The 231,907-nt window shown below is 46.9% G+C and overlaps 16 protein-coding genes and 1 non-coding gene across 34 annotated transcripts in view; 9 read left to right on the forward strand and 8 right to left on the reverse strand.

The window, feature by feature from the left end:
- The window catches only part of WFDC11 (WAP four-disulfide core domain 11), a 17,367-nt gene extending 11,685 nt beyond the window's left edge, over window positions 1-5,682 (reverse strand). Inside the window, exons 1-2 of one of the 2 annotated variants that reach the window (XM_010384220.1) lie at window positions 5,594-5,682; window positions 2,152-2,234 (exon numbers count right to left, since the gene is read on the reverse strand). Coding sequence is in view for 1 of the 2 variants with exons in the window: in XM_010384219.1 (XP_010382521.1) it covers window positions 2,152-2,234; window positions 5,590-5,623 (117 nt within the window). In the remaining variant the exon portion in view is untranslated. Of the gene's footprint in view, window positions 1-2,151; window positions 2,235-5,589 lie in introns of both variants that reach the window. The other variant, XM_010384219.1, reaches the window with a different exon arrangement.
- Window positions 5,683-12,999: 7,317 nt separating this feature from the next.
- WFDC10B (WAP four-disulfide core domain 10B) lies at window positions 13,000-75,784 on the reverse strand. 2 transcript variants are annotated; one of them, XM_030913966.1, is made up of 4 exons: window positions 75,767-75,784; window positions 68,428-68,467; window positions 14,271-14,424; window positions 13,000-13,299 (listed from the first exon to the last, which is right to left on the reverse strand). In XM_030913966.1, the coding sequence occupies exons 3-4, from the start codon at window positions 14,359-14,361 to the stop codon at window positions 13,169-13,171; spliced, it is 222 nt and encodes a 73-aa protein (XP_030769826.1). In that variant the 5' UTR covers window positions 14,362-14,424; window positions 68,428-68,467; window positions 75,767-75,784; the 3' UTR covers window positions 13,000-13,168. The 2 variants fall into 2 exon arrangements, with proteins under 2 accessions (XP_030769826.1, XP_010382519.1); XM_010384217.2 differs by lacking the exons at window positions 68,428-68,467; window positions 75,767-75,784 and adding exons at window positions 24,458-24,562; window positions 24,942-24,989.
- Window positions 13,185-93,504, reverse strand: WFDC3 (WAP four-disulfide core domain 3). 2 transcript variants are annotated; one of them, XM_030913965.1, is made up of 7 exons: window positions 91,476-91,557; window positions 90,490-90,618; window positions 89,395-89,541; window positions 77,884-78,018; window positions 76,100-76,285; window positions 68,428-68,467; window positions 13,185-13,299 (listed from the first exon to the last, which is right to left on the reverse strand). In XM_030913965.1, exons 1-7 carry the CDS (start codon window positions 91,555-91,557, stop codon window positions 13,284-13,286), a joined length of 735 nt encoding a protein of 244 aa, XP_030769825.1. In that variant the 3' UTR covers window positions 13,185-13,283. The 2 variants fall into 2 exon arrangements, with proteins under 2 accessions (XP_030769825.1, XP_010382518.1); XM_010384216.2 differs by lacking the exons at window positions 13,185-13,299; window positions 68,428-68,467 and adding exons at window positions 74,910-75,141; window positions 93,434-93,504 and having other exon boundaries at window positions 91,476-91,564.
- Window positions 25,313-33,177, forward strand: WFDC13 (WAP four-disulfide core domain 13). The gene is made up of 4 exons (XM_010384218.1): window positions 25,313-25,502; window positions 27,721-27,871; window positions 29,128-29,192; window positions 32,216-33,177. The coding sequence occupies exons 1-3, from the start codon at window positions 25,415-25,417 to the stop codon at window positions 29,168-29,170; spliced, it is 282 nt and encodes a 93-aa protein (XP_010382520.1). The 5' UTR covers window positions 25,313-25,414; the 3' UTR covers window positions 29,171-29,192; window positions 32,216-33,177.
- On the forward strand, window positions 47,700-49,461 carry SPINT4 (serine peptidase inhibitor, Kunitz type 4). Its single transcript, XM_030914446.1, has 2 exons — window positions 47,700-47,814; window positions 49,271-49,461. The coding sequence occupies exons 1-2, from the start codon at window positions 47,700-47,702 to the stop codon at window positions 49,459-49,461; spliced, it is 306 nt and encodes a 101-aa protein (XP_030770306.1).
- On the forward strand, window positions 79,569-79,694 carry LOC115893075. Its single transcript, XR_004053031.1, has one exon. It is a non-coding gene; the product is annotated as a U6atac minor spliceosomal RNA (small nuclear RNA).
- DNTTIP1 (deoxynucleotidyltransferase terminal interacting protein 1) lies at window positions 93,481-117,564 on the forward strand. Its single transcript, XM_010384215.2, has 13 exons — window positions 93,481-93,711; window positions 94,603-94,673; window positions 95,859-95,955; window positions 100,524-100,622; window positions 105,914-105,982; window positions 106,245-106,301; window positions 106,840-106,898; window positions 108,335-108,380; window positions 110,134-110,192; window positions 110,294-110,354; window positions 115,269-115,340; window positions 117,029-117,084; window positions 117,201-117,564. Exons 1-13 carry the CDS (start codon window positions 93,607-93,609, stop codon window positions 117,337-117,339), a joined length of 990 nt encoding a protein of 329 aa, XP_010382517.1. The 5' UTR covers window positions 93,481-93,606; the 3' UTR covers window positions 117,340-117,564.
- Window positions 117,565-118,740: 1,176 nt separating this feature from the next.
- On the forward strand, window positions 118,741-123,154 carry UBE2C (ubiquitin conjugating enzyme E2 C). Of its 4 annotated transcripts, none has more exons than XM_010384210.2 (6): window positions 118,741-118,955; window positions 119,596-119,623; window positions 120,754-120,840; window positions 121,598-121,802; window positions 121,909-121,968; window positions 122,901-123,154. In XM_010384210.2, exons 1-6 carry the CDS (start codon window positions 118,855-118,857, stop codon window positions 122,957-122,959), a joined length of 540 nt encoding a protein of 179 aa, XP_010382512.1. In that variant the 5' UTR covers window positions 118,741-118,854; the 3' UTR covers window positions 122,960-123,154. The 4 variants fall into 4 exon arrangements, with proteins under 4 accessions (XP_010382512.1, XP_010382516.1, XP_010382513.1 ...); XM_010384211.2 differs by lacking the exon at window positions 121,598-121,802 and adding an exon at window positions 121,447-121,597 and having other exon boundaries at window positions 118,770-118,955; XM_010384213.2 differs by lacking the exon at window positions 118,741-118,955 and adding an exon at window positions 119,152-119,447.
- A 6,764-nt stretch (window positions 123,155-129,918) lies between these two features.
- On the reverse strand, window positions 129,919-134,155 carry TNNC2 (troponin C2, fast skeletal type). The gene is made up of 6 exons (XM_010384209.1): window positions 133,944-134,155; window positions 131,474-131,525; window positions 131,187-131,330; window positions 130,985-131,099; window positions 130,686-130,822; window positions 129,919-130,080 (listed from the first exon to the last, which is right to left on the reverse strand). Exons 1-6 carry the CDS (start codon window positions 133,944-133,946, stop codon window positions 130,049-130,051), a joined length of 483 nt encoding a protein of 160 aa, XP_010382511.1. The 5' UTR covers window positions 133,947-134,155; the 3' UTR covers window positions 129,919-130,048.
- A 6,986-nt stretch (window positions 134,156-141,141) lies between these two features.
- Window positions 141,142-150,512, forward strand: SNX21 (sorting nexin family member 21). 3 transcript variants are annotated; one of them, XM_010384205.2, is made up of 4 exons: window positions 141,142-141,354; window positions 141,554-141,827; window positions 142,319-142,476; window positions 148,310-149,375. In XM_010384205.2, exons 2-4 carry the CDS (start codon window positions 141,560-141,562, stop codon window positions 148,982-148,984), a joined length of 1,101 nt encoding a protein of 366 aa, XP_010382507.1. In that variant the 5' UTR covers window positions 141,142-141,354; window positions 141,554-141,559; the 3' UTR covers window positions 148,985-149,375. The 3 variants fall into 3 exon arrangements, with proteins under 3 accessions (XP_010382507.1, XP_030769828.1, XP_010382508.1); XM_030913968.1 differs by adding an exon at window positions 148,128-148,138 and having other exon boundaries at window positions 141,176-141,827; XM_010384206.2 differs by having other exon boundaries at window positions 141,177-141,827; window positions 142,319-142,469; window positions 148,310-150,512.
- Window positions 149,368-166,076, reverse strand: ACOT8 (acyl-CoA thioesterase 8). Of its 3 annotated transcripts, none has more exons than XM_010384207.2 (6): window positions 165,860-166,076; window positions 163,821-163,954; window positions 156,534-156,759; window positions 151,872-152,029; window positions 151,164-151,358; window positions 149,368-149,603 (listed from the first exon to the last, which is right to left on the reverse strand). In XM_010384207.2, the coding sequence occupies exons 1-6, from the start codon at window positions 165,985-165,987 to the stop codon at window positions 149,485-149,487; spliced, it is 960 nt and encodes a 319-aa protein (XP_010382509.1). In that variant the 5' UTR covers window positions 165,988-166,076; the 3' UTR covers window positions 149,368-149,484. The 3 variants fall into 3 exon arrangements, with proteins under 3 accessions (XP_010382509.1, XP_030769829.1, XP_010382510.1); XM_030913969.1 differs by lacking the exon at window positions 165,860-166,076 and adding an exon at window positions 165,638-165,842; XM_010384208.2 differs by lacking the exon at window positions 163,821-163,954 and having other exon boundaries at window positions 165,860-166,072.
- Window positions 166,077-166,257: 181 nt separating this feature from the next.
- On the forward strand, window positions 166,258-189,204 carry ZSWIM3 (zinc finger SWIM-type containing 3). The gene is made up of 2 exons (XM_010384202.2): window positions 166,258-166,651; window positions 186,790-189,204. The coding sequence occupies exons 1-2, from the start codon at window positions 166,485-166,487 to the stop codon at window positions 188,723-188,725; spliced, it is 2,103 nt and encodes a 700-aa protein (XP_010382504.1). The 5' UTR covers window positions 166,258-166,484; the 3' UTR covers window positions 188,726-189,204.
- A 1,743-nt stretch (window positions 189,205-190,947) lies between these two features.
- On the forward strand, window positions 190,948-195,056 carry ZSWIM1 (zinc finger SWIM-type containing 1). Of its 4 annotated transcripts, none has more exons than XM_010384201.2 (2): window positions 190,948-191,291; window positions 192,621-195,056. In XM_010384201.2, exon 2 carries the CDS (start codon window positions 192,767-192,769, stop codon window positions 194,135-194,137), a length of 1,371 nt encoding a protein of 456 aa, XP_010382503.1. In that variant the 5' UTR covers window positions 190,948-191,291; window positions 192,621-192,766; the 3' UTR covers window positions 194,138-195,056. The 4 variants fall into 4 exon arrangements, with proteins under 4 accessions (XP_010382503.1, XP_010382502.1, XP_030771636.1 ...); XM_010384200.2 differs by lacking the exon at window positions 190,948-191,291 and adding an exon at window positions 191,311-191,363; XM_030915776.1 differs by lacking the exon at window positions 190,948-191,291 and adding an exon at window positions 191,331-191,518.
- A 988-nt stretch (window positions 195,057-196,044) lies between these two features.
- On the reverse strand, window positions 196,045-198,428 carry SPATA25 (spermatogenesis associated 25). 2 transcript variants are annotated; one of them, XM_030913946.1, is made up of 2 exons: window positions 198,376-198,428; window positions 196,045-196,939 (listed from the first exon to the last, which is right to left on the reverse strand). In XM_030913946.1, the coding sequence occupies exons 1-2, from the start codon at window positions 198,404-198,406 to the stop codon at window positions 196,311-196,313; spliced, it is 660 nt and encodes a 219-aa protein (XP_030769806.1). In that variant the 5' UTR covers window positions 198,407-198,428; the 3' UTR covers window positions 196,045-196,310. The 2 variants fall into 2 exon arrangements, with proteins under 2 accessions (XP_030769806.1, XP_010382501.1); XM_010384199.2 differs by lacking the exon at window positions 198,376-198,428 and adding an exon at window positions 197,331-197,385.
- A 2-nt stretch (window positions 198,429-198,430) lies between these two features.
- Window positions 198,431-201,200, reverse strand: NEURL2 (neuralized E3 ubiquitin protein ligase 2). 2 transcript variants are annotated; one of them, XM_010384194.2, is made up of 2 exons: window positions 200,074-201,200; window positions 198,431-198,680 (listed from the first exon to the last, which is right to left on the reverse strand). In XM_010384194.2, the coding sequence occupies exons 1-2, from the start codon at window positions 200,813-200,815 to the stop codon at window positions 198,565-198,567; spliced, it is 858 nt and encodes a 285-aa protein (XP_010382496.1). In that variant the 5' UTR covers window positions 200,816-201,200; the 3' UTR covers window positions 198,431-198,564. The 2 variants fall into 2 exon arrangements, with proteins under 2 accessions (XP_010382496.1, XP_010382497.1); XM_010384195.2 differs by having other exon boundaries at window positions 198,431-198,694.
- On the forward strand, window positions 199,968-208,628 carry CTSA (cathepsin A). 2 transcript variants are annotated; one of them, XM_010384197.2, is made up of 15 exons: window positions 199,968-201,252; window positions 201,396-201,577; window positions 201,732-201,843; window positions 202,097-202,147; window positions 202,230-202,316; window positions 202,557-202,712; window positions 203,050-203,141; window positions 203,818-203,902; window positions 204,489-204,580; window positions 204,659-204,737; window positions 204,829-204,968; window positions 206,760-206,835; window positions 207,524-207,613; window positions 207,809-207,913; window positions 208,172-208,628. In XM_010384197.2, exons 2-15 carry the CDS (start codon window positions 201,396-201,398, stop codon window positions 208,253-208,255), a joined length of 1,431 nt encoding a protein of 476 aa, XP_010382499.1. In that variant the 5' UTR covers window positions 199,968-201,252; the 3' UTR covers window positions 208,256-208,628. The 2 variants fall into 2 exon arrangements, with proteins under 2 accessions (XP_010382499.1, XP_010382498.1); XM_010384196.2 differs by having other exon boundaries at window positions 199,973-201,206.
- PLTP (phospholipid transfer protein) lies at window positions 208,562-223,132 on the reverse strand. 2 transcript variants are annotated; one of them, XM_010384198.2, is made up of 16 exons: window positions 222,884-223,132; window positions 222,156-222,266; window positions 221,959-222,058; window positions 220,746-220,874; window positions 220,321-220,476; window positions 218,301-218,364; window positions 218,152-218,215; window positions 216,736-216,827; window positions 215,424-215,600; window positions 215,282-215,341; window positions 212,555-212,719; window positions 212,386-212,453; window positions 209,646-209,688; window positions 209,435-209,498; window positions 209,275-209,351; window positions 208,562-208,871 (listed from the first exon to the last, which is right to left on the reverse strand). In XM_010384198.2, exons 2-16 carry the CDS (start codon window positions 222,253-222,255, stop codon window positions 208,749-208,751), a joined length of 1,482 nt encoding a protein of 493 aa, XP_010382500.1. In that variant the 5' UTR covers window positions 222,256-222,266; window positions 222,884-223,132; the 3' UTR covers window positions 208,562-208,748. The 2 variants fall into 2 exon arrangements, with proteins under 2 accessions (XP_010382500.1, XP_030769805.1); XM_030913945.1 differs by lacking the exons at window positions 221,959-222,058; window positions 222,156-222,266; window positions 222,884-223,132 and adding an exon at window positions 221,678-221,800.
- Window positions 223,133-231,907: the final 8,775 nt, after the last annotated feature.

Consider the following 231,907-nt stretch of genomic DNA (forward strand, 5'->3'; position numbering starts at 1 on the left):
CTCATGATTTGGCTCTCTGTTTGTCTGTTATTGGTGTATAGGAATGCTTGTGATTTTTGCACATCAATTTTGTATCCTGAGACTTTGCTGAAGTTGCTTATCAGCTTAAGGAGATTTAGGGCTGAGATGATAGGGTTTTCTAAATATACAATCATGTCATCTGCAAACAGAGACAACTTGACTTCCTCTTTTCCTAATTGAATACCCTTTATTTCTTTCTCTTGCCTGATTGCCCTGGCCAGAACCTCCAATACTATGTTGAATAGGAGTGGTGAGAGAGGGCATCCCTGTCTTGTGCTGGTTTTCAAAGGGAATGCTTCCAGTTTTTGCCCATTCAGTATGATATTGGCTGTGGGTCTGTCATAAATAGCTCTTTTTATTTTGAGATACGTTCCATCAATACCGAATTGATTGAGAGTTTTTAGCATGAAGGGCTGTTGAATTTTGTCTAAGGCCTTTTCTAAATCTATTGAAATAATCGTGTGGTTTTTGTTGTTGGTTCTGTTTATGTGATGGATTACATTTGTTGATTTGCAAATGTTGAACCAGCCTTGCATCTCAGGGATGAAGCCAACTTGATCATGGTGGATAAGCTTTTTGATGTGCTGCTGGATTCGGTTTGCCAGTATTTTATTGAGGATTTTCACATTGATATTCATCAGGGATATTGGTCTAAAATTTTTTTGATGTCGATGCTATTCCTTTCTGCTTGTTAATTGTCCTTCTAACAGTCAGGTCCCTCAGCTGCAGGTCTGTTGGAGTTTGCTGGAGGTACACTCCAGACCCTGTTTGCCTGGGTATCACCAGCAGAGGCTGCAGAACAGCAAATATTGCTGCCTGATCCTTCCTCTGGCAGCTTCGTCCCAGAGGGGCACTCAACCATATGAGGTGTCTGTCGGCCCCTACTGGGAGGTGACTCCCAGTTAGGCTACACAGGGGTCAGGGACCCACTTGAGGAGGCAGTCTGTCCGTTCTCAGAACCCAAACGCCGTGCTGGGAAAACCACTGCTCTCTTCAGAGCTATCAGACAAGGACATTTAGGTCTGCAGAAGTTGTTTGTTGCCTTTTGTTCAGATATGCCCTGCCTACAGAGTTGGAGACTATAGAGGCCTAGGCCTCGCTGAGCTGTGGTGGGCTCCACCTAGTTCGAGCTTCCCAGCCGCTTCATTTACCTACTCAAGCCTCAGCAATGGTGGATGCCCCTCCCCCAGCCAGGCTACCGCCTCACAGTTCGATCTCAGACTGCTGTACTTGCAGTGAGCAAGGCTCTGTGGGCGTGGGACCCACTGAGCCAGGCCCAGAAAAGAATCTCTTTGTCTGCAGGTTGCTAAGACCTTGGGAAAAGCACAGTATTTGGGTGGGAGTGTCCTGATTTTCCAGGTACAGTCTGTCATGGCTTCCCTTGGCTAGTAAAGGGAAATCCCCCTACCTCTTGTGCTTCCTGGGTGAGGCGACACCCCCACTCTGCTTTGGCTCATCCTCCATAGGCTGCACCCACTGTCCAACCAGTCCCAATAAGATGAACCAGGTACCTCAGTTGGAAATGCAGAAATCACCCATCTTCTGCATCAATCATGCTGGGAGCTGCAGACCAGAGCTGTTCCTATTCGGCCATCTTGGAGCCGCCTCCTCCATGAGTATTTCTTAACAACCTGAGCATTATCTTACATGATCATACTACAGTTATCAACTTTGTTAAATTTAACCTTGATCAAACATACTTTTATCTGTTCTATCATGAGTATTAAATTTTATCACTTCACCCAATAATGTCCTTTGTCTTTTATGAAGTTCAAATTTTGGAAGAATACAGCCAACTTTTTCTTCGAACTGAATAGTCCTCAATTGGGGTTTATCTGAGATTTCCTTAAGATTAGATATAAGTTATGTATTCTCGGTGGGAATAGCATCTGGGTGATGCTGTGTCCTTCTCAGGATATCACATATGGAGGCACACAATGTCTATCCATGTTATCTTTCTCTGCCTCAGTTTCTCCATTTGAACAACATAAACAATAATTTATTCCATAGAGGGATAGTGTTGGCATGATGCAGGGGCATGATTTGGGCAGGGAACCCATCCAAGCAAGACAAAGGTGAAAGCTTTTACAGGCTCACACTTCCAGCCCCAGGACCTTGACCCCCACCTACCTTTGAAGATGTTGGAGTTGGAGGTGCTGATAACCTACTTGACTGGTGGCTCTTCTTCCTTGCCTCTAGGAACTGCAGAGCCCCTACACAGTGAGTAGGTGGTGAGCAGAACAAATCAATTATGCAGATCTTAGTCATGCTTCTGGTTGTGGCAATCTGTAAGTTCTGTCCCAAACCATGAGTTTGGTACATATAGAACATTGTCCCTGAATTCCTATTCAAGGAGTACTTTCTTCTTTTTGCTGCAGGCAATATAGATAGAGACAGAACACTGTGGACCTGCAGAATCCTCTCCTCCCCAACACACACACAAGTCTGGCTGATTGTGGACACTCAGACACAAGTCTGGGTGATTGGGGAGTGGAAGGAGGATCTACATATCTATTTTTTTCTAACATTGTGTGAGGACCTTCATAAAGTCTCATCCATCTTTATATTAACTTCTCCATTACTAGCACCAGCCTAACACCACCTTACCAGCAATCTCTTGTGACTTTTGTGAGGAAAAGAGAGATCTCTTCCACGAGGGCTTGGAAAATGTCACGTAACATGTAGATTTTAAATATGTAGACTTAAACTAAACTCAAATCCTACCTCCCACTTACTCTAGGAAAGTCACTAATCGTCTCTGTGCCTCAATTTCCTCTTTTTTAAAGTGAGAATAACAGTACGTTCTTCATAGGATTTTTGGGAGGATTCCATGAGTTATTTTGTGTTAAGCACTGAGACCCAATGTCTGGCATATAAGCAGTGCTATGTATGGTTTGTTAAATAAACCAATAAAACACTTATTGAAGTATTCAGAATCACCCAGCTGAACACCAAATTCACTATGAGTCAAATATTTAACAGGTATTAACCAATACTCTCAATGACCCAGTGAGTTTAGTGCTAAACATTTATATTTTGCAGATGCAGAAACTGAAGCACCGAGGCGCTAAGCAACTTGCCCAAGGCCACACAGCCAATGAGTGGTAGATACAAGATTTGAAAAGAAGTGAATCCAGAGCCAGGTGTGCAAGATGGTGAAGCCCACAGCTTTTCCTGGGCCTCAGAGCCATGATACATCTTGGGCTTATTCCCATCACCAAGAGCACTCTCTCTAGGTACCCTTACAGTGCTAGCACAGGGGCATAAAGGGAAGGGAAATTTCAGGAGCTGAGCTGACTGTGAGAGGCTCTGAGTAAGTCGTGACTGGGTCTAGGAATATTCCCAGAGTTGTTTGGTTGGGATGAGAAAGTGGGAAAGTGGGAGAGAAGCAAAGCCTGTGGATCATACTAACATTTTCTTCTCTAGTTCTATTTCCTTGCTTCTTCCCACTTTACAACACATTTTTGGCTTTGGCCTCTTCCTGGGACCCCCCCATCATTTTATATCATTGACTTCTCTCCATAGGAAAAAAAAAAAAGGTTTCTTTTCAGGATGTCATTTTTTGCTCTTGTACTAATACAAGAGCACTAATACACAACTCATGCTTAGTGCATAAATCTTATAAAAATATGAAAATGACAATTAAATTTAAAAATCACTGATAATCTTGTCAACCTGTGCTAACATTTGTGTATATATTCTAGTAGACTTTTTCTTATGTACATATATGTTTTTATATAGTGGATAATCCTGTGAATATTTTTATGTTTAAGCTTTACAATAAATGTTTTCCTGTATTCCTAAATATTTTCAAAAATTTCATAAATTGGTAGATTCTCTGCCAATTAATCACCAGTTGTTGACAAGTTTGGTGGTTCCAGTTTTTCCCTATTGTAGAAATTCACTATTAGTTACATAATTATAACTAAATCCTTGAGTATTTATTTATTAATTCCTTGGGAAGCCTAATAAAAGTAGAAATACACATAAGTTAGAAATACACATAATTCAATCTGTCCATAAATATTACCAATTCTCTCTTCATAATGTTTAGGCTATACTTGCACCAACAAGGAAATGGTCTGGGCTGGGCACGGTGGCTCACGCCTGTAATCCTAGCACTTTGGGAGGCCAGGGCGGGCAGATCATGAGGTCAGGAGATCGAGACCATCCTGGCTAACAGGATGAATACCCCGTCTCTACTAAAAATACAAACAATTAGCTGGGCGTGGTGGCGGGCACCTGTAGTCCCAGCTACTCAGGAGGCTGAGGCAGGAGAATGGCATGAACCCAAGAGGTGGAGCTTGCAGTGATCTGAGATCACGCCACTGCACTCCAGTCTGGGTGACAGAGAAAGACTCCGTAAAAAGAAAGAAAAGAAAAGAAAAGAAAAGAAATGGTCTGAAAACGTCAGACCATTTCCTTCATCTTGACCCTGACAATAGACATTCAGAGGATTCAGAGAGATGGTAAGTCGGAGGAGCCAGCAGGTTATTGACTACTCACAGTTGTCTAGTGCCACAATCGCAGGCTTTACACTCATCCGATGGAAACTTAAAACACATCTTTACAGAGGCAGATACTAAAAAATTAAAATTAAAATTAAAAAACCATCTTTATCATTTGCTAACTCCATGACCTTGGGTAACTCATTTCACTTCTGGAAAAACTCCATTTAATCACATGGAAAAATGAGAGTACAGGCATACCTCAAAGATACTACAGATTCAGTTCCAGGCCACCCTAATAAAGTGAGTCGAACAAATATTTTGGTTTCTCAGTGCATATAAACGACATGTTTATACCATACTGTAATCTACTAAGTGTGTGACAGCATTATGTATAAAAACAGTGTACATATCTTAATCCAAAAATACTTTATTGATAGAAATCAATAACAACATCTCTCAAAACCACACACTTACATGTGCTTATTAGTACATGCTCCTGTTCCTGAATGACTTTTTGGTAAACAACAAAATTAAGAAAGAAATCAAGAAGTTTTTTAAAACTAATAAGAACAAAGACACAACATACCAAAATCTCTGGGACACAATTAGAGCAGTGCTGACAGGAAAGTTTATAGCACTAAATGCCCACATCAAAAAGTTAGGAATATCTCCAATTAACCTAACATCACACCTAGAGGAACTTGAAAAACAAGAGCAAACCGACCCCAAAGCTAGTAGAAGAAAAGAAATAACCAAAATTAGAGCTGAAATGAACAAAATGGAGAAAAGGGAAACCATACAAAAGATCAATGAAACCAAAAGTTGGTTCTTTGAAGAATAAATAAGACTGGTAGACCACTAGTTAGACTAATAAGGAAGGGGAAAATCCAGATAAACACACTCAAAAATAACAAAGGGGATATTACCACTGACCCCATAAAAATACAAACAAAAATCAGAGACTATTACAAACACCACTATGCACACAAACTAGAAAACCTACACAAAATTGATAAACTAGTGGAATCATGCAAACTCCCAAGATTAAACTAGGATGAAATTGAACAGACCAATAACAAGTACCCAAATTTAATCAGTAATTTAAAAAAAAACTTACCAACCAGAAAAAGCCTTGGACCAGATGGATTCATAGCCAAATTCTACCAGATATATAAAGAAGAGCTGGTGTCAATCCTACTGAAATTATTCCAAAAAATTGAGGAGGAGGGACTCCTCCCTAATTCATTCTATGAGGTTGGCATCATTCTAACATCAAAACCTGGCAGAGACACAACAGAAAAAGAAAACTTCACACCAATATCACTGATGAACATAGATGTAAAAATCCTAAACAAAATACTAGCAAACCAAATCCAGTAGTACATCAAAAAGCTAATCCACCACATTGTTTCCTGTTGGGAGCTCCCTGCAATACACGCCCCCCAAAAAAAACTAATTCACCACAATCAAGTAGGTTTTATCCCTGGGAAGCAAGGTTGATTCAACATATGCAAATCAATACATGTGATTCATCACATAAACCGAACTTTAAAAAAAATGGTCGCCGGGCGCGGTGGCTCAAGCCTGTAATCCCAGCACTTTGGGAGGCCGAGACGGGCGGATCACAAGGTCAGGAGATCGAGACCATCCTGGCTAACAGGGTGAAACCCCGTCTCTACTAAAAAATACAAAAAACTAGCCGGGCGCGGTGGTGGGCGCCTGTAGTCCCAGCTACTCGGGAGGCTGAGGCAGGAGAATAGCGTAAACCTGGGAGGCGGAGCTTGCAGTGAGCTGAGATCCGGTCACTGCACTCCAGCCCGGGCGACAGAGCGAGACTCCGTCTCAAAAAAAAAAAAAAAAAAAAAAAAAAAAAAAAAAAAATGGTCATCTTAATAGATGCAGAAGAGGCTTTTGATAAAATTTAACATTCTTTCATGTTAAAAACCCTCAACAAACCAGACATCAAAGGTACATACCACAAAATAATAACAGTCATCTCTGACAAACCAGACATCAAAGGTACATACCACAAAATAATAACAGTCATCTCTGACAATCCCACAGCCAACATCATACTGAATTGACAAAAGCTGGAAGCATTCCTCTTGAGAAGCGGAACAAGACAAGGATGCCCACTCTTACCACTCCTACTCAATATAGTATTGATGTCTAGCCAGAGCAATCATGCATGAGAAAGAAATAAAAGTGATCTAAATAGGAAGAGAGGAAGTCAAACTATGTCTCTTCACAGACAATATAAGTCTAGAAAACCCTGTAGTTTCTGCCCAAAAGCTTCTAGATCTGATAAACCACTTCAGCAATGGTTCAAGATACAAAATCAATGTACAAAAATCAGCAGCATTTCTAGTAGCGTTTCACTCACATGAACATGAAACACAGAGAAATACGTCCAAGTTGAGAGTCAAATCAGTCAGTACGGGAAAAACTTAGGTGGGTACTGAAAATCTTGACCTTTTGGTTGTTTGTGGGCCAGGGAAAGGCTTCATATGTGCCCCTGGGCTTGTGGATTTGGGCCTTCCTATAAATTTTGTCCCCTACAAAACTCTGGCCCCACCCGGTCTCTTCAATGTGGCATCCCAACTGATCAAAGCACTGAACAACCACCAAGATCCACATGCCAGTTGCTGCAATCAGTGCCCTACTCTTTGTCCCCAATTCACCCCAGGTTGTTCAGCCCTCTTGGTTCTCTAGTGGGATGAAACTGGAGTGGACTTAACATTAAGATTCCTAGACAAGTGGGAAGATCAAATATCCACCTCCAATTCCTTCTTCTCATCTCAGCAAATGTGGGTCTAGGGAAATTCTCTGTGAGTGGTATTATGATGGCCTGGAAGAGGGGGTGGCACAGGTTGAAATGACCATTTCTCTTACCTATCACTGCTTCTCTCAATTCTATAAGTCCAAGGGGTTTCTCCACTTCTCAAGTTCTGGTGTATTCAGGGTGGCATTCTTGTCTTTGAATAGTTTTTCATTTTATTTTAGTGTCAGGAAGTGATCCTAGGAGATCTATTCTGCCATCTTGTTGACATCACTTCCCAGTTTAGTCCTGAGATATCAGGGAAAGATTAAGAAGCACATGGTTTTCCCCATCCTAGGAAAATTCTCCAGGACAGGGCAAACCAGCTCTTGCACCAGAGACACATCCACAGAGTAGCCTTTCTTGTATTGTCACTCTCTGCAGCTCATATTCTTGTTCTGGGCTGTGAGGCAGACACTAAGGACACTCTTTAGGTAATAGTGGAACCCAGAACAAAGAGAAGGCAAGCTGGCCTCAGAGAAGAGAAAATTTGTCTTAAGTTTTTGATGTCACAATTTGCATCTTTTTATAATTTGTATCCCTTAACAAATTATTGCAGGTTTCATTGTTTTAAATAGCTTTGTCTTTTAACGTTATTAAAGATATAATTTATTTACCCACTGCCATTACAGTATCAGAGTATTTTGGATTTTACAATTATTTACTTTTATCAGGGAATGTTATACTTTCATATGTTTTCCAGTCACTAATTAGTGTCCTCTTCTTCAGCTTGAAGAACTCCCTTTAACACTTCTTGCAAGGCAAGTCTAATAGTGATAAACTGTCTCAGTTCCTGTTTGTCTGAGAAAGCCTTTATCACCCCTTCATTTTTGAAAGAAAAGATTTCTGGGTATAGTATTCTTGGTTGACAGGGTTGGTTTATTCAGGATTTTTAATATAACATCCCACCTCCTTCTGGCCTACAAAGTTTCTGCTGAAAAATCTGCTGATAATCTAAGGGAGAGTTCTCTTGTGTGTAACAATTCACTATTTCCTCACTGTTTTTAAAACTTTCTCTGTCTTTTTGCATGTATGGCAGGGGGAGGGTGGTGAGTATTCCAGTTTCTTCCATCCTATGGTGAAGGTGAGTGCCGGTATTTATCTCTCCTCTCTCTGCACTAAGCTGGAGAGATAATCTGTGACAAATGCCTGTATTTGTGTTCAAACTGCACCCTCTGATCCTGGAGAGATAGCTGCTTGATATGGTTAGAATCTGTGTCCTCATGCAAATCTCATGTCAAGTTGTAATCCGCAATGTTGGAGGTGGGCCTGGTGAGAGGTGATTGGATCGTGGGGGTAGATCCTTCATGAATGGTTTAATACCATCTCTTTGGTGCTGTTCTCATGATAGTGAGTGAGTTATCATGAGATGTGGTTTTTTAAAAGTATATAGTACCTCCCCCACTCCGCTCCTACTCCAGTCATGTGAAGATGCCTGCTCTGGCTTTGTCTTCTGCCATGAGTAAAATTTCCCTGAGCCCTCCTCAGAAGCAGATGCTGCTATGCTTCTTGTATAGCCCATAGAACCATGAGCCAATTAAACCTCTTTTCTTTATAAATTATGCAGTCTTGAGTATTTCTTTACAGCAATGATAGAATGGACTAATACATGCTGAAAGTGGGCCCATTGTATGCCCATGTCTTTGTTTTCTGTAGTCCCAGGCCACTTAGGAATGCAAAGTCTCATTGGGAATGCAAAGCCCCATTAGTCCCCAAAGCTAGATTGATAAGGAGACAGTCCCTTGGATGGAAACTATAGAAGTTTTTGTAGTCAGTACATGGACAAACTTCTTCCAGGAAGAATGGGTCAACTGGATTTATCACTGGGATGAACCAAAGGAAAGGGTCAGAAAGTGCTCAGCTCAAGCTCAGGATGACAGGGAGCTACTCTTTCTCCCCTTAGGTCCTCAATGCAAATTCATTAAAAGCAAGGTCATCAAGTAGCCACCAAAAGAGTAAGCAGGAAACCCCTTGCAGAGAGAAAATGGGAGCTGAGCATTTTAGTCCCTTTTCTGCACTGCTCCCAGGAGATGTAGCCCCTGGAAGTGTTGTTATGCCCATTTAAAACCACCTTTTTGCCTGGGTGCAATGGCTCACACCTGCAATCCCAGCACTTTGGGAGGCTGAAGTGGGTGGATCACTTGAGGTCAGGAGTTCAAGACCATCCTGGCCAACATGGTGAAATGTTGTCTCTACTAAAAATACAAAATATTACCCAGACATGGTGGTGCATGCCTGTAGTCCCAGCTACCCAGGAGGCTGAGACAGGAGAACCGCTTGAACCCAGGAGGTGAAGGTTGCAGTGAGCCAAGATTATGCCAGTGTGCTCTAGCCTGGGTGGCAGAGCGAGACTCTGTCAAAAAAAGAAAACAAAACACTTCGTATGCGATCTGGGAAGACTTGCATATGCATAGTCCCTTCAACTCTTAGAGCTAGGAGGTTTCGGTTCAGGTGGTAGCTGCTATAAAAGTTGGGCCACTCAATGCATGGCATAAACCCCTTACAGGGAGAAACAGGGAACAGCATTTTTAAGCCCCTTTTCTGCACTGCTCGAAGATTTTGAGGCCCCCAGAAGTACATGTGCACCTATATAAATCTACCACTTCTGTCTGTGGTCTAGAGAGATTCTCATATGCCTAGTCCTCTCTGTTCCTAGAGCTGGGAGTTTTAGAGTGCAATCCTTCCAGTAGAAGCTGCAAAAGTTGAGGCATTCTACATGTGGACAAACTCTCTTCAAGAAGGAGTAACAGACCTGGAGTTATCACTGGGGTGAGCCAGGGGAAAAGGCTTGGGAAGTGCTGATCTGCTTCTGAGGCTACCAGCAAGCTATTTGCCTCTTTAACTCCCCAATGCAAGTTAATTAATGCAAGTTAATTAGAAGCCCAGACACCAAGTAGCCCCCAGAGAAAACAACCCCTCCCAGAGAAAAACAAGAAGCTGCATTTTTTAAGCCCTTCTCTGCCCTGCCTCCAGAGAGTGAGACCCCTGGAAGTTCTTGTTCTGTAGCGTAAAACCACTGCTTTCCTGTAGGTCAAAAAGACTTACGTATTCCTAATCCCCTCCACTTCCAGAGTTGATTAATTGAGCCGAACCATGGGGAATTTCGGAGATAAAGTACTATATGTGAGACCCAAACCCTCCTCTCTACAGGGAGAAGTTGTGTATTAGGGATTCCTTTCCTGGTTGTATGGCAGTGTCCAAGGTGAAGTTCACGCCTGAGTGCACCTCAGCTTTTCCCACTCATTTGATGCAGATGTTTTTTCTCAGTTGCCCAGTGGGTAGGAGTCTTTCAATTGGTTTCTGACTTTTTTCAGAGAGAATCAATCAGTGAATAGTTTGTTCAGTTTGTTTCTTTGTGGGTGAAGGGAGAGTCATGAGTCTCCTATTTCAATATGTTGCTGATATCATCTAAGGGTAAGCCTTCAGACTTGGCAACAATAACTTCTGGATAGCAGACTTCCCTTGAATCTTTCACAGCATGAACATTCTAACTATTTTTATGCTAACATGCATTTCACAGTGGAAGAAATCACAATCACCAAATGCAACCTTACATTTCAAATAATCCTGTAGTTCATGAATTAGGCATCCTGAGTTTGGAATAATGCAGACTGTTAACAGAAGTAGGGGAGGGACAAACATTGCCGGTGATGACATTGGTATAGGACCATCTGTGAGCATCAAATGCAGCCAAAGTACAGAAACAAGGTAGGGGCAGATCAGTGTCATGTTGCATACATGAGATGGCAGTATCCTTCTAGAGTCTTCCCATTTACATTCACTTCGAAAAGCAACACGGCCTAGGAGATATAAAGAGAACAAACAAAGCAAAAGCAGTGGCAACCATAAGACTATGTGTTTGCTCTCAAACACAAGAGGTCTCATCTCTGATTCTTTTCAGGCTAGAACTTGACATTTTGGAAATCCAGATTTTGGAAGAATTTGCCTTTGCTTCTTCCTCTGCCTCCAAGACATTCATGTTCTTCTAAGGGTCCTCACTACCTTACTTTACACAATATGAGAGCACACAGATGTTTTCATAGAAGAGAGAGCACACAGTCATAACCAAATGGGCACTCCTTTCAGCTTTGAGTTCCCTGGGGCACTGTGAGTTGTCCAGAGAGCTCTCCGAAACACAAGTCAGGGCACCAGTGATTAGAAGAAAGCAGAACAACTGCTTCCAGTAAAATTCATAGTCTATGATGCTCATGCCAGTGACATGGGATAGGTCAACCTGACACCCATGGCATGTCCACATGGTACAGTGCACTGAACTTGAATGGGGGAGGTTATTCTCTATACGGTCCCTGACAGGTAAATTTGCCTCTCTTAATAGTGTCTCCTAGCAGTGTTTGGAGATGGCCTGAGATGACACTTGCTAAGGGAGGCTATTTGAGGAAGCACCAAATAAGATCTCTTGGAGACCATGCCCTTATAGCCCACCTACCTCTGATGATGTCTATGTTGGTGGTTGATGATGATCTCTTTTCTAAGACTCCCTTGTCCAAGAAAAGCTCTTGAGAAAGGCGAAGACAAACCTGAGATACACAGAGCCTGGTGATGCCTCAGAGGTGGCTCGCAGCCTCTGGTCTGATGCAGGAAGTTTTCTTCTCTGATGTCTCTTTCATTGAACGGCCCAGCAAGACGCACTAGATTGGAGCATAACACTGCACACCTGCCTCTGGGCATGGCCTGTCCTCCTGAAACCTCTTCACATTTGACTCCATGTTCCAATTAGCTACATGTGACCCCACCCTGGATCTAGCCCCAGGATCATTTCAGAGGAGAAACGATTGCAGAGTAAGGGAGAGTCTGTACCACAGTGGTTAATTTCCACTAACTCACAGTAGGATGACAGGCAAGATCTACTGCCACTCTGTGTCAATTACTCCTTAGCAACAGCAGCATGAACCACCTGTTCCCCACCCTTTGATGTTCCTCTTGATCAAAAGAAAAGAGAATGAGCCTCTAAGGAAGAGGGCTTGGGAAAGATAGGGACTATCCAGTTAATGGAAAGTGCTGGAGTATTCGATCCTGAGACCCAAATTGGGTCCCATTAGAGGAGTAGCCATGTTGGTGGGTGCAGGACAGGAGGAAGTTTGGGGTTGGTGCAGGCACTCACTCTCACTAGGATGCCTCTGGTCTCAGGTAATGGAGAGAACTGAGCAAAAAGTGAGCCCAGAGGAAACATTCTCTTCCAGCCACATCATATCCTCTCACTCTCTTATGGCCTTAGGCATGTCGCTGGCCTTCCTGGCACTCATTATCTTCATTGTAAAGAGAGAGCAATCTGAAGCTCAGAAAGAGACTGGGGAGCATGAGGTGGGGGTGCACCAAGGCTAAGGAGACCAAAGCAGTGCTTGAAGGCCTCCCACTCTTCACCTCGGGTTCTAACTGCCACCCATCTCATGTTTAATGGGTCCTTCTGACTCCAGGGTGAGAAATGTTCTCCTTAGCATCGGGAGATGCTGCACATGAACAGTTCCTCCCCCTGGGAGTACTGGTTCAGTGAGCAAAACAGCAAGGGGCTGTGCCTCCTGAGGGCTGGCAGGGATACATGGGCCAAAGAGGAAGAGGGAGGGTAGAGAAGCATAACCAGGGAGAGAAATCGAACACCAGGACACAAGACGAGCTGGGCACCTATGGGGGCTACTGTGGGCTCTCAATGATCACCTGTAGTGGCAGCAAAAGAGGCAGGATTCCTGGGCATTTGTTCTGGTTTATTTGACAGGGACAGGGAGTTCAGACAGCAGGGAGGGCGGCATTCCTGTTGACGTTCTTGTGCTGATGATTTGATGTCCTTGTGCTTCGGATGTGGGCACAGTCTCGGATGGAAGGGTTCAGGGAGCAGGATGCACATCCCAGCCCACTCTCCCACTCACAGGATGCTCATGCAAACGTTCCCACAGAAGGCTGAACAGCATATGTTATTTGCTTCACACTTTTGGAAATATGAACAGTGGTGGATGCATAGATCTATGCTGGGTCGCTTCTCACAGACCTTGATTCCTGAAATGGTGCAGAAGCAGGGTCAATGAAACCATGCACCTACAGAGCACCCTTCTCAAGCTTGAAGTTTCTCCATGGCCCCAGAACCAAGGCCCCCCTGACCACCACGACTCTCCTGGACTCTTCAGAGAACTTCTTTCTGGCCCATCACCAATCCTAGTGATTGGCAGTATCTTAAATCCTATCTCCCTGCCCTGCATCTCACCCCGGTAGACCTCAATGCCTGGGTTTCCTGGACTCTCACCATACACCTGCATTCAGAACTCTGTCTTCCCATTAATCATAGTGAAGTCACTCCCATAGGAGTCACCTTAGTGAAGTTGCCCCCATAGAATCTACAGTTTGACCCTGAGAGCTCAAAGAAGCCTGAGACATTTTCAAGCCCTCCCCTATTCTCCAGAATTTGCAGAGCCCAGAAAAGAAGATGAACTTGCCTTTCATCTCTCCCTCTCCTCTCCTCACTGTCGCTGTCCCTAGTATCCCTTCCCACCACCACTCTCCTGGCTCCTTTGATGATATACTTAACTTTGCCCTGTATATCCCAACTTTTCATTGCTCTATGTCCTTTTTACTCTAACTTATACCCATTTCTACACCTACACCTACCCTCATAACCACTTCTAGATGTTTACTCCTCACAAATGTGCATAAATCAAAGAATAATTGTCTTGCTTTCCCATTGGATTCTCAGTCCTGGTGCACCTTTCACTATGGGATGTACCATTTGTCTCTAAGTATTGGGAGCAAACAACAAAAGATGTAGGTTCCCCCTTCATTCCCACTACTAATCCCAAGGCCAGGTAAAGGGGTTGGAGGGCCATGGTTTGGGACAGTCCAGAGTCTGCACAACATTGTGGCCAGAGCTGGATATGCAGAAAGGTTCCAACGCCTAGGTCCTACTCAGACTGGACATATCTCCTCCATTCCCCCTACCCAACTCCCCCTCACCCATCCAGCAGCCCATCACCTACTCTGCATCCTCATCTTGTCATGGTATCCTCCCTGAGCCTGAAGCAGCAGCACACAGAGAACCAGGACAGGCAGCAGAGTCTGGGGTGCCATGACTCTGACCAGAACGTGAGCCCTAAGTCTGGCCAGGCAGCACAGACTTCCCTGCAGAGCTGCCTGTGGAGAGGGAAGGAAAGAAAGAAGGAATGATCTTCAGCTCCTCGCTGCCTCCACTGGCCAAGTCAGGGCAGAGCAAGAGTCCTTGCTTCCTGCCTTTGCCTTCTCTTAGCCCTGTCCTTCTCCATACAGGATAGGGCTTCTGCAGGAATGATGCCTCTTCTCACATAACCAGTCCTGTGTTCTTGCTAACAGAGTTTTTCTTTTCTGAAAGGTACTATTTATTTCTGCTTTCTAGTTGCAGAATGCTTTACAGAAAAAAAGAAAAGAAAAAATATCATTTTTTAAAAGGTGCTTACAATTAACCCATATTTTATTACATTCTCTTTTAGTTCTTCTGTAAACCATCTTTTATTTTCTCATTTTTAGATCACCTATTTTTTGTTACCTACCTTCTGCCACCTTTATTTAGTCATGCAAATATTTACAATGTCATTATTTCTCAAAAAGAAATGACACAAGTTTTTTTGGGGGGTTGAGGGTAGATACAGATAGACACTCCAATTTCCATAGTTGTGAATGCAGAAATCATATCATGAGCCCCTTTAAGAGGTGACTATTTGCATATAATGGATGTGTTCATTATAAATTCCTTTTTTTTCTTTTAGACAGAGTCTCACTCCACACCAGGCTGGAGTGTAGTGGCGTGATCTTGGCTCACTGCAACCTCCACCTTCCAAGTTCAAGCAATTCACACCTCAGCTTCCTGAGTAGCTGGGATTACAGGCACGTGCCATCACACCCAGATAATTTTTGTATTTTTAGTAGAGATGGGTTTCCGCCATGTTGGTCAGGCTCATCTCGAACTCCTGATCTCAATTGATCTGCCCATCTCAACCTCCCAAAGTGTTGGGATTACAGGCATGAGCCACCACACTTGACCTAATTATAAATTATTCTTAACAATTCATTACACAAAACCCTATATGATTGAGCTATATTTTTAATATTATTTTAAGTTCTGGGGTAAATGTGCAGGATGTGCAGGTTTGTTGCATGTGCCATAGGGGTTTACTACACCTGTCAACCCATCACCTAGGTATCAAGCCCAGCATGCATTAGCTATTTATCCTGATGCTCTCCCTCCCTTGACAGGCCCCAAGGTGTGTTGTTTCCCTCCCTGTGTCCATGTGTTCTCATTGTTCAGCTCCCACTTATAAGTGAGAACATGGAGTGTTTGGTTTTCTGTTCCTTCATTAGTTTGCTGAGGATAATGGCTTCCAGTTCCAGCCATGTCTCTGCAAAGAACATGATCTCATTCCTTTTTATGGCCACATAGTATTCCATGGTGTATATTTACCACATTTTCTTTATCCAGTCTATCATTGATGGGCATTTGGGTTAATTTCATGTCTTTGCTATTGTGAATAGTGCTGCAATGAACATACGCATGTACGTGTCTTCATAACAGAATGATTCTATTCCTTTGGGTATATACCCAGTAATGGGGTTGCTGGGTCAAATGGTATTTCTGGTTCTAAATCTCTGAGGAATCATCACATTGTCTTCCACAATGGTTGAACTAATTTACATTCCTACCAACAGCGTGAAAGCATTCCTATTTCTCTACAACCTCACCAGCATCTGTAGTTTCTTGACTTTTTAATAACCTCCATTGTGACTGGCATGAGATGGTATCTCATCATGGTTTTGATTTGCATTACTCTGATGTTGAGCTTTTCTTCATGTTTATTGGCTGCATATATGTCTTCTTTTGAGATGTGTCTGTTCGTGTCCTTTGCCCACTTTTTAATGGTATTGTTTGTTTTTTCTTATAAATTTAAGTTCCTTGTAGACTCTGGATACTCGACCTTTGTCAGGTGGATAGATTGCAAACATTTTCTCCCATTTTGTAGGTTGTCTGTTCACTCTGATGATAGTTTATTTTGCTGTACAAAAGCTCTTTAGTTTAATTAGATCCCATTTGCCAATTTTTGCTTTTGTTGCAATTGCTTTTGGTGATTTTGTCATGAAATCTTTGCCCATGCCTATGTCCTGAATGGTATTGCCCAGATTTTCTTCTAGAGTTTTTATAGTTTGGGGTTTTATATTTAAGCCTTTAATGCATCTTGAGTTAATTTTTGTATAAGGTGTAAGGAAGAGACCCAGTTTCAATTTTCTGTATATGGCAAATAGTAGCAAAAAGAGCTGTGATTATTATATTAGAGTCAAACAAAATACACATTGTGTCAAATATTGTTAAAAGAACCAAAATCATGATTATATATTGATAAAAGGGTCAATTCATCAAAAAGATATAAAAATTATAAACATATACACACCAAGCAATAAAGCTTCAAAATATACGAAGCAAACACTGACAGGATTGAAGGGAGACACAGCACTACAGTAATAGTTGGAGAGTTCAATATCCCATCATGGCATAATAAGAAATATATTTGATCTTTGTCCCCAGTTCCTGGCACAAGGTTCCTAAAACTCTTGGAATTTCCTGAGTGACAGGTGTGTCTTTTGTTATTCATAAGGAGCCCCTTTTGATTCCACCTGAGTTTCTGCTAATGAGGTTACTTGGAGTGGGGCCCCTAGGTAGCCTCAGGTTGGAACTGGTCACCAGAAAGATCAAGTGATTAGAGGGTTGGAACTTTTAGACCCCACCCACTCTCCTCCAGGAAGTTAAATAAGGAAGGAGTTGAAGCTCTATAAAAACTCTTAAACAATAAGATTTGATAAGCTTCTGAATTGGTGAACACATCCATGTGCCAGAAGGGTGGCACACCCAACTCACAAGGACAGAAATTCCTGTGCTTGGAACCCTTCTGAAGCTCACCCTACTTACTTCATCTGGCTATTCATTTGTATCCTTTATAATAAACTGATAAACTTTAAGTAAAGTGTTTCCTGAGTTCTGTGGGCTGTTCCAGCAAATTATCAAACTTTCAGATGGGATTGTGGGAGCCCCTGATTTATAGCCAGTAGATCAAAAGTGCAGGAGACCCAAGACTTGCCACTGGCACCTGAAGTTGGGAGTAGTCTTGTGAAATCAAGCCTATAAGCTGTGGGGTCTGCACTAACTTCAAGTAGTTAGTGTCAGAATTAAATTAAATTTTGGAACACCCAGTTGGTGCCCAGAGATAGGAGAATTGGTTGTTGGTGTTGGAAAGCATTCCAGGCCCTCTTTCAATAATGAATAGAATATGTAGACAGAAAAATCAATAAGGAAATAGGGTACTAAACAACACTAGAAACCTAAGACAGACCTAAGACAAGAAGGGAATGCATATTCTTCTCAAGCACATATGGAACATTCTCCAGGATAAACTACATGTTAGGCCACAAAACAAGCCTAAATAAATTTTAAAAGATTGAAATTATACAGGCCAGGTGCTGTGGCTCACGCCTGTAATCCCAGCACCTTGGGAGGCTGAGGCGGGTGGATCACAAGGTCAAGAGACCGAGACCATCCTGGCCAACACGGTAAAATCCCGTCTCTACTAAAAATACAAAAATTAGCCTGGTGTGGTGGCAGACGCCTGTAATCCCAGCTGCTGAGGAGGCTGAGGCAGGATAATCGTTTGGAGGCAGGAGAATCACTTGAACTCAGGAAGCAGAGGTTGCAGTGAGCTGAGATCGCACCACTGCACTCCAGCCTGGTGACAGAGCAAGACTCTGTCTCAAAAAAAAAAAAAAAAAAAAAAAAGATTGAAATTATACAAACTATCTTCTCCAGCCACAATGGAACAAAGCTGAAATCAATAAGAGAAGGAAAACTGGAAAATTCTCAAAAATGTGAAATTAATACACTCTTAAACAACCAATGAGTCAAAGAATAAATCACAACGGAAATTAGAAAACACTTTGAGCCAGGCATGTTGACTCACGCCTGTAATCCCAGCACTTTGAGAGGCTGAGGTGGGTGGATCACTTGAGCCCAGGAATTCAAGACCAGCCTGGGCAACATAACAAGACCCTGTCTCTACAAAAAACTAACTGGGCATGGTGGTATGCACCTGTAGTCCCAACTACTTAGAAAAAAACTTTCGAATGAATGAAAGCAAAAACACAAAACACAACATACAAAAACTTATGAGATGCAGTAAAAGTCGTTCTCAGGGTAGAAAATCTATAACTGTGAATACTTACATTAAAAAAGAAAGATCTCAGCCAGGCACGGTGGCTCACGCCTGTAATCCCAGTACTTTGGGAGGCTGAGGCAGATGGGTCATGAGGTCAGGAGATCGAGACCATCCTGGCTAACATGGTGAAACCCCATCTCTACTAAAAATACAAAAAATTAGCCGGGCATGGTGGTACAAGCCTTGTAGTCCTAGCTACTCAGGAGTCTGAGGCAGGAGAATCGCTTGAACCCAGGAGGCAGAGGTTGCAGCGAGCCAAGATCATGCCACTGCACTCCAGCCTAGGCAACAGAGTGAGATTCTGTCTCAAAAAAAAAAAAAAAAATCTCAAATCAACAACCTAACTTTACATCATATGAAACTAGAAAGAGAAGAACAAACTACACCCAAAGCTAGCAGAAGGAAGGAAATAATAAACATTTGAAAACAGACAAATGAAATAGGAAATACAAAACCAATAAAAAGAAGCAACAAGACCAAAACTTGGTTTTTTTAAAAGAGCAATAAAATTGAAAATCTTTAGCTAGATTGACTAAGAAGAAAAGAGAAAAGACACAAATAACTAATATCAGAAATTAGAGTGGGACATCACCACCAACCTTACAGAACTAAAAATAAATTATAAGAGAATACTATAACAATGTGACACCAACACATTAGATAACCTGGAGGAAATGGACAGATTCCTAGAAACTCACAAATCACCAAAACTGACTTGAGAAGGAATAGAAAATATTAACAGACCTATAACAAATAAAGAGATAGAATCAATAATTTTTGAAAAACACACACAACTCTCTTCAACAAACGAATGCCTAGGGCTAGATGACTTCACTGATAAAATCTATACTAAACTTTTTTTGATCAACACCAATCCTTCTCAAAGTTTTCCAATCTTAATTGATACAGAAAAAGCATTTCACAAAATTCACCACCCTTCTATGATTTAAAAAAAATTCAAAAAACTAGGAAATAAAGGACTTCCTTAACATGACTAAAGGCACCTATAAAAAACTATATACAATGATCATTATACTCAATTGTGAAAGATCAAAGTCTTTCTCCCAAGATCAGAAATAAGACAATGATGCATCTTTCACCACCGCGAGTCAACACTGTAATGGAGTTCTAACCAAAGCAATTAAGTAATAAAAAGAAATAAAAGTCATCCAAATTGGGAAGAAAGTAAAACTATCTCAGCTGTTTTTGTAAACACCAGCAATGAGCAATCCAAAAAGGAAATTAAGGAAACAACTTGATTTATAACAGGCTACGAAAGGATAAAATACCTAGAAGTGAATTTAACCATAGAGGTAAAAGACTTGTTTACCACAAAATACAGAACATTGCTGAAAGGAATTATAGAAGACCTCAAGAAATAGAAAGACATTCCATCTTTTTTTTTTTTTGAGACAGGGTCTGGCTCTGTCACCCAGGCTGGAGTGCAGTGGCGTGATCTTGGCTCACTGCAACCTCCACCTCCCAGGTGCTGGGACTGTAGGCGCATGCCACTACGCCCAGCCAATTTTTCTATTTTCTGTAGAGACAGGGTTTTGCCATGTTGCCCAGGCTGATCTCGAACTCCTGAGCTCAAGCAAACCACCTGCCTTGGCCTCTCAAAGTGCTGGGATTACAGGTGTGAGCCACCACACCTAGCCATCCCATATTCTGTATTGGAAGACTTAAAATTATTAAGACAGCATTACAATGCAATTCCAATCAAGTTCCAACATAATTTTTTTTTTTTTTTTTTTTTTTTTTTGAGATGGAGTCTCATTCTGTCACCCAGGCTGGAGTGCAGCGGCGGAAGCTCAGCTCAATGCAACCTCCGCCTCCCAGGTTCAAGCAATTCTCCTGCTTCAGCCTCCTGAGTAGAGGGACTACCAGCATGCACCACCACTCCTGGCTAATTTTTATATTTTTAGTAGAGATGGGGTTTCACTCTGTTGGCCAGGCTGGTCTCAAACTCCTGGTCTCAGGTGATCCACCTGCCTCGGCCTCCCAAAGTGCTGGGATTATAGGCGTGAGCCACCACGCCTGGCCAGATTTTTCTTTATTTGAGAAATAGAAAAGCTGATCCTTAAGTTACAAAACTGCAAGAGGCTTGAATAGCCAAAGCAATCTTGAAAAGGTAGAATTCACACTTCCTGATTCAAAAATAAGCCAATGATTTAAATATAAAAGCTACAAAATTATTAGAAGAAATACAGAAGTAAATCTTCATGACTTTGGATCGGGCAATGGATTCTTAGAAAAGACACCAAAAGCACAGTGACAAAAGAAAAAAAATCTGACTTCATCAAAGTTAAAAACTTTTGTGCCTCAAATGACTACCAAAAAAGTGAAAAGACAGCCTACGGAATGGGAGAAAATATTTGAAAAAATCATCTATCTGATAAGAGTGTCCAGAATATATTAAAGAACTCTTACAATTCAAGGGAAAAAAAAAAAAAAAAAAAACCCTAATTACAAAATGGGCAAAGGACTTGAATATACATTTCTTCAAAGAAGATATAAAAATGACCAACAAGCACATGAAAATATGCTCAATAGGCCGGGCGCGGTGGCTCAAGCCTGTAATCCCAGCACTTTGGGAGGCCGAGATGGGCAGATCACGAGGTCAGAAGATGGAGACCATCCTGGCTAACACGGTGAAACCCCGTCTCTACTAAAAAATACAAAAAAAAAAAAAAAAACTAGCCGGGCGACGAGGCGGGCGCCTGTAGTCCCAGCTACTCAGGAGGCTGAGGCAGGAGAATGGCGTGAACCCGGGAGGCGGAGCTTGCTGTGAGCTGAGATCCGGCCACTGCGCTCCAGCCTGGGTGACAGAGCGAGACTCTGTCTAAAAAAAAAAAAAAAAAGAGAATATGCTCAATATCAGCTGGGCACAGTGGCTCATGCTTGTAAGCCTAGGACTTCAGGAGGCCAAGGCAGGTGGATTACCTGAGGTCAGGAGTCCGAGACCAGCTTCGCCAACATGGTGAAACCCCATTTCTACTAAAAATACAAAAATTTGTCAGGTGTGGTGGCGGGCGCCTGTAAACCCAGCTACTCGGGACGCTGAGGCAGGAAAATCTCTTGAACCCAGGAGGCGGAGGTTGCAGTGAGCTGAGATCACACCACTGCACTCCAGCTTGGGCAACAGAGTGAGAATCCATCAAAAAAAGAAGAAGAGGAAGAGGAAGAAGAAGAAGAAGAAGGAGAAGAAGGGGAAGAAGCAGGAGAAGAAGGAGAGGGAGAGGGAGAGGGAAATATGCTCAACATCATTAGTTATTAGGGAAATACAAATAAAAACCGTGAGATACCACTTCACATTCTCTTGACTGGCTATAATTTTTAAAAAGGAAAATAATAAGTGTTGGCAAGCATGTGGAGAAATTGGAACCCTCATGCACTGCTGATAGAAGTATGAAATGGTTCAGCCGCTGTGGGAAGAGTTTGGAGTTTCCTCAAAAAAGTAAACATACAAAGTTAAACATATGACCCAGCAGTTTTACTCCCAAATATTTATCCAAATGAATTAAAAATATACACTCAAAAAAAGTTCATCTACAAATGTTCATAGCTGCATTATTTGCAATTGCCAAAGCAAGGAAACAGCTGAAATGTCCATCAACAGATGAATGGATAAACAATTGTGATATATATATACAATGAAGTATTATTCACCCATAAAATGGAATGAAGTACTGGTGCATGCTACATAGTAAATGAACTTCAAAAACTACAGAAATAACATTTCTCACCCAATTGTTTTGGCGAAAATTCAAAAGCATGACAACACGTTCTGTTAGTGAGACTGTAGGAAACATGCACACTCACATTGTTGGTGGCGTTACAAAAAGGCATAATCAGGCCGGGCGTGGTGGCTCAAGCCTGTAATCCCAGCACTTTGGGAGGCCGAGACGGGCGGATCACGAGGTCAGGAGATCGAGACCATCCTGGCGAACACGGTGAAACCCCGTCTCTACTAAAAAATACGAAAAACTAGCCGGGCGAGGTGGCGGGCAGAGCTGAGATCTGGCCACTGCACTCCAGCCTGGGTGACAGAGCGAGACTCCGTCTCAAAAAAAAAAAAAAAAAAAAAAAAGGCATAATCTTTACGAAGTAGAAATTGGCAATATCTTGCCAAACTATATGTGTATTTATCCTTTTTTTTTTTCCTTTTGAGACAAAGTCTAGCTCTGTTGCCCGGGCTGGAGTGCAGTGGCTTGATCTTGGCTCACTGCAACCTCCGCCTCCCAGGTTCAAGCGATTCTTCTGCCTTAGCCTCCTGAGTAGCTGGGACTACAGGCGCGTGCCACCATGCTCGTCTAATTTTTTGTATTTTTAGTAGAGACAGGGTTTCACCATGTTGACCAGGCTGGTCTCGAACTCCTGACCTCATGATCTGCCCGCCTCAGCCTCCCAAGTGCTGGGATTACAGGCGTGAGCCACTGCGCCCAGCCATGCCTAACTATCACACTTTTAGAAATGTATTGATATTATACCTCCAATGATACAGAAAATTATGCATCATTGTTCACTGCAGCATTATTTATAATAGCAAAATCTTGGAAACTACCTAAATGCCTAAATATAGGAGACTGGCTATATGACTAAGGTGTATGTGCAAGGGATGTCAAATGCAGCTGTAATAGAGGAAAAATCGTTATGAACTACTGGAGAGCAGTTTTCAGGATATATTGTTAAATGAAAACAACAAGGTGCAAATGAGTATATTCGTGCAAGAAAAACAGAGTTGAGAGTTCAAGTAACTAATTATCTTAAATCAATAATTTCCAGAGAATTAATAAAGAAGGGCTGCTACTCAGCACATCCTATGAAGTCAGCATAAACTTGCTACCAAACCAGGCAAGGACAATATGAGAGAGAAAAATTACAGGCCTAGTTCATTATGAACATAGATGTAAAATACCTTAAAAATAGCAAACCTAGGCCGGGCGCGGTGGCTCAAGCCTGTAATCCCAGCACTTTGGGAGGCTGAGACAGGCGGATCACGAGGTCAAGAGATCGAGACTATCCTGGCTAACACGGTGAAACCCCGTCTCAAAAAAAATACAAAAAACTAGCCGGGCGAGGTGGCAGGCGCCTGTAGTCCCAGCCACTTGGGAGGCTGAGGCAAGAGAATGGCGTAAACCCGGGAGGCAGAGCTTGCAGTGAGCTGAGGTCCGGCCACTGCACTCCAGCCTGGGCGACAGAGCGAGACTCCGTCTCAAAAAAAAAAAAAAAAAAATAGCAAACTGAGCTAAACAATATAAAAATGATAATATTCAATGATCACCTTATATTAACATAGAAATGGCTTCATGTTTGAAAATCTGAATGTTCAATGCATTAACAGATTAAAGGAGATAAAAATGTTATCATCTTAATATGCATAGAAAAAAGCAATACATATAATCTGACACAAACTAATTTAAAATTTCTTGTTATATTAGGAATGAAAGAAAACTTTCTAAACCTGATAGAGGGTGCTTACGAGAAACTAAAGTGGAGACAGTTCTAAAAGGGAAAACAAGAAGTTTTCATTTTAAATCAGGTATCAGACAAAAATACACACTATCACCACTTACATATGATGATATACTCCACGGCCTAGCCAGCACAGTGAGGCATTAAAAATGGCTTAAAGTTTGAAGAAGAAAACTATAACTGTTCTTATTTGCATATGATAAACACGAAGAGAACACACAAGGAAACCATAATAAACAATGGGAGGATTTAGCAAGCTAACTAGCTACAGATTCATTGAAAGAAGAAAAGATCCAAGGTTTAAAGAGAGGAAAGCAAGTTTGAAATAGTATTTGTAGAGAGTGGGAACTCTGGCTTACTGAAGAAACTTAGTAAGACTGCCAGACCCTTTTTGGTTTGGTGATGGCGCATCTATTGTGCTGTTTAGTAGCGCGGTGCAATTATTTTCCCCCAGCAACAATTACCTGCCTAGGTTCAAGTTTCGATGAAATTGATGGTTGGATTCACTCAGGGCTGCAGTTTTTGTAGGCAGATTCAAGCAAGAAGATTTAAATGACAGGTTCTGAATCCTACATTGATAGAAAGAAAAGTAATCACCTAGAGAGAAGGACTACGAAATAGGGAAGTGAAGAGTCAATGTTTGTTGGTTTCAGTGAGGTCAAATAACTGTTATGGTGGAGATTTTTGAGCCAACTGGAAAGTTAACTTCTCTATATGAGCAGTAAACAAAAGGAATTAATTGAAAAGTTATGATACCATTTACAATTTCCTTTTAAAACTTCAAGCCTCAGACCAGGCACGGTGGCTCACACCTGTAATCCCAGCACTTTGAGAGGCTGAGGAAGGCGGATCACCTGAGGTCAGGAGTCCAAGACTAGCCTGAACAACCCCAGTGAAACCCTGTCTCTACTGAAAATACAAAAATTAGCCAGACGTGGTGGTACACACCTGTAATCCCAGCAACTCAGGAATTGCTTGAACCCAGGAGGAGGAGGCTGCAGTGAGCCGAGATCGCACCATTGTACTTCAGCCTGTGTGACAGAGCGAGACTCCACCTAAAAAAAAAAAAAAAAAAAAATTCAATCCTTTGTGAATAAATATAACAAAGACATGTACAATTTCCACAGGGAAAAATTATTTAAAATGTTAAGGGATATGAATAAGATCTAGATACAGATGAAAGAGATACCAAGGTCAAGACTAGAGGGATAAAGGAGGATATGAAAACACTACATGACCCTGGAGTGGGTGTGATTGGGAGGTGCTTGGATTTCTGCCCTGCCTGTTTTGATTGGAATAGGCGAAAGGCTAGTCACACTGGGCCTCCACTTTGCCCTCTTTCCTTCTCTTCTCCTCACAGCAGTGCCTGGTCAAACCCAGCAATCCTTGGCCAGAACTTACTCACCCGTCCCACTGGCACCATGAAGCCTGTGCTGCCTCTCCAGTTCCTGGTGGTGTTCTGCCTAGCACTGCAGCTGGTGCCTGGGAGTCCCAAGCAGCGTGTTCTGAGTAGGTGCTGGGTCTGGGCCCAAGGAGGGAAGTAACATTTGTGGACAGGAGAGGATCTGAGAGCTGACAGTCTGTCACACCTTTTGGAAAAATACAGTATCATGTTCAAGGGCCCAAGCTTTATTATTGGCAAGATCTAGGTTTGAATCCCTGCTCTGTTGCTGAGTGACCTTGGGCAAAGTATCTGGGTCTTAGGTTTTTATCTTTATAATGAATACAATTATATGGGGATCGTTGGAGGAGAACAGATAATGCATGCAGACATAGCTCACTCTTACTAAACCATGGTAAATGCTCAGTACTATTAAATGCTGTCATCATCCAGCTTAGTCTTGCTGCCCATGGCTGCTTGGATTCACTTTTCAAGCATTAAAACAGAGAGACAACAAAGTTGGTAGAACCCAAGCTGGAATCTACATAACCTTGGCCTTGGAGGATGTTTTGGGAAGGAAGGAAAGGAAGTTTTGCATTTTATTCCACATTTTCAAACTCCAGAGGTACTACACAATTACCAGTAATTAGCATCAATGGGAAAGTGTAGAGTCCATCTCAGTAGCCACCACTGCCCAGCTCAACTCAAAAGAGCTCTGGCTATAGTAATGTTGACCTTAACCAATACCAAGGGGGAAAAGAACTGTTATTCATCATACATCCACTCTTTTATGGGGAAAACATCTTCAGAATACTGGTGGCTCAGAAGAGAGATATGTGTGGTAGCTCATGTGTCTGGGGAGGCTAGGTCCTGCTTTAGAAGTTTCAGAAAAGTCATGCAGGTTTGTAGGACTAAGAGGGACTAAGCAAACTACAAGAAAATAGGAGTGCCCAGGGTAGAGTTAAATGAAGAGTCAGAATTTGAGGAAAGGCATAAAGAGGCTTTCTAAAAGACTGGTAAGTGCTGTGAGTGAAGTTGGGACCAGATACCCAGAAGAGGGGTCAAGACTTGAAAGGGGTGACCTCTCTGAGATCTCTGGATCATGGTGTCTATCCCTAAACTGCTCTATTGAGCCCCAAGCTCTTCAAAGTGTGGACTAGTTCCAATTTCTTGAGGTGCCCCAGTGAGTTACAGAATAGCTGAGAGGCCAGGGGTGAGTACTAGTTATTGGTCTCTGTTAAATTGTCAACAGCTTGGACCTCAGCTTCTTTTACCCCAATTCTGGTGCCATTTGCTTCTACAGTTATGGTTATGACCTCTTTCTTCATTCATTCCTTTCAAATCATCATAATATCCTATAGATTTCCTTCTAATTGCAAATATTTGCAGAGCAATAGACCCACAGATGGGCAATAGAATGCCCCACTTTTGACTTTTGCCCCCAAAGAAAGGGAGAGTCACAAGGTACAAAAATTAGGACCTGGAAGGGCTTGGGGAAAGGGGTTAATGGGGCCCATCCTTAGAGTCCAGGAATAGAAAGGAGACTGTGGGTTGTGACCTTAGGGAAGAATCTCCCAGGGTAGGTAGGTCTTAGCTTTGAACTGAAATACTTGGGGGTAAGGGAGGAAATAGGAAGTCAACATAAAGATGCTTATTCTTCTCTAACAGTAGAAAGTGGGACATCCTGGTGCTCTGGCCTCCTGACTGAGAGACACAAAGGAAGAAAAAGAAGCTGAATCTTTGAACCCCATTCTGAAATCCCCACCCTTCTTACCATGAAAGAAGTCACTCCCAGAACTTACTTGTGAATTGGGTCCCAACTCTCTGATCCAGTACCTTCAGTTTACTGCTTGGTCTTCATCCTTTACCAAAACTTACCTTTCACTCATTATTCCTATACACAAATAACCCACATTAGGTTAACCCCAGGGTAAACTATGTTGTTAACAAGAAGCTCTACAACTTGTTCAAGAACACACAATGAGTGAGTGCAGAACGAACATACAAACCTCTTTCTTATTCACCACATACACCATTAATACCCTTGATATCGACCCAACCATAGTCAATGGGGACTTGGCATCTGAACTACAAGGATGGTGAATGACCAATAGGTGCAGAGTTCTACCGAACTCCATTCTTGATCAAAAAATATCCATGCCCTGCTTCCCTGCTCAGAACTCAGACGAAGTCAGCAGCTGAGGACAAAACCTGATGCCACCGCCCTGGAACCACGCAAGGCAGATGAGGGTGGCAGGTTTCCTGGCAGTTCCCTGGGCTTTCTGGGTTCTGAACATTACTCCAGCCTGTTGGTGAGGCCCTTCTCTTACTTGTTCTGTGTTTCAGAGTATATCTTGGAACCTCCACCCTGCATATCGGTACCTGAAAACTGTACTCAACTGTGTACAATGCAGGAAGATTGCCAGAAAGGATTTCAGTGCTGTTCATCCTTCTGTGGGATAGTCTGTTCATCAGATACACTTCAAAAGCGCAAGAGGTAAGCGATATCTCATATCCAGGCCTGATCCTAGAGCTGCTTGTGGGAGCCCAGCAGAAGAGTCTCTTACCAGCAACTGTGCTGGATCTCTCCTTTCTTTTTTCTTGGTGGCCATGTTGCCAACATGCCCCTTCTCTTGACCAAGGGCAATTTCCATAAAAGTCCTGATTAGAAAAGCCCTCCTCCCCTCCCAATCACCACATCCCATCACCAAATCCGTGAATCTCTGCCTCTCTGAACTCACCCACAAATCCCTTTATCCACAGACCTTCCCCCGACCCAGAATCCACCTTTATACCAGGGACACTCTACCTGCAGGTGTAACCAAAATCCCAAAGCAAAATTTGTCCTACAATTTTTCTTGCCCTCCTTTCACAAGACACCATCCTTTGCCCACCAGTGTTCTTGGGCTCTGGAGATCCAGCCCAAAGGAAGTTTTGGTTAATTGTCCAGACATTAATACTAGCTGCAAGTCTGCTAAATGGAGTGTGCTCCCAGGGCACAGAAAGAACATAGGGTGCTGATGAGACATATGGTTTCTAATCCCATCTTGCAACTATGTCTTTCTATGACCTTGAGTAAGACAATTCCCTCTTTTTTACTTTCTTTTTCTCATGAGTAAAACAAGGACTCTTGTTTTTTCCTGCTTTGCAAGGCCCAAATGAAATTTCAAAAGACCCACAGTGAAAGATTCAATCAATGAGCCTCTTGAGGGAAGCCTGGCAGTCTTACTCCCTGCTGTATTCCCTACCATGAGCAGAATACCCAGCATATGAGATAATGTGCAGAGTGATTAAGCATGGTCTCAAAGCCAAACACCTGCACTCAAATCCTGGCTCTACCACTTCTTAGATAAGTGACCTTAGACAAGCTAATTAACCTCTCTCTGGGCATCAACTTCCTCATCTTTAAGGCTGGAATAATAATAGTGAGGTTAAAATAGACAATCCATGTAAGCTTTAAAACATTACTTGCCAACATAATTGCTGTGAATGCTGGCGATTAGGCAACCACTTCTTTTTGAAGAGACTAGCCCTTGCAATTGAATTCCACATCTTTCAATGTTCTACGTTGGAATGCAGAAGTATAAATATAACTCTTTGGTGTCATTGAGTTTTTTGAGGTTCTGCATTCCCTATAGCAAGAGAACTGAGATTCATGGTTTAATATTAATGGTGGAAGTAATTGAAAGAAAAAATATATCTCTAAAAATAAAACTTCACCAGTTAATATTTGAAAATATTTTTCTTCTACAGATACAAACACAAGGGCTCAGAAGTTGTCATGCCTACCAACTGAGGCATATTTCCTAGCGCATTTTGTAAGTACAGGGATTTGGTCTGGCCTTCCTCGTGTGAGATTCCCAGGGATGCTCACTTTCTTCCTGTACCCTCACCAGGGGCACCACATTCCCACAAGGTCAGAATGGCCTCTCATTACCTGATTGCCTCCTCCTCCATCATCCCCCTCCAAGGGCTATCTTTGCACTCCCTGAAGGGGGCAGGGTGTAGTCCAGCATGAATTCTGCAACACGGAGCAACATAAGGAAGCAAGTTATGGCCCAGGGGGAACCCAGGGCACTCAGATCTGAGGCTTTGTCACGGAACAAGCTCTTCCAGCCTCCAGGTTAACAGCACCCTGGGCAGGGATTCAAGCTGAGCCCTTCACGCTCTGAGACTTTGGTCTGCTCACTGTACCTCTCTGAGACAGTCACCTCCCTCATTGAAAGATGAAGAAAACATCCATGCCTTGGGGTATTGGGAGGACAACACAAGGTCATGTAGATGGAAGAACTTGGTCTCTGCAAAGGTAGAAACTGCCAGCAACTCACTTACAAGGTCACTCATTCTGGGTTCCAGTTTTTTCTCTGAAAAAAGAGGGAGTGGGTCGGACGCGCTGGCTCACACCTGTAATCCCAGCACTTTGGGAGGCTGAGGTGGGCGCATCACGAAGTCAGGAGGTCGAGACCAGCCTGACCAACATGGTGAAACGCTGTCTCTACTGAAAATACAAAAATTAGTCGGGCATGATGGTGCACACCTGGAATCCCAGCTACTCAGGAGGCTGAGGCAGGAGAATTGCTTGAACCCGGGAGGCGGAGGTTGCAGTGAGCCAAGAGCACACCATTGCACTCCAGCCTGGGCAACAGAGTGAGACTCCATCTCAAATAAAAAAGAGGGAGTGGGAATCATCTTTATTATTTTACTGATGCTTCAAGAATGGTGAACAAAATGGAGTCCTGTGGAATTCCACCACCAAAAAAAATGATAGTATTCATAAGTTGGTGGATTTTGTTTCAGAGTATTTGAAAGAAAAAATTAGAAGTTTAGGGTGGGTCTTCTAATGGGCCTTCTGATGTCTCCAGATGTTCCAAATTAGAATGGTGGTCTTTCATCTTAGTCCTTTAATTAACCCTGTACAAAGGAACGTGATAAATAGTAGCAGGTGGAGGCCAGTGGAGCAGTTTAGGCACATGAGCACTTGCCCAGGCTCTGGTGAGCCCACCGTGCTGCTGATGAGCTCCTACTCATGCTTCAAAGTTCCTATTAAATTAAACACTCCATAGAAACTTCACCGGTTCACTCCAGACAGAATTAGTCCCTCTCTTTGTCTTTTGCAGTGCCCTATCTTTGTCCTACCATAACCTTATCAGACTTTCTATAATTGTTCAAGTTAGCATTTTCTTTGTTTAGAGTATGAGTCCCATAAAAGCAGAAACTGTGTCTGACTTCTTTGCCATGGAACCCTGGCACCTAGTGCCATGCCTTGCACATAGTAAGGATACAATTCAGACTTTTCAAATAGGGATGAGAAGAGGCTGACAAAAAGTAGATCAATTCTAACATTTGATGAGTTTTTCCTACAAAGAAAATCTTCACTGAACAGTCCAAAGTCCCTCAAATATCAGCTGCCTACTATTTTCTTAAAACTATATTTAGTTATGGAAACTTACAATATGCTAAAAAACAGAAAAAGAAAGCCCGATGGTATCCATTCACATGGGGTAATATCTCTGTATTATGGTTAAGGGTCCTAGCTACTCTGGGACACAGTCCAGCTCTGGCCTGCTGACCTGGTGATGCTGGGCATCTCCTAAGTCCTCGGAACCCCAATGTGTCCATCTGTAAAATGCAGATGGAAAATATCTAACCCTTAGCTGTGTCATCAAGATGAAATAAAAGGACACATGCAAAGCACATATAAGACTGCTGGCAGAGAGTATAAGAAGAACGTATTATTATCCACATCTTGTCAATCCTTCCTTTATCCAAAATTCCTGTTTTATAAAGGGATCACAGTGTACTTTCTACCTTAAACTCCAGTTGTTTGGTTGGTTGCTTTTTAATTTCCCTGAGTCAGTGATCAGTGAACATTGCACTTGTTTTAAGTTAATGCAGTATTCACTGATCTTCAAAACATCTTCTTAAGAGAGAACAAGGTAAAAAGTACTGCATTGAGATAATGTGATTAAATCTCATGATGAAAGATAGGCTAATTTAACAGAGATCTGAATTCCTCTACTAAATTTCCAGTGCGTGACTATGGAAGACTTTGCTTCCCTCTGCAAATCCCCTATGAATGTTACCAACCTGGAAATGTGTGGTCACCTAGTCCCACAATTCTACTTTTCTTCCAATTGCAGCCCCTCTAAATGAACTTTTCCCAAGATAAATTTATCATGTCAGTATCTTGCTCTTCTCTTCAATGACACCATTCTAATCTGACTCGCTCCCTAGTGACCCCTGGTCCAGGGCAGGAAATACTGTTCAGAAAAATCTATAGACTCTTTTACTACCAGAAACTGACCATATGTGGTTCAAATTGACCTGAGCGAGGAAAGTCTCTTACGTACAGGTTGGCTATCACTGTTTCAATAATCTGAGTTTGATCTATCCAATACTGTAGGCACTGGTAACAAGAGGCTATTTAAATGTTAATTCATATGAATTACAATAAAATAAAATATTCAATCAGTTCCTTAGCCTTACTTTCCATTTCAAGTGTTGAATAACCACATGTGGTTAGTAGCTACCATATTGCACATTATAAACATAGAACACAGAAAGTTCTAATGGAAAGCATTGCTTTAAGCTACACAAAGCTGATGGCTAAAAAATGATGGCTAATTAAAGGTCATCATGACAGAGGGCACCCTCTATGACAGCCTCATGTTAGACTCCAGGAAAAGTTTTTGGGGGCTATCTATTTAAGGAGTTCCAAAGCGTAACCTGACAAGAGACAATTCAATGACAGTAATTCTCTAGAGACCCAACATGATGTCACCCGTGGATGTTTAAAGAATCCAGAAGAACAAGTGGACTAATTATGTTTCCTTCCCCACAGGCCTCTACAAAGTTTTTTCTTGGTCCACCTTTAGGAAGGTATTGAGAAGCAAGAAATTGGAGGCCCAATATCTAACTTGCAAATCATTTTTTAGCTTGGCAATAAAGGCTAATCTACCATAAAACTCTTGAAGCTTAAACTTTAGGTCAACACTTGCAAGAGCCCCTTCCAAAGCTCAGCACACTTTCCTCCTGGGATGAGGAGAGGAAGCAGGAACCCCACTTTGGCATAGAGATAAGCAGCATTGTTCCAGTCCAGGGATGCTGTCTGTGCCCTGGTGGTGGTCTTAAGGACCTACCACATCAACATCTGGACAACCCTCACTGATTACCTGCCCTTGGTTGCACTCATCAGGCTAACTGATCCCAAATTTAACCTCAGGGAGAAATATCAACCAGACACTGCACAGCAACCTCCTTGGGGCCAGCCTTCAAGGCTTCATGGCCATATCATGAACCCAGGACAGACACAGTGGGGGTGGTGAGGACCTGATAAAGATGGATCAGTGATTAAGAGGCTGCAATAAGGTGCCATGAAATCAAAATCAAAGGGCTAGAACTCTCCAAGGTCTTGCCCCAGGCATGTAGCACCACCTGAGCCAGAAACTGCAGAGGACATGACAGATGTGGCATTACTGATAAGTTATGGAAATGGAAATAATCTTTCCTAAACTACCAATCATAACTTTAAATTTTTGATCAATCATGCTAGAGCAAAGACTGAATTATCCTTCTGTTCTCTCTATAGAAATGATATAAAAATTATAGTCATAAGAAGAAACAATCAAAAATAATTAGCCACAAAATATTAAAAAGGTATTATGAAGGTATTTAAAATAATAATAATAAAGTGTGTTATTTTTCTGGGATTCATGATATTTAATGTGTTCATAAGCTTTTGTAAGTTTGTAACTTGTTGCAATTTCTTTTTCATTTCAAATAAATATTCACTTACGTGCCTAATTTTGTGTTAGTAGTTCTGCATTATTTTTCTAAAACAAGATATCCATAATTATACAAGCATCAAGTTCCACAAAGCCTGGGCCTTTCTCTGCTTGGCTCCATTACTTCTACCTCTGTACCAGTAAGCCTTGTGTTCCTCATTAGGAAAACAGCATAAGCAATTGTTCTTCATTTTGACAAGATTATACAAAAAGATCAAATAATATAATATGCATAAAAATATGGTGTACGCACTGTGACAGAAATATGAATGGTTATGATTATTGTTAACATTTTGAGGACTTACTGCGAAGGGTGAGATATAAGGGATGCCATTAAGGAAGAAGAAAAATGGATTATCACCCCTTCATCAGTGAATATAATCTATACACCATGACTTTTCACTTAACCATAGTTGTGCTACTATGGCAAGTCATCTAAATTCTTCAAAACTTGAATTTTTCATGCTTAAAATAGAGATAACACCACTTACCTTACATAATTTGTGACACTAAGTTCTTGATTGTAGTCTGGTGGTTGGGAGGCTTAATTAAGTAACCAGTAACTCAGCAGTATCAACTTGCTTTGAAGGTAACATGGCCGGACTGGAAAGTACCTGACACATAACCATACAGGACAGGCTGTTCCTCCAGGATGAAATCTTGAAGGGATCCTTCAGCCAACCATGAGTTTATTTAGTTTATTAAGAACAAGTGACAGGCATGGGGAATGCTGGAAAAGATGCTCTAATAAGTAGGTCCAACTCTTCCCCAGGGGAGTGAATAAAGATGAAAAGCTAAGAGACAAGAATGTGGCCACAATGAAGCCAGAATAAAACTGGTCAAAAAATAACAATGCTTATGGATACCTTGCAAATTCTTGCTGGGAGTTCTCTTCTAAGTCCATCCCAGCAGAGATGGTGAAAGATCAGTAGTTCAGTAAGGCCTATACCAAGTCAATAAGGAGGCTTGGGAGACACAATGAAAGAAGAGTCACTTTTTCTTGCTGTCACCTGGGAAGAAGATAAATACGAATAATATGAAGACTATGGCCCTCTGGAGAGCACCCCTGTCACTCTGTCATTATCTCCTTTAAGTGCTTAGTCAACAATGCAACACAATTTTAGGTTTGCTGGGAAAGATGGATTTGGCTGTGTTAGGAATGGAATTTACAATTTTGAAGGTGAAATCTTGTTTGTTCATGGGTTCTGCTTTCCAGGCTCAGAGCCAAGACTCGTATACAAGTTTTGAGGACAAAACTTTGTTTAATTCGTCTCTATATACCCAACATTGAGAATAGTTACTGAAATATAGTGGGAGCTCAATAAGTAAGTACCTTTTAATGAGGGCAGAAAGGATAAAATGCTAAAATATTGAGGCAGGAGAATTGCTTGAACCTCGGAAGGATGCAGTGAGCTGAGATCATGCTGCTTCACTCCAGCCTGGACGAAAGAGTAAAACTCTGTCTCAAAAAGAAAAAAAAGAAACGGCCGGGCGCGGTGGCTCAAGCCTGTAATCCCAGCACTTTGGGAGGCCGAGACGGGTGGATCGCGAGGTCAGGAGATCGAGACCATCCTGGCTAACACGGCGAAACCCCGTCTCTACTAAAAAATACAAAAAACTAGCCGGGCAAGTTGGCGGGTGCCTGTAGTCCCAGCTACTTGGGAGGCTGAGGCAGGAGAATGGCATAAACCCGGGAGGCGGAGCTTGCAGTGAGCTGAGATCCGGCCACTGCACTCCAGCCTGGGCGACAGAGCGAGACTCCGTCTCAAAAAAAAAAAAAAAAAAAAAAAAAAAGAAAGAAAGAAAAGAAAAGCACTTGAGAAAAATTCAACATTTTTTTCATAGTAAAAACTCTCAACAAATTAGGTATACAAGACATGTACCTCCATATAATAAAGGACATATATAACAAGCCTATAGCTAACATCATACTCAATAATGAAAAGCTAAAAGCTTTGCCTCTAAGATCAGGAATAAGATAAGGATGCCCATTCTCACCACTTATATTCAACAAAATACTTGAAATCCTATCCAGAACAATTAGGCAAGAAAAAGAAATAAAAGGCATCCAAGTATGAAAGGAGAAGGAAACAGAGACAATAGGAAAATTGTCTCTATTTACAGATAGTATCTTATGTAAACAAAACTCTAAAGACTCAATAACAAAAATATCTGTTAGAACTAATAAACAAATTCAATAAAGGTGCAGGATCAAATAATCAATATATAAAAATCAGTTGAATTTCTCTACACTAACTGCAAACTATCCATAAAAGAAAACAAGAAAAATAATCCCATTACAATAGCATCAAAAAGAATAAAATAGAAGTAAATATAACCAAAGAGATGAAGGATCTGTACACTAAAAACTACAGAATATTGATAAAAGAAATTATAGATGACACACAAAAAATGAAAAGATATCCCATGTTCATGTGTTGGAAAAATTAATATTGTTAAAATGTTCATAATGCCCAAATTACTCTACAGATTCAATGCAATATCTATCAAAATTCCAATGATATTTTTCACAGAAATAGAAAAAACAATCCTAAAATTCATGTGAGCTATAAAAGACACTGAATAGCTAAAGAAATTCTGAGCAAAAAGAACAAAGCTGGAAGCATCACATTTCCTGATTTTAAACTACATTGCAAAACTACAGTAATCCAAAAAGTATGGTACTAGCATAAAAACAGACACATATGGCAATGAAACAGAATAGAGAGCCCAGAATTAAACCCATGCATATATACTCAACTAACTTCCAGCAAAGGCACCAAGAATATACAACGGGGAAAGGATAACCTCTTCAGTAAATGATGTTGGGAAAACTCACACCATACACAAAAATCAATTCAAAATGGATGAAAGACTTAAACATAAGACCTGAAACTGTAAAACTCTTAGAAGAAAACAGGGACAAAGTTCCATTGGTCTGGACAATGATTTTTTTTATTTGAAACCAAAAGCACAAGAAACAAAAACACAAATAAACAAGGGAGACTACATTTTCTGCACAGCAAAGGAAACAATCAACAAAATGAGAATGCAACCTATGGAATGGAGAAAACCTTTGTAAAAAATGCATTTGACAAAAGTTAATACGCAAAATATATAAGGAACTCCTACAACTCAATAGCAAAAAAAAAACACAATTAAAAAATAGTAAAAGGCCCCGAATGGACATTTTTTCAAAGACATACAAATGGCCAACAAGTCTATGAAAAGATGTTCAACATCATTAATCATTAGGAAAATGCAAATCAAAACCATATGAGCTATCATATCACACTTGCCAGGTGCCTATTATCAAAAAGTCAAAAGATAAGTGTTGGCAAGGATATGGAGAAAAGGAAACCCTTGCATACCGTTAGTGGGAATTCAAAATGGTGCAGCCACTATGGAAAACGGAGTGAATGTTCCTTTTAAAATTAAAAATAGAACTACCATATGATCCACTGATCCCACTTTTGAATATTTATTCAAAATTATTGAAATTAGGATCTCAAAGAGATATTAGCACTTAGCACTTCTATGTTCATTGCAGCACTAGTCACAACAGCCAAGATGTGAAAACAATCTTATTACTTTGACAGATGAAGGCATTTTTTGAAATGTAGTATATGCATACATTGGAATACTATTCAGCCTTTAAAAAAGGAAATTCTGCACCATGTTACAACATAGATGAACCTTGAGGACATTCTGCTAAGTGAAAAAAGCCAGTCACAGGAAGATAAATACTTCATGACTCCACTTATAAGAAGAATCTAAAACAGTAAAATTTATAGAATCAACAGTGAAACAGTGGTTGTCAGGGCCTGGGTGGAGGTGAAATGGGTAATTAGTAATTAACAGGCATAAAGTTTCAGTCAAGCAAAAGAAATAAGTTCTAGGGATCTAGTATACAACACAGTACCTATAGTCAACAAAAACATACTATACACTTAAAAATATGTTAAAACAGTAGACTTCATGTTAAGTGCTTTTACCACAATAAAATAAAATTTGAAAAAAGAAGAATAGGGGCTGGGCGCAGTGGCTCACGCCTATAATCCCAGCACTTTGGGAGGCCGAGGCAGGCAGATCATGAGGTCAGGAGTTCAAGACCAACTTGGCCAACATAGTGAAACCCTGTCTCTACTAAAAATACAAAAATTAGCCAGGCATGGTGGCGCACTCCTATAATCCCAGCTACTCAGGAGGCCGAGGCAGGAGAATTGCTTGAACTCAGCGGGCAGAGGTTGCAGTGAGCCAAGATCATGCCACTGCACTCCAGCCTGGACAACAGAGCAAAACTCCATTTCAAAAAAAAGAAGAAGAAGAAGGAATAGGAAGCCATTAAACAAGTTTACTAAGTAGAAACAATCTCCTAAAACAGAAAATACCAAGTCCACACAATTTTCAGAAAAGTTCAATCAAATCTTCAAGGAATAAATCATTTCAATCTTATATGAAATCATCCAGAGACTAGAAATGTCTATTCCTGAATTCAGTCTTTGAGGCCAATATAGTCTTAGTGCTCAAACCAAATAAGGAGAGCATGAGAAATGAAAATTACCAGCCAATCTAATTCACAAACGTAGATAGAAAAATCTTATACAGCATATTAGCAAACTAAATTCAGTAGTGTATAAAAAGATTATTTAGTATAAGCAACTTTATCCCAGAAATGCAAGAGTAAAATGAGAAAAAACTATGAATATAATTCAGTGTATAATAATTTAAAAGCCATGTGATAATCCCAACAGATGTAAAACATAGTTTTACAAAATTCAAGTTCTGACAGTTTACATATTTAACACACTGGGAATATAAGGGAGTATCCTTAAGAAGATAAAGTGTACGCATTTTTTTTTTTTAATCAAACCTACAGTATACATCATTCTTACAGGTGTGAAACTATTAGAAGCATTCCCTTAAAATCTACAAGAAAAAAAGGGATGACCACTACACTGCTTCTATGCCACAATGTACTAAAGATTCTAGCTAGAGCAATATTAAAAGATAGAAATTTAAAGCATTCATAATTGGAATAGAAGGCACAAAACCATCATTAGTCACAGATGATAACTGCCTATTTTTGAAGAAGGCAAAGAGAACCACATACAAATTATTTAGAAATAACAAGAGAACATAGGAAGGTGACTGGATATAAGATTAATATATGGCCGGGTGCAGTGGCTCACGCCTGTAATCCCAGCACTTTGGGAGGCCGAGGCGGGTGGATCAAAAGGTCAGGAGATCAAGACCATCCTGGCTAACATGGTGAAACCCCGTCTCTACTAAAAATACAAAACATTAGCCAGGCATGGTGGCGGGCGCCTGTAGTCACAACTATGGGGGAGGCTGAGGCAGGAGAATGGCGTGAACCCAGGAAGCGGAGCTTACAGTGAGTCGAGATCACGCCACTGCACTCCTACCTCGGCTACAGAGCGAGACTCCGTCTCAAAAAAAAAAAAATTAATATATAAAATGAATTGCATTTTTGTACACCAGAAAAAAACAGAAAGAAATGTAATGTTTAAAGATACCATTTAAGATGGCCAATTAGAGGCAGCTGCAGTCACAGCACTGCCGAGAAAGGAGAGCAGCAAGTGAATTTGCCACCTTCAACTGAAGTATCCAGGTTCTCACACTGGGACTGACTAAGCAATCAGTTCAACCCATGGAGAGTGAAGAAAAGCAGGGTGGAGTGATGGCCCACCTGGAGCAACATGGAGCCAAAGGAACCCCCATCCCCAAACAAGGGAGGCGGTGAGTGAGTGTGCGACCCTGCCTGGGAAACCACATTCCTCCCACGGATCTTTGCAACCTGCAGATGAGGAGATCCCCTCATGAGCCTTAGATGACGAGCTCCTTGGATTCAATACACAGAGCTGTGTGGAGTCTCAGCAGAGCAGCCACTCCGGCACACACAGAGACCCAAGAGTTTTACATACTCTGGCCCTAGGATCCCCAACAAGGGGGCAGATCCATCTGTACGCTCCCCTAGGAAGGAGGCTGAATCCAGGGAGCCAAGCAGCATCATTCTGCAGGCCCCACCTCCATAGCACCTTACAAGTTGGGACCTGCTGGCTTGGAGTTCCAGCCACAGTGGCAGTAGGCTGAGTCTGCCTGAGACTGGAGGGAGTTTCCAGAACCGGGGGGGAGGGGTGGTTGCCATTTCTGCAGTTTGGTCAACTAGTATTTCAGTCTGCCAGCTCTAGACAGTCCAGGCAGTCTGGACTAGTCCCCTTCTATGCAGCACACCTGCTTTGCCAGATCACGACAGACTGCTTCTTTAAGCAGGACCCTTATCTGTTCCTCCTCACTGGGTGGGGCCACCCTGCTGGGAGCCCTCAGTCACCCCAGCCAGGCTTATATGGACAAAATTCTGATCTCTCCCTGGGATGGAGCTCCTAGGGGGAGGGGTGGCCACCATCTCTGCAGTTGAGTTGACTTAGCTGTTCCAGCCTGTCAGCTCTGGAGAGTCTAGGTGGTCCAGACAAGGAATGGTCCCCACCAACACAGCACACCTGCTCTACCAAAAAGTAGCCAGACTGCTTCTGTAAGCAGGTCCCTGATCCCATGTCTCCTGACTGGGTGAGACCGCCCAACAGGGGTCTCCAGACACCTCCTACAGGAGCATTCAGGCCAGCAACAGATCAGTACCCCCCTGGAATGGAGCTTCCAAAGGAGAAGTGGGCTTTGCTGTTTTACAGCCTTCACTGGTGATACCCAGAGTTACAGGAAAAGCCAAGGTAACTAAGGTCTGGAGTGGACCCCAGAAAGCCGCAGCAGCCCTACAGGTGCTAACAGTCAGTGGCCTGTTAAAAGAAAAACAAACAAACAGAAAACAACAACAAAAACCCCACCAAAAAAACCCACTCAAAGGTCGGCAACCACAGAAAACCTAAGGTAGATAAGCCCACAAATAAAAGAAAAAAAGTCAATGCAAAAATGCTGAAAACTCAAAAAGCAGGAATGCCTCTTCTCCTCCAAATGACCACAATACCTTTCTAGCAAGGGCACAAAACTGGGCTGAGGCTGAGATAACAGAAGTAGGCTTCAGAAGGTAGGTAATAATGAACTTTGCTGAGCTAAAGGAGCATGTTGTAACCCAATGCAAAGAAGCTAGGAATCATGATAAAACAACGCAGGAGCTGACAACCAGAGCAGCCAGTTTAGAGAGGAACATAACTGACCTGATGGAGCTATAAAATGCAACATGAGAACTTCACAATGCAATCACAAGTATCAATAGCAGAATAGACCAAGCAGAGGAAAGGATCTCAGAGCCTGAAGACTATCTTTCTGAAATAATAGAGGCAGACAAGAATAGAGAAAAAAGAATGAAAAGCGATGAATAAAAACTCCAAGAAATATGGGATTCTGTAAAAAGACTGAACCAGCCAGGCACAGTGGCTCACGCCTGTAATCCTAGAACTTCGGGAGTCCAAGGCAGGTGGATCGCCTGAGGTCAGGAGTTCGAGACCAGCCTGGCCAACATGGCGAAACCCCATCTCTACTAAAAATGCAAAAATTAACTGGGCATGGTGGCAGGTGCCTGCAGTCCCAGCTACTCAGGATGCTGAGGCAGGAGAATTGCTTGAACCCAGGGGGCAGAGATTGCAGTGAGCCGAGATTGCACCACTTTACCACAGCCTGGGTGTAAGAATGAAACTCCGTCTTGGGGAAAAAAAAAAAAAAAAAAAAAAAACTGAACCTACAACTGATTGGGGTACCTGAAAGAGATGGAGAGAATGGAATCAAGTTGGAAAACATACTTCAGGATATCATCCAGGAGAACTTCCACAACCTAGCAAGGCAGGCCAACATTCAAATTCAGGAAATGCAGAGAGCCCCACTAAGATACCCCATGAGAAGATCAACCCCAAGAAACATAATAATCAGATTCTCCAAGGTCAAAATGAAGAAAAATGTTAAAGGCAGCCAGAGAGAAAGGCCAGGTCACCTTCAAAGGGAAGTCCATCAGGACTAACAGTGAACTTTTCAGCAGAAACCCTGCAAGCCAGAAGAGATTGGGGGCCAATACTCAATATTCTTTAAAAAACGAATTTCCAACCCAGAATTTCACATCTTGCCAAACTAAGCTTCATAAGCAAAGGAGAAATAAGATTCTTTTCAGACAAGCAAATGCTGAGAGAATTCATCACCACCAGGCCTGTCTTGCAAGAGCACCTTGTAAGGAAGGAAGGAAGCACTAAATATAGAAAGGAAAAACCATTACCAGCCACTACAAAAACACACTGTGTACAGAAGTACACAGACCACTGATACTGTGAAGCAACCATATAAACAAGTCTGCAAAATAACCAGCTAGCATCATGATGACAGGATCAAATTGACACATAATGCTAACCTTAAATGTGAATGGCTAAATGCCCCCAATTAAAAGACAGAGTGGCAAGCTGGATAAAGAGCCAAGACCCATCAGTATGCTGTCTCACATGCAAAGACACACATGCGTTCAAAATAAAGGGATGGAGGAAAATTTACCAAGCAAATGGAAAACAGAAAAAAGCAGGGGTTGCAATCCTAGTTTCTGAGAAAACAGACTTTAAACCAACAAAGACTTTAAAAAGACAAAGAAGGACACTATATAATGGTAAAGGGTTCAATTCAACAAGAAGAGCTAACTATCCTAAATATATATGCACCCAATACAGAACTACCCAGATTCATAAAGCAAGTTCTTAGAGACCTATGAAGAGACTTAGACTCCCACACAATAATAGTGGGAGACTTTAACACCCCACTGACGATGTTAGACAGCTTATCAAGACAGGAAATTAATAAAGATATTCAGGACTTGAACTCAGTTCTGAATCAAGCAGACCTGATACATATCTACAGAACTTTCCACCCAAAAGCAACAGAATATGCATTCTTCTCATCACCACATGGCACTTACTCCAAAATTGATTACATAATCAAAAGTAAATCACTCCTCAACAAATGCAAAAGAACTGAAATCGTAATAAACAGTCTCTCAGACCACAGCACAATCAAATTAGGATTCAAGATTAAGAAATTCACTCAAAACAACAGAACTACATGGAAATTGAACAATCTGCTCCTTGGTAAATGATAAGATTAAGGCAGAAATCAAGAAGTTCTTTGAAACTAATGAGAACCAAGCGATAACATACCAGAATCTCTAGGATCCAGCTAAAGCAGTGTTGAGAGGGAAATTTATAGCATTAAATGCCCACCTCTAAGATCTCAAGTTAACAATCTAACATTACAACTAAAAGAAGCAAAGAATCAAGAGCAAATAAACCCCAAAACTAGAAGAAAACAAGAAATAACCAAAATCAGAGCTGAACTGAAGGAGACAAAGACACAAAAAACCTCTTCAAAAAATGAACAAATCCAGGAGCTGATTTTTGGGGAAAAAATCAATAAAATCGATAGACTGCAGGGTAGACTAATAAAGAAGAAAAGAGAGAAGAATCAAATAAACACAATTAGAAATGATAAGGAAGACATTACCACTGACCCCACAGAAATACAAACTACCATTAGAGAACACTATAAACACCTCTATGCACATAAAATAGAAAATCCAGAAGAAATTGATAAATTCCTGGACACGTATACCCTCCCAAGACTGAACCAGGAAAAAATCGAAACTCTGAATAGACCAATAATGAATTCTGAAACTGAGACAGTAATAAATAGCCTAACAACAACAACAACAACAAAAAGCCCAGGACCAGATGGATTCACAGCTGAATTCTACCAGGGGTAAAAAGAAAAGCTGATACCAGCCAGGCACGGTGGCTCACACCTGTAATCCCAACAGTTTTGGAGGCTGAGGCAGGTCTCTACTAAAAATACAAAAACTAGCCAGGCGTGGTGATGCAAGCCTGTAATCCCAGATACTCAGGGGGCTGAGGCAGGAGAATCACTTGAATCTGGGAGGCAGAGGTTGCAGTGAGCCGAAATCACACCGCTGCATTCCAGCCTGGGTGACAGAATGAGACTCCATCTCAATAAAAAAAAAAAAGGAAAAAGAAAAAAAGAAAAGCTGGTACCATTTCTACTGAAACTATTCCAAAAAACTGAAAAGGAGGGACTCCTCCCTAACTCATTTTATGAAGCCAGCATCATCCTGATACCAAAACCTGGCAGAGATACAAAAAAAAAAAAAAAAAGGAAACTTCAGACCAATAACCCTGATGAACACTGATGCAAAAGTCCTCAATAAAATACTGGCAAATCAAATCCAGCAGCATATTAAAAAGCTTATCCACCATGATCAAGTTGGCTTCATCCCCAGGATGCAACATTGGTTCAACATACGCAAATCAATAAATGTGATTCATCACATAAACAGAGCTAAAGATGAAAACCACATGATTATCTCAATAAACACAGAGAAGGCCTTCAATAAAATTCAACATCCCTTCATGTTAAAAACACTCAATGATCTAGATATTGAAGGAACATACCTCAAAATAATAAGGCCATGTATGACAAACCCACAGCCAATAACATACCAAATGGGCAAAAGCTGGAAGCATTCCCCCTTGAAAACCAGCACAAGAAAAAGGATACCCTCTCTCATCACTCCTTATTCAATGTAGTATTGGAAGTTCTGGCCAGGGCAATCAGGCAAGAGAAAGAAATAAAGCACATTCAAACAGGAAGAGAGGAAGTCAAATTATCTTTGTTTGCAGATGACATAATCCTAGATATAGAAAACCCCATTGTCTTAACCCAAAAGCATCTTAACCTGATAAGCAACTTCAGCAAACTCTCAGGATACAAAATCTGAATGCAAAAATTGCTAGCATTCCTATATATTCCAAAAACAGGAAAGCAGACAGCTAAATCATAAATGAACTCCCATTCACAATTGCCACAAAAAGAATAAAATACCTAGGAATACAGCTAACAAGTAATGGGCTTCTTCAAGGAGAACCACAAACCACTGCTCAAGGAAATCACAGAAGATATAAAAAAAAAAAGGAAAAACATTCCATGCTTATGGATAGGAAGAATCAATGTCATGAAAATGGCCATACTACCCAAAGTAATTTATAGATTCAATGCTATTCTCATTAAACTACCATTGACATTCTTCACAGAATTAGAAAAATCTATTTTAAAATTCATATGGAACCAAAAAAAAAAGAGCCTGAACAGCCAAGACAATCCTAAGCAAAAAGAACAAAGCTAGAGGCATCATGCTACCCAACTTCAAGCTATACTTCAAGGCTACAATAACCAAAACAGCACGGTACTGGTACAAGAACAGACACATAGAAAAATGGAACAGAATAGAGGGAACTCAGAAATAAGACTGCACATCTACAACCATCTGATCTTCAGCAAACCTGACAAAAACGAGCAATGAGAAAAGGATTCCCTATTTAACAAATGGTGCTGAAAAAATTGGCTAGCCATATGCAGAAAATTGAAACTGGACCCCTTCCTTATACCTCATACAAGAATTAACTCAAAATGGATTAAAGACTTAAATGTAAAACCCAAAGCTATAAAAACCCTAGAAGAAAATCTAGGCAATACCATTCAGGACATAGGCATGGGTGAAGATTTCAGGATGAAAACACCAAAGCAATTGTAACAAAAGCAAAAATTGACAAATTGGATCTAATTAAATTACAGAGCTTCTGCACAGCAAAAGAAACTATCATCAGAGTGAACAGACAGCCTACAGAAATGGAGTACATTTTTGCAATCTATCCATCTGACAAAGGTCTAGTATCCTGAGTCTACAAGGAACTTAAACAAATTTATAAGAAAAAACAAACAATCCCATTAAAAAGTGGGCAAAGGACACGAACAGGCACTTCTCAAAAGAAGGCATATATGTGGCCAACAAACATATGAAACAAGGCTCAACATCACTGATCATTAGAGAAATGAAAATCAAAACCACAATGAGATACCATCTCTCAGAATGGTAATTATTAAAAAGTTAAAAAAAAAAAAAAAGATGCTGGAGAGGTTGCAGAGAAAAAGGAACACTTTTACACTGTTGGTGGGAGTGTAAATTAGTTCAACCATTGTGGAAAACAGTGTGGAGATTCCTTAAAGATCTAGAGGCAGAAATACCATCTAACTCAATAATCCCATTACTGGATATATACCCAAAGTAATATAAATCATTCTGTTACAAAGACACCTGCATGCATATGTTCATTGCAGCACTATTCACAATAGCAAAGACATGGAATCAATCCAAATGCCCATCAATGATAGACTGGATAAAGAAAATGTTATATATATATATATATATATATATATATATATATATATATACACACACACACACATATAGTATATATATGTGTGTGTGTATGTATATATTTATACACACACACCATGGAATTCTATGCAGCCATAAAAAGAAATGAGATCATGTCCTTTGTAGGGATATGGATGGAGTTGGAAGCAGTTATCCTCAGCAAACTAACACAGGAGCAGAAAACCAAACACCGCATGTTCTCACTTATAAGTGGTAGCTGAATGATGAGAACACATGGACACACAAGGGGAACAACGCACATTGGAGCACATCATGGGGGTGGTAGGGAGAGGGAGAACATCAGGAATAATACCTGGTGAATGCTGGGCTTAATACCTAGGTGTAGGGATGATCTGTGCAGCAAATCACCATGGCACACGTTTATGTATGTAACAAACCTGCACATCCTGCACATGTACCACTGAACTTAAAATAAAAGTTGAAGTTTTTTTTAAAGACAGCATTTACAATAATGTTAAAAATGTAAATAAGATTGTAATACGTGCATTAGAAATATCATAAACCTTTTTTTTTTTCTTTTGAGACGGAGTCTTGCTCTGTCGCCCAGGCTGGAGTACAGTGGCGCGATCTCGGCTCACTGCAAGCTCCGCCTCCCGGGTTCACGCCGTTTTCCTGCCTCAGCCTCCAGAGTAGCTGGGATTACAGGTATGCGCCACCATGTCTGACTAATTTTTTTTTGTATTTTCAGTAGAGACAGGGTTTCACCATGTTAGCTAGGAGGGTCTCAATCTCCTGACCTCGTGATCCACCTGCCTCGGCCTCCCAAAGTGCTGGGATTACAAGCATGAGCCACCGCAACAGGCCAAACCTTTCTTTAAAATATTAATGAAGATCTAAATAGATGAAAATATATATATATCAAAGACAATATTATAATGATATCATTCTTTTCAAATTGATCTGTAGATCCAATGCAATTCAAATGAATATCTGAAATAGGTCTTTTGTTTTTTTTTTTTTTTGAGTCAGAGTCTTGCTCTGTCACCCAGGCTGGAGTGCAATAGCACAGTCTCAGCTCACTACAACCTCTGCCTCCCGGTTCAAGCGATTCTCATGCCTCAGCCTCCCAAGGAGCTGGGATTACAGGAACTCGCCACCATAACCAGCTAATTTTTGTATTTTTAGTAGAGACAGGGTTTTGCCATGTTGACCAGGCTGGTCTCCAACTCCTGACCTCATGTGATCCACCCACCTCAGCCTCCCAAAGTGCTGGGATTACATGCATGAGCCACTGCGCCTGGCCCAAAACAGGTCTTTTGAATAACTTGACAAACTGACTAAAATTTATATGAAAATACAAAATCTTAAGATAAACAAAGTTCAAGAGATTAAGTGTGGCTTTGGAGTGGGGGTATACAGTGGAGTGAAATAAAGAGCTCAGAAGCAATCCCACGTAATTAAGCAAAATTATTTTGCAGTTCAATAGAAGAGGAACTTGTTAATAAATGGGTCTGAGACCACTGAAAAATGAAAAAGGATCCTTATGTTATACCTTTACCAAAAAATCAACATCAGGTGGTTTTAGGGTGTAAATCTAATCCAAAATTTCAAAACTCTTAGGAGAAAACAGATCCAAGATGTCCTCATGTTCCTAGATAGCATAGTGTAGTGTAACTAAGAATAAAAACTCTGAAGCCAAATTCAAATCTTGTCTCTACCGCATAATAAATGAGCGACCTTGTACATGTAACCTAATCTCTGTTTCCATTTCATCTATAAATGATGGTAATAATTGTACCTACTTCATAGGGTATATTAAGTATATACACATTACTTAAAAATAGCACCCAGAATTAAGTAGTACTCTAGGTTATAACCAACCCTGTTACTATTATTATAGTGCTTATTGCACTGTTTCTCTTGTGCCATGATTAGTTTCTTCTGTGCATAAAAGGCCAAAAAGAGAAAGGAAGAAGGCCAAAAAGAGAAAGGAAGAAGTCCTTTTTTAATTCCTTGCTCTGATGATTCTACCCTTCATGATTAAATATATGCAGAAGCTCTGATCCTTAAGTTTCTATTGCTTCTAGATGAACATGGGACTCGCTATCAAAGGTCTAATCAGTTTGGGGCCTTCAGCTTCATGGCTGGGTACCCAAGCACTCACTGTTCAACTCAACACGTAGTAATGTCCAGTCCTGGCCCTTGGGGTAGGTGGGCTCAACCGTCTCAAGTATCAAGCCCAAAATATAACATCAGGTGATACCACAACTATCCTGCCTGATGCTTGCTGCACCATGAAGTCTGCCAAGCTGGGATTTCTTCTAAGGTTCTTCATCTTCTGCTCATTGAATAACCTATTATTGGGTGGTGTTAATAAAATTGCTGAGAAGATATGTGGAGACCTCAAAGGTATGAAGCTAAGGCAGAAAATAAATCCAAAGGTCAATTATGAGTGAGGGAGAAGGTATTGGGAGAAAATTGTGTTATCTAGGTAGTCCAGGAAGGTCTTCCTTTCATGGCAATACCCACAGACACTTAGTCCCTTGACTCAATACTCATAGACACTTAACCCTTTGACTCAATACCCATAGATACTTAATCCCTTGGCTCAGGGCATTACTTACACTAGGGGTCCTTTGGATGTTTGATGAGAAAAAACAGAAATGACACAAAGTCCTTTCCAGTCTTTTACAGGAGATCCAAAGGACTGGAAGGATTTTGAATCAGAGGTTTTGTGACAAATTTCAAAGATCCCAGACCATTGAAGAGTATGTATTGGGATGAGAGAGAAAGGGGGTTGGAGACAGAGCAAATTAAGACATTTTCAGTATCTGGGCTATGGACACATACAGAACTCTCGGACAGATGATTCCTGTTCAGAGGAGCTCACAATGTAAATGTGAGAGGCAATGAGACTTTATTCTGTAGTGTGTGCAGGCTCAGCGCTTCCAGGGGATAAGAAAGTAGCACAGTTTATACCATAAGTCAGACACTCCAAGTTCTGGTCCTGTTCACTTAGCAGATGTGTGACCTTGGACAAGTCACTCAACCACTTATTCTCTTAGTCTCAGTTTCCCTGTGTGTAAAATGAAGACCAGAAAAGTGCCTGCTGCAGAGGGTATTTGTGAGTGTGAAATAAGATTATGCATATAACTTTACCAGAGAGTAAATTCCAGGCTGGCTGCTTGAGTAAGGTGGGTAACAATTGCTGGATTGTCAATGCAACCATGATTGTGGCTGTTCCAACCACTTACTACCCAACTCTTAACAATAAAAACAGAGGGTTTGCCTCTGGGAAGGCAAGAAAGGAGAAGATTACGGGGTATTAGAATGAAAGAGCATCACCCCAAGGTTATGCATTTTAGCATTTTAGTATGCATCCTGCTTTGAGGATAGCAGCAGGCACGGTTACCTAAATTTTGAAGTATAGGTAGTGCAGTGAATGTATGAAAACTGGGGAAGAGGCACTCTGAATTGCATGTCCAATGTGGGCAATTAAAAGGAAAGAAAGATGATGTGGGGAAGCAGGAGGATACTGTACTTTAATAAACTGTAAGATAGGAAATGTAGGAAACCTCATCGCCCTGCACAAGCTAGTGGTGGAACCTCCTTCTTCACTGATCACTACTTCTCCTTTTCCAATACACTGTTCATGACAACAACCTGGAATTGTAACCAATTTGCATTGTGCAAGGGCGACTTTTCCAAGTAACTAATTCCAAAAGAAAACCAGATGTCTTTCAGAGTCCTTGAATATGAGAATAGTTCCAGGCTAAAGGTAGGAATTTTTAAGGGTCCATAAAGACAAGTTCTCCTCCTGAGTCCTAACCAATTCCCGCTAACTCAATGGGAACCTCTCATGCAGATCCCTGCAAATTGGACATGAATGTTGGAAGCTGCTATGAAGTTCACTTTAGATATTTCTACAACAGAACCTCCAAAAGATGTGAAGCTTTTGTCTTCTCTGGCTGTGAAGGCAACCTTAACAACTTCAAGCTTAAATTAGAATGTGATGTAACCTGTGTTATAAAATACAAACCACCAGAAGGAATCTAATCCTGTCCTTCAGGTGAGTAAAAGAAGAAGTTTTGACATCCTAAGATAGGGAAAATTGATCGGGGCTAACCTTGCTTGGAGTGGGAAGAGGGAGGATTGCTCTAATAAAAAGTTTTAAAAGGCCGGGTATGGTGGTTCATGCCTGTAATCCCAGCACTTTGGGAGGCCGAGGTGGGCGGATCACCTGAGGTCGGGAGATCGAGACCGGCCTGACCAACATGGAGAAATCCCATCTCTACTAAAAATACAAAATTAGCCAGGCATGGTGGTGCATGTCTGTAATCTCAGCTACTCGGGAGGCTGAGGCAGGAGAATTGCTTAAACCCAGGAGGCAGAGGTTGTGGTGAGCCGAGATCGCACCATCCATTGCACTCCAGACTGGGCAATAAAAGTAGAACTCCATCTTAAAAACACACACACACACACACACACACATTTGGGTGGGCTGTCAGGATCATTTGCTCGTTTTGCAGTTAGGAAATCAAATGTCCAGAGAGAAAATAATAGCCACAATCTATTAGACAATTACTGTGTGTCAGGCACTGCACTAAGCAATTAACATATATTGATATAATTTAAAATTATATCAAGGTAGATGTATATCATTATTTTTATGTGACAGATGAAGAAACCAAGTACAGTACAAGTAACCCAGCATCTCGGGGTCACATTATTAAATGGCATAGCAAGGTTTCTAACCAGAGCTGATGGTCACAATGGTCTTGACCATCTTACATGGACAAGGTCACCCAAACCAAATTCTTGCACTCTCATATGTTTGAACTCTCCATAGCAACTGGCTGCTTTATACAACTAAGCTCCCAGCCCATGCTTGACTATTTCCCCATCACTGGAAATAGAAGTTCAATGGTGCCTAACAGGGCTGTAATTTCGCTGATTCCCAGGAGAACTGGCTGGAGAGTGGCCTTGGGAGTAACTAGAAAGCAGAAATGTTGTTTTGTTTATTTTATACTCCTAGTGGATCTTTGCAGTACTAAGCGATGATTAAGTGTTAAGTGAATGAAAAAGTGAAAGATTAATCAATAAAATAAGGGAAACATTGAGATAGAAGGCATCCTCTGTGCTTTCCCTAGGATAAAAAACTGACCTACGTTAATCCAGGGAGATCTTCCAAAACCTGTAACACTGATTTGGGTTTTTCTTTCCTTTGCTTAAACAGGAGGTGAGAGGACGTGAACTCAGGAAGTTGTCTGCTGCACCATCCGAAATAAAGACACAAGAAAATTCAGACCAATTTTGAAATCTTTGTAATATTTCCATAATACTTTAAGCTCCCACCTGTTTGCTGTTTTCCTGACCCTAGTTTTGTCTTTCCTGGAAATTAACTGTATGATCATTAGAATGAAAGAGTCTTTGTGTCAGCCCTGGCTCTCTTAATTTCTCTCCACTTGTCTTATCTAGATTTGCAGAGCGGAAATGTCAACTGGTCCCATCCATTGATTTCCCCCTCACTCCTGAGCCATCCCTCACATATGCACACTTAGCTTAATTTATCCTAAACTCTTTCAGGTTTGACAAGCCCAACCTGTACAGGTTTGCACCACCTCCCCTGTCAAATTGAACTGGTTAGTGGGACCAAAGTACCAAACCTATACTCCCTTTTGATCTTGAAATCAAACCTAGCAGTGAACTGCACACTTATGTGAAATGTCCCTGTACTCATAACAAATTTTTCTTTGTCATGTTTCCTGATTCAAGTCCCTCAATTAGTTTAATTACCTCCCAACCTGGTCCCTGTTTAGGAGTAATTATATGGACCTCTGTCATTGCTATTTGACTTGATTATTGTCAGTCCTTTTGGAAGAGAATCCTCAACTTCAGTCCAATGACTGTGTTTCAGCTACCAAAAAATGATTATCCAAACACAGGTTCCCAAATCTTCTGCATATAATGCTACAGGGTTTGGCATGGCCATGATCAGCCTAGCTGTAAGATTTACAGGTTGACCACTTCACCTCTGAATTTTTTCATCCAAACTGAACCTGCACTGAAGTAGGAAAACCTATCCTGCCACCTGTTATTACCCTCTGCACACCTACCATGTCCATCTTATAGACAAAGCCAATCTCTCACCTGTGAATCACAGCCTGGAACAGTGGTAGCTAGGGCCAACATCGTAAACCAGCGAGACCATAACTAGACACACAAGCCTGATCTCTGCTCCATCTTAAGACTAGGAAGATCATTAATTAAGATGTTTTTCTGCAAAAATTTTGGTAACTACAAGATCATACCCTCGACCAGACAGCGTTTACTCTGAGCAGGTAAAGTGCTAATAACCCAGTTGATTCTACTGTATTTCAACTTCAATGAAGATCCTAAAATTATAGATCATTCTTGAGCCCCAGACAGCTGCAAGACCCTAAAATAATAGAAATGAGACTAATCCAATTAGTCCGCATACATAGAAGTTCTGAGATTTTCCTGTTATGAATCATGAAACTGGGTGTCCCAGAACCAGACAGTCTTTCAGGAACAAGATAGCATATTTCGGGAGCCTGTTTGCTTCCTACTTCAGCCAACTCCTTGGAAAGTCAGAGAAGTAAAAAGGGGTGTACAGATATGAACAAAGTCAAGACTAAGAATCCTCTGAGGAAAGAAGGCAATTGTATCCTGGTGAGAAAAGGAAATAGATGCCTATACAGATTGCTGAGCATCAAAAGTGAGAAAATGAGTTGAGTTAGAGCTTTTGAGGCTTTTGAGTTGTGTTATTCTCCCCGCTACAAAGATCTGGATCAGTCATTGCCCACTCTCTTGCCAAATCACTAACAGCCACAAAATACCACAGGGGTGTTTGAGATAACATCATGGTCATTCCAGAGTCCAGCTAGAGAAGTATAAAAGCATAAAAGAAGTGAGAAGTATAAAAACAGGTGCAACTGAGCTAGCCAGACACAGAGTTTACTGTTTTCTCTTTCTCCTATATACACTAAGGAGACTTAGTGTATATAGGAGTGTGACTTAGTGTATATAGGAGTGTGACTAAAACTAAGAGGAAGAAAGGTTCACAGAAAATAGATCTAGGACAGAAGTGTAGATATTTTCTCTGGTTGGAGGTGGGGGGAGGAAGATAGAGAAATAATGTCATTTAGGAAGAAGCAAATGGAGTAAGGAAGCCCAGGCTGTATCACTGTAAAGTCTCTTCTCTGGAATTATGTAATACCACCACCACCACCCTCCCCCGCCTTGAATCCACCAAGAGCAGCACAAGTTAAAAGAACTGGGCTTTGGGGAGCTAAGCTATTAAAGTGCAAAAGCATAAGAAGGAGGACGGGCTCGGTGGTCCAAGCCTGGATTCCTAGCACAAACCACTGCTCAAGGAAATCAGACAGGACACAAAAAATGGACAAACATTCCATGCTCATGGATAGAAAGAATCAATATTGTGAAAATGGCCATACTGCCCAGAGTAATTTATAGATTCAATCCTATTCCCATTAAACTACTATTGATGTTCTTCATAAAATTAGAAAAAAAAACTATTTTAAAATTCATATGGAACCAAAGAAGAGTCCGAATAACCAAGGAAATCCTATGCAAAAAGAACAAAACTGAAGGCATCACGTTACTTGACTTCAAACTATACTACAAGGGTACAATAACCAAAACAGCATGGCACTGGTATAAGAACAGACACATAGAACAATGGAACAGAATAGAGAACTCAGAAATAAGACCACATAACTACAACCATCTGATCTTTGACAAACCTGACAAAAAAAAAAAAGCAATGAGAGAAGGATTCCCTATTTAATAAATGGTGCTGGGAGAACTGGCTACCCATATGCAGAAAATTGACACTGGACTCTTTCCCTACACTTCATACAAGAATTAACTCAAGATGTATTAAAGATTTAAATGTAAAACCCAAAACTATAAAAACCCTAGAAGAAAATCTAGGCAATACCATTCAGTACATAGCCATGGGCAAAGATTTCATGGTGAAATTGCCAAAAGCAATTGCAACAAAAAAAAATACAAAATTAAAAAAAAAAAAAAGCAATTGCAACAAAAGCAAAAATTGACAAATGAGATGTAATTAAACTAAAGAGCTTCTGCACAGCAAAAGAAACTATCATCAGACTGAACAGGCAACTTACAAAAATGGAGTACATTTTTGCAATCTATCCATCTGACAAAGGTCTAATATCAGGAATCTACAAAGAACTTAAATAAACTTACAAGAAAAGAACACAATCCCATTAAAAAGTGGGCAAAGGACATGAACAGACACTTCTCAAAAGAAGATATATATGCAGCCAACAAACATATGTAAAAAAGGTCAACATCACTGATCATTAGAGAAATGAAAATCAAAACCACAGTGAGATACCATCTCATGCTAGTCGGAATGGTGATGCTGAAGAGGTTGCAGAGAAATAAGAATGCTTTTACACTGTTGGTGGGAATTCAATTAGCTCAACCTTTATGGAAGGCGGTGGCTCACGCCTGTAATCCCAGCACTTTGGGAGGCCAAGGTGGGCGGATCAGCTGAGATCATGAGTTCAAGACCAACCTGGCCAACATGGTGAAACCCCATCTCTACTAAAAACACACAAAAAAATTAGCCAGTCGTGGTAGTGGGTGCCTGTAATCCTAGCTACTTGAGAGGCTGAGGCAGGAGAATTGCTTGAACACAGGCAGCAGAGGTTGAAGTGAGCCAAGATAGCACCATTGCACTCCAGCCTTGGCAACAGAGTGAGACTCTGTCTCAAAAAAAGAAAAAAAAAAAAAAAAAAAAAAAAAAAATATATATATATATATATACACACACACACACATACATATATGATTGATATTTAAATTTGTAGACTTTGAGTAAAAGAGATTACCCTTCATGATGCAGGTGGGCCTCATCCAATCAGTTGAAAGCCTTAAGAGGAAACAGACTGAGGTCCCACAGAGGAAGGAGGCATTCTGACTCCAGACTGCCTTTGAACTCAAAACTACAACATTACCTCTTTCCTGAATCTCCAGCCTGCGAGTATGCCCTGCAAATTTCAGATTTGTCCATCCCTACAATCACACAAGCCAATTCTCTAACATTGGTTTTGTTTCATTGGTTCTGTTCCTCTGAAGTACCCTAATACATAGACTTTAAGACAAAAATTATAACTAGAAGTACATTTTAAAAAAAGAAAAGACAGATTTATTCAGCATCATGGTTAGACATTTAGCAATCAACAGTATGGGTGCAAAAAAAAAAAAAAATCTACATTAAAACCCTTTGTTGGAATGCTTTATACTTTCCACAGAACAGAAACTAAAATAACATGTTACTCAATTAGTCACAAATACAGTCCTAGAGTTTTTTGCCCATACACATGAATATTTGTCTAAAGCATGTCTTCTTTGCAGCAGCTAGGCCCTGCCACCACTGTGCTTGGCTACATTCACAGATCTGTTGTAACCTGTGGCTTCCCTGTCACTTCTCTGGCTCTCCTCTCCTGCTAAGCTTTGTTTCCTAGAAGTAATTAAAATCTTCTGCCACGGCCATAGCTACTACCACTACTGGAACCTCCATGGCCACCTTGGTTTTGTGGTTTGGCAAAGTATTGGCCTCCACCACCATAGGGGTCAGAGCTTCTGCCTCCAAAGTTGCCTCCCTTCATGAATCCAAAATTTGGAGACTGATCGTTGTAATTGCCAAAATCATTGTAGCTTCCACTACCTCCAAAATTGCTTCCATCATTACCAAATCCATTATAGCCATCCCCATTGCCACCATATCCACCACCACCATGCCTGCCACCAAAACCACCACAACCACTGAAGTTTCCTCCACGACCAAAGCTGTCATTTCCACTAAAGCCACCTCCAAGACCACCACCAAAGTTTCCAGAACCACTTCAAACTCTTTGGCTAGATGAAGCACTACCCATCTCTTGCTTCGACTGGGCTTTCCTAACTTCACAGTTGTGGCTATTCACAGTATTGTAATTTTTTTTTTTTTTTTTTTTTTTTTTTTGAGATAGAGTCTCACTCTGTCACCTAGGCTGGAGTACAGTGGCCAGCCTCTGTCTCCCAGGTTCCAACGATTCTCCTGTCTCAGCCTCCCAAGTAGCCAGGATTACAGGCACACACCACCATGCCCAGCTAATTTTTGTATTTTTAGTAGAGACGGGGTTTCACCATGTTGGCCAGGCTGGTCTTGAACTCCTAGCCTCAAGTGATCTGCCTGCCTCCACCTCCCAAGGTGCTGGGATTACAGGTGTGAGCCACGGCACCCAGTGAAGCGTGTTTCTAAGAAAAGGGCAAACAATTCTCAAAGAGGCCCCTAATATCTAAAATCAGTTTAGAATCCCTGCCCTAGGTGAATACAGGAAACATTGTCAAAACTAAAAGGAAACTTGTAGGGCATCTTAATCAATCAGCCAAGATGGGTACCAAGGCCCAAAGCCAGGTAGAGGCTTGTGCAAGATCCCAAGCAGAGGTGCAGTTTGAAGCTAGATTCTCCCGCTCTTAAACTAGTGCGGGACAGACCGAGGCCTAGCAAGTTGGCTACGGAGCCTTAGCAGATTCCTGTCCTCACACTGAGCCAGGAGGGGTCGCTGCCCAGGGATACCTATAGCCGTACTCAAGCTGGACAAGGCACTTGCTCTTGGTGGAAGCAAACACGTCCACTACCGCATACAGAAATTAAAATGATTGTAAAGGAATCCTGGGAATATCTGTATGCTAAAAAATTAGATAACTTAGATGAAATGAACAAATTCTTAAAAAGACAACAAGTACCAAAACTGACTTAGAATAAATGGGAAATCTGAATAGATCTATAAAGAGTAAACACCAAATCACTAATCGAAAAATATTCCACAAAGGAAAGCCCAAGCTCAGATGATTTCAATGGAGAACTCTACTATATTTTTAGAGAATTAACTCTAATCATTTACAAACTCTTCCAAAATATAGAAGAGGATGGAATCCTTTCCAACTCAGTCTGTGAGGCCAGTACTACAAAGATATCATAAAAAAAGAAAACTACAGACCAATAGTCCCTGTGAATACAGGCACAAAAATTCTCAAAAACTATTAGTAAAAAGATTCAGCCACATATAAAAAAAGATTACACACCATAATCAAATCCAACGGAATTTGTCCCAAGAATGCAAGGTTATTCAAGCATGCAGAAACCAATGTAATATACCACTTTAACACAGCAAAGGACATAACCAACATAATCAACTCAATAGACACAGAAAAAAAAAATTGACAAAAATCTGTCACCCTTTTATGATAAAAACACCCTCAAATTAAGAATAGAAGGGAGCTTCCTCAACCTAAAAAAGCACATTTATGGAAAACTCAGAGATAACATCAAACTTAATGGAAGAAATTTAAAAGTTTTCCTTTAAGATCAGGAGCAAGACTATTTCCTGGTAAATTTTTCCTCTCCTCTATGTTTGAGTTCTATCCATTTCACATTTCTATTACTGAACGTGTTTATTTCTTCTATGTTTTTTCCAGCCATTCTTGGCAGTTTTGTCTATTTTAATGGTATTTTTAAAGTACAGACTTTTAGTTTTATTTGGCAATTTTAGGGTTTCTTTTTTTCTAATTCACTAATTTCAACTACTTTCTTCAATTATCCTCTGTCTACTTTCTCTTTACTTACTTTGCTGTTTTGTTCCAATTTCTTAGGTTCAAGCCTTAGTTAATTTGCTTTCAGGTATTCACATGTATATATTAAAGCATTGGTAAGAATTTATTTACAACTGTTCATTATAGAGATGTTGATGTCCTGAGCGATAAGTGGTCATAATCCCTAGATGTGGAGGAAAGAAGGCGGGAAGGCTGAGGTTAATCAATAGGGCTCTGACAAGGCATGGTCTTTCAAACTGCATGCCTGGGTACCCAAGAACTTACTGTCCTGCTCACAAGGCTGATTCTGGATGCACCAAAACCCTGCCCAGGCTTAAGCCCTGGGAAGATAAAAATCAGAGATATGAATTCAACTTCTCACATGAGAAGGAGAGCCAACCCTTCAGATATAATTTCAGCCAAGTCCAGGATTCCTCTATCTGCTGTCTGCAACACCATGAAGCCTGAATGGGCTCGCTTTTCTCTATGGCTCCTCATCTTGTCCATGCTTCTCCACACACCTTCAGGGGACATATTTCCTTCACAACTCAGAAAACAGTTATGTGAAAGTGGACATCTTGGAGGTAAAGAAAAACAGAAAGGGCAGACCAGTGTGACACTGTGAAGGAGAGGGAGGTCTGGGCAGCCCGGGTGATGTTGCTGCCAGTAATTAGAATCAAGTCCCCTTTTTATCTCAAACCATATGGCTCTAGGACATCTGATTCAGAGAATTACATTGAGTTTCCTCTACGGAGTGGAGAAGGAGGAAGACAGAAGGTAGAATCAACTTAAGTTTTATCCATGAGATTTCAGTATAAGGGTAGGGATTATGAAAATGGGATTGATTTCAGAGGAGTCCAAGAAATTCCTTTGTTGGGGTGTGTGTCTGTGCATTAGATGAGTTTTAAGTCTATCCAACACATATGTGTAGAACCACTATGTTATATTCCACTGATACAGATATGCAGAGGCCATCATTCTCCCATATATGTATAGAGCACTCCCATCCTACTTATTTAAATTAATTTGTTCTTCATTCAAATTAATATGAGCATCTATGAAACACTCAAGGCAAAAGGGGCAAGTTCCCAATCATGGATGAGAATTGCAATTGGGTGGCCAGGCGCAGTGGCTCACCCTTGTAATCCCAGCACTTTGGGAGGCCAAGGCAGGTGGATCACCTGAGGTCAGGAGTTCGAGAACAGCCTGGCCAATGTGGCAAAACCCCGTGGGTACTAAAAATACAAAAATTAGCCAGGCGTGGTGGTGCACACCTGTAGTCCCAGCTACTCAGGAGGCTGAGGCACGAGAATCACTTGAACCCAGGCAGCAGAGGTTGCAACGAGAGCCGAGATAGCGCCACTACACTCCCTCCTGGGCGACACAGCGAGGCTCCATCTCAATTAAAATATAAAAAGAAAAAAAGAATTGCAGTTGGGCTTCAAGAAGACTAACATTAACTCTTTCTCTGTCTCCACTCGGTCATCATGGCTTCTGCTCTGACCACTTAATCTCCATGGTCTCAGTAAAACCAGGTGAGTCTGGATGGGTAGGCAAAAGTGGGGCTGGATAGGAGAGGAAACAGACTGATGGAGGAAAGGAAGATCTGCCAGAGTGGACATTTTAAACCTATCCTTCAGGGTAGGTGTAGTGGGTGAGAGGTCTTTTCAGCTTGTGTATTTGCACAGACTCTGGCGGGCGGGGAGGAGAAAGCAAAAGTAAGGGCTCTGAACTGTGTCCTTGAGGAAGCTGATGATTTGTTCACTTCCAGTGACATGGGAAGCATGTGGAGAGTCAGGAAATGGGATATGTTTATTGGGAAGGATGAACGAAACCTCAGGTCTTTCTTGTTTTCAGCTCTAAAGTAGTATAAGTACCTCATTGTCCTTCTCTAGTTCTCTCTGCGTCATGGACCCAGTCTGTAGTCTGCAATAATTTCCCCATATACTTAGGGAACTCTGTCTTGTTCCCCAGAGGTAAAATTAGTTAGATTTATGTGGGTTGAAAGTGGGTTTTAGTAGTCTGAGCCTGTGAGAACAAGAATGTCAAAAGGGTAGTAAAGAAAACCTGACTCTGGAATTCTCATTCACAGAATACTGCAACTATCCTCCAATGAAGGGCACCTGTAAAATACATTTGACCAGATTCTACTACAACACGTTGACATTTTTATGTGAGCCCTTTGTCTTCAGTGGCTGTGGAGGCAACAGAAACAACTTTAAACAGAAATATATCTGTGAAAAATTTTGTATTAGTGAAAAGTAAGTCTCTGGATATCTTACCCAACCCTCAATGACACCAGACACTAGGGATCAAAGCTTTTTTAAGGAAAAAGCAAATGAAAGGCTAGGGCAATGAGCAGGGAGGCAAGAAATTATACCTAAGTTGGGGTAATAAAAATTAATAAAAATTATTTTTTAGGCCGGGCGCGGTGGCTCAAGCCTGTAATCCCAGCACTTTGGGAGGCCGAGGCGGGTGGATCACGAGGTCAGGAGATCGAGACCCTCCTAGCTAACACGGTGAAACCCCGTCTCTACTAAAAATACAAAAAAAAACTAGCCGGGCGCGGTGGCGGGCGCCTGTAGTCCCAGCTACTCGGAGGCTGAGGCGGGAGAATGGCGGAAACCCAGGAGGCGGAGCTTGCAGTGAGCCGAGATCGCGCCACTGCACTCCAGCCTGGGCGACACAGCGAGACTCCGTCTCAAAAAAAAAAAAAAAAAAAAAAAAAAAAAAAAAAAATTATTTTTTAATCATTATGTCACAGGCATTAATTTCTCAGGTCACTTAAATGTCACTATAATCAGTCATAGGCATAAGTTTCTCAGGTCACTTAATTTAATAACACTCTTGAAATTGTGAAAATTGAAGTCCAGTCAAGCACAGTGGTGTGCATCTGCAATCCCAGCTACCTGGGAAGCTGAGGCAGGAAAATCACTTGAGCCCAACATTCAAGACCAGCCTAGGCAATACAGCAAGACTTCCATTTAAATATATATATATACATATATATACAGAGAGAGAGAGAGAAACAGAGAGAGAGAGAGAGAGATAGCCAGGCGTGGTGGCTCATGCCTGTAATCCCAGCAATTTGGGAGGCAGAGGCAGGCAGATCCGAGGTCAGGAGATCGAGACCATCCTGGCTAACACAGTGAAATCCTGTCTCTACTAAAAATACAAAAAATTAGCCAGGCGTGGTGGCGGGTGCCTGTAATCCCAGCTAGTCAGGAGGCTGAGGCAGGAGAATCACTTGAACCCGGGAGGCAGAGGTTGCATTGAGCTAAGATCATGCCACTGCAGTCCAGCCTGGCCGTCTCAAAAAAATAAAAATAAAAATAAAAATAAAAATAAAGCTCAGAGAGGCTACTGACTTGCCCAAATTCACTCATCAGAAGGAGGACATGGATCCAGAGCTCCTAGCTCCCCACCAGCATCTCAATGCCACCATGATGGCATCAGCTCTTTGAGATTGTGTTCAACATTTTACTGTTTCACAGTTAAATGTAAAGCTATGAGAATGTCAGAAGAGTAGGAGAAGACAAGGATCATGATTTGGTATCCACTATAAAGAATAGCTAAACAATGGTCTTACATGCAAGAACAGAGATATCACTTCCTTCATCTGTATATTCTCAAAGTCTAGTACTATGTTTGCTCATTAATATTTTATGGATAGATGCATGGGTCAGGAGGAACATTAGTATTAAAGAGAGCTGTGAAGTTCTGCTGAGATGTTAAGGACCCATTGTTTGGGTCCTTATTGATACCAATGGCCACAATAATCACTAAATTTATTTATTTATTAACAGGGACCGAAGTCGATAGGGCCTTAATACGACAGAAGGAAGAAACATGGAAAAAAGAGTATGCTCTATGAAAAATCATGCCAAAGTTATTCTGAGAAAATAAATTGGATTATTTCTAAAAAATTTTTGAGTTCCAAATTCTTTCTAATTTCCTTGCCCAGGTTTACCTTTCATACTAATTAGATATATAAAACTTTAACTGAAAATTTTCTGTATGTCATCTCTGGTCTGTATTTATTCATCTCTCCCATTCTAGATTCTTCCAACATATACTGCAAATGACCTCTCTGCAGGGACCAACCTATCCATGTAATGCATCAGTGTATGTAAAGGCAATCATGGCCGGGCACGGTGGCTCAAGCCTGTAATCCCAGCACTTTGGGAGGCCGAGACAGGCGGATCACGAGGTCAGGAGATCGAGACCATCCTGGCGAACACGGTGAAACCCCGTCTCCACTAAAAATTACAAAAAACTAGCCGGGCGAGGTGGCGGGCGCCTGTAGTCCCAGCTACTCAGGAGGCTGAGGCAGGAGAATGGCGTAAACCAGGGAGGCGGAGCTTGCAGTGAGCTGAAATCCGGCCACTGCACTCCAGCCTGGGCAACAGATCGAGACTCCGTCTCAAAAAAAAAAAAAAAAGACAATCATTATTGATATCTCCTGAGCATGACTTGCCAAAACTTAATTTCTTTCTGTATTTTGTCACTGACCTCAGTGGGATTTGCATGTAGGTGGCACTGAGATAATCATTATTAAATTCTTTCATCTGCTCCAAATCAAAGGGCATTCAACCCACAAAAATGATCATATGCTAGGGAAATATCTTCAGTGCCCCAGGTACCAGCCATATAGAAATTGTGACTTTACAGCTGAGAGCTACGAGTCTTGAACCAAAGTGAACCTCTACTCTCAGAGTACAAAGGGCCACTCCCCTCTTTTCTGTCTTATTCATATTCTTGTCAAAGACTAAGCCTCACAAATGAATCTATTGACATGAATAGCCTATGCCAGTGTTCTAAGGGCCGTAAACAGTATAATAGACTGTAGCTCAGAGAGAAGCCACTTGTGGGTATTCTAGCTCAATCTCAACACTGGTAACCCCTGATCCTGAATTATGGGCATATCCTAGGAGAAATCATGGGAATTAGCAAAAAGTACATGTTAAAGACATCGCCTAGTTCTGCTCCCAGGAATTACTCCAGTGCAAAAAAGAGACAAAGGAAACAAGAATGTTCTGTTAGCTTCTAGGTATTGAGGCAAAGTCTAGAATCTCAGACCATGCTATGTCCAGATAAAACTTTGTTCTTGGGCCTGAATGTCATGGTGCCTATTCATGGATTCTGAAGATTTTCTTTCCTCTGATTACCATAAAAAACAGTGTTACATAAACAAGATTCAAGTACAATTTTTTAAGTCTTTCAAAACTATAGTCCAAAGAATTAATATAAGTAAAATATTCTCTGGAGACAAAGAATTACCAACAACGATGACCCAAAGTTCATTCTAGCCTCAAGTTTTCGGATTTCTTCTGGGCACTTGAGTAATTGCCCAAGTTTCCTTCTCAATCAATCCTAAATTTTCATCTAAGAAAAGGGTATGTGTGTGCTGTCTGTAGTGCTGAAGGAATATTTTACAAGTATCCACAAAGATTTGTAAAAAGGCACAAAGATATATGTACATTGCAGACCTTCATAGAAAACCACATACCCAAGGACTAATACAGGACACAAATCCACAAGAAACCCAAATGGGTTTCACATTAAATTCAAGTGAGATATTTTGAGGAGAAAGTCACTGATAGAAGAGTAACAAAGGTAAAAATTTAAGCCAATATCTCAGAGTACAAACCAAAGACAGAATGAAAAGATTTTGGTTCTGACTTTGGCCTCTTCCCCTATGCCATATTTGACCACTGGAGAAACTGAAAGGAAAAGATCCCATTACATATGAGACAGAAATTAAAAGTGGCTTAAGATTCTGATTTCTGGTTTAAAAAGCCCCAAAGGGTAGGCGTAGTGGCTCATGCCTATAATCCAGAACTTTAGGGGGCCAAAGCAGGAGGATCACTTGAGGCCAGGAGTTTGAGACCAGCCTGGGCAACATAGCAAAACGTGTCTATTAAAAAAATACAAAAGATGGCTGGACCCGACGGCTCACACCTGTAATTCCAGCACTTTGGGAGGCCAAGGTGGGTGGATCACCTGAGGTCAGGAATTTGAGACCAGCCCGGCCAACATGGTGAAACCCCATCTCTACTAAAAATATAAAATTAGCCAGGTGTGGCGGCGCATGCCTATAATCCAAGCTATTTGGGAGGCTGAGGCAGGAGAATCACTTGAACTCAGGAGGTAGACATTGCAGTGAGCCGATATCATGCCATTGCACTCTAGCCTGGGCAACAGGAGCAAAATTCCACCTCAAAAAATAATAATAATACAAAAGGTCAGGTCCAGTGGCTCATGCCTGGGACCACAGCACTTTGGGAGGCCAAAACAGGCAGATTGCTTGAGTTCACAAGTTCAAGACCAGCCTGGACAACACGGCGAAACTCCATCTCTACTTAAAATACAAAATTGGCAAGGCATGGTGGTGCATGCCTGTAGTCCCAGTTACTTGAGAGGTAAGGTAGGATGATGGCCTCAGCTGGGAGACAGAGGTTGCATGAGCCGAGATGGCACCACTGCACTCCAGCCTGGGTGATAGAGCCAGACCTTGTCTCAAAAAAAAAAAAGAAAAGTGGTGGGAGGAAGAAAAAAAAGTTATAATACAAAAGATAAACAAAACAAAAAGTTGTTTTTTGAAAAGATAACAAAATTGGCAAACCTTTAGCTAGACCAGCCAAGAAAAAACAAAGACCAAATAAATAAAATCAGGGATGAAAAAGGACACATTACAACTGATACCGCAGAAAAGCAAAGAATCATTAGAGACTTTTTTTTTCCCCCTGAGACAGAGTTTTGCTCTTGTTGCCCAGGCTGGAGTGCAATGGTGCGATCTCAGCTCACTGCAACCTCCACCTCCCAGGTTCAAGTGATTCTCCTGCCTCAGCCTCCCAAGTAGCTAGGGTTACAGGAATGTGCCACCACGCCCAGCTAATTTTGTATTTTCAGTAGAGACAAGGTTTCTCCATGTTGGTCAGGCTTGTCTTAAACTCCCAACCTCAGGTGATCCACCCACCTCAGCCTCCCAAAGTGCTAGGATTACAGGCGTGAGCCACCACATCTGGCCTGGATCATTAGAGGTTATTATGGAAAACTACACACCAACAAATTGGAAAACTAAAAAGATAAATTATTTGACACATACAACTTACTAAAATTGAATCATAAAGAATCAGAAAACCGGCTGGGCGCGGTGGCTCAAGCCTGTAATCCCAGCACTTTGGGAGGCCGAGACGGGCGGATCACGAGGTCAGGAGATCGAGGCCATCCTGGCTAACACAGTGAAACCCCGTCTCTACTAAAAAATACAAAAAAAAAAAAACTAGCCGGGCGAGGTGGCGGCGCCTGTAGTCCCAGCTACTCGGGAGACTGAGGCAGGAGAATGGCATAAACCCAGGAGGCGGAGCTTGCAGTGAGCTGAGAGCCGGCCACTGCACTCCAGCCTGGGCGGCAGAGCGAGACTCCGTCTCAAAAAAAAAAAAAAAAAAAAAAAAAAAAAAAAAAAAAAAAAAGAAAAAGAATCAGAAAACCTAAACAGGCCAACTATGAGTAATGAGATGAAAGCAGAAATTAAACATCTCTCTTTAAAGAAAAGCATATGACCTGATGGTTTTACTGCTGAGTTCTACCAAGTATTTAAAGAAGAACTATACAAGTTCTACTCAAATTATTCTAAAAAATTGAAGAGGGAATACTTCCAAACTCATTCTATGAGGCAAGAAGTAGCCTGTGGCCAGGCACAGTGGCTCACGCCTATAATCCCAGCACTTTGGGAGACCAAGAGACCAAGGCAGGTGGATGACTTGAGACCTGGAGTTCAAGACCAGCCTGGCCAACATGGCAAAACCCTGTCTCTACTAAAAATACAAAAATTAGCCAGGGTGGTGGCACATGCCTGTAATCCTAGCTACTCAGGAGGCCGAGGCATAAGGATCACTTGAACCCAGGAGGTGGAGGCTACAGTGAGCCAAGATCGTGCCACTGCACTCCAGCCTGGGCAACAGGGTGAGACTCTGTCTCAGAAAAAGATCATTCACCATGAACAAATGGGATTCATCCCCAGATGCAAGGATAGTTCAACATATACAAATCAATAAATGTGATACACCCCATCAACAGAATCAAAAGAGCCATATGATCATTTCAGTAGATGGTGAAACAGCATTTGATAAAATTCAACATTGCTTCATGATAAAAGTCTCAAGAAATTGGATATATAAAGAACATACCTCGATGTAATAAAGGCCATACGTGACAAGCACATAGCTAATATCATACGGAATGGGGAAAAAGTGAAAGCCTTTCCACTAAGGTCTGAAACAAGATAATGATGCCACTCTCACCACTGTTATTCAACATAGTACTGGAAATCCCAGCTAGAGCAATTAGGCAAGAGAAAGAAAAAAAGGGTATCCAAATTGGAAAGGAAGAAGTCAAATTAGCCTTGTACACACATGACATGAGCTTATATTTAGAAAAACCTACCACACCAAAAAATTCTTTTTTTTTTTTTTTTTTTTTTGAGTTGGAGTCTTGCTCTGTCGCCCAGGCTGGAGTGCGGTGGCGCGATCTCAGCTCACTGCAAGCTCCACCTCCCGGTTTACGCCATTCTCCTGCCTCAGCCTCCTGAGTAGCTGGGACTACAGGCGCCCGCCACCTCGCCCAGCTAGTTTTTTGTATTTTCAGTAGAGACGGGGTTTCACCGTGTTCGCCAGGATGGTCTCGATCTCCTGACCTCGTGATCCGCCCGTCTCAGCCTCCCAAAGTGCTGGGATTACAGGCTTGAGCCACCGCGCCCGGCTCCAAAAAATTCTTAGAACTAATCAATAAAGTTAGTAAAATTACAGGATACAAAATCAACATACAAAAATCAGTAGTATTTCTATATGCTAACAATAATCTATCTGAAAAAGAAACCAAGAAAGCAATCTCCTTTACAATATCCACAAAAAAAAAAATCCTAGGAATAAATTAATTAGAAGAAGTAAAAGATCTCCACAAGGAAAACTATAAAACGCTAATGAAAGAAACTGAAGAGGACACTAAAAAATAGAAAGATATCCCATGCTCATAGGTCAGAAGAATTAATATTGTTAAAATGCCCATAATATCCAAAGTGATCTTCAGATTCAATACAATCTCTATTAAAATATCAATGGCATTCTTCACATAAACAGGAAAAAAATTTCAAAATTTGTATGGAATGACAAAAGACCCTGAATAGCTAAAGCAGTCCTGAGCAAAAACAACAAAGCTGGAGGTATCACACTACCTGAATTCAAATTATACAACAAAGCTATAGTAACCCAAACAGCATGGTATTGGCACAAAAACAGACACATAGACCAATGGAACAGAATAGAAAACCCGGAAATTAACTCATGCACATACAGACAACTCATTTGTGTGTGTGTATGTGTGTGTGTGTGAGAGAGAGAGAGACAGAGTCTCACTCTGTTACCCTGACTGGAGTGCAGTGGCACAAACTCGGCGCACTGCAAGCTCCACCTCCAGGGTTCACGCCATTCTCCTGCCTCAGCCTCCCTAGCAGCTGGGACTACAGGTACACACTGCCATGCCCGGCTAATTTTTTTGAGACAACTCATTTTTGACAAAGGTGCCAAGAATGTATGTTGGGGAAAGGACAATCTTGTTAATAAATGGTGCTGAGAAAGCTGGATATCTATATGCAGAAGAATGAAATTAGATTGCAATATTTTACCATATGCAAAAATCAAATAAAAATTGATTAAATACTGAAATCTAATAATGCCTGAAACTACAAAACTACTAGAAGAAAACGTTAGTCGGGACATTGGTCTTGGCAAAGATTTTCTGGGTAAGACCTCAGAAACACAAGCAACAGAAGCAAAAATAAACAAATGGGATTACATCATTAAAAAGTTTCTATGGCCCGGCCGGGCGCAGTGGCTCAAGCCTGTAATCCCAGTACTTTGGGAAGCCAAGATGGGTGGATCATGAGGTCAGGAGATCGAGACCATCCTGGCTAATATGGTGAAACCTCATCGCTACTAAAAAAATACAAGAAGCTAGCCGGGCGAGGTGGCAAGCGCCTATAGTCCCAGCTACTCGGGAGGCTGAGGCAGGAGAATGGCATAAACCCAGGAAGCAGAACTTGCAGTGAGCTGAGATCCGGCCACTGCACTCCAGCCTGGGTGACAGAGTGAGACTCCGTCTCAAAAAAAAAAAAAAGTTTCTATGGCCGGGTGCAGTGGCTCATGCCTGTAATCTCAGCACTTTGGGAGGCCAAGCCGGGTGGATCACCTGAGGTCAGGAGTTCAAGACCAGCCTGGCCAACATGGTGAAACCCTGTATCTACTTAAAATACAAAAAATTAGCTGGGTGTGGTGATACGCACCTATAATCCCAGCTATTCAGGAGGCTGAGGCAGGAGAGTCGCTTGAACCTGGGAGGTGGAGGTTGCAGTGAGAAGAGATCACGCCATTGCACTCCAGACTAGGGGACAAGAGCAAGACTTCATCTCAAAAAAAAAAAAGTTTCTGCACGGCCTTTAATCCCCACACTTTGGAGGCCAAGGCAGGCAGATCATCTGAACCTAAGGTGGGGAGTTTGAGACCAATCTGGCCAACATGGTGAAACCCTGTCTCTACTAAAAATATAAAAATTAGCCAGATGTGGTGGTACATGTCTGTAATCCCCGCTACTTGGGAGGCTGAGGCAGGAGAATCACTTGAACCCAGGAGGCAGAGGGCAGAGTTTGCAGTGAGCTGAGATTGGGCCACTGCACTTCAATCTGGGCAACAGAGCAAGATTGTGTCTCAAAAAAATAAGTATATATGTATATATCAATAAAGAGACATCATTGGGCAAAGGGGATTTGTCCCAATGGTCTTGATAGTGCCACAAATCATTTTAGCACTTTTGGGTATAGCCAGAAGCATCCTAGTGGTCTGAAATACAAAAGTGAGGCCCAGATTTCTTAAGGAGATGGGGCTGGATGCCAGAAATTAAGAGGATAGGAGCCAGAGACAGGTAAGCAGAAACTTTACAAGAAAAAAAAATGGAAGATAAACAAAGACCCTAGGCCTCTGCAGGTGGGCTGTGAGAGAAGAGGTTTCAGAAGAGGATGAACTCAAGATGACATTCTTACAGACAGACCCCTGGCCATTGCAGAAGCATTTCTGGGCTCCTTGGCACCCCCAGTCCGGGAAGCACTGCAGGACACTGGAGGCCTTGGAGCTCATGGGCACCAGAACCCAGGCTTCCATGTAGTGAGTTATGTCCTGGCAGTACAGTCCTAAGGTCTTACAGGAGCCCTCTTACCCCCTGTTCCAGCCCTGGGACACAATTGCCATGCTACATGCTTCCTTCCTATAATTAAAGAAGGAAACCCTCAGGGCACCCCACTCCATCACTCACCTCTCACCAGGGACCAGGTACCAGGGTGGGTGTCCTCTTCCTGAAAAAGAAAGACTTAGATGAAGCAGTCCCTTGTGAAACAGGCAGCCATTAGCACCAGGGCCGAGCCTAGGTGAGAACTCTCAGGCCCTGCTTGGCAGCCCACAGCCAGGCAAGGTTTTTGAGACACCAAGTTACTCTACAGATTTTGTCTTTTTTTTTTTTTTTTTTTTGGAGACAGAGTCTCACTCTGTTGCCCAGGCTGGAATGCAGCAGCGTGATCTCAGTTCACTGCAACCTCTGCCTCCTGGGTTCAAGCAATTCTCCTGCCTCAGCCTCCAGAGTAGCTGAGATTACAGGCGCCCACCACCAAGCCCAGCTCGTTTTTGCATTTTTTGTAGAGACGGGGTTTCACCATGTTGGCCAGGCTGGTCTCAAACTCCTGACCTCAGGTGATCCACCTGCCTCGGCCTCCCAAACTGCTGGGATTACAGACATGAGCCACCACACCCAGTCTCAATTATTTTTTAAGCATTAGTTTGGTGAAAAAACATTTTGATTTTTTTTTAAAACAAGCAAGTATTACTTTTGTGATCTTTTAAAACTGATTAGATGAAAAAACGGAAAACGTAACAAAAGAAGAATACTTTTAAAAAAAAGCAGCATCAGCACCACCTGGAAGCTTGTTATTTATACAGAATCTCAGACCCACCTGAAACCTACTGCATTGGAATTAACATTTTAACAACTCCGGTGATTTGCTCTCTCAGTGCACAAGTTGTAGTCTGTGAAAAGTCAGGAGCTATCAGGAAAGGAGATCTACTTCCCTGGCTACTTGAATGAAGGTTTCTTCTACATCTATGACTGCTACCCATAAAATGTGAAATACCCTCATCAGGAATCTATACGGCTCTAAAGACTCATAGTGAGATGTTAAGTATCCCTTTCTCCTTCCTAATAGCAGCCTATTTCCTTTCAAGGAATTCTCTTCCCCTGTTCTATGATGTCTTATTGTGAGGGTTAATTTCAGGTGCCTGCTAACCCAAACAAGCCAGAGAAGCAAGTCTTTTCTCTAGGTTCTCAACCAGGGGCGATTTTGCCCCCCAGGGGACATATTGGCAACTTCTGGAAACATTTGTTGTTAACAAATGACAGGGAGAGATACTGGCATCTAGTGAAAAGCAGTCAGGGCTGCTGCTAAACATCATATACTACCCAGGACGGCCCCAGAGCAAATAATTATCCAGCCCAAAATATTAATAGGACTAAGGCTGCGAAACCCTGAATGAGTAATTACATATATTCTCTCTCTTTCAGGAAGTCTCAATCTTGAGAGAAGGGGGAAAGAGAAATAGAACATCGCTGTCACAGCAGCGTCACTGTGACCCAACTCTTCCCGCCTAGATGATCTGCTTCCTGCCTCTTGACCCTCCAGAGTGCTGTCAATTTCCTACCATGGATCCCTAGCTTTGCATAAATCATACGAGCCTCAATTTCCGTCCAGCTCACTGTCTTTTGCCCAAGTTAGCCAGTATCTTTCTGTTGATGGTAACCAAGAACCCTTATGCCCAACCATCCAGTTAGAGGAGGGCTCCATTCCAGAGCAGGGCAGGCTTACCCAGCTGCTAGGCTAAGCACACACTTCAAGCATCAGCAAGCAACTGACAAGTTCAGCTTGAATGAACTTAACCAGAATTTGCAATCAAGAAAACTAGAAAGAAACTATTTTAATTTTAGTATAAATGTTTAATTTTACATCACGTGAGTTAAACAGTTCATTATTTGGGACGCTGATGTTCTGGGCCATCCGGTGGGGCAGGCTTGCTCTGGTTTTGAGTTTCAGTAAGAAGGAAGAGGAAAACAAGAGAGAGAAGAGATCAAGTTGTTTATATTATCTGGCTTCAGGTGAGAGAGTACTGAAAAGAGAAGCTTATGTTTAAAGGAAAAAATATTAAAACTGGGAAAGTATTGAACATGGAAAGATGTAACCTATACACTGAAGTACAGCACAATGGAAAAACCAAAAAATTAAAACCAAGAATACTGTATATCAAGAAATAACAATCTATCTGCAAGCCACAAAGTGTTGCAGAAGGAATGGAGGCTTTATCATCAAATACACCTGTTGGTTTAACTAAACTAAGATTGAAAGTAAAAGCCTTAGCCTGGGAAACATAGCGAGACCCCATCTCTACAAAAACTGAAAAATTAGCCAGGTGTGGTGGTGCACACCTGTGGTCCCAGCTACTTCGGAGGCTGAGGCAGAAGGATTGCTTGAGCCCAGGAAGTCAAGGAAACAGCGGGCCATGTTTGAGCCACTGTACTCCAGCCTGGGTGACAGAGTAAAACCCTGTCTCAAAAAAAAGAAAGAATGTAAAAGCCTTTGAAGCATGGAAAACAAGGCAAGCAACGGCTGCAGAGTTCCAAAACCTTGTTAAATATAATAAATAAGGAAATATTTAAAAATTGAACACCTTAACAATTAAAAATCATATCGATCTATTATATTGTTGAATGACAAAGGCCTATTACAGGATGAGTCTACGCATATCAACATTTGCATATATGCATAAAGCAAGTCTGGAAGGACCTTCACAAGCGTGTTAACAATGGTCGCCTATGGGGAGGGAGATCTTTTTTTTTTGGTGCATTAGCAATCTTGATGGTTTCAAATGTCATCACCAGGAAACAACAGACAGGCCTACTTAGGGTGGAGGGCAATAGGAGAGTGAGGATTAAAAAACTATCTATCTGATATTATGCTGATTACCCGGGTGACAAAATTTTCTGTACACCAAACCCCCAAGACACGCAATTAGCACATGTAACAAACCTGCATATGAATCCCTTTAAAGTAAAATACAAGCTGAAAGGAAAAAAATAAAACCTCTTCACCATCTTTCAGATAGTAATTTTTTTCATTGCTTCTTCAGTATACACAAATATTCTTTTACATCATTCACACTTCTTCTTTGAACTTTTCTATACTGTTTAAATATCTCAATAATGCTTATGAATCCTATTTTTAAGAAAACAACAGCAAATTAACAAATAAAAAGGAGAAGGAGGAAAGTGAGGAGGAGAAAAAGAATAACGAAAAAGACTTGTGATCCTAAGCATATAAACAGCTCTGAAATTGCAGGAAAGCTGAAAAAGAAAAACAAGAGAAAGGTAAAGGAAGAATGATCATTTATAATATTACTAAATTGGGCCGGGTGCGCTGATAGCAAGCAGCTGATAGCAAGCTTTCACTTTATCTTTGAGAATGCCTTTTGAGTCTCTCGCCTGGAAATGGTCTATGACAGACTTCTGCTGCCCTCTAGTGAGCAAAACATGAAACACCCAGCAAAGAATTTTTGTTTTTTGTTTTTTGTTTTTTTTGAGACGGAGTCTTGCTCTGCCGCCCAGGCTGGAGTGCTGTGGCCGGATCTCAGCTCACTGCAAGCTCCGCCTCCCGGGTTCACGCCATTCTCCTGTCTCAGCCTCCCGAGTAGCTGGGACTACAGGCGCCCGCCTCGTCGCCCGGCTAGTTTTTTGTATTTTTTAGTAGAGACGGGGTTTCACCGTATTAGCCAGGATGGTCTCGATCTCCTGACCTCGTGATCCGCCCGTCTCGGCCTCCCAAAGTGCTGGGATTACAGGCTTGAGCCACCGCGCCCGGCCCAGCAAAGAATTTTTACGAGTCACATGGCCTCTTCTTTGCTTATATTGCTGAATCTGTAGGGGGCTAGGCTTCTCCACACAATCCCTTGAGAAGGCTTAACTTGCATATGAAAGGAAAGACACCTCTCCCAACTCAAGAGCAACCCACTGCCAGGATACGCTCTGGACTTCCTGCCTTCCTCACCCCACTTACACGCCTTACCAACAACATCATACCCCCACGGGAGCAGTGGAGGCTGCAGGGGCCCATAGTATTGCTGGGGGCCAAGGGCACATATGGAGTCTGAGATTTCCACAACCAGATGGTAAAGAAGTGGGGTGGGGAAGGGAGGAGCTGCGTGGTTCTGGTCAAAGAACAAGTCTTTCTCAGCCCACACTGAAGCCCCAGGCATTCCTGCCCACGATGAGGAAGCTGAGGAGCAGGGCGGGGGAGGAGGGTGGCTTTTCAACCTGGTCAGAGGCTAATTTTGGGGTGCAAAGTGAGAGAGTAGGATCAGGGTCCACTGAGACCTGCTCCCGGGTCATTTCCACCCCAGGACCAAGGCTGAAATGGACTTAAACCCTGAGGAAGGAAAGGTTCTAACAGCTTCTTTAGTTCAGGGTTCAACAGTAGAGAAAGCTGCCCAGAAAGACCTGGGGGTGGGAATTTGGCCCCAGCTCAGCCTCTGACCTCCAGCTTTCAAATTTAACCCTTCAGCACTCTCTCTCATCTCTCTCTCTCATCCCTATCTCTCTCTATATATATATATCTCATCTCTCTCTCTCTCATCTCTATCTCTCTATATATCTATCTCTATCTTTCTCTCTCTCATCTCTATCTGTCTCTCTATCTCTCTATATATCTGTCTCTCTATCTCTCTATATATCTGTCTCTCTATCTCTCGACCTTGCTACCTGTGAGCAGGTCAGCAGCTCCCACCGGAAAGGGTGAGCCTCCAGACAAGGAGGAAAGGTCTGCAAGGAGCAGCTCTCCTATTGCTCAGCCTGAGCTGTGCCTGGGGCTCACACCTGTCCTCCATTCCCACTCTCCACCCTGACAGAACATCATTCTGCAATATTCCCAGACTGTTGTTGTTTTTCATTGAAAGTTCTACCCTACTGATTTTTTTCTTTTTTTTTTTTTTCTTTTTTCTTTTGAGACGGAGTTTCGCTCTTGTTGCACGGGCTGGAGTGCAACGGCAGAATCTCAGCTCACTTGGAACTTCCATCTCCCGGGTTCAAGTAATTCTCCTGCCTCAACCTCCCAAGTAGCTGAGATTACAGGCATGCACCACCACACCTGGCTAATTTTTGTATTTTTAGTAGAGACGGGGTTTCACCGTATTGGCCAGGCTGGTCTCGAACTCCTGACCTCAAGTGATCTGCCTGCCTCGGCCTCTCAAAGTGTTGGGATTACAGATGTGAGCCACTGCGCCCAGCCACTGCTGAGTTTTTGTGACTTCTCCCCCTTGTTTTCATTCTGGCATGTGAAATTCTGGTTTCTACCTGGTTCGGAACATTCATCTCTTTTGAGTAGAGTAGATGTATGTCAATGTTGCCTGATTCAAGAAACAGTGGTTGGCATGAACCTCACAGTGGCCATACCAGGAATATCCATGACTCCAGGATCATGTTGCAGGGAACTGGGAAGGGTCAGTGTCTGTGTGATGGGCTGCTGAACATTTTGGAAGATCCCTCTTCCACTGTTTTATCATTTTGTTGTTTATTTAAAAACTCAAATACATGCACATGGTTTTTTTTTTAAAAAAAAATCATATTTTCACACCACCACACCTGACTAATTTTTGTATTTTTAGTAGAGACAGGCTTTCTACTACAACAGTCAAAGGCACAACTACTTAGAAGGCTGAGGCACGAGAATTGCTTGAACCCAGGAGGCGGAGGTTGCACTGAGCAGACATAGCGCCACTGCACTCCAGCCTAGGCAACAGAGCGAGATTTCGTCTCAAAAAAAAAAAAAAAGATAACTAGTTAAATAAATTACCCATTCATAGAGTTCTATTAAAAGAATATATGTGACGACATGAAAGATCTCCAAGATACACAATATAATCCATTTCATATAAATAAAAAACATAACTTTAAAAAATTATCTTGGTCCCAAGAACCTAGGGACGTCCCCTCCCTAAAATAAAGCTACCTGGAGGGGACAAACTGCTTGTCTTGGAACCAAGGGCTGGCCCTCAAGGAAGGAGGTCCAAGGTGGGAACATTCCAGCAACTACAAGAAACTAGCCACTCGGCCGGGCACAGTGGCTCACGCCTGTAATCCCAGCACTTTGGGAGGCTGAGGCAGGTGGATAGCCTGAGGTCAGGAGTTCAAGACAAGCCTGGCCATCATGAAACCCCACCTCTACTAAAAATACAAAAATTAGTAGGGCATGGTAGCACGCCTGTAGTCCCAGCTACTCAGGAGACTGAGGCAGGAGAATCGCTTGAACCCGGGAGGCAGAGGGTGCAGTGAGCCGAGATTGCGCCACTGCACTCCAGCCTGGGCAACAGAACAAGACTACATCTCAAAAAAAAAAAAAATTAGCCACTCACCCCTGTTCCACCCTCAACCTACATTCTCCAATAAAAGAAAGAAGGTCAGCAGGTCTAAAAGAGACTGACCTCCACCCCCACCAGGGCTTGAGAAAGACATCTAAGGCAAGTCACTCTCAGTTTAGTTTCCACCCATCTCTCCCCTAGCCACGCCCAACCAAAACCCATTTTCAGAGTCGTCACAAAGAATGGATTACCCATCTGTCCTAAATATGTAAATCGTGCAATCCCACAGGCACACACATACCCTCTAGCTCTCCCATATCATCTGAGCCCTCAAACAGCACAGACAAGAGGTCAGCACCAGCCTTTATTGGGAAAGAGAAGCACCACACACCCACTGCCCAATCCAGGGCTGTTTCCCACGCTCTGGTCAGCGGCAGGAGGAGAAGCAGAGCAGAGAGGGCCATGAGTGCCCCTGGAAATGTCACAAGCCCCAGGACGTCACCCTCTCTTGACTGCCAGGAAAAGCTTCCAGAGTTACCACAGAAGTTCCAGACAAATCAGCACAGCTAGGGCACTGGGATCTCTGCAAGTAGAAGTACCAAGTCACAGCTACGCCCTCCTGGCTTCAGCTACCCGAAACGCTTTCCCTCCACCCTAGGAAAGCTTGGCCTATATTGCTCTCAAAAGTCTTAAATGGCTCCTTGCTTCCCAGACAATCCAATCCAAACTGGCACTGAAGGCTCTTATTCTTCAGATGTCAACTTTATATCTCCTGTTATTAAAAAAAAAAAAACTGGAGATATGGTCAGGCACAGTGGCTCACGCCTGTAATCCCAGCACTTTGGGAGGCCGAGGCGGGCAGATCACCTGAGATCAGGAGTTTGAGACCAGCCTGGCCAACATGGTGAAACCCCGTCTTTACTAAAAATACAAAAATCAGCTAGGTATGACAGCAGGTGCCTGTAATCCCAGCCTTGGGAGGCTGAGGCAGGAAAATTGCTTGAACCCAGAAGGCAGAGGTTGCAGTGAGTTGAGATTGTGCCATTGCACTCCAGCCTGGGTGACAAGAGTGAAACTCCATCTCAAAAAAAAAAAAAACCAGTGGAGATACGTCTGTTCCTTTACCCACACTGCCCCCACTTCTCACTTCCCAAACATATCCCACACATTCCCACCCTGTGTTCCTTTGCCAGCAATCACCAGATTACCTGTCTGGCATGTCCGTGTGCTATCCTCACTTTGTCGCATCTGCCTAGCCTTAAGGGCCTCGATCAAATCCCACCTCTCCCAGGGAGCCACACCTGGGAACAAGTGTAAGCCTGTACTGTTTATATGAGGGTTCTCATCTGGGACCAGGTTCACCACACCCGGGAACAGATGTAAGCCTGTACTGTTTGCATGAGGGTTTTCATCTGGGACATAGGTTCTTTCTCTCCAACTAGACTTTTCCTGACCTTCTGAAATCCCCTTCCCAGCACCTAAGCCAGTGCTTTGCACATAGCAGTTGTCTGTTATTGTTGATGACAATGGACTGTACTCACCTAATTCAGAATCAGACCTCACAGTCCAGTTGGGGTTCATGGTCAGTTTTTGGGGCAGGACTGGTGGGACACAGAAGCGGCCACAGCCTGACTTGCAGCACTTTTCTCCAGCTTGACAGTTCTCATCCATCACACAGCCGACAATGCACAGGCCCACCAGAACTTTTGGACAATCACCGCCCCGCCCTGTGGGAACAACAGGCACAAGAAAAGGGACAGGGTGTCAGCTCCGCCATCTCCATGTTCCCATCTAGAACTTACACACAGAGGCTCTAGGTCAATCAACCCCTGACCCTCACTAGACCCAACTAAACTGGCTGGGAAACCATGGAGCTGGAGGATCTGAGAATCTTTAGAAACCCAAGAGAACTCTGAGCCCAGAGTTTTCAAATGGTGCCCCAAAGGGAGTTTCCAAGAGATAACTCAGGGATTGATAACCCTGCAGGTTTGGGGTGGGGGTGATGATGTGTGGCAGGGACAAGCCTCCCAGACCACCACCCTCTCCCCCTATGCTCTGGATTCATAGTGTCACTTCCTCATGGTAACCTCTGCCACCCTAGACAAGGTTTGATATCCCTGCTTTGTGTTCCTGTAGCACCCTGTATACTTCCTCTCATCAAACTTTATGATAATCTCTTATTTAAAAGGAATATGTCTATCTTCCCTGATGGCCTATAAGCTACATAAGGACAAGAGTCTGTCCTCAGCCTTGAGCACTGCCTGGGAATCTAAAGGAACTAAGATAGCACCAGAGTCAATGATTCTTTAATGGAGATCCACAGTGCCTGGCGCTCAAAAATATTTGTTTTTTAAAAACGTTGAAGAAAAAAAGGCATTGGAACAGGAATGCTTTTATGTTTATATATGTGTGTGTGTGTGTGTGTGTGTGTGTGTGTGTGTGTTTCTGGCTGGGCGCAGTGGCTTATGCCTATAATTCCAGCACTTTGGGAGGCCGAGACGGGCGGATCAGGAGTTCAAGACCAGCCTGGTCAACATGAGGAAACCCCATCTCTACTAAAAATACAAAAATTAGTGGGGCATGGGCTGGGCGCAGTGGCTCAAGCCTGTAATCCCAGCACTTTGGGAGGCCGAGGCGGGCTGATCACGAGGTCAGGAAATCGAGACCAACCTGGCTAACACGGTGAAAGCCCGTCTCTATTAAAAATACAAAAAAAAAATTAGCCGGGCATGGTGGCAGGCACCTGTAGTCCCAGCTGCTTGGGAGGCTGAGGCAGGAGAATGGTGTGAATCCGGGAGGCAGAGCTTGTAGTGAGCCAAGATAGTGCCACTGCACTCCTGCCTGGGCGACAGAGCGAGACTCCGTCTCAAAAAAAAAAAAAAAAAAAAAAAAAAAAAAAATATATATATATATATATATATATTTCCAACTAAGATTTCATTTGGGGCAGGGGAGAAGCTTTTTGTTAAAAATTAGATCTGAAAATCAGGATCTTAGGCAACTCCCTCATTTTACAGATAAAGAAACTTGGGCTCAAAAAGAAGGGTTTGCTTACCCAAGGTCACAGAGCAAAACCTCAGCAGAATCAAGACCAAAAGCCACACTGTCTGTCTTCCAGCCCAAGTAGTTCCTACTGACCCACAGTGCCTTCCCCCTAGTTCTTTTAATGTCAGCATGGCCCCTCGGCCCTAGAAGAAGGGGTTGCTTTGGGTTGGAGGACTAGAGGGACAAGAAGAATGAGAATCCTAGCTCCTCTCAGGAAGGGAAAGAGAAGCACTCTTCTCAGGAAACACTCAAGGATTTCTTCCCAAAAGAGCCAACATACCTCCCTCAATGTCTCCGACGCAGGTGTGGCCACAGCCGGTGCTGCAGCATTTATGCCCCTGGGGACAGGATGCATCCCCATCACACAGCTCCTCACACGGAAGGGGGTCAGCAGGACATTCACCACCAAACTCTGCTACAGAAACAAAGCATTGGAGCCCAGAGACGCTCAGGCCCACAGTATGAAACACATTTTTCATTGTATCCCATGTGTATGTTTATATATAGTTATATATTTATATACATATATCGTATCATATAGTTATGTATTTATATACATATATTATATACATATATAATGTACATATGTGTGTGTATCATGTGTCTGCAATACATCTGATTTTTTTCAGACAGGGTCTCACTGTGTTGCCCTGGCCAAAGTGCAGTGGCACAATCATAGCTCATTGCAGCCTCAAACTCCTGCATTCAAGGGATCCTCCCACCACAGCCTCCTGGTAGCTAGAACTACAGGCACATGCCACCAGGCCTGGCTAATTTTATTTATTTATTTGTTTATTTTGTAGAGACAGGGTCTCACTGTATCACCCAGACTAAAGTATGGTGACACAATCATAGCTCATTGCATCCTGAAACTCCTGCGCTCAAGGGATCCTCCCACCACAGCCTCCTGAGTAGCTAGGACTACAGGCACAAGCCACCAGGCCTGGCTAATTTTATTTATTTATTTTGTAGAGAAAGAGTCTCACTACGTTCCCCAGGCTGTTATCAAACTCCTGGCTCAAGTGATTCTCCCACCTGAGCCTTCCAAAGTGCCAAGATTACAGGCGTGAGCCACCACACCCAGCCCACCTTGATATTTTTTTATATTCTAGTTCTTCTTTTTCCTAGTTACTAAATTGCTTTCAAGACTCACAGTTTGAAAAACACTGTTCAGGTCTAACCCACTGCGGCCAATATTCTCCCTGAATTCTCCCTGTGGCAGACATTTACAATAGTGGCCTCCAGTGAACTTTATCTCCTGGGATTCAGGCCCTTGTATAGTCCCCTTCCATGCCTACTCTGGGTTTGACCATCTGACTGACTTTGACAAACGGGACATTAGCAAATGTAAAGTAAGCAGAGGTTTGATAAGCACTTGCATACTGGGGCTTGTCCACTCAGAATACTTCCTCTTGGAAACCAGCCGCCATGTTATAAAGCAGCTTGACCTATACTATAGGATGACGAGATGCCCTATGGAGACCGAACCTAGAAGAGAGGTCATCCTGGACGTGGTGGCTCCAGCTGAGCTCCCTGCTGAGCTCCCAGCTGAATGCAGCTAAATGAATGACCACAGCTACATCATGTGGGTATATGTACTTCCCAGCCAAGCTCAGGCAACCTACATAACTGTGAAAAAGAGTAACTATATTGCCTTAAGTCATGAAGTTTGGAGATGGTTTGTTATGCAGCAATAGATACCGGATACTAAGTTTATTCTGACAGGCAACAGGTCCAGCTAAAATGATTTGTTTCCCCATATTCTCTTGCAACTGGGGGTGATCACAAACTAGGACATAAACTGGGAAACCTTTGTCCTCCTGACACAGGGAATACCCCTTTCAAACTGCTCCCTCACTTCTTTCTTCTTCCAGTCCAAAGACAGGCATTACACGGAGAGGCAGAGCAGCCTTCTTTCAATGAGGAGGCAACTCAGCATAACGAAATGGTCAAGAATGCAAAGGATTGTTGCATGAAAGGGGAAAAGGTTAGCACTCCCCTCGACAAGGATGGAAGAGGCCCTTGGGCCTGAGAACAGGCATACGGTTCAAGCATTGCCATCTACTTTGTGGCATCTAACCATCGTCTTTCAAAATAAATAAATAAATAAATGTAAAAAAAAAGAAGAATTGCTAAGAAGAAACAGGGAAATAGTTTCATCCCTGTTAGCATCATGGAGCCACCATCCCAGCCTCAGGACTTCTTGTTATATGAGAAAAACAAACCCTTATATGATTAATTTTCTGTTGTGTGCAGCCAAACACATTCCCTATTAAAATAAACTCAGAGGAGGATCTTGCCCAGAACTACAGAGTGAGTCAGCAGCAAGGCAGGACAACACTCAGCCTCTTGATTTGCGGTAAAGTACTTTTTCTACTACTCTACGCTTTAAACATGCAGACAACTGGCCAGGGCCCCAGGCGCAGGCACACCCAAAGAAGGCCACATCCAAACCAAAACAATTCACCATGACTCATTCGTCTTAGTGTTTATTTCAAGTTTCTTAAGTAAAGAGAAAGGTGACAGGCAATTAAAGAATTTCGCAGAAAACCAAAGCAAGACTGGCCCAGTGCCTCTGAGTAGGAACAGGTAAGTATGATTGCATACAGCTGGCTCCAGGAAGTCTCCTATGATGGAAAAAGCAAGTACTGGAATCCAAGGAGAATATGTGCAGCTAAACAACCCAGGCATCATAACCCTGTATCCTGGGATTTTCCTGAACAGCCCCTATTTCAAATATCCTGTGCTATTGTGAGATCACATCAAAACTATGTGTCCTGATTTTTGACTCAGAAAATGTGGTCACTGTAACCACCAAATGCATCTCCCTGCACCTCCCCACCTGCTTGACAAACACTGAAATCCATTTAACAAGGAACAAAAGCCTTCTATCTCACAGTTGAGAAGGGGGGGCATAAAAATCTCCCTGGTGGAAAACCCCAGTGACATAAACTTCTCATAAAATTATGCCACGTGCCCTAGAATCTGGGAGTGCCATACATCCCAGATTTCACCATTTTGCGGAGCTTGGCCCTGAGATGACTAAAGCCAGGAGCTCTCTGCTACTCTCTGCCCTCGTCCTCAAGACCAGGCATGGAGCACTTACCTCTACCCTTTTCCAGGCCAGTCTTCCTGAAGGCCTGAAGGGTCACAGCACCTCGCTTTTGACCAACGACCAGCAATGCCACCCAGTCGGACACCCTGCCTTATACATGAATCCCTGCCACATGATCCCTTTCTCTCAGCTCTAACACCTGGAATTAATGGGGCCTCACTACCTCCAAGCCAGATTATGCTATCCTTTACTAGCATAGTAAAGGATTAAGCTAGGCACCCTTTACACCTCCTTTTTTTTTTTTTTTTTTTTTTTTTGAGGCAGGGTCTTGCTTTGTCACCCAGGCTGGGGTGCGGTGGCCTCAAACTCTCGAACTCCTGGGCTCAAGCAATCCTCCAGCCTCAGCCTCCTAAGTAGCTGAACTATAGGCACATGCTACCAGGCCCAGCTAATTATTTGTATTTTTTGTAGAGACGGGGTCTCACTATGTTGATTAGGCTTGTTTTGACCTTCTGGCCTCAAGCAACTCTCCCGCCTCAGCCTCCCAAAGTGCTGAGGTTACAGGCATGATGAGTTGCCATGCCTGGCCCTTTATACCTCTTTATACTCACCTGAAATCTGGTTGGTCCTTTTCCTATCCCCAGAGACCTTACAAAAAACCTGGCGGATGCCATTCTTTCAGGCAGGATCCTCTGTCTTTCACTATCCTGGCTTTGCCATGCTAGGTAAGCTCAGTTCCTCATAAGACGTGCTCTCCAATCACCTCACAATTAGCTTTCCAAGAATCAGGAAGAGAAATAGGAATGGCAGCCAGAATGGGGATGACGGTTCCCCACCCATCCCAAGACTCTAAGCTATCCAAACAAGGAGTGAAGCTGAAGCCCAGGAAATACTCACAGTCTGTCCTGCTGCCTCAGCTCCAACCTGCCACTATGTCTAAGAGAAAGATGCCAGTTGCTGTTGGAAAAGTAAAATTTCAGCACTTCTTAACCCAAGAAGGGCCCTCTGAGCTAACAAACTTACTCCGCTTCTCTTGTAAATAGAGAGACAGACAACCAGAGACAGGGATCGGCCTGAGGTCAACGGTAGCAGAACTGAGTCACAAATCCCCAGCTCTGACATAAGGTCTCATGCCCTTTAAACCACATCATGGGCCCCATTCAGTGACTCATGCCTGTAATCCCAGCACTTTGGGAGGCCGAGGTGGGTGAAACACTTGAGGTCAGGAGTTCAAAACCAATCTGGTCAACGTGGTGAAACCCTGTCTCTACTAAAAATACAAAAAAAAAAAAAATAGCCAGGTGTGGTAGTAGTGGGTACCTGTAATCCCAGCTACTGGGGAGGCTGAGGCAGGAGAATTGCTTGAACCCGTGAGGCAGAGGTTGCAGTGAGCCAAGATTGCACCACTGCACTCCATCCTGGGTGACAGAGTGAGACTCCGTCTCAAACACACACATACACACACACACACACACACACACACACACATACACACCATGATGATCCCCTACACTGCAGCAAGGATCACACTAAAACAAACCAAGAAGCACTGGACTCACTCCACTCAGTTCTGCCAAAAGAGAAGACCCAGTGGTAGATAGTTTTAGGGGTTAGGAAAAGTTATCCACCAGCGCCTAGGGAGTCCTCCAGACCACTTACTTCCAGGTTCAGTGATTCATTAGCAGGACTCAGTGTATAGTCATACCCATGGCTATGATTTATTACAGCAAAGGGATACAAAGAAAAAGCATCAAAGGGAAAAGTCCAGAGGAAATCAGGTGCAGATTTTCAAGAGTCCTCCCAGTAGAGTCACAGGATGCACGTAATTCTTCCGGCACTGAATTTTGACATGTGTGAAGTGTTTTCTACCAGGGAAACTCATTAGAGACTCACTGTGAAAGGTCTCGGCCGGGCGCGGTGGCTCAAGCCTGTAATCCCAGCACTTTGGGAGGCCGAGACGGGCGGATCACGAGGTCAGGAGATCAAGACCATCCTGGCTAACACGGTGAAATCCCGTCTCTACTAAAAAATACAAAAAACTAGCCGGGCGAGGTGGCGGGCGCCTGTAGTCCCAGCTACTCGGGAGGCTGAGGCAGGAGAATGGCATGAACCCGGGAGGCGGAGCTTGCAGTGAGCTGAGATCCGGCCACTGCACTCCAGTCTGGGCGACAGAGCGAGACTCCGCCTCCAAAAAAAAAAAAAAAAGAAAGAAAGGTCTCTACTGGGGACTGGTCACTCAGGCACCCTCTGCCTAGCACGTACCAAGATTCCAGACTCTCAGAAGGAAAGCAGATGTTCAGCCTAAACCACAATGTTTACACAAACAGTTTCGGCACAGTGAACCACTCTTACCAGTTAGAGTAGGACAAACACCCACAAAATCCAAGTTCCCAGAAGCCAGCCAAGCTCCAACCTTGCCAGCAAGCCTTTTTTTTTTTTTTTTTTTTTTTTTTTTTGAGACGGAGTCTCGCTCTGTCACCCGGGCTGGAGTGCTGTGGCCGGATCTCAGCTCACTGCAAGCTCCGCCTCCCGGGTTCACGCCATTCTCCTGCCTCAGCCTCCCAGGTAGCTGGGACTACAGGCGCCGCCACGTTGCCTGGCTAGTTTTTTGTAGTTTTTAGTAGAGACGGGGTTTCACCGTGTTAGCCAGGATGGTCTCGATCTCCTGACCTCGTGATCCGCCCGTCTCGGCCTCCCAAAGTGCTGGGATTACAGGCTTGAGCCACCATGCCCGGCCTAGCAAGCCTTTTTAAGAAGAGCAGTCTCAGGCTTATTATGCTACCTCTTTTCTGTACATACATATATAATGTATGTACAGAATTATACAACCTGCAGTGAGGTTTTAGAAAAGCATCAGCCAGCCGGGCGCGGTGGCTCACGCCTGTAATCCCAGCACTTTGGGAGGCCGAGACGGGCGGATCACAAGGTCAGGAGATCGAGACCACGGTGAAACCCCGTCTCTACTAAAAATACAAAAAATTAGCCGGGCGCGGTGGCGGGCACCTGTAGTCCCAGCTACTAGGGAGGCTGAGGCAGGAGAATGGCATGAACCCAGGAGGCGGAGCTTGCAGTGAGCCGAGATCGTGCCACTGTACTCCAGTCTGGTGGACAGAGTGAGACTCCGTCTCAAAAAAAAAAAAAAAAAAAAAAAAAAAAAGAAAAGCATCAGCCAGACACACAGGGAGGCCATGCCATCAACCTACATAAAAGATAATACATATGTGATAATAAGCAAAACAGAGGGTCACAGGGGATCTGGAGTGGTCAGGTTTCATACAGTGGGGAGGCGAGTAATGAGGGGCCCAAGAAGACAACTCTCAGGCCCAGAATCAGAATCTTCACTCCAAAACCTCTTCCCCCAGGTTGTCCCTGTCTCTGAAAAGAACACCACCATCACCCAACTGCTGAAGCTGAATATCTACCACCCTTCTTTATACCCTGTCTCCCTCAATGCCTGCAGCCACTTACTTCTTCACCCATCCCATCAATTCTACCTTCACAAACATGTAAGCCTTCCATTTTTCTTTTTTGTCATTGTTGGTTTTTTGGGGTTTTTTGTTTTGTTTTGTTTTGGGTTTTTTGTTGTTGTTTTGTTTGTTTGTTTGTTTGTTTGTTGAGATGGAGTTTTGCTCTTGTTGCCCAGGCTAGAGTGCAATGGTGCAATCTTGGCTCACTGCAACCTCTGCCTCCTGGGTTCAAGTGATTCTCCTGCCTCAGCCTCCCGAGTAGCTGGGATTACAGGCACCCGCCACCATGCCTGGCTAATTTTTGTATATTTAGTAGAGATGGGGGTTTCACCATGTTGGCCAGGCTGGTCTCGAACTCCTGACCTTGTGATCTGCCTGCCTTGGCCTCCCAAAGTGCTGGGATTATAGGCTGAGCCACAGCACTTGGCCGCCTACCATTTTTCTACATCTGCAATATCTCCACCCCAGTCTAAGCCCCAGTCATTTCTCCCAGCCTGCCACAATAGTCTCCTAACTGGTCTTCCATCTTCTACACTTGCCCCCATCCATTCTTCATATACCGGCAGAGTGGTCTTTTAAAAATTAAAACTGGACAAGACCTCTCCTGCTTTTAAACCTCCTCAAAGGCTTCCTATTGCACTTAGAATAAAGCCTAAGAGAGAAACCCTGAAGATCCCCCAAAGTCTGGGCCCTGCCTACCACTCCAACCTCAAATGAAAGTAGCCTCCTTCTGTTTTCTTTTTTTTTTTTTTTTTTTTTTTTTTTTTTTTTGAGAAGGAGTCTCGCTCTGTCACCCAGGCTGGAGTGCAGTGGCCAGATCTCAGCTCACTGCAAACTCCGCCTCCCGGGTTTACGCCATTCTCCTGCCTCAGCCTCCCGAGTAGCTGGGACTACAGGCGCCCGCCACCTCGCCCGGCTAGTTTTTTGTATTTTTTTAGTAGAGACGGGGTTTCACCGTGTTAGCCAGGATGGTCTCGATCTCCTGACCTCGTGATCCGCCCGCCTCGGCCTCCCAAAGTGCTGGGATTACAGGCTTGAGCCACCGTGCCCGGCCGCCTCCTTCTGTTTTCTTCCGTTACCGTCAAAGCACTCATCACATCTTGCGGTTATTACGTATTTGTTTTCTCAATTATTTCCTGTTTGTCACACCATGACAAAGCCCCAGGGGGGCAAGGACCATGACTGCCTTGCTCACCACTGCAGACCTACACGCCAGGTAGGGTAGCCACACTCAATATACAGTGAATAAGTGAATAAGTGGGTGAGTAAACAGACAAGTCAGGCATCAGATAGGTGGGGAGGTGGAGAATGGGTGGACCAGAACACAGAGGTACTTGGCATGACCATATGAGCTCTTGAGCATTATCTGGCAGGTTTACTGCAGACTTTTTAAAATGTATTTCTGACCGGGTACAGTGGTTTGTGCCTGTAGTCCCAGTTTCTCAAGGGGCTAAGGCAGAAGGATCACCTGAGCCCAGGAGGTTGAGGCTGCAGTGGGCTGAGATCATACCACTGTACTCCAGTGGTTAAATAAATAAATAAAATGCATTTCTTCTCAACTGCATTATCACTAAATATCCTTATCCCCATTTTACAGATGATAAAAGTGAGGTTCAGAGAAATGAACGGACTTGCCCAAGGCCACACAGCAAGCAAGCAAAAGAGCCAGGACACAGACCCATGTTCAGATTAGAACAGTGTCATGAGAGCAGGACCCAATATCTGCCCTCGCCCTAAGGCAACCTGATTGGCCCCCCACTGTGCCCAACAGACCGGCACTGGCCACGGTAAACCTCTGGCAATGTCAGAGCTTAAGGAAAGCAGAAATTTTTCATAGCCCTGGAAGGAGAGCTTCCTGTAGAGTTGGGTATAGCAACCAGTCCTGTTGGGTAAGTGGCCTAGCCCTCCCCTAGGGCTGGAGCTGTAGAAAAGTAGTTAACTGCCAACGCAATAGCCAGTATCACCTCCCACCAGGCTAGGAACCCCACTCAGCCCAGCAGGCTCTGGGACATCTGCGGGAGATCACTATTCTAGCCTGCTTGCCAAGCTCCAGTGGAAAAGGAAGCCCTATCTGGGCTGGCCAGGGGCCAGAGCCGCTCACAAAGGTACTGTGCCTGGGTGCCAGCCTCGCCCTTAGCCCCTACAATTCAGCCCTCAGCTTCAAACACTGGGAAGATTACAGCAAGCCCTATATGTCAGCAGTCAGTGACCTGCCTGAGACAGATTCCCAGGCTGGTTCCAGAGCTGGGCCTCAAGAGTCCTGGCAAGGAGAACAACCTTCCATTCTCTCTAATGGGCAGGCTGCCCAAGATAGCTGCCTAAGCCAGGCACAGACAGACCCAGTGGGTACCAGCAAGGGGTCTCCTACCTGGGGAGGTTTGACTGGAAGGAAAAAGGTTGTCACATGTTACAGAGCTTCAGGGTCTCAGAGAGGAATTGATCAGGGGAGAAGAAAACCATCCTGGTTTTGAATAAAGGGACTGGTTAGAAATTGTACTCCTGCCAGGCATGGTGGCTCACACCTGTAATCCCAGCACTTTGGGAGATCGAGGCGGGTGGATCACCTGAAGTCAGGAGTTTGAGACCAGCCTGACCAACATGCTGAAACCCCGTCTCTACTAAATACAAAAAATTAGCTAAGCATGGTAGCACATGCCTAAAATCCCAGCTACTTGGGAGGCTGAGGCAGGAGAATCACTTGAACCTGGGAGGTGGAGGTTGCAGTGAGCCGAGATTGCACCATTGCACTCCAGCCTGGGCAACAATAGTGAAACTCAGTCTCAAAAAAAAAGAAATTGTCCTCCTGACCCAGTCCACTTAGGAGGCAAGAGGAAGGAAGTTAATATATACTGAGGGCAAAACACTTTGCATAATTTAAATAATTACAACAAGCCTTCAAGTTTTATTCTTCCCACCTTACAGAGAAGGGAACTAAGGCTCAAAAAGACTTGCCCAGGGACCTGCTAGCCAGTAACTGGCAAACCTCAGGCTTGAACCCAGGACTCCGACAACCCAAACCTAGGATTTTCCACTCTAACATGCCACCACATGCATTCAGATGACAGAATGGTTCCAGTTTCTTTAAAAACATAATAAGAGGCATTCAAAACAATAGAGAAGAAAATAAAATACCTAGGCATAAATATATGGAGAAATATTTTAACACTATAAAACACCCTGAAATATGCGAAATACACTTGATCAACGGGAAGACATAGGATTCACCATAGGCCAGGCACAGTGGCTCATGCCTGTAATCCCAGCATTTTGGGAGCCAAGGTGGGCAGATCACCTGAGGTCAGGAGTTCAATATCAGCCTGGCCAACATGGCAAAACCCCATCCCTACTAAAAATACAAAAATTAGCTGAGCGTGGTAGCACATGCCTGTAATCCCAGCTACTCAGGAGGCTGAGGCACAAGAATCACTTGAACATGGGAGCAGAGGTTGCAGTGAGCCAAGATCGTGCCACTGCATTCCAGCCTAGGCAACAGAGTGAGACCCTGTTTCAAAAAAAAAAAATGAACATTTCAGTACCATAAAACAGGGTAAAAAAAAAAAAGATTCAACATTATAATAACAGCAGTTCTCCCTAAGCTGATTTAATTTATATATCTAACATCACTCCAGTGAATGTAGTCTTAGTATTTGAGAATGATGGAGAAAAATAGATAATACTATAATAAAATATATTTGGAAGCACAAATAAGCAAAAGTAGCCATGAAAATTGTGAAACATGAGGAAAATAGGAAGGGGTTCGACAAAGAAGATATGCCATCAATTTCTAACACATTTCAGGGGTCTCTCAAGGGAACGGAGAAGGAATAGAACACAGAGCCCTGTCACCTCTACCTCCAAATTTTCTCAACTGTGTCACCTTTCTCCATCCCCGCTGCTACCTCCCTAGTTTCACTGGTCTACATCTTCATCTGCCTTCATTCTCTCCCTCCCATTTCTACTGCAACCATACTAGCTTTCTTTCCATTTCTCAAATGTGGCGAGCTCCTAGTCATCTTAAGACCTCTGCATGTGCTTCTCTCTCTTCCTGGAATGTCCATCGTACCCTTCACCTGGCTAACTTCAACTCTCCCTCCAGGTTGCAGCTTTAATATCACTCCAGACATGCCATCCTCAACCACCCAATCCAATGTGAGTTCTCGGCCGGGCACGGTAGCTCACGCCAACCTTTGGGAGGCCAAGGCAGGTGGATCACTTGAGGCCAGGAGTATGAGACCAACCCAGCCAACATGGTGAGACCCCGTCTCTCCTAAAAATACAAAAATTAGCCAGGTGGGGTGGCATGTGCCTGTAATCCCAGCTACTCGGGAGGCTGAGGCAGGAGAATTGCTTGAGCCCAGGAGGTAGGTGGAGGTTGTAGTGAATCAAGATCGTGCCACTGCACTCCAGCCTGGGCAACAGAGCAAGACTGTCAAAAAAATAAAAATAAAAATAAAAGTGAGTTCTCCACTTTACTCTGTCTCTCAGCACCCTTTAATTTTCCTTCCCTGTCCTTATCAGGGTTTGAAAGTTAAAAAAAGTAAAAAAAAAAAAAAAGAATATCAGGAGCAAAGGAGTGGGGAAACGTGTGCCACCTTCCGTAAGCATCAAGATTCTTTTTTTTTTTTTCCATCTCTGCAGATTCTCAGGCTAAGATTTTAACAGAACAGAGAATATCACAACTGATTATAGGAACTAGGAATTACCCAATGGGTTTCTTTTTTTTTTTTTTTTTTTTTTTGAGACCAGGTGTCACTCTGTTGCCCAGGCTGGCGTGCACTGGTGCAATCTCTGCTCACTGCAAACTCCGCCTCCCGGGTTCACGCCATTCTCCTGCCTCAGCCTCCCGAGTAGCTGGGACTACAGGCGCCCTCCACCACGCCTGGCTAATTTTTTTTTGTATTTTTAGTAGAGACGGGGTTTCACCGTGATAGCCAGAATGGTCTCGATCTCCTGACCTCATAATCAGCCTGCTTCAGCCTCCCAAAGTGCTGGGATTACAGGCGTGAGCCACCACGCCCGGCTACCCAACGGTTTTCAAAGTGGTCTGCAAATGAGGGTAAGTTGAGGTTGCCCTTCTGGCACCCTTCTCTGTCTGCCCATGTCACATACCACAAATCATCGTGGCTTGTGCACATTTTGTATATCTTTTTTTTTCTTTTAAGTTCTCAGAATATAGCAGAATATAAAACCAGCAAGTTGATACGTGCATATTTGAGAAATAAACAAGCAGACCAAACAGACCATGAGGTGTGGGGACAGCATTTCTTACCCGGCTTCTGTTTAGAGATTGGGACTACACAGCTCTTGTTGCAGCCAAACGTGCAGCATTTCTTTACACCTGGACATGTCTCATCAGTGATACACCTTTTCAAACAGGATTGTTTCCGAATAACCCTGGAGCAATCTCTTTTCCTCCCTATGGCAAAAACGGAGACAGCCAAAGAAAAGAGAAAATAGGCCCAGCACCGTGGCTCACACCTATAATCCCAGCACTTCGGGAGGCCAAGGTGGGGAGATCACCTGAGGTCAGGAGTTCGAGAACAGCCTGGCCAACACGGAGAAACCCAGTCTCTACTAAAAGTACAAAATTAGTCGGGCGTGGCAGCATATGCCTGTAATCCCAGCTACTTGGGAGGCTGAGGCAGGAGAACCACTTGAACCCGGGAGGCGGAGGTTGTGGTGAGCCGAGATCACGCCACTGCACTCCAGGCTGGGCAACAAGAGCGAAACTCCCTCTCAAAAAAAAAAAAAGAGAGAGAGAGAGAGAGAAAATAGTGCCTGGTAACACCCACGGGCACAGCAGAGGGAAAAACAGAAAAAGGAAGCCCTGAGCTTCATTTAAGCCTCTCAAACCTGGTGTTAAGACAAAGAGGCAATAACAACAATAGTAATAGCAAATATTTACTGTAGCATTTATTGATGTTTACCTTGTGTCATGAACATCTCATTTGATCCTCACAATTACCCCCATTTTATAGATGAGGAAACTGAGGCTAAAAGCTTAAGATTTATAAAGAGCTAAGGCTTAAGGCTTAAAAAAGTCTGCTTGGCTCTAGGGTCTACTCTCTTAATCATTATCTTAAACAGGATTCCCTTTACAACTCTTCCCTCCAGCCTTCACAGGAACTCTGAGTCCAAAGAAAAAGACATAGATAATCGATGGTGTGTTCTTTCCTGACAACTAGGAGCACTGAATAATTCTGAATAATTAAAGGAGCAGGAACCCTAAAAGAGTAAAGAAGAAGTACTCTAGGCAAGTGAGACTTCAAGAGGCAACCTAGGAGGTGGGAAGCTCTCTGCTTCCATCTATCCCAGAGGCAATGTCAGAGAGTACGCCCAGATTTTGCCCCTCATGCCAACATACCCTTAGGAATGTCTCGGCAGATCCGACCGCAGCCTGTGGTGCAGCACTTCTGCCCAGCCGGACACAATTCATCACCCTGGCACAGCTCTTTGCATGGGTTCTTATCAGGAGGGCATTCCCCCTCTTTTGCTGCAAAAGATATCATGTGAGTTTGGGGTAACTAGCCAGGCCTCAAAAATGGGGAATGGAGGCCAAACATATTTCAAGGATCTTCAGCCCCTCCAGGCATCTCTATCCAAAATATTTCTGCACCACTGCACTCTAGCCTGGGTGACAGAATGAGACCCTGTCTCTTAAAAAAAAAAAAAAATTGGCCGGGCACGGTGGCTCAAGCCTGTAATCCCAGCACTTCGGGAGGCCGAGACGGGCGGATCACGAGGTCAGGAGATCGAGACCATCCTGGCTAACATGGTGAAACCCCGTCTCTACTAAAAAATACAGAAAAATTAGCCGGGAGAGGTGGCGGGCGCCTGTAGTCCCAGCTACTCGGGAGGCTGAGGCAGGAGAATGGCGTAAACCTGGGAGGCGGAGCTTGCAGTGAGCTGAGATCCAGCCACTGCACTCCAGCCTGGGTGACAGAGCGAGACTCCGTCTCAAAAAAAAAAAAAAAAAAAAAATTCTGCAACCACCTTCCCCTCCTAATACACAAATACTAACATACATCCACCACTACTAAAGGAGCAGCCATCCTGCAGATAACGAGAGAGAAAGGTTGGGATGATCCTGTTCTCATTGAATGAGTTCTAGGAAAAAGCTAGAACCTCTAGTAAGCCCAACTGGAAGTCCTATCTCCTTGTCCAGAGAGGGTAAAGAAAGCCAGGAAGAACGACCCAGGCCATCCTGAGAATCTGTTCATCCAGTCCTGTCCTATAGAGATGATCATCTCCACCTACGAGCAACCTTGCTCTGGCAGAAGGCAGGGAATGACTTCTCTCCCCTAGTCACTTTCTGTTACTGTTGGCCAGGGATCCCAAATGATAGCTCACCATGTTCTCCCGCAGTTATCCAGCATTCCAGGGACCCAAGAGCAAGAAGTGCCTTCAGAAGAAAGAGGCAGCTTAACATCATGATGATGCTGAGAGTTGGGATGAGAGCTTAGTTCAGGCTAGAGTTGTACACCTTGCCCAGAGCATCAGCTGAGGTATGGGCAGGACTAGGGATGGCCCCAAACCCAGTCCCAAAGCCTTCCCTTTCACAATACTACCAAGAATATCTTCTCCTGACAAGAGGAAGAGGGATTGGCTGCTGGAGTGTGGGAAAATTCCTGGCACTTCCAAAGGGCACATGTGATAGGAGGATCAAACTCTATAAGCAATATACACAATATTCCTGGATGAGAAACCTAGTGGGTGGCTGGAAAAATGGAAGGATGGCCATTGGAAAAAGAATCAAAGAGTGCCCCTTTAGGCACTGGAAGGACCTGGCTTTAGCCCAAATGACAGAGGGAGGGACTCATGACACTGCTTAAGAAAATAGCCAAAGCTAATAACATAACCAAGCATAACAAAATTGTTTATCCTAGCAACCCAGAAAAGACAGAATGGAACAGACTACTCAGAAACTATCAGACAGGCCAAGGTGGGCAGATCACCTGAGGTCAGGAGTTCGAGACCAGCCTGGCCAACATGGCAAAACCCTGTATCTACTAAAAATACAAAAATCAGCTGGGCGTGGTGGTGCATGCCTGTAATCCCAGCTACTTGGGAGGCTGAGGCAGGAGAATAGCTTGAACCCAGGAAGCAGAGGTTGCAGTGAGTGGAGATCACGCCACTGCACTCCAGTTTGGGTAACAGAGTGAGACTCTGTCTCAAAAAAGAAAATAAAAAGGAGAGGGGAGGAAACTATCAAAAACCTACAGAAAGGCAGTAGTTGAGTTTGTTAAGAACTAATGAAAAAGCACCAAACACCTACATCTTTGTCCCTCTAGCCCACACAGGCCATTCTTGGACTGTATGAAGGCTAGCTGGCAGAACTCAAGAGAACAGTTGCTATGTATGACTCAGATAGTCTGCCTACATATACCTCCTTTATTTCTTTTTCCTCTATTTCTTTTTTTCTTTATCAGTCCTGCTTATGCCTTTTGTCAGCTGTGATACCTAATGGTGTCCACTGGCACTGCTTATTCCTATGGGCAGGTACAAGGTAAAAACCTCCCTAATAGAATGAAAAAGTTTGGAGCCAGGAAGTTGCCCCTATTGTTATAAGACTGATGTTGGCTCATGGAGATAATTAACATTTGTTGATGGCCTAACATGTGCCTAATATGCTTTTTTTTTTTTTTTTTTGAGACAGAGTCTCCCTCTGTCCTCCAGGCTGGAGTGCAGTGGTGCGATCTCGGCTCACTGCACAATCTCGGCATAATTAACATTTGATGACGACCTAACATGTGCCTAATATGCCTGTTTTTTGTTTTTTTGGTTTTTTTTTTTTAGACAGTCTCCCTCTGTCGCCCAGGCTGGAGTGCAGTGGCGTGATCTTGGCCCACTGCAACCTCCGCCTCCTGGGTTCAAGAGATTCTCCTGCCTCAGCCTCCTGAGTAGCTGGGATTACAGGCGCCCAACATCAGGCCCGGCTAATTTGTGTATTTTTAGTAGAGACGGGGTTTCGCCATGTTGGCCAGGCTGGTCTCGAACTCCTGATTGCAAGTGATCCTCCCCCCTCGGCCTCCCAAAGTGCTGGGATTATAGGCATGAGCCACCGACCCTGGCCGAGCATATTAAAATCTAGTCTTCAAACACTGAACTGCAGGCGTCGCTGTACCAAACACTTCCCTCTGCTCCCCAACCCAAGCCTACAGAAACCTGCTCCCCTCCTCCTACCCCGCAGTCATCCACAGGCCTTGGCCCAGCGGGAAACGTCCCTTGACTGAACCGCCACTGAACACCCACACTCCACAATCGAGGGGCAGCCCTCCCGAGAGGAAGCCCCAACGACCTCCACCCACAAGGCCTCTAAGTGTAACCGTCCCAGGCGAGGCGCGGCGGTTCGGTTCCCATGGTAACTCCGCAGCTCCCGCGTCGCGCTTCCGGGCGGACGAGCAGCACGCTCCAGTGATGTCACGGCGCCACTTTCCGGCTGGTGGCAGAGTCCGACGAAGTTGTGGTGGCTGGGGGCGCCATGGGAGCCACTGGCGACGCCGAGCAGCCGCGGGGACCCAGCGGGGCCGAGCGGGGCGGCTTGGAGCTGGGGGATGCGGGCGCAGCGGGACAGCTGGTTCTCACGGTGAGGGCGCCCCCGGTGAGGTCTGGGCTCGGGCCGGGCAGGGCCTCGGGGCTCCCGGGACCCTGGCCCGCGGGCGAGAACGCGGCGGCTGGAGCTGCAGGGCGGGGAATTGGCGTTTTCGCAGCCCGACGACCTGGATTCAAATTCTGGTGCCGCCCTCCTAGCTAGGTGACGTGGGCCAGCTCTGTCGACCCCCTGAGTCCCAGGATCATCTTCTATAAAATGGAGATGATTAGTACCTGTCTCATAAAAGTTGTTGTGGGATGGAAAGATAAAGGCGGGTACAGCGCCCAGGACATCTCCTGACACAGAGTTGACCCTCGGTAAACACTGCTTCCCTTCCTCCTGCCGTGCCAGAAGGCAGGGTCGGGACCTTTTTTTTTTTTTTTTTTTTTTTTGAGACGGAGTCTGGCTCTGTCGCCCAGGCTGGAGTGCAGTGGCGGGATCTCAGCTCACTGCAAGCTCCGCCTCCCGGGTTCACGCCATTCTCCTGCCTCAGCCTCCCGAGTAGCTGGGACTACAGGCGCCCGCCAGGTCGCCCGGCTAGTTTTTTGTATTTTTAGTAGAGACGGGGTTTCACCATGTTAGCCAGGATGGTCTTGATCTCCTGACCTCGTGATCCGCCCGTCTCGGCCTCCCAAAGTGCTGGGATTACAGGCTTGAGCCACCGCGCCCGGCCGGTCGGGACTTTTAAGGCAGGAAACTTCCTCAGTTCCTCTTTTGTGGAGGGGGCCGTCCACCTGTTGTCCTCCCCCGATACCCCAAGGCGGAAGAGATGGTGACGGATCTGAGAAGCAGGAATGTTTAGGTTTAACTTCATAGCCACCCTCCACCTCCACCCCATGCCAGTGTCACAGGCCGCAGTGACATTTGTTCCGTTGGTCCCCACAGAACCCTTGGAACATAATGATAAAGCACCGGCAGGTGCAGCGGAGGGGCCGCCGCTCACAGATGACAACAAGGTAAGGCTGGCCCTGCATGGGACTTGTATCCCAGCCACTGGCTTGCATGGCCGCTTTGGAATCCGCAGTGCACAAGGCTATGGAGATCTACAGCCTGTAGAAAGAGCACAGGACTGAGAAAGAGGAGACTCCGATACTGTAACTCTGTGTGATCTTGAGCTAGTCAAGTCACTTCCTTCTCTGAACTCACGTACGAAGTGGGGAAGGGCGCAGGAGATGGGTTGGGGAATAAAAAATACCTAAGACCCCCCACATTCACTGGCTCTGTGGTTGAGGGCTCTTAAGAGGTCAGTTAGCATGGAGTTTAAGAGCACAGGCTCTGGAGTCAGACAACTGTGTTCTCATGCAGCCTCTGATGAGCCCCTGTTTTCTTAACTATAAAGACGGATTAATAGTATCCATCTCAGGGAAGGGAGAGAGCACAAGGTGGGCCTTTGGGATGCTGGTAGTGGTGAAATGGATGTTCACTGTAATTACTCATTAAAGTGTATAGACTTTTCTGTATAATAAGTATTATATTTCATAAAAACACTTTGGGCAGGGCGCGGTGGCTCACGCCTGTAATCTCAGCACTTTGGGAGTCTGAGGTGGGCGGATCACCTGAGGTCAGGACTTTGAGAACAGCCTGACCAACATGGAGAAACCCCGTCTCTACTAAAAATACAAAAAAATGCCCGGGCGTGGTGGCTCACACCTGTAGTCCCAGCACTTTGGGGGTCTGAGGCGGGCAGATCACCTGAGGTTGGGAGTTTGAGACCAGCCTGACCAAAATGGAGAAACCCGGTCTCCACTAAAAATACAAAAATTAGCTGGGCGTGGTGGTGCACACCTGTAATCCCAGCTACTCAGGAGGCTGAGGCAGGAAAATTGCTTGAACGCAGGAGGCGGAAGTTGCAGTGAGCCAAAACCACACCACTGCACTCCAGCCTGGGCAACAGAGTGAGACTCTGTCCAAAAAAAAAAAAAAAAAAAAAGCTTTGAAAATAATACCCACTTCATAGAGTTATTATGAGAATGAAATAAAGTCATGCCTCTGTGATTTGAACAAAATCTAAGCATGTAGCTAGTTTTCGGTAAAAGTTGTCTAGTATTGTTAAAGAATTCTATGTCCATAATTGACTTGGCAGGCTGAGAAAGAATATGTTTCCGACATGCCCCCTCACCCTGTCTCCCTCCTGAATGCAGTTTCACAGATCCTGCCATCTCTATGGATCTCCTCCGAGCTGTCCTGCAGCCTAGCATCAATGAGGAGATCCAGACTGTCTTCAACAAGTACATGAAGGTGAGAGGGACACAGGATAAAAAATAACGGGAAAGACTCATGAGGAGCCCAGTCCTTCCTTGCATCACCAGTCTGTCTCTTTCCTACACACAGCTATCTAAAGTTTTCCTTTTTTGTTTTTTGTTTGTTTGTTTGTTTGTTTTGTGTTTTTGAGACAGAGTCTCAGTCTGTCACCCAGGCTGGAGTGCAGTGGCATGATATCGATTCATTGCAACCTCCACTTCCCAGGTTCCAGCAATTCTCGTGCCTCAGCCTCCCTAGTAGCCAGGATTACAGGCGTCCACCACCACGCATGGCGAATTTTTGTATTTTTAGTAGAGACAGGGTTTCACTGTTGACCAGGCTGTTCTCAAACTCCTGACCTCAAGTGATCTGCCCACCCACCTTGGCCTCCCAAAGTGCTGAGATTATAGGTGTGAGCCAGCGTGCCCGGCCAGCTTTCAAATTTTTAATCCCCCAAGAGTTTTATCCCTTCCTTGAGGGTAATTCAGATATCTTTTTTTTTTTTTTAATCCGCCCTTGTCACTCACTGTCACGTATTTTTTTTTTTTGTTTTTTGCTGACCTCTTGTAAGAATGAAATGACTTAAATGTACTGTGCTGAGCACTGCACTTGGGACATAACAAGTGTCCAGTAAGTACTTTTATTAGTTGTTTAATAATATCACCATTATTGGGGCCATGCACAGTGGCTCACACCTGCAACCCCAGCACTTTGGGAGGCCGAGGCAGGATCACTTGATGCCAGGAGTTTGAGACCAGCCTGGGCAACATAGTGGGACCTCATCTCTACAAAAAAAAAAAAAAAAAATTTTATTAGCCAGGCATGGTAGTGCATGCCTGTAGTCCCAGCTACTCAGAAGGCTCAGGCGAGAGGATCACTTGAGCCCAGGAGTTTGGGTTTGTAGTGAGCTATGATCATGCCACTACACTCCAGCCTGAGTGACAGTGAGGGCCTTTCTCGAAAAACATATGTAGATAAATAAATAAAGTTACCATTATTATTATTATTTACAGGTTTTTTCCCTGGCCTATAAATAAATTTCCACATGACTTTACCTAAATGTACCAAAAGAGGATGCTTTAAACTCAGTATGTTCAGAACTGAACTCTTTGTTTTTCTTCCTAAATCTCCTCCTCTTACATTTATTCATTTATGTAAGAAGTATTTACCGGGCGCTGTGGCTCACACCTGTAATCCCAACACTTTGGGAGGCCAAGGCAGGTGGATCACCTGAGGTCAGGAGTTCGAGACCAGCCTGACACAACATGCTCAAACCCCATCTCTACTAAATACAAAAAATTAGTCAGGTGTGGTGGCGCATACCTGTAATCCCAGCTACTTGGGATGCTGAGACATGAGAATCACTTGAACCTGGGAGGCAGAGGTTGCAGTGAGCTGAGATTGCACCATTGTACTCCAGCCTGGGCAACAAGAGCAAAACTCCCTCTCAAAATAAAAAGTATTTATTGAATGACTACCATACTACCAGGCACTATTCTAGTCACTGGGGATGTAGCAGTAAACAGAACATATGCTCTCTGTAAACAAATATGTGCTGTGTTGGGGAAAGAGAGTAACCAGTAGAGAGTAGGGTTGCTGTTTTATAGACTGTGGCTAGGAAAGCCTTTGATAGAGGACATTTGAGTGGAGACCTGAATAAGTGAGGAAAAAGCAAACCATGCAGATACATGGGGAAGAAGCAGTCCAGTCGCAGAGGAAATGGTAGAGGCTCTGAGACAGGAGTGTGCTTGGCACATCAAAGCAATAAATAGGCCAGTGTGACTAGAGGAAAATGAGCCAGGCGAGTAATAGGACAGATGATTTTTTTTTTTTTTTTTTTTTTTTTTGAGACAGAGTCTTGCTCTGTCACCCAGGGTGGAGTGCAGTGGTATGATCTTGGCTCACTGCAACCTCCACCTCTGAGGTTCAAGCAATTCCTGCACCTCAGCCATCTGAGTAGCTAGGATTACAAGTGTGCACCACCATGCCTGGCTGATTTTTGTGTTTTCAGTAGAGACAGGGTTTCGCTATGTTGGCCAGGCTGGTCTTGAACTCCTGGCCTCCAGTGTTCCATCTGCCTTGGTCTCCCAAAGTGCTGGGATTACAGGTGCGAGCCACCATACCCAACCTTTTTTTTTTTTTTTTTTTTGGTGTGGGGGGATGCAGAGTTTTACTCTTGTTGCCCAGGCTGGAGTGCAGTGGCGCAATCTCAGCTCACTGCAACCTCCGCCTCCCAGGTTAAAGCGATTCTCCTGCATCAGCCTCCCAAGTAGCTGGGATTACAGGCATGCAACACCACACCCAGCTACTTTTGTACTTTTAGTAGAGATGGGGTTTCTCCATGTTGGTCAGGCTGGTCTCAAACTCCCGACCTCAGGTGATCCTCCTGCCTCAGCTTCCCAAGGTGCTGGGATTATAGGCGTGAGCCACCGCGCCTGGCCAGTACAGATATTTTTAACAATATAGCAAGAAGTCACTAAAACTCACCTCCCAGAGATACCAAATTGTTAACATTGACTATATAGTCTCCCAGCTTTATTTGTGATATGTGCATGTGCATATGCATTAAAAAAAAATCATTGTACACACAACTGTTCTGCAACTTGATTTATTTTACTTGGCATACTTTTGTTTTGTTTTGTTTTGAGATGGATTCTACCTCTGTCACCCAGGCTGGAGTACAGTGGCACAATCTTGACCCACTGCAACCCCCACCTCCAAGCTTCAAGTGATCATCCTGCTTCAGCCTCCCAAGTAGCTGGGATTATAAGTGTGCACCACCACACCCGGCTAATTTTTTTGTGTTTTTAGTAGAGACGAGGTTTCACCATGTTGGCCAGGCTGGTCTCAAACTCCTGACCTAAAGTGATCCTCGCGCCTTGGCCTCTGAAAGTGCTGGGATTACAGGCATGAGCCACTGCACCTGGCCTATTTGACATATTTTGGTCATGTCTCTAAGTCAGTACATAATAGTTCCCCCCGATTCCTTTGTAATGGCAACAGAGTAATCTATCTGATGGACCAACTTCCATAAGCTAGCCCCTAGAATATTCAGATTGTTTTCATTTTTCTCTATTACAGACAATACTATAATGAACACTGTGAATGTACATCTTTGTTTACATGTGAGAGTATTTCTGTGAGATAAATTCCCAGAGATGGAATTGGTGGGTAAAAGCGAAAACCTATTTTTCCGTCAAGAAAATTGCTCTCTAGAAAGGTTATACAACAGTGCTTGAGAATGCCTCATTCATGACCTGATTTCATTCTCAGATCCAGAGATAGCTTACACTCACCGTGTGTCACTGCCTACCTCACAGGCTGGTTGTAAAGTACCTAAACTATTTTAACTGGCTTTCAGTTGGTTGATATTGAATACCAGTATTCATCTCCAGTTTTTACGTTTTTGTTTTAAATTAAACTCATCTGATCATTTAATCTGGCCTGAAGGCTTCCTCTTAAAACTCTTGAGGTTTCTAATCGAGTCCATTCACACTCTTGTTGGTTTGATGTTAACAACAGAGGCACTTAACTTTGCTAAATATGAAATGGCAGTACCTTCCCATAATTGTCTGTCACAATAGAAGTACTGGGTTGAGGTTCCAGAATTTTCCTATACCCCAGAGATAACTGACAGTTTTTCTAGGCATTACTTGACTAGGCATTTTCTAGAGATGACTATTTTTATGAGGACATTCACAAGTGCCTCCCGGGTGTGTTTGGGACCTCATCGCCTATCTTCTCATGTATTCAGGCTCAAACTCTCCCCGTACCCAGCAGAGAAACCTTCTCCCTTCCCTTTTCACAGTCGATTGGGGTTGCTGGCATCCTGGGGCCCTTGTCAAGTCTCACTCCTCTCCATTCCACAGATGTTTCTTTTAGACTGGACAGTCAGAATTCAATTAGGACTTTCTGCTATCTTAATATATTTTCTGGCCTACCCTGGCCTATTCACTTCAGACACAGGCATTCTTTTTTCCTTCTAAAGAAGTAACATATGTATATTATAAAAATCAAAAAGATATAGATAACCCAAGAGAAGAAAACAGTCACCCACAATATCACCTGTTACTTCAGTGTATATCCCTAGAATTCTTTTGTCTCTGTGTTTGCTTGTGCTGTGTTACATAAATAAGCTCACACTATACCAAACTATTTTACAGCCTCCTTCCTTCACTTTGAGGTATATCATGAATACCTTTACCTGTCAAAACTATATTCTCTTACATCAACTTTACTGTGATTTTTTAATATTTGCCTAGCATTTCATGGTGTGGATATGCCATCATTTATTTAAGCTACACTTAGACATTTGGGTTATTCTTTGATGTTTTGCACTATTTATACATCAATCTTTTGGGCACCTCCAGGATTATATCCTTCAGAGGGGGAATAAAGGGAGGAGGTCGAGCCTGAAATGTAAATCTAAATCTGGCCGATCCCAACCTTGCTCATAATCACTTTTCCTTTCTGTATGAGGATAAAAGCTTGTTTTGTATTCAGTTTCCTTCAGGTTGATGCCCATTAACAGGACTCTGACCTTGTCCTCTGTTGTGCTCCCCTAGTTCTTCCAGAAGGCAGCACTGAACGTGCGAGACAATGTTGGGGAAGAGGTGGACACAGAGCAGCTGATCCAGGAAGCCTGTCGGAGCTGCCTGGAGCAGGTGAGACCAAGGGGGACAAGAGATGCAGGCACAAGTTTTAGCTCTCGAGCCTCTGATAAGAAATGTGATCTTAAGCTGGGCGTGGTGGCTCACACGTGTAATCCCAGCATTTTGGGAGGCCACGGTGGGCAGATCACTCAAGGCCAGGAGTTTGAGACCAGCTTAGGCAACATGGCGAAACCCCATCTCTACAAACAATACGAAAATTAGCTGGGCATGCTGGCGCACGCCTATAATCCTAGCTGCTTGGGAGCCATAGGCACAAGAATTGCTTGAACCCGGGAGACGAAGGTTGCAGTGAGCCGAGATGGCACCACTACACTCCAGCCTGGGTGACAGCAAGACTCTGTCTCAAAAAAAAAGAAATGTGATCTTACCATTAGTGGTATTTTGGGGAATGCCCAACAAGCCACATATCTGGATAGGTTGAGGCTGTTGCTTACAGGGAAGGGAAGTAGCTGCTATATGTCAGGTACCAGGATAAATGCATTATTTCTTTTATGTCTCAGAAGAAACCATGTACAGAAGATATCTTTTTTTTTTTTTTTTTTTTTTTTTGAGACGGAGTCTCGCTCTGTGGCCCGGGCTGGAGTGCAGTGGCCGGATCTCAGCTCACTGCAAGCTCCGCCTCCCGGGTTCACGCCATTCTCCTGCCTCAGCCTCCCGAGTAGCTGGGACTACAGGCGCCCGCCACCTCGCCCGTCTAGTTTTTTTTGTATTTTTTAGTAGAGACGGGGTTTCACGGTGTTAGCCAGGATGGTCTCGATCTCCTGACCTTGTGATCCACCCTTCTCGGCCTCCCAAAGTGCTGGGATTACAGGCTTGAGCCACCGCGCCTGGCCGAAGATATCTTTTAATTACTATTTTATAGATGAAGAAATTGTGGCTTAGCAAACTCATAGAAGCAGAGAGTAGAGTAGCAGTAGCTGGAGGGGAGAAGTAGGGGGATGTTAATCAAAGGGTACAAACTTTTAGTTATAAGACAAACAAGTTCTGGGCAATCTGACGTAGAGCATGATGACTATAGTTTGTCTCTATTGTTTACTTCAAATGTGCTAAGACCATAGATCTTAAGTGTCCACACACGCAAAATGGTAGCGGTGGATGTGTTGATTGATTTCACTGTGGTAATCATTTCACTATGTATATGTATGTCAGTTCACCACATTGTACACCTTGAATATATACCATTTCTGTTTATCAATTATACATCAATAGAGCTAGAAAAAATTTTTTAAAGGCAAAGCACAAAAAAAAAAGAAATGGCTTAAGACACAAAATAATTAGAATAGCTAAGATCAGCCGGGCGCGGTGGCTCAAGCCTGTAATCCCAGCACTTTGGGAGGCTGAGACGGGCAGATCACGAGGTCAGGAGATCGAGACCATCCTGGCTAACACGGTAAAACCCCATCTCTACTAAAAAAAAATACAAAAAACTAGCCGGGCGAGGTGGCGGGCGCCTGTAGTCCCAGCTACTCGGGAGGCTGAGACAGGAGAATGGCGTAAACCCGGGAGGCGGAGCTTGCAGTGAGCTGAGATCCGGCCACTGCACTCCAGCCTGGGCAACAGAGCGAGACTCCGTCTCAAAAAAAAAAAAAAAAAAAAAAGAATAGCTAAGATCGGTCTCACCTCTGCAGGTACTTGGTGGATCAAGTTATCATGGCCCCATTTGGTATCATGGGGATGAGCACCCTGCTGCCTCCCTGCCTCTCTGGTGTGGTCAGGAGGCATGACATCAGGTCTATAAGTGACTGTTCCCAAGATAGAGAACCTGTTTACATGTGTCAGCTGCTGTTACTAGTAGGAATTGTTGCCATCACCCTTTTATAGGGAGACATCAGGAAAGGTCACCAACAATTGCTGGCTCACTTTGTCACATCCCATTCAGTCTGTTCACTTTGCTTTCGCTTCAGTCCCCCAGTCCCCACTACTTCACTGGAACCCCTCTTGTCAGGGTCACTAGTAACCTCCGTGTTGTCAAACCCTCTGGTCCCTGACTGTCCTCAACTTACTCAGCTTCTCAGTGACATTTGTCACAGTGGATCATTTCGTGTTTCTTGGAACACTCCTCTGTTGGCTCGAGTGCCTTGACTTTGCTCCAACGTCATTGCCTACTCTTCTCCCTCACCCCCTGCCTCTAACTGTTGGTGCCTTCCCAAGTTCAGTCCTCAAACCCTTTCTCTTTCATGACTCACTGTTTTCATAGCTGTTTTCATCTAGTCCTGTGGCTTGGAAGCCAATTCAGCTGTTCATAATTCACGGAGTTATATCTCAGTCCAGAGCTACATTCACCGTTACCCAGTTCCAATCCGCTCTTCTCACAGCAGCCAGACTTATCTCTGTAAAAATGAATTAGATCATGTCACTCCCCGTTTTAAAAACCCTTCAGTGACTTTCCTGTTGCAGGGAGAATAAAGTCTTAATGCCTTACCATGACCCACAGAGCTCACCCTGGACCAGCTTCTGCCTGCTTCTTTAACTTCATTTCATCTCACCTCTTTTTTTTTTTTTTTTTTTTTTTTGAGACAGAGTCTCGCTCTGTCGCCCGGGCTGGAGTGCAGTGGCCGGATCTCAGCTCACTGCAAGCTCCGCCTCCCGGGTTCACGCCATTCTCCTGCCTCAGCCTCCCGAGTAACTGGGACTACAGGCGCCCGCCACCTCACCCGGCTAGTTTTTTGTATTTTTTTAGTAGAGACGGGGTTTCACAGTGTTAGCGAGGATGGTCTCGATCTCCTGACCTCGTGATCCGCCCGTCTCGGCCTCCCAAAGTGCTGGGATTACAGGCTTGAGCCACCGCGCCCGGCCTCACCTCTCTTTTATTGACTATCCTCTGGCCGTTCTGAACTCCTTTCTGCTCCTCCAGCACAAGCTCGGGCCATTTCATTTGCTGTTATTAGTACCTGGAGTTCTCTACCCTTAACTCTATAAAGCTGGCTCCTTCTTTCCTTCAGATCTTAGTTTAAATATCAGAGAGGTCTTCCTCTCGCACTCCTACCTCTGCTAAAATCTTGAGCTTTACAAGAGTTGAGGCCTGGCCGGGCGCGGTGGCTCACACCTGTAATCCCAGCACTTTGGGAGGCCGAGGAGGGCAGATCATGAGGTCAGGAGATCGAGACCATCCTGGCTAACATGGTGAAACCCCGTCTCTACCAAAAATACAAAAAATTAGCCAGGCATTGTGGTGGGTGCCTGTAGTCCCAGCTACTCAGGAGGCTGAGGCAGGAGAATGGCGTGAACCCGGGAGGCGGAGGTTGCAGTGAGTCGAGATCGTGCCACTGCACTCCAGCCTGGGCGACAGAGTGGGACTCCATCTCAAAAAAAAAAAAAAAGTTGAGGCCTAATCTTGTTCACCACTGTATTCCCAGCCCTGGAATATGACTGTTAGTATGTGTACAGAGTTTGCTGAATTATTGAATTAATGAAGGAACAAACAAACGATAAATGAACAAACAAGCTTCCTGGTCTAATAGAACTTAACAGCCTACTTAGGCAGACAGGTGTGAATTAGATTACCACACAAACGTATGAGACTTGTTCACCCTTTGCTGAAAAGGGACAAAGTTTGGAGAAGAACATGAATCCAATTATGGATTAGCAACTTTGAGCCATCCAAGCATAGACATGGGGCAGACTATTTGGTATATAAGTCTAGAGCTCAAAGGATAACATTTTGTCTACAGCTGAATTATGGAGTTGTGGTTTATAGATATTAATTAAAGCTGTGAGAATAGGTGAGAGCAGATAGAATATGTAATGAGAGAGGGTAGAGGGAAAAGAACCAGATTGAGGAGGAAAAACCAGCAAAGAAAGCTAAGATAAAGAGTGGCCAGAGAAGTAGGAGGAACACAGGAGTGACCACAGGAGCCTGTAGAAAAGAGTGTTTCCAGAAGGGGGAGCCCTCAGCACTGTCAAATGCCTCTGGCAGAGGTCGGGTGAACCCAATTCTCCACCTGCTACAAGGTTCCTGCTCATGCACCATCTCCCCTCTGCCCGTTCCATCCTTTTCTTCCTCAAATTAGCCAGTTGTTCCCACCTTCAAGCTTCTGCACTCCTCCCTGCTGCTGAAACACTTCTCCCCAGCTTTTTTTACAGCCTCCTTCACATCTCAACTCAGAGGCCACCTTCTGTGCAAGGCCTTCCCTGGCCATTCCCTCAAAGTAGCCCTCCCCTTCTGGTGTTCTCTGTCACATCTGCCTGGGTTTTTTTTCTTTTTTTCACACAGCATCTATCATGATCCACAGTTACCTTGTTTGTTTCTGTGCTTATTATCTAGATCACCCACAAACTATAAGCTCCACAAGAACTTGTCCTAGTTACTGCTGTGTCCACAGCTCTTAGGTCCTAGGTACTCAATATTTGTTAAAAGAAAAACAGCAGGCCAGGCGCACTGGCTCACGCCTGTAATCCCAGCACTTTGGGAGGCTGAGGCGGGCAGATCACAAGGTCAGAAGTTTGAGACCAGCCTGGCCAACGTGATAAAACCCCATCTCTACTAAAAATACAAAAAAAGAAAAAAATTAGCTGGGTGTGGTGGCATGCCTATAATTTACTCCCAGCTACCCCGGAGGCTGAGGCAGGAGAATTGGTTGCACCTGGGAGGTAGAGATTGCAGTGAGCCAAGATCACACCACTGCACTCCAGCCTGGGCGACAGAGCAAGACTCCATCTCAAAAAAGAAAAACAGCAGCTGACTGAGGAATATGTGTTATGCTAATGTATTTAGTTTGAAAAAACATATAGTATGTATTTACATGGGAAAAGCAAGGAAGAATTTACATTGAAATATTAAAAGTAGTTTATGTAATGAGATTCCAGGTTTTTCTTATTTTGCTTTTTTACATTTTTAAATTTTTTCAGCTATGATAATTCAAGTTTTTTTTAAAAATAGGTATTTATTTCTATGCATATAAATATATACATATGTGGCCGGGCGCGGTGGCTCATGCCCGTAATTGCAGCACTTTGGGAGGCCAAGGCAGGTGGATCACCTGAGGTCAAGAGTTCGAGACCAGCCTGTCCAACAGGGTGAAATCCCATCTCTTCTAAAAATAAAAAATTAGCTGGGTATGATGGCACACCCCTGTAGTCCCAGCTACTTTGGAGGCTGAGGCATTAGAATCACTTGAACCTAGGAGACAGAGGTTGCAGTGAGCCAAGATGATGCTGCTGCACTCCAGCCTGGGCAACAGAGTGAGACTCTGTCTCCAAAAATTAAAAAAAAAAAGGAAGTAGGTGGGGTGTGCTTACCCATCAAAATAGTGACTGGTAACACTTGGTTTTTTTCCCTTCAGGCTAAACTGCTATTTTCAGATGGAGAAAAAGTAATACCCAGATTGACCCATGAGCTTCCAGGAATAAAGGTCAGAGTCACTGTGTTCTGGGGTATTGGAGGGGGAGGTCCTTCAGGCTGGGAGGTAAATGAAATATGTGGGCCCCGGGAGGTTTCATGTACCTTCCATTTGTAGGACCAGGTCCAAACAGCATCATGCTGGATGGGCTTCTTTGGCCTGGGTCAGAGCGGGGCTGGAGAGCAATAGTCCAGGGCTGTGCCTTCTGCAACTCCAGAGGACCTGCAGCTCCCATGCACTGGCCTTCCACTGACTCCCTTTGCTTTTCTTTTAGCGTGGCCGACAGGCAGAAGAAGAATGTGCCCATCGAGGAAGCCCCCTTCCTAAAAAGGTAAACCATTTCCTTGTTTTGTATTCTGGCTGAAAAAAGGCTCGTCAGGCCAGTTGTGGTAGCTCACTCCTGTAATCCCAACACTTTGGGAGGCCAAGCCGGGAGGATCACTTGAGCTCAGGAGTTTTGAGACCAGTCTGGGTAACATAGTGAGACCCTGTCTCTACAATTTAAAAAAAAAAAAATTATCCTGGCATGCTGTCACGTTTCTGTTGTCCTAGCTACATGAGAGGCTGCAGTGGGAGGATCACTTGAGCCCAGGAGTTCAAGGCTGTGGCGAGTTATGACCATGCCATTGCACTCCAGGCTGAGTAACAGAGTAAGACCCTGTCTCTCAAAAAAGGCTCTTCACTCCATGAGGTACTGGGCTTCCTCAAAGCCCTTTTGAGCCTTCCTAGGCATGAGAGGCAGTTTTTCTCCCTGTCCCCATCAAATGTCATTGGATCTCTTTGGAAAACCATCTCTACCAAGTGACCCCGGACCTGCCAGTAGGGCATGACCACAGGGTCAGACCTCTGACAGCTGTTTTTTGTGGCAGAGGAAAGGACGGCCTCCTGGACACATCCTGTCAAGCGACCGGGCAGCCGCCGGCATGGTGTGAGTAGGAACCAACAGTGTGGTGATAGCATAGGGGAACAGACGGAGAGAGGGGCCCTGAAGGAAAAGAGGCCAGGGTTCTGTGCCTGTCAAAATCAGATCCATTAGCTTAAGTCATCGTGGAGGGAGGGGGGTTACCCTGGTTTGAGGGGTGAGGAAGGAGAGTAGTGAGGAGGAAATTGTTTTACCCCCTGAACAGTTTGGCCCAGCTTGATTGAACACCAGAGGTTTGTCATTGTTAGTATATATTGAATGCTTATGACTGGTCTAAATACGTTACATACTTTACCTTTTAATCTTTATAGCCACCCTCTAAAGAAGGTATTAATTTTTCTTTTTTTTTTTTTTTTTCCTTTTTGTGGAGAACAGGGTCTCGCTATATTACCCAGGCAGGTCTCGAACTCCTGGGCTCAAGCTATCCTCCTGCCTCTGCCTCCCTGAGAGCTGGGATTATAGGCGTGAGCCACTGCGCCCGGCCTAATTTTTCAGATAAAGAACAGACTCAGAGAATTACTTGCCTAATGTCATATAGTTACCATTACCTTCAAGTTGGTCATTTTCATATATATATATATATATTTTTTTTTTAGACTTAAATTTTTTTTTTTAGGGCAGTTTTAGGTTCACAGCAAAATTGAGAGGAAGGTACAGACTTATCCTATGTATTCCCTGCCCCTACACATGCACAGCCTCCCCCATTATCAACATCAGGCACCAGAGTGGTACATTTGTTACATTTGATGAGCCTACTTTGACTCGTCTTGATCCTCAGAGCGCATAGTTTCCATGAGGGTTCACTCTTGGTGTTGTACCTGAACTTAGAGAAATGCATAGTGACAGGCATCCACCATTCTAGTATCACACTGAGTGCTTTCAGTGCCCTAAAAATCCTCTGTGCTCTGCCTATTCATCCTTCCTTCCCCCCTCAACCCACCCCCCAGCCCCACTTTTTAAAAAAATTCTGAAGCAGCAGAATCTTTTTTAAACAAAACGTTACATGGAAGCCCGGTATTTAAATCAAATAAAGCCACACTGGTCTGGGTCAGGGGCATGGGGTTAGTTTGAAACAACTGGCTTAGTAGATGGGATAGTATTAACTGTCATACCTTAGATGTATCTCCTACACGAAGCAGTTTTATTCCTCACAAACACAAGATAGGTAGGGCAGTTGCTGTTTTTGTCTCTTTTGACAGATGAGAAAACTGCCACTTAGAGGTTCTTGGAGTTGCTCATGCCACTATGTAAGAGCAGAGCTAGTGCTAGAATGGCTTCTAGTCCAGTGCTTTTTTTCTGTTTGTTCCTCCTCTAATGTGTCACCATGAAGGAGGATACCCAGGCTAAAGTGAGAGTGTGTGATCCTACCACCACCAGCAAGCCGGTATTCAGTTCTAGGTCTCACCTTGGAGAATTCACCTTTATTCTTTCCTTCCAAGCAGATGGAAACCAAAATCCTGTGAACCAATTCGCCGGGAAGGCCCTAAGGTATGATTATATGAGCGTGGCAGAGACCACTATCCCAGGAGATAGTACCACTATCTCTGGGACCCACCATGGGGGAAAGGGGCAGGGGGCGAAGGATGTATGCCCACCATTCCAGAGCCATCTTCCCCCTCTCCACCTCCAGCCACACTGGCCTCAGAGGATCCTGTGTAGGAATTGGAGGTAGAGGTAAAACAAAGAGTCTTTGCTAAAGCCTTCTCCTTGTAGGAGCTAGTGGTCACTAATACTGATTCAATACTTAGTATGTAACAGGCAATGCCCTAAATCTTTTGTGTAGACTATCTCATTTAATCTTTATAACAAACTTATGAGATCGATTCTGTGAACTATTCTATGAATGAGGGGTTTCCTTTTCTGCCAACTTCCCTGTGGGCATAAATTACTTTATTCAGTTGTCTTATACACTTAATGCACTTAAGACTTGCCCAAAGTCACATAACTCGTAAGTGATCGAGCCAAGTCTCAAACCCAAGACCCCCTGACACCAGACTCTGTGCTCTCAACCATTAGCCTCTGTTGCCTCCCTTTCTCTCCTGAGTTCTTCCTCAGCAGTGACTTATATAAATGGATGTTCCCCAGAATTCTCTCCTTGGCCCACTTCTCCATCTAAAGTAACTCTCTGGATAATCTAAATCATATACTCTTATGGTTTCAGGGACCACCATGTTCTAAAACTCCCATACCTCTTTGTGCATCCCATGCCTGTCTTTCTACTTTAAAACTTACATATCCTACTATCTGATTGACCACTCTGCTGGAAGTTCCATAGGCATTTCAGACTCAGCATATCCAAACATGAAATCAGAATCTTTCCTCACAGCCCTTCTTTACATTCTTTATCTTAATCATCTTTGCCTCCTCCTCTTCCTCAGCTTCCTACATCCAGTCAAGTCCTGGACAATTCTCCTTCTTAAATATATTGCAGTTCCTATTTCCTTCTCTTCATCCTTACTGCTGCCCTAGCTCAGGCCCTTAGCATCTTTCCAACTGCTTTATCACAGCGGCCTCCAAACTGCTCTCCCTGCCTGTAGTCTTGCTCCTTCTAATCCGTTATCCACATTGCTAGAAGACTAAGCTATCTTTAAAGTAAATCTGACTCTCACTCCCTGTTTAGAGGCCTTCAGCGATTCCCCATTGCCTACAGAAGAAATAAAATGCAGTCCCCTGAACATAACCTCCTAGGACCTCCTACTCCTCTTTGTTTCTCTCTCCAGCCCCATCAGTTGCCACTCCCTAATTTGTACTCTGTTAGCAGCACAGAATTACTAGTAGTTTCTCCAGCATGCCAGGCTGCCTCTCACCTGTCTTTGCTCATGCTGCCCCCTGTCTGGAATGCCCTTGTTCCTCACCCGCTTTACCCCAACTTGTGCTCACCCTTTCAGAATTAACTTGGGAAATGCCTCTCTAAGGAAGCCTTCCTGGCTGTACCCTCCCCTCAGCAGCCCTCAGACCCTGCACTCACCTGTGTCATTGCCTCATCGCATAATGATGTAATTATCTGTACATATGTCAGTGGCATCCTAGAAAACAGAGACTGTATCTTATTCACCTCTTTATCCCCAGTATCTAGCACAGACAGGGCCTGTTATATTGTGAGTATACTCAGTGTCTTGGGTAAACAGTTGATTAAATAATAGACAAGGGTAAGGGTTAGAAAAAGGCAGGGGGAGGAGTATTTCTGTCATACCCACCAGATTAAACTTCACCCTCACCGGCTTCTCTGTTTTTTGCACAGTGGGACCCAGCTCGCCTGAATGAATCTACCACCTTTGTGTTGGGATCTCGAGCCAACAAGTAAGTTTAAGAGCTTTGGCACTGATGGAGGAAACAACTCAGGAGTTCACTAGTAGGACTACACTTTCTGGAATCTTTACCACTTGGCTTTTACTTTTCAGGGCGCTGGGGATGGGGGGCACCAGAGGAAGAATCTACATCAAGCACCCACACCTCTTTAAGGTAGGTGAGTGCTGAGAGGAAAGCAGGCCGTTGCATTGGGAGTATACTGGGAACTCCACTCAGCATAGAGAAGCTTAGAACAAACACTGATCTTGGAGTCGGGACATCTGGGTTCTAGTTGCACCTCTGCCATTTACCTTTACCTTTCATGATTTACTCAGCACCTCTGTGCCTCAGTAATAACAGCTACTTTGCCTGCAGGTTTATTGGTTGCCAAACACAGTTTTAAATACTACACTTATATTTTCTTAAAAAATAAGTATTGCCGTCTTTATTTCACAAATGTGAAACAATCAGAGGTTGAGAAAGGCTGAGTGACTTGACCACAGTTATTCAGCTAGAAGTGGTGAGTCAGGATTCAAATCCAGGTCTGTCCTCACCAAAGCCTGAGCTCTTAACCACTAACATATTTGGTTGTCTGTAAATCAGAGTTTGGGCCAGGCGCGTGAGCTCATGCCTGTAATCCCAGCACTTTGGGAGGCCAAGGCGGGAGGATCACCCGAAGTCGGGAGTTCGAGACCAGCCTGACCAACATGGAGAAACCTTGTCTCTACTAAAAATACAAAATTAGCTGGGCATGGTGGTTCATGCCTGTAATTCCAGCTACTTGGGAGGCTGAGGCAGGAGAATCACTTGAACCCAGGAGGCAGAGGTTGTAGTGAGCCAAGATTGCGCTGCCCTCACATTTGCATTTTAAAATAACTCCAGGGCCAGGCACAGTGGCTCACACCTATAGTCCCAGCACTTTTGGGAGGCCAAGGCAGGCAGATTACCTGAAGTCAGGAATTCGAGACCAGCCTGACAAACATGGAAAAACCCCGTCTCTACTAAAAATACAAAAATTAGGGCCGGGCGCGGTGGCTCAAGCCTGTAATCCCAGCACTTTGGGAGGCCGAGACGGGCGGATCACGAGGTCAGGAGATCGAGACCATCCTGGCTAACATGGTGAAACCCCGTCTCTACTAAAAAAAAATACAAAAATCTAGCCGGGCGAGGTGGCGGGCGCCTGTAGTCCCAGCTGCTGCGGAGGCTGAGGCAGGAGAATGGCGTAAACCCGGGAGGCGGAGCTTGCAGTGAGCTGAGATCCGGCCACTGCACTCCAGCCCGGGCGACAGAGCGAGACTCCATCTCAAAAAAAAAAAAAAAAAAATTAGCTGGGCATGGTGGTGCGTGCCTATCATCCCAGCTATTTGGGAGGCTGAGGCAGGAGAATCGCTTGAACCCAGGAGGCAGAGGTTGCGGTGAGCCAAGATCGCGGCATTGCACTCTAGCCTGGACGAGAAGAGCAAAACTCCATCTCAAAAAAAGAAAAATAGAGTTTGGAGTGAGGCAGGGTCCTATGCCTTTTCAAAGAGGGTACTCCGCTCGTGAGAGCAGCTATATTTTGGTCCCCACTGTTTGAGGGAATAATGGAGGAAATCAGAAATTCACCCTCTTTTTTTTTTTTTTTTTTTTTTTTTGGAGACCGAGTCTGGCTCTGTCGCCCAGGCTGGAGTGCAGTGGCCGGATCTCAGCTCACTGCAAGCTCCGCCTCCTGGGTTCCCGCCATTCTCCTGCCTCAGCCTCCCAAGTAGCTGGGACTACAGGCGCCCGCCACCTTGCCCGGCTAGTTTTTTTTGTATTTTTTAGTAGAGACGGGGTTTCACCGTGTTAGCCAGGATGGTCTCGATCTCCTGACCTCATGATCCGCCCGTCTCGGCCTCCCAAAGTGCTGGGATTACAGGCTTGAGCCACCGCGCCCGGCCCTCACTTACCCTCTTAAATGATTTTGTATTTTATCGGTCACAGGAGCATCAAAGTAGATTAGAAGAATAGCAGTGCATGTGTGTTCCACGCATGGTTTTTTGCACCTGTATGTAAGACTTGGCACCCCATGCCAGAACTGCACAGACCCTGTGGGGTCCCAGAATCACGGGCTTTCTCTGCCACATTTTGTGCCAAGTTTTCAAGTTCTTTGAAAGGCATACCTGCTTACACTTCTTCTCCAGTCTGACATCCTCGAGTCACAACACCTAAACCATTTTCCCAGTGGCTCTTTCTTTGTTTTCCTCTCTTAATGTCGTCACTCTTGCTATTCCCATTACCTGGGTGGCCTTCCTCTCCGACCCTTATCGGCCTGACTATTCTTTAAGATCCACCTCCTCCAAGAAGCTTTGTTTGTATCATCCCCAAAATCAATACACCCTTGGACCTACTTCGAATTCCCACTTCAGTGTGGTTAAAAGTGTGGCTTCAGGCCTGGTTCCATTACTTTACTAGCTGCATGAACTTGAACAAATGGCTCCATATTTCTTTTTTCTTTTTTTTAACTAGCTCAAGTCTGGGAATTGATCCACATTTCTGAGTCTGTTTTTGTCCTGTATAAAATGAGAATAGTGATAGACCAACCCTTTTTTTTTTTTTTTTTTTTCTGAAACAGAGTCTTGCTGTGTCACATAGGCTGGAGTGCAGTGGTGTGATCTCAGCTCACTGCAACCTCCACCTCCCAGATTTAAGCAGTTCTCTGCCTCAGCCTCCCAAGTAGCTGGGATTACAGGTACCCACCACCACACCCGGCTAATTTTTGTATTTTTAGTAGAGATGGGGTTTCACCATGTTGGCCAGGCTGGTCTCAAACTCCTGACCTCATGATCCACCCTCCTCGGCCTCCCAAAGTGCTGCATTACAGGCATGAGCCACTGTGCCCAGCCCTAGACCAACCTTTAAGGTTAACTAACAGAGAGTGTAGTAAAGCACTCAGCATAATGCCTGGCACATAGTAAGGGCTCAATAAATGTTAACCATTATTATCATAGTTTCCCAATTCTAAAATCCACCATTTGTAATAAACTCCAAACCCACAGTCTTATTACCAGTGGTTATTACCTCTCATTTTAATCTTTCCAGTCCAATAACTGGAGGGAAAATTTTCTGTTGTTTCACTTTACAGTTTTTTTTTTTTTTTTTTTTTTTTTAATGGGACAGAGTCTCCCTCTGTCACCCAGGCTGGAGTGCTGCGGCACGATCTCGGTGCACTGCAACCTCCGTCTCCCAGGTTCAAGCAATTCTTCTGACTCAGCCTCCCGAGTAGCTGGGATTACAGGCACTCGCCACCACACCCAGCTAATTTTTATATTTTTAGTAGAAACGAGTTTTCACCGTGTTAGAAAGGCTGGTCTCAAACTCCTGACCTCATGATCCACAGCCTCAGCCTCCCAAAGTGCTGGGATTACAGACATGAGCCACTGCACCTGGCCCAACTTTACAATTCTCTATTAGTGATTAAAAGTATCTTTTCAGTCGTTTAGAATCTATTTGTATTTCTTCTGTAAGCTGCCTATTATATCTTTTGCCCATTTTTCTGTCCTTCAGAAGCCGTTATTCAAATTCTTTCCTTTTTTAAATGTTTTGATTATAGAAATAATATATAAACCCACTCCTGTTGTAAAAAGATTCAGAGAATACACAGGAGGTAATAGAGAGCAAAACACAGTTTCTTGGCCAGGTGCAGTGACTCATGCCTGTAATCCCAGCACTTTGGGAGCCCAAGGCAGGCGGGTCACCTGAGGTCAGGAGTTCAAGACCAGCCTGGCCAACATGGCAAAACCACATCTCTACTAAAAGTACAAAAATTAGCCGGGCATGGTGGTGTACTCCTGTAGTTCCTAGCTACTCTACTCGGGAGGCTGAGGCAGGAGAATTGTGTAAACCCACGAGGCAGAGGTTGCAGTGAGTCGAGATCACGCCACTGCACTCCAACCTGGGTGACAGAGCAATAGTCTGTCTCAAAAAAAAGAAAAAAATCAGTGTCCCTTCACTCCTCGAATTTTTTATTTTTTAAGGCGCTTAAATTCTGGTTTCTAGGCGCCCAACCTAGAAACCAGAATTTAAGTCTTATTTGGGCTGAGCACGGTAGCTCATACCTGTAATCCCAACAGTTTGGAAGGCTGAGGCAGGTGGATTAGTTGAGACCAGGAGTTCAAAACCAGCCTGGCCAACATGGTGAAACCCCGTCTCTACTAAAAATACAAAAGTCGGCTGGGTGTGGTGGCTCATGCCTGTAATCCCAGCTACTCAGGAGGCTGAAGCAGAAGAATAGCTTGAACCCAGGAGGCGGAGGTTGTATTGAGCCAAGATTACACCACTGCACTCTAGCCTGAATGACAGAGTGAGACTCCGTCTTAATAAATAAATAAACAACTGGGCGCAGTGGCTCACACCTGTAATCCCAACACTTTGGGAGGCCAAGGCAGGCCGATAACCTGAGGTTGGGAGTTCAAGACTAGCCTGAACAACATAGAGAAACCCCGTCTCTACTAAAAATGCAAAATTAGCCAGGTGTGGTGGCGCATGCCTGTTGTCTCAGCTACTTGGGAGGCTGAGGCAGGAGAATCGCTTGAACCCGGGAGGCGGAGGTTGTGGTGAACCGAGATCATTCCATTGCACTCCAGCCTGGGCAACAAGAGTGAAACTCCGTCTCAATAAATAAATAAACAAACAAACCTTATTTGTAACTCCAAAACTGAATTCTTAACCATGATGCTATTATGCATCTGACAGTACATGAAGTGTCCTGATTTTTGTTTTATTATGGTCACTGTAATAATTACAGGCGTTATAAGCCACCTCTGTTCATTTTTTAAAAGAGGAAGCTCTAAAATAATAGTTATCAGTCCCACCAGTTGCCCAGGGTGCTTTGTTTTGAGAAGGGAGTGAGGATTGAGAGTATACTAAGTCTGGGAATTGGGTCCCATGGTCTGCCCTCTGGGTTTGGCTCAGCTTTCTCTGAAGAGATTAGTGAGCCCTCTAAGTCCACCACGCTAGGAGACAAGAACTTTTGGTAAGAGCTGCTCAAGGGCCAAGAGTATGCTCTGGGACCAAATGAGAAGAGCCCCTTACCTGAGGCTGATTCTCTTATAACTTCATCCCTTACAGTATGCAGCTGACCCCCAGGACAAGCACTGGCTGGCTGAGCAGCATCACATGCGGGCAACAGGGGGCAAGATGGTAAGCAGTATTCATTTGTGCCACTGCCAGCAACCCACCCCACCTGGAAACCAGGATTTTGGCTGTAGGTGACAGCCTACCTCCAAATCTGACTCCCAAAGCCTGACCAGTGTGTGAGAAGAGAGACTTATAGGCCCATTTCTTCATGCTGAAGAGCAAATTATAATCTTCAGGTTCCCTTCCCTATCCCCTAGATCTCCCTTCCGCCCCCTCACACTTTCTCCTCATGCCTCCAAGATCACATATTTGGATATTAGCTGTCCATGGGAATAGCAGGTATAAGACACACAATACTACTTTTCCCCACTACTGAACCCATTGATAGAGTTCACTCATTGATCACTCTTCCACCAGACACAGCTATACAATCTTTTCTCAAACCAGTACTCGAGGCTGCAACCCTTGGCAGTAGGAGTTAGCAGTGAAATGTGTTTGCGCACCTGGCAGCCCCTTCCAGATTTACCTCTACTTAAAGAGTTCTCAGATCATATGAAATAGCAACCTTAGGAAAATCATCATTGCATGTGTTCAAAAACTAGTGTTGAGGGCTTTGTCCATCACACACAATGTCTCCCACCTGAGGACTCACTCACTCCCACCACAGGTACTGCTCCTTTTAGAATCTAAGTGTCTTACAAACTGATATGCCATCTCCTTTCTGGCAGTGAAAGCTACCTTTTATTTTATTGTACTACTCTGTGCCTATGCTTTACTTCAAAAAAGATTTAAGCTCCATGTACATAAAATACAACGTAACATAAATAAGAAATAGATGGTAGGGGGTGGGGGCAGGACCTAAAATTAAGCCACCAGTAAAACTAGTTCTTTAAAAAAAAAAAAAAAAGGTGTTTTTTATATTGCTGACCTGGGAGACCTGTGCACTTCTACAGATGCTGGCAAATTCAGCTCTAGGCCCCGCTCATGGACACCTGATCTGTTACGGTTCATAGTGCCCATAAGATGTAGACAAATTACTCAAGGGATACACAATTATTCCTGACCCTAACATTAAAAAGTCTCCCACAGAAGACTTTCTAATGTGATGAACAATTCTTCCTATATGTTAAGTTCACAAAAGGGCCCTCACCCACTGTAGACCGAGGCATTGTGACAAAGCATTTCTACAGGCCCCAGTACAATACAGGCCAATTACTAGACAGCAGGGCAGTTTATCATGTTTTCCACTTTGCCACAAATTCAAAACCAAGTTATCTTTGTCCTCAGAGGGAGCACATGGTTTCCTCTTCCTGATTTCCTATTTCCATGTATATTTTGCTGGCTTTCTTGCCATTTTGTTATAACCCACCTTGGGTCCTTTTGTACACTTGATCTTAACCAAAAGATATAGGAGTAATGGTGGATCCCTTTTTTTTTTCTTTATTTTCTTTTTTTTATTTTTACTTTTCACCACATCATTCAAGAGAGAAATGGGTCCTTTTTTAAAAGAGGAGGCTATAAATAAGTCACTAGTCCCTACTCTCCCATCCATAAAGCATCTACTTTAGTAAAAGATTGTCTCAAGGCACCATTCCCATCTCTCCCCACTTACTCTTCCCTACTAAATTGTAAACTGCATCCCCCCTCTTCCACCTAGTAGCAGGCCTTACATTAAGCAGATGTTTAATGAAGTGTTACTGAGTTGGAGTGAAATGAATGGCAATGATCCCTCTCCCTTGCTCCTGCCTCAGGCCTACCTCCTCATCGAGGAGGACATCCGGGACCTTGCGGCCAGTGATGACTACAGGTAAAACCAGTGGGTCTCCTGCCCCTTCTCCTCTCCCTGCCTCAAAGTAGGCCCTAGAATGAGGCAGGGCCTATGTCCTCACTTCCCCCAACTTCCCTCTTCAATGTCTGTTCCAGAGGATGCCTGGATCTGAAGCTAGAAGAATTGAAATCCTTTGTCCTACCCTCCTGGATGGTGGAGAAGATGAGAAAGTATATGGAGACACTACGGACAGAGAATGAACATCGTGCTGTTGAAGCACCTCCACAGACCTGAGGCCAGGTCCCCTGGCCACACTTGGCAGCCCTCCTCCAAAGCCCTCTTCTTCACACGGCTGAGGCCACCGCTGGGACTGCTCCTAGATGGATCTCAGCGGCATTAAGCTGTGCCTGAGCGAGTTTGTAGTGACTCATTGCACAGCACCCCCAGACTGGCATGTGGTTCCATATTTGTAAAGTTATTGGGATAAGAAACAATTAAACAGTTTGTAATTAACACAGATGGTGAACCTGTACCTTGCGGGAACTGACAGAACATCAAGGGCTCTAGAAGTGGATGTAGGAAAAAAGGACAAGATAACCCTCACCCATAACAGTATAGAGCCAGGCTTGATGAGACCAAGCTGGGAGCACCATGTACCTTGCCCGTCTTCCCTTTCCCCATTTGTAGTTTCTTTACCCGGCTAATTTAAGGACATGGCAGAATGTGGTAGAGTTTGATGACAGATCATATGAAAAATAGAGTTGGCTTTTATTGCTCCCATTTTACAGGTTAAGGTACTAAAGGACCTGCCCCAAGGTCACACACTACCCATTGGAGAGGTAGGATATACAGGATATGAACCTGTGTTATTGGGGTTGTTTGTTTGAAGACAGTCTTGCTCTGTTGCCTAGGCTAGAGTGCAGCCTCTGGCTCAAGCGATTCTCCCGCCTCAGCCTCAGCCTCTCCAGTAGCTGGGACTACAGGTTCGTGCCACCTCACCAGCCTTTTTTATTTTTTTTATTTTTTTCCCTTAAGTAGAGACAGGCCTCCCTATATTGTTGCTCAGGCTGGTCTCCAACTCCTGGATTCAAGCGATCCTCCTGCCTGAGCCTTCCAAAGTGTTTGGGATTACAGACGTGAGCCACAGCGCCGGGCCTGAACCAATGCTGCCTTTTTTTTTTTTTTTTCTGTCATCTCTGCGGAGATGTGTGAACCTATGTTTTCTAATAGGGAGCCTGCTGCTCTGGCCATCAGCCTTTAGTTTTTCCCCTCGCTGGGATTTTCAGATACTTAGGACCCAGCAAAGATGCCCCGGCGATTATAATTGTGGGGAGGAGCAGAGGTTTCCGGTTTGGGGGAAGGGTACCAGTGCAGCAGGATTGGAGGCACTCCCTTCCCGAGGGAGATCCGATCAAGGCTGGAAGTGCCGGGTGTTCCCAAGGGGAGTAAGGCGTGTAGCCTTAAGGAGGGGTTCATCCCACATGGACGTTTTCTTGGCCCTTTAATGGCTAGCGTTTTCCAAAGGCCACCAATCCGCTATGGATTCGTTAGTTAATGGCAGCCCGTCTACCAATCGGCTGTCAGAAGCGGGATCCTGCCGCCCAATAGTGGTGCGCCGGTGGGTAGGTCTAGCAGTGGAGCGACGACAGAGCGCTCCGGCGCGTCCCATTGGCTGGATCAAACCCAAGCGAGTCACTGATTGGTCGACGCCCCCAGAGGGTTACAATTCAAACGCGGGCGGGCGGGCCCGCAGCCCTGCAGTTGCAGTCGTGTTCTCCGAGTTCCTGTCTCTCTGCCAACGCCGCCCGGATGGCTTCCCAAAACCGCGACCCAGCAGCCACAAGCGTCACCGCCGCCCGTAAAGGAGCCGAGCCGAGCGGGGGCGCCGCCCGGGGTCCCGTGGGCAAAAGGTGGGTGACGCGGCGTACCACTCGCTGGGCCTGCCATGCCCTAGGCATTGGGACCCGGAGCAAAGATTTCTAGGACCACCCCCGTCCCACCTCCTGGAGCGGGAGATATGCCGGTGCAGGAGAACGTGCCAGGAGCTCGGGGCCTGGCATTCCCCTGGGCATGGGTGCCGAGGGCGGAGACTTCCGGGACTCCCACCTCCTTGCGCGGGTGAGATTTGAGAGATAGGGGACACGCCAGGAGCTCAGACCGTTCTTGGAGACTCTCCCGAAGGAGGATGGGAGGGTAGGGGTGCTGCCAGGCTCCTTCCCGGGTGGGCCTAGATGAAGACGCGCAAGGACCCTCGTGACTTGGCGGAGACAGGGGAAGGGAGAAGTTGACTCGGGCAAGGAAGAGATGCCAAAGCCTGGGGAATTAAGAACATGCCAGAATCATCCCGAGGGAGTCTGGAATTAGGGAGGGTGAGGACTCGCTAGGATCGTCCTGTGGATCTGGTGAGTGTACCCTGAGCTGAGCCTGACCTTGACGAAGTGGGGAGCCTCCATGACCGCTCCCCCTGAGAGATTCAGATGGGAGAAGATGCACCATCTGGAGCCCTGGCCCATCCAGACTCCCAGATAACCCTGAATTCTCTTTTTGCAGGCTACAGCAGGAGCTGATGACCCTCATGGTGAGTGACTAAGTACCCGGAACCCCAGCCTTCCACCCAATTTTCAGTAGCCTCCTTTCCTCTGTCAGCTTTTTTGCTAGACATAGGGGTAAAATATAAATGTAATTTGCTCCTTCCTGGGAAGAAGTTCATACACCCCACCTACACCATTTCTTCCAGCAGTCCCTCCTCCCAGTTCCATCCCCCAACATGAAGTTATCTCTGAAATACTTCCTTGAAGTCATACAAGACCCTCCCTGTCCAGTGTGTCCCTATTTCCTGGCCCCAACCAAGCTTTACCGACACCCAACTCCCCACCCTTCTTGGTATTTCTAGCCTATGAATTTGGTTGCTTTATTTTGGATCAGAGTGTGATGAGATTAAGGGGAGGCCGGGCGCGGTGGCTCACGCCTTATAATCCCAACACTTTGGGAGGCTAAGGTGGGTGGATCACTGGAGGTCAGGAGTTCGAGGCCAGCCTGGCCAGCATTGCAAAACCCCCTCTCTACTAAAAATATAAAAATTAGCCAGGCATGGTGGTGCATGCCTGTAATTCCAGCTACTCGGGCGGCTGAGGCATGAGAATCGTTTGAACCGTGGTGACAGAAGATGCAGTGAGCCAAGCGCACTACTATTCTCCAGCCTGGGCCACAGAGCGAGTATGTGTGTGTGTCTGTAGAGATGGGGTAACCCCGGCCGGGCGCGGTGGCTCAAGCCTGTAATCCCAGCACTTTGGGAGGTCGAGACGGGCAGATCGCGAGGTCAGGAGATCAAAACCATCCTGGCTAACATGGTGAAACCCCGTCTCTACTAAAAATACAAAAACTAGCCGGGCGAGGTGGCGGGCGCCTGTAGTCCCAGCTACTCGGGAGGCTGAGGCAGGAGAATGGCGTAAACCCGGGAGGCGGAGCTTGCAGTGAGCTGAGATCCGGCCACTGCACTCCAGTCCGGGTGACAGAGCGAGACTCCGCCTCAAAAAAAAAAAAAAAAAAAGAGATGGGGTAACCCCATCTATATCTCATATATATGTGTGTATATACATATATATATATGTGAGATATGCATATATGATTAAGGGGAAAGCTCACCCACTGACTTTTGCTGTGCCCGAAAGTGTACTCCACATTCCAGCAAATGTGTTTCCTCCCCAGATGTCTGGCGATAAAGGGATTTCTGCCTTCCCTGAATCAGACAACCTTTTCAAATGGGTAGGGACCATCCATGGAGCAGCTGGAACAGTAAGTGTAGGGCTGGGATGGGTGAGTGAGTCTGGGGAAAAGTGGGAGGTGAGATCCCAGTGAGGGCTCTGCTTCAAACCTTTGGTGGAGCAAGACACTCCACCTGTGACTGTTCACGTTCTCTGAGCCATGTGGCCTTGTTCTTTCCCTCTGCACAATTAGAGGGTGGGTTTAAAGCAGGGCTGTCTATCTTAGATGTTTTTAGGGGGCCAGACAGCAAGGAAATGGATGAAGTGAGGACTTTGGCCAATAGGAGAGCACAGATCTCAAGAAGGCAGCTTCCCATTGCTGCAGATCAGGTTTAAGATGAGTCAGGAGTCCAAATCTGTGCCAAATCTCCTAATTTTTACATATTAGCAACTAATATTCTAATTGAAATAAAGCACAGAATGCCAATTTTCAATCCTTACACCAAAGAATCACTGATGTCTCCATCAGATAAGAGGAAAGCATCAGGCTAGGCACGGTGGCTCACACCTGTAATCCCAGCACTTTGGGAGGCTGAGGCAGGCAGATCACATGAACCCAGGAGTTCAAGGCTGGCCTGGGCAACATGGTGAAACCCTGTCTCTAAAATAAAAATTAAAATAAAAAAACTTTTAAAAGGCAGTGGGAAGCATCAGAACCAGCTCAACAGTGTGTCTACTGTCTGCTCCCAGAGAAACTCAAGGTTCTAGCAAGCCCCTTGTGTGGGGCTTGGGTTGGGATATGAGGCTGCTGCTGGAGCTTACTCTGCGTCTATTTCTCCAAATGCCAGGTATATGAAGACCTGAGGTATAAGCTCTCACTAGAGTTCCCCAGTGGCTACCCTTACAATGCGCCCACGGTGAAATTCCTCACACCCTGCTACCACCCCAACGTGGACACCCAGGGTAACATATGCCTGGACATCCTGAAGGACAAGTGGTCTGCCCTATATGACGTCAGGACCATTCTGCTCTCCATCCAGAGCCTTCTAGGAGGTGACTTTAGAGACCAACCCCTCCCCTCCATGCAACTTGGGACCCTTTCGGGACTTCCTGGGGTCAGCCCCTTCTACCCCCTTGACCTCTTTCTCTCCACCCACAGAACCCAACATTGATAGTCCCTTGAATACGCATGCTGCCGAGCTCTGGAAAAACCCCACAGGTGAGTCCTCAGTCCTTGAGCCCAGGGTGATCCCTCCCCCAACCTTCAAAGGCTCCCTCAAACAAAAGGAGCCCAGTGAGTTGGGACTGGGTTGGTTGGGGCAGGGTGGAGTATTGGCAGCAACCCACTTCTGCTTCTGCCCCAGTGCTCCTATTTGCTATAAAATAGCAATTATTTTATAGGGGAATACACATTTTTGGCTATTAGTAATTTTGGGAAATTATTGGGGAGGCCAAGGCAGGAGGATAGCTTGAGGCCAGGAATTCGAGGTTACAGTGGACTATGATCACAGCACTGCTCTCCACCCCAGACAACAGAGTGAGACCCTGTCTCAAAAAGGGGGAAGGTGGGATTAACTTCTTCCATATTAATGCAGGTTAAGAGGTTGCTTAGTAGAGTGCCTTGCCTGTGCCCGCCAGTCTTGCTAGAAGCAAGCCCTTCCAGGAGAGCTGCCTGGATGGGCAGTGCAGGGAGAATGCCAGGCTGGGAAACCAGCCCCTCCTTCTCCACCTCCTCCCACCTTTGCATCCCTGGTCAAACTGCCTCTTGCCCACCTTAAATAACTCATCCTGGGCCAGGCACAGTGGCTCATGCCTGTAATCCCAGCATTTGGGGAGGCCGAGGCGGGTGGATCGCATGAGGTCAGAAGTTTGAGACCAGCCTGGCCAACATGGTGAAACCCCATCTCTACTAAATACAAACAAATTAACTGGGTATGGTGGTGGGCACCTGTAGTCCCAGCTACTCTGGAGGCTGAGGCAGGAGAATCACTTGAATCTAGGAAGCAGAGGTTGCAGTGAGCGGACATCGTTCTACTACACTCCAGCTTGGTCAACAGAGTGAGGCTCCGTCTCAAAAACAGTAATAATAAATAGTAAAGATGAACTCATCCTGTCTCCATCACTCACTGAGACCCGCCTGTTCTCTTCCAGCTTTTAAGAAGTACCTGCAAGAAACCTACTCAAAGCAGGTCACCAGCCAGGAGCCCTGACCCAGGCTGCCCAGCCTGTCCTTGTGTTGTCTTAATTTTTCCTTAGATGGTCTGTCCTTTTTGTGATTTCTGTATAGGACTCTGTATCTTGAGCTGTGGTATTATTTTTGTTTTGTTTTTGTCTTTTAAATTAAGCCTCGGTTGAACCCTTGTGATGTATATTAAATAAATGCATTTTGGTCCTTTTTTAGACAAGTTGTTGCCTTGTAGTTACACTAGGGTTAGAGGTACTCAGGGTAGGCAGAGGTGGAACTTAAGGATGTGGGGCCAAGCAGTGAGGTGACAAAGATTTATTCCCTTGTACCTTATTTTATGACTCTGCATCTGTTTCTTCATCTATAAAATGAGTGTCACAATAATACTTCCTGTCTATGGAGTCGGTGATGTGTACCAGCAATGTTAGTGAATGTTGGAGCTCCCTCAGCTGTGTTGCAGATGAGGCTGAGCCAGACCTTAGGCTGAAACCTCCTATAGCTGTAGAAGGAACAAGCGTGTGTGTTGGGGAGGATCCCACCACACAGCCACCCCATGTTCTGTTCTGAAGAATGGTCAGGTCACCCTAAGCAGGTCCAGGGCCTGGGGAGACAGCCAGGAAAAAGCCCCTTCCCTTGCAGGACTCTCAGGTCTGAGCTCCGTTCTCCAGACTCTAGCCCAGGTCCCCTGTGGAGCTCCACCTCCAAGGGGGCACAATCACCTCCTGCTGTATATTCCCCAGCAAGCCCCCAGCCCCTTGGGCTGCCTCTTTTCCCTGGCCTGATGAAGTCTCCAGCCTCTGAGCCCCTAGGAGGAAACCCTGCTGACCAGCTGGGTCCCCGCAAGGGTCAGCAGGTGGAAGAGTAGGTTGAAGTGATAGCCCCTTCTCCCCACCTCCTGCAAAGCCCTTCAGGAAGATCTCCAAGGTAGATAAACAGCACCCAGATGTGCTCCAACCTTGCACCCAACTCCTTCAGGTCTGTTAGCAGCTGGTTGGTTGTGCAAGCCTGAAGCGGGGAGGGGTTGGGATTGGAAGTTAGGTCCCTTCATGTCTACAGTTGTGCTCTTAGGTCTCTCCTCTTGGGTTTTTTCTTAATCTAACATGCATACAAATACACTTGGGATCTTGTAAAATTAAAATGTTTTCGGTAGGTGTGAAGTGGAGCCTAAGATCTGGTCTGTTTATTTATTTTGGTTTCTAAATAGTTTCCAAGTGATATCATTGCTGTGGTCTAGTTAAGAACAAAATTTAGAGCAATGTTCTTAGAATGGGGTCCTTCCAGCAGCACCAGCATCACCTGGAACTTGTTAGGCAAATTCTTGACCCCAAACTGCCCTCCAGGTTCTGAAGGTCTCCCAGGGTTGAAAATCACTAGGTTAGCGGATACTGGAGAAAACCAGAGCTCAGAGCCTGGCACTAAATTAGTCAACAAATGCTGGCCAGGGCCGGGTGTGGTGGCTCACTGCCTATAATGCTAGCACTTTGGGAGGCGGAGGCAGGAGAATTGCTTGAACTTAAGAATTCAAGACCAGCCTGGGCAACACAGTGAGACCCCCGTCTCAAATAATAAATTTTAAAAGAAAAATAAATGCTGGCCGGGCTTGGTGGTTCACATCAGCAATCTCAAGATCTTGGGAGGCCAAGGTTGGAAGATCACTTGGGGCCAGAAATTCAAGGTTATAGTAAGCTGTGATTGTACCACTGCACTCCAGCCTAAGCAGCAGAGTAAGACCTTATCTCTGAAAGAAATGTTTCAAATGCTAACTGTAGTGGATGTGTTTTTGTCTGCCATGTGGTCCTTGGTCATGGTGTTTGGTACCCTAGATGGCCACATGGCCTGCTTTAGGCCAGTCACAGGTCTAAACTGTAGTTCAGATTCAATTGGTGTCCTCTGAAATTAATCACTGGGAGAGAATAAAGTTATTTTACTAATGGAGTTGCTAAAAGAGAAGGTAATTGGTCTCAGCTGCTGGAGGAGCCCGCTGCAGACAGAAGAAAACCAAGCAGAGACAAACAGCTGGGAGCTGGAGAGATGACATTAACTGAGACTCTGGCCTCCAGTTCATGCTTTGCCATCCCAGTTCGATGAACCAACAAATCCCTCTTTGGTTTAAGTCTGTTTTATTTAGATTTCTGGCACTTGCAACAAAAAAAAGCCTGGTCAGGAAGTATTTGAATTTCTGATTATTATGATTCCCATTTTATTGAATTCCTGCAAGATAAAGGCCCTCTGCTTGGGGGACTGGGGAATAAGTGCCATACAGCCCAGTGATTAAGAGCTCAGACAAGTTTGGGCATGGTGGCTCATGCCTGCAATCCCAGCACTTTGGGAGGCCGCAGTGGGTGGATCACCTGAGGTCAGGAGTTTGAGACCAGCCTGGCCAAAACGATGAAACCCCGTTTCTACTAAAAATACAAAAAATTGGCCAGGCATGGTGGCGAGTGCCTGTAATCCCAGCTACTCCGGAGTCTGAGGCAGGAGAATCGCTTGAACCTGGGAGGCGGAGATTGCAGTGAGCCAAATCACCCATTGCTCTCCAGTCGGCAACGAGAGCAAGACTCCATCTCAAAAAGAAAAAAAGGCTCAGACCAGGTAAGCAGAACTGTTTCAGGATCCTGGCTCCGCCTCCATTTGCCCGTAAACATGTAGGCAGTTACATTTAACCTCTCCATAAAATGAAAATACTAGCACCTACCTCATAAGACAGTGGAAGGACCTTAGAACAATGCCTGGTAGATAGTAAGCACTCAATAAAGGTTGGGTGCTGAACTCACATATAGCCATGAAAGTTCACAGGTGGAGCACCCAATAGAATAGGAGGGTCAAGGAAAGGTTTTTGGAGAAGGGAATTGAGACCTGAGGGAGATGCACATTCCTTGGATAGCAAGTTCAGGAGTATGTAAGGAGAGGAATACACAGCTGGGAGTCGTGGCTCATGCTTATAATCCCAGCACTTTGCGAGTCGGAGGCAGGAGGATTAGCTGAGCTCAGGAGTTCAAGACCACCCTAGCCAACATGGTGAAACCCTGTCTCTATTAAAAACATAAAAATTAGCCGGGCATGTGGCTCCTGTAGTCCCAACTACTCGGGAGACTGAGGTGGGAGAATTGCTTGAACTTGGGAGGCGGGGGTTGCAGTGAGCTGAGATCACGCCACTGCTCTCCAGCCTGGCTGACAAACGCAAAACTCAAAACTCTGTCTCAAAAAAAAAAAAAAAGAAGAAGAATACAGGATGGGGAAGTCGCATAGACGTCAGGTCATGATAGGCTGGAAGGCCATATTAAGATACTTGGGCTAGCCTGGGTAACAAAGTGAGACCCCATCTCTACAAAAAATAACTAGGGGCTGAGGGGGAGGATCCCTTGCACCTAGGAGTTCAAGACCTCAGTGAGCTATGATTGTGCCCCTGCACTTCAGCCTGTGTGACAGGGAGATTCAGTTTCTTAAAAAAAAAAATAATAAACTTGGACTTTATCTTGAGGCAAGAGTAAGCTTATGAAGCCTTAAGCAGGGCAGTGACATGATCAGATTTGTTTTTATGTATTTTTTGAGATGGAGTTTCACTCTTGTTGCCCAGGCTGGAGTGCAATGGTGCAATCTCGGTTCACCGCAACCTCTGGCTCCTGAGTTCAAGTGATTCTCCTGCCTCAGCCTCCCAAGTAGCTGGAATTACAGGCATGCGCTACCACGCCCGGCTAATTTTGTATTTTTAGTAGAGACGGGGTTTCTCCATGTTGGTCAGGCTGGTCTCAAACTCCCAACCTCAGGTGATCCACCCGCTTTGGCCTCCCAAAGTGCTGGGATTACAGGCATGAGCCACCACGCCCGGCCTATGTTATTTTTTAAGACAGAGTCTCACTCTGTCACCCAGGCTGGAGTGTAGTGGCGCAATTTTGGCTCACCGCAACCTCCGCCTCTTGGGTTCCAGCAATTCTCCTGCCTCAGCCTCCCAAGTAGCTAAGATTACAGGCATGTGTCTGGCTAATTTTTATATTTTTAGGAGAGAGGAGGTTTTTTCATGTTGGCCAGGCTGGTCTCAAACTCCTGACCTCAAGTGATCCACTTGCCTCGGCCTCCCAAAGTGCTGGGATTACAGGTGTGAGCCACGGCACCTGGCCTCCGTCTCTATTTTAAAATATGTATATAATTCAAAAAAAAAGATATTCAGGTAGAACCAATAACAGGTAGATGGCATCGGAGTTAAGAGCCTTGCTCCTGGCCGGGCGCGGTGGCTCAAGCCTGTAATCCCAGCACTTTGGGAGGCCGAGACGGGCGGGTCACGAGGTCAGGAGATCGAGACCATCCTGGCTAACATGGTGAAACCCTGTCTCTACTAAAAAAATACAAAAAAAAAAAACTAGCCGGGCGAGGTGGCAGGCGCCTGTAGTCCCAGCTACTCGGGAGGCTGAGGCAGGAGAATGGCATGAACCCAGGAGGCGGAGCTTGCAGTGAGCTGAGATCCCGCCACTGCACTCCAGCCCCGGCGACAGAGCGAGACTCCGTCTCAAAAAAAAAAAAAAAAAAAAAAGAGCCTTGCTCCTGTGCACACCACATAGTGCACAGCAATACTACCTAGGTTATTATCTGGGTGCCTGTGTACTTCACCTCCCTAGGCCTTAGTTTTCCAACTGTAAAGTGGAGATAACAACATCTGCCTCTAGGGATGTTATGTGAGTGAATGAGACAATGTCCATAAGGCACAGTATACAGTAGGCACTCAGTAAATAGTAATGTTTACCAAACCCCAGCACTGATCCTGGCTGGAAATAAAAACAGAAAAACATGAATAGGACAAAAGAGGAAGAAGAGAAAAAGACAGATGGAGAGAAAGAACTAGAGCAATGAGCAAGGTGACAATAGAGGCTGGGCGTGGTGGCTCATGCCTATAACCCCAACATTTTGGGAGGCCAAGGTGAGAGGATTCTTTGAGCTCAGGAGTTTGAGACCAGCCTGGGTAACATAGTGAGACCACATCTCTGCTAAAAATAACAAAAACTAGTGGGGGGTCACCCATTTGTAGTCCCAGCTACTGGGGAGGCTGAGACAGGAGGATCGCTTGAGCCCAGGAGGTCAAGGCTGCAGTCAGCTGTGATCACCTACTGCATTCCAGCCTGGGCAACAGAGCGAGACCCTGTCTCATTTAAAAAACAAAACAGGGCTAGGCGAGTTGGCTCATGCCTGTAATCCCAGCACTTTGGGAGGCCAAGGAGGGCGGACCACTAGGTCAGGAGATCAAGACCATCCTGGCTAACACGGTGAAACCCCGACTCTACTAAAAATAGAAAAAAAATTAGCCAGGCGTGGTGGCGGGTGCCTGTAGTCCCGGTTACTCGGGAGGCTGAGGCAGGAGAAGGGCGTGAACCCGGGAGGCGAAGCTTGCAGTGAGCCGAGATCGCACCACTGCACTCCAGCCTGGGCGACAGAGCGAGACTCCATCTCAAAAAAAAAAAAAAAAAAAACAGAAGGCCAGGCATAGTGGCTCATGTCTGTAATCCCAGCACTTTGGGAGGCTGAGGCAGGCGGATCACCTGAGGTCAGGAGTTCAAGACCAGCCTGGCCAACATGGCAAAACCTGGTCTCTACTAAAAATACAAACATTAGCCAGGCATGGTGGTGGGTGCCTGTAATCCGAGCTACTCGAGAGGCTAAGGCAGGAGAATCGCTTGAACCCAGGAGGCGGAGGTTGCAGTGAACCAAGATTGTGCCACTGCACCCCAGCCTGGGTGACAAAAGCAAAACTCTGTTTAAAAAAAAAAAAAAAAATGCTTGCTATGTGCCAGGCACTGCTATAAGCACTTTGCACACACTAACGTCTTCTCACAACCCTGTGTGTACTATCATTATCCCCATTTTACAGGTGAGAAAACTGAGGCACAGAGTGGTTTAGTTTGTCACAGGCAGTGAGCACTCACACTCAGGCATTCTGTCTCTAAAGCTAAACTACCCCCTATACTTAATTAGCTGTGATCTGATACCTGTTGTATACAAATCACTATGGCAGCACATAGCCAGTGAGGGGAGGGTTCGAGGGAAGAGATGGTATCTGAGCTGGGTCTTGTAGGTTGAAGAATCTGCCAGCTTATAAGAAGGACAAGGGCATTCCAGCGAGGGCAAACAACATGTGCAAAGTACCAAGGGCTTGAAAATGTACTCCAGGTCCGTATCAGGAATAAATGGCCAGTGTGGCTGTGGAAAGAAAGAGAGGGAGGGAGGGAAGGAATTTGGATCTCATTCTAGAAGCAGTGAGGAGCACCGAACTACTTTCAATAGGGCAGTGGCCAGGTCAGATATTTTAGCTCGCTGGTGCTGATGGCCCTCTGTAGAGTGCACTGGCTGAGACCGGGTGGAGGCAGAGATCTGGGGTCAAATGATGAGATCAGAATCTCCTTAGTGGGTGCCTCCACCCTCCCCTACCACCACCAGTACAAAACGAGCATTAAGCACTTGGAAGAAAAGAGGAAGTAAAAGGTCAAGCAGAAACAATGCTACCTGGCATGGATGGGCACCTACTCCCCCTCTCCCCAGCTAGGGAGCCTGCAGAAGGTGGCAGCTATGACAACATCTAAGATGCCAACATTCCAGAAAAGAAGGACGGTGGGGAAGTGAGAGAGCTTCCCAGCTTCCCAGGGTTCTAGCCTCTCCCAGCCCCTCACCCTGCCTGCAGTCCCTGGACCCCTCCGCAGCCTGCTGGCTCACCCTGACTCAACTCCAAGCCCCTACAGCCTCCTGGAGCCACCACTGCCCGTCCATCAAGCTGCGCACACCCAGCGCCAGCTGTCGGGAGCCAGCCTTGAACCTGCAGACCCCGCCTCGAGCTCCGGGGCCCAGCTGCCTTCCGCATCCCGCTGCTCCCACATCCCGCAGCTCCGACAGCCTCTCCTGGGATCCCCGAGGGTGCTCCGGGTGGTGCCAGCCGGGATGGCGCCCTGGACCGCAACCCTTGAGACCCACTGTTCCCGGCTTTCCCCCAATTCAGGCCACGAGTTTTGGAACATTTGCTTTTATTCCTTCCAAAGACCCACAAGGGGCCGTGCCTCCCTGGTGGGGACCCGGCAGGGCGGAGTCTCCCACACCCTAGGGACAGGCGATCTTGGTGGAGGCGACTGACCACTCCTTACTGCACGCCCTCCATCATCTTCAGGAACTCTGCGGGAAAGGAGAGGGAAAGGGTCAGGGGTCCCACTGGGGACGCAGAGGCCAGGCCAGGGCTCCAGCCACACAGAAGGGATGAATTTTTTTTGTTTTTGTTGAGACAGAGTCTCGCTCTGTTGCCAAAGTCACCAAGGTCTGTCGCCCAGGCTAGAGTGCAGTGGCACAATCATAGCTCATTGCAGCTCGATCTCCTGGGCTCAAGCAATCCTCCCACCTCAGCCCCTGGAGCAACTGAGACCACAGGCACATACCACCATGCCCGCCTTTTTATTTTATTTTTTGTAAAGACAGGGTCTCACTATGTTGCCCAGGCTGGTCTCGAACTCCTGGCCTCAAGCAACCCTCCCGCCTCATCCTCCCAAAGTTCCAGGATTTTACAGTCCTGAGCCACCACGCCCCCCTGCCTGGTCATTAATTGATAAACTGCACAGGGTCGTGGAGTGCTTCTATACCCGCCCCCAGGAGACTAGGGGAACTTTTGAAGTGATGCCCAGCCCAGCCCACAAGGCCAAAGACACTGCACGGGAGCCAGGCACCAGTGCTCGCCGTCCCCTGTGGCTCCCACCCACTCTTCCCAAGCTCCCGTGGCGCTCCCTCACCGTCGAAGTCAATGCGGCCGTCATTGTTCTTGTCGCCATCTTTCATCAGAGATTCGATCTCCTCGTCCGTCACGTGCTCCCCAGAGGCCCTGAAAATCTCAGCCAGCTCCTCCGGGTCGATGTAGCCATCTGCATTCCTACAAGTCCAAGGGTCAGGGCAGGGCTCAGGGCCAGGGCGAGCTGCCCTGGCCACCACACTGACGCCCCGCTTCCGCACCCCCAACCCGGGGAACCCTCCAGCGCTGCCGGCAGGCTCTGACTGCTCAGCTCCTCCCTCGGCTCCCAGGCCCCCAGCGCACTTGTCGAAGATGCGGAAGCACTCGGCCAGCTCCTCCTCGCTCTTCCCCTTCGCGTCCTCTTTCATCTGGCGCACCATCATGACCAAGAACTCCTCGAAGTCGATAGTGCCGCTGCCTGCGGGGAGCAGGTGGTGGACTGAGCCGGAGCCCAACCACTGCCGCCTTTCCCCACCACCCCTGCCTCCGAGGGACACCCGCTCACCATCCTCATCCACCTCCTCGATGATGGCGTCCAGCTCCTCCTTGGTGGGTGTCTGGCCCAGCATCCTCATCACCGTGCCCAACTCCTTGACGCTGATGTCCCCACCACCATCAGCATCAAACATGTCAAAGGCAGCCTTGAACTCTGCACGGGAGGGCGGAGGGCAGAGGGCAGAGGTGAGGCCAGCTGGACTGTCAGCCTCACATCTACGCCCCCAACCCTGCCCAGAGGCCAACATGTCCCCAGCATACATCCACCCAGCCCCCAGCCTGTTGCGCTTCACTCACCAGCGATCATCTCCTCGCTGAGGTAGGACCTGGCCTCAGCCTGCTGGTCCGTCTGCAGGAGACACAGAGAAAGTCTAAGCTGAAGAGTCAGCCCCAGGGCAGTTGCTCACCTCAACCCCATTCTTCCCAAGCCTCACTCTCTCAGCGCTTTTTGGTCCTCCAAAAGAACAACTTCAAACTTGCCACATAATTGTGTGCCCGCACAGCACCCAGTCACAGTTTTGTTTTGTCTTGCTCTGTCACACAGGCTGGAGTGCAGTAGTGTGATCATAGCTCACTGCAGCCTCAACCTCCTAGGCTCAAGCAGTCGTCCCACCTCAGCCTCCTGAGTGGCTGGGACTATAGTGTACACCATGCCTGACTAATTTTTTAAAGTTTTTGTAGAGACAGAGTCCCACTATATTACACAGGCTTGTTTTGAACTTCTGGGCTCGAGTGATCCTCCCACCTCGGCCTCCCAAAGTGCTAGGACTACAGGCTTGAGTCACTGTGCCCAGCTTCTGACCCTAGTTTTTGTTTTTGTTTGTTTTTTGTGTTTGTTTTTTGTTTTTGTGACAGAGTCTCACCCTGTCGCCCAGGCTGGAGTACAATGGCGTGATCTCAGCTTACTGCAACCTCCACCTCCTGGGTTCAAGCGATTCTCCTCCCTCAGCCTCCCAAGTAGCTGGGATTACAGGCATGTGCCAACACGCCCGGCTAATTTTTGTATTTTTAATAGAGACGGGGTTTCACCATGTTGGCCAGGTTGGTCTTGAACTCCTGACTTCAGGTGATCCACCCACCTTGGCTTCCCAAAGTGTTGGGATTACAGGCGTGAGCCACCATGCCTGGCCTGACCCCAGTTTTTTGTTTGTTTTGTTTTGTTTTTGAGAGTTTTGCTCTTGTTGCCCAGGCTGCAGTGCAATGGCACAATCTCAGCTCACCACAACCACAACCCCCGCCTCCCAGGTTCAAGGGATTCTTCTCCCTCAGCCTCCCAAGTAGCTGGGATTACAGGCATGCACCACAATGCCCAGCTAATTTTGTATTTTTAGTAGAGATAAGGTTTCTCCATGTTGGTCAGGCTGGTCTTGAACTCCCCACCTTAAGTGATCCGCCCACCTCAGCTTCCCAAAGTGATGGGATTACAGGCGTGAGCCACCACATGTGGCCTATGACCCCAGTTTTGAGAAAAAGAGAGGAGACAACAAATTAAGCCCAAGGCCTTCTCACTTGTCAATTGAAGGCCAAGTCAGGAACTCCCCAGTGACCTTAGGCAAGTCACTTAGCATGCATTCATCTTTTCTCTGTAGCTTTTCAGGGATGAGACATCAGGGGTGTGAAAGGGTTTTGTAAAGGCTAGCACCATTCCAGCACTATTTTCCAGTTTTCTGTAGCTCCTAGTGGTGCCCGGTACTTTAATAGTTGCTCAATAAAATGTTTGTTCTCAAACAAATAATAATGCAACACAAAGTTATTGAGTACTTGCTGCATGTCAGGCCACAGATCAGGCACTGGGACCACCAAGAAGAGACAGAGGACACATCATACCGCCCCCCCTCAGAGAACTGGCAGAGTCGGAGACTGTAAGCTTCCTTCTTAGGATTCAGTCATTGGAGAAAAGGCCCCTCATGTGGGCCGAATGTGATGGAGGCCTTGACATGAAAGTGAGATATCTGCGGGGGTTTCCAGGTCATATCCAAGCCAGGCCATCTGGGTCAGAGGCTTTGGATTGAGGCTGGCAGTGAGGACACGGTGAGGCTTCCAAGGAGCTCTTCAGCCGGCTGGCTGCCGGCCCTCCTCCTTCTCCCCCTCCTTCCTCTCCTCCTCTTGCCCTGTGCCAGGAGGGCAGGCTATTTTTAGTCAGGCATGGGCAATAGCAGCTGGCCTCCGGGATCTAGTTACTCCTTGAAGTGAAGTGGGCAGGGGGATCTCAGACGAAAACAACAGCTCCAAATCAGAACCCCTCTCTAGGAGAGCGGAGTCTCTCTAACTCTGGTCTGTCATCTTCTGCCCCTTCCCATCATCCTCAGGGCTCCCAGAGCCCTGCATCTGAGCAGGCCCCACACCCTGCCGACCTCCTGTCTTCTGGAGGAGGCTTTCTTCTCTCCATGATGATAGGAGGGTTTGGCCAGGCTTCTGGCTCACCCCTGCCACTGGCCTGCTGGGTGACTCACTCTGACCCCTCAGAGTCCCCACTGTGTGAAGGAAACAAGCTAAGAGCTCTTCACAGGTCTACGAATGACACTGCTGGAAGTTTCCGAAGGTGAGTAGGCAGTCAGCAAGCCTTGAGGATCAATCTCTGGAATATCCCAGCCCTCCCCTTTCAAGAAAAGTCAAAGGCCTTCCTCTAAGACACCTGGGTTCTAGGGACCTCCATGCTCCAACCTCAATCATCCCAGTTACTGCCCCACAGAGCACTCAGGTCTGGCCTGAAAGAGGTCCAGAGTGCTCCCGCAAGTAAAGCCACAAAGTCCCCTCTTGTCCTTACCATGGTTGCTGGTGACCGGGACACCTCTGCTGCAGGTCGCCTCCTTTGCACTCCGCCACCCAAAGATGCCCTGGCCTGCTCTAGCCCCCGGGATTTGTAGGGGCACCCTCCCCTCCCACCTCCCTGGGCCCCAGCACTGGAGACCCTGCCCAATCAGATCCTGGGGTCGGCGAGCCCCACCCCTCCCACAGTCTGAACCCATTACCTAATTTAGCCAAGGGCCCTTGCAGAGAAATTTAAGCCTCCAAGCAGGTGGCAGGCCTTGACGTCCTAGATTCTTGTGAGGAAGTCCCGCCCTGTTCCACCGCCTTGGAGTCCCCCGACTTGGAGCACACTGGCTCCAAGATGGTAAGGACGATCAGAGTAGTAAAGAGTGAGGCAGCATGGTAAAACGGGGAGAGTACAAGCCTTGAAGTCCAAAACCCAAGATCCAAGGCCAGCCTCTGTGAGCTGTGTGACCTTGGGCAGGGAGCAGTGCCTCTCTGAGTCATTTCTTCATCTGTGGGAATGGACCTGTCTGTGGGGTCTCCCTCACAGAGAGAACATGGTAAATGGGAACCTGGGTATAAGTCACCTAGCTTGTGCTGGGTACACAGTGTTGATGCTTGGCAAGAGGAATGTCCTGTCTTTGAACCATGGTAAGGGGCAGGGGATAGAAGGACGGGAAAGTGACAGCTAGGCCACTGTTTACTGAACCCCCACAATGTGCCACACACTGTGCTAAGCATTTTAACATGATCTCATCTAGTGCTCCTCCTATGAGATAGCAACTATTATTATCTCCATTTGACTGCAGAGATCTGTAAATCATAAAGGTCTATACTCACTCTGTCACCAAGGCTGATGTGCAGTGGTACTATTATAGCTCACTGCAGCCTCGATCTCCTGGGCTCAAGTGATCCTCCCACCTCAGCCTCCCAAGTAGCTGGGACTAGCAGTGCACCACCACCTCTGGCTTTTTTGTTTTTCCTTTTTTGTACTGTTTGTAGAGATGGGGTTTTCACCATGTTGCCCAGGCTGGTCTCGAACTCCTTGGCTCAAGGGATCCTTGAATCCTTGGCCTCCCGAAGTGCTAGAATTGCAGTCATGAGGCACCATGCCCACCCATGTTGATGATTCTTATTATTAATCCCGACTGGAGGGAAGTTGGGACAGACAGTCCTTGGGGAACCTGTCTAGATGGAAAAATGTATGGAGGGATGGAGGAGAGGAGGATATGCATTTGGAGGAGAAATAATCATTGAAAGCAAAGATCCTTCTCTCAAAGTTACCTTCTCCATGGAAAGGGTGTTTGCATTCACTTTTTGGGGGTAAGGAGTAGGCAAGGGAAGGTTATTTAAGTGGTAAAGGGGCAGCTGGCCCCTTCCTAGAGCTCAGTGAAGAAATCTGGTCATCTGGGGAGGGAGTAAAGGGGTGGGCAAAGCAAGTCCAGGGGGAACCCACCCTGAGAATCCACAAGGTAAAGGCTGGGCACTGGGGAGTAGGCAAGACTTGTGGACAGTGACTACGTCGACAGAAAGAGCACGAAGACAACCGATAGCAGGCTCTGGGGCCAGGAAATGGGGGCTGGACACCAAGGAATGCAGATGGACAGTGGCAACTGGGCTGCCCCCTTCCCCTATATATAGACATTCCCAAGGAAAGCTCAGCAGGGCTGGGCCAAGCTAAATAAGGCCTCCCCCAGGCAGGCAGAGTGCCAAAGCGTGAGACCCATGGGATTCCAATTTAGTTTTTGGTTTTTTTTTTTTTTCTTTTGAGACAGAGTCTCACTCTGTCACGTAGGCTGGAGTGCAGTGGCGCAATCTCGGCTCACTGCAACCTCCGCCTCCTGGGTTCAAGCGATTCTCCTGCCTCAGCCTCCCAAGTAGCTGGAATTACAGGCATGAGCCACCATGCCCAGCAAATTTTTTTTTTTTTTTTTTTTTTTTTTTTTTTTTTGAGACGGAGTTTTGCTTTTGTTGCCCAGGCTGGAGTGCAGTGGTGCGAACTCGGCTCACTACAACCTCCACCTCCTGGGTTCAAGCGATTCTCCTGCCTCAGCCTCCTGAGTAGCTGGAATTACAGGCATGAGCCACCATGCCCAGCTAATTTTGTATTTTTAATAGAGATAGGAAAAAAAAAATTAAAAAAAAAATAGAGATAGGGTTTCTCCATGCTGGTCAAGCTGGTCTCAAACTCCTGACCTCAGGTGATCCACCCACCTTGGCCTCCCAAAATACTGGGATTACAGGTGTGAGCCACCACACCTGGCCAATTTTTGTATTTTTCATAGAGACAAGGTTTCATCGGCCGGGCGTGGTGGCTCACACCTGTAATTCCACCACTTTGGGAGGCCGAGGCAGGCAGATCACGAGGTCAAGAGATTGAGACCATCCTGGCTAAAATGGGGAAACCCCGTCTCTACTAAAAATACAAAAAAATTAGCTGGGCATGGTGGTGGGCGCCTGTAGTCCCAGCTACTCGGGAGGCTGAGGCAGGAGAATGGCGTGAACCCGGGAGGCGGAGCTTGCAGTGAGCCGAGATTGAGCCACTGCATATCAGCCTGGGCAACAGAGAGGGACTCCGTCTCAAAAAAAAAAAAAAAGGTTTCATCATGTTGGCCAGGCTGGTCTTGAACTCCTGACCTCAGCCTCCTAAAGTGCTGGCATTACAGGCATGAGCCACCGAGCCCGGCCTTTGGTATCTTGTTTATTCAGGGAAATAGATACGTCCCAAATTGCTTATGTGGCCAAGCAAGTTCCCAATGGCACTTCTAATCTCCCTCCTCCTCCCCTCAACATCGTGTTGCTGTCTGCTCTGATCAGACTTTAAAATACTGCTCTAGGCTGGGCGTGCTGGCTCATGCCTGTAATCCCAGCATTTTGGGAGGTCCAGGCTGGTGGATCATGAGGTCAGGAGTTTGAGACCATCCTGGCCAGCATGGTGAAACCCTGTCTGTATTAAAAATACAAAAAATTGCTGCCAGGTGTGGTGGTGGGCACCTGTAGTCCCAGCTACTCAGGAGGCTGAGGCAGAAGAATCACTTGAACTTAGCAGGTGAAGGTTGCAGTGAGCCACTGCAGTCATGCCACTGCACTCCAGCCTGGGTGACAGAGGGAGACTGCATCTCAAAAAAAAAAAAAAAAAAAAGACTGCTCTAAACACCACCTTTTATGAACCTTCAGGCCTTTGCACATGCTGTTTTTTTTCTGCCAGAAACTCCCATCTTTCCTCTCTTCATCTGTCTACTTCCCCTATCATCTTTCTCAGCTCTGACATGACTTCCTTGGGGATCCTTCCTCCCTCTATGTCCAGGCCAGGGAGTCCAAGGTGATCTCCAGCAGTTTCCTCAATCACAGCACTGAGCACACCTTATGATCACAACCCATTCTGTGTTCTACAGATCATCACATTTCCCAGTGCTTAGCACTTGCCACGTAGCAGGAGTTCAACAGATATTATATTCTACGTAAGAATAACTGAACTGGATGGTATTTAGTTCAATATAAGGGGGAACTTCCTAATAGTCATAGTTGAACAATAATGGGAACAGGCAGCCTCAGGAGGTAATGAGCTCCCTGTCACTGAGTATACCCAAGCAGGAGATAGATGACCATTTCTCGGGAGGCTATAAGGAGAGATCCATACAGTGTTTAAAAATGGGGACAGTGGCTCACACTTTTAATCCTAGCACTTTGGGAGGCTGAGGCAGGTGGATCTCTTGAGCTCAGGAGTTCGATACCAACCTGGGCAACATGGTGAGACCCTGTTTCCAATAAAAAAAATTAAAATAAAACAAAGAATGGTGGATGGTGGCTCATGCTTGTAATCCCAGCACTTTGGGAGGCAGAGGTAGGAGGAGCTCTTCAGGCCAGGAGTTCAAGATCAGCCTTGGCAACATGCAACCCCATCTTTACAAAAAATAAAATATTAGCCAGGCATGGTGGCACATATCTGTAGTCCCAGATACTTGGGAGGCCGAGGTGGGAGAATCACTTGAGCCCAGGAGTTTGAGGCTGCAGTCAGCTATGATCGCACCACTGCACTCCAGCCTCACAACAGAGTGAGACTCTGTCTCTGAAAGAGGCCAGGTGCGGTGGCTCAGGTCTGTAATCCCAGCACTTTGGGAGGCCAAGGCAGGCGGATCATTTGAGGTCAGGAGTTCGAGACCAGCCTGGCCAACATGGTGAAACCCCATCTCTACTAAAAATACAAAAATTAGCTGGGTGTGGCGGCACAGACCTGTAATTCCAGCTACTCAGGAGGCTGAGGCAGGAAAATCGCTTGAACCCAGGAGAAGGAGGTTGCAGTGAGCCGAGAGTGTGCCACTGGACTCCAGCCTGGGTGACAGAGTGAGACTCTGTCTCAAAAAAATAAATAAATACATAAAAATAAGTTAAAAAGGAAGAAGAAAGAAGCAGAAGGAGAAAGAAGGAAGCAAAAAGAAGAAGGAATAATAATAGTGGAGAATGCGCAACCTTGAGATCTGCTAGTTCTGACTGTTTGTATGACCTAGCATAAGCCTTTCCCCTCACTAAGCCTCAGGCTACCTATCTGTAAAACGGAGGTGATAGGCCAGATTTCTGAGGGGCCCTCCAGCTTTAACAACCCATGGTTTCGTGAAGACCAGCTTTGTGCCCAGACATGTAAGGCATATACCAAAGGACAAGTTATTTTTTAACCAATGGTTGGTGAATGATTGAGTGTTGAATCAATAAATGAAGTATGTCTTTTTTGTCCCAATATCTTGCCCATAAGCCAAATGAAGAGTAATTCGAGGTTTGAAATTGTGCAAACTGGCCAAGCACAGTGGCTCATGCCTGTAATCCCAGCACTTTGGGAGGCAGAGGCGGGAGGATCACTTGAGGCCAGGTGTTCGAGACTAGCCTGGCCAATATGGTGAAACCCCATCTCTACTAAAAATACAAAAATTAGCCAGACATGGTGGCGCATGCCTGTAATCCCAGCTACTCAGGAGGCTGAGGCAGGAGAATTGCTTGAACCTGGGAGACAGAGGTTACAGTGAGCCGAGACCGCATCACTGTACTCCAGCCTGGGCAACAGAGCAAGACTCTGTCTCCCTCCCTAATAAATAAATAAATAAATAAATAAATAAAATTGCACAAACTTAGGCTTAAAATCCATCCCAGGCCCTCGCCATGTGTGGTGGCTCACTCCTGTAATCCCAGCAGTTTGGCAGTCTGAGGCGGCGGGTGGATCACGAAGTCAAGAGATCAAGATCATCCTGGCCAACACGGTGAAACTCCATCTCTACTAAAAATACAAAATTAGCCAGGCATGGTGGTGGATGCCTGTAGTCCCAGCTACTTGGGAGGCTGAGGCAGGAGAATCGCTTGAACCCAGGAGGTGGAGGTTGCAGTGAGCCGAGATTGCGCCATTGCACTCCAGCCTGGGCAACAAGAGCAAAAACTCCTCAAAAAAAAAAAAAAAATTCCCAGCCCCTCTATTTCCCAGATGTGGATCTTGGGGAAGTCACTTTACCTCAGTTTCTTCATCTTGAAAATGGACCATTAATGTCCAGTTACAGCCTCTTCCCCACAAGGCTGTGAGGGAGGGATGTGACAGTCAAGTGCCTAGAGCGGGATGTAGAAAGTGGATCCTCAGAAAATAAGAACCCTAGCCTTTCTGCTCACATGGGAAGGCAGGGAACTGAAATACTTTCTGCTTATTCTAAGGCATTTTCCCCTACCCCTCTGTCCTGTGCCACTCAGAAAGGGCAGGAGCTACTTTGGAGAGAATTTGATTTTATTTGTTGTATTGTATAACTATCAAAATCTGCCCTAACAACTGATATCTAGGCTTTGTGACAGGAAGCCACAATAACTTTCTCTTGACCCGCAGCTGCCCTGAGGATAAAAGATAAAACAAAGCTGGGGAGGCGCTGAGATTATCAGGCCTGCTGCACGGGAAAAGGGCAGTATGCAGCAGGGGACCTGGGCTCCAGGCCCCATACTCAGAGACCTCTGAGGGAGGCAGAGGCAGGCAGATCACTTGAGCCCAGGAACTCGAGACCAGCCTGGGCAATGTGGCCAAATCCCATCTCTACAAAAAATACAAAAATTAGCTGGGTGTGGTGGCGAATGCCTGTAGTCCTAGCTACTGGGGAGGCTGAGGTGGGAGGGATGACCTGAACCCAGGGAGACGGAGGTTGCACTAAGCCAAGATGGTGCTGTTGCACTCCAGCCTAGGCGACAGAGTGAGACTCCATCTCAAAAGAAAAAGAAAGAAAGAAAGAAGGAAAGAGAGAGACAGAGAGAGAGAGAGAGAGAGAGAGAGAGAGAGAGAGAGAGAGAGAGAAACCTCTGGCAAGCTGTGTGGTTTAGCCAAGTAACTCACCCTCTCTGGTCCTCAGTTTCCCTGTTTGCCTACTTCCCATGTATGAGGTTCAAATCAGATTGTGCAATCCTGTGAACACTGTAGGAACAATAATCATTATGTAAGTGATCACTTCATCAGCCCTTGCTCTATGCCAGGCACTGGACGAGGATTCTTTTTTTTTTTTTTTTTTTTTTTTTTTTTTTTTTTTTTTTTTTTTTTTTGAGACGGAGTCTTGCTCTGTTGCCCAGGCTGGAGTGCAGTGGCCAGATCTCAGCTCACTCCAAGCTCCGCCTCCCGGGTTTACGCCATTCTCCTGCCTCAGCCTCCCGAGTAGCTGGGACTACAGGCGCCAGCCACCTCGCCCGGCTAGTTTTTAGTATTTTTCAGTAGAGACGGGGTTTCACCATGTTAGCCAGGATGGTCTCAAACTCCTGACCTCGTGATCCGCCCGTCTCGGCCTCCCAAAGTGCTGGGATTACAGGCTTGAGCCACCGCGCCCGGCCGAGGATTCTTACAAGAGCTGCAAAATTAGTTTTAGCAGTACTGTTCCTGTTTTACATATGAGAAAATCTAGGCTCAGCGAGGTCAGATTCCAACCCAAATCACACATCTTCTCCTGGCCTTCGTTTTCTTTCGGGAGAAAGAAATTACTTTGTGAAGTTAAAGAGCGTTGGGTGGAAATTAGTGGGGCAGATTGGAGATGACGTGGGTGGGGTGGGAGGATTCCAGGAGGGTACGCGCCTGGCCGGACTGGGATGATTTTGCGGCAGGCCTGGGACTCCCTCAGGCTGACCCAGGCTTCCCAAGTCCCTCCTAGAGCCAAGGGCCCGGGATTCTCAGGAGGCTCGGGCGAGCGGGCGGGGCAGGAGGCGGGGCGGCAGCAGGAAGCGGCCCGAGCGGCGCTCGGAGCGGCCTGAGCCCAGCGGAGCCCTGCAGAGCCCGGCCGGCCTCCATGGGCTGCGGGGGGCTGCACCCGGACCCTTGGGGCGCGGCACGCCCCTGAATGCACCGTGGGACGCAGGAGGTAGAGGCGCACCAGGCGGCGCAAGAGACGTCCCGAGCCCCTCCGGGCAGGAACGCAGTCCTAGGCTAAGTGGGTTGCGGGGAAAGCGAAGCGAGCTGGATCCCCTGGTTCGCAGGACCTCGGACTGCCAGGGGCTGGGGCCTCCGCGCGCTCCTCCTCTCCGGTCCGGGCCCCGCCCCTCCTCCTCCTGAGCTGGGCTGGGATCCTCCTCCTCCTCCTCCTCCTCCTCCTCCGGGACCTGGGACACAGCGTCGCGCTCTCCCCCCAGGGTGCCATGGCTTCCCGGCTCCTGCACCGGCTGCGGCACGCCTTGGCAGGCGACGGCCCCGGGGAGGCGGCGGCCAGCCCAGAGGCCGAGCAGTTTCCGGAGAGCTCAGAGCTGGAGGACGACGACGCCGAGGGCCTGTCCTCCCGACTCAGCGGCACCCTCAGCTTCACCAGCGTTGAGGACGACGAGGACGACGAGGACGAGGACGAGGACGACGCGGAGGCTGGCCCTGACCCGCTGCCCCTCGGGGATGGGACGTCAGGAGAAGACGCAGGCGAGTGCAGGAGGACGGAGGCGGGAACCCTGGGGCTGGATTAGGCCTCCATCCCTGCTGCGTTCCCAGAGCATCCAGGGCGCTGAGTTGATCCAGCTGAAACTCCCACACTTCTTAAAGAGCCTGGGCCACCTCTTGGTTGTGTGACCTTGAGAGAGTCTTAACCCCTCTCTGAGCCAAGTTTTCCCTTGTGTCAAGTGGGAGAACTCACTCTCATCTCAGAATTGGCTGCGGGCATTAAATGTACAGGGCCTGGGATCCGAATGGAAATGATGTATTAGCGATATTTTGAGGGTGGAGCTGTTAATTTAGCCCCTACTGTCTGCCAGGCACGGTGTTTGGCTTCTCGGTGCCTCTCTGCCCCAAAGTTTCCATTTCTGTAAAATGGAGGTAAATCCTGCCTCACATTGGGAGGATGAGTGAGGCCACGGCAGTGATTGATGTCGACCCTGGCCCTAGGCCCATTGATATGACTGGTCATGTGTCTGCAGAACGGAGCCTCCCACCTGATGGGCAGCGGGGCAGTCAGCTCCTGGCGCGGCAGCTGCAGGATTTCTGGAAGAAGTCCCGGAACACCCTGACACCCCAGCGGCTGCTCTTCGAAGTGACCAGCGCTAACGTTGTCAAGGACCCGCCCTCCAAGTACGTGGTGAGTGAGGGTCCAGAACCCCTGGGCTGTGAGTCTAGAAGTATGGCTATGAGCAAGTAGGGAAGACCCCAACTTCCTGAGGGGTCTATGCAGTTATAAATGGCTACCTCGTTTACAAATGGGGAAACTGAGGTCAGAAAGGGGATGTAACTTGAGCAGATCCTCACACAAATGACTTAGTTTCCTTGAGACTGAGTGAAGTGGGGATTAAGGACCTTCCTCTTATCCTGGTTTTGAGACTAAGAGAACTGGTGTGTGCACTTCCCTACCTAGCCCACAAGGTTTTTGCAAATTGTAGCAAGATGTAAGATAGGGAGAGACAGATGTTATCTGGGTCAAACTGGAGATCCAAGTTGCATGAGCTGGTGGTTAAGTAAATAGGCTTTCAATCCAGACCAACCTTGACTCCCACTTATTTCCAGTTGTTTGACTCTGGGTGAGTTGTTTAATCTTGGTCATGTTCCGTTTCCTCATTATAGCAATGGGGAAAATGCAGAGGATTACAGCAGGAGTTAAATGAGACAGTGGACAAAAAGCCCTTAGCAGTATGCCTGGCATTATGAAGTGCTGAATGAAATGGTAGCTATGTCATTATTATTTAACTTTGGGTTGAAAATGTTTATCATCTAGGGCCCGCTGTGTCCTTATAACACACAGGTGACTCAGTTCTCAAGCACCCGACCCTGTACAGAATAGTCTTGTTCTAAGGGCTAGACTTAGGGGGTTGGTGGAGGTTAGGATGAAGAGCAGTGTTGGGGAGGACCTTGGAGTCCCTTGCTGTTTTCCTTGCTGTTGAGAGACTGACTTGGAGAATGAGGTCTGCTCCTTTAATGCCCGCAGCAACTTCTGCTCCAGTCCCTTTTCAGGCCAGGCCTGAAAGGCGACTGAGCTGGCCACTCCTGTCAGTGGCAGCTCTCCATCTCTCACTCTCCTCCTCTTCACCACCCTTCTCCACCTCTGACTCAGCAGGAGGGGGCCTGGAGCCCAGTCCCACATCTGGGCCTCTCCACCCTTTTCTGTTGCTGTTAGTAAGCAAGGGCCACACCCATGGGGTGACTACTCCAATTTCAGCAGGGACCGACTTGGATTATTGAGTCTTTTAAAAATTTTTTTAAGACAGGGTCTCGTTCTGTCACTCAGGCTGGAGTGCAGTGGTGCAGTCATAACTCACTGCAACCTCCAACTGGGCTCAATTGAGCGATCCTCCCACCTCAGCCTCCCAAGTAGCTAGGACTACAGGTATGCACCACCACGTGTGGCCAGTGATGAAGTCTGAAGTGGCAAAGGTCTCAGAACTCTGGGGTGGACAAGGGTTCATACACAGGAAGGGGACACCAAGGAACAGCTCAGAGGCTGAGAGGAATGGGGGTGACTGTGGGTACCTGGATGGGAAGGGATGACAGGATAGAGCAGGATGGCCAAGTATGCCCCGGCCTGTGTCTGGAGAAGCAAGGCACCTCCTCTGTATGATGGGGACTCTAATTCCCCATTTAACTTGCGGGGGTGAAGGGCACAGGCTTTGGAGTCAGATCAACCTGGGTTTAAATCCCAGCTGGGCTGTTTTCCAGCTGTGTGACTTAGGGCAAGTCTTTGAGCCTGCTTTCTCAGCTGTCAGAGATAAGGACACCTTCCCTGCAGTGCTGTTGTGATGATTAAATGAAATCATAGATGTAAAGAGTGCTTGGTACAGCAGGAGGCACAGGGTAAGTGCTTGGGTAATGGAACCTCGATCATTATCACCCATCTGGCTGCACGTTACAAGGATCAATGAGATAATGGATACAAAATGTAAACTAGATGAACATAAAGGCTTATTATATAGACCAGTGTGTCCTGAAGAAAATTGGTGTCCTAAAGTGTGTCCTGCAGAAAACTGGTTCCCTGGAATGTTAATAGCTGTTTCTAAATAAAGGTTTTGCAGGCAATATGTTCTGAGAATGCAGTTAAATGAGAATAAAGTAAGTTTCTTTATTGTTAAACTTTTTTTTTTTTTTGAGACGGAGTCTCGCTCTGTGGCCCAGGCTGGAGTGCAGTGGCCGGATCTCAGCTCACTGCAAGCTCCGCTTCCCGGGTTTACGCCATTCTCCTGCCTCAGCCTCCCGAGTAGCTAGGACTACAGGCGCCCGCCACCGCGCCCGGCTAGTTTTTTGTATTTTTTAGTAGAGACGGGGTTTCACCATGTTAGCCAGGATGGTCTCGATCTCCTGACCTCGTGATCCGCCCGTCTCGGCCTCCCAAAGTGCTGGGATTACAGGCTTCAGCCACCGCACCCGGCCTATTGTTAAACTTTTTAATCCCTAATATTAATGTACACTGTGAATCTTCAAGAGGACAGAGTAGGCAAACCTAACTGACCAGGAGTGGCTAGAGCGTTGTCAGTTCCACAGAACAAATGTGAGAAAGATCTGGATTTGCTGTTAGGGTGCCTTTAAAATCTAACACTTGTTAACTCTCCTTTTAAACCCGTTGGCTTGGAATTATTGGTTAATCCCTATTCAGGTTCTCAGACCTGGGAGGTGGGGAGCTTAGTTGTCATCTTGCTCAGTGTTTTCCAAACCTCAGTCATTCCAGTACCTCCCTGATTCTTGTCCTATCTAAAATGCCACTTGTACTCTTTTCTTCTTAACATTTTTCTTTAAATGAACCTATTTTTTTTTTCTTTTTATTTGAGACAGAGTCTTGCTCTGTTGCCCGGGCGGGAGCGCAGTGGTGCAATCTCAGCTCACTGCAACCTCTGCCTCTTAGGTTCAAGCAATCCTTCCACCTCAGCTTCCTGAGCAGCTGGGATTACAGGTGCCCACCACCACGCCTGGCTAACTTTTGCATTTTTAGTAGAGATGTGGTTTCACTGTTGGCCAGGCTGGTCTTGAACTCCTGACCTCAAGTGATCTGCCCGCTTCAGCCTCCCAAAGTGTTGGGATTACAGGTGTGAGCCACTGCGCCCGGCCGAACCTATTTTTTTTCTTAAATAAATTTATTTATTGAGACGGAGTCTTGCTCTGTCGCCTAGGCTGGAGTGCAGTGGCACGATCATAGCTCACTGCAGCCTCGAATTCCTGTGCTTACATGATTCAGCTGCCTCAGCCACCTGAGTAGCTGGGACCACAAGTACCCAACTAATTGTTTTTCTTTTCTTTTTTGTTTTGTAGAGACAGGGTCTTGCCATGTTGCCCAGGCTGGTCTCGAACTCCTGGCCTTAAGCAGTCCTCCTGCCTCAGCCTCCCAAAGTACTGGTATTATAAGTATGAGCCACTGTGCCCATCCTTTAAGTAAGTTTAAAAGACAACTTCATAGCACTACTGCATGTGGAAAGTCTCACTTGCCACAGAGAGAAGCTAGCCATAAAAATAAAAGTAGTGGGCCAGGCACAGTGGCTCACGCCTGTAATCCCAGCACTTTGGGAGGCTGAGGCAGGCAGATCACCTGAGGTCAGGAGTTCGAGACCAGCCTGGCCAACATGGTGAAACCCCGTCTCTACTAAAAATACAAAAATGAGCCAGGCGTCGTGGCGCATGCCTGTGATCCCAGCTACTCGGGTGAGTGAGGCAGGAGAACTGCTTGAACCCGGGAGGCGGAGGTTGCAGTGAGCGGAGATTGTGCCACTGCACGCCAGCCTGGGTGACAGGGCGAGACTAAATAAAGTAAGTAAGTAAGTAAATAATAAGTAGTGAAAATGAAACATCATTAAATCTTGCCTAGATGCTGTTGCCTGAAGAAGGCCCTGACCTGAGATCCATTTTCTGGCTCTTTTCTAAAAATGGAGATGAGAAGTGTTAGAGAAGTAGGGTTTTTTTTTTTTTTTTTTGAGGCAGAGTTTCACTCTTGTTGCCCAGGCTGGAGTGCCATGAGCAATCTCGACTCACTGCAACCTCCGCCTCCCAGGTTCAAGCGATTCTCCTGCCTCAGCCTCCCAAGTAGCTGGGATTACAGGCATGTGCCACCATGCCCAGCTAATTTTGCATTTTTAGTAGAGACTGTTTCTCCATGTTGGTCAGGCTGGTCTTGAATTCTCGACCTCAGGTGATCCACCTGCCTTGGCCCCCCAAAGTGCTGAGATTATAGGTGTGTGCATGAGCCACTGCAACTGGCCCAAGAAGTACTTTTTAAAAAACCAAACTGAGAGCTGGCCGGGCGCGGTGGCTCACGCCTGTAATCCCAGCACTCTGGGAGGCCAAGGCGGGCGGATCACAACAAGGTCAGGAGATCGAGACCATCCTGGCTAACACAGTGAAACCCCGTCGCTACCAAAAAATACAAAAAATTGTGGTGGGCACCTGTAGTCCCAGATACTCAGGAGGCTGAGGCAGGAGAATGGCATGAATACGGGAGGCCGTAGCTTGCACTGAGCCAAGATTGTGCCACTGCACTCCAGCACTCCAGCCTGGGCGACAGAGCAAGACTCTGTCTCAAAACAAAAACAAAAATAACAAAACTGAGAGCTTCTCAATTTGTAGTCAGAAAGATTAAAAACAATTAGGCTGGGTGTGATGCTCATGCCTATAATCTCAGCACTTTGGGAAGCCAAGGTAGGAAGACTGCTCAAGGCCAGCAGTTCAAGGCTAGCCCTGGCAACATAGGGAGACCTCCATCTCTACAAAAAAAAAAAAAAAAAAATTATTTTTTAAATAGCTGGGTGTGGTGGTGCATGCCTATAGTCCTAGCTACTTGGGAGGCTGAGGCAGGAGGAATGCTTGAGCCCAGGAGGTTGAAGCTGCAGTAAGCTATAATTGTACCACTGCACTCCAACCTGGCCAATGAAGTGAGACCCTGTCTCAAAAAAAAAAAAAAAAAAAAATTAAAAGGGGAACCACCTCCTGATTCTGATGCAGTGATATTTACTCTAGTGCACACCACCTAAAAACCTCAGGTACCGGCCAGGCGCGGTGGCTCAAGCCTGTAATCCCAGCACTTTGGGAGGCCGAGATGGGCGGATCACGAGGTCAGGAGATCGAGACCATCCTGGCTAACACGGTGAAACCCCGTCTCTACTGAAAAATACAAAAAAAACTAGCCGGGCGAGGTGGCGGGCGCCTGTAGTCCCAACTACTCGGGAGGCTGAGGCAGGAGAATGGCGTGAACCCCGGAGGCGGAGCTTGCAGTGAGCTGAGATCCGGCCACTGCACTCCAGCCTGGGCCACAGAGCGAGACTCCGTCTCAAAAAAAAACAAAAAACAAAAATAACCTCAGGTACCAATACTTGTACATGTCTCATTTTTGGACAAACACTGACTTGACCGAGCACTTCCTTCACTAGAAACAGAAGCGGACCCAGAGGGGATGACCTTGCCTGAGGTCACACAGGGAGGGAGTAGCTGACCTTGGGTTAGAACTTGAGTCCTAGGCCAGTATACTTTTCACAGTTATGGCAGTTGTAGCTATCTACAGACCTGTCCTCTGGGTCTAGTTTGGAAAATCCTGACCGGGGATGTGGAGGCCAGGTGTCCAAAGTGGAACAAGCTCCACGCTGTTCCTAAAGAAGACCTAAGAGATTGGCCTGGGTTTCAGCTCTTGTCTGGTTTTCCAGCGGGGGCTGTCAGAAGAACTAACTGTTCTATGGGAAGGGAGTACAAAAAAAGGGGCAGCAGCCCTGGGCACTGAAGCTCATCTCTGTCTTTCTCTCTTCTTGCTGCCTTGGGCCTGGGTCATTTCAGACAAACCTCAGGTAAGATGGGACTGGGCTTCCCCGCCACTGTGGCAGCAGCTCCCGCCCTCCTGGGTGCTATCCCAGGGGTGAAAGGAAGAGGTGGGGAGGCACAGCTGGGAGTGTGGGGGATGGGGAGGGAACGGGCCCATGGACAACTTGCATTTGCCCTGACACCCACCCTCCCTGCAGCTCTACACCCTCGCCGTGATAGGCCCAGGGCCGCCAGATTGCCAGCCAGCCCAGATCTCTCGCCGTTACTCGGACTTTGAGCGGTTGCACCGAAACCTGCAGCGGCAATTCCGGGGCCCAATGGCTGCCATCTCCTTCCCCCGTAAGCGGCTGCGCCGGAATTTTACTGCAGAGACCATTGCCCGCCGTAGCCGGGCCTTTGAGCAGTTTTTGGGTCACCTGCAGGCAGTGCCTGAGCTGCGCCATGCCCCAGACCTGCAGGACTTCTTCGTGCTGCCAGAGCTGCGGCGGGCACAGAGCCTAACCTGTACTGGCCTCTATCGTGAGGCTCTGGCACTCTGGGCCACTGCCTGGCAGCTGCAAGCCCAGCTGGGCACCCCCTCTGGCCCAGATCGCCCCCTGCTGACCCTGGCTGGGCTGGCCGTGTGCCACCAGGAGCTGGAAGACCCTGGGGAGGCCCGGGCATGCTGTGAGAAGGCCCTGCAGCTGCTTGGGGACAAGAGCCTCCACCCTTTGCTGGCACCCTTTCTGGAGGCCCATGTTCGACTCTCCTGGCGCCTGGGCCTGGACAAACGTCAATCAGAGGCTCGGCTCCAAGCCCTGCAGGAGGCAGGCCTTACCCCTACGCCACCCCCCAGTCTCAAAGAATTGCTCATCAAGGAGGTGCTGGACTAACCCTTGCCTAGATTTAAGGCCACTGTGAGGAGAGAGGCTGCCCCAGAATGCAGGGGAAGGACCCAATGAGGACAGAATAGCTGGGAGCCCCTAGAAGTTCCAAAAGAGAATGTGAAGCAGATCAAGGAAACTTCTGTTGAGCTGGGCTCAGGATGAGCTTTGGCTGGGGTTGCCCTGGTATAGTACAGGGAAGAAGTCTGACACGGTCTCTCCAGCTTATAAACAGCCAAGGGGCTGTGGCACAGGTCAGGGGCACTGTTCCCTTGTTGGTGGGCCCCCAAGCTGGCGAGGCCTCCTGGTTGAAGGCCAGGGACTCTGCCCTGGAGTCCTGGAGTTGAGGGATGAAGGCAAGGTCTGGCCCAGGGGAATTAAAAGCCAGCCACTCCAGTGGTATCAGTCTCTTTATTGGATGTGAGAGCCAAAAGGGACTGTAACTGCTGTCTCAGGAATGGGGATAGATGGGAGGTTATTGAAGCCCCAGGCCAAGCTGGTACCTCTGGCTACAGCTTGCTCTCTGAGACCTGGGGCTTCACTCGGATCACGCCCTCCTGGGCACAGGTCACAGCTAGGACTCCATCCTGACGCCACAGCCGCCCATGGACCAGCCCCCGAGAGCCACCTGTGGGTGAGGTGAAAGGTGAGGATGGCCTGCTTCAGAACAGCCAAACGCATTTCTTTTTTTCTGAAACAGAGTCTCACTATGTTGCCCAGGCTGGTCTCAAGCTCCTGGGTTCAAGGGATCCTCCCGCCTCAGCCTCCTGAGCAGCTGGGATTAGAGGCTTAGCACAGCACCACGCCCGACCTCCAAGTGGACTTCTTGAAAAGGGTGTGACCCAGGGCAGGGCTGCCCCACACAAGGGTGCGCTGAGTGTCGTGGCTGCTCCAAATGCCCCTTCTTGAGCTTATTATGGACCATCATTGAGGGGTAACTCCTCCCACAGGAACCCCACTTGACAGTTTAAAAGCACTTTCACACCTCTGCTCGCTTCCTCAAAAAGATCACGGAGGGAGGAGCTCTGAGAACAGTCTCCTTCAACTGCTTGGCCAAGCAGAACTGCTATACCTCTGGCCACTTGTGTTAGGGAACCTATTGGCTCCCTGTACAATAAATCAAGCCACATCCTCCAAGTGGTAATTCATGAAAAATATCCCCACTACCACCACCAAGGGGAAGAAGGGGCTCAGCAGAGAGGAATTAAAGCCATGAGGTCTCGCCTCTTCCCTCCCCACCTGGAGATTCTTTCTCCCTTGCTGGCTTTGGGCCTGAGTTTGATGTTTATGAGGATGATTGCTGGTTTCCTTTACACATAGCAGAGCTCACTCAGTTCTCACCGTAGCCAAAGGAAGCAGTTATGTGTTGTCCAGTTTTCCAGACCAGGACTAAAATCCAGAGAGGGTCAGGAATTTGGTTTCATGATGAGGCCAAATCTGAACCCATGTCCTCACTTCAAGGTTATCAATCTTGGATTGGGATGCTATTGGTACGTGAGAGTACCCCTTATCTGAGTATAACGAGTCCTTAAGTTTTTCCCTTGGTTTGTCAAGCAAAACCTTTCTTCATTTGAAATGTACTCCCTTGGAAAGGAGGTCAGGGTTCTGAAGCTAGACATTGATGAATGAGTCTTGTTTCTCTCTGTCCCCTGCAAGGAATGTCCAAGCAGTGAGGCCCTTAGGGACCACTGAATGCTCCAACCCCAATCAGGTTAATCAGAGTCACTTAGAGAACTTAAAAATACAGTTTCCTGGACCTTATCCAAGACCTACTGAGTCAGAATCTTGAGGGTGGAATCAGAATCTGTTTTGAAAAGGCGTCCCCAGATGGCAGTCTGATGGGCTGCCGGGTTTGGATACCATTGCTGTAATGTAACCCTCTTTGTTTAGACGAGGAAACAGGCTCAGATGGAAGACACGATTTGCCTATTGTAATAAAAAGAATCTGAACTGGTTCTGGGACTAGAACTGGGTCCCTGGGAGAAGGTGAATCACATTCCCAGCACATTCTAGCAATTTAGAGCAGAGCAGGTGTCCCAGCCTCACCCTCTCATTTTGAAGATGAAGATGCGAAAGCCTAGGAGGGAAGGAAAGGAAGTGACCTGTGCAGTGCCACACAGGAAGTCAGGGGAAGTCAGCATCTGCCACCCAAGGTCAGTGCCCTCGTCCCACACGGCCCCACACTCACCAGCCCAGGGGCTCTCGCACTCATAGAGCATCCAGTGGTCAGCTCGGAAGGGGGCGTGGAACCACATGGAATGGTCCAATGAGACCATGAAGTGCACCTTGTGCTGCCACTGGTGAGGCAGCAATGCAGTGCCCAAGAAGGCATAGTCGGAGATATAGGCGGCCACGCAGCAGTGCATCTTCATGTCACCCTCGCCTGCAACAGGTCCCCATCAGCCCTGGGCTCCTGGGCTTTCCAGCTCAGGACCTGCAGGGAGGTAGGGGAAAAAGGGACTCCCGTGCATGGGTGTGCAGACTGGTTGCTGCACAAGAGCACTTGGCCTACAGTGTGTATGTGTGACAGGGGTAAGTGCAATGGCGACATGGTGAGGGCAGGGGTGAGCACGGACTGAAATTCACCCAAGTCTCCCACGCTAGGCCCCAAAAGGGGTGTCATCTTCCAGTTTGCACAAAGACACTTTTAGCTGGACAACAACCCCAGTGAGGTGCCTTGCCTTCCTCAGAAAGGCCTTGTGTTGGGATTATAGTCACCTCCACATTCTCCCCATGCAAAGGGCTGAGAGGCCCCAGGTAAGAAGCTAAGCCAACTTCCCCATCATGCAGATAAGGAAACAGGCCCAGAGAAGGGAACTCGTGCCCAAGGTCACACAGCAAATGAGTGGTAGACCCCTTGGAGAGTGGTTTCCTCCCATCCCTGGGGTCGTCTTACCAATATAGCCCCGGGCTCGCACCCAGAACATCTGTTTGGGCTCCATTCTCTGCAGCTGGCTCAGGGGGGATGGGTTTATTGGCTTGATCTCAATGGGGACCTCCTGAGCAGCAATTCGATTGAGCGCCACTGGGTACCTCTTTTGGAGGTTAGGGTCCCTGAAAGTAAAGGGGAGAGGGAGGGGGTGAGACCCAGGAAGAGAGGAAGTCACATCTGCATTACCTCTTCTGACTCCCCTCATTCTTCCACAGGGAAGATATCCTCAAAGCTCCCCTCCCCTCGTGCCAGGCAGGATAGTGCAGTGTTTGAATCCCTTCTTTGCCACTTATGAGCCATGTGGTCTTGTGCTAATTAGTAATCTCTCTGAGTCTATTTTCCCATCTGCAAAGTGTGGAGAATGATAGTAACCTACCTCATAACCAACACTGAAGTCAAGATCATGCATATCATGTATATCTAACCAACACATCATAGTAATAAGGCATACCCTATAATATGCTCTGTTCTAAGCATTGTACATACACAGTTGTATTCCTCACAACAACCCTGTGAGACAGGTACTATTACCCCCATTTCATCAGTGAAATAAGCAGAGTCCAAGTAGCTTGCTTAAAAACTGGAGAGACAGGATTTGGACTCAGGCAATCTGGGTCCACAGTATGATTATTTTCTGTTTTTTTAGAGACAGGGTTGTCTTCTCACCCAGGCTGGAGTACAGTGGCGCAATCAGCTCACTGCAGTCTCCAACTCCCAGGCTCAAGCCATCCTCTCGCCTTGGCCTCCCAAGTAGCTGGGACTAGAGGTGTACGCCACTATGCCTGGCTAATATTTTTATTTTTTCTCTTTTTTGAGATGGAGTCTAGTTCTGTCGCCCAGGCTTGAGTGAGGCAGTGTAATCTCAGCTCACTGCAACCTCCGCCTCCCAGGTTCAAGCGATTCTCCTGCCTCAGCCTCCTGAGTAGCTGGGATTACAGGCATGCGCCACCATGCCTGGCTAATTTGTGTGTGCGTGCGTGTGTGTGTATTTTTAACAGAGATGGGGTTTCACCATGTTGGCCAGGCTGGTCTCGAACTTCTGACCTTGGGCGATCCACCTGCCTTGGCCTCCCAAAGTGCTGGGATTACAGGCACGAACCATTGCGCCCGGCCCTATTTAATTTTAATTAATGTAATATAGCCACAAGTGGCTACAGACTACCTTATTGAACAGTACAGATCTAAATTCAAGGTCCTTTAACAATGTCTTCCTCTCATTTCAGCAAACATGTGTCGAGTTGCAACCACACACCAGGCCCTGTGTTTTTTCTGTTAACAGTGATATAACTACAATTCACTGCCATTGTGCTAGTTAGTACTAGCACACTAAGTGCCTAATCTCTTTTATTTCATTTAATCCTCACAGCAACCTTATAAGGTAGGAATATGATTAGCTCCATTTTATAATTGAGACTACTGGCTCAGAGTGGGAAAGCAACTTGCCCAAACTCACACAGCTAGTAGGGACAAAATCTAGGATTGAATCCAGGACTTTCAGGTTCCCAAACCCACCTCCATCCCATCATACTCTGCTGCCTCCCCAGTATCTAGCATGAGATAGAGACACTCTCTCCTAATGATACAGCTAAGAAGTAGACAGGGCAGAAATGAGCATTTCCTTTTTTTTTTTTTTTTTGAAATGGAGTCTCACTCTGTTGCCCAGGCTAGAGTGCAGTGGCTCGATCTCAGCTCACTGCAAGCTCCACCTCCCGGGTTCACGCCATTCTCCTGTCTCAGCCTCCCAAGTAGCTGGGACTACAGGTGCCCACCACCACGCCCGGCTAATTTTTTGTATTTTTAGTAGAGATGGGGTTTCACTGTGTTAGCCAGGATGGTCTCAATCTCCTGACCTCGTGATCTGCCCACCTCGGCCTCCCAAAGTGCTGGGATTACAGGCGCGAGCCACTGCGCCTGGCCAAGCATTCCCATTTTTTAGAAGAAACTAGGGCGCTGGGGAGTTAAGCACTGTCCCACAGCAGGTGAGCATTAACAGAGGCACAGTCCTGGCTAGAATCCATGTGTCTGTCCTGTGTCTGGACCGAGAGCTCATTCCCCTGCACCAGCATTTTTCAAACTTTATTAGGTATGATCCAAACAAATATATTTTACCAGGTATTCAAAATATCTAACATGCTCCCTGGTGGTCTAATGGTTAGGGGAAAATACATATTTGTATTTTTGTATATACGTTTTATATACATAAAACATGCAGGTGGCTGATGCCTGTAATCCCAGCACTTTGGGATGCCAAGGCAGGTGGATCACTTGAGGTCAGGAGTTTGAGACCAGCCTGGTCAACACAAAGAAACCTGGTCTCTACTAAAAAAATACAAAAATTAGGCAGGCATGGTGGTGTGTGCCTGTAATCGCAGCTACCTGGGGGGGTGACGCATGAGTATCGCTTGAACCTGGGAGACAGAGGTTGCAGTGAGCCGAGATCACGCCACTGCCCTCCAGTCTAGGCAACAGAGTGAGACTCTGTCTCAACACAAACAAACAAACAAAAAAGACATGCACTAAGGCAAAAGGCAGTGACCAATCAAAAACACAGGCCATAGCTCTGCAGCTCTCTAGAGGACACTCACTCCTGGTGCACATTAAGTCCTAAGCTGCTGGACCAGGGGCCTGAGGGAAGAGAGGGAATCACTTAGGGGACTGGGGAGGTGGTATTTACCAAGTGGTATTTCAGTATATATTTACTTTTTTTTCCCAGATATGGGAAAATTATGGCTCATGCCTATAATCTCAGCACTTTGGGAGGCCGAGGTGGGTGGATCACCTGAGATCAAGAGTTCGAGACCAGCCTGGCCAACATGGTGAAACGCCATCTCTACTAAAAATACAAAATTCCATCCTGGCTAACGTGGTGAAACCTCGTCTCTACTAAAAATACAAAATTCCATCCTGGCTAACGTGGTGAAACCTCGTCTCTACTAAAAATACAAAATTCCATCCTGGCTAACGTGGTGAAACCTCGTCTCTACTAAAAATACAAAATTCCATCCTGGCTAACGTGGTGAAACCTCGTCTCTACTAAAAATACAAAATTCCATCCTGGCTAACGTGGTGAAACCTCGTCTCTACTAAAAGTACAAAAAAAAAAAAAAAAAAAAAAAGAGCCAGGCATGGTGGCAGGTGCCTGTAGTCCCAGCTACTCAGGAGGCTGAGGCAGGAGAATGGCGTGAACCCAGGAGGCGAGCTTGCAGTGAGCTGAGATCACGCCACTGCACTCCAGCCTGGGCGACAGAGTGAGACTCCGTCTCAAAAACAACAACAACAACAAAAACAATTAGCCGGGCGTGGTAGCAGGTACCTGTAATCCCAGCTACTTGGGAGGCTGAGGTGGGAGAATCGCTTGAGCCTGGGAGGCAGAGGCTGTAGTGAGCCAAGATGGTGTCACTGCACTCCAGCCTGGGCAACAAGAGCAAGACTCCGTCTCAAAAACAAACATATAAACAACAACAAAACAACTATATGTATATATATGTGTATATATGTATATATATGTGTATATGTGTGTATGTATGTGTGTGTACATATGTATATACATGTATATATGTGTGTGTGTGTATGTATATATGTGTATATGTATATATGTATGTATGTGTGTATATATATGTATGTGTGTGTGTGTGTGTGTATATATTTTTTTTTTCTTGAGACAGAATCTTGCTCTTGTTGCCCAGGCTGGAGTGCAATAACATGATCTCGGCTCACTGCGGCCTCCACCTCCCAAGCTCAAGCGATCCTCCCACCTCAGCCTCCTGAGTAGCTGGGACTACAGATGCGTGCCCCCGCGCCCGGATAATTTTTGTATTTTTTGTAAAGACAGGGTTTCATCATGTTGCCCACGCTGGTCTTGAACTTCTGGGCTCAAGTGATCCTCCTGCTTGGGCTTCCCAAAGTGTTGTTATAGGTGTGAGCCCCCACACCCAGCCCCAGCTTTATTTTTAAATTAGAGATGGAGTCTTGCTGTGTTGGCCAGGCTAGTGTCCAACTCCTGGTCTCAAGCAGTCCTCCTGCCTTGGCCTCCCAAAGTGCTGGGATTATAGGTATGCGCCACCACATCCGGCCAAGCCCTTCATTTTATACCATGGCCCAATACAGACACACACCAGGAACACACACAACTAAACCTCAAGTTTCACAAAAGGATTCTTGCCCTTAATACATACATATTATTCACTCCAATATCTTCTTTTCCTTTTTTTTTTTTTGAGACAGAGTCTCGCTCTGTTGCCCAGGCTGGAGTACAGTAGTGCAATCTCGGCTCACTGCAAGCTCCACCTCACGGGTTCACGCCATTCTCCTGCCTCAGCCTCCCGAGTACCTGGGACTACAGGTACCCACCACCATGCCTAGCTAATTTTTGTATTTTTAGTAGAGACGGGATTTCACTTTGTTAGCCAGGATGGTCTTGATCTCCTGACCTTGTGATCCACCGGCCTCGGCCTCCCAAAGTGCTGGGATTATAGGCATGAGCCACCCCACGCCCGGCCCCAGTATCTTCTTTTCTAATCTGTATTTTTTAAATGCTGGTCAAGACCCACTGAAGGATTCCATATCCCACAAACAGATAGGAGCTGCATTTTGAAAAGTCTGCCATGGAGCCTCCAGGTTTCTCACCTTAAATACTGGTCAATGAGGGTCTCACAGTCAAGCAGCTCTTCTGGTGGTGGCACAGTGGGCATGGAGAACTGGTGCTGCATAGGGCTGGGCTGGGCCTGCTGGAAAGAGGCCTGGCAGATGAAGATGGGCTTCCCATGTTGCACAGCCTTCACAGAGCGCACCGAGAAGCTCGACCCTGTTCGTGTCCGCTCCACTTGGTACAGTACTGGCACGTTCGGGTCCCCTGCAGTAGGCACAAGGGCACAGTGGGTCCACAGGCCCTGTCATCATGACAATGCCTGACAGGTACTCTATTACTCATCTTCCATTCCATTTCATCTCGGTAACTACTCACTGAGGTCTGCTAAGGTCCAGGCACTAGAGATACAGAGAGACCACCAAGCCCTGTCATCGGCCTGCTCCCTGTGCAGGTGGAGCTTTTCTTTAACAGCACAAACTGCAGAGACATTGGCAGATTCCTTGCATTCAAATCCTGGCTCTACCACTCACCAGCTGTGTGACCCTTCACTTCTCTGAGCAGTGTGCTCATCTGCAAACTGGGGATCATCATGGTGCTCATCGCTTACAGGATTTTAATGAAATGAGTCCATAGTTGTAAAGTGTTTAGCATAATATCTGGCACACAGTGAGGGCTCTATATGTGTTTGTTAAATAAAATTAATACTCCTTCCAGCCGGGCGTGGTGGCTCAAGCCTGTAATCCCAGCACTTTGGGAGGCCGAGACGGGCGGATCACGAGGTCAGGAGATCGAGACCATCCTGGCTAACACGGTGAAACCCCGTCTCTACTAAAAATACAAAAAAAACTAGCCGGGCGAGGTGGCGGGCGCCTGTAGTCCCAGCTACTCGGGAGGCTGAGGCAGGAGAATGGCGTAAACCCGGGAGGCGGAGCTTGCAGTGAGCTGAGATCTGGCCACTGCACTCCAGTCCGGGCGACAGAGCGAGACTCCGCCTCAAAAAAAAAAAAAAAAAAAAAAAAAAAAAAAAAAAAAAAAAAAAAAAAAACCCCGTCTCTACTAAAAAATATAAAAAACTAGCCGGGCGAGGTGGCGGGCGCCTGTAGTCCCAGCTACTCGGGAGGCTGAGGCAGGAGCATGGCGTAAACCTGGGAGGCGGAGCTTGCAGTGAGCTGAGATCCGGCCACTGCACTCCAGCCTGGGCGACAGAGCGAGACTCTGTCTCAAAAAACAAAACAAAACAAAACAAAACAAAACAAAAAAACTCCTTCCTTCTATCTTGCTCCATCTGTGCCTGGGATTTTGTCATCAGTCCCAAACCATTATTCTAGATCAGGGAGCAGTAAATCTAGTCTCCAGCCTGTTTACTGTTTATTCTGTTGTTGTTTTCTTTTTTGAGAACAAACAAAGGCTATTTATTCAGAGCTTGTTCTTTTTTTTTTTTTTTTTTTTGAGATGGAGTCTTGCTCTGTCACCCAGGCTGGAGTGCAGTGGCATCATCTCGGCTCACTGCAACCTCCACCTTTCAGGTTCAAGCGATTCTCGTGCCTCAGCCTCCTGACTAGCTGGGACTACAGGGGTGCACCACCACACCCAGCTAATTTTTTTTTTTTTAGAGACAGAGTCTCGCTGGGTCACCCAGGCTGAAGTGCAGTGGCGTCATCTGGGCTCACTACAACCTCTGCCTCCCAGGTTCAAGCCATGCTCATGCCTCAGCCTCCTAAGTAGCTGGGACTATAGGCGTGTGCCACCACACTCAACTAATTTTTGTATTTTTAGTAGAGATGGGGGTTTCACTATGTTGCCCAGGCTGGTCTCGAACTCCTGACCTCAACTGATCCACCCACCTCAGCCTCCCAAAGTGCTGGGATTACAGGCATGAGCCACTGTGCCCAGCCAATCAGAACTTGTTATAGCAGGAAGTCAACCACCATCACTTGCTTTTGGCAGGGACTTAGAGGCAGGCAAAGGAATGGGAACGCTCTGTAATGGAAAAAAAGGCTTCAGGGAGGCTCTGATTGCAGGCTGTTGGCATGGGGAAGCTGTTGGTGGGCTAACTAGAAGCACGACATCTGGCTGGGCACGGTGGCTCACGCCTGTAATCCCAACACTTTTGGAGGCTGAGGCAGGCGGATCTTCTGAGGCCAGGAGTTCAAGACCAGCCTGGCCAACATGGCAAAACCCTGTCTCTGCTAAAAATACAAAAAATTAGCCAGGCATAGTGGCACACGCTTGTAATCCCAGCTACTCAGGAGGCTGCGGCAGAAGAATTGCTTGAAGGTGGGAGGTGGAGGCTGTAGCAGAACTGCTTGAACCTGGGAGGTGGAGGCTGCAGTGAGCCAAAATTGCGCCATTACACTCTAGCCTGGGCAACAAGAGTGAAACTCTGTCTCAAAAAAAAAGTGGGACATCCTATGTGATTGGTTAGGGGTACATATTTGGCTTTCTCTGGTTGGTCCTAAGTTGGAAGCAGGGGCAAAAATTAGGGCAGCTATCAGTTATTAATCAAGTCCTGGCTTTGGGGGCCAATTGTTACACTGGTCATTATTTGGCTTGCTGGACTGGTTGGTAAAGATAGTGGTCTGACTTCCTACAAGTCTGACTTGTGGACAGTAGACTGGCTTCCTGTGCTGGTTGCTGCTATTGTGCATCAAAGTTCTGTTTTTCTACATGGTCGAGCCACTGTTTGTTTGTATATTCAGTCTCTCCCAGGCAAGGTCAGCTGTCAGTCACTTCACCCCTGATGTATATGGAAGCCATTTGGTCCTTCACTGTCAGGTGTCTCTGCTCCAAAGCAGAGTGGAAGAGCTTGGGCAACACAAGGAGACCCTGTTTCTACAAAAAATAAAAAATAAAAATTAGCTGGACATGGTAGCATGTGCCTATGGTCCCAGCTAATCAAAAGGCTGAGGCAGAAGGATCAGTTGAGGCCAGGAGATCAAGGCTGCAGTGAGCCATGACTGCGTCACTGTGCTCCAGCCTGGGTGACAGAGCAAGACCTTGTCTCAAAAACAAGAGCACCGCCACCAGGGTAGAAGGCACTGGCCAGGGATAAGGCAGCCAACAACAAGCAGGTGAGGGAAGATTTGGAGAGGAAGAGAACTTCCCTGGTTTCCCTGAAGTTCTCACTTTGTCTGAGTCAGGCCGGCCTTGGGGAACCCTGACATCTGGGCCATGAGACATCTTGGGGATGACTTTTAACCTTCAGATGAAAGAAGCAGGTCTAGAGAAGTGTTGCTTCCTTCACTCTGATGCAAATGGGGAGTCAATCGGGCCCCAGGGCTCAATCAACAGCAATAAACATCACTGTCTGAAGCCAACTGGCTTGCTCAGGTGTCTGTTATCAGGCACTGCCACCAGCAGATAATCAGAGTAGGATTCTATCAGAATCAGAGCGCTTCTATCAGAGTGGGAGCTCCTCAAGGTTAAAGGCGCTTGAGGAGGGCTTACCAAGAGTCCAGACACCAGAGAGAGCTACTTGTGCAGTCTGCTTTCAGACCCTGGGAAGGCAATCTCCCCTCCCTATCACCAAACTTGGGGAGAAAAAGCAAAAAATCCTCGAATCCAATCCTTGGTCTGCAGGTAAGCTAAAGTGCAGATGCCTGAAGAGGATCACAGAACCTTCAGTTCTCTGGTCTACCTTTCAGTGTGAATGAGTTCCAGCCCTATTCTTGAAAATTGTTATTGGAGCACAGGAGGTAGGCCCTGAGGCATACCGAAGGGAGTTAACGCTTATGGAGTGATGCAGGGTGCCAGACAGCACTGGACAGGAGAGTACGTTTCCTCATGTTGGTCTCACAATAACCATGTAGAGCCACTCTTACCCCCATTGTACAGATGAGGAAACTGTTGCCTTAAAATACAATTTTTTTGTAATAAAGTCATGCTCATTTGTTTACATATTGTCTATAGTTGCTTTCACTGGCAAAACCTAAAATGTTTACTATCTGGCCCTTCTAGAATGTTTGCTGATCTTGTTCAGAAATCTTTAAGCTCTAAATTTACCTCTATAGAGAAAAACTAAAAACAAAACAAAAACCCAACTAATTAACGTTAAAATGAACGTTTTTAGAAAAATAACTGATATGATAAATGGCCAAGGACCAACCCTCCCCCTCCCCCATAACATCTTTTATTTAAAAATGTAATTGAAACATTTTTTTTTTTGTTTTGAGATGGAGTCTCAATCTGTCGCCCAGGTGGGAGTGCAGTGGCGCAGTCTTGGCTCACTGCAACCTCCACCCCCCAGGTTCAAGCGATTCTCCTTGCCTCAGCCTTCCGAGTAGCTGGGATCACAGGCTCAGGCCACCATGCCTGGCTAATTTTTTTTTTTTTTTAATGGAGTCTTGCTCTGTCACCCAGGCTGGAGTACAGTGGCACGATCTCAGCTCACTGCAACCTCCACCTCCCGGGTTCAAGTGAGTCTCCTGACTCAGCCTCCCAAGTAGCTGGGATTCCAGGTGTGCGCCACCACGCCCGGCTAATTTTCGTGTGGTTTTTTTTGTTTGTTTGTTTTTTTTAGTAGAGATGGGGTTTCACCACGTTGGCCAGGCTGGTCTTGAACTCTTGACCTCAGGTGATCCGCCCACCTTGGCCTCCCAAAGTCCTGGGATTACAGGTGTAAGCCACCATGCCCAGCCAAAAAACAGCATTGGTTTTAATATCTGATATAGCTGGCAGAGTCGCATCACAAACAGATAAGAGCGCTCCCCTTTTTGCCTTGCAGCCAGGAAGCTCGGAACTAAACGTATGAAACTGCAACAGTATGGCTTAGCCAAATTTTGACATGATCGTTTCTCCCAAATCCCCTGTTACTACTGGCCTGATGTCCTTTGACTTTTAATATTCCCATAATAGCTACCAATTATTTTAGCTATCTTGCAGTCTTTCAAGACATAGGCAGGGGCACAAGTAATAATAATAATTATTATTATTTTTTTTTGATGGAGACAAGTCTTACTCTGTCACCCAGGCTGGAGTGCAGTAGCATGATCTCAGCTTACAGCAACCTCCGCCTCCTGAGTTCAAGCAATTCTCCTACCTTAGCCTCCAGAGTAGCTGGGACTACAGGCACATGCCGCCATGTCTGGCTAATTTTTTCTATTTTAGTAGTGACTGGGTTTCACTGTGTTGCCCAGGCTGGTCTCGAACTCCTGAGCTCAGGTGATCCACCCGCCTCGGCCTCCCAAAGTGCTAGGATTATAGGCATGAGCCACCACGCCCGGCCAAATAATTATTAATTTTGAAATAGTAGCTTGGACACAGCTCATTTCACGCTGCTCCTAGATGGAGAATTTCCAAGAAAGAGCATCTTTTCCCCAAAACCTGGGATGGGTACCCTGGCAGCTCTCCCATTGTTTAGAATTATCGCCCAAGAGTTTAAAAGAGAAGCAAAGAAGCAGGAAAGAGTTTGGCACTCGAAGGCACATAAACCAGGTTCATATCCTGGCTCTGCCTCCTTGGGCACTGTGGGAGCTGGTTCCAAACCTCTTCGGGTCCCAGTTTCTTTAGGTAAGAATGATGGCAGGAATGCCTGCCATCCGTGTTTACTTATGAAGACTAAACAAGATAAGGCACACAATTATGCTCTGTATTATACAAATTTTAATTATTTTACAAAAGTTAATCATCAAAAACTAATATTTATGGAAAACTAGATTACGCCAAGCCCTGCACTAGATACTTTACAGGCAAAGAAAGATTCATAGCATTCTTCCATCACAGGATGAAGAGATTCAGAGTTCAATGCCCCCACCTCCACAAAACAAAACAGCCAGGTATTTCACTAGGCTGGAAGGATTACAATATCAAAAGGCTGGTACTCACAACCAAATTAAAGAAACAAAGCACATATTTACTCCCAACTAGCATAAAGATAAGAAGCTGGCTGAGCCCAAGGTTAGTATTCAAATACTTTATAGCAGTGACTGGGGGCCGAGAAGGCGGGGGGTGGGGGGGGGGAATCAACTCCTCAGGGATAAGGAGTAAGGGACACGGGACAGTAAGAAAAACATTACAGGTATAACTTTCATATTTATAAAATGAAGGGGGAACCCGAACCCACTGTTCTCTTAATACAAATCACATACTGTAAAGGTCCACAAACTTCTCAGCTGAGGATTTATACAGAACACATGGGGGCATCTGCTCTAAGGGTAAGAGGGAAGGAGAGAAAACAGGTTTTTTTGTTTTTGTTTTTTAGCATAGGTTTTGCTTTTATTTTCCTTTTATTTATTTTTCTGTAGAGACAAGGTCTCGATTTGTTGCCCCGGCTGGTATTGAACCCCTGGGTTCCAACAATCCTCCACAGTGGCCGCCCAAAGTGCGGGGATAATAGGCATGAGCCACCACACATAGTTTTTGTTGTTGTTGTTTTGTTTTGTTTTGGTTTTTTTTGCCCAGGCTGGAGTGCAGTGGCCGGATCTCAGCTCACTGCAAGTTCCACCTGGGTTCACGCCATTCTCCTGCCTCAGCCTCCCGAGTAGCTGGGACTACAGGCGCCCGCCACCTCGCCCGGCTAGTTTTTTGTATTTTTTTTAGTAGAGACGGGGGTTTCACCGTGTTAGCCAGGATGGTCTCGATCTCCTGACCTCGTGATCCACCTGTCTCGGCCTCCCAAAGTGCTGGGATTACAGGCTTGAGCCACCGTGCCCGGCCACCACACATAGGTTTTAAGTGACTTTATTTGACCCCAGAGCTATAAGAAGCTGTAGAGATCATTCCACTAAAATACCCCTGGTCCCACCCTTCTCCATTTTATAGCTGAAGTAAACCAAGCTGTAGGGCGGGGAGCTAACCTCACAAGGCCGCATGGTAAATTACAGACAAAGCTGAAGCTAGGCCCTACATCTTTGGTTTGTTTTTATTGACCTGATGCTCAGCTGACAAAAGAAGCCTTAGATCCCTTGATTCTCAGGCTGGTGCTCGCTTCTCCAACCCAAGCTGCCCTACCTCCGCACCTCTAGCAGAGGTTACAGCACGCTGAGAACCTAGCACAGCGCTTGGCACCAGGAGCTATGTTAAGAATGGAAGCACAAAAGGTCCACAAGGAGCAGTTAAGCAACAAAGTCTTGTGTCATTATCAGCCAGAAATCAGGTACCCAGTGAGTCCCAGCAGGTGTGAGGTCCAAAGTTCATTGTTAGCCCCAGACTTTGTTCCACCCTAGACACTTAGGGTGGAACTCGGTGTGTGTCTTAGGGTGGCTGTGTCCGCCATCCCTCCCCCTTGTCTTCCAGTCTCCCTCTCTTCCCTTTTGACCTCAGCCCCCAAGGCTAGAATGGCTGCTGGGCTACCAGGGCTGGGTTGGGGCAGGAAGTGGGGGGTTTACCTGCCCGAACAAAGTAGCAGTGCAGGGAGTGCACGTGGACGTCTTCACTCACAGACTTGGCTGCAGCCACCAGTGCCTGGCCCACGATCTGACCGCCAAACAGCCTCTTGGTCGGTACCCAGTAATGCCTTCCTCTGTAGGGAGAGGGGGAAGGAGGGAAAGACTTGGGAACTGGGCCAAATTCTACCCTCGCTGAGACTCTAGTGCATGATCTCTTCACCTTATTGAGGTTTAAGATCCTTTTGAGAATATGGTAAAAGCCACAGGTCCTTTCCCCAGGCAAATATCCTTATGTATAAAAATCTTCTGGGCCAGTTGCAGTGGCTTACGCCTGTAATCCCAGCACTTTGCGAGGCTGAGGCAGGTGGATCATTTGAGATTAGGAGTTCAAGAGCAGCCTGATCAACATGGTGAAACTCCGTCTCTACTAAAAATACAAAAATTAGTTGGACGTGGTGGCACGCACCTGTAATCCCAGCTACTCAGGAGGCTGAGGCAGGAGAATCACTTGAACCCAGGAAGCAGAGGTTGAGGTGAGCCAAGATCGCACCACTGCACTCCAGCCTGGGCGACAGAGTAAGACTCCATCTCAAAAAATAAAATTAAATAAATATATAAATGAATAAATAACGAGAGCCCTCAGACATCAAGTTTAACTCCTTCAGTGTACAGATGAGAAAACTGCAACTTGGACCCAGAGATGAAAATGCTTGCCCAGAATGTAGGCCCATTGGAAGCTGAATAATTATGTTTCTAGACTCCCATGTCCCAGCTGTTTGGCATTTTCTGTAACAATGAGTTACAAATAGCCCTCCATGACCTGGCAGGTGGCTCTTGCCTGTAATCAATCCCAGCACTTTGGGAAGCCGAGGTGGGAGGATCGCCTAAGCCCATGAGTTCAAAACCAGCCTGGGCTCCAAAGTGGGGCCTCATGTCTACTAAAAATAAAAAAGTTAGTTGGATGTGGTGGCGAGCACTTGTGGTCCCAGCTAAACGGGAGGCTGAGGCAGAAGGGTCATTTGGGCCCGGGAGGTCGAGGCTGCAGTGAGCCATGTTCGTGCCACTGCACTCCAGCCTAGACAACAGGGCCAGATCTTGTCTTCAAAAACAAAAATCAAATAGCCCTCCAAGAAGTTATTTATAATTCCTTAAGTGGAAGAAAGGGAGTTCAAAGTAAGATAACTTCCAGTAAAGCCAGGAGAAGCCTTGGAGGTCAAAGCTGTTAGAAGCCTTGCTGCAGGGGCTGGAGGCAGTGGCTCACGCCTGTAATCCCAGCACTTTGGCAGAGGTGGGCCGATCACAAGGCCAGGAGTTCGAGACCAGCCTGGCCAACATGGTGAAACCCCGTCTCTACTAAAAAAATTAGCTGGGCCGTGGTGCGCCTGTAATACCAGCTAATCAGGAGGCTGAGGCAGGAGAAATGCTTGAACGCGGGAGGCGGAGGCTGCACTGAGCTGAGATCACACCACTGCACTCCAGCCTGGGCAACAGAGCAAGACTCCCTCTCAAAGAAAGAAACCCTCGCTACAGTCAAGAACTTCAGCGATGCTGGGAAGGAAACAAACATGCTTAGGCCTCAGGATAAGTAATGAGATACCAGACCCACCAAATGGTACTGGGGGCGGGATATTGTGAGAGGAAAAGGATACTGAAGACGCAAGGAGCTGCCGCGTCCGTTTTAACGTTGATCCATCAGCTGTGTGCCCTTGGGCAAATCACTGCCCTCTCTGTGCTAGCTCCCCTGTGAAGGCTTAGGGCAGGCTGCCGAGCAGGGTCTCTCAGGTCACCACTATATTTGCTCAGATCTCCAGGACTACCTAAAGATGGGGCTGCGCAGACCTCGCGGCGCGGAGAGGAAAGGAGGAAGCCAGAGCAGCGAGGACAGCTCTGTCGGGGGCGCGTTCTCTCCTAATCGTGGCAGAGGGTGCATCCAACGCAGGGCCATCCTAGTCCCGGAGCCAGGGGCCCCGCGGGGCGGCAGTCAAGATCAAGAGTTTCTGCCCTAAAGGAGGGGATGCTGGGCAGGAGCTGCCAGCTACCTGAAGAGATCCTCGTCCAGCGGCTCGAGGTTGAGCACGGTCGTGACCAAGACGCTACGGAGGTCCCTAGGGGGATCGCCGCGGTCGCCACAGCCCTGCCCATCTTCTGGGGCCTGCGGGGACGACATCTAGTTCAACGCTGCCTGCCCTGAACACCCGCTCCGCGGAAGACGCGGAAACGTACACAGAACCTGACGCTTCCGGTAGATTGCCCTGGTAACCGGAAGTCTCCTGCAGACCCCGGGAAGGCGGAATCTAGATTATGATTGGTCAAGACTCCTGTCAGTCCGCTGGTGGCTGTGGCCCTTTTTCTCTAGCAATTGGAGACAATGAATGCCAATCTGCGAATCCTGTGTGTGACTGGATATGTCTCTGAGGGGGCGGAACCTCGGGACTGGATAATATGGACTGAGTGTCATTTCCCCTGTCAGATAGCAAATACACCCCCTTCCTCTTGTAACCGGGTCTGGCATAGGGCTCCTCCTGACTTCCAGAATAGGCCACCCACTTGGGGCGGACCCTTAAGGCATTCTGGGCCCACGCCAGCCTATAAACCCTCATAGTGTGACCTTTGATCCCTGGTGTGATCTTGGGTCCCGGGCTGGGACCGCCCCTGGTGTGGGTTATGGGGGCGGCTATGGAGCTGGGCAGCTGCTTCAAGACCTATGAGGACTTCAAGGAGTGCTTCAGCGCCTACAAAAGGGAGAACAGGTGCTCCTTCATTCTCAGGGACTGCGTCTCCGTCCGCTTCCACAACCTCAACCATGGCACCTCCATCCGCGAGGACATCCTGTAAGGGCGGGCGGGGCGGGGCGGGGCGGGGCAGGAGGGTGGGGAGGAGGCCGGAACTCCGGAGGGCTGCCTGGAGGAGGAGGGGATGCATAGGCACGCTTTGGGCTGCGTGGCCATTCATTCAACAGGCACTCATTGAGCACCTGTTGTGTACCTTGTGAAGAGAGCTAAGCCTCCACGGCCGTCGGTTTTTGACCACCCACTTCACTTTCACTCCAACCATAGGCTTTTCTGGAATTTATAACTGCAGTTTCTGCCATTGTTTTGAGCAGCTGCCGCAACCCAAATACAAAGTATGGCTTTCATAAACGGATAAAAACACCTTGGCGATAATTTCCTTCATCAGTCTCCTCTTTACGAAACAGTCATGTGGTCATTTGAATGTTCGTTCATTCATTCATTCAATTTTTAGTTCATATATATTTGTTGAAACAGGGTCTCACTCTGTCCCCCAGGCTGGAGTGCAGTGGCACAATCAGCTCACTGAGCCTTCAACTGCAGGGCTCAAGCGATCCTCCCACCTCAGTCTCCCAAGTAGCCAGCCTCCCAAGTAGCCAGGCATGGTGGCTACTTGGAGCCACCATGCCTGGCTAATTATTTTTTATTTTTGTAAAGACTAGGTCTTGTTATGTTGGCCAGGCTGTTCCCAGACTCCTGGACTCAAGCGGATCTTTCCGTATATCAAAGTGTTAGGATTAACAGGCATGAGCCACTGCGCCTGGCCTATTCATTTTGTAAATGGTTTTTGAGCTCTTTATATCAACCGTTTTTCAAACACTTTCCATGTGCCGGGCAGTGTTCTCTATGCATGCTTTACCCTGCAGGGCTTTTTTTCAGAATTATAGGTAAATGTTATTTTTTCCCATTTGACAGATGAGAAGTCAGGCTTATAAGTTAAGACAGGAGTTGAAAACTCAAATGCCTTCAGGGCTTAGGTGAAACAGCCCAGTGTAATAAAGTTTTAACTTCGAATTTTACTTTAAGAAAAAGAATGAGGCCGGGCACGGTGGCTCAAGCCTGTAATCCCAGCACTTTGGGAGGCCGAGACGGGCAGATCACGAAGTCAGGAGATCGAGACCATCCTGGCTAACACGGTGAAACCCCGTCTCTACTAAAAATACAAAAAACTAGCCGGGCGCGGTGGCGGGCGCCTGTAGTCCCAGCTACTCCGGAGGCTGAGGCAGGAGAATGGCGTGAACCCGGGAGGCGGAGCTTGCAGTGAGCTGAGATCCGGCCACTGCACTCCAGCCTGGGCGACAGAGCGAGACTCCTTCTCAAAAAAAAAAAAAAAAGAAAAAGAATGATGAAATAGCAACCAACACCAGGTCTTTGTGCTAGGGACAACAGAAGTGTGAAATGGGCAAAATGGAGAGCAGATGCCATCTAATCAGCTCCAGCTGATGGCTGCCATATGAAAATAAAGATCTAGTGTTGCCAGAATTTGGGGCAAGAGTTATCAGAAATCCACACTTTATGTGGATTTGTCCATTAAAAAAAATTGAATATCAGTTCAAATTTTAACTCGGAGCATGCGGGCTAACTCAGAGTTAAAGCATATCGGAGTCTGAGACTTGGATTGAGATACTCAACCAAAGCTCCTCAATTAGAGAGCCAGGCTATATTCTTTCCATTATTCTGAAGTCCAGTGTTATGCTGGGTATAGATGACATAAAGATGAATAAGTGTTTAGACTATCCCCAGAGAACTAGGATAAACTTGAACTCAAGCAAACTGGCACGTGATAAATGCTTTAAAAGGAATGTGCAAAAAAAAAAAAAGAAAGAAAGAAGAAATGTGCAGAGAAAGAAATGACAAATGCCTGGGAGGTGGGGAGTCTTCACACTAGAATTGATGGTTTCCCTGAGCTATGAATGAATGTAGAGTGCTAGAGTAGATCTGTGGTTAATTACTGAGTAGCATGGAGGCATTTGACCAGAAGTTGCTGTGCAGAAGGACCTGCAGGAGCAAAGACAAAGATACATGAAAGAAGGTGGCATGTTAGAGTAACAGTGAGGGATGACATGTTTGGCAGGAGATTAAGTTATTTGCAGTCTAAGGGTCTTTAGTGACCATTGTGAAGTGTTTGGACCTTGTCCTTTATAGGTAAGACCTTGCTAAGCAATGAGAAGAATACAAAAAAAAAAAAAAAAAAAAAAAAAAAAAATCCCAGTTGCCCCTAAACACCCTTCAGGAAGACCATATCCAGTGTCTAGCACAAGGTGTGGCCCATAGCAGGCATTAAATCATTATTGAATGAGTGAGTTAGCAAGTACTAACCATGTGATTCAGGGAAATAGGTGCTGCAAGAACTCAAAAGAGAAAAATCACTGCGAGCTAGAGACGTAAGCGTGAAAGGGAGGCTTGAGCTGGGCCCCCAAAGATGGAGAGCTGTCAGGTGTATCGGTTTTCTGTTTGCCATTCTAGTGAATTACCACAAGTTTAGTGGTGCAAAGCAACACAAATTTATTATCTCAGAGTTATTTAGGTTAGAAGTCAGACACAGGTCTTACCTAGCTAAATCAAGATATCTGCAGGGCTGTATTTCTTTCTGGAGTCCCTGGGGAAGAATCCATTTCCCACTGCTGGGTGCAGTGACTGATGCCTGTAATCCCAGCACAGGAGGCCAAGGTGGACAGATCACTTGAGGTCAGCAGTTCAAGACCAGCCTGGCCAACATGGTGAAACCCCATTTCTACTAAAAATACAAAAAATTAGCCAGGCGAGGAGGCGCATGCCTGTAATCCCAGCTACTTGGGAGGCTGAGGCAGGAGAACTGCTTGAACGCGGGAGGCGGAGGTTGCAGTGAGCCAAAATCACGCCATTGCACTCCAGCCTGGGCAATAGAGAGAGACTCTGTCTCAAGGAAAAAAAAAAAAAAGAATCCATTTTCTTTCCTTTTCCACCTCCTAGAGGCTGCCCAGCACACCTTGGGTCATGGCCCCCTTCCTCCATCTTCAAAGCCAGCAATAGCAGGTTGTTATCACATCACTCTGACCTTACTTCTGTTATCACGTCTCTGACTCCCTATTCTGCCTCCCTTTTCCACCTTTTCTTTTGTTGTTGTTGTTGAGACAGAGTTTTGCTCTTTTTGCCCAGGCTGGAGTGCAATGGTGCGATCTCGGCTCACCGCAACCTCCGCCTCCCGGGTTCAAGTGATTCTCCCGCCTCAGCCTCCCGAGTAGCTAGGATTACAGGCATGCGCCACCACCCTGGCTAATTTTGTATTTTTAGTAGACACGGGGTTTCTCCATGTTGGTCAGGCTGGTCTTGAACTCCCGACCTCAGGTGATCCACCTGCCTCGGCCTCCCAAAGTGCTGGGATTATAGGCGTGAGCCACCGCGCCTGGCCCTTTTCCACTTTTAAGGATCTTCATGATTATATTGGGCCCACCCAGATAATCCCAGATAATTTCCCTATTTTCAAGTCAGCTGATAGCAACCTTAATTCTATCTGCAACCTTAATTCTCCTTTGCCATGTAACCTAACATATTCACAGATTCTAAGATTAGGACAAGGACATCTTCAAGGTACCATTCTGCCTGCCACAAAAAGATTAATATTCTGGAGGGAAAAATGGTGTGAGTCAGTGCAGATGTAAACATGATGTACTTCAATTAGAAAACAGTGATGGGCTGGGCACAGTGGCTCACACTTGTAATCCTAATACTTTGGGAAGCTGAGACGGGGAGATTGCTTGAAATCAAGAGTTCAAGACTAGCCTGGGCAACAAAATGAGATCCCCATCTCCACAAAAAAATTTTAAAATTAGGGTCCACTCGTGGCGGCTCACACCTATAATTCCAGCACTTTGGTAGGCTGAGGCAGGCAGATAGCTTGAGGCCAGGAGTTCTAGACCAGCCTGGGTAACATGCCAAAACCCCATCTCTACAAAAAATACAAAAAGTAGCCAGGTATAGTGGTGCGTGCCTGTAGTACCGGCTACCCTGGAGTCTGAGGCAGGAGGATTACTTGATCCCAGGAGTCGGAGGTTGCAGTGAGCTATGATCGCACCACTGCACACTACATTCTAGCCTGGGCAACAACAGAGTAAGATCCTGTCTCAGAAAAAAAAAAAAAAAGCAGTAATGTATGTTTGCACGCACATACAAAAGCCATGAGGAGACCTGCTTAGTTAGAAGGAAGGATTTATGCTGGAGCAGCAGGAAAGGAAATTGGAAGGTTGATAAGCAGGTTGGTGGGTTGGGGTTTGTTTTGTTTGTTTTAGAACACAAGGTCTCGCTCTGTTGCCCAGGATAGAGTACAGTGGGAAGATCATAGTTCACTGTAACCTTGAAATTCTGGCCTCAAGTAATCATACCACCTCAGCCTCCTAAGTAGCTAGGACTATAGGCATGCACCCCCATGCCAGGCTAATTTTTTTTTTAATTTTTTTATTTTTTGTGTTGAGACAGGGTCTTGCTATGTTGCCCAGGCTGGTCTTGAACTCCTAGCCTCAAGCTGTCCTCCTGCCTCAGCCTCCCAAAGTGCTGGGATTACAGATGTGAGCCACCATGCTGGACCTATTTTTGTTTTTAAAGGTGAACAATTTTAAAAGTGTTTTGGGGCCAGGGATAATTCAGTCACTTGAACCCAAGAGGCAGAGGTTGCAGTGAGTCGAGATCATGCCACTGCTCTCCAGCCTGGGTGACACAGCAAGACTCTGTCTCAAAATAAATAAATAAAAAGTGTTTTTGTTTTTGAGTGGTTAACATAATTAAGAAATTTTTTCAAACAGTACAGAACAGAAGGGACTAAAAGGGTCATTTCCACTGTGTTAGCTTTTTTTTTTTTTTTTTTTTTTTTTGAGATGGAGTTTCACTCTGTCGCCAGTCTGGAGTGCAGTGGCGTGATCTCGGCTCACTGCAACCTTTGACTCCCTGGTTCAAGCAATTCTCCTGTGTCAGCCTCACGAGATTACATGCACACACCCCACACCCAGCTAATTTTTGTATTTTTAGTAGAGACAGGGTTTCACCATGTTTGCCAGGATGGTCTCGATCTCCTGACCTCGTGATCCACCCACCTCGGCCTCCCAAAGTGTTGGGATTATAGGTGTGAGCCACTGTGCCCAGCCTGCATTATCTTTTTTATCCATATTTATTTATTTATTTGTTTACTTACTTACTTATTTGAGATGGAGTCTTGCTCTGTCACCCAGGCTGGAGTGCAGTGGTGCAATCTTGGCTCTCTGCAACCTCTGCCTCCCGGGTTCAAGTGATTCTCCTGCCTCAGCTTCCCAAGGAGCTGGGACTACAGACATGCACCACCACGCCTGGCTAATTGTTGTATTTTTAGTAGAGTTTTGTTGTATTTTTAGTAGGTTTTGCCATGTTGGCTAGGCTGGTGTGGAACTCCTGACCTCAAGTGATACACCTGTCTCAGCCTTCCAAAGGGCTGGGATTACAGCTGTGAGCTGCCATGCCCAGCCTATTTATTTATTTATTTTTATTTTTGTAGAGACGAGGTCTCACTATGTTGCCCAAACTGATACTGAACTCCTAGGCTCAAGCGATCCTCCCTCCTTGGCCTCCCAAAGTGCTAGGATTACAGGCATGAGTCACTGTGCCTGGCCCACTGCATTATATAGACACAATCAGCGTTACCTTCCTGAGAGATACTGAGGCTGAACAAACATGTCTTGTATATGCATATGCATCTTTTTGTTGTTTTAACACAGTGGCAGCGTACTATTTAGACATAGCCTTCTGTACCTGCTGGACCTGGCTCTTCTCACTTATCAATATATCTTGGATATTATCCCACTGTGTGGGCAGTTTGATTTGACTTCCGTTTATTTCCTTTATTTTTATTTATTTATTTATTTATTGCAATTGTTGACTAAAAAGTTACTGCATGCTAGTGTCTGGAGATACGTTGTTGAAAAATATAAATTGAATCTCTGCTCTTGTGGAGACAAATACTAATCTATAATCACAGAAATAATTTCCTGAAGGTTGTAGTAGAGCTCCAGAGGACAAACCCAGGATGCCGTGTGGAGGGGTGATGGTGACACTTATTCCGGTTGTCAGGAACAGGGTGGGGGTGCTGCTTGACACCCTGAACCAATGCAGGCTCTTGCTCAGAAAAAACTGAGCAAGCCCTGATATTTTGCAGATACTTTACAAAGCACATTCTGACCCGGTTCTCTGAATAACCTTGTCAGAGGCAAATTTTGCTATTCCCGTTAAATTAGTTAATAGAAGTAAAGTGCTGACAGCAGTGCCTTGTAGACAGAAACTAGTCCATAAATATTGTATTATTTTACAGATGGGGAGACAGAGCCAGGAGAAGTCAAACATTAAAGAGACAAATAGTTTAGGGTCGGGCGCAGTGGCTCATGTCTGTAATCCCAGCACTGTGGGAGGCCAGGGTGGACAGATCACTGGAGGTCAGGAGTTCGAGAGCAGCCAAGCCAACATGCTGAAACCCTGTCTCTACTAAAAATTAAAAAATTAGCCAGGCGTGGTGGTGCGCGTCTGTAATCCCAGCTACTCAGGAGGCTGAGGCAGGAGAATCGCTTTAACCCAGGAAGAGGAGGCTGCAGTGAGCTGAGATGGTATCACTGCACTCCAGCCTGAGCAGCAGAGCGAGACTGTCTCAAAACAACAACAAAAAGAAATGAAGATTAGACCCAGCCTATCTACTGACAGAGCTCTTAATTGTTGTACTTAGCCACGGGACTCTAATAGTTTTCTAATGTCACTTGTCCGTTTTTCCCTCAACAAACTTGTAGTAAGAGGCTAAGTGTTTACCATGGGCCAGGAGTACAAAGATGAGCTAGAGTACAAAGATGGGTAAATTGTCCCCCACCCCTGAGGACAATAGTGGACTGAGATAGCTTAGGAGGCAGTGAATTCATGAGCAGCACAGGTCTTTCGCAGAAACAAGTTGACTGCTGGTTGTGATGTTATAAAGGACATTCTTGGATCATTTATTGCACACTGGCTCTGTGCAGAGCTCACTGTCTTGGGCTTTTTAAGTAATACATGGATGTCTTGAAGGACTGGAGGGTTGGTGGGGAAAATGTTTTTTTTTTTTTTTTTTTTTTTTTTTTTTTGAGGCGGAGTCTCGCTCTGTCGCCCGGACTGGAGTGAAGTGGCCAGATCTCAGCTCACTGCAAGCTCTGCCTCCCGGGTTTACGCCATTCTCCTGCCTCAGCCTCCCGAGTAGCTGGGACTACAGGCGCCCGTCACCTCGCCCGGCTAGTTTTTGTATTTTTAGTAGAGACGGGGTTTCACCGTGTTCACCAGGATGGTCTCGATCTCCTGACCTCGTGATCCGCCCGTCTCGGCCTCCCAAAGTGCTGGGATTACAGGCTTGAGCCACCGCGCCCGGCCGGGGAAAATGTTTTTAGGAGGTAATTTAGTACATGTTTCTGCAGCCAAATACACATATTACTGGATGGTCAGGTGAGATGATATTAATACTTATGTGAATATGTAGACATAAAATTCCTTGATAAGCAAAGTAAAGCAAGTGGCCTAATTTAAAGAAAACCATTTGCAGCTGGATGTGGTGGCTCACACCTGTAATCCCAGCACTTTGGGAGGCTGAGGCGGGTGAATCACTTGAAGTCGGGAGTTGGAGACCAGCCTGCCCGACATGGTGAAACCATCTCTACTAAAAATACATAAAATTAGCCAGGTGCCGTGGTGGGCATCTATAATCCCAGCTACTCAAGGGGCTAAGACAGGAGGATCCCTTGAACCTGAGAGGCGGAGGTTGCAGTGAGCTGAGATCATGCCATTGCACTCCAGCCTGGGTGACAGAGTGAGACTCCATCTCAAAAAACTTTTTGAAAATAGTACAGGACCGGGTGCGGTTGCTCATGCCTGTAATACCAGCACTTTGGGAGGCTGAGGCAGGCGGATCACAAGGTCAGGAGATCGAGACCATCCTGGCTAACACAGAGAAACCCCATCTCTACTAAAAATACAAAATAATTAGCCGGGCATGTAGCCGGGCACGGTGGCTCACACCTATAATCCCAGCACTTTGGGAGGCCAAAGTGGATAGATCACCTGAGGTCAGGAGTTCAAGACCAGCCTGGCCAATATGGCAAAACCCCATCTCTACTAAAAATACAAAAAATAGCCGGGCGTGGTGGCGTACACCTGCAATCCCAGCTACTTGGGAGGCTGAGGCAGGAGAATCACTTGAACCCGGGAGGCAGAGGTTGCAGTGAGCTGAGATCACACCATTGCACTCCAGCCTAGGCAACAAGAGCAAAACTCTGTCTCAAAAAAAAAAATTATCCAGGCGTGGTGGCGGGCACCTATAGTCCCAGCTACTCGGGAGGCTGAGGCAGGAGAATGGCGTGAACCCGGGAGGCAGAGCTTGCAGTGAGCCAAGATCACACCACTACACTCCAGCCTGAGTGACAGAGTGAGACTCCATTTCAAAAAAAAAGAATAGTGCAAATATTATATGGGTGGCTATGGCAGATGTAAAGGTGATTGGCAATTCTTTATCTGGAAAAGCTGGCCTAATGGTTAAAAGGAAGAGCGCTGGAGTAAAAGAGACTGCCTTTGCCCTTGACCTTGGGCAAAACTTAACCTCTTGATATAGTTTCATCCTTTACAAAATGAGAAGGGTGTGGCGATGATTAGGAAAATTCAGGGCCGGGCATGGTGGCTCACGCTTGTAATCCCAGCACTTTGGGAGGCCAAGGCAGGCAGATCACCTGAGGTCAGGAGTTTGAGACCAGCCATGGTCAATATGGTGAAACACCGTCTCTACTAAAAAGACAAAAATTAGCCGGGCGTGGTGGCGGGCACGTGTAATCCCAGCTACTCAGGAGGGGAGGCTGAGGCAGGAGAATCGCTGGAACCTGGGAGGCAGAGGTTGCAGTGAGCCAAGATCGCGCCATTGCACTTCAGCCTGGGCGACAGAGTGAGACTTCGTCTCAAAAAAAAAAAAATTCAGGCTAGGGGGCAGTGGCTCATGCCTGTAATCTCAGCACTTGGGAGGCCAAAGTGGGAGGATTGCTTGAGCCCAGGAGTTCAAGACCAGCCTGGCCAACATGGTGAAACCATCTCTACTAAAAATACACAGATTAGCCGGGTGTGGTGATCGGCAGCTGTAATCCCAGCTACTCGGGGCTGAGGTAGGAGGATCACTTGAACCTGGCAGAGGTTGCAGTGAGCTGAGATCACACCACAGCACTCCAGTCTGGGTGACAGAGTAAGACTCCCATCTCAAAAAAAAAAAATTGAAAATAATAGTGCAAATATTATATGGGTGGCTATGGCAGATGTAAAGGTCATTGCGAATTCTTTTTCTAGAAAAGCTGGCCTAACGGTTAGAGCTCTGGAGTAAAAGAGACCCCCTTTGCCCTTGACCTTGGGCAAAACTTACACAGTTTCATCCTTTACAAAATGAGAAGGGTGTGGCGATGATTAAGAAAATTCAAGCTAGGGGCAGTGGCTCATGCCTGTAATCCCAGCACTTGGGAGACCAAGGTGGGAGGATTGCTTGAGCCCAGAAGTTCAAGACCAGCCTGGGCAACATGGCGAGACCCCATTTCTACAAAAAATAAATTAACTGGTCGTGGTGGCATGCTCTTGTGGTCCCAGCTACTCAGGAAGCAGAAGTCGGAGGATCACTTGAGCCCAGAAGTTTGAAGCTACAGTGAGCCATGTTTGCACCACTGCACTCCTGAGCAACAGAGACCCTGTCTCTCAAAAAAAGAAGAAAAGGAAAGGAAAATGCATGTAGCAGCTAAAACAGTGCTCAGTAAATGTTTGCTGAAGCTGTAACTATAGTATATAATAGAAAGCGGTAGTTATTTGAAAAAGAGTCAAAGATATGTGCTCTGGGAATTATCACTAAATGACCAAAAGTGCATGTCAAAAAAATAAAATCAGATCAGGTTAGAATTTTTTTTTTTTTCTTTGAGATGGAGTCTCGCTCTTGTTGCCCAGGCTGGAGTGCAGTGGCGCTATCTCAGCTCACTGCAATCTCCACCTCCTGGGTTCCAGCGATTCTCCTGCCTCAGCCTTCTGAGCAGCTGGGATTACAGGTGCCCGCCACCATGCCCGGCTAATTTTTGTAGTTTTAGTAGAGACAGGGTTTCACCATGTTGGCCAGGCTGGTCTCGAACTCCTGACCTCAAGTGATCCACCCACCTCAGCCTCTCAAAGTTCTGGGATTACAGGCATGAGCCACCGCACCCGGCCAGAAAAGTTTTTATTATGCACACAAAAGAACAGTTGGAGATTCGTAAGACACTCCAGTCACTGTAGTAAGGGCAGTGCTAATATTAGCCTAAGGAAGGAAGTATTTTGACCTTTTTTGTGATTGGTTGTTATACATTAACATTCTGTTTACAGCCAGTAGAGCTATTCAAACTGTTTTGTCTATAGCTGATTCCTTTAATTTTACTGAATCATGCTGACCAGGATGTAAAGCTTTGTGTTCTGTTTATGATTGATCAGAGCTAGCATTTCAGGGAATCAGGATATCTTAAATTCTGGCTATGTGGCTGTGGGCAGTTGGCCTTGGAGTACATCTGAACTGTGGCCTCCACTTTCATTTTTCTTGAAACATCGCTATCAACTGGGAAGAGTCTGTGACTTTATGCCCAGTTTCCCCTCTCATATTTTTTTTTTTTTTTTGAGACGGAGTCTCGCTCTGTCGCCCAGGCTGGAGTGCAGTGGCCGGATCTCAGCTCACTGCAAGCTCCGCTTCCCGGGTTTACGCCATTCTCCTGCCTCAGCCTCCCGAGTAGCTGGGACTACAGGCGCCCGCCACCACGCCCGGCTAATTTTTTGTATTTTTTAGTAGAGACGGGGTTTCACTGTGTTAGCCAGGATGGTCTCGATCTCCTGACCTCGTGATCCGCCCGTCTCAGCCTCCCAAAGTGCTGGGATTACAGGCTTGAGCCACCGCGCCCGGCCAGGAGTCGCCCGGCCTCCCCTCTCATATTTTTATGACGGTTGTTTTTCTTTTTGTTATGCCATTTGAGGGATTAAAGTACTTGGCTGTCTCTCTCCATTGCTATTCAGGTTAACAGCCACCATTCGTAAACACTTTGTTGGAGCTCATTCCTTCTCTGCTAGGAACTTTACAGGCATTGTCTCAGTTTATCCTACCGCACCTTTGGCAGGACCTTTGTTATTCGAGTTTTCATTATCCATGTATCCACAGTTACAAGGCTATATAGAAAAGTAAAAGTCACACACGAAAATCTTGCTAACAAACTACTTATAAAATTAGTCACTACTTAACCATCCCTCTGCTTATCCCTCCCAGTCCAGTTAACATGTTTGGTAGTCAATTTCTGGCTGACGAAGAGATACATTAAGCATCAAGGTAATACAAATGTAAATAAAACTGACTGCAGACTGAAAGGGCATATCTCCCCAAAATTGTAGGACTAGGCAAAATCCCTGAAAGTGATGATAGAAAACTTTCAGCCTTATACCAGTTAACAAAGGAAGAGGGGAAATCAATAAGGATGATGAGATGACAAAAACTTGAAAAGTAGAGGATTTGCCTAGGAAAAATTAAACCCTTGGGAAACTTAGTAAAGCTCAGGAATATTTTGGCAAAACCATCCTTTGTATGTTGCAAAAGTGAGACAGGAAATGAAGTATAGTGTTTATGATTTTTTTTTTTTTCAAGACAGAGTTTTGCTCTCTTGTCCAGGCTGGAGTGCAGTGGCGCAAACTTGGCTTACTGCAACCTCGGCCTCCTGAGTAGCTGGGATTACAGGCATGCGCCACTGCACCCGGCTAATTTTTGTATTTTTAGTAGAGACGGGATTTCACCATGTTGGCCAGGCTGGTCTTGAACTCCAGACTTCAGGTGATCCACCCGCCTCAGTCTCCCAAAGTGTTGGGATTACAGGCGTGAACCACTGCACCTGGCCTAGTGTTTGGGAAAACTATACTAGGAAAAGAATAGTTGCTTTAAGTCATTCTTTGATTATTCTGAGAATTGGCATATAGCTGCCATTATAACCTACTTTTGCTAAATATAATAATAATAATTATAATTATATTTTGAGTCAGGGTCTTGTTTTGTCACCCAGGCTGGAGTGAAGTGGTGCGATCTCGGCTCACTGCAACCTCCGCCTCCTGGTGCAAGCAATTCTTCTGCCTCAGCCTCTTGAGTGGCTGGGATTACGGGCACGAGCCACCACACCCAGCTAATTTTTGTAGAGACAGGGTTTCACCATCTTGGTCAGGCTAGTCTTGGAACTCCTGACCTCAGGTGATCCACCCGCCTTGGCCTCCCAAAGTGCTGGGATTACAGGCATGAGCTGCTGCGCCAGGCCCTGCTAAATATAATATTAACTTTATAATTTTAGTCTTATTTTTAAAGGTAAAGTTCCACCCAGATCTTATCACTATTCCCTATGAAATGTTTCTGGGTGGCCGGGCGTGGTGGCTTATGCCTGTAATCCTAGCACTTTGGGAGGCCAACATGGTTGGATTGCTTGAGGCCTGGAGTTCAAAACCAGCCTGGCCACATGTTGAAACCCTGTCACTACTGAAAATACAAAAAATTAGCCAGACGTGATGGTTGGGCGCCTGTAATCCCAGCTACTCGGGAGACTGAGACAGGAGAATCACTTGAATCTGCGAGGCAGGGGTTGCAGTGAGGCGAGATCATGCCACTGCACTCCAGACTGGGCAATAAGAGCGAAACTCTGTCTCAAAAGAGAAAAAAAAAAAAGAAATGTTTCTGGGTATGTTTTTGGCTGCAATTAGCTGAAAACCGTGACTCAAAATGGCTTATTGCAGATACTTAGAAGCCCAGAGGTGGGCCTCCAAAGGTCGTTGTCTCAGTGACCTGGACTCTGCATTTTTCCACTCTGCCATGTTCAGGTCTCAGCTTTGTCCTTAGGAAAGCTCCCCTAGTGGCACAAATGCAGGAGTGATATCCAGAAGAAAAAGCCTTCCTTGCCAGGCGTGGTGGCTCACGCCTGTAATTCCCAGCGCTTTGGGAGGCCGAGGCAGGCAGATCACGAGGTCAGGAGTTCAAGACCAGCCTGGCCAACACGGTGAAACCCCGTCTCTACTAAAACTACAAAAATTAGCCAGGCGTGGTGGCGGGCGCCTGTAATCCCAGCTATTCGGGAGGCTAAGCCAGGAGAATTGCTGGAACCCGGGAGGCGAAGGTTGCAGTGAGTTGAGATCATGCCACTGCACTCCAGCCTGGGCAACAGAGCAAGACTCTGTCTCAAAAAAAAAAAAAAAAAGGCTGAGTGTGGTGGCTCACGCCTATAATCCCAGCACTTTGGGAGGCTGAGGCAGGCAGATCATGAGGTCAGGAGTTCAAGACCAGCCTGACCAACATGGTAAAACGCCATCTCTACTAAAAATATGAAAATTAGCCGGGTGTGGTGGCACATGCCTGTAATTCTAGCTACTCAGGAGGCTGAGGCAGGAGAATCGCTTGAACCCGGGAGGTGGAGGTTGCAGTGAGCCAAGACCATTCCAGTGCACTCTAGCCTGGATGACAGAGGGAGACTCCATCTCAAAAAAAAAAAAAAAAAGCCTTCCTTGGTTTCCTGCCGATTTCCTATCATGTTTCTTTGTCCCGAATTGGGCCCAATATCCATGCCCATTCCTAATACAATTACCATAATTGGCTTAGACTAGCTCTGAAGCAAGTAGCTATATGAGGGAGGAATGACAACTGAAGAAAATAGAAAAGAAGGGATAAAGGATGTTGAGTTGGCAACCGACAATTCCTGCTATAGCCTTTTAAATTAATTTACTTTAAGTGGTACTGATTATTCATATTGTTATTTCCATATATAGAGGGATAAGAAATTGGAGGCTTAGAGGAAGTGAAGTGTCTTAACCAAGGTCACATAGCTAAGTGGAATTTTTTTTTTTTTTTTTTTTACTTTTTTGAGACAGTCTCACTCTGTCACCCAAGCTGGAGTGCAGTGGCACTATCTTGACTCACTGCAACCTCTGCCTCCCGGGTTCAAGTGATTCTCCTGTCTCAGCCACCTGAGTAGCTGGGATTACAGGTGTGCATCAGTATGCCCGGCTAATTTTTTGTTTTTTTAGTAGAGATGGAGTTTCTCCATGTTGGCCAGGCTGGTCATGAACTCTTGGCCTCAAGTGGTCCACCTACCTTGGCCTCCCAAAATGCTGGGATTACAGGTGTGAGCCACGGCGCCCAGCTATTGGAAGTCATGATGCAAGCTGTTGTTTGCATCATGAATTCCAAACTTAATGAGTGCTAGGTTGAAGTTATTTTTTTTCTGTTTCCCTTGATCTTTTATTGAGATACAACATGTATTGAAGTGCAGAAATCTTTTGCAAGAATTCATTGAGCACTATAGTTATTTTCTTTTTTTCTTTTTCTTTTTTTTTTTTTGAGACAGAGTCTCGCTCTGTCGCCCAGGCTGGAGTGCAGTGGCCGGATCTCAGCTCACTGCAAGCTCCGCCTCCCGGGTTTATGCCATTCTCCTGCCTCAGCCTCCCAAGTAGCTGAGACTACAGGCGCCCGCTACCTCGCCCAGCTAGTTTTTTGTATTTTTTTAGTAGAGACGGGGTTTCACCATGTTAGCCAGGCTGGTCTTGATCTCCTGACCTCGTGATCCGCCCGTCTCAGCCTCCCAAAGTGCTGGGATTACAGGCTTGAGCCACCGCGCCCGGCCAAGTTATTTTCATCTGTACTTATTGTCTCCCTGGTAAAGGCATAAACTCCCTTCAAGATGGGGACAAGGTTTTATACTTTCCTGAATATCTTTTAGTGCTTATATCTAACAGCACTTAACCAGGATCTGGAGGGGGTCAGCCAGTCTTGCTTCCTTCCAATTTACTCTGTAGATGTTTGTGGTTTTCTACTGTAACTACAGAGGTAAAGGAGCCACTGGTGTTTCCAGTGTCTGGCACATAATAGGTGCTCTATGAATGTCAAATGAATGAGGCATAAAAAGTTCTTCCTATAACATAAGTAGTATAATAGGAAGATCACTGGGATAGAATTCTCTTAGAAGACATGATTCCTAGTCCTAGCACTATTACTCTTACTGAGTATAACTTTGGACAAGTCATTTGTTTAATTTCAAACATTTACTGAATTCTATGTACCAAATACTGTACAAGTTGTTCAAAAGGCTACAGAGTCTCTACTCTAAAAGTCTAGTCAGGGGAGAGATTACACAGGAGTGAAACCCCATCTCTACTAAAAAAAAGAAAAAAGAAAAAAATAGCCAGGCATGGTGGCAGGCACCTATAATCCCAGCTACTTGGGAGGCTGAGGTAGAAGAATTGCTTGAACCCAGGAGGTGGAGGTTGCAGTGAGTCAAGATCGCACCACTACAGCCTGGGCAACAGAACGAATCTCTGTCTCAAAACAAAAACAAAAACAAAACAAAACAAATAAAAAAACACAGTATGTTTAGAGATCCTTAAGGAAGTTTTGAACCTATCCAATGTGTTGGGAGTAAAGATGAGGGGGGTAAAAGTGGGAATTCAGAGAAAGGACAAATATTTTGAAGGAAGACAGGCAGCATAATGGTTAACTAGTCAGACTGCAGACAAGCAAGCAGTCCAAATCCCGTGTCCCCAGGTCTTAGCTGGAGGATTAAATCCCAGATTCTCATCCTTGAGAACCTCTTTAAGCTTGTTTTCCCATCTGTAAAATGTAGATGATAACAGAATCCTTTTCCTACTATAAAATAATGTACATTGGGGGGCTTAATGTAGTTGGCTATATAATAAATCGTCAATACATGTAGCAGTGGTGGGGGGAGCTCATAAAGACTTGTTAACTTATTGGATGTAGGTGAGAAAGAAGAATCAAAAAGAATATCCAGGTTCCCACCCTGGGAGGGGCAGACATAAATGGAGCCAGGAATGGTACAAGGAGCTTTGTGGTGGGCACTCACTAGTACCTTCCTTTGGAATAGTTCAACAAATGTTCACTAAGTACACATAAAGCCAATATAACTTGATGAGCTAGAGTTAGGCTAAGATGTCGAGTGAGCAGAAGAGTAGTACCCAACTAAGGGCTTGAGGAAGGCTTCCTAGAAAAGATGATGGGTGCACATAGTCCTTAAGGATGAGCAAGCTTTGCGAGGAGGGAAGGTAGGAAGGCCATTCCAGACAAAAGCACAAACATGCACAAAGGTGAGACAGAGCATGGTGAACACACAAAGTTGTAGGGATTTTGTCTTTCTAGGACACAAAAAACAAGGTGATGAAAACAAGGCTGGAGAGACAAGCGGAGACCACACAGTGGTCACCCCTCACTGGCCTCACTGTACTACTGGACTGCTCCAACCCGTCCTGGCCCAGAGCTAGAGGTGGCACCACCCCCACACTGTGTAGGCAATAGGTACAGATACTCTCAGCCCCAAGCCCCTCCACCCTGTTACTGTGAGACTCACACATCCTGTTTTCCCAAGCTTGCCCCACAGGGTGAGCAAACTGGACCAGCTGGATTAGAGTATTTGGAAAAGTACAGGTGGGGCTTCTAGGCTATGCCACATCAGGCCAGGGGGTGAGATTTTTTTCCCCTTCCCTGGTCTTTGGACTGGGGCACTCCCTGAGGAGGCAGGAGTGTGACCCCTCCCACCCATTGGTGGTCCGTGATCCATTCATCCAGTACATCATCCATAAGCATCTGCTGGGCCGGGCACAGTGGCTCACACCTGTAATCCCAGCACTTTGGGAGGCTGAGGTGGGTGGATCATCTGAGGTTGGGAGTTCAAGACCAGCCTGGCCAACATGGTAAAACCCCATCTCTACTAAAAATACAAAATTAGCCAGGCGTGGTGGCACGTGCCTGTAATCCCAGCTACTCGGGAGGCTGAGGCAGGAGAATCACTTGAACCCAGGAGGCGGAGGTTGTAGGTTGCAGTGAGTCGAGATTGAGCCATTGCACTCCAGCCTGGGCAACAAGAGTGAAATTCCATCTCAAAAAAAAAAAAAAAAAAGGCATCTGCTAAAGGCACAGCATTGTGTTAGAGGCTTGGACTACCCTGAGGAATAATAGTCCTGACACTTGAGGACATCCTCATCCAATTGGAAAAGCACTGGATAAACTCAGAAAATGTCATAAGGCATAAAAGCTGTAATAATAACAGCTAACTTGTATTCAGCATAAACAAAAGGCCTAATCAGGCTTTGGACTAAATATTTTGCCTATGGCTCATTTAATCTTAATAATAACTGTAATGAGATTATCTCATTTTATGAGGAGGAAACTGTATACAGAGAGGTGATTGACTTGCCTAAGGTTGAACGGCTTATGAGTAGTAGAGCCAGCATTCAAATCCAGTCAGCCTCCAGTGTCCCCCGTCTTTAGCCATTAGCCACCCAGAGAATCTGCTAAGCCATATAGATAAATGCTATGAATTCAGAGGCAGGAGCAATTACTGTGGCTTGGGGGCATCCACAAAGGCTTTCTAAGATGGTGGCACCTGATTTGGGCCTTGAAACTGGTTGAATAGAGATAGGAAAAGAACAGATACTCAATTTAACTGGCCCTGTCTTTTGAATCATCACTTTAAGCCTAGAATGACAAAGCTAGAAAAGACCCTAAATATCATCTAGCCCAGTGGTTATCAAATTTTTTTAGGATGTGGACATTTTTCTTTAAATGAAACATGAGCAGAAGCTAGGTGCAGTGGCTCATGCCTGTAATCCCAGCTACTTGGGAGGCTAAGGTGGGAGGATTGCTCAAGCCCAGAAGTTCGACACCAGCCTGGGCAACAGTGAGACCTTGTCTCAAAAAAGAAAGAAAGAGGCCGAGCGCGGTGGCTCACGCCTGTAATCTCAGCACTTTGGGAGGCTGAGGTGGCTGGATCACTTGAGATCAGGGGTTCGGGACCAGCCTGGCCAACATGGTGAAACTCTGACTCTACTGAAAATACAAAAATTAGCCAGGTGCAGTGCTGCACGCCTGTCATCCCAGCTACTCGAGATGGAGGTGGAGGTTGCAGTGAGCTGAGATTACACCACTGCACTCCAGCCTGGGTGACAGAGTGAGACTTTGTCTCAGAAAGAAAGATGAGCAGTGACCTTGCCTCTTCAAAAGGAGGGCCAAACATTCTCTAGCCCAAAAAGGCCCTGAAAAGTTCAATTGAGAACCACTGATTAGTCCAATGTCCTTGGAGCTTCGTTTTATCTTTGCTATCTGGATAAGGAAGAGACAGCAGTAGTTCCCAAAATACACAAATGATGGGACGTTTTAAATGGGAGTAACCAACTGAGCACTCTGCTGCTGCTGCTTATCTATTTGCCCTCTTGTCCTGCCTCAGGGTGAATGGTTGGCAGCTACAAATGGCAACCAAGAGAGAATGTGCAGTAGAGGAATATGAAGGGAGCTGGAGTTGGAGAGACTCTTAAAGAAAGAGCTGAGTAATTTGGGACTGGAGAGTTAATGTAAATCTCTTCTTGGTTCATGGGGATTTTGTTGTCGTTATTGTTTTTTTCCCCATGACACAACCCTCAGGAGATCCTGAGAACACGTGCCCTGATTTGGGGGGATTTTAATTTAAAAAAACTTTTTTTGAGGCGGAGTCTCACTCTGTCGCCCAGGCTGGAATGCTGTGGTGCAATCTCGGCTCACTGCAAGCTCTGCCTCTCGTGTTCACACCATTCTCCTGCTTCAGCCTCCCAAGTAGCTGGGAGTATAGGAGCCCACCACCACTCCCGGCTAATTTTTTGTATTTTTAGTAGAGATGGGGTTTCACTGTGTTAACCAGGATGGTCTTGATCTCCTGACCTCGTGATCTACCTGCCTCGGCCTCTCAAAGTCTAGGATTACAGGCGTGAGCCACCATGCCTGGCCAACATTTTTTTTTTAATTAGAGACAGTCTCTTGCTGTGTTACCCAGGCTGTTCTCAAGCAGTCCTCCCACCTTGGCCTCCCAAAATGCTGGGATTACAGGCGTAAGCTACAGCGCCCAGCCTTCCTTCTTTCCTTAATTCTATTTGTTTGTTTGTTTGTTTGTTTTTGAGACAGTCTTGGGCTGTCGCCCCGGCTGGAGTACAGTGGCATGATCTCGGCTCCCTGCAATCTCCGCCTCCCAGGTTCAAGGGATTCTCTTGCCTCAGCCTCCTGAGTAGCTGGTATTACAGGTGGCTGCCACCACGCCTGGCTAATTTTTTGTATTTTTAGCAGAGATGGGGTTTCACTATGTTGGCCAGGCTGGTCTCAAACTCCTGACCTTGTGACCTGCCCACCTTGGCCTCCCAAAGTGTGGGGATTACAGGCATGAGCCACCATGCCTAGCCTTCCTTAATTCTATTAATATATAAATCCTTTACTTTAAAAAAAAAAAAAAAAAACAGACTCTTGGTCTGTTGCTTAGGCTGGAGTGCAGTGGCACAAACCAGAGTTAACTGCAGCCTCAAACTCCTGAACTCAAGCAGTCCTCCAGCCTCAGCCTCCCAAGTAGTTGGGACTGCAGTTGGGAACCACTATACTTGACCCTACAGGGCTTTTTCTATTTGTTTTTTTTTTTGTTTGTTTGTTTTTTTGTTTTAAGACAGAATTTTGCTCTTGCTGCCCAGGCTGGAGTGCAATGGCGCAATCTTGACTCACCACAACCTCCGCCTCCCAGGTTCAAGCGATTCTTCTGCCTCAGCCTCCGGAGTAGCTGGGACTACAGGCATGCACCACCACGCCTGGCTAATTCTGTGCTTTTAGTAGAGTCAGGGTTTCTCCATGTTGGTGTTCAGGCTGGTCTTGAACTCCTGACCTCTGCCCATCTCGACCTCCCAAAGTGCTGGGATTACAGGCGTGAGCCACCGTGCCCAGCCATTTGTTTGTTTTTTTGAGACAGGGTCTCACTCTGTTGCCCGGGCTGGAGTGCAGTGGCATGAACATGGCTTACTGCAGGCTTGACCTCCCAGGCTCAAGCAGTCCTCCCTTCTCAGCCTCCTGAATAGCTGGGACTACAGGAACACACCACCACACCTGGCTGATTTTTACATTTTTTGTAGAGCCAGGGTCTTACCATGTTGCCCAGGCTGGTCTCAAACACCTGGGCTCAAGTGATCCTCCCGCCTCGGCCTCCCAAAGTGCTGGGGTTATACGCATGAGCCACTGTACCCAGACCCCTTCAGGGTCTTATCTTTATAAGGGGTGTCTTATCTTTATAAGGGGTGGGGGATGGTCAGCACATTCTCATTGTCACCTCTACCTTCCCTAGGTATGTGCAGGTGAAATTTGTCTGCATTCGGACCCAGTCAAACAGGAAGAGAACCCAGGAGGCAGACATGTGCCCAGCGTACTTGCTCCTAAGGTACAACGAGAGACTAGATAGACTATTTATCAGTGAACTAAACACACAGCACGTACATGGTCACTCTAAAGTGGCTAGTCCTGGAGGAGACACCACTGGCAAATCTCAAAAGACAATGTGCCTGCAGAGACTCCAGCCTGTGCAGCCCACAAGCAAAAAAGACCTTGACACTGCCGAGAAGTCCCTGGTCGAGCCATCGTTTTGCCTAGATAAGGTACAAGTGTCCTCAAAGCCAGAGCAGGAAGGCATCACTCCTTCTGACCTGGCCAAGATAGCAAAAGTGATGAAAAACTTTCTTAAGGTAGATGAGGGTTCCATGGCTTCCTTCAGTGTGGGTGACAGCCAACACCTGGACCGACTCAGCTTCCAGAGCAGTAAGATGAGCGACCTGTTCATCCGCTTTCCAGAGAATCTCTTGCTACACCGGGTGGAGAACACCCAGGGCCACATCCTCTATGCTTTCTTGGTGGAGAACAAGGAACGAGAAAGTCGAGTGGTGCACTTTGCTGTGCTCAAGGCGGAGACAGCCACCTCTGTGGCCAAGATGCTGAGCATCTTCACAGAGTTCAACTCCGATTGGCCCAAGGTCAAGGTGGTCTTTGTGGACCCTTCATTCCATCACCGGGCTATCCTGCAGGAGATCTTTCCTGCTGCCCGCATCCTCCTTTCCATCTACCACACAACCCGACTCTTGGAGAAGAAGTTGCATCGTAGTTCAGCAAATCCATCCTTTAAAAGGCTCATGAAGGAAGCCCTGCGGGAGGCTGTGTTTGTCACTTCCGAAGCCAGCCTGAAAAATCTCTGCCAGATGTCCCAGGCCCTACTGGATGAGGATCTCTTCAACTTCCTGCAGGCCCACTGGTTCACCTGTGAACTGCTGTGGTACATGCATGTTAGGAAGGGCCTGCTTGCGTGTAACACCTACATGGACAGCCTAGACATTGTCACCAGCAAGGTGTCAAGCCTCTTTCGGGAACAGCAGTCCCTGCTGGACTGCATCCTCTGCTTTGTGGATTACATAGACTTCTTTAATACCAAAGGCTTGAAGAACTTACCCACAGCTCCTCCCAAGTTAAAGAGAGCTCGGCCAGCAAGCATGCCACTGAAGTCCAAGAAAGCTTTTGGAATCTGTGGAGAGAGCCTTACCAGCCTCCCTGTAGAAGAGACCAAGCCAGACCCACAGCAGGTACAGGTGCAGCAGCAGTCACAGGTGCCGCCCTCACAGGTTGGCATGCTGGACACCTTGCATCAGAGTGGCTCTGAACTAGCCTACAAGCTGTGCCACAATGAGTGGGAGGTGGTACAGAACTCCACCCACCTGGTGGACATGGCTGGCTCTTCAGTGGACGTTCAGCTGCTAGAGGACTCTCACCAGGTTAGCAAAGATGGCTGTAGCTGCAGCTGTTCCTTTCAACAATGGTACCACCTGCCATGCCGACACATTTTGGCTCTGCTGCACACCAGCCAGCAGCCGGTTGGTGAAGCCATGGTGTGCCGCCGGTGGCAGAAGAAGTACCAGCACCTCCTTGGGCCCAATGGGGAGCTCCAGGATCGTGGCGTGGTCCCAAACACAGGCCAGCCTGAGAAGCAAGGACGGAACAACATGATTCAGGACCTAAGCAGGGAGTTAGCAAACCTGCTCATGCAGACTGAGGGGCCAGAGCTGGAGGAACGCTACTCCACCCTGCGCAAGATTGTGGATATCTGGGCTGACCCCTCTCAGCCGTCTGAGTTCCTTCAGCAGCCAGGAGACTTTAAGGATGTGGGCAGCCTCCCTTTCCTCTGGGGAAAGCAAGAAGAAGGGGAGGGATTCCCTCCCGCTACAGCTGTGATGCATTATTGAAGCACTTTAGCTGAGGCATTGGACCACAAACACTTCTCCTTGGAAGTGTGAGAGTTTAAAGTAGGCAGGACATGCTAGGGGTCAGCATTTTAGCCAATGTCTTCCTAGGTAGGGCTAGGAATATTGTTACAGTAGAGAGGAAAGGAACTCCACTGTGTGACAGTCCTTTCAATCTGCCCTTTTCAGCCTACTTTTGGCATTCCTTGGGAGCCTCAGTTGTTGTTCAAGGCCAAAGTTATCTCCGTGCTGCAGGGTCACCCTCTTCCTTCCCCAGCCCCTGAGATCAGATCTTATTTGCCCTGCAAAGATGAATCCCTGCCTCAGGATAGGGTGAGACAAAATCGGTCTGGTAAAAGGTCCTGTTTTCAGGGACAAAGGGAATGAGGATGATCTTTGGCTGTTGCTGCTCTTTATGAAGAATCATATTTGTTACTTTTTATTCATATTAAAGTTGTTTTTAATAAAATTAAGTAAACAAGAGAAATGTGTTCTGCTTGATCAGGGAAGGAAGAGGAATTGCATAGCAATAGGACTCGACTTTACAATAGGAAGTTGATGCTCTAGGATGGATTTATTAATTTTAAAGAAAATTGAGGCCGGGCATGGTGGCTCATGCCCATAATCCCAGCACTTTGGGATGTCGAGGTGGGTGGATCATCTGAGGTCAGGAGTTCGAGACCAGCCTGGCCAACATGATGAAAACCCTGTTCTACTAAAAATACAAAAATTAGCCAGGCACGGTGGCCCACCTATAATCCCAGCTACTTGGGAGACTGAGGCAGGAGAATCACTTGAACCCAGGAGGCAGAGGTTGCAGTGAGCCTAGATCATGCCACTGCACTCCAGCCTGGGTGACAGAGTGAGACTCTATCTCAAAAAACAAAAAAAAAAGGAAAATTGAGTATTAGCAACCTAATGGGGTTGTGGAGCCAAATAGAACCTGATGCCTCACATTCAAGGATTTAGCAATCTGCCTCTTACTTTGCCCCCTTCCTACAACCAAGCTTTCAAGGTTGATTTCAGGTTGCCTTATATTCTAGCGGGAAGAGGCCAAATAGACTGGAGGGTGTCGGGGAAAAAACCTGAATCTTAGACCTGACTGGCAGCAACTTGCTGGAGAACTGTGGGCAATTTCTTTGATCTCAGTTTCCTCTGTAAAAATTAGCATGTTGGGCTGTTCTAATCCCAAATTTCCCCTCTAGGTTTACATAAGCACCTTTTTTTTTTTTTTTTAATGAGATGGAGTTTCGCTCTTGTTGCTTGTTGCCCAGGCTGGAGTGCAATGGCAGAATCTCGGCTCACTGTAACCTCCGCCTCCTGGGTTCAAGCGATTCTCCTGCCTCAGCCTCCCAAGTAGTTGGGATTACAAGCATGTGCCACCACGCCTGGCTAATTTTTTGTATTTAGAGAAGGGGTTTCACCATGTTGGTCTGCCTGGTCTTGAACTCCTCATCTCAGACGGTCCACCTACTTCAGCCTCCCAAAGTGCTGGGATTAAAGGCATGACCTACCGCACCCGGCCCAATAACATTTTTGATGCATAAGTACCAACACTAATTTGATGTTGCTAGTTGGTAAACTTAGTCCTCCAAGGCCTGGTAAACACCCAGCTTTCTAAGTCTGCCATCTTCAAGGGAACTGAGGACAAGAGACCAGTCAGTAGGCCCTTACACTACGGTAGTAGGACACTAAATAAGTCATGGCACCATTCTGAAGAATACTGGAGGGGGTCGGGCTAGAGAATGCCAAATTTTGGCTTGTTTAAGGGGATCTGGATTTCCTTAGCTCTAAAAGTTGGGCTCCCGATCCCCGAAGGAGCAGTAGAATTCGAGACCTGGAACTCAGTTTCCTCATAAGGTAGAATATGCGTTACGACTACATATGCACCATTTCCTAAACTCCAGGGGCTTTAGAGTCTGACACACACACACACACACACACACACACACACACAGAACAAAACAAAACAAAAAATCGCGGTGGCTCACGCCTGTAATCCCAGCACTTTGGGAGGCTGAGGTGGGCGAATCACGAGGTCAGGAGTTCAAGACCAGCCTGGCCAACAGGGTGAAACCCCGTCTCTACCAAAAATACAAAAAATCAGCTGGGCTTGATGGCGGGTGCCTGTAATCCCAGCTACTCAGGAGGCTGAGGCAGGAGAATCATCGCTTGAACCCGGGAGGTGGAAGTTGCAGTGAGCCGAGATCGTGCCACTGCACTCCATCCCAGGCGACAGTGCGAGACTCCATCTCAAAAAAAAAAAAATCTATAAAATTGCTATTTATTTTCCTTTTCATTTTCTGCCTTTGAAGGAGCTTCCATAGTAACGTGTCCTTCCAGTCGCCTAGCCTGAAGGGAGGCCCCAGAGCTCCAGCTTCAAGGCTCCGCTCTCCCAGATGCAAGTATCATTAGACTGTCGTTGGTTACCACCAGCCGAGCCCCTTGTTACCCTGGCAACACCGCCCGCCCGCGAATCGTCGCGCTACGATTGGTCTGTGGCGCTAAAGCCTGAAAGTGAATTCCTCAGACATTGGCCCGAGTCACTGCGATGCTGACACCGTGGTTGGTGAGTTTGGATGTCAGTCAGAGTCGGAGGCAGGGTCAAATAGGGAGAAATGGCGACGGAGCCAGGCTGTGGGTGAGTGATTCCTGAAGGGGTGGAAGTGTGAGACAGTGGATCACCGCAGTCAGCCGTCATACAGCTCCCAAAGGGGTGTGACGGAGGTTTTCTTCTCATCCGGCTCCAGCCGGACTCGGAACGTCAGACATCCACATCTCCCACCCAGGTTAGAGGTGAGAGGTCAAAGGCCGTATTCCCTCTCTGTTGGTTTTTGGACCCCACGTACTGTGGACAGCGGTCAGGATCCCGAACCAAAGACTCAGCTTTCAGCTACTTACAGAGTAATGGTGGGCAAGTCACTTAGCTTCTTTGAGCTTTAGTTTATCATCTGTAAAATGAGGACAGTAACTCGGTCTGGGGCCAAATAGAGGAAATGCTGGAATAGACCATTGCTGCTAAAAGAGGGATATAGTAGAGGCAGGAGAAGCTATGTACATTTGTTAGCCATATTTTATGGTGGAAGGGATTGAGGCTCAGAGAGGGTCACTGACTTGCCCAAGATCACCCAGCAAGTTTGGAGCAATTGCAATTCTCTTATGCATACCAGGACCAAAGGAAAGAATGGATGCCAATCAGTCATTTATAAATATAAAATCATATTTTTATTTTATTTTATTTTTTGAGACGGAGTTTCACTCTGTCACCCAGAGCTGGAGTGCAGTCGTGCAACCTCGGCCTCCTGGGTTCAAGCGAGTCTCCTGCCTCAGCCTCCCAAGTAGCTGAGACTACAGGCATGGGCCACCATGCCCGGCTAATTATTTTTGTATTTTTAGTAGAGACAGGGTTTCACCATGTTGGCCAGGCTGGTTTCGAACTCCCAACCTCAAGTTATCTGCCCACCTTGGCCTCCCAAAGTGCTGGGATTACAGGCATGAGCCACTGCACCTGGCCAGAATGCTATTTTTTTAAAAAGGCCATATGCAGCTCTGGCCGTACCTATTTAAATCCTCTGTAACCATATCTTTCCATTAGCTAGCTTCTTATCATTTAGATCTCAGCTCCAATATCATCCTTCTCCCCTGAGAGGCCTTTCATTAGCACTTTAACTAAAGTATCCTTCCCTTCCCCAGCTTACTCTCTGACATGTTACTCAGGTTTATGGTCTTTGTAAGCTTCATTATTGGATATATTTTTGCTTATTTGTTTACATGTTTATTGTGTATCTTCCCCTAGAACAGGGCTGACATATAGTAAGTGTTCAACAAATATTGTGTGGATGAATAATTGAAGAGCCAGGTGCCTGCTGTCTCCTTAAATCTCTGTTCCTCTCCATAGGCCCATCTTTGGAAAAAGATCTGGGAATGATTGTCTAGCCTCAAGCCTCAACTTACTTGAAGCTTGAGAGACTCAAAGCCTCATGGACAGCTGCCCTGCAAAGAAAGTATTTTGACCTCGGCATTTGGACATCTCCCATCTCCCCCATGGCCCTGACAATGCTGAATGGGCACCTGATTAAGGACTCAAGCCCACCTATGCTGCTGCACCAAGTTAATAAGACTGCCCAGTTAGATACCTTCAACTACCAGAGCTGCTTTATGCAGAGTATCTTTGACCATTTCCCTGAGATCTTATTTATCCACCGGACCTATAACCCAAGGGGTAAGGTCTTATATACCTTCCTGGTGGATGGACCTCGGGTGCAGCTGGAGGGTCATCTTGCCCGAGCAGTCTACTTTGCCATCCCTGCCAAGGAGGACACTGAAGGCCTGGCCCAGATGTTTCAGATATTCAAAAAGTTTAACCCAGCATGGGAGAGAGTCTGTACCATCCTGGTGGATCCTCATTTCCTTCCACTGCCCACCCTAGCCATGGAGTTCCCCGCAGCTGAGGTCCTGCTCTCAGCCTTCCACATTTGCAAGTTCCTCCAGGCCAAGTTCTATCAGCTGTCCCTTGAACGACCCATGGAAAGGCTGCTCCTGACCTCCCTGCAGAGCACAATGTGCTCAGCCACAGCAGGCAACCTGAGAAAGTTGTATACACTCCTGAGCAACTGCATCCCCCCAGCCAGGCTGCCCGAGCTTCACTCACACTGGCTGCTCAACGACCGCATCTGGCTGGCTCACCGCTGGAGAAGTCGAGCTGAGAGCAGCCGCTACTTCCAGAGCCTCGAGGTCACCACCCACATCCTCAGCCAGTTCTTTGGCACCACCCCATCTGAGAAACAAGGTATGGCTTCTCTGTTCCGTTACATGCAGCAGAACTCTGCAGACATGGCAAACTTCAACCAGGGCCTGTGTGCCCAGAACAATCATGCCCCCTCAGACACCATCCCCGAAAGCCCCAAAGTGGAGCAGCTGGTAGAATCCCGTATCCAGCACTCCCTCAATGCCATCTGCACAGGGCCAGCAGCCCAACTCTGCCTGGGCGAGCTTGCTGTGGTCCAGAAATCCACACACCTCATTGGCTCTGGCTCAGAAAAGATGAACATACAGATCCTGGAAGATACCCACAAGGTGCAGCCCCAGCCCCCTGCCAGCTGCAGCTGCTATTTTAACCAGGCCTTCCACCTGCCCTGCCGCCACATCTTAGCCATGCTCAGCGCCCGCCGCCAGGTGCTCCAGCCCGACATGCTGCCGGCTCAGTGGACGGCAGGCTGTGCCACCAGTCTAGACAGCATCCTGGGCAGCAAGTGGAGTGAGACCCTGGATAAGCACCTGGCAGTGACTCACCTCACTGAGGAGGTGGGTCAGCTGTTGCAGCACTGCAGCAAGGAGGAGTTTGAGCGGAGGTACAGCACCCTGCGGGAACTGGCTGACAGCTGGATTGGGCCTTATGAGCAGGTCCAACTCTGATTATTCTCGATGCCCAGAGAAGCTCATGCACCTGTGCACACTCACATCCACCCGTACACACACACACACACACACACACACACACACACACACACACACACACTGTCTCTCTCTCTCTCTCACTTAATACTGTTGTATTTCCGTGGGCCCTCCTTCCAGAATAAGGACAAGGTTCAAGGGTCTTTTCATCTACCATGGCCTGCTACCTAGCATGTGTCTAGCTCAATGAGACAAGAGTCAGCAGATCTTATCTGTTTAGTTTACTCAGGTGGCCACATACAGTCTCTGTTGTATATTCTTGGTTTTGTTTTAACATTTTCATAAGGTAAAAAACATTCTTAGCTCATAGGTCTTATAAAACCAGGCAACCCAGCTGGGCGTGGTGGCTCACGCCTGTAATCCCAGCACTTTGGGAGGCTGAGGTGGACAGATCACTTGAGGTCAGGAGTTCAAGACCAGCCTGGCCAACATAGTGAAACCCCGTCTCTACTAAAAATACAAAAATTAGCCAGGCATGGTGGTGGGCGCCTATAATCCCAGCTACTCAGGAGACTGAGGCAGGAGAATTGCTTGAACCCGGGAGGTAGAGGTTGCAGTAGGCCAAGATCCTGCTGCCACTGCACTCCAGCCTGGGAGGGCGAGACTCCATCTAAAAATAAAATAAAATAATGGCAACCCCTGATCTAAGATAAGAGATAAAACATCAGGCGGTGAGGTTGAGGTTTGGGGCTTGGTAGCAGTTGCCCCAGTCATGAGATGACTCACTTATCCCATCTCCTTTGAGTGAACTGGGCTGGGAGGCTTCCTACAGAGGAAGAGGCCCCTCTGGGGAGCTCTGGGGAGCTGGCTCAGCCAGGGTCCCTGAACTTCTTTCCTTGTCCTATCCTGGGGTCAATAAAACTGAATGCTGCATATTCTATCACTTGTCTAGTTTTTTTTTGTTCCATAGAAGGCAGTTTAGGGTATATTATGGAAAGAATAGACTTGAGAGTGTTATACAACATGTGAATCCTGGTTGATTCCTTCCCTGCTTGATTTTTGTGCCTGGTTCTGCCTTTTACTAGCCATGAGTCTTATTAGGGTAAGTTACCCCTCTAAACCTCAACCTGATTGTAAAAATGGGGATTTCCACAGGGTACGTTTACAGAGCAGGCATACCTAGTGGGTGCTCAATTAAGTATTAATTTTCCTTCCTTGCCTATGGTCCTATGATCTGCCTTCAACATGCTGGAAAATTTAAGGCAAGAGGAGAATTCACATGACTAGGACTTAATATAAGAAATTCTGGTGGTGGCTCACACCTGTAATCCCAGCACTTTGGGAGGCCAAGGCGGGTGGATCACCTGAGGTCGGGAGTTTGAGATCACCCTGACCAACATGGTGAAACTGTGTCTCTACTAAAAATACAAAAATTAGCCGGGCGTAGCGGCAGGCACCTGTAATCCCAGCTACTCGGGAAGCTGAGGCAGGAGAATTGCATGAACCTGGGAGGCAGAGGTTGCAGTGAGCCGAGATTGCGCCATTGCACTCCAGCCTGGGTGACAGAGCAAGACTGTGTCTAAAAAATAAAAATTAAAAAAAAAAAAAAGAAGAAGAAATTCTGGGTAGGCCAGGTACGGCGGCTCACGCCTGTAATCCCAACACTTTGGGAGGCCAAAACAGGCAGATTAGAGCAGCCTGGGCAGCATGGCAAAACCCCTTCTCTACAATAAATACAAAAATTCACTGGATGTAGCACGTGCTTGTAGTCCCAGCTACTCAGGAAGGGTGGGAAGATCACTTGTGCCCAGGAGGTCGAGGCTGCAGTGAGCTGTGATCATGCCACTGCACTCCAGCATGGGTGACAGAGTGAGACCCTATCTCAAAAAAAAAAAAAAAAAAAAAAAAAAATCTGATTAAGTCTTCAAAACATAAAAGCAGCCTCAACTCTCCAAGCAGGGGCCCCTACCTCAGATAATTTCCATTTTATCTACCTGACAAAACCTATTTCCTGTCTTAGTGGTATCTGGAGAAACTTTAGGGTCTGGAAGTCCCTGATGCAGGACTGGAATTTGTCAGAATAGCTCAACCACCAGCTCTATCCCCATCCCTGCCATAGGCCCTCCTCCCAACCCTGTCTGCCCAAGAACCATACAGAGAAGCCACCCTACGTATCTGGTGCTATTTCATCCATCTACAAGCAGAAGCCAGAAGGCTGGCCCCTCTTAGATCTCACTAGCGGCATCTTCCCAGAGGCTGTGTGGGCATATGCCTGCTCCCACTGTGCCCCCTCCACAGCACCCTCTGGCTCCGGATGGGCCATCATGAAAGCTTGAGCAGCCCAGATCAGGTCCTCTTCCCGAACACCTGGGACAGGCACGGTGGGGATGCCAGCGATCATCATAGCGAGGGTGAGGATGCAGATGTCAGACTGGGAGCTGGCCTCCTTCCCCACTGCCTCAGAGGGTACAGGTAGAACCCTTGGTGACAGCCCACACAGCATCAGGGGCCTAGGCCTGCTGGGGCCACCCAGGTCGGGGGCTCTGCTTCTGGAGTAGCCATTGTCCCAGCCCAAGCTCTCCGGCTGCCTCACATGCGGGAATTTGTGGCAGTTTTGGCTGTATTCCTTCCGTAGTGTCTCCCAGCTAGTCCCCCCAGGGCAGCCCCTGGCTTGTGGCATTGCCAGGGCTGGGCCCCAGGCCTGGGCAGCAGCTGCCACCTGCTCAGCTTTCTGGCTCAGTGGGCCTGTTCCGCCAGAGGCCACCACCACTGGCTCTATAGGACTACAGAGGCCAAGGGACAGGCCTGGAGAAGCAGTCCCACCTGCAGAGACAGGAATGAAATGGAACGTTATTCTCGGTCTCTTTGAGGAGGGGCCCCTGAGGGGCAGGGCATGGGAGCAGAGCTTGGGGGAGTAAGAAAGACCAGCCCCAGCGGACTGTCTAGAGGTTGGGAACTAGGTGTTACTCATATCCATACTCCCAGTCCCCAACACAGAGTAGGTGATGGAGAAGTGTTTGTTGAATTAATGAATAGTGAGCAAGCAGGTAGTTATTGATTGGCAAGGACATTTGGAATGGCTTTTCTTCTAAAAGAATTGATTCTAGGGCCAGCCCCCAAATGCCCAGCAGAACCACCACCTCCCCAGAGCCAGAAAGCAACTTCTCAGGGGAAGCTGCAGCACTCCCTCCAATTACAGGTGCCCCCTGCTCACCTTGGCCAGAAGGCAGAGGACCTGGATGAGTTTGTGGAGTCCTGAAGTAGGACATGGCTTCCCCAGAGCCCCAGTTTGTGAGGGAATAGTAATCTGCCTCCTATCCTCCCTTCTTCGCCCTTCTAGAACGTCACCTCATAGACCCTCCTCTTTGCACTTGGAACCCACCTTACAGCATTGACCTATTCATTCTAGAACCTGAACATGACAATAGGATGAGGTTAAAAGAGCACCAGACCAGGAGCTGGGTGTTCTAGGTTCTTGCCCTAACCTTGGATGAGTCACCCGGACAGTTTTGTTCGTTGATATCCTTATCTGTAAAGTGGGTCTGATGACTGCCCGCTATCTCATTAGAAGTTTTGAGGATGAAATGAGGTCATTTGTATGGAAGCAAATGACCAGAGATGGAAATACAGGAGCCAAGTGCTTTGTGCCTTGTAGAGTAAGACTTGGGGTCAGACCCAGTATTAGTATTTTTCTTTTTCTTTTTTTTGAGATGGAGTCTCACTTTGTCACCATGGCTAGAAGGCTGGAGTGCAATGGCAAGACCTCAGCTCACTGCAACCTCTGCCTCCTGGGTTCATGTGATTTTCCTACCTCAGCCTCCCAAGTAGCTGGGACTACAGGCACCCGCCACCATGCCTGGCCAACTTGTATTTTTAGTAGAGACAGGGTTTCACCATGTTGGCCAGGCTGGTCTCAAACTCCTGACCTCAAGTGATCCACCCACCTCGGCCTCCCAAAGTGCTGGGATTACAGGCCAGGTATTGGCATTTTTCAAAGTTCCTCAAGTGATTATAATATATGACAAAGTTGGAACCTCTATTCTAGGGACATACTTCTCAACCCTGGCTGTACATGAGAATCTCTTGAGAAGCTTTTACAAAAAACAATGTCTAGGCCTAATTTCCCAACAAATCAAATATAAATCCCTAGGGATGGGATGTGGGACACCAGCACTCTTTACGTATCCTAAGTCATCCTAAGATGACTCTAACAAGCAGCCAGCCTAGGGACCCCTGCTCTCTTGCTCCGACCTGCTGACCTGCAGTGATTCTAAACGAAGTGCGTCTCATAGGCTGGAGGGCAAGGAGACCTTCCAATGATCAAGATGTCAGCATTGGCTGTTTATTTCTTTCTGGTCCTTCTTGGCAGCAATATGGCCAACTTCAGACCAGCCAGCCACAGGTCTGGGGCCCCAGGATGCAGCTCTGCTCTGGTGCGCTGCGGGTCTTCACTCATACTTGCAGAAATCCTTAAGTTCTTTGGGCAGGTGGAGCCCATCAATGGCCAGCCGGTGCACCATGCTTCTCTGTATCACTAGGCGGCACAGAGTCTGCAGGGACGGCACTGTGGGAAGAAGACTGTGAAAGGCAAACTGAACTGGAGGGTGGGTCTGAGGCCAAGACCCAGAAGATCTAGGTCATGGTCCCCACTTTGCCATTAAATGTGGGCAAGTCCTTACTGCTCTCTGGGCCCAGCCTGCTTCATGGAGCTGTTCATGGGGCTGAGAGAAGCACCTCTTCCCGAGGGCTATCACAAAGCTACAACCCTGTTTATATCATAACACTTAGCATAATCCCCTCCCCGTTCACTTAGCAGCTTCTGGGGGCAGGGGTAGTGTCTGATTTGCCTGTGCAACTGCAGCCTCCAGTACAGGCCTGGCACAAAGACAGTTTTGGTGCACTGAATTCATGAAATGTAATCAGAGGTATAACTACAATGCTTACCAGGACTATAATGAATCATCCTCAGCATTAAAAAGCTCTCAGTCTGAGTTTGTTTTTCCTCGAAGCCAACATGCCCAAGTCTATAAGCGTGTTTCTTTCTTTTCTTTTTTTATTTATAGAGAGAGGGTCTTGCTCTGTCACCCAGGCTGAAGTGCAGTGGTCAGTGAACTGCAGCCTTCAATTCTTGGGCTCAAGCGATCCTCCTGCTTTAGCCTCCCAAAGAGCTGGGACTACAGGCATGCACCACCATGCCCAGATAATTTTTTAATTTTTTGTACAGAAGGGGTCTCACTTTGTTGCCCAGGCTTGAGCTTCGCTTCCCTCCCCTCCTCTCCCCTCCCCTTCCCTTCCTTGCCTGCCTGCCTGCCTTCTCTCTCTCTTCCTCTCTTTTTTTTTTTTTTTTTCAGAGTCTCACTCTGTTGCCTAGGCTGGAGTGCACTGGTGAGATCTCGGCTCATTGCAACCTCCACCTCTCGGGTTCAAGTGATTCTCTGCCTCAGCCTCCTGAATAACTGGGATTATAGGCACATGCCACCACACCCAGCTAATTTTTGTATTTTCAGTAGAGACAGGCTTTCACCATGTTGGCCAGGCTGGTCTCGAACTCCTGGCCTCAAATGATCCGCCTGCCTCGGCCTCCCAAAGTGCTGGGATTACAGGTGTGAGCCACCATGCCCAGCCAAGCATGTTTCTAAGAAAAGGGCAAACAATTCTCAAAGAGGCCCCTAATATCTAAAATCGGTTTAGAATCCCTGCCCTAGGTGAATACAGGAAACACTCTCAAAACTAAAAGCGAACTTGTAGGGCATCTTAATCAGCCAAGATGGGTACCAAGGCCCAAAACCAGGTAGAGGCTTGTGCAAGATCACAAGCAGAGGTGCAATTTGAAGCTAGATTCTCCCGCTCTTAAACTAGTGCTGGACAGACCACGGCCTAGCACACTGGCCACGGAGCCCTAGCAGATTCCTGTCCCCACATTGAGCCAGGAGGGGTCGCTGCCCAGGGATACCTACAGCCATACTCAAGCTGGACAAGGCGCACGCTCTTGGTGGAAGCAAACACGTCCACCACCGCGTAGAGGGGCTGCGCAGCTGGCAGCCCCCGGGCGCTGGGGCCCATGTCCTCGCCGTTGATGATAATGTGCATGTCGGCCGTGCCATCGGGGCGCGGGCAGAAGAGGACGCCCAGGCGGCTACGGCGCGCCGTCGGAGGCAGCACGTTCAGCTCATAGAGCTGGTCCAAGAGATGGCTGTAGAGCCCTGGCCGGCTGCGGCCCACCAGGCGGTCCCGGGGAATGCGAAACTGCTCAATGCGCAGATATGGTTCCACCAGGAGGGTTGGAGGTCGGCTGGGGGCTGCTGCCTCCGCCTCCGGGCGGCCCTCCCGGGGCACGCGGTTGTGGTGGCGCGTGATGGCGAAGACCCAGGTGTGGCCCAGGTTGACCAGGTCGGGCAGAGAAAACTCGGGAACGGGGGCCAGACTGGCGGGGTCCAGCGCCGTCAGACCCAGACGCAGATGTCCGCACCAGCCCAGCTCTTTCTCTTCGATCTCGACCAGGAAGACCTGGCCCGGGGCCAGCGGCTCACGGCTGAAGCACACGCCGTGGGCGAAGCTCTCCACGCGTGTGGCCCGCGTCCCAGAGGGGTCCACGCGGATGTTGTCACCGTGCACCCGATGGAAGCGGGTGGGAGGGGGCTCCGGGCGCGCGGGTCCCAAGAGTGCACCCGAATCCACGGGCTCGGAGGCAGCAGCCATCTCTCGGCCATAAGGCAGGCCAGCGGGCGCCGGGGGCTATTTTGGGCAGCGGGCTCAGATGGTGACCGCAAGGGGACCTTGTAAGGCATTTCCCACCTGCCTCCCTTCCCCGAGCCTCTGCCCGGGGGTCCTAGCGCCGCTTGCTCAGCCATCTCGCCTAGAACTTGGCCGTCCACACCCAGATCATCTGATCGCGTGCGTCCGGGCTACGATCCGCGAGGCCCGCGGACCTTGACCTGGCATTGACCGCCACCGCCCCCCAGGCCGGTAGGGACCAAAGAAGGGGCGGGAGGAAGACTGTCACGTGGCGCCGGAGTTCACGTGACTCGGAGTACACATGACTTCCAGACCCCGGGCGCCTCCTGGAGAGCAAGGACACGGGGGAGCAGAGGTGAGCTGGCACCGGAGGCTGGAGGGGATCCCCGAGCCCGGGATCGGTGCGCGGTAGAGGAGGCTTGAGGGTGGGACCTGGCGCTGGGGCCGGGGCTTCCCTCGCGGAGGCGCCGCCAGCTCCTCCCCGGGGGCTGCTTCACGGAAGCGCTGAGTAGCGAGTCAACAGCCCCTCTTCTGCCTCCCGTAGATGATCCGAGCCGCGCCACCGCCGCTGTTCCTGCTGCTGCTGCTAGTGTCCTGGGCGCCCCGAGGCGAGGCAGCCCCCGACCAGGACGAGATCCAGCGCCTCCCCGGACTGGCCAAGCAGCCGTCCTTCCGCCAGTACTCCGGCTACCTCAAAGGCTCCGGCTCCAAGCACCTCCACTACTGGTCTGCCGCCCTGCCTCCCGGACGGGACTGGGAGGACAGATGACGGATAAGGGGTGGGGGGTAGTTCTGCAGACCCCTGAGGACGCCTGGGAGCCGGGAGGGCTGGAAAGGACCCCTGCAACTGCACCAACACTGCCCTGACCCCCCTTCCCAGGTTTGTGGAGTCCCAGAAGGATCCCGAGAACAGCCCTGTGGTGCTTTGGCTCAATGGGGGTCCCGGCTGCAGCTCCCTAGATGGGCTCCTCACAGAGCATGGCCCCTTCCTGGTGAGTGGACAGCAGGGGTAAAGCACAGTTCCTAAAGCAAAAGGCTGGGGAAAGGGAGAAACGGACTTTGTGATTTTCCAAAAAGTTTCCTTCCTTCTAAGTCTTGGGATTTTCCTCTATGCCATTGGGCCATTGGCTTTGCTGCCTGTACCTCTCAGGGGTTTTGCCCACATGTAAAGTGCCTCTCATGGTGGCCCTTTCCCTCCACCCAGCTGGCCCTTGGGACTTACTCAGCCATCTCTTTCCTCCTCAGGTCCAGCCAGATGGTGTCACCCTGGAGTACAACCCTTATTCTTGGAATCTGGTATAGCTGGAGCTGTGGGTCCTGTGGGGTGTCTGAGCACTTGGATGGGGTGGCAGTTAACTAATTTTTCCCTCCCTTCTAGATTGCCAATGTGTTATACCTGGAGTCCCCAGCTGGGGTGGGCTTCTCCTACTCTGATGACAAGTTTTATGCAACTAATGACACTGAGGTGAGTCCGGTGCCTGCCCATCTGCCCCAGGCTCCCCAGTCCTCCATCCATGGCATGATGCTGGCAGAGAGAGCATGGCCTTGGAGTCCACTTTTCGCTCTGTCATATGCTATTGTGGTATGGTGGCCAGTCACTTCCTCTTACACAAACAGGGTGGGTTGATGTCATTATCTCTGAAGTTCTTTCCAGTTCAAATACCAAAGCTTCCTGATTCCCTCTGTCTTGCTCTCCCATCCCCAGGTCGCCCAGAGCAATTTTGAGGCCCTTCAAGATTTCTTCCACCTCTTTCCGGAGTACAAGAACAACAAACTTTTCCTGACCGGAGAGAGCTATGCTGGCATCTACATCCCCACCCTGGCTGTGCTGGTCATGCAGGACCCCAGCATGAACCTTCAGGTGCAGGGCAGCTGCAGGAGGGAAGGGAGGCACCTTGAGGCTGTGGCCTTGCAGTTAGCAAGGCCAGACTGGTCAACATCCCCATCCAACCCAGCTTCCTGCATAACCTCCCCACCACCAGCTGCCCTAGGTCTGTCTAGTGTGCCTCCCACAACAGGAAACTCATCTGTCAGGCTGCCAGCTTTGTGCTTTACATTGAGTGACCTCCCACACCCACCCACCCCCATAAACTACCCTGGGTTTCAGCTTCCGGATTGCTGAAGGTCTGGGTGTTAGGGTGAGGGAGGCTCCTCCTCTTCGCCCTCCACATGAGCTAAGCACCCTGGGTGTTTCACAGGGGCTGGCTGTGGGCAATGGACTCTCCTCCTATGAGCAGAATGACAACTCCCTGGTCTACTTTGCCTACTACCATGGCCTTCTGGGGAACAGGTATGGGATAGGGCAGTTGGGCAATCTCTAGGGTGAGACAGTCACATGATCTCTAGGCACATGATATGACAGGCCCAGCCCAGGTTTATGAGCAGCAGGTGGGTTGCAGAAAGAACGCAGTGCTGAAAGGCCAAAGAATAGAGATCAGATTTTTCTTTTTTTCTTTTTTTTTTTTTTTTTGAGACAGAGTCTCACTTTGTCATCCAGGCTGGAGTGCAGTGGCGCGATCTTAGCTCACTGCAACCTCCACCTCCCAGGTTCAAGCAATCCTTGTGCCTCAGTATCCCAAGCAGCTGGGACTACAGGCACGTACCACCACACCTAATTTTTTTGTGTTTTTAGTAGAGATGGGATTTTGCTGTGTTGGCCAGGCTAGACTCGAACTCCTGTCCTCAAATGATCTGCCCGCCTTGACTTCCCAAAGTGCTGGGATTACAGGCGTGAGCCACAGCGCCCAGCCAGAGATCAGATTTTAAAGGAACTAAGGAGGCCTGTCTGTATGACCCTGGGGCACCTCTTTGGGAGCTAGCTTAGGTGACGTGCAGACCACACCCTGTGATATCTTTCCTAGTCTCCTAGGGTCAGGGAGGTTGGTGGGAGGTGGGGGTATGCTCGCCTCCTCTGCCCTCCTCTTCCCACCAGAGGCTGATGCACTTTTCACTCTCATCTCCTACAGGCTTTGGTCTTCTCTCCAGACCCACTGCTGCTCTCAAAACAAGTGTAACTTCTATGACAACAAAGACCCGGAATGTGTGACCAATGTGAGGTTCTGCCGTCACTCTGCATCAGCCCTCCCATCCCTAATCCCAAGAATGGGACCACATTCCCTCCTTGGGGACTCCTTGTTCTCCATCCCTCATTGCCTTCTTGCACCTTTAAGCAATTTAGTGTTCTCTGGGACATGTGTCTAAGTGTGTATTCCCACCACCACCTCCTATGGCAGCAAATCCCATAACCTCTGTGAAGGAGAAAGGACTTCTTCACATTTATCAAACACCTGCAGTGTGGCAGGCACTGTGCTGAACTGTGTCTATGTAGATTACTTAAGCTTCAAGATTCCCCCTCAAATGAGATCGTACTACCCACATTTTCCAGATAAGGAAACCTGAGGGCCATGAATTTTGAAATCACTATCTGAAGTCAGTGTTGAGAGGCAGTGATGCTAGGATTTGGACCTAGGGCTGGGAAGATTCCTGCCACTGAGCCTCAAGTTTCCCTACCTGTGAAAAAAAAGTGGGTGAAGGATGAAGAAGTGAAATTCAAGAGCAATAAATCTTGGGACAACTTAGTGGGGTCGTGGAGAGGCTAGGGATCTGTAAAGCATGGTGGCTTGGTGTATCATTGCAGCTTCAGGAAGTGGCCCGCATCGTGGGCAACTCTGGCCTCAACATCTACAACCTCTATGCCCCTTGTGCTGGAGGGGTGCCCAGCCATTTTAGGTAGGTGCTGCTGGGTGCCCCTGGGGCCAACCCCAGCCCCATCTGGAGGCTCTACCCATCCCCCCACCTCACATGCAGGTATGAGAAGGACACTGTTGTGGTCCAGGATTTGGGCAACATCTTCACTCGCCTGCCACTCAAGCGGACGTGGCATCAGGTGTGCAAGGGCGTGGACTTCCTCCTGGTGAGGTGGGGACGGGGGTGGGGCAGGGAAGCAGAGGCCCTGACCCTCTGTGTGTGCCCTCCAGGCATTGCTGCGCTCAGGGGATAAAGTGCGCATGGACCCCCCCTGCACCAACACGACAGCTGCTTCCACCTACCTCAACAACCCGTATGTGCGGAAGGCCCTCCACATCCCGGAACAGCTGCCACAATGGGACATGTGCAAGTGAGGCTCTGTGGCCACCTGTGACTTGGGGTGGTGGGTTGCTGGAGCTTGTGGGCATCGGCAGGTTCCCAGGGATCTTCTGTGTAGGGTTTCTGGATGAGATGAGCTGGACAGGATGTTTAACATCCATCCCTGACCCCTCAGTGGATTGACAGCCAATTCTTTTTTCTTTTTTAAATTTTAAATGTTTTTGTTTGAGACAAGGTCTCACTCACTCTGTCACCTAGGCTGGAGTGCAGTGGCGTGATCACAGCTCACTGCAGCCTTGAACTCGTGGGCTCAAGCAATCCTCCCACCTCCCCAGTAGCTGGGACTACAGACGCACACCACCACCCCTGGCTAATGTTTGTATTTTTTTGTAGAGATGGTGTTTTACCATATTGCCCAGGCTGGTTTCAAACTCTGGGGCTCAAGTGATCCGCCCACCTCAGCCTCCCAAAGTACTGGGATTACAGGCTTGAGCCACCCCGCCCAGCCCCAATTCATTACGTAGCCACATTGGTGGTTGCTTCACAATTCACTACGGCCTCAACCTCCTAGCTCAAGCGATCCTCCCACCTTAGTCTGCTGAGGAGCTGGGTCTACAGGCACATGCCACCATTCCTGGCTAATTTTTTAAAAAATTTTTTGTAGAGACAGGGTCTCACTATGTTGTCCAGGTTGGTCTTGAACTCTTGGTCTCAAGCAGTCCTCCCTCCTTGGCCTCCCAAAGTGCTGGGATTACCCACCCGGCTACCACATTGGTTAATAACTATTACTTCTGACTTGGCGCAGTGGCTCATGCCTGTAATCCCAGCACTCTGGCAGGCTGAGGTGGGATCACCTGAGGTCGGGAGTTCGAGACCAGCCTGGCCAACATGGTAAAACCCCATCTCTACTAAAAATACAACAATTAGTCAGGTGTGGTGGTGGGTGCCTGTAATCCCAGCTATTCAAGAGGCTGAGAGAGAAGAATCGCTTGAACCCGGGAGGTGGAGGTTGCAGTGAGCCCGTTGGTGCTACTGCACTCCAGCCTGGGCAACAAGAGTGAAACTCCATCTCAAACAACAACAACAACAAACTATTACTTCCATGTCCAATCTCCTGTGAGCCCCCCGCCACCGCAAGTAAAAGGGTGACACTGGGACCAGCAGGGCCTGCTCAGGTCCATTTTGATTGGTCAGTGCTCACACTCTACCTTGTTATATGTTGTGACTCTCACACCTGCTGGCCCCTAGACACTAAACGCCAGATGCATCCCAGTCCTTATAACAACCAAAACGTGTCCCTGTACTTTTTTTTTTTTTTTTTTTGAGATGGAGTCTCACTCTGTTGCCCAGGCTGGAGTGCAGTGGTGCAATCTTGGATCACTGCAACCTCCGCTTCCCGGGTTCAAGTGATTCTCCTGCCTCAGCCTCCTGAGTAGCTGGGATTACAGGCACACACCACCACGCCTGGCTAATTTTTGTATTTTTTTTTAGTAGAGATGGGGTTTCACCATGTTGGTCAGACGGGTCTTGAACTCCTGGCCTCGTGATCCACTCACCTCGGTCTCCCAAAGTGCTGGGATTACAGGCGTGAGCCACCACACCTGGCATCCCTGTACATTTCTAAATGGGGATGAGTTGAGGCTCTCTGAATCCCAGCCCATCATCCAGGTCAGTCCTAGAGAGGTGGCCCCCAAAAAGGGGAGTGGAACCCAGCTGTCTGCTTTCTGGGTTGGAGCTTGGAGATAGGAGAGAAGGTCTGATCTGTTGACTACTTTTCGCCCCTACCTGGTCTTCCTGGGGCCTGCTCGTATGTTCCCGGCAGCTTTCTGGTAAACTTACAGTACCGCCGTCTCTACCGAAGCATGAACTCCCAGTATCTGAAGCTGCTTAGCTCACAGGTGAGTGGGGACAGCACAGCTGGATCCACCAGCAGCCTTAGGACCCCCAGAGTAGCACAGCAAGCTGGGGGCCCTTTAGACTTCCTGTCAAGACAAGGGAAGCTGAAACTCTGAAAAGCGAAGTCCAGAGTACTGTGATTGGTGGGGTCAGAATTTGAACCTGGGTTTGTCCCCACCCATGCTGCCCTGCTATAGGAGGCCAAGTGGTCTGGATCAGCCAAGGAGCCTTAAGGGTGAGAAGAGCTTCATTCATGCCAAAAATGGGCCAGCAGAGGTCCAGGGTGGGAGGAGACCTTGTCCAAGGTGATATAGGAGGCACTGGCAGAGCCAGGTTAGGACCAGGTTCTGTCCAGCACAGTGGTTCATAGCATGGCCTCTGGAGTCACATGGCCTGGGTGCAAGTCCCTGTACTAGCCACATAATCTTGGACAAATTTCTTAAATATGAGCCTCAGGTTCCCCATCTGTAAAATGGGGATAATGGTAGATAATGATATCTATCTCATAGGTAAAACATTTAGTAGAATACTGGACATGCCGTAAGTCATCAGAAAACATGAGAATTCCCTGGTTCGTGCTATCTAGCTCAGCCCCCTGAATTCCCTGAGGGGTAGGCCTTGAACTAGGGAAGGGCTAAGGCCTGGGCTTGTTTGTCCCACACCACTCGTTTTCACCCCGTCCTGCTTCAGAAATACCAGATCCTGTTATATAATGGAGATGTAGACATGGCCTGCAATTTCATGGGGGATGAGTGGTTTGTGGATTCCCTCAACCAGAAGGTAAGGCAGAGATCCTGGCCCTGGGATAGGGGCTGCTGTGGAGGATCAGGGGCGGGTATGCCTGGGAGTGGCTGGCTGGCTGCCTGGCTCTGGTCCACAGAGGGCAAGTGTGGAGGAATTCCCAGCCCTAAGGTCTTGCTGGTAGCTGAGCAAGGATGCAGCTTCTGTAGGCTGATGTCTTTCCTGATGGGGCAGATGGAGGTGCAGCGCCGGCCCTGGTTAGTGAAGTATGGGGACAGTGGGGAACAGATTGCCGGCTTCGTGAAGGAGTTCTCCCACATCGCCTTTCTCACGATCAAGGTAGGGACTGGGCCTGCTGAGGGATAACTGGGCCGGAGGCGAAGGAGCAGGACCCACCCATCCTATCCCTCTGGCTGCCTTTTAGGCTGGGTCATGGGTCACCATCTGGCCCCTGTATAGGCAAGTTTTTTTGGAGAGGGGTGGGGAGGGTTCTGGGAAGAATAAAGGGCTTGGGATGAAGGAATTCCCCATGGGTGAGCAGTTATATGGGGAGGAGGGAATGGTGGGGGTCAGGAGCTCACAAACATTGCTCCTCAGGGCGCCGGCCACATGGTTCCCACCGACAAGCCCCTCGCTGCCTTCACCATGTTCTCCCGCTTCCTGAACAAGCAGCCATACTGAGGACCACAGCAACCAGCTCCACGGCCTGATGCGGCCCCTCCCAGCCACTCCTGCTAGGAGAGTCTTCTTCTAAGCAAAGTGCCCCTGCAGGCCAGGTTCTGCCTTCAGGACTGCCCCCTTCCCACAGCCCTGTGCATCTCAGACTGGGCCAGGGTCTCCCATAGACAGCCTGGGGGCAAGTTAGCACTTTATTCCCATAGCAGTTCCTGAATGGGGTGGCCTGGCCCCATCTCTGCTTAAAGAATGCCCTTTATGATGCACTGATCCCATCCCAGGAACCCAACAGAGCTCAGGACAGCCCACAGGGAGGTGGTGGACGGACTGTAATTGATGGATTGACTGATTATGGAATTAAATTGGGTACAACTTCAAACCCCGTCTTCTCTGTGGCACTGGGGGTTAGAGGTGGCACTACAGGCTATGAATGTGGGAAAAGAGGGGCTGAGAGGGGTTGGAGTCCTGAATGACAGCTGCCAGCGTGGGGGTTGGGGGCTCACACAGCTGCTGTGGAGGGTGGGGGGGCAGTGGACACCCCGACGTCGGCAGGCCGGTTCTTCTCAATCACCTCTCGCAGCCCTTTGGCAAAGTGGAGATCAGCCCCGATGGTGAGGAAGCCCTGTGTCGGGGAGAGGGGAGCCTCATTTATTCATTCAGTTACTGAGGCCAGCGTTTAGAGATCAAGAGACAGAGTCTTTGTCTTTCAGGGACTCAATCTAATGGATAATTCCATGTCAAGGTGCTAAAATGAGGTTGTAGGAGTGTAGACTATGGGTGTCAAGGAGGGCTTCTTGGAGGAGGTGACCTCTGAGCTAAGACCTGAACGATTAGTAGGTATTGGGATGGGAGAAGAGTGCTCCAAGGAGAAGTCACAGTGTGTGCAAAGGCTTTTAGGAGTCTAAGATTAAAATGGGAGGGGACGGCTGGTAATGGGGGAGCTGGGGTCAGGTAGTGGAGGGCACTGGAGAGCTATAGAGAGAGGGGAAGGCTCTGCCCTCCTTCCCCACCCTGCTACCACTCACCGCATGGTTCGTCACCACTTCACGCACAAAGTTGATGCCCTCAGGTAGTGGGATCTGCACTCCACGCCAGGTCCGCTCTGTGGGTGGGAGCACCCCGCTCAGTCTGGGCCCGCCCAGTTCACCCCTCCTTTCTTCCTCCACCCTCACACCCCAGCCTTACCATTGAGCATGGGCATCACCCCGATCTGCAGCATGGTCTTCAGAGGGGCCTGTAAGGGGATCAGCTGGGAGGGGCGAGGGGGGAAACAGGTCAGCCAGTCAGGGGTGGGTTTGCCTTTAGCTGCCCATGGGTGAGCAGTTATATGAGGAGGCAATGGTGAGGGTCAGGATCTCACGAACCCAGCCCAGCCCACCCACCCTTCCCCACTCACAGCCAGCGACTCCAGTGCAGAATGGTTGGAATAGATTCGGAACCTGCGGGAGAGAAAGGAGCCCAGTGGGCAGGAAGCCTGGAAGCTCCCCTTCCTCAGGCTACCCAGGCCTACCTGCCAGAGGTGCCTGAGTTGCAGGCTCAGATGCCCCAACTAGGCACCTTTCCAGGTGCTATAACTTTCCAAGTATCCTCGGGCCAGTTATTGCTGCCACTTGGGTCTCCTTTTCTCCAAGGCTGCTACTTTTTATTTATTGAGCACGTCTAATGTGTCAGACTTCTGCTGGTAGCTTTGCAGGTGTTATTTATTTTATGTAACAAAACTCACATTGCTTAGTTCCTTTCAGACACTAAGGATATTTATTTTCTTTTTTTCTTTTTATTTATTTTTGAGACAGCGGCTCACTGTGTTGCCCAGGCTGGAGGGCAGTGGTGCAATTTAACTCGCAGTGGCTTTGACCTCCAGGGCTCAAGTCAGCCTCCCACCTCAGGCTCCCAAGTAGCTGGGACGGCAGGCGTGCATCACCATGACTGGCTAACTTTTAAATTTTTTTCTAGAGACAGGATCTCACTTTGTAGCTCCGGCTGGTATCGAACTCCTGGCCTCAAGTGATCTACTTGCCTTGGTCTCACAAAGTGTTGAGATTACAGGTGTGAGCCACTGCACCCAGCCAACGTGTTTAAAAAGTTAATATTAGTAGGTTGGGCGCAGTGGCTCATGCCTGTAATCCCAGCATTTTGGGAGGCCAAGGCGGGTGGATCACGAGGTCAGGAGATCGAGACCATCCTGGCTAACATGGTGAAACCCTGTCTCTACTAAAAAATACAACAAAAATTAGCCGGGTGTGGTGGTGGGCACCTGTAGTCCCAGCTACTCAGGAGGCTGAGGCAGGAGAATGGCATGAACCCGGGAGGCGGAGCTTGCAGTGAGCCGAGATTGCACCACTGCACTCCAGCCTGGGCCACAGAGCGAGACTCCATCTCAAAAAAAAAAAAAAAAGGTAATATTAGTAAACTGTTTTAAAATACAGTACCAACTGGTTCAGTCCTCATAACAAGCCCAAGGAGTGGGCACTATTACGATTTGTACTTTATAGATGAGGAAAATGAGGCCCCACAAGGTTACATAATTTGCCTGAAGTCACACAGCTGGGAAGTGTCAGAACCTGCCTCTAGAATCTAGGGTCCTAACCTACATTATCTCCTTTAACCTTAGAACAGCACTGTCCAGGCCGGGCGCGGTGGCTCAAGCCTGTAATCCCAGCACTTTGGGAGGCCGAGACGGGCGGATCACGAGGTCAGGAGATCGAGACCATCCTGGGTAACATGGTGAAACCCCGTCTCTAGTAAAAATTACAAAAAACTAGCCTGGCGAGGTGGCGGACGCCTGTAGTCCCAGCTACTCGGGAGGCTGAGGCAGGAGAATGGCGTGAACCCGGGAGGCGGAGCTTGCAGTGAGCTGAGATCCGGCCACTGCTCTCCAGCCTGGGTGACAGAGCGAGACTCCGTCTCAAAAAAAAAAAAAAAAAAAAAGGAACAGCACTGTCCAGTCAGATTTTCTACAAAATGTTTTGTATCTGCATTGTCCACTGTGGTAGTCACTAGCCACATGTGGCTAATGAAATGTGGCTTAGTGCAACTGAAAAACTATTTAATTATAATTAATTTAAATGTAAATAGTCACATGTGGTTAGTATCTACCATATTGGACAACACAGTCCTAGAAGGCAGATGCTACTTTTACCTGTATTAAACACATGGAGAAAATGAGGCCTAGAAAGACAAAATGGGCTGGGTGCGGTGGCTCATGGCTATAATCCCAGCACTTTGGGAGGCTAAGGTGGGACAATCACTTGAGCCCAAGAATTAGAGACCAGCCTGGGCAACAAAGTGAGACCCTATCTCTACAAAAAATAAAATAGTCAGCCATGGTGGTGCATGCATGTAGTCCCAGTTACTCGGGAGGCTGAGGCTGGAGGATTACTTGAACCCAGGAGGTCAAGGCTGCAGTGAGCTATGATTGCATCACTGCACTCCAGCCTGGGCAACAGAGTGAGACTCTGTCTCAAAAATAAACAAATACAATAAAAATAAAATAAGGCCGAGCGCAGTGGCTCATACCTATAATCCCAGCACTTTGGGAGGCCGGGGCAGGTGAATCACCTGAGGTCAGGAGTTCGAGACCAGCCTGACCAACATGATGAAACCCCGTCTCTACTAAAAATGCAAAAATTAGCCGGGCGTGGTGGCACACACATGTAATCCCAGCTACTCAGGAAGCTGAGGCAGGAGAATTGCCTAAACCTGGGAGGCGGAGGTTGCAGTGAGCCAAGATCACGCTATTGCACTCCAGCCTGGGCAACAAGAGCAAAACTCCTCAAAAAAAAAAAAAAAAGAATAATAACATTTTTAAAAAAGAAAGATAAAATGGCCTCAAGGTCACAAAGCTGTGTTGTGCTGAGGTTTTTGTCAAAACCCATGTTCTGATCTTTGCTGTGTGACTGTGGGCATGTTATTTAACATTGCTGGACCCATTTGTTCATCTCTCATAATACCTGCCCTTCCTGCCTCTGGGACATGTGAGAATGCAGAGGAGTTAGACTTTACCAAAGCATGCGTTAACAAAGATAGACCCCAGCTCTCAGTGACTTATAGGTATGACTGAATTTTAACTCAACATCCCTGTGGACAGGTGTGATTGTCCTCAAGACACTGAGGTGCAGGGAGGTGCACCTGCCTACCTGCGCAGGTCCAGCTGCGTGCGCAGGGCCTTCCCCCGGAGAGCCATCTTGGCGCTGAGACGGGCATCCTGCAGGAACATGGGGAGGAGGATGTTACCCAGAAGGTCAGTAACCCACAGTCCATTTTTCCCTGACCCCCGGCTAGCAGCCCCCACTCCAGGACCCATACCATAGTCATGCTGGACAGCTGGACCTCAGGCTTGTCGGGTGGGACCAGGGCGATGGTGACGCTAGCAGTGACAGAGATGGTGGTGCCAGAGGGCTTGATGGTGCAGCGTGGTGGGGCCAGGACCCGCAGCTCCAGCTTCAGTGGGGAGTCAATCACTGCTGGGCTCTGGGGGATGAGCAGCAGGGGCGGGTCAAGTCCCTGCCGTTTCCTGTGGAGCCCCCAGGGAAGAAGAGGACGAAGGCAGGTGCAGCTTCTGCCTCTGGGGACTCTCATATTGCAAATACAGAGACAGCTCTGGCTTCCAAAACCCTCAAATCTGCATCTAGCCTTCATGCCATTGCCACACAAAGAAACAGCAATGTATTCTTCTCTTTCTGCTTCCTAAATACATCTCAATATTCAGGTCCATCGCCAATCCAGACTCTTCGTGGATGTCCTTTTTGCATTAGTATCTCAGCCCCTTGCCATGTCTTCTGTTTTGGATACGGAGTCTCACTCTGTTGCCCAGGCTGGAGTGCAGTGGCACGATATCAGCTCACTGCAACTCTGTCTCCCAGGTTCAGGTGATTCTCCTGCCTGTCTCCCAAGTAGCTGGGATTACAGGCGCCTGCCGCCATGCCCGGCTAAGTTTTACATTTTTAGTAGAAACGGGGTTTCACCATGTTGGCCAGGCTGGTCTCGAACTCCTGACTTCAGTGACTCGCTCACTTCGGCCTCCCAAAATGTTGGGATTACAGGCATGAGCCACCATGCCCAGACCACTTGCCATATTTTTGCTCTCTCTCTCCTTTCTTTTTTTTTTTTTTTTTTTTTTTTTTTTTTTGAGACAGAGTCTCTGTCACCCAGGCTGGAGTGCAGTGCCATGATCATGGCTCACTGCAGCCTCAACCTCCTCAGCTCAAGTGATCCTGCCACATCAGCCTCCTGAACAGCTGAGACCACAGGTTCATGCCACCATGCCCGGCTTATTTTTGTATTTGTATTTTGTTTTTGTTTTTGCTTTCGTTTTTTTGTAGAGATGGGGTTTGGCCATGTTGCCCATGCTGGTCTCAAACTGGGCTCAAGCGATCTGTCGGCTTCAGCCTCCCAGAGTGTTGGGATTACAGGTGTGAGCCACCATGCCTGGCTATATCTTCTTTCTCTAAACTGCTATGCTTTCTTCTATAGGCAGTGAGGGAATACTATAAGATGCAACTTGCCTAATCTTCACCAAACATGATTCTAAACACTGTATATGTGTTGGCTCCTTTAAACCTCATAAGGACCGGGCACGGTGGCTCACGCCTGTAATCCCAGCACTTTGGGAGGCCGAGGCGGGCAGATCACAAGGTCAGGAGATCGAGACCACAGTGAAACCCAGTCTCTACTAAAAATACAAAAAATTAGCCAGGCACGGTGGCAGGCGCCTGTAGTCCCAGCTACTGGGGAGGCTGAGGCAGGAGAATGGCATGAACCCGGGTGGCGGAGCTTGCAGGGAGCCGAGATCACACCACTGCACTCCAGCCTGGGCGACAGAGAGAGACTCCATTTCACACACACACACACACACACACACACACACACACACACAAACTTCATAATGACCACGTGAGGCAGATATTACTGCCAATTTTGTTGTTGTTGTTTATTTTTTACAAATTTATTTTTTAGGCTGGGTGTCATGGCAGAGAATTGCTTGAACCCGGGAGGCAGAGGTTGCAGTGAGCCAAGATTGCGCCACTGCACTCCAGCCTGGGTGACAGAGTGAGACTCTGTCCCCCGACCCAAAAAAAAGATCTGACTAAAAATTTATTTTTCAATAGAGACAGGGTCTCACTATGTTGCCCAAGCTGGTCTCAAACTCCTGGGCTCAAGCAATTTTCCTACCTTGACCTCTCAAAGTGCTCGGAGTATAGGCATGAGCCATCATGCCCAGCCATATCCCCATTTTTGAGATGGGGAAATTGAGGCACAGAGAGGTTAAGTAACTTGTAGAGGTTATGTAGTCATTCAGTTTCAGAACTAGGCTTGAAGCCCAGGCAGTCTGACAATAGAGACCCTGCCCTTAATTTCTTAGCCATAAATTTGATGATGATAATGACTGAATTATTTCTTCTAAAATTTGTAATTCTGCTGGGCGCAGTGGCTCACACCTGTAATCCCAGCACTTTGGGAGGCCAAGATGGGTGACCACTCGAGCCCAGGAGTTCAAGACCAGCCTGAGCAACATGATGAAACCCTGTCTCAACAAAATTTTAAAAATTAGTGGGGCGTGGTGGCACAAGCCTGTAATTCCAGCTACTCAAGAGGCTGAAGCAGGAGAACAGCTTGAGCCCTGGGAGGCAGAGGTTGCAGTGAGCCTAGATTGTGCCACTGCATTCCAACTTGGATGACAAAGTGAGACTCTGTCTCAAAAAAATAAATAAATAAAATGTGTAACTGTCACTCTCCTCCCCAATACCCAAATAAACAATAGTATATGTTAATTATTATTAAAGCCCTCACACTTGCAAAGCTTGGTTTCTTGCTAATCCTCACAGCAGCTCTGCGAAGGAGATAGGGCAGGAAGGAGCAGGAAGGAGAAGCCTCCTTCACAGACGGAACAGCCATGACAAGGCGAGGGGGATTGGCCACAGACAAGAGGCCAGAGCCCTGTCTGAGTGGCTGCCACTGGGGGCCCCACCCACACCCCTCCCTGGTCTCACTGGTGTGCAGGTGGCCCTATCCCTGTCTCCCGCCAGCACTCACCAGCAGGACAATGCTCCCAAAGTAGGTGGCCCTCAGTAGCATGTCCAGGTCATGGGGCACCTGAACAGGGGAATCAGGAGTGAGGGAGTGAGCTCTGTCACAGACCCTCTTTTGCCCATCCCACAAACAGGCACTGGCATACCTTGTCCCCCACCAGCGACAGTTGCAGGGCCCCCGCCCGGAAGTAGCTCTCCATGGCAGAGTCGAAGAAGAACTCAGAGAAGGCCACATACACCATCCGCTCCTCCTCCTGCAGCTGGGGCTCCACCGCCCGGTTGGGGAGGCTCCAGTTCCTCTCGGTCAGGGGGAAGAAGGCCCCCTGGGGTGGGGCATTCACAGTCAGGGTCAAGGCAGACTGGCCTGGCACCTGGACTGACAGCAGGTGTCTCCCAGCCCTGTGCTAGGCACTGTGGGGAGGCAGCGGGAACCCAGCTGCTGTTCTTGGGGGACTCACAAGCACATCTCTTAAAAGGCATTGAAAGGAGGACACCTGCTATCAGGGGGCGAGCCCGTCACACTGGAAGAGGGAGGGTCAGGAAAGGTTTCATGGAAGAGGTGGCATCTGAGTGGGCCTTGAAAGCCAGAGGCAGTAACAACAGCTACTGTTTACATATAGTGTGCATACTCATGCTTCTGTGCCAAGTACTGTAAGCTCTTCACATAGATCAACTCCTTTAATCTGCATTAACAACGTGTGCTTTCTTACTAGATTATTTCCATTTACGTGTTAGGAAACTGGCCAACTGAAAAGTTATGCTTAGGGCCATGCAGCTAGTCAGTGGCAGAGCTAGGATTTGAACTTCAGGCATTCCTTTTCTTTTTGTAGAGAAGGAGGTCTCACTATGATGCCCCAGCTGGTCTCAAACTCCTGGGCTCAAGTGATCCTCTGGCCTGGGCCTCCCAAAGTATTGGGATTACAGGCATGAGCCACTGCACCCGACTGATTCTAGCTCCCGAGTCTGCACTCTGAAACTGCTATACTACTCTGGGAGACTAAAAGTAGTGGCTACACACTAGCTATGTGGCCTTGGGCAAGTGATGTCACCTCTATAAGTAAGTCTCCACATTCCTAAAATGAGGATGATGTTAGTACCTGACTCACAGGGTTGTGAGAGAATGAAATGAGATGATTTGTGTAGAAATCTGTAGAAATCTGGGGAAAGACCGTGCATGACCAAAGGCCCTGAGGTGGGAAGCGAGGGTCCAATTTGGGAAAGAGCAGCTGCAAAGAAATAGGATGAGATATAAAAGGTAGGGCCAGGTAAGATTAACAGGGCTCAAATACCAGACCCAGGAGGCTGAACCTAATTCTGTAGTAATAGGGAGCCATAGCATTCTCAGCAATGAGAGTGGCCTCATCAGAGCTGTGCTTTAGGAAGTAAAAGCTCACAACTTAGCGGAGAAAGAGGTCCTGTTAGGAGGTCAGAGGTCATACACCAGCCCGAGCAGCTCACCCGGAAGTCCATGTCCAGGTTGCTGGTGGAAGCTACAGGATCCTTCATGAGGGAATAATCAATGCCAACAAGCTCGTCCACAGAACTGCGCACTGCAGGAAGAGGTTCAAGTCACTCACAGCTGTGTGATGTGGGACAAGGTGCTTAACCTCTCCAGGCTCAGAGTCCCACCCATAAAATGAGGATACATATCTCGCAGCGTTGTCAGGAGGGTCAAATTAGTTTTATGTGGAAAGCACTTAGGGCCTGCTGTGTAGTAACGGCCCATTAATGTTAGTTATTATTATTACTACTACCACAGAGGTTTCATCAAATCACTAAAAAGATGGCATGGGAGCGCCATACACAGTGGCTCACACCTGTAATCCCAGCACTTAGGGAGGCCAAGGCAGGCAGATCACCTGAGGTCAGGCGTTCGAGACCAGCTTGGTCCACCATGGTGAAACCCCGTCTCTACTAAAAATACAAAAATTAGCTGGGCGTGGTGGTGGGCGCCTGTAATCCCAGCTACTCGGGAGGCTGAGGCAGGAGAATCGCTTGAATCTGGGAGGTGGAGGTTGCAGGGAGCCAGGATTGCTCCACTGTACTCCAGCCTGGGTGACAGAGTGAGACTCCATCTCAAAAAAAAAAAAAAAAAAAGATGGCATGGGGTTCCTTTCCCTTGGTTTCTCCTACCTCCTCCTTCTCTTCCCCTGCCTGTGTATTGGGTGTGATGGGACAATACCTTTGCCCCACAGTAGACAGAGGTCATGGCTTAGAAAAAGGGAATTCATGGCCAGGCACAGTGGCTTACGCCTGTAATCCCAGCACTTTGGGAGGCCAAGGTGGGCGGATCACGAGGTCAGGAGATTGAGACCATCCTGGCCAACATGATGAAACCCTGTCTCTACTAAAATACAAAAAATTAGTCGGGCATGCTGGTGCACACCTGTAGTCCCAGCTACTCGGGATGCTGAGGCAGGGGAATCACTTGAACCCGGGAGGTGGAGATTGCAGTGAGCTGAGATCGCGCCACTGGACTCCAGCCTGGCAACAGAGTGAGACTCTGTCTCAAAAAAAAAAAAAAAAAAAAAAAAGGAAAAAGGGAATTCATGTATTCGTGTTAACTGAGCACTATTAGGTGCTAGGTGTTGAAGACAAATGGAACACCGGTGATCAGCACGCACATAATGAGGACCTTGACAACTATTCCTCAGATAATCCTCACAGCAACTCCAGGAGGAAGCACTGCCAGGCAAGTGAGGAAACAAGCACTTTGCCCAGCGAGAAATGAGCACTTTACCCAAAATCACACAGCAAGTCAGCTCCAGGGGCCACATTTGAACCCAGGACTGTTCGACAGCAGGGCTTGGAAGGGGCCTGCTCTGAGGTGCTGCATGACAGCTGCACACCCGGCCTTACCCCCCACTAACTCACCAGGCATGGTGTCCAGGAGGGCGTTGAGCAGGACCATCCCTGCGTGGTAGAGTACAGGGCAGATCTGTGAGGTGGGAGCCAGAGTCAGGGCCTTCTCAAAGTGAGACCAGGCCCACCCTTGCCACCCTGTGACCTGTCACTGCCCACACCTGCTGGTTGAGGAGGAAGCGCATCCCTGAGGTGATGAACGTGGAGAGAAAATCATACACCTTCCTGTGAGGAAAGGAGAGGCCGGGTGAGCCCAGAACCTGCCTCCACCCCTGTCCAGGTCCAGGAGAAATCAGTGACCAGGGAAATAGTGGCAGTGGGATTCCTCAGCATTAGCCTGAATAACAGCTCCTCCACATAGGTTTTCCAAGAACCAGGCCCGAATTCCCTCTCCAGCATAATTCTCAAGACCTCCCGCTGGTCCCATCAGCCAAATGAATCCACCCACATTGCCTCAAACCTGCTCTGAGCAGCCCCACATCCATCCGCTTACTGATCCGCTTACATCCCTTCCACCCTCTGCGTTCCTACCCTGTATTTCCCCATCTGAGCTCAGATGCTTCCTCTTCCAGGCAGTCTTCCCAGACTCCCCTCCTCTGAATCCCCAAAGCACTTTCTTTTTTTTTTTTTTTTTTTTTTCTTTTTTTTTTTTTTGAGGCGGAGTCTTGCTCTGTGGCCCAGGCTGGAGTGCAGTGGCGCGATCTCCGCTCACTGCAAGCTCCGCCTCCTGGGTTCACGCCATTCTCCTGCCTCAGCCTCCCAAGTAGCTGGGACTACAGGCGCCCGCCACCTCGCCCGGCTAATGTTTTGTATTTTTAGTAGAGACGGGGTTTCACTGTGTTCGCCAGGATGGTCTCGATCTCCTGACCTTGTGATCCGCCCGTCTCGGCCTCCCAAAGTGCTGGGATTACAGGCTTGAGCCACCGCGCCCGGCCCCAAAGCACTTTCTTAGTCCTTCTCTCCAGGCCCCGATAACAAATGCTTTTCATTCCAGATAGGCTCTGAGCTTCTTCCTGCATCCTCAAGGCCTGGCATACACTTCGATGAATAAATAATACTGACAGTATACCAACACCAGGCGATAATCCATCATCTTCTTTCCCCAACTGTCTTCCAGAACAAGAACAATATCTCCTTCTCAGCAGCAAAAATAAAAAAATAGGCCAGGCACAGTGGCTCACACCTGTAATCCCAGCACTTTGGTAGGCCGAGGCGGGAGGACCACCTGAGGTCAGGAGTTTGAGACCAGCTTGGCCAATATGGCAAAACCCTGTCTCTACTAAAAATACAGAAAAAGTAGCTGGGCATGGTGGCGCATGCCTGTAGTCCCAGCTACTTGGGAGGCTTAGGCAGGAGAATCGCTTGAACCCGGGAGGCGGAGGTTGCAGTGAGCTGAGATTGCGCCACTGCACTCTAGCCTGGTGACAGAGCAAGACTCCGTCTCAAAAAAAAAAAATATATATATATATATATATAATTTTTGTTATTATTTAGAGACACCAATTATTGAGAATCCAGTACATGGCCAACTGTGCATATTAGTCCTCACAATTACACTTATCTAAGTGGCCAGCACTTAAATATGCATTTATCATATGCCAGGTGCTGTTCTAAATTTTTTTTTTTTTTTTAATTGAGATGGAGTCTTGCTCTGTCGCCAGGCCAGAGTGCAGTGGCACAATCTCGGCTCACTGCAACTTCCGCCTCCCGGGTTCAAGCGATTCTCCTGCCTCAGCCTCCCATGCAGCTGGGACTACAGGCATGTGCCACCACGCCCAGCTAATTTTTATATCTTTAGTAGAGACAGGGTTTCACCATGTTGGTCAGGATGGCCTCGATGTGTTGACCTCGTGACTCACCCACCTTGACCTCCCAAATTGCTGGGATTACAGGCGTGAGCCACCACACCCAGCCTTGTTCTAAATATTTTTACATATACCAACACAAATAATCCTGGCAATGACCTTATAAAATAGGCTTTATCATTATCGCCATGTTACCAATGAGGATATTGAGGCACCGAGCTTCAGCGACTTGGCCAAGTTCACACAGCCAGGAAGCGACAGAGCTGAGCTTTGGACGCAGTTGGTCTGGTTCCCAAGCCTGTGCACTTTGCATTGCGCTAGGGAGATGAGCTGTGGGGCTCAAAAGGGGTAAGCTGGGGTTGGGGCTGGGGCTTACTTGAAGGTTCCCCCGAAGGCCGCGTGCATTCTGGAGACAGAGGCCTGGCAGGAGACATTGGACACTTTCATCCGTCCAGCAGGATCCCGGGAGAGCTCCAGACCGGTGCGGATGGACACACCCTCAGCTGAGGCGTTGATGTAGCCACCATCATAGCTGCCAAGGGGGTTAATATTCACTCCAGGTAGGAGCTCAGTTGAGTCTTCAGTGCCCCATGCATCATGATACCTCCTAATGAGGTTTCACTTCCTTCCACACATCCTACCAAACCCTCCTATCAACTCTTATGAAATGGGTATGCTTGTTCCCATTATACAGATGAAGAAACTTAAACTCAGGAAGGCTAAGGGGGCTGCCCACAGCCCCACAGCACCTCCAGCCCTCCCTACCCACTCTCCACTCCCCTGAGGGTGCTGGGTCCTTACAAGAACCAGTAGAGCAGCTGTCTCCGGAAGCGCAGCCCCAAGGAGGCATTGGTGATTTGTAGCATCAGCTCCTGCTGTGGCTGGAAATCGAGCTCGGAAGACGTCAGCTGCAGCTCTGTGACCTTCACCCTACAGGAGGCCTCAGGGTCAGATCCAGAGCCAAGAAGAGGGAACTCCCCCCAACCACAGGAAATTTGTCTGCTCCCCTTTCAAGTCCAGGTCTGGGGAAGCGGGAGTGGGTGGAATGAATTCTTCCATTGTCCCTCAAGTACCCAACTTAGACTTGGGTGGCTCAAAGTTGAACTTGGGTGGCTGAGAGATGAGGTCTTCCTGATGCAGGTGTTAAAAGTGAGCGTCACCCCATCGCTTAGAAGTCTTGTTTGTTTGTTTGCCGGGCGTGGTGGCTCATGCCTGTAATCCCAGCACTTTGGGAGGCCGAGGCGGGCAAATCACTTGAGGTCAGGAGTTCGAAAGTCTGGCCAACATAGTGAAACCCCTATCTTTACTAAAAATACAAAACTTAGCAGAGTGTGGTGGCACGTGCCTGTAGTCATAGCTACTCGGAAGGCCAAGGCAAGAGAATCACTTGAGCTGGGGATGCGGAAGTTGCAGTGAGCCAAGATCGCGCCACTGCACTCCAGCCTGGGCAACACAGCAAGACTCCCTCTCAGAAAAAAAAAAAAAAAAAGTCTTGTTTGCTTGCACTCCCTCCCCTCCCACACCCTGGGGTTGCCTCGCCCAGTCTTTATTTTAATAGAGTCCATTCACTTTGCCTCCATCACCTAAGCTCTGCCCTCATATCTCAATTCCCTTATTTCCCCTCCCTCATCCTAAACCATAGTTAAGAGTCTTCAGCTCCCCCACCCCTCCCATTAGCTCCACCCCGTGCCCAAGACTCCACTCTCATCTACTGGCAAGTTCCTTGACTCCACCTTTCTGGTGCTCTTCGGCCACGCCTCACATCTACCGGTCCTGCTTCCTTCTTGGCCCCCTCGACATTTTCAAAGCCACGCCCATCTGCCCGGTCCCGCCTATGATGGCTGGCTTGGCCTTTATCTTTTCGGCCCCATCCGGTTTCTTAAGTCGTGCCTCATCGATTTGGCCACGCCCCCTCCCACTCAGCCTCCAGTCTCCCGAGACCCCGAGATTTCTCGGGCCCCGCCTCCACCGCCGAGGCCCCGCCCCGGATAGCGAGGCCCCGCCCCCCACTTACTCGGAGATGTTGTAGTAGAAGTGGCCTTCTTTGCCCCGCAGGTCCGGAATGGTGATGGTCTCCAGCTCTTGTTCCAGAAAGCGCAGCCCTTCCTGCTTCACTGAGGCACCAGCGAAACCCTTAGCTCCCGTGTCCACTGTTGGGGCGACCCCAACCCCGTCCGCTCCCGTCTGTCCCTGTCTGCCTCTGCGCCTTACCCAGCTCCAGCGCCTTGGAGGTGACGCGGATCTTGCAGCCTGGGAACTCTGCGTGAGCGCCTGCCAGCAGCGCCAGGAAAAGGGCCCCGAAGAGGGCCATGGCGAGCGGGCCTGGAGGTGGGGTGGGGTCGCAGGAGTTATCTGAGCCGCTTAAACCCATTCCTTGGACGTCCAACCATAAGTGGGGACTAGCCTGGATCGTGGCCCTCCAGATAACTCTTCGGAGAACTTGGAACCAATATTCTTGCCTCCATTTGGCAGATGTGGAAACTGAGGCTCAGAGAGGCAATGCGACTTGCGTTCTGGCTCCCAAAGGATTTGGGACACGGGGGAGGGGACGTCCCCAGTTCCCTCGTGCTACCGCCGCGTGATGAGTTTGGACCTCCAGTGGACCAGCCCCCACACCCCCAACAACCTCCCCTTTCCTTTAGCGGTGGGCCCGCGCAGGCTTGCACGTTGCCACGGCAACGACTGCACGCGCATTCCTGGAGGGTGGCTTGCGGTCTCCTAGGCCTCGCGCCCGGGGAGGAGACGAGGTGGCCGACCAGACCCTGGGCTCCCGGGTCTCCCGGCTCCCTCAGGTCCTAAATCTCTCCCATTAGAGATTCTGCCTGGAGCCCCCCCATGTTAGCGTTCTCCTTCGTTGGCTCTCCTCCCCACCCCGGCTTCAGTGCACCACGCGGCTCGGTGAGGGACTGTGGACGGGATGGGGACGCGCCCCAACTCACTCAGCGGTGGAGCTGGGGGGCGGCGCGGTCACGTGGGGTGGCGGGCAGCTCAGGGGATCCGGGCGACGGGGTCTGGCGGGCAGGGCTGTTCCAGCCGCCTTATAAAGCCGGGCCTCCCCGACCCCTCCTCCTCCTTTCTGCAGCTCTCCCCTCCTCCCTTCGGGGTTGGGAGGGGACGGGGCGGGACGCTGGCAGCCGGGAGAGTGGAAAAGGCTGTACAGAGCCCCGTGACAAGTCCGGCCGCTGTCTGGACAAGTGGGGGACCCAAGCCCAGGGAGAGGGAAGGAAGTGCAGGAGCCCTCCCAGTCAACCCCAACAATCCCGCTTTGCTGGGACCTCGGTTCAAATTACAATTACCCATGTCTTCCTGCAGGATCTTGGGCAAGTCACTTCACTTGGGTCACTGACCCTCAATTTCTTCCTTCAGCGAAATGTGCACGATGATAGGAACTACCTCTTGGGCCTTTATTGCAACCAGGTCCAGGCACAAAGTCAAGGAATATTTTTTCCTTCCCTGCCACCCACAATCATCTCAGGACCTCCTTGCCTGGCTTTGCTATGGGCCCCCCTACCTGTCTCTGTGTCACCATCTGGGGACCTTAAGGTCCCAGAGACCTTTCCCACTTGGAAAAGCAAGTCTAGGCAAGTGCTGTCAACCCAGGAACATACCACACTGGCTGAAATCACCCCAGAGGGAGGTCTGCCATTTCTCATGGCTAGTGGATTTTTTTTTTTTTTTTGAGATGGAGTCTCACTCTGCCGCCCAGGCTGGAGTGCAGTGGCATGATCTCGGCTCACTGCAACCTCCGCCTCCTGGGTTCAAGCAATTCTCTTGTCTCAGCCTCCTGAGTAGCTGGGACTATAGGTGCCCACCACCACTCCCGCCTAATTTTTGTATTTTTAGAAGAGATGAGGTTTCACTATATTGGTCAGGTTGATCTCCAACTCCTGATCTCAGATAATCCACTGGTGGATTTTTTAATGAACCCTTGGAGCAAGGTGCTTTGAACAGCACCCCCGCCCCCACCCTCACCTCCATCTATTGCTTACAGGGTTCCCGGACCCTAGGACAGGGCACAGAGTGGGTGCTTGCCACCTTTTTGTTACCAAATGAACGAAAGAAAGGGGAAGCAATAATCGTGTCTGCTGAGCATGTATTTTGCACCAAGCACTCATCTAGGAAGGATGACTAACTCGTCCTGATTTGCCTAGGACTTTCCCCATTGTGTCTTTTTTTTTTTTTTTTTTTTTTCTGATATAACCCACAGATTCACAAAAATAGTTCCATTTCCTTTTTTATTTAATTAATTAATTAATTAATTTTTTTTTTGAGACAGTCTTGTTCTTGTCACCAGGCTGCAGTGCAGTGGTGCAATCTTGGCTCACTGCAACCTCTGCCTCCTGGGTTCAAGTGATTCTCCTGCCTCAGCCTCCCAAGTAGCTGGGACTACAGCCGTGTGCCACCACACCTGGCTAATTTTTGTATTTTTAGTGGAGACGGGGTTTTCCCATGTTGGCCAGGCTGGTCTCGAACTCCTGCCCTCAAGTGATCTGCCTGCCTTAGCCTCCCAAAGTGCTGGGATTACAGGTGTGAGCCATCATGCCCAGCCTATTTATTTATTTATATATATTTATTTATTTATCTGAGACAGAGTTTCTCTCTTGTTGCCCAGGCTGGAGTGCCATGGCGCGATCTCGACTCACTGCAACCTCCGCCTACCAGGTTCAAGCAATTTCCTGCCTCAGCCTCCCGAGTAGCTGGGAGTATAGGCGCCCACCACCACGCCCAACTAATTTTTTGTATTTTTAGTAGAGATGTGGTTTCACTATGTTGGCCAGGCTGGTCTCAAACTCCTGACCTCAGACAACCCACCTGCCTTGGCCTCCCAAAGTGCTGGGATTACAGGTGTGAGCCACCGCACCCAGCCGCCTATTTATTTTTTTAGAGACAGGGTCTTGCTCTGTTGCCCAGGCTGGAGTGCAGTGGCATGATCACGGCTCACTGCAGCCTTGACCTTCCAGGCTCAAATGACCCTCCCACCTCAGCCTCCCCAGTAGCTCGAACCACAGGTATGTGCCACTATGCCTGGCTTTTTGTTTTGTTTTGTTTTGATACAGGGTCTCACTCTATTGCCCAGGCTGGAGTGCAGTGGTACAATCAAGGCTCACTGAAGCCTCCACCTCTTGGGCTCAAGCTATCTTCCCACCTCAGCCTCCTGAGTAGCTGGGACTACAGGCAGGTAGTACCACATCCAACTAAGTTTTGTATTTTTTATAGAGACAGGGTCTCACCATGTTGCCCAGGCTGATCTTGAACTCCTGGACCCAAGTGATCCTCTTGCCTTGGGCTCCCAGAGTGCTGGGATTACAGGCGTGAGCCACATACCCAGCCATCCCCATTTTGAAACCATTCCTGGGAACCTACTCAAACCTGGCAAACCTTACAGCTGGTCATCTGAATTCTAGGTAATTTATTTAACCTTAACAACCTGTCAGATTGGCACTATTATGAACCCTCTTCAACAGGAAGTAGAGGTTGAAGCAATTCTGTGGCTGCTATTACGGAATCTGTAGAGTGTTCATGGAAGAGTGGAAGGTGGGCATTATAGCCCGGTAGTTATGTACTTAGACTCTTGTGTCTGACAGACAAGAGTTTACATCCCAGGTTGTCAGTTCTTAGGTGTATGACATTGATCCCTTGCTTAAGCACTCAGAGCTTCAATTTCCTCATCCTAAAATGGAAACAATAATTTAAGGTTATTTCAAGACAGTGTCAAATAAATGCTAGCTATCTTAATTAGGGGCACATACCAGGAGCAAACAAAGCAGAAAAGGTGGAGAGGGAGAAGAGAGAAAGTGTTAAGGGTATCCAGAGGAGGAAGTATCTGTGTTCCTTTGAACTCTAGTAACCTTCCTAGAGCCTGGCTCAAGCAGAAAACCTGGTGGATGTTAGTTTTCTTTCCTCTCATTTCCTTTCATCTTCTTTTTTTTTTTTTTTTTTTTTTTTTGTGGGGTGGAGTCTTGCTCTCACCCAGGCTGGAGTGTAGTGGCACGATCTCGGCTCACTGCAACTCCACCTCCCAGGTTCAAGTGATTCTCTTGCCTAAGCTTCCCGAGTAGCTGGGACTAGAGGCACCTGCCACGATGCCCAGCTACTTTTCGTATTTTTAGAGACAGGGTTTCACCGTGTTAGCCAGGTTGGTCTTGAACTTCTGACCTCGGGTGGTCCACCTGCCTTGGCCTCCCAAAGTGCTGGGATTACAGGCATGAGCCAGTGCACCCGGCCCTTTTTTTTTTTTTTTTAACAACAACAAAAAAATATTATTTTATTTATTTAAGACAAGGTGTCACTATGTGCTCAGGCTAATCTCCAACTCCTGGGCTCAAGCGATCCTCCCGCCTCAGCCCCCCAAGTAGCTGGGACTACAGGTGTGCACCACCATGCCTGGCTGTTTTCTCTCATTTTCTTTCTTTTTTTCCCTCTTTTTTGAGACAGGGTGTCATTCTGTTGCCCAGACTGCTGTGCAGTGGTGCAGTTATGGCTCACTGCAGCCTCAACCTCCCCAGGCTCAGGTGATCCTCCCACCTCAGCCTCCTGAGTAACTGAGACTACAGGTATGTGCCACCATACCCAGCTAATTTTTGTATTTTTTGTAGAGATGAGGTTTCACCATGTTGCCCAGGTGGGTCTTGAACTCCTGAGCTCAAGGGATCTACCCGCCTCGGCCTCCCAAAGTGCTGGTGTTACACCGCATCTGACCTTTCTTCTTCTTTTTTTTTTTTTTTTTGAGACAGAGTCTCACTCTGTCGCCCAGGCTGGAGTGCAGTGGCGCTATCTTGGCTCACTGCAACCTCCACCTCCCAGGTTCTAAGCGATTCTCCCACCTCAGCCTCCGGAGTAGCTAGGATTACAGGCGCACACCACCATGCCTCGCTTATTTTGTGTTTTTAGTAGAGATGGTGTTTCATCATGTTGGCCAGGCTGGTCTCGAACTCCTGACCTACCAAAGTGCTGGGTTTACAGGTGTGAACCACTGCCCGGCTTCCTCTCTTTTTCTTAGCTGAAATATTTCTCACTATGTTGCCCATGCTGGTCTCAATCTCTTGGCCTCAAAAGATCCTCCCATCTCGGCTTCCCAAAATACTGATATTACAGGTGTAAGCCACTTCACCTGGCCTCACTCTTTCTGGCTTTGAAGAGTGAAGGAGAGGCTTCCCAGCAATCAAAGGGATGGGAAAAAAAGGCTTTTCTAGCCTCAGTTGTGTACCCAGATAAATCTGGGCTTCATCTTTGTATCATTTTTATCTCTTACACGGTCTCGTCCCATGCAATTCACCGGCCAGTGGCCTAACCCCTCTGGGTCTCAGTTTCCTCATCTCTAAGATGAGGATAATCCAAGCACCTCCCTCTTAGGATTGCTTGTGAGGATTAAATGAGTTAATGCATTGAAAGGGTTTAATAAGTATTTGGTATTTCCTAAGGGCTCAAAAAATGTTAGCTACAATCACTAGCATTGTCAGCCATCAGAGACTTTTCACTATACTGGAAAAGACTCCGGCCTCAGCACCCTGATTCCCCAGCATGTGATAGGGCCTCCTCTCTCTCGCTCACCTCTCACCTCTCTTGCCCTTTGCATTCAACTCCAGTCACACTGGTTTTTCTGTTCCTTGAATGTGCAAGTTCTTCTTGCTCAGGGCCTTTGCATTTGCTGTTCCCTCTACCTGGAATGCTTTTCCACCTGATCTTCCTTGTCATTTTGTCTCAGTGTATTTTATTCATTTATTTTTTCGGATGGAGCTTCACTCTGTCACCCAGGCTGGAGTGCAGTGGTGCGATCTCGGCTCACTGTAAACTCCACCTCCAGAGTACAAGCAATTCTCCTACCTTAGTCTCGTGAGTAGCTGGGATTACAGGCACCACCACCCCCAGCTAATTTCATGTTTTTAGTAGAGATGGGGTTTCACATGTCGGCCAGGCTGGTCTCGAACTCCTGACCTCAAGTGATCTGTCTGCCTCGGCCTCCCAAAGTGCTGGGATTACAGGCATGAGCCATGACCCCCAGCATTTTGTCTCAGTTTAAATGATGCTTTTTCAGAGAGGCCTTCCCTGCCTATCTATTAGTTGTTCTCAATCATATCAACCTGGTTTATTTTCTTTATAGATCTTATTACTATTGAATATTTTCTTTCTTGTTTGTTGTCTGTCCCCGTGAGAGCTGGAATTTTGTTCAACACTGTGTCCTTAGTGCCTAGAACCGTGCCTGGCACATAGTAGGTACTGAATAAATATTTACTGAGTGATTGAACTGGTTTAGAGTCCTTGAAAGTCCTTGGGCAGCAGGTGATCCCTATGCCAACCCAGATCCTTTATCTCCTCCTGTACCATGTTAGCCTCAGTTCAACTGACCCTAAACACAGCCCTTACCGGCCAGGCACAGTGGCTCATGCCTGTAATCTCAGCACTTTGGGAGGCTGAGACAGGTGGATCACCCGAGGTCAGGAGTTCAAGATCAACCTGACCAAAATGGTGAAACCCCATCTTTACTAAAAATACAAAATTAGCCAGATGTGGAAGCAGGTGCCTATAATCCCAGCTACCTGGGAGGCTGAGGCAGGAGAATCACTTGAACCCAGGAAGCGGAGGTTGCAGTGAGCTGAGATCACACCATTGCACCCCAGCCTGGGCAACAAGAGTGAAACTCTGTCTCTAAATAAATAAATAAATACAGCCCTGACCTGGGCTGGGGGAGGAGAAGGTACAGTCACTGGTCTTGAATCCAGGGCCTTCCCCACTCAACCTGCCCGTCTTTATTACATGGATTTCCCTTTTCCTGTGAAACATGGTGAACATAACCCTCACACGTAAGAGTGATGTCAGCAGGTGTGCCGTGTGGGATGGGATCTGGCAGCCTCCTCGAGTCCTCATCACTGGGCTTGAGACATGGAGAGAGCCAAATCCCCAAATTCCTTCGTACTTTCACTCTTGGTTTTGTTGTTTGTCTTTTGAGGCAGTCTTGCTCTGCCTCTTAAGCTGGAGTGCAGAGGTCCAATCTTGGCTCATTGCAGTCTTGACCTCCTGGGCTCAAGCAATCCTCCCACCTCAGCCTCCAGAGTAGCTGGGACTATAGGTGTGCACCAGCACAACTGACTAATGCTTGTTTTTTTTTTTTTTTTTTTTTTGTAGAGATGAGGTCTCGCTATGTTACTCAGGCTAGTCTCCATCTCCTGGCCTCAAGGAATCTCCCACCTCAGCCTCTGAAAGTGTTGGGATTATAGGCATGAGCCACTGCGCCCGGGCTCATCCCTGGCTTTGAAGAGCAAAGGAGAGGCTTCCCAGCACTCACAGGGACAGGAAAGAAATGTCTTTCCAGCCTCAGTTGTGTACCCAGCACAGCAATACTGGTAAAAAAAAACCAGGATAGCAAAGTCCTGCTTCTGCCTTTTTCTAGAACAAATATCAGCAAGCTGTTTCTGTAAAGGAACCAAGATGGCAAAGTCCTGTTTCTGCCTTTTTCTTTTTTTTTTTTTTTTTTTGAGACGGAGTCTTACTCTATCGCCCAGGCTGGAGTGCAGTGGCGCGATCTCGGCTCACTGCAAGCTCCGCCTCCCGGGTTCACACCATTCTCCTGCCTCAGCCTCCCAAGTAGCTGGGACTACAGGCGCCCGCCACCAGGCCCGGCTAAGTTTTTGTATTTTTAGTAGAGACGGGGTTTCACCGTGTTAGCCAGGATGGTCTCGATCTGACCTCATGATCCGCCCGCCTCGGCCTCCCAAGGTGCTGGGATTACAGGCGGGAGCCACCATGCCCGGCCGTTTCTGCCTTTTTCTAGAACAAATGTCAGCAAGCTGTTCCTGAAAAGGCCAAAGAGTACGTATTTTAGGCTTTCCACACCCTGTGGTCTCTATCACAGCTCCTCAGCCCTACTACACTTTAGCATGAAAGCAGCCATAAACAATATCTAACAAACAGGCTGGGGGCTGGAGTTAGCACACAGGCCACACTTTACCAACCCCTGTTCCGGAGGAAATGAAAAATCTCTTTCTGGGCTAGGCATGGTGGCTCATGCCTATAATCTCAGCACTTTAGGAGGCTGAGGCAGGAGGATCGCTTAAGCCCAGGAGCTCGAGGCTATAGTGAGCTACAATTGTGCCCCTATACTCCAGCCTGGGTGACAGAGCAAGATCCTGTCTCTGAAAAACAAACAAACAAACAAACAAAAAACACTTTTTGAATCTCAGTTTCCACATCTGTAAAATGGGATGATCTAGTACTTACCTACCTCCCTGGGTGGCAGTGAGGATTTAAAGTGATAAAGTTAGTGCGGAACCTAGTACTCGGCAGCGGGGCGGGGCGCTCTCACTTTGTTGCCCAGGCTGGTCTAGAATTCCTGGGCTCGAGCGATCCTCTCGCCTTGGCCTCTCAAAGTGCTGGGACTACAGGTATGAGTCACCGTGCCTGGCCTGATTATTAGTATTAATAGTTGTAACAGTTGCTTAACAAACAGAAAGTGCTTTTTTCTTTTTCTTTTTTCTTTTCTTTTTTTTTTTTTGAGACAGGGTCTCACTCTGTTACCCAGGCTGGAAGGCAGTGGCATGATCATGGCTCACTGCAGCCTCATCCTCCTTGGGCTCAGGTAATCCTCCCATCTCAGCCTCCCAAGTAGCTGGAACTATAGGCATGTACCATCATGCTCAGCTAACTTTTAAAGATTTTTTGTAGAGATAGAATCTCACTGTAGACCAAGCTGATCTCAAACTCCTGGTCTCAAGCAATCTGCCTGCGTTGGCCTCCCTAAGTGTTGGGATTACACACCACCACACTTGGACAGAAACTGCTTCCAAATATTAACTCACTTCATAACATCCTACAAGATAGGTATCATCACCCTCTGTTTACAGATAAAGAAACCGAGGCCCAGCAGTTAAAAGCTCAAGTCAGTCTGGCCCCAGAGCCCATGCTTTTAACTAGGTTTCTCTCTCTCTCTCTCTCTCTCTCTCTGTTTTTCATTACCCCATTTAACTCTCACAGCAATGCCTTGAGATAGCTATTATTGACCCTGTTTTGCAGATTCGGAAACTGAGGTTCAGTACGAGGAAATAACTGGTCCAAGTAAGTAAACATGGGCTCCACTGACCACAGGAGGCCAAGCTGGATTGCTGCCCAACATGTCAACATGTACTGCCCTGGCTCCCTCCTCCCCCGCTGTGCCTCAGCTATGTTTTCTTTGGATCTCTGCATGGCTTGGAGAAGCTGCGTCAGCCCATCTCCTCTCCTGCCCATTCCCCACCCCCAATGCCCACCCACGCTACCTCTCAGGAAGTGACCCCCTTCTCCTCACTCTGCCTGAGCTCATGAACACCGCAGCTCATGTGCCTGTGTTGATCAGCATGGCCAAACCTGGGAACATGTGACAGGGGACCCAGTTGGAATGAGAGGAGGAGTATCTGAGGACAGATCTCAGGCCAGGAAGACCCCGATTACATCTCTCCAGACAGGCGAAATGATCATCTGTTTCCAGAATGCAGCTGGACAAAACAGTCTGCATGAGGGCTGGACATTTACCAAATGGGAAAAAGGGATCTAAAAGAGTGGGGCTTGCTGAGTTCAGCCAGGGCAAAGCTGTGAACTGACTTTCCGTGATTTCTAAAGCTGAGAGAACTGTTTTCTTCTTTCTTTCCAGTTTCCTCCTTGAAGACCAGTCCCTTTTCTGTGTGAAGAACGGGCCATTTGGTGTCTGAAGTCACTTCCGGATTTGAAACTCAAGGATCCTAAGGTTCCTTACGAGGTGTGGCTTTCCCAGGGTCCTCTGTCCTAGGGCATTGTATCCCCACACCTGGTGCCTCTCCATCGGGGCTTGGATGTCAACCTTGGGCAGCTCACTCTCTCTCTGACTTCCCTTTTCTTTTTTTCTTCATATCCCATCCTCCTTCCCAGTTTCTATGCCTCTGTCAGTCTGCTAGCTGACTGACTCATGGGGCCCTCTTTCTGTGGTCCTCTAAGCCTCATAACCGTCTGTGCTTTCA

Source organism: Rhinopithecus roxellana, chromosome 13 (assembly GCF_007565055.1).
Source record: "Rhinopithecus roxellana isolate Shanxi Qingling chromosome 13, ASM756505v1, whole genome shotgun sequence".
Classification (NCBI taxonomy): Eukaryota; Metazoa; Chordata; class Mammalia; order Primates; family Cercopithecidae; genus Rhinopithecus; species Rhinopithecus roxellana.

Bases quoted from the DNA above. Each gene is read 5' to 3' on its own strand.
- WFDC10B (XM_030913966.1), bottom strand. From the start codon at position 14,361: ATGGCACCCCAGACTCTGCTGCCTGTCCTGGTTCTCTGTGTGCTGCTG. The intron at 13,300-14,270 runs GTAGGTGATGGG...GCACCATTTCAG, and splicing joins TGACAAGATGAGGATGCAGA to GAATCAAGGTCTGTGAGAAG.
- WFDC13 (XM_010384218.1), top strand. From the start codon at position 25,415: ATGAAGCCTGTGCTGCCTCTCCAGTTCCTGGTGGTGTTCTGCCTAGCA. The intron at 25,503-27,720 runs GTAGGTGCTGGG...TCTGTGTTTCAG, and splicing joins TCCCAAGCAGCGTGTTCTGA to AGTATATCTTGGAACCTCCA. The intron at 27,872-29,127 runs GTAAGCGATATC...TTTCTTCTACAG, and splicing joins ACACTTCAAAAGCGCAAGAG to ATACAAACACAAGGGCTCAG.
- SPINT4 (XM_030914446.1), top strand. From the start codon at position 47,700: ATGAAGTCTGCCAAGCTGGGATTTCTTCTAAGGTTCTTCATCTTCTGC. The intron at 47,815-49,270 runs GTATGAAGCTAA...CCTCTCATGCAG, and splicing joins GATATGTGGAGACCTCAAAG to ATCCCTGCAAATTGGACATG.
- WFDC3 (XM_030913965.1), bottom strand. From the start codon at position 91,557: ATGATGTTAAGCTGCCTCTTTCTTCTGAAGGCACTTCTTGCTCTTGGG. The intron at 90,619-91,475 runs GTGAGCTATCAT...TATCTTTTGCAG, and splicing joins GATAACTGCGGGAGAACATG to CAAAAGAGGGGGAATGCCCT. The intron at 89,542-90,489 runs GTATGTTGGCAT...TTTTTGCCATAG, and splicing joins CTGCCGAGACATTCCTAAGG to GGAGGAAAAGAGATTGCTCC.
- DNTTIP1 (XM_010384215.2), top strand. From the start codon at position 93,607: ATGGGAGCCACTGGCGACGCCGAGCAGCCGCGGGGACCCAGCGGGGCC. The intron at 106,302-106,839 runs GTAAACCATTTC...TTTTTGTGGCAG, and splicing joins GAAGCCCCCTTCCTAAAAAG to AGGAAAGGACGGCCTCCTGG. The intron at 117,085-117,200 runs GTAAAACCAGTG...TGTCTGTTCCAG, and splicing joins GCGGCCAGTGATGACTACAG to AGGATGCCTGGATCTGAAGC.
- UBE2C (XM_010384210.2), top strand. From the start codon at position 118,855: ATGGCTTCCCAAAACCGCGACCCAGCAGCCACAAGCGTCACCGCCGCC. The intron at 118,956-119,595 runs GTGGGTGACGCG...CTCTTTTTGCAG, and splicing joins CGGGGTCCCGTGGGCAAAAG to GCTACAGCAGGAGCTGATGA. The intron at 121,803-121,908 runs GTGACTTTAGAG...CTCCACCCACAG, and splicing joins CATCCAGAGCCTTCTAGGAG to AACCCAACATTGATAGTCCC.
- TNNC2 (XM_010384209.1), bottom strand. The intron at 131,331-131,473 runs GTGAGTGAAGCG...CCTCCCGTGCAG, and splicing joins CAGCGAGGAGATGATCGCTG to AGTTCAAGGCTGCCTTTGAC. The intron at 130,081-130,685 runs GTGAGGGAGCGC...CCTTTCCCGCAG, and splicing joins CGGCCGCATTGACTTCGACG to AGTTCCTGAAGATGATGGAG.
- SNX21 (XM_010384205.2), top strand. From the start codon at position 141,560: ATGGCTTCCCGGCTCCTGCACCGGCTGCGGCACGCCTTGGCAGGCGAC. The intron at 141,828-142,318 runs GCGAGTGCAGGA...ATGTGTCTGCAG, and splicing joins GACGTCAGGAGAAGACGCAG to AACGGAGCCTCCCACCTGAT. The intron at 142,477-148,309 runs GTGAGTGAGGGT...CCCTCCCTGCAG, and splicing joins ACCCGCCCTCCAAGTACGTG to CTCTACACCCTCGCCGTGAT.
- ACOT8 (XM_010384207.2), bottom strand. From the start codon at position 165,987: ATGTCGTCCCCGCAGGCCCCAGAAGATGGGCAGGGCTGTGGCGACCGC. The intron at 163,955-165,859 runs GTAGCTGGCAGC...CTCTCCCTACAG, and splicing joins CTGGACGAGGATCTCTTCAG to AGGAAGGCATTACTGGGTAC. The intron at 152,030-156,533 runs GTGAGAAACCTG...CTTTACTTTCAG, and splicing joins CTCATTGACCAGTATTTAAG to GGACCCTAACCTCCAAAAGA.
- ZSWIM3 (XM_010384202.2), top strand. From the start codon at position 166,485: ATGGGGGCGGCTATGGAGCTGGGCAGCTGCTTCAAGACCTATGAGGAC. The intron at 166,652-186,789 runs GTAAGGGCGGGC...TACCTTCCCTAG, and splicing joins TCCATCCGCGAGGACATCCT to GTATGTGCAGGTGAAATTTG.
- ZSWIM1 (XM_010384201.2), top strand. From the start codon at position 192,767: ATGGCCCTGACAATGCTGAATGGGCACCTGATTAAGGACTCAAGCCCA.
- SPATA25 (XM_010384199.2), bottom strand. From the start codon at position 197,385: ATGTCCTACTTCAGGACTCCACAAACTCATCCAGGTCCTCTGCCTTCT. The intron at 196,940-197,330 runs GTGAGCAGGGGG...CTGTCTCTGCAG, and splicing joins TCCTCTGCCTTCTGGCCAAG to GTGGGACTGCTTCTCCAGGC.
- NEURL2 (XM_010384194.2), bottom strand. From the start codon at position 200,815: ATGGCTGCTGCCTCCGAGCCCGTGGATTCGGGTGCACTCTTGGGACCC. The intron at 198,681-200,073 runs GTAGGTATCCCT...TTCTTCCCACAG, and splicing joins TGTCCAGCTTGAGTATGGCT to TGCCGTCCCTGCAGACTCTG.
- CTSA (XM_010384196.2), top strand. From the start codon at position 201,153: ATGACTTCCAGACCCCGGGCGCCTCCTGGAGAGCAAGGACACGGGGGA. The intron at 201,207-201,395 runs GTGAGCTGGCAC...TGCCTCCCGTAG, and splicing joins AAGGACACGGGGGAGCAGAG to ATGATCCGAGCCGCGCCACC. The intron at 202,317-202,556 runs GTGAGTCCGGTG...TCCCATCCCCAG, and splicing joins ATGCAACTAATGACACTGAG to GTCGCCCAGAGCAATTTTGA.
- PLTP (XM_010384198.2), bottom strand. From the start codon at position 222,255: ATGGCCCTCTTCGGGGCCCTTTTCCTGGCGCTGCTGGCAGGCGCTCAC. The intron at 220,477-220,745 runs GTAAGGACCCAG...CCCCCTTGGCAG, and splicing joins CAGCTGCTCTACTGGTTCTT to CTATGATGGTGGCTACATCA. The intron at 208,872-209,274 runs GTGAGTGGTAGC...TCCCCGACACAG, and splicing joins AAGTGGTGACGAACCATGCG to GGCTTCCTCACCATCGGGGC.